General features: G+C 32.9%; 3 protein-coding genes across 11 annotated transcripts; 2 read left to right on the forward strand and 1 right to left on the reverse strand.

Moving 5' to 3' along the window:
- The first annotated feature begins 97,236 nt into the window (after positions 1-97,236).
- Cngl (Cyclic nucleotide-gated ion channel-like) lies at positions 97,237-209,740 on the forward strand. Of its 9 annotated transcripts, none has more exons than XM_085206228.1 (28): positions 97,237-97,487; positions 152,906-153,060; positions 165,228-165,278; positions 167,193-167,334; positions 167,737-167,934; positions 176,749-176,856; positions 180,203-180,343; positions 181,579-181,731; positions 183,221-183,351; positions 185,617-185,691; positions 194,183-194,336; positions 196,807-196,968; positions 197,812-197,911; positions 198,175-198,313; positions 199,617-199,783; positions 200,069-200,145; positions 200,339-200,485; positions 200,837-200,944; positions 201,150-203,028; positions 203,107-203,224; positions 203,311-203,563; positions 203,659-204,059; positions 204,398-204,585; positions 205,122-205,257; positions 205,761-205,888; positions 206,168-206,289; positions 206,823-206,996; positions 207,499-209,740. In XM_085206228.1, exons 1-28 carry the CDS (start codon positions 97,347-97,349, stop codon positions 207,643-207,645), a joined length of 5,895 nt encoding a protein of 1,964 aa, XP_085062354.1. In that variant the 5' UTR covers positions 97,237-97,346; the 3' UTR covers positions 207,646-209,740. The 9 variants fall into 9 exon arrangements, with proteins under 9 accessions (XP_085062354.1, XP_085062400.1, XP_085062363.1 ...); XM_085206274.1 differs by lacking the exon at positions 165,228-165,278 and adding an exon at positions 166,022-166,171 and having other exon boundaries at positions 203,125-203,224; XM_085206237.1 differs by having other exon boundaries at positions 97,238-97,487; positions 203,125-203,224.
- Positions 209,741-210,454: 714 nt separating this feature from the next.
- On the forward strand, positions 210,455-213,090 carry LOC146540356 (uncharacterized). The gene is made up of 2 exons (XM_085206304.1): positions 210,455-210,780; positions 211,757-213,090. The coding sequence occupies exons 1-2, from the start codon at positions 210,605-210,607 to the stop codon at positions 213,027-213,029; spliced, it is 1,449 nt and encodes a 482-aa protein (XP_085062430.1). The 5' UTR covers positions 210,455-210,604; the 3' UTR covers positions 213,030-213,090.
- A 350-nt stretch (positions 213,091-213,440) lies between these two features.
- On the reverse strand, positions 213,441-217,582 carry HDAC3 (histone deacetylase 3). Its single transcript, XM_085199921.1, has 7 exons — positions 217,073-217,582; positions 216,703-216,891; positions 216,040-216,314; positions 215,735-215,922; positions 215,465-215,605; positions 214,911-215,020; positions 213,441-214,634 (listed from the first exon to the last, which is right to left on the reverse strand). The coding sequence occupies exons 1-7, from the start codon at positions 217,311-217,313 to the stop codon at positions 214,471-214,473; spliced, it is 1,308 nt and encodes a 435-aa protein (XP_085056047.1). The 5' UTR covers positions 217,314-217,582; the 3' UTR covers positions 213,441-214,470.
- Positions 217,583-218,081: the final 499 nt, after the last annotated feature.

Here is a 218,081-nt window from a genome sequence, read left to right on the forward strand (position 1 = left end):
AAAAATGTTATTTACATAACTTTTACATTGAATATATTTTATATTAGTGGACATAGTCGTAGGAATAGAGGGGGTGGATGGTACGTGCCCATCCCAGAATAGACTCGTGTGAAAATATTCGAAACGCCTCCAGAATTCGGCGGAAAGTGGGGAACGGACTGTCTTACAATCCCCCTGCAGGAAAGAGGAAACCTGGACTTAGTGTTAAGATATTCTGTTCCTATTAAGACACTTCCATTCCCCTTTCTTTTCGATGAATTCACGAGGCATTACGTGTTGAGGCAGAATTCAACGCCGCTATTACGCGCTAAACTTCTTTCAGGGGAATATTGCTTTTTTGTTGGTTTGGTTAACTGTCTTAATATCAGGAACTATTAGTCTAAGCTAAAAAAATCTACTTATATGTAATATTTTGTGTAGTCGACTGTCCTTACGGTACTTAGAATGTGTCCAACACTCGATAGTTATTTCCAATACGGGCGAAGTCACAGAAGAAATTTAAATACGAATTTAATTGTTAATCAAGCTACAGACATAAAAAGGAAAGAAATTTAAAAATATCATAAATTACTTGTTCACAAATTTTACGGATAAATAAGAAAAGGATATTAAGAATTGTAAAAACGTAATGGACTGGAAAAGTGCTAAAATATCTACAAAATCATGAATACAAAAATATAGATAAAAAAGGTTATTTAGAAATGAAATTTGATTTATGAATCTTAGTTAAATACGTGACATAAAATATTAAACCTCACAACATTTTATGAAGCACGTTCTTTTAAGCCTTATCTTTCGTTCTGTTAAGGTGAAAGGATATCGTACGACTGTAAGCGTAATGGTTGTGAGTTCGATCCTCGTTCGGGGAAATGATTTTTCTCTTTAGTATTTGAAAATCCTTTACTTTTTGTTGTTTGAAGTGTTCTTTCACCACTCAAGACGCAATATTTGTTATTGTTTCGTAATGCGAAAAATCAAATATTAATCCTGTTATATAATAGTTAAACAGATGAAAAAAAGAAAACCGTAAAATTTTCCTTGTATTGTAGCCATTTAGTTTTATTGAACACACAGCTTAAGAATTATATTTTATATTAATAATAATTGCCTCGCTACGAGAGCTGGGAGATGGAAATATTCGTTTCCTCGAATGGGAATCGAACGCATAACCTATCGTGTATAATATTAATATTAAAGTAGCCGAATATTTTGTATAGCCGACTGTACCTGTGGTCAGATTTATTCTGACAATTTAGTGTGTCTTGTGTCATAAATATCTAAAAGTCACTATGCGGGCGAAATCGCTGGAAAGAGTTAATTTTATTATAAACTACGATACAAATATAAAATAAAATGAAAAAAAAATGCATATATTTAATGCATTATTAATTTTAATATCGTAAACTTCGCGGACAAAGTGCAAATACTTTACAAATGAGTCTCCTAATCGTCATAATAAAACATTTATCAACACAATGACATGTGAAACATTCTATGCAAGTTTTCTTATTGTTTTCCTTAACAAAACGTAAATAACTGTAGTAACATTTATTGGGCCTCAAAGCTCAACGGTTACTATAGGCGATTCAAGTTTTTGAGAAAACCATTCGTTTGCGCATGTGCGGGACCCACCAATGCTGTATGCATCAATAGTGTTGGGCAAACCGGTAATTGTCGATTGGTGAATGAATGATTTATGTTTTTTTATAATAAAAAAAAAATCAATTTTGAAATTAATTTTGTTTGAAGAATATTTTAATAATTGTTATAGCAACCTATAATATTTATAATCTGTATTGAATATTTAAAATAACTACATTGCTAATTATATAAATGGAATATTAACTTAAAAAAGAAAATAACTTTAGAAAAAAGGAAATGTAAACAGTTTTGATTTTTAAAATTACGGACGATAAATTGATATTTTAATTACGAAAAAATATATATTTAAAATATCACCCTTGTCGATAGTTTCACAGCGCTAGGATAGATAGCGAAACGCTCAGTGCGATAAAATGTTTGGAAGGAGCGGAGGGAAGCTTCCCATCAGAGCTCTTCTCGCGCCAACGGAAAATTTTAACTTTAAATTTGAAAGATAATTTTAAAATTTCTTATAGTGTAATTTAAATTTAAATTTTAAATAAACTTTGTTTATATTATTTAAAAGTGTTAATAAATTAAAGTTTTTAGTGATTGTGTTTGTGTATGACTTTTAAAATGAAATGGTGATTTTTGTGACTTTTTCTGGAGACAAGATAATTCTATGTAAGTATATTTGTAAGTTTATACAGTGTCTATATACATAAGTATGTAATTATTAATTTTAATAAACATTTAAAAAATAGATTCAAAAATATTTGTATTACAAATTAACAACATTATTGTAAAAATATTTTTGACATACAAGAATGCTGTTAATTGTTGTTTTATTAAGTCAAATTGACAATCAGAATCTTTAATTAAAATAAACAATCAAGATATTTTATTTATTACCATTTCATAAAAATATGCTTTTAATTAATATTTTTACATCAACAAATATTTAGTAGATACATTTTGTATCAGTAAGTAGGGATTATCGTAATAGGCTTAGTTGAAAAGATTTGCTAAACAACGACTTTCTAAAATATTTTCTGGTAAAATGCTAATATTAATTAAGTACGGCCAGTAAGGGTGTGACTGTAAGCGTGACGGGTTGTGAGTTCGATTCTCACTTGAGGAAATGAAATATTTAATATTTTCATATCGCAGCTACCCTGATGAGTGCGGGATACAGCGTGAAATTATAAAAACATATTATGTAAGTATATTATGTAAATACTAAAATTATTTGTACTAAAACAGGAGAAAAATTATCTATGCAATAAATTGGATTATAATCCAAAAGTTATTGTCTTTTTTTTAAGAAAAAGTATACTAATTAATTATGCTGCGAAAACTTATAACATAAATTTGACTTTCTTATAAACTGATTTATAATTGTACTTAGTATTTATTATATGAAAACTAAATTTTATTTTTGTTTTTTACACACTATGTTTATACTGGAATTATATGAAAATGCATACAATACAGCAGGGAAAATATAGGGAACCTAGAGTTAAGACACTCCGTACCCCATTTTCCACGGAATTCTGGAGGCCTCGCGTGTTGAATCGCGGAACTTAACACCGCGCGTTGCCTCGACACCAAAGCGAGAAAATGAAAATATTTAATATCTCATTTTCTCGAATGGGGATCGCACCCACAACCAGTCGCATTTAACTAATAATATTAAATTTAAAAAAAAATTGAACTAATTTTTATTTATTTAATTGATAAATATATTGGTTATTCGAAACAAACTGTATATACTTATTTATATCGAATGATTAAATATCCTGAAGGAGAAATAAAGAGCATTAAGAGCTAAGCGTGGGATTTCTTATTGACAGTAATAGAATTTACTTTGTGTGCAGCTTCGTAAACGAAATGAAATTCATTTGAATCTAAATTGAAAAAAGGGAACCTATTGTTCCCAACTTTCCGCCTAATTTTCGAGACATTGCGTGTTGGTTAGCGAAACTCAACGCCGCGGTTTGTCTTTGTATACCAGAGCGAGGAAAATTAAAATATTAAATGAATTATTTCCTGAGCGGGAATGTAACTTACTACCGTCACGTTTACTTGCTGTGCCATTACGCCATGACAAAAATAACTTCTTTTTATATGGAAAAGAAGAGAGAATTAGATAAAAAGAGCGAAAAAACTAGAAATACTTTATTATTACAAAATTAGGTCATACCTTTATATTTATATTTTTTATAAACTGTTTAGTTCACAATAAAAAGATATCAATTTAATTGAATTATAACACTCGAGAGATATTTCTGAAAGATGCTAGTAGAAATCAAAATTATTTTAGATTACTGGCTCTTGCCTTGGTACCAGAAAGAAATAAAAATATTAAGCAAATAGTAACTCGTACCCCCGATTGGGGATCGAACCCATTACCGTCGCGTTATAGTCCCTTGTGGGCACAAGATGAAGGAAAATGCACTAATTACAGGAAAACTATTTATTCCTTTCATATATAATGTATTTATTATCAATCACTCCTATTCTTTTCTACAGGAAGCGATAATTCTTCTTCTTCCCTATATCTATCTATATACGTGTATACTAATACTATAAAGCTGAGGAATTTGTTTGATTTGAAGAAATGTTTTTGTGTTTTTTTTTTGTTAGGGAAGCTAGTGTTATGTCACTCCGTTCCTCAGTTTCCGCCGAATTTTCGATTCTTTCCGCGTTGAGTGGTGGCAGTCAACGCCGTTCTATAATAAAGGGTTTTACTTAACAATACCTTATATAAATTACTTTATGTGAATTTATTCCTTTATAAATTGTTATAATAGTTTTTTTAATTAATTATAATACATCTTTTGGATCTCCAGAAAACTATAGACATGCTCAAAGATATTTACACTATATGACTTTCATACGCCCTTCAAATTCATGATCATGTTTTTACACGTAACATGTACGAGTACATTAGATTTTTTTATAGTGACGCATCCCTCTAACATTTTATAAAAAAGAGGATTAAGGCCTTTCTTTTTACTCATTTCAGAGACTTTATTAAACCTGAGAAATAAAAATAACTTTTTTTTAGCTTAGTATTGGCGAAATTCAACGACGCGCTTGTCTTGTTACCAGAGCTACGAAATTAAAATGTTATTTATTTAAGTTCACCGAGTGGGAATCGAACCTACAACCTTCGCGTCCTCTGTCACTGTGCCATGACGACTTTTTATTCTATAGTTATATATTTAACTAGCGGCCCGCCCGTGGCTTCGTCTGCGTGATCATTATTATTAATTTCTGTGTCTATTACAGTCCTACTCCAGAGTACCAACGTCCTATAAGTGACGTCCATGCAAAATTTGAGACTCTTAGCATTTGTAGTAACGAAGTTTCATACAATCTTTCTACCCCAAAAACAACCCCTTAGAAGTCGAATATTGCAAATTCCCGTCTTAACGAGCACCTACGTCCTATAAGTAACTCCTATGCAAAATTTCAGATTCCTAACACATGTAGTTTCTTAGATTTCGTGATGAGTGAGTGACCTTTTGATTTTATATATATATATAGAAGATGTAAAAAAACATATTTACTCAATGAAAAATTTAATAAAAATATCCAATCAGAAGTTAAAGAATTAATTTAGATATTACGACGTATTTAACGAAAATGTTTTCAAGAAAGTGTACTTTTCCTTCAACAATTCTAAAACTTTTACTGCAAAAACTTCTGAGAGAGCTTAAACAAGACAGTATTGTATTGGTTTATCGACTACGAACTTGATATTATGGGAAATGGTTTTATCACATTAAATTCTAATAAGTTCGTTATAGTGCAGCGGAGGAGCGTGACGATTGCGGGTTCGATTCCCTTTTTAGGGGAACAAAGTAACACGCAATGTCTTGAAAATTTCTCGGAAAATGAGTAACGGGGTGTCTTATCGGTGTTCCTAGGTTCCCTCTGCCTACCCTGCTAAATGTAACTAAGAAAAAATATCATAGTTGTAGGTTTAATTATGTTTTATTTTATTGTATTTCTTTTTAACATTCATTTGTCACTTTTGTTCTAATGTTTGAAAATTAAAAAGTCATCAAGAACGTGGGAGAGGCATTCTAACGCTTTTAGCATTTCTAGGAATTAATAATTGATATTAGATTAAGGTAATGAAAACTTCTCTCTCGTCTCTCTTCTCTGCTTGTACTTAATGCTATGCGGAAGAAAAATAATTTTATTTTCTTTCTTTTTTTATACAATAACCTACAATCATCCTGTTTATGGCAATGTGTGAGGTTAAATAATCAAATTTGTAACTTTTGTTAACTTCACGCTGTATCTCGCACATGGCAGGGTAGGCAGAGTGAACCTGGGAACCTAGTGTTAAAACACACCGTTCCCATTAAGACACTTCGGTTCCCCATTACCCGATATGCGTTTGAATTTTGTTTTTAAAAACGTTAACCACATCTGTTTTCTAACAATAATACCTACGAATACATAAAATTTCATATCAATTATTTAAAGTAATTATTTTGTACGTACATATTTGAATATACTGGATTTGGGAAGGGATGAAGAGATCGTTTTCAAATAAAAAAAAACGCCTACAAATTACTTCATTAAAAGATTTATCCTTGTATCAGACATAAGCTTACCTGTTACTCCGGTAATTAAAACATAAAATGGAAATATGTTTATTTTATATTAATTTCATGTTTTCATGTTTTTCCTTCATCTTCACGTTATATCCCACATGAAGCAGGGTAGGCAGAAGGAGCCTAGTGTTAAGGCACTCTGCTCTTCTTCTACAAATCTATAGGCATTGCGTGTTGAGTTGTGGAATTCAACGCCGCGTTTGGCCTCGTTACGTGTGTTTATACTGAGGTCTCTCTGTAAGCTTTGCTCGAGTAATTTATTCAAATTTATTCAATATTTTATTAAATATTTATTGTATTAACGGAATGAGATAAAAATATAACGTGAAATTCCATATACCAGAAAAGTAAATTATTAAACAAAAGAAAAACAATGCAAGCAACGAGAAAGCTTTTATTCATTTTAGTAGTTCCATTCATTTTACTAGTTTTATTCCATTTAGCGGCTTCATAAAAACATTTAATTAAGACTACCAAAAATTACTTCAACCATGAATTGCAACAGTTTGTATCGAAAAAAAAAATATGGATCTAATTTAGAATAGCTGTATTCCCAATCTATTAACATTTTAACAAACTCCAAAAAAATAATATTTTAAACTAAAAATTTTCATTTATGTTATAGACTTTTTAATTACTGTTAACTGAAGAAGTAGTTTTACTTGTATATTGTATGTTTATCCACATTGTTCGCGTTAATAGATACGATATCGCGACGGTTGTGAGTTCTTTTCCCACTCGGAGGTATAAAATACTTCGATGGGGGGGTTAGAGAGGGGGGTGGTTATCGAGATTTTGAGAGAGCCATTCAAAAATTATATTATGTAATACCTCGAAAATTTGGCGGAAAGTGGGAAATGGATGTGTCTGAATGGGAATAGAGTGCCTTAACACTAGATTCTCTCTGCCCTGCTGATGAAATAATGTAAAAATATTTTAGAGTTACATTTTGACTCTCGGTCCATTGTTAAATTAGCAGTAATTTATACTGTAAGTTACGATCGATTTCCCTTCGGATTCGATTCCCACTGGGGAAAATTCCTCATTTCCTGGCTCTAATAACGAGGCAAGGTGCGGCGTTAAGTTCCACCACTCCCTCCTGTTCCCACTGCCTACCATGCTATACCTAACCAGAATACAGCAACAAAACAACAATATCAACAAACTTACAAAGCTGACTGACTAACATGACTGACACTATCAGAGCAGAAATAAAGGCATCCTAAAAGGTTTCAACTGTAAAAACGTAACAACATTTCGTTACTAAAGGCAAGTTAATATAAACAATTCAGTTAACGGGAATCAGGTTAGCCTGTGACTCTCCCGATCTCTGTCAGGATGGAAATTGTAATCAGATTATTTGGCCATATAGGACGTGTGCTTCAAAATGTTGGACTTCAAAATGTTTTTTCAGCCGTTTTGGAATTTAAAGCTTATTTTCTGTAGGTTTTCTATTCTAATTAATATTAATTAAGATTTTTTTAGGCTTTAGGCGGAAGATACCAGCGTAGAGTAAGAGTATTTAAATCCTTTGAATGGAATATCTTGCCACTAGGTTCCCTTTGCTTAAACTTATGCGAGAAAAAGCATGTTGCTGTTTTTTTTATTATTATTTTTAATATAGATACTACGGTTTGCAAAGTAAAAGTTTTGTATATAATTAAATTTACTGATTAACTTAATAAGAGGTACTTTATATATGTATTATGTTATTCGTTTATGTTTGGGGAAATCTTTTACTTCCCCTTTGTTGGAGTTATAATTAATGTTGTTAAAAAAATATGTTTTAATATTATATTTCGATGTTACCATAGAACTTAAATGTACTAGAAAAAACAAATACAATAATAAAATAGTGAAAAAAATATTTTAAAAAAATAACTTAATAAGACAATACTATAAAAATAGAGTTAATGAAGGTGATAGATGATCTAGGTATACGGGCACTAAAAACGACAAATTATAATATTTTTATTTTAATTATGGGCTCACGGTGTATTAGTATCTACAAACTATGTAAGTTCCGGCGGCTCCTAGCGGGAAGTGGGGAGCGAAAGGTACAAAGTGTTTTAACACTACGTACCCATTAAGACACTTTTGCTCCCCACTTTCCGCCAAATTCTGGTGGTGGGTGCTGAGTGGTGGAACTCCTCAACGTTTTGCTTTCCTTCATTACCAGGACGAGGAAGTAAAAATATTAAATATTTCATTCCGTGAGTGGGAATCGAACCCATAGATAATACCATGTGAAACCACGAGCGCTACACTAGTTATTCTAAAAAACAAATACCTTCACCAGCAATGGGAACCAGAGTTAAGTGATTCAAATTAAAATGCTTCTAAATCCTCTACTCCCACTTTAATGAGTTTGTGGTTTATCTTTCACCTTAATTACGCGATCTTGTATCATTATTTGTAATGTAAAAAGTTTTTGTGAGTAGCTTATGAAAATGTTTAATCATATAATAATATTATTGTTATTATTTATATGTGAGGTCTTCGTGGCCGTGGGCAAACGTGAAGGTGCAAGGGTTCGATTCGCATTTGGAGGAATTAAATATTTAATATTTCCTTGCCCTGGTTTCCGGGGGAGGAGAAGGAGGAACACACCTAGTGTTAAGACAACCCGTTCCTATTAAGTACTTCCGTTCTCCACTTTCCACCGAATTCTCTACACTCACTCTCGCTCGCTCCCTTTTTACTTTTTCTCTATGTTTGATTATATGAATATATTTATATGCAAAAATAAAAAAAAACATGGAATATTATTAAAAAAATCTTATATTAATACAAATATCTTAAACTCAAAATTAAAAATATATATATTTTGACTTAATGCCTATCGCAAGTATTATTAGCATTTGTTGAATTGTATTAAAGAGGCAATCTACTTATGCGGGGTGGAATTTTCCTCTAAATAAGCTATTTTGTGGTTTATCTTTGTTTGATTAAAAAAAAATTGAGATTTTACTAATATTGTGGTTTAATGGGAACGGAGTGTCGTAGCACAAGGTTCCCAGGTTCCCTCTGCTCACCCTGCTACGTGCGAGATACAGCGTGAAGCATATTATTTTTTCTAAAACATCTAAATGTACCCACATAAATATGATTATGTAAAAGTAGTAGCAGATAAACCTTGCACGAGAATCAAACCAACTACCAATAGATTTTTTATATTTCAGTATTTTATATGAAGAACAGCAAAAGGATTTTAATTTTTCGTTTTCCTATAATATAAAACAACCGCTTCCACCTACTATTTCTATTTTCTATATAAATGTAAACATTTGCCATTATTTCAACGTTTCAAATTTCTCGTTTGCATTCAGTAAGAAAATATTTATTTTAAATATTAGAAGTTGTAGTTGATATTGCTCGCTGGTTTCATCTGGCAGGGTTCAGTAGAATTCATGAAGTAAATTTCTATTTCTAAATAAAAAAGTGAGTTAGGCAGTGACTTAATTAGCAACCAACCTGGAGAAAATGGGAGAATTATAGAAACCAGGAGAAATTTATACAAGTAAATAATTTGCGGCGTTGAATTCCGCCACTTAACACGCCGTGAAAAATCTATGAAGAGTGGAGAGTGAAGTGCCTCCCTCTGTATACGCTGCTACTTACGGGATACAGCGTGAAAGCTAAAAAAAATCTAAATGAATAAAGAATGCCGAATTTATTTTTGGTCACCAGATTCTCTAAGTACCTGGTAAAACAGAAGTCATCAGGATGTGAATATTTTCATGACCTTTTATTATTATACATTACCCCAAATGTCTTCAGCTAACTTTAAGAGGTTGTCATCAGGGAAACGAAATTGGAGACGTCTAAAATCGTCTTCTTCATGAGACAAAGAAAACTTGGCTATTTTGGACATACTCGTACTAAGAATACATTTTGGTCTGTGATCGATAGATCTCGTTTATCGTTAGAGCTTATAGCCAAGAACTCTTCAGTTACGAATAAAATTATCATAATATAAATAAGCAAATAGTTTTGTATTCTTTATATTTTTGTATTGTTGGAATTTTTTTCTTGTAATTACGTCAGAATTTGTTGGTCTGGCAGTATGTAAGGCGAATTGGCTTTGTAAGAATGGATTTAAAGTTATTGTGTAATTACATACATTACCCTAGAAATTAGTCTGGAAAACTAGCCCAAAAATATAAAAAAAATTACAATTGGGTACCTATAATTACATCCATATTTTCGTTTCTCCTCCCTCATAAAGCTGGATGGGTAAAATAGAACTAAATGTTAAAACATTCCGTTCGATACTCTCCGCCAATTTTTAAGAATATTGCGAGATTATCTTATCTCTCTGAGCTAAAAAAATGAAAATAATTAAAACCAGTACCTTTCCTATTTTAATCGAATGTAGAACCATTGTACTATACCTGCACCATCGTCGTAAGACATTCAATTTAAAAAAAAAAAAAATAATTCCTCTGATTGGGGATCGAACCTAAAATCGTCTCGATACAGTCACATCCATGAGCCCCTGCACCACGACTGACTTCAATACAATCATATCCATATTAATATTGTTTATACATTGTTTAACGAAAATTCAATAAATCTAACGAGCTCGAGGATGTGAAATATTTATTTACGTTTATATTTCCATTTCTTCGCTCTGGTGTCGGGGCAAAGCGCGGCGTTGAGTTATGCCACTCAACACGCAATGCCTTCAAAATTAGGCAGAAAGTTGGGAACGGAGTGTCTTAACACTAGGTTCCCTCTGCCTACCTTGCTATGTGCGGGATACAGCGTGAAGCTGATTTGATTTTGATTTTAACGACAGTGCATCGACCCCTACTTAATTGGTTGGAGTACAATAAATCGCACGGTTTACGGCACAGCAATAAAGACGAACAACTCAATGCTCACGAGATTGTCTCCAGGATTAAGGTGGAGATGGAATCGGTGTTTCATTAGAAATGTATTATATCGGCGTTATCTCAGCAGTGTTCGTACTCGTATGTTCTTATAGGAATTATGTTCTTAGGATGACTGTATTGGTATTTCTTAATTTTATTTAGGATTTGTTTTTTTTTCGATCATTTTCATTAATGCTGTTAGTCCTATTGGCTTTTACAGCGATACCGGTTGGGTAGGGAAGAGGGTATTCTGTCCCTGAAGAAATGCAAGCACTAAGTGGCTGCCTGTGAGGAAGTCGAGGACTGTAAGGGCGCCCCCTGCGGAACTCGAACCTCGGTTTCAGGCCGTTGAGCGGACTGGAAGGATTTATGTTAGACATTTGTAATTTTTTTTTCACTTTTAAAGTGACTTATGTAAAAGGAGGATGTTCTCAATTCTGTTTCAATTTTGTTTTTATATTTGTTACCTCGGATTTTTGAACTGGGGGCACCGATTTTGATGATACTTTTTTTTGAAAGCTGGTGAAAAGTTAGTATAGTTCTAACAATGAAATTCATATTAGTCTTAAATTTACATAGTTTACTGTTTGACATCTATCTGTTTTTGGCTTAAAGAGTTGATAATTATAATATTTTTTTTATAGAAGTGTTTTTTAAAGGGTTGTATAACCAAAGAAGTACTAAACCCCCAGGTCTTAAATATGTCTATATATAGATATAATATAAGACAGTCAACTGGACTAAAATAGTATTATAATTTGTTTATTAAATTATTTGAAATATCGGAACTCAGCTAAATTATTTCCAAGTCAAGTGGTTACACTTGTTAGGAAGTTTAATTATTATAATTGTTCGAATCAATCCTTCCACGAATAATATTAGTTTATATTAACTTACGTAACCGTGAAACAAGCTGTTCCTTTAATTTTATTTTGTTTTTTTTTGTGAAAATATAAAGAAAAAATATAAATGATTATGATTTTATATATACTATTATTTATTAAACAGATAGAACCTAGAGCACTTTTATAACATTTTAAAAGTATTATTTCACACTTACAAAAGAAAAGTATTTTCCAAGACAAATTCCAAGGAGCATATTTTCTAAACCTAGAACACGTTCATTCGCTTTCCGCTTTCAAATTAAATATTAAGTGGTGGAGTTCAACACCGAACTTTGTCTTCCTAGAGTGGTCTAAGACTAGAAGACGAGAAGACTCTCATGACTCAGAAGCTCACAAGCGTGAGACTGAAACGACAGTTGTAACTTCGATTCCTACTCGGGGGAATAAAATATTTAATATTTACGGCGGTTGTGGGTTCGATCCCCATTTCGAGCAAATAAAATAATTATTTATAAATAAAATAATTAAATAAAATAATTAATAATTATTATTTGCTCTGGGAACCACTCAATACACAATATCTCAAGAATTCGGCGGAAAGTGTCTAACGAAAGTGTCTTAAGGAGATAGATTGTCTTAGACTGGGTTCCCAGGTTCCCTCTGCCTACTCTATACACAGCGTAAAGCTACATAAAATTAAAATAATATTTGCTCAAATGTTATTTACAACCGTGCCATGTAAAATTTTATTTTATTATAAAACGTCAAGTAGATTTTCAAGTGAAAAATTCTTTATTCACTTCGTACAAGTACACTCCAGAATCAGAAGGACGTTTAATTTGAAAATGTTGGCAAGAATTCCTTCCGGCTCTTCCAAGCAATTAGTGTGATCGATAAGGAGTTGTAAGGCCGTCGTGCTGCAGTGGGACTTCGTCAGTTAGCGACAGTTTTAGCTTCGATTCCCATTCGGGGGAATTATGAAATTATTTTTACTTTCTTACTCTGCTAAAGAAGACAAAAGTAGTTTCGCTTCCAAAATTGGGCGTAGAGTGAAAAACGGAGACTTATCACAAGTTTATATTATAAATGTATGCAACATGCAATGCTCCAGAATTCGGTGGAAAGAAGGGGTGGGGAACGGAGTATCTTAACACTAGCTTAGACACTCGGAAGGAGATACGATTGACGTCATTCATCAAAATCGGTCAACCCATTTGGACTCTACAACGCCACCAGACTTATTATTACATAACCCTCCTTTGTATTACGCAGTCGGGTAAAAAAGGATATGTTCTTTAATTTGTTTTGTGTCTAAAAGTATAGTCTGTTAGGAAAACTGATGTCACGTCAGATTAATATAATTAAATTCACTAAGTTTATTACAGTATTTACTTACAATTCCTAATTACGTTGTATTAACAATATTATATGTTAATTAACATATAATTGAGACATGATAAGCAACTAAGATATCACATATAGATAAGTATTTAGAGAAATTAATAATATACAGTAGTATAATAATTTAATTAAATTATTGTTTACTCTTAATCTCCATTATTTGTTATATCGAAGCAAAATTTATATACATACCTTTAAAATAATTATATAACCCCTATATTGGGGGTCAGTCGTGGCGGGTGGTACAAGCGTGTGACTGTAGACGCGACAGGTTGTGAGTTCGATTCTCACTCGAGGAATATTTAATATTTCTTATTTCTACGCTCTGATGTCGGCGGATAATGCGAAACGGAGTATCTTAACACCAAGTTCTCTCTGCCTAACTCGCTTCGTGCGGGATACAGCGTGAAGAAAAAAAATTCAAAATTTCTATAAATATGGATATTCTATAAATCTTAGAGATTTTTCCAGATTTTTTTTTTCAAATACGTTATCTCCGCCGCCCTCTATAGTAACCTAAGCATTCATTGTATAGTTGAACTCAAGACCCTGAGCTGAGAACAGCTCGTTTGTCATCTGTCACTTCCTTTCAACAAGAAATGGCAGCTCTAAGTGAGTGAGAGATATCAGTTTCAAACAAAAGCCTTAGAAACAACAACTTGGTTAAATATTTTACTATAAAATTAAATAAAATGAAATTAAAATTAAATCAGCTTCACGGCTGTATCCCGCTTACTAAAATTATTAAATTTAATTCCTACTCGAGAATATTAAATATTTTCATTTTCTTGCTCTCGTAACAATACAACAGACACGTACTACCTGCAGAATGCGACAGATAGTGGGGAAAGAAAGTGCCTTAATGGGAAGGTTTAGGTTCCCCGCTTCCCTCTGCACACCCTGCTATGTGCGTGACACAGCGTGATCGTTATTTTTTATTGAAAATTTAATATATTTCCAGCTTCTCTGCAGTGTTTAAATCAATTTCCTCTTGTAAAAACGTACTCCTCAGTCGCAAACCGTAGTTCCGGGAGATTATTGAATTAAAGGTCCTCAATTCATGCCTTTAGAATGAGCTGTAGAGACTCGCTGAAGTGCGACTACTTATTTCTGGTTATTTGACTGCTGAATGTTAATAGAGAAGTAATGTAGAATTGCATATTAAGTATTATAAGAAGATATTATATCCATACCTATATTATAAATTCGAAAGTAACTCTGTCTGTCTGTCTGTCTGTCTGTCTTTTACGCAATCAGGGCCAAACCGCTAATTTAATTGTGATAAAATACTCATATAGAAATACTTGAGGGTCCCGGGATGAACATAGGATCCTTTTTTTTTTCATATTTTTAATATTTTTGATATATACCAATATATTAAAATAATTAATTTGATTTGAATTTATTCCGCCATGTTAATAACAATCGTCGATACGCGTTGCTAAGCAACGGCTTGCAAAGTTTGTTGTTTTAAGAAAACGTCACCCAAAGTGAGTTTGCTTAATGCATACATGGCGCACGCCGATATAGATTTGTATACATTAACCAAAATTAGATGATTTCTATAATTTGATATTCATCCTTATGAAAATAAATATAATAGTCACTTTTAGCATTTCATCTAGATTGAAATTATGGTTTACTGTATAACATTCTAATAAATAATTAAGATGTCACTGATTCCAAATGACCTAGCCTACGAGTGGTATAGTATGACCGACGCGAACTGCACCGGGCAGATGACTTTGATGGATTAGTAAATTTTTATATATTTTCGAATTACTGTTAATTTTTGTTTAATTATTTGCTGCTTATAATTAATTCATCTCAGTTCTGTTGTCTTTACCGATGTTATGCACTTAAAATATCGTAATTTTAATCATTTGGGATTTTATTTAATATTGTTCGTAAAAATTAATAATTATTTAATATAGAAAAATGTTTAGGACGCGCGCACGGCAAACTTTAGGTACTTTTACTTCTTTTGTTTGTTCATTTCGGTTACTCAGATATTTTTTCTAATAATAAATCGCCACTTATTATTATTTTTTAACTTATTTTAGTTATTTAGGCTTATATTTTCGCGGGCGTAGCCGCATCCGGGCCGACTAGTATATATATATATATATATATATATATATATATAACGCCTGCTTGAACTATAAGAATATTTATTAAATATTATATAATATATTTATTTTTATAAGGATGAATATCAAAATATAATTTGGCAGAATTAATCAAATATAATTTAACATGGCAGAATAAATTGCATGTCAAATTAGAAAGTATTTTAATTCATTAATACATATGTGTAATGTAATGTTATATAGCCTATAGCACTTCTCAAGAATACAAGTTTTCATACAATACAAAAACAAAGTAAATCGGACCAGTCGATCCAGACATCTTAGCGTTCAAACAAACAAACAAACAAACTCTTCCGCTTTATTATATTAGTATAGATGTTCGAATTTTTTCGTGAATGTTCGAATTTTGATTATGTTAGTATTAAAGTAAAGAGTCCGTCATGGCGCAGTGGCACACGAGTGTGACTAACGCGACGGTTGTGGGTTCGATCCTCATTCGAGGGAACACTTTTTAGCACTAGGTTCCCTCTACTCCTCCTATACGGGATACTCTTTGATGCTGATTAAATAAACACTATAATAACACGAACGAAAAAACACACGAACCTCTTTATAATTGGATTACTGCAATTTATCTCACAGTCAAATAACTTGAATGCCACTCAACACTCAATGCTAAAAAATTAGCTAGTGTAAACTGATAAATTTTATAGGATGGGCACGAAACTATTCTGGGGTAGGCACACACCACCGGACCCCACCTCTTCCTACGCCCATGCGTAAATGCTAGCACTACAGTCATGTTAAAACGAAAAACATTGTCGCATTGGTTAAAGCTTTAAGTGTATTTGGACACTTTTTGAATCGAGGATCTAAAGGATTAAGAGAATCCGGACGAGTAAAATCCTTTCACTCTCATTGAATCTTGATTTAAGTCAAAACAAATGTGATCTTTTGTTAACAATAACTTTCTAATAATACATTGCTTCTATATATATGTTTTAGCTAATATAATCAGCTTCATGCTGTATCCCGCACACAGCAGAGAAGGCAGGGGGAACCTAGTGTTAAGACACTCCCCACTTTCTGCCGAATTCTGGAGGCATTGCGTGTTGAGTGGCGGAACTGAACGCCGCGCTTTGCCTTCACACCGGAGCGAAGAAATGGAAATATAAATAAATAATAATTTAAATAAATATTTCATCTACTCGAGTGGGGATCGAACCCACCCCAAACAAACCCGAAATATCTTTAAATTTTTGCTTCTCATACTTTTCCTTTATTTATTTGGTGAGCTTTCACTCTGTGGCAAATTTAATAACTATAGGTTCACGGGAAGTACTCTATAGGGAAAAAATCGTTGCATAAATACTCGTATCTTTAGATTCCGTTGACTTAGAAGCTTGATTTTTTCTATTCTTTAAGAGATCATAGATCTAAATATTTCATATCAATTTCAGCTCCTATGCTATTTTGCGACAAAATGGTCTTGACAGACGGGCAACACAGCGATCCTATACGGGTTCCGTTTCTACCTTTTGAGATACGGAACCCTAAAAATAATATAAAAAATTAACGCATGCAAAGAAGAAGGAAATGTTGTTATTAAAGATTAAATAATTGAAAACTCATTACTAGAAAACATTAGCATGTAACAACAACTTTCGAAGTTTATAATTAATCATTTATGAGATAAGCGTACAAGAGCATCAGCTTAAACTGTAATTAATCTCAGCAAGTTAGCTTTTACAAGTTTTCGTATTTACGAATATAGTAGTATAAAGAAATATATATATCGGGAAGGCTTTTATCTTTTTTATTTTTTTAGCTGTATTCCGCATATAGCACTAGGCAGAGGGAACTATGGAACCTAGTGTTAAGATATTCCGTTCGAATTAAGACACATCCGTTTACCATTTTCCGCCGTGCTTTACCTCTATACCAGAGAAAAGAAATGAAAATATTAACTACTTTATTTCTTTCCTTATTTACTTACTACTACCCTACTACTGCTTTCCTTCAAATAGATTTTTGACAGCGAGCTAACGGCGAAATCCTCTTGTAATTTCATATTGTTTTTAGGGATTTTGTCCTTTCCTGTGTTTAGAACAATTAAGATATTGTGCAAATATATCAAATATTCAGTTGTGACGTAGGGGCACAAAGTGTGAGTGTAAAACCGACTGGTGGTGGGTTCGATCCCACACTCGAGGAGGTGAAATATTTATTTAAATTTATATTTCCATTTCTTCGCTCTGGTCAGGCATAGTTGACTTCCGCCACTCAACACGCAATGCCTCTTGTATTAGGTGGAAAGTGGGGAACGGAGTGTCTTAACATTAGGTTCCCTCTACCCATCTGTTACATGTCTGTTACATCTGCGGGATACAACGTAAAGCTAAAAAAAATATCACCCGTTCACGAAGTTACTTCCCCAAATTTGAGAAGAATCGGCGCAAGAATCTCACCGGAATTATATCTTCATCTTTAAAAACATGGGAAAATAAAAAAAACTAAAAACAGTATAGAAATTAAATTTAATATAAAACTCTCCTTTTAATTCTCCATTGGTTTCCATTTACAGATGCTATAGACAAAACGCATCGCTCTTGCTGTGAACGACGCGACGGTTCATTAACTCCGTCTATCCTGAAACAGTGTGAAGATAAATGTGTTTTTTATACATTCCAATTACTTTAGAGATATTTTGTTCTATCGTGAATTATTATTTTCATATAAGCTTTTGAGTTTTGGGAATTCTGACAAATATTTAGGGACTTTTTTAAAATTATTATATAAGTTTTATAATTTTTTATATGTTATTTATTCCATATTAGTTAATGAAAAATATTATATATATAAATTTGATTTGATTTAAATTCGAGGCAATAGAATTATTCAATATTTTCGTTTCCCCGGAAATGTCTTAATGGAATTGAAGTGTCTCAACACCAGGTTTCTAGGTTCCCTCTGCCTACCTGCTGCCTGCTGTGCGGCATCAAGCATATATCTAAATAAACATACATATATGCTAACAACAAAAATTATATACAAGTTTCCCCATCGGGATGTAAGTAAAAGTTTGTAGACATTAACATCTGGACGTGATTTAAAAAAAACCTAAAAGTGCGAGTCAGTCTCTCCCACCAAAGCTTCCGTACCAATTTTAAGATTGTAGATCAACTGAATATACAGCTTATAAAGGTTGACAAACTTTACTCCACTTTTGTGGGCATAAGCATACATTTTGTACACGCGCAGCTGTGCTGACGTTTCGCCGTCTCATCAATGCAGCTGAGGCTCCGTTAACCCTGTTACCGGCAGCACCACGCCTTTCCACATCCATCTCATATCTTCCACCTCTACTAAACATAATTCCCAAGTATACCACCTCACCTCGTTCACACTGACATTGCATTCCGTCCTCTCTTCATTTCTTTCAAATACCAGAACCTTTGTAGGTGTGTAATATTTTTTTTCTATTTAATATCTATAATTTTTCACTTTTCGTTTTTTTCTTTATTTATATTGTAAGTTCTCATTTCTTGACAAATTTCACAAGTGCAGCAAAATCGATGCAAATGCTCTCGAAATCTATTCATGGGGTTGAGTTTGCTTTTCTCTGTGCTTCAGAGTACCATGATACTAAGTTCAGCTTCATACAGCCCCGTGACCTCTACAGAAATAGCCTTGACAGATGACAACAAGGCTATTTTATATGGCTTCCATTTTTACCTTTTGAGATATGGAACCCTAAAAAGAATGATTTAAAAATATATAGGTAAATTTAATAAAGAAACACTTTTGTTTAGAACACACTGAAATATGAATAGAATCGACTTACAAAATAGTAGTACGATAATGGAGGACATACGCCATTTTGTAGACAAGTTATTATCACATTTCGTCTCTGTCAAACATAACTTGTATGATAACTTTCAGTAAGAATGATAGCATTAGTGGACCGACGACCTTAAGAAGACAGCGGGAACCCGCTGGATTCAAGGGCGCAGGACCGGGCGGAGTGGCGAGCATTGGGGGAGGCCTATGTCCAGCAGTGGACCTTAAAAGGCTGATGGATGATAACATTAAACAAAATATTTGCGATTTTTCTTATATTTTCTTCATAGGACTCGTGGCGCAGTGGTGTAAACGTAACTGGTTGTGGGTTCAATTACCACTCGAGGATATGAAATATTTTTAAAAAAAGGCGGCGGTAACTAGGAAACGGTGTCTCTTAACATTAGTTCCCTCTGGCTACTTTACTATCCTGCTATATGTGTGATACAGCATGAAGCTTAAAAATAAAACATCAGCTTTCCATTATTCTTGTCACAAAGGCCAGAAGGAGATACGTCATTTGCCAGTCCCTTCCTTTATTTTATACAAGAGGAGAAGGAGTACGTGTAAATAGAAAGAAAATATATCAGTTCACCATTTCCTAACACAAATTGGTAAAAATTGATCAAATTTATCGAATATATTTTGAAACCGACGCGTCCACCGCTTCAAAGATAGCCGTAAAATCTAGTTTTATCCCGTGAGAGCCAATGCATCGGAAATTGAATATTTGCTAGCGACTCCTAGATAAGGTTGTCTCTTGACTTACTATCACTGTTGGTTCCGTTGGGACTTCCTTTGAGCTGGATTCTTTCATTAATTAATAGACAAAAACTTTTTTTTCTTTTGTTATTTATTTTTTTAAAGCCAGCTTAGTATTGATGCCAGTCATACCAGTTATTGAGCCAGGACAGGATTTCTGCAGCAATGCCTCCAGAATTCGGAGGAAAATGGAGAACGGAGTTTTAACATTAGATTTCCTTTGCTTACTCTGCTTCCTTGGAATACACGTGAAGCTGGTTTATTTAATTTTAAATTTTAAAATTGTATAATTTTAAATTTTAAATGTTTAATAAAGTTAAACTTTCACATGCTTGTAAAAGCTCCTTGTTATTATATATACTGCGTAGTGGAATTTAGAACAATATACCTGTTGTTTACATTCTAGCGATGGAGCTGCAGTCTAACAAGTTTTCAGTAAGTTCTGATCGTCTATTAAAGAGACTAACCTACTTGTAAACTGATTCTTGATCCAGAGGACTAAGAATATGAAATATTATTAAAAATATTTCATATAATATTTCATCAATGCCTCCAGAATTCGGCAGAAAGTGGGGATATTTTTTCATATATATGACATCTTGAAATATTTTTCTATTCCGCAAGTAGCAGGCAGAGGGAATATGGGAACGTAGCGCTAAGATAATACGTTCCCATTAAGACACTCACTTTCTCCGCTTTCCATTGAATCCAGGTATTGCGTATCGAGTGCCGGTTCTTAACGCCGCGCTATGCTAAGCCGAGTATAATGTAACATTTTTTTAAAAATATTTCATTGTATTCTTAAAATTTCCTTTTCGTTTCAAAATACAAATTTAACCAACTTACAAATGGGGCAAGAAAAAGTTAAATATTAGAAAATTAAAGTAACAAGTTAATCCTTTGGTTGTTATCAACAAAATTCGCAAAACACCCTTAATTTACGAGCGAGTTGCTTATTTCATTAAACTGGAGGGATTTCAAAGAATGTGGCCAGCTTGGAAGATAAAATTAGTGCTTTGGATAGCATTTTATTACTAGAGAAATCTCTAAAGTGTTATTTAGTACTAAAGTAGCTGTAAAAAACAGTAAAATAGTAGAAAGTATAGTAGTAGAGTCCGTTGTGGCACTAGGACACAAGGGTGTGACTGTAGGTTCTTTTCCGACTCGAGGGAATAAATTAATATTTATTAATATATTAATTTGTTCGCTCTAGCACCAAGGCAAGGGCCCGGCGTTAAGTTCCGCTACTCAACAGGCAATGCTTTGAATTCGTCGGAAAGTGTGGAGCGGAGCGTCTTAACATTAGGTTCCCTCTGCCTACCCATATGTGGGCGAGAATTTAATTTCTACACTAATAGTATAAAATTGAGCAGTTTGTTCTGTTGATATAATCTCAGAAACTACTGGTTCTATTTGTAAAATTATTTTTATGGTGGGTCTTATTATCGACGGCAACTAGTCGTGTGCCATACATAAATCTTAATTATTTCCTTTTAACCTTTTTTTTATTCAAGAATTCAGCGGAAAGTGTGAAAGTGCCTTAGGTTCCCTATGGTTCCTGCCCAGCCCCCCCCCTCTACCCTGCTATGTGTGAAATGCAGCTGAAGCTAACAAAATGGAGATATTATTATTATTATTTAATGTAATTTGTCTGCATGGTGTAAATGCAGACTATATTTTTAAATATTGAAATATCTATGAGTTGTTGAAATTGTTCTTAAATTTTATTAAAACCAGAATCGATGAGCGTTCGCTGAATGAAACTCAATATCTCTTATGAAAGTTTATAACTTTATATTTTAGTGAATATTTGAAGTACCCATTCAACTATTAATAAACCTTTATTTTTAAGCATTATTTACATATTATATGTATTTAATATTTTCGGTTCTTCATTGGTGTTCAGATAAAGTGCGGCTACTACTACTTAATTATGAATTATAAATATGAATTAACTAACAATGAATGGTAACATCACAAACCAAACAATTAGACCAATCGTGCCCTCTCTATCGGTCGGTCTCGCTCTCTCGCCCTCGACCGGGGGAACGTGACAGGCGTTCATTGATATATAAAAGCACGATATTTTCATATTAAAATCTTAGTTGTGGAAATATATCCATATTGTAATTATTTTTAAGCTTTTTTATAAAAAAAAACATATTAATCAACCTGCCTCTGCATAAGATCTGGTATTTTTTGACAGTGTGAGTCTTTATTTGACATTTAAATGTTTTTGATGGGATTGATAAATCTTTATACTTAGATATATGAAACGAATACAGCATATACTGTTATTGAGAGTGATCAGGCACAATAGGCCGATAAGGCACGGAACTATTTCATTAAGACGCCGCCTTTATCTGGACAATGGCCACCCCTTTGATAAAGGCATACTTCACTTCTTTTACTTGATTTTTTACATTTATTAATACCCATCCATTTGCATCAGTTTTGCACGTGAAAATATGTAAATGATTTTATTGAAATTATAATTGTATATTGTCATATTTTATTTTAACAGTTTTTAAAATTCTTAATTTAATGTTCATGCTTAAAATAATTTACGGAGTAAATCACTAAAATTACTGCCTCAAAAGTACCTGAGAAGAACCGGCGTAAGAAACTCACTGGATCATTTTTTAAATCATGTTTTTACAGAATCACACTTGTTTCTTAGTGAAAATGATACCTTGGAAATAGACTGGAACGAGTATTTTATTTCCAAGACGTCTTTTTCCAACTTTTCCCATACAAGAATTACGTTACAGGCGAACTAAGTGTAAGCCTTTCTAGTATGGATATTATGTATGTCAATGATTTTAGTAAAATCGTTAATTATTTTCTTTTCTTTAAATTACGCCACCTTTTTCTTATAGTTCTAGCATTCGGCGGAAAATCTAAAACGGACTGAAGTTATCAAGTCACTGCGTGTTGAGTAGTGGAATTCAACGTCGGACGTTTGCCTCAAAGTGCCAGAGCGAAGAAATGACAACATTAATAAATAATAATTACCTCGACTGGGGATCGAACCCACAACGGTGGGCCGACGGCTACGACGGCCTTTACAGTTTTATTAAAAAAATGAATATTATCAACAGACATAGCTGTGATATAAGTGTTATATGAAACACTAGTTGCCTAACTAATTTCACAAAGCTACATGAGTTTGTACACTTGAACACGCTGGTGTAGAGGCAGGACGTGACAATACTGACGTAAGTGTACAGTGCTTGACGTACAACATTTCAAACTTTTTGGATATTTAAAAAAAACACATTTGGAATTTAAATTCTGCAAAATATATATTTTAACTTCCTGCTGGATCCCCATATGAGAGGATATTCAGAAAGAACCTGGCTATTTAGTATTAAGTTACTTCTCTTCATTACTGAACTCTTGAGGCATTACGTGTTAGGACGGAGCTAAACACCGCGCTTCGCCGCGTTACCAGAGCGAGGAAATATCTGTATGGTTGGTTAAAAAGAATATATGGTAGTCGTTTCGTAAAAACAGATAGATATGTAAATGCTCTGTTAGAAAAGATAAAAAATAAGATAACTTAAGATAAGTGACAGGTTTTTTTACAAGACTAATGTATGTCGTTATCCAGGCGTTCTGTTCCAGCAGTTCCACACACACTCGACGACACAAATGTAAACTAATTTCCATAAGATAATAACATCAGTTGCTAGAAACATTGCTATTGTATTACGATTTTAATATAACTTCCATTGTATTACTATGAAATTTAAAGTATTCTTGTTTATATTTATATGGAACTGAAATGTTATTTTAGTTATTAGCTTTCCGTTGTTTGTTACTTTCCCAAACATAACTGAGGCAAAGGAAACTTGATGTTAAGACACTCCGTTGAACTCTTCTGGAAGATATGAAAATATAAATTTAAATAAATTATTTCCTCGAGTGGGAATCGAACCGGCGAGTGGCCTCAAATTAATTAAAACATTTTAAATATTGTACGGTTGTACCTACATTAGATTGTCGTTCTCAATACACCATTTTAACCCAGATTTCGGTAGAAAGTGGGGAACAGAGTGTTTTAACACTAGGCTTCCTGCCATATGCGGGATGCAGTATGAAGTTAAGAGAAAAGAAAAGAGAGAAAAGAAGAAAGATATACATCACTGTGGTAAAAATAGCTGTTCCTATCTATATATATAAAATCGAAAGGTCACTCACTCATCACGAAATCTCAGAAACTACAAGTGCTAGGAATCTCAAATTTTGCATAGGAGTTACTTATAGGACGTAGGTGCTCGCTAAGACGGGAATTTGCAATATTCGACTTCTAAGGGGTTGTTTTTGGGGTCGAAAGTTTGTATGAAACTTCGTTACTACAAATGCTAGTAGTCTCAAATTTTGCATGGACGTCACTTATAGGACGTAGGTACTCATGGAGACAGAAATTAATGATAAAGTAGTTCACGCAGGCGAAGCCGCGGGCGGGCAGCTAGTTATTATATAATTGCGCCATGATAGCGTTTTTACTCGTTTTCATTATAATTCAGCATCATACTCGTAAGGTATTGGCATGCCTCTAGAGAAACCAATTAATTTTCTTTTATATGCACATAAGACCTTGCTAGTGGTTCCAGGCGTGAGGCAATTTTAATTTAGTTTTTTTTTACATCTTCATGCTATATTTCCCATATAGTGTAAAGGCAGACGGAACCTAGTGTTAAGACACTCTGCGTTTTTGTCCTGATTGTTACACAGATAGACAGAGTTACTTTCGAATTTATAATATAGGTATGGATATATTTCATTTCCTCGAGTGGGAATCGAACCCATTATCTTTCGCGTTCACACCACCATTGGCCTCATCAAAATTAATATGAATATAACTTAAAGATTTTCTCAATAAATGGATAATCCAATACAAAAAGAATTATTCAATTCGTGTAACATTCATGTAACAAAACCGATTGTACTGAACTATTTTAGATCCAATTTAGAACGATATTCCAATACGTTACACTTAAATTCTCGAAATGAATGAATGGATGAATGAATGAATGAGTGAGTCTGGAAAGAAATTTTACGGGAGATTCACAAAATACGTTCGTTCAGTATGAAAAGATTCCATTGAGCACATAATTCGGCTTATATGTTTAACTAATGAAGGAAAATAGCCATGTCCTTTAATTCTTATAGCTTACAATAAAATATATTATATTTAATTGAATTTATAGGTTTTATTTATTCGTAGTTATGGTTTCGATTTTCGATAATAGCAATTTTTTTTATAGTGTTATTTGTACATAGTGGTAACAGGGTCGAGGGTAGTGTGAAGACACTCTGTTTTACACTTTTTGCCCTGATGAAGTCCGTGAGGTATTGAATACTGAATAGCCATGCTTATGATGTTATAAATTACATTTTTTAGCTTCACACTGAATTGAGAAGAAAATATTACATATTTTGTGCCACAATTGCGAGACTGTTAGTGCGAGTGGTTGTGGGTTCGATCCCCACTCGTGGAAATGGATTTTTTCATATTTTTATTTCTTCGCTCTGATATTATGGCAGAGCGTTGAGTCCTTAGCTTTGCGGCAAATGGGGAACGGATTCTAGTGTTAGTTTTAACTAGGTGCCCTCCGCCTACCCTGCAGTCTGCGGGTTAAAGCGGGATTTAGCTGATATATTTTTTGTGATTCTTTGATTTAAATCCTTTTTAAAATTCTAAGATTTGTTTGATTAAATCATGAAATTTCATGTCTAATGTATATATACGTGTTCAAGTGCTACGTGGTTTCCATGTCAATCTTACGTGAGTGGAATCGATATCGAAGGTGGCCAACTTGTATTGTAGATGTAGATATTACTAGAAATAATATAAAATGTGATATCAAAAGTCGCCCTGTTATCGAGGCAAAAGCGCGGCGTTGAGTTCTGCTACTCAACACACAATGTCTCGAGGATTCCGCGGAAATTGGGGAACGGAATGTCTTAATGTCTTAATGTTCCCTCTGCCCTGCTGTGTGCGGGATACAGTGAAGTAAGCGAAGGTTAAAAAAAGAAGTATCGATAGGTTAAATATATTATGTTATATATAGTATATACTAGCGGCCCGCTCGCGGTTTCACCCGCGTGAACTATGTTATTATTAATTTCTGTCTCCATGACTACGTCCTAGTGACGTCTATGCAAAATTTGAGACTCCTAGCATTTGTAGTAACGAAGTTTCATACAAACTTTCGACGCCAAAAACAACCCCTTAGAAGTCGAATATTGCAAATTCCCGTCTTAACGAGCACCTACATCCTATAAGTAACTCCTATGCAAAATTTGAGATTCCTAGCACATGTAGTTTCTGAGATTTCGTGATGAGTGAGTGACCTTTCGATTTTATATATATAGATATAGATTATGATAGTTATTTCAAGTTTTTCGTCATGAATCTTGTCGTGGCCTAATACCCCTATTACCCCCTACAAACGTGATTGTACATACTGTAAACAAGTCCCGGCTGCCCCAAAGTTAGCTGTAGATGGCTGCGCAAACTAACAATATACTGAAAATGAAGTAAGTAAAATGTAGTAGAAGGATTTTATTCACGCCATTTCTATATGATTTTTATTCTAGTGAAAAACATCTATTTCTGTGACAATATATACTAAGAATTCCTGCAGGAGCGTGTTCTTTGAAGTTATTGTACTTGTACCTGCTACGAGACTAGAAGGTATTAGGAAAAGATATATTTTCAAGTCTTTCTAAGTCTTTCCTTTTATTGGAGTTGAAAATTAATGGAATATTTAGTATGATTTTTTTATCAAACCTTTGCTTTTAATCAAGCTGAAAAAAGTATTTAAATAAATATTTTATGTTTAATATTTGGTAATGTTAAGGAGCCGTCGTGACGCAATAGCACTAACATATGTTTGGAGAAATTAATTAAAAAAATTAAAAAAATTGTGTTGCCTCACTCTGGTAATAAAACAAAGAAAATCGAAAATTCGGCATAAAGTGGGTGACGGAGTGTCTTAACACTAAGTTCCTCTGATAAAAAAGAAAATTAAAATTTCTTTTCGAAAAAACAAAATAAAGGTTCTTAGAAAAATAAAAACTCACCAAGCCGCTTGTTTAACCAACAAAATTATAATGATGTTAATTAAGGTCCTTGTTTGTATAACAAGGTTCGTAGCCATGTGATGGGAGACCTCTTTACATCTATATATAGGGTACTAGTGGACCCGGACGCGGCTACGCCTGCTTGAACTATAAGAATATTTATTAAATATTATATAATGTATTTATTTTTATAAGCTTGAATATCAAAATATAAGTTCATTTTGGGTGACGTTTTCTTATAACAACAAAGAAACTTTGCAAACCGGTGCTTAGCAACGACGGTTGTTATTAACATGGCAGAATAAATTGCATGTCAAATTAGAAAGTATTTTAATTTATTAGTATATATGTGTAATATAATATTATATAGCCTATAGCACTTCTGAAGAATGCAGCTTTCATACAAAACAAAAACAAAGTAAATCGATCCAGTAGATCCAAAGATCTTATCGTTCAAACAAACAAACAAACAAACTCTTCCGCTTTATTATATTAGTATAGATAAAGAGGTCTCCTATAGAAAATTAATGTATCATAATTAAAATTAGGTTTTCGTAATATTTATTACTAGTCTAGCAATCTAGTAAGTAGACTTTTATTTAATTTCATTTCTCCACTCTGTGTCCTTCTAATAGCAGGGTAGACGGAGAAAATCTATATTCCGTTAGACATTTCGTTACCCACGCGCCGGTCGAATATTTGAGACATTGTGACTTCAGTGACGGAGTACATGTTGGGATTTGTCTTGTTTGGAGAGAGAAGGAAATGAAAATAATTTCCTTAGAAAATATATCTATGTCGAAAATCGATCTCACGACCATCGCGCTTAAAGTCAAACGTTTTGGGCTACGGCGGCTTCAAAATTCAAGAGAAATCACTCATATAAACATTTTTTAATAATATTTTAGGCCTTCTATTAAAAAAAAAATTATATTTAAAAATATATTATAGTTTGATTATAAAGCTTATAAAAGCTATGTGTGTGCTTTGTGCTTTTGTAAAAAAATCTCCTATTAACAATTACTATATTAAACGTTCTTGGCAAACAGAACTAATTGATCATATATGGCTTGCGTTTTTTTTCCTTTTAAGGTATGAAACCCGAAAACTAGGATCATTTTAAGGATTATTACTAAAGACGAAAAGGAAGAGGTCTCGAGGGACAAGAGATCGAACTTACCTGACATTTTCTTTCTTTGAACTGTTCGAAAATTGACGTGCGATGTGACATTCGACATTAATATGGCCCAGCATTGAATTTTATTTTTTAACCGACTTCTGTTAGAGGAGAGTTTATCAATTTTACTCTATTTTTTTTCGCCTTCTTCGCGTGTTCTCCATAAAACGTGATATTGGTGAAGTTAACAGTGCTCAACGGGCATGTCCAGCATAATCAAGGAAAACCTAAAGAAAAACTTCTATGTCAAACTATAGATAATTCATAGAAAAAAAATCATTACGAATGAACACGAAGTGGAAAACGACAGATCGGCAAAAAAGTGTGAAGATGAAAAATAATATATTTTCTGCACGATTCGTATGTATTTGGGGTTATATTGGGGTTGTTTTCAATTTACTTAAAGTATTGCAACAAAATACTAGGGAAGTTTTCGCCAACTTCTAAAATAAATAATGGACCGCTACCGCTATGAACACTGCCAAAACTTGCGATTTAAGTGATTTTTATACAAGAGTTTTTTACAATTTCTATTTATTATAAACTATAAAAAAATATAAAAAAGAAAGAGAATATCGTGACTATATGTGAAATAGCTTATACTATTTGTGAGTCCGGTTACGAACGGAACGGTTGTAGGATCGATTTCCACTAGAGAATGCCTAATTGGTGCCTTCCACCTAATTTTTGAGACATTGCGTGTAGAGACACGTAATGTCTTAAGAATTAGACGTAAAGTGTTTTCGCCACGTACACCCTGTTATACGATACGATAGGAAAAAATACTTTATAATAATAAAAAATACTTTATAATAATAAGAGCTTCACATTGTATGCCACAGCAGATTGAACTTGGAAACATAGTGTTAAGACACTCCGTTCCTCATATACTGTCAAATTCCAGTTTATTATCAGAGCATTGCAAAGAAAATATTAAATATTTTATGTCCTCAAATGGAAATCGAACTCATAACTAGTCCCACACTTATGCCCCTGCGTCACGACTGGCCTCATAATAACAATTATGCAGTTATTACCTTAGTTTACAATATAACCATATTTTCTAATGATTTCTAAGTTTAATAAATATAATAAAAAAAAAAATAATATTATATTTGTGTATTTTGTTCACAGGTTGGTGATTGTGAGAGCAGTTTTAACGGTATGTTGTTCTTTTTATTATACATATACTTATTAACGTGCTAATCTCAGGAACTAATGGTTTGAATTGAAATTTTATTTCTATGTTAGCTATGTAGACTTTAGCTATAGGCTATATTGCATCACGTGAGCCTTTTCCATTCTACGTTCTCGGGCTCTTAGAATATGGTGAGAGTGGCCAACAAACATGAAACACCCTGTATACACACTACCTTCGTACAAAGAGGCTCTGTAGATATATACATATACGCCTGACATATATTTTTAGAGGGAAAATTTATAATGAAAGTAAATGTTCTAAAATCTATATATATAAAATCGAAAGGTCACTCACTCATCACGAAATCTCAGAAACTACATGTGCTAGGAATCTCAAATTTTGCATAGGAGTTACTTATAGGACGTAGGTGCTCGCTAAGACGGGAATTTGCAATATTCGACTTCTAAGGGGTTGTTTTTGGGGTCGAAAGTTTGTATGAAACTTCGTTACTACAAATGCTAGGAGTCTCAAATTTTGCATAGACATTACTAGGACGTAGCCATGGAGACAGAAATTAATAATAACATAGTTCACGCGGGTGAAACCGCGAGCGGGCCGCTTGTATTGCATATTTTTGAGGCATGTCGTGCCACAGGAAAATAAGCGTGGAACTATAAACGCGACAGGTTGTGGGTTCGATGCCCACTCGAGGAAACAAGTATTTATTTAAATAAAAAAAAAAAGTTTTTAGATGGAAAATGAGGATAAATTTTCCGAAAAAAGTTGCAATTTTCATTATAAATTGTGTGTTTTCTGCAAAAAGTTTCATCAACTTTTATTATTCTGAACTCGAACGTCGTTAGCGTTCATTGGGTATACAATATATACAAGCGTGATATGATCATCGTAAACAGTTCATGTATTATTAATATGTGCGCTCAGAAACAACGATTGCAGGAAAATGGTTGGAATTATTTAAATATATATATATAGAGATATTTTTAATAATTTGGTACTTTTAAGATTTAGAGGTGATCAAGTAGAGAGAAATTAATCGACAAGAAAGAAAATAGTAAAGAAATAGAAGAAAAACTTATTAATTTATTTTCTTCTATTGTTATAATGAAATCAATTTATACACGACTACGGCGAAGCAAAAAAAAGTATTATGATTTTAACCTGTATGTATGTATGTGGATTGGATTCTCATTCGGAAAAATGAAATATTTAATCTATTCTATATATATATATATATATAAAAGGACTTGTCCTCACTGACTGAGGTAAGACGCACGCACAGCCGTAACCGCTACGCGTAGAAACGTGGAATTTGGACAGATGTTTACTTTTGTGATCTGGACATCCACTAAGAAGGGATTTTGAAAAATGTTAATCCCAAAGGGGTGAAATAGGGGTTGAAAGTTTGTATATATTTTTTTTTAAATCGGCACCAATTTTTATAAAATTTGAAATTCAGACTCTTAAAAGTATTTAATTGAACACATGTTTCATGGTTTTCCAGAATTCTTCCCCTAAGGGTGCAAATAAGGGGTTGAAAGTTTGTATATATTTTTTTTTAAATCGGCACCAATTTTTATAAAATTTGAAATTCCGACTCTTAAACGTATATAATTAAACACATGTTTCATGGTTTTCTAGAATTCACCCCCTAAAGGTGCAAATAAGGGGTTGAAAGTTTGTATGGAAAATCTTTAAATCGCCACCGATTTTTATAAAATTTGAAATTCAGACTCTTAAAAATATTTCATTGAACACATGTTTCATGGGTTATTAGAATTCACCCTTAAATACGCAAGCAAAGCTGCGCGCGGCCGCTAGTATTTTTATATCCTTTTTGTGGTAATAACGTAAAACCGCAAAAATTGGAAGCATCTCTTATGTGCACACTGAAGATAGCGAATTCCTATAAGCAATACCTTTAACCTATATTCAAATACTCTTCAGGAAATCAAGATGCGTGAAGATGTGGTATCTTACTTAAAAGTATATACATATATAATATAGACATTTATATCGAATTCTCTCTATTAAACGATCTCATTGAATGCCATCATCACAATCTGGTGCAAGCATAATGAAAATACCTCGTGTAAATTTGACACACAGCAGGGTAGGCAGAGGGAACATAGTGTTAAAACACTCCGTTCCCCACTTTCTGCTGAATCTATCGGAAGTATAATATAAAAATGCTATTAAAGATGTAATTAGATTCAAGGCTTCCCTGGAATCCTGAACTTAATAATAGTACTATTCCATTACCCCCCACAGGCGTTCAGAGTGGCCTCAAATTACTTTGCGTGAAAGAATTTTATCACCCTCGAATTAAGCAATAAACTCATCTTGTTATTACATGTTATTGTTAGAGTTGTTCCTAATTATATTAATTTAGTTGTAAGAATTGGATTTGTTTGGTTCTTCTTATTTGGGTTGAAGGATTTTTTATTTATTTTTCGGAAAATAGAGTGAGTTTTCTTAGAAGTGTTTTGAGATTTTTTTGGATTTCTGTTTGCCCCTAATTTTTATGATAATTTTTATGATAAGTTCAAAGACCGAAAAACCAAAAATTTTGCGTTTTGTTATTTATTTCTTTTTACGTCATGGGCCATACCCATGATGATAATATTTCATTATATTATGTTTATCGATCCTGAAATAAGCCAGGTTTTAGAATTTTAAGTGGGCCTTATTCTATTTTAGGGTTTGTTACTACGATTACCAAAACTTTTGAATGGTTTCTATCAATTTTTGATTAAATTATATTTAATTAAATTATATTTAATCAAAAATTGATAGAAACCGTAAAATTACTTAATTACTCAAATGCGAACTTAAAATATGGACGACTTATCCAGAATATTTTTTAGGGTACTACAAAAAGTAATTTTTTTATGTCTGTGACAGATGTCCTGTAAATTTGAATTTATCGTGGACAAAGTCACCAAAAGAAGTAGATTAAAAAAGTTTGATTATATTCAGATGACTTTTTATTGGCTGTCCTCAAATATAAGTTTTACTTCAACAGCTTTAGGCGGAGTGCCTTTAATGTTAATTTTTCACTTTTTACTTTAGCCTTATTCTAGGCTATTTTATACATTCTATTTATTATTTTTTGTTAATTATATGATAATTATAGGTTTTGCTTCTTTCCCCAATGCTCAAACCATTGTAAATTGAGTTACAGAACTTAACTCAGCACTCTGTCTAACAGCTAAGAAAAGAAAAAAAATATATCATTCTGCCGTATAGGAATCAAACCCATAACTATCGCGTTAATAATTTATGAATATGGACAGTAGTAGTTAGTTAAGTTCTTTGGACATGTCTCCCGAAGGGGAAGTGGCTCCATCGACCGCCTGGTCGTGCAGGGCAGAGTGGAAGGCACTAGAGGGCGAGGAAGATCTCATGCGTTGGACCGACCAAATTAAAGCTGCAACATTTGCCGCTAATCTCACTTTGTGATGACCACGACCACTCTGACAAGAGTGTTACGACAGAGAAAAAAAGCAAGTTATATTGTTTGAAATAGTTATGAAAACTAAGGCCATTATTGGGATTACTGCTCATATATCAGTTTGACGATTGAATCACATTGGATATAAAATCTGAACCAAGCAAGTAGACGTGGTGGCCCATTTGTTTAAGCTGGTATAAAAAAAAATACAGTCGAATTGATAACCTCCTTTTCTTACAGAAGTCGGTTAAAAAATTAGTTTCGATGTCTCTCGTATATAACAGAGTAGGTAGAGGGAACCTTGGGTTCTAGTATTGACATTCTATTTAGCATAGAGACTCTCCGTTCTCCACCTTTTTCGTAACTTTTAAAAGTATTACGTGTTGAGTGGCCGAATTTGGCGTTGCGCTTTGCTTCGCTATCAGAACAAGCATTGCATTTCATTACCCCGAACAGGAATCGAACTCACAACTGTCATGTTTATTGGCTTACCCTGATGCGCTTGGCCCCTCTTAAGTATATAGTTATCATAGTGCAGTGTAACTGCATTTCAATGTAGTCACGATAGTTGTGGGTTCAATTTCTACTTAATATAAAGATATTTAATTTTTCTATTCTTTTCCGCCATTTAACGTAATGTTCGGGTGAAGATCCTTTCTGCTATCTTAATTATAGGATAAAGCAATCTTAATATATTTATTATTTTCTAAAGAAACATGTTTAAATTAAGTTACAACTGTCTCTATAGGTATTTGTTAAAATATATCTGAAAACAAAATTTTATTTAGTTATCCCACTTTATCTCATTCTTTTTGCCACTTACTGAAATAGTGCCTTCAACGCGGTTTGATCGATAGTCTAGAGACTTTAGAGACAACTTTTAAATGTAGTTACTAAGAATTTGGGAAATTTTATAAATGAGTGTACTTTTGTTGGAATTTCTATGTTTTTGTTTTTTCTATTATGTTAGCATGGTTTGTGCGTTATAAGAAACCAATTAATTGATAGTATATAAAAAAATACATATAAAATCTATTATCTATATATATAAAAGGACTTGTCCTCACTGACTGAGGTAAGACGCACGCACAGCCGTAACCGCTGCGCGTAGAAACATGAAATTTGGACAGATGTTTACTTTCGTAATCTGGACATCCACTAAGAAGGGATTTTGAAAAATTTTAACCCTAAAGGGGTGAAATAGGGGTTCAAAGTTTGTATGGAAAAAAAATTAAATCGGCACCGATTCTTATAAAATTTGAAATTCAGACTCTTAAAAGTATTTAATTGAACACATGTTTCATGGTTTTCTAGAATTCTTCCCCTAGGGGTGCAAATAAGGGGTTGAAAGTTTGTATGGAAAAATCTTAACGCCACCGATTATTATAAAATTTTAAATTTAGACTCCTAAAAATATTTAATTGAACATGTGTTTCATGATTTTCTAGAATTCACCCCCTAAGGGTGCAAATAAGGGGTTGAAAGTTTGTATGGAAAAATCTTTAAATCGCCACCGATTTTTATAAAATTTGAAATTAAGACTCTTCAAAATATTTCATTGAACACATGTTTCGTGGTTTATTACAATTCACCCCTAATTACGCAAGCGAAGCTGCGCGCGTCCGCTAGTCTTCTATATATATAAAAGGACTTGTCCTCACTGACTGAGGTAAGACGCACGCACAGCCGTAACCGCTGTGCGTAGAAACGTGAAATTTGGACAAATGTTTACTTCCGTTATCTGGACATCCACTAAGAAGGGATTTTGACAAATTTTAACCCTAAAGGGGTAAAATAGGGGTTCAAAGTTTGTATGAAAAAAAAATTAAATCGGCACCGATTTTTATAAAATTTGAAATTCAGACTTTTAAAAGTATTTAATTGAACACGTGTTTCATGGTTTTCTTTAATTCTTCCTCTAAGGGTGCAAATAAGGGGTTGAAAGTTTGTATGGAAACATCTTTAAAACGCCACCGATTATTATAAAATTTGAAATTTAGACTCTTAAAAATATTTAGTTGAACATGTGTTTCATGGTTTTCTAGAATTCACCCCCTAAGGGTGCAAATAAGGGGTTGAAAGTTTGTATGGAAAAACCTTTAAATCGCCACCGACTCTTAAACCACCGACTCTTTTAGACTTAAAAAAAATTTTTAATTTAGTTTCTTGGTTTATTACCCCTAAATACGCAAGCGAAGCTGCGCGCGTCCGCTAGTAATTATAATAAAACTTAACCTATTCTCCAAGTGGGAGTATTGGACATTTAATTTTAAAAAAATCACCTAGAAATTACTTTTAGTTCCAAGAAATCGTTGGACAACAACAGAAATCGTTCGTACCAAAATAATACACAAACATACCAAAAACAGAAGAAATTTAGCAACCCTCACTTGGAAACCTATGTTTAACACAGCTACTCAAATATTAAGCAATTCTCACATTTCTTCAAAAGAAGATAATTCTTTTTAGGTTCTACTAAAATAGATAAAGAAAATTGTATTATCTGTTATAATAATATATTAATTTTACTTTTCCTGTATTGACTTATTTCATAGCTGGTATTTTATAACGAAGTGCTAGCTGCAGTAGTGCTGCAGTAAAACGTAGATAAGCAACACAATAAGAAACTAATTGCGTCAGTGGGGTATTGTAGTACAAATAGAAAGGACCGGGTGTTTATTTACAAATGTTAGTTTATTTTGCTTCTTAAAATTAATTAAGTTTACAATATTTTCTAGTTTCACGCTATATACCGTTAAAACGATTGCATGTGGAGCCCACCTGTAAATAATTGAGCAATTAGAAATAATTTACTTTGTTTTCTTTAATGGCATGTAATAATTGTATCAATTGTTGGTGGGCCTTATATATATATAAATAAATAAATAAATAAATAAATAAATAAATAAATAAAACACTTTGTTCCTGTTAAGACATTTCCATTTCCACATATTGAGGCATTGGATGTTGGGTGACGGAACTAAACAACGCACCTCGATACGAAATAGTAATTAATTGATCACATTATTTAGCATAATAATGTGAATGTTTTTATATTTTTAAATGTATCTTTTTTATAATAATTTATATTTAAAAATGTAAAATTGATTCACTAATTTAATAAAAGTATATTCTGAACAATTACTTAGTAGTATATTTTAGTCTGTTTAATACACATTCATAGCAACAATCAGAGAAAAGCTATGGCCGTATGTTTTGTGCATTAGAAATCTTAGGTTTGCCTAGGTTAGGTAGAAACTATTATTAGAATAATATTTATTATTATTTAACTATTATTAAATTAATTATAACTATTTTGTTATGAAAGGTGGCATACGACGACGGCTTTTCTCAAAAAAATAAAAAATCTCTAAAATCGATAAACAAAGTAAAAATTGTTTGTATTTCCATTTCTTCCACTCAACACGCAAGGCCTCCAGAATTCGGTAGAAAGTGAAAGAACGGAGAACGGAGTATCTTAACACTAGGTTCCCTTTGCCTAGCTGCTTATTATTTAAAGTAAAAATAAGACATTGCTCAATTTTTTGGGTACACTGAACGAATACGCCTGTGAAAGTTCAAGTTTTTTTAAGAATTCGAACTTTTCGCCAAACCGTGTTTAAGTTTATTCCGTACTTTTATCATTCATTGAGAGAGACGTCGAGGCGAAGTGAGCCATCGTTTGATGTGGGATTTCGAGATTAGAGCTTTAGATTGTCTTAAAAGCTAACTTTTATTTCCAAATGCTAGCTCGTTTTGCTTCGAAAATTTAATTAATCGTATAATACTTGTTTTAGCTTTAAGCTGAAAGATGGTTCTCACATAGCAGAGTGGGAGCCAGGGGTTACGCCAATGTTGTTTTTTCCTCGAATGTATTTCATAAGCAAACCTTACAAAACATATTTTATTGGTTATTCTTATTTATTATTAAATAAATAACATATTTATTTTTTTACAAAAGAATTAAAAACAGAATATAGCTAATGTAGAAACATATAAATATGTATGAATTACTGTTTTCATTATAAAAAGAAGCCCTTAAAATATCTATTTCATTCTCTAAGGACCACATATACCTATGTATAATATTTATTATATATTGAAGGTACAAGGGTGTGACTGTAACGCGACGGTTGCGGGTTCGATCCCCACTCGAGGGAATGGGGCCGCCCCTCAATATGTAATACGTTCAGAATTCGGCGGAAAATGAGTAACGGAAGTGTCTTAATGGGAACGGAGTGTTTAACATTAGGTTCCTTTGCCTTCCATGCTGTATGTAAAATACTGTAATAAAAAAAATATATATATACCTATATATAAAAAAACGTTGATACTTTCCTATAATAACATTCCGTGGCCCAAATTCCTCCAGATAAAGAATAGAATCAATCCATATTTGTCACATAAGCGAGTACGTCAGCACTGGGACGAAAGAAACCGTTTTTCAACGGAAACATCACGGAATGTGAATAGTTCAACAAAAAACATTTCGAACAAAGTCACCGGCATATATTAGTATATTCGTTATTTCCCCTGATATTTGTTTTTCAAAGTTTGATTCGATGTCGTTATTGTGAAGCGAATTTTATATGAGGCTGTTTGATGGAAGTGGCTTTACCTATTTTTTTAGCTTCATAATGTATTCCGCACATGGCAGGGTAGGCAGAGGGAACCTGGGAACCTGGGAACCTAGTGTTAAGTGTGCGGGATATAGCATGAAGCTAAAAAAATCTAATAATAAATGGAATTAGTATGGCAAGGTCGATAAAGTCCAAGCATCATCGCAACTAGTATATAAATTAATGTAAATTAGGTATTTCTGTATAAGCGTTGTTCACGAATTAGCCTTAATCAAGTTTGATTCTTGTTTCATTATAAAATAACTTTTGAACTTTCAACATTTCTCCAAAGCTTTTAATTTGAAACTTAATTACGAAAAAAATTATATTTCAAAATAAGATAAAGTTTTACTTAAAAATATTGTATTTTAGTGTTTTTTGGCAGTTTATTTTCTACAAAAATTTTGTGTATATTATTGTAAATAATTAAGTTCCCGCGGATCGGCAAGAGTAGCGTAGGGCGCCCTCCAGATCGCTGGACCGGCGACCTAAAGAAGGTTGCTGGTTGAGGCTTTGATTGGATGCAGAAGGCGGAGGATCAGGAGGTTTGGCGCTCCCTAGGGGAGGCCTATGTCCAGCAGTGGACTCGAACAGGCTGGTTTGATTACCATTTAACAGAGATATATATTGTATAGAAAAACTTCGTGTGAGAAATCTATACTTGTCACGCCAATCTCAGAAACGGCTTAACTAATTGAAATGCAGGTGTTATTATTCATTTAGAAGTATTCATTCACAATACCATAAAATATAAATTTACGAAATATATACGAGTACATATAAAAAATCCTGTGGACTACAAGCTTTATTATGTCAATCGGTAAGGGAATGATAGATGAGGCCGAAGTGAACGTTTGAGGCGGCATACATCAATGTGCGAGATGTTCTTATACTGGTAATATTGGTCTTTTACTTTTATATGTTTGCTTTTAGTTTTCTTTTCTTATTTTTATATGAATTTGTTGATTTTTTTATTATTCATTGAATCAAATTGCTATGGTTTTTTTTGAAAGAAAATGATTTTTGTATATGTAAATGTCAAACTTTTTAGAAGATATCAGCCTTATTCCGCACACAGCAAGGTAGGCAGAGGGAACCTATTACTAGCACCCCGTCTCATAGTTTCTCAACGCCGGGCTATTGCCTTAGTGCCAGAGCGAAGAAATAAAAATATATACTCCAATTCGTATTATTTGTGAAATTGATTCTGTTTTTTAAATTATTTTGCTTATAAATCAAAATTTTATATCTAACGAAGCTACAAAACTTTAATGTTGTATCTTCTTTTTATATTTAAGCTGTACAATAATCTAGAAAACCTTTACTAGGACCGCCATTTAACAGTATAACTGCAGAAATATGGTCATCGCCTCTGACCCAGAATTATATTAGGGAGATCACGCAAATATGATTTATGCGTTAAGATTAGCAAGAAAATAATGTTATGAGGAAAGATTAAAAATATTTTACGCTATTATAACTAATCTAACTGAATGAGGTTTTTTTCCAGCTTCATGCTTTATCGTATTTTAATCGTCGCCTGCTACTTTGTATGTGGGGACTTGAATATGTAAAATGATAGTTATTATTTTCTCGTTTCTGAAGGAATTTCGATAAATCCTCTCTGCTCCCCTATACTCCTTAATAAAAATTGGCGATTGCTAAAGCTTCACACTGTATCCCATAGCAGGACACGCAGAGGGATTATGGAAAACTAGTGCTAGGACACTCCTTTACGATTAAGAAACTCCGTCCATGTCTCCACTTTCCGCCGAATTCTGGAAGCATTACGTTTTGTATGGTGGAACTCAACCGCGTTTTTCTCTCATTACCAAAGCGGGAATCGATCTCACAACCTGTCATAATTACCATCGTACGCTTGGGTCCCTGAACCACCACTGGCTTCACTTTATATTTATATTTAGATATTTTATAAACCAATCAAGTAATAGCGTTGGCTAAAATGTTACACCTTGTTAGACACCATCCTCAACTTTGTTTACCGACAAACCAAGCTGGCAAATAGACTTGAAATATATTATTATGTATAGAATTATCTAAATTGCGTAATTCGATGAACGATTCCTGAACGTAGCAGGGTAGGTAGAGGAACCTGTGAACCTAGTAGTAAGGCACTTCGTTTCCATTAAGAAACTCCGTTCTCCACTTTCCGCCAAGCTCTGGAGGCACTGTGTCTTGAGTGGCCTGTGTCACTCAATGTCCAACATTACCTCGTTACCAATGCCCATATGCCCATGCGTTATGCCCATAAAACAAGGTCAGCAAATAGACTTCAAATATAATATGTGGGATGTATATAGGTGATCTAAATTGCGTAATGGGATGAAAGGAGCTAAGAAGGCAAAGATTTATCGATTTCCTTTTGTGTCCCACCTACATGCCCACTATGCGCTTGGATAGATTAGGTTTCAATGTAAACATACTCGGTTTAAATAAAACTTTTAATGAGTTTTATAATTTATAATTTGTTTTAAACGTTCCTGCATCCTGTTGTTTCCCCATATCGATATGAATATTTTAATATTAGCCATTTATTTTATAGTGGCCTAGTTAGGTTAGCTGGCTGTATAGATTATGGTTTTGGGTTCAATTTTTAATTTTACCTTTTTTTTTTTAGTTTTCACGCTTATATTCCATACATAGCAGGGTAGGCAGAGGAATTCCATATTCCACTAAATCCTGGAGGCATTGCGTGTTGAATGGCGGCACTCAACGCCGCGCTTTGCTCCGACACCAGAGCAAGGAAATTAAAATATTAAATATTTATTTTTTTCGAAATCATTCGGTGATTCTCCGGATAAACCACGAGTCTGGGAATACACTGACTTAGTAGAGAGAGAGAATAGAGTACTGACACGAAGTCTGAAGTCTTAACACTAGGTTCCCTCCCCCCACCATATACGATATACAGCGTGATTAAAAATGTATATATAACAATAAAGTATTATAGGTTTGTCAACTGTATTTCCCATTTCATTATTTGCACACTATTAAGAGATAGTTTCTCTTTATTTGTTTATTTATACAAAGGATTTCCTTTGCTACAATTGAGACGTTCTACGTTTTGCAATTTCATTAACAATGTATCCTTAGAGCGACCATCGCACTGTATATTGGGTATTCTGGAGCAAGTCTCCGGTTCAATTCCAGAATAGGGATATTTAATTTATCTAAACAATTTCCTTTACATACACACATTTTTAATAATGTATTTTAAACAATGCTTAGTTACTAATTACAACGATATTTTTTTTATATAAATCATAATGTTTATGGCAGTGATGTCTCTAATAAACTATTATTAAGATATTTTTGTGTTGGGTTCCGCACGCTATATTTCTAATACAAATGAAAATTGAAAAACAAAGATATTTAATTTCTATATAGCACCTCTAATACTCTGCCAATAAAAAACCACGGTCTCAATCAGATAAAATCATAAAAATAAATTATCTTCACGCTGTATCCTGCCCTCAGCAGGGTAGGCAGAGGAATTCCAGTGACACTCTGTTCCTCATTTTCCGCCGAATTCTGGAACCTGCTTTCTGCCCCACCATGGCCCCGGTCAACTAAAATCGATATTATGATTATACGTTAAGGACTTTTGAGTTACATGATATTGTTGATTAACATAAGGGCCATCCTTTAACGCCGCCATTTTCTAAGTAAACTATCATTATAATCTATAATCTATCTAATCTGTATTAATTTTTGACATCATAATTTTGTTTACTCTATTCCTGTTTATTAGTCGGTCGTACATCGCCTAACTTATGGTACAAATAACGGAAAAAATGTGTTAAAATAATACGAAAAAAAATCTATTAAATACTTATATTTGTATTTGTAGTTCATTTCATACAATATTAGTCTACTTATACATCCGAAAATTTAAGTTTCTCAATTTTATAAGTTGTAATTCCCATTGACCTACAATTGAACTGGTGCGGAACCCTCGGTGGGCGATTCTGCCTCGCACTTGACCGTATTTTTGAATTAAGCATAAAAATTATATGATATATTTTATCTTTTATCCTTTGATTTAGATACTTTAAGCAAGTAAGACGAATATAGCTTTTTTATTTAATTTCTATTTTTACCGCTTCATGCGTATCCCGCACAGCAAGGTAAGCAGAGAATATCTTGTATTAAGGCACTACGTTCTCCATTTTTAAGAATTCAAAGCCTTCTTGCTCGACACCAGAGCGAAGAAATCAAGAATCATTTACTCGAGTGGGAATCGAACCCAGAACATTTCCTTATTATTATTTATATCAAAACATGACGATTAACACGGTAAATACATATGCATTATGCATTTTAATAAAAAAAAATCTTTATATCTTATTTATATTCGTAATTTACCGATAAAATGTGATTCCTGTAACCCTAAAAGGTTCCGAATGCTCACGTGTCTGTCAACTGATATCTTCCCGAGCGATATATCACTAGATAAATGAAACTGGCGGAAAAAAGGGTACATTATTGGTAGAGCGTGGCCCGATACGTGCTATGTTTTCTTTGTTTATTCTTCATATATATGGTTATTTGTACTAGATATTTTCTTACATCACTAGTTTTTGATAGCGTTTTTGTGTAAAGTAAATATTTTTAGTAGTTTTAAATTTTGCACTCAATAGAGAGTTTTTAAATTTTAATTTAGTTCAGCTCTTTAATTATAGCTTCTAGCAGCAGCTTTTAGCTGGCAGCTGAGCACAACTCTGGTAATGTCACGTTGTTCTTGTTGAGGCAAGTCGTGAGGCAGGAGTACGACAGGTTGTGAGTTTGATTCTACTAAAAAAATAAAATGTTTAATATTTTAATTTTTTTTGCTCTAGTAACGAATTAAACTCGGCGTTGAGTTACGCAACTTAACACGCCATGTCTCCAGAATTCTCCACACACTGTATCCCACACACAGCAAGGTAGGCAGTGTGAATCTGGGAACATAATGTTAAGAAAGTGTTTACTTACTTAATGTTAATGTTTCAGCCAAATGCCTGAGATAATGAATGGCGGAACTTAGCCGCCGCGCACCCCACCTTATTTAGGAAATATTAAATATTACATTACCACGAGTGAGAATCGAACCCATAGCCAGTAGAAACTAAAATAGAAGTTCGTTGTGGCGTTTACCAAGCCCAAATCTCAGCTGCATGCGCCGGCTCTAATCCATAACTCCAAAATGTCGTCAATTATAATATGAATCCCTCATATTACCCAACCAAGGATAAAATATGGGAATGAGGCCCACAATCTTATTAGAGACGGCAATATGAAACTGTAATTACAGTAAGATTACCCAAATTTTAAGTAATCTGTAATTCCTATGAGTTTTGGTCTTATATATATAATATACTAGTGGACCCGGACGCGGCTACGCCTGCTTCAACTATAAGAATATTTTTTAAATATATTCATGAAATTATTTTCAATTCTCAATAGAATTAGTAAGAAAATATAAGCTCAAATAATCAAAAAGAATAATGAGTAGATACACATTATTAGAAAACATTATCTGAGTTATTGAAATGAACTAACAAAAGGATTAAAAGTAACTAAAGGATAGGTATTCTTAATATTAGAAAAAGTACCTAAAGTTTTCTGTACGTGCGTACATAGATATCGACTCTACGAAATAACTAAACATTTCTCTCTATTAAGCAGGATAATTTTAGCGGGCAATATCAAATAAAATAAGAAGAGAATCAAAGTGTATTTTAAATTAATTATAAACAACAAATAAAGTTCGAAAATGTATGAAAATTTATAAAACCGTCAACGTCATCTGCCCGTTCGCGTCGGATATACTGAGCCGCCCGCTAGGTGGCTAGGTCATTTGGAATCAGTGACATCTCCTTAATTATTTATTAGTATGTTATACAGTAAACTATAATTTCAATCTAGATAAAATGTTAATAGTGACTATTATATTTATTTTCATAGGGATGAATATCCAAAAGGTCGCGGTAACGGTTGCGTAGCGACGCGACGGTTGTTATTAACATGGCAGAATAAATTGCATGTCAAATTAGAAAGTACTTTAAAATATATTAGTATATATGTGTAATGTAATGTTATATAGCCTATAGCACTTCTGAAGAATGCAGCTTTCATACAAAACAAAAACAATGAAAATCAGACCAGTAGATCCAGAGATCTTAGCGTTCAAACAAACAAACAAACAAACAAACAAACAAACTCTTCCGCTTTATTATATTAGTATAGATATGAAGAAAGATTTTGTCGATGTTTATTTTTAGATTTTACTTATTACTTATTTTACCCTTAATACTAGGTTCCCTTTTCATACCCTGCTAAATGCGGGATAGTGCGTGAAGCTGTTTCAATAAGAAACGTAACATTCTCAACGTGATACTAATGCAGTTATATTGTACTTCTGCAATGCAATCTCACTAATTGTCTTGAATGAAATTCCAGGTCGACGCCTTCAGAGAAACAAGGAATGTCTGACTTAAGCTTCCTATTATAACGACGTTTGCTTGTTGGAAATTCTCATGAGTGATAATTTTCAATTAATTACAATGGAATAATCTGTTTAGAATTATATTTAAATCAGCTTCCCGCATACAACAGGGTGGGCAGAGGAAACCTAGTGTTAAGACACTCTGTTCTCCACTCTCCGCCGGATTTTGGAGGCATTGCGTGTTGAGTGGCAGGACTCAACGCCGCGTTTTACCTCGTTCCAGAGCGAGGAAATGAAATTATTAAATATTTTTTTACGTTTATACTAAAGTGAAGAGAGTGTGATGTCATTCCTATTGTCGAAGGTGCCTGTATGTTAAAAGAAAACAATTTTTAAATTAAACATTAACCGTAAGTATCTCGTTTATTCCACCTTTATTTCCCTGAATAAATACTATATATTGCAAATAAGTTACTGAAATTTATTTTCCTAAGCCTAATCCAATTAGCAATAAATATAAAACAGAAAATCTAGGACTGCGTTAGACTGTAGAGGAGACGTTACATAGCGAAATTGTTTTCTTAGTTATTAAAAACTTTTTTTAGCTTCACGCCGTATTTAGCAGTGTAGGTCGAGGGAACCTGGGAACCTAGTGTTAAGATACCGTTTCCCATTAACATTTTCATTCCCCATTTTCGCCATAATTTCTGAGGAATTGGGTATTAGCTATTAAGCATTATTATTATTTTATTTTCTCTTTTTGGATTTCTTCTTATTTTCTTTCAATTGAACCCAGCAAAAGCAAAAAATATGACCAAAGTAATAAATCGAATTTCTAATATATTTGCCATGTTACAATAAAATGGTTTAGCAAGGCGTGATCTGACGTATCCTAAATCACGTCCACCTTTTTTCGCATCTCATCGGGGATAAGATGAATCATGCTTATATCACAAAAGATTCCGTTGAACTATTCTCACGTTTTCACGAAAGGACACATTTCTCACCTTATTTGTACTAAATTGAGAGATTGGAGGAGAATCTATCGCTTTAATGTTCTTTTTCTTAATTTTAACTTTCATCTTATATAGGCAGAGAGATTCTAGTGTTAAGACACTCCTCTCTTCACTTTTTGCTTGTATTTCTTACCACATCCGGGAAATGGAAGTTATTTTTTACATAGCGGTGGAACGCATGGGCGGTGTGTGGCATCGATTTTTTAAGGAATTTCCTTTTTTGAGTACATTTCATTATGGTCTTTACATCTAAACTTCTAAAAAGTTAATAGTGCGTGAAGAAAAAACAGTATTCTACTTTTCTTTATTTATCGTTTATTTACGGGTATATAAAATGTATTATTTTTCTATTTTCGATTTGAAGCAAAGTTAAGAAGAGTTTTTTTTTGTATTTCTTTTAAAAGTATTCATATTTATTTGATATGATATTTTTAATAATAGGTAAGCATTTCAAATTGACTTTTTTCAAATAAACAGGAAGTCCAAGCAACTAAAGTGGGTAGCCAAGTTAGGAAGTAACTGTGTCTAGACCATAGAGTCCCACAGAATTATGTTTCCAACCTCGTTGACGGCGTCTAACGAGTTTGTAAATTCAAATTAGGCTTTTTACCTTAATAAAGGCAACCTGCGGATTATATTAAAGTCAACCTCTTTGTGGTTGATTTCTGTATCAACTGTTACTCTGTGAATCTGAAATTGAAAATCAAGTAAAACCCTTTTATGGACCAAAAGTTATGAAAATATAAGATATAAATATTTGTATTCTTTATCAGGTACAATTATATAATATTATAGCTTCATATTTTCTCTCGCAATGTAAGGAAGGTAAAGTGAAAATAGTATTAGGTAGTGTTTTAACACTGTAACACCAAGGGGAACACTAGGTTTCTAGGTTCCCTCTGCCTACTCCGCTATTTGCGGGATACAGCGTGAAGTTAAAAAAATAACATGATAAATAATTTGTAATAGTTAGAGTGCAAGTCTACATAATAAAGATATGAACAAAATTGTAAAATTATTCATTTCCTTTCTTCGCTCTGGTGTCGAGGCAAAGCCCGGCGGTGACTTCCACCACTCAACACGCAATGCCCGCAGAATACGGTGGAATATGTGGAACGTAGTGTCTAAACACTAGGTTCCCTTCCCTACCCTGATGTGTGCGGGATACAGTGTGAAGCTGAGTTATTTGATGTTTGTTTAACTGTAAAACTACATCAAAAACTTAAAAAGTAACCTGCCCCTACAATAACACGATTTACGTATATCAAAAGCATTTTAGAATAAATTTCATATAAAACTCCTAGCCACGTCAAATGCAGGGACGGCTGCACTCAGTGCATTTTGTTTTATTTTATGAACTTTCTCTGTGAAAATTTATCTCTGGAATATCAAAAGATCTTTACAATTCTTCTTTCTTTTTAAAATAACATTTTCTGTGTATTACTCGTTAAACTAAGCCATGCAGTCTCTCCAAGTGATGTCCCATATTATAATAAACTAGCGAACTACTCACGGCTTCGTCCGCTACAACTGAACTATAAACAAACGATTTTATACTAATTTTCCAATTTTCATAAGCTAAAAACCACCGCGACAAACAAGGCTTACGATAAAAAAAACTGCAATAAATCGATTCATTAATTACGGAGCTACAATACCACAAACAGACATACAGACACGTAAAATACACCAGTGCTTTAGCGTCGGGGCGAGGGGGGAAATGGGGGGGAGGAAAAAGGGGCGAGGGGGGAAGTCACTTGGGTATAGCTCAGTTACGAAAAAAGACCTCTTAGAAATCTAACATTTGATTTGTCAAAGTAAATAAGGCAAATCTAATTTCGTGTAATGGATAACTTAATATTTAAGTAAGAAGAATTTGTAACTTAACTTGTATCTAGTAGCTTTTTACAGATAAGGTTGTTTAAATTTACATAAGTTTGCCTGTCCGAAAGACTCGTGATTCTATCCAATAAAGTTTTAGAATATAAAAAGAGCTTTTGCTTTTTTTTGACAACATATTAAATAAAGAACCGGTCAAGTGCGAGTCGGTCTCGTAAAGTGAGGGTTCCGTACCAATTGAAATTGTTTTGTAGAGTAGAGGGCATAAAAGTTGGACATATTTATGTATGCAGTCATTTTGTACCAAATGACTGTAAGCGCGACTAGTTGTGGTTTCGATCTCCACTCGAGAAAATGAAAATATTTATTTAAGTTTATATTTTTTTATTTCTTCGCTCTGGTATCAAGGTAAAGCACAGCGTTGAGTTTCGCCTCTCAACACCACAATTTGACGGGAAAAGTGGGGAACGGAGTGTCTTAACACTACCCTTCCCTCTGTCTACCCTGCTGTATGCGGGAAACAGCGTGAAGCAGAGAATATAAACTTAACTAAATAATTGTTACAATGACAACATACGTACAGCTAGCGTGTACGTGTTTTAATACAGTGCCAATATATCGTAGGGCGCTCAATAAAATGGACGCAAAAGTTTATTGTCCCGCGTACCGTCGATATTAGATTATGTTGTTGGATGGGTGTGTAGGTATGACGCCATCAAGGCTTGGTGCTCAAGAGTTAGGGATTCAAATCCTGATATTTCAATTATTTTGTACTTTTCTACATATTTGTTTATCTCATCATATGTGTGTGAAGTTGAGGTCTATGTTTTTTTTATGGAAAAAAGACAAGGCAAATGAACGTTCGGGTCACCTGATGGTGATCACCGCCGCCCGACCCCATGCAACACCAAAGGAGGTACAGGTGCGTTGCCGGCCTTTGAGGTGGAGATAGACGTGCATTTTGGAGGTACCTATATCGTACCGACCTGGAAACACTGTGTAGCGCAGTTCAGGTCGATATGGCACAGCAAGTATCATACATTGATAATGATTGATCAAAAGTGTTGCGTTTTTACCTTTTTGAGGTACGGGACCCTAAAAATAAAGAAATTTTAATGGAAGTTGAGTTACGTACACATATCTATCTATACTTAATTTTAAATAATCTTACGTATTCACCTCGTTAAGTAAGACGATATACCATGAGCAGCAGTTAGGATAAAAGCAGTATAACTAAGCCTTTTATCCATCCTCTTCAGTAGAGCGCTGACTGCGACGTTACTGCAGGTTTCGGGAATGGGTAAGAGTATATTTTTGGCCTGAATTGTTAGTTTGACCTCATAAAATTATATTTTAATATAAGAATTGTTTTAAATATTAAACTATTAAAAGTATTCAATTTTTTTTCTAAATAAATTAAAATATAACAGAAAAATATATATTTCTTTTTATTTATATTAGTTTTTTTTATAACTTCACACTGTATCCCGCTTATAGCAGGATAAGCCAAGGGGACCTAGTGTTAAGATATTTTCTTCACGCATCATAATTGTGGTTCCTAACATAGTTTCGCCTGCGAGGATTAAACGATTAGGTAAAATTATTTCGTTATTTAAAATTTCGACGGGGATCCATCAACATATTTGCACATTTTGCCGAATACTTTACAGTACCTACCGAGGGAACCTAGTGTTAAGACACTCCGTTCCCCACTTTCAGCTTAATTCTGGAGGCATTGCGTGTTGAGTTGCAGAACTCAACGCCGCGCTTTGCCTCGACACCAGAGCGAAGAAATGGAAATATAAACGTAAATAAATATTTCACTCTCTCGAATGGGGATCGAACCCACAAACGTCGCGTTACAGTCACCTCATCTTATACCTATAAATATAATATACTACTGTGCGGTTCCGTAGGAACTGCCTACCAGGCGCCACACAATTGTGGAATGGCATACCTGCGGCAGTGTCTCCGGGTCGATACGACATGGGCACCTTAAGAGCTTCTGTCCACATTTTCAAGGCCGTCAACGCATCTGTAAATACTCTGGTGTTACACGGGGTCCTGGACCTGTGGGCTCGTTTCCCTTGTCCTTTCCATAAAATAAAATTTATATCTGGAGAATTTAGAATGCAGGAGTCATTTACATGTTAACTATTGTTTAAGGTAATCTACAATTAAAAATAAATATCAAAAAATAAACGTAATGGGCCTTGGGATCTATATGTCTTTTATATATAAAAAAGCAGTATGTTGTAATCAATCAAGTGATGCCTGTGAAAGATGTAATTGGCATTTAATAGTTAATGCTCCGGGTGCTTCGTACTATAGAATATATGAAATAATTTGAGATACGCCAACGAATTTCTGCTTAGTTAGTCCATAATAAAGATATGTTTTTTCAACTTCAAGGTCCTTCAAGGGTGGGTCCTTTACGTATCGGCAAAAGGAGTACAGGCCGCCCTCCAACCAGGTGGACCGACGACCTAAAGAAGGCGAGCATTAAGGGCATCCAGCAGTGGACTTTGAAAGGCTGATAGATGGATGGGTGGAATTGGGTAGAGAATTCTCTGTCTGTCTAATGAAGTGTCTTGACATTAGGTTTTCAAACCTAATGTACACTCCTAAAATATATATATTTAAGATTATTTTTAAATATCTTTTTGTCTACTTTTAAATCACAGAAGTTATTCAAATTATTTTTAAATATGACCTTAAAATATTTTTCTACCTTCAAACATCATCCGGGAGAAGGAACCTATTGTTAAAATATTCAGTTTTCCAATATCCGTCTACTTAAAATACATTGCGTGTCAATTTGGGCTTGGGTTTCGTTACCTAACCCTGAACGATGGAGGCTTTTCATTTGAGCCAAGATGGTGCCCGCGTCATTTTTAATGAATATTTAAAACAGCAACCGTTGTAGCATACAGGCATAGCCTATGACTGTAGATGCACAGGTTGTGAGTTCGATTCCCACTTTGACGATTATTTATTTAATATTTTCGTTTCCTCGTACTCACAGGAAAAAGCGCAGGGTTGAGTACCTCTGTTCAACACGTAATATCTCAAAAATTTAGCAGAGAGTGGAGAACACAGCATGAAGCTAAAATATACATATTAAAACAGAATATTAACGACTATATGAAAACTAACTCGAATTTCACAAATGCCGCATTCTTCAATTAAACTTGTTCGAGTTTGTTAACTTAGTGTTTATTCAGGCTTTTTAAGTAATAACTTAATAACAAACAAACTATAATTGCATTTAAGCATTCGCGAGATACATCCGTTTAATTTGAAACCCATTTTGTTGTGGCGGCCATTTTGGATTGACAAGGACAAGGAATTGAGCTTGCAAGATTTCACATACACTAACCCGACAAGTTTAATTAAAAAAAGGCTGTCGACGGAGTGACGGAACACTTGCATAATAAAAACAAAACACAGCTTAAGCTATTCATAAAATAAAAGCAAAAGTTAATTATTTCCTCTGAAAAACCTTTAAAGTTTATCTCGTAATCAGGTTTTGGGTCATTTGAAGAGCCAGCGCACGGAACTAGCGGTTACGTGGTCTCCATACGAGTACCTATACAGCCATGTAATATACTTAGCTTATCTGACTTCGTATATACTTAATGTAACAGCGACGTAAAAAAGCGTAATTATCTTAAAAAAAATCATATACTCAAAAATAATAATGAAATTAAATTAATAAATGTTAATACTGAATTACTCGCATTAAGAAAATCACCCAATTAGGTCCATATGTCTTGGAGTGACCCCAAAAAAACATCTAGAAAAGTTAATAAATCAAAAATCAATAAAATTAAAAGCACTTCATAATAATTATTGAATTTCTTTATTATAATTAACTTTAAGGGACAAAAACATAACTTTAACTTTGAACTTAATTAAAAAAAATGTTAACTTCTGTTTAAAGTACATTTTTGGCATATCATAGAAATCAAAGTATAATAAAAAATGAATTAGTTTCATCAGCGGATTTGTCTGTTCCGCATCCGATGTAATAAGCCCTCAAGTATTGCTGACACTTTTTGTCATCCTTTCTGGGACGTGAAGAACAGCGCCCGCTCTTACGTTTGGATTGATGAACGCTCTCGTCCACATCATGAACTTCACGGAGCCGTTGCTGCTACCAATTTCTTCAGAAAAATCCGTCTTGTATGTGTGATATCCTCATTAGTGTTCGCTCTGTGTATGACAAATACGTTTATGCCAGATATATGTATAAATTAAAAATAAATTATAAGCAAAAAATCATTTTTAGAAAAAGCTTTTATTTAAACGCTTTAAAAAGGAGAAAATAAAATGTATCTTTTAAATTTTAACTATCAACTCATAACCTCATTGTACACAATTTATATGATCATAAAAGCTTGTCGCGCATCGCATTTACTTGTGTAACTAAACTAGTGCTAATTTAATTATGTCAAATCTGTTAAGTTTTAATTTTAAAAGTTTCAATTTAATTAAATATTGATTAACGCGACAAGCTTTTATGATCATATAAATTGTGTACAATGAGGTTATGAGTTGATAGTTAAAATTTAAAAGATACATTTTATTTTCTCCTTTTTAAAGCGTTTAAATAAAAGCTTTTTCTAAAAATGATTTTTTGCTTATAATTTATTTTTTACTTTTTAGTTACCACTGGCTAGGTTTCTCACACTAGACCACGATTCCTCTTCTATGGTTAGGAATGCTGTTGGCGACACCAGACCCTTCCCGATTACAGTGGGGGTTCACCAGGGCTCGACTCTTAGTCCGTTCTTATTCAATGTAGTGCAGCCTCCATGGCTGATGATGTATGCCGATGACATAGCACTCATTGACGAGAACCGACTGACGCTGGAGCGTAAAGTGAACCTCTGGAAGGGTACGCTTGAGAACGGTGGTCTTAAACTAAATGTGTCGAAGACCGAGTACATGGCCTGCGGGAGCCCGGACTCGAGCACGATCCTTATAGGTCCTGAGCCAGCCGTTAAGTCAGAAAAGTTCTGGTACCTTGGATCCGTTATGCACGAGTCTGGAGGCATCGATCACGATGTCCATGGCCGGATAAGCGCTGCCTGGGCCAAATGGCGGGAGGTCACTGGTGTGGTCCGTGACCGAAGAAAACCGCCAAGCTCAAGGGACTGATATACAAGAGCATCATACGACCGGTTCTTTTATACGGCAGCGAATGTGGACCAGCACTATCTCGGCACACTCAGGAGCTTCACGTCACGGAAATGAAGATACTGAGGTGGATGTGCGGCGTAACGCGGTCTGATCGCATACGCAACACATTCGTTCGAGGTAGTCTTGGGGTCCGTGACGTAGCGGATAAGCTCCAAGAGCGCCGCCTGAGATGGTTTGGCCACGTTACGCGCCGGTCTAAGAACTAAGTCGGATGCAAGTGCCTTGCTATATCAGTTCCTGGAGTGAGACCTCCTGGACGCCCAAGGAAGCTGGTTGGATGTCGTGATGCCGGATATGAGAGCCAATGGTCTAACCACTGAGGATGCTAAAGACCGCGCAAAGTGGAGTAGGTTGAGTAGGAAGGCAGATCCTGGCAATAGCCGGGATTAATGCCAGAAGGAAGAAGGTTTCTCACACTAGATGTCATATTATTTTTCTAATTATTCTCGGCAAGCCCTTTCATTTGATACCCGTATTGCAGATGTGCATAAATAATAACTATTCCGCCATTTTAGATGTTACGCCATATTGGATTTAGAAAAATGTCACATTTTTCGAGTTACTCTCAACGAGCCCTTTCAATAGATATTCATATTGTTCTACAATAGACTAAAATTACCTATTCGGCTATCTTGGATGGTCCGCCATATTGGATTTGGAATGACGTTAGATTATTTTTCGAGTTGCTCTTAATGAGCCCTTTTATTTGTTATCCATATTGCAGAATTGCAAAAATAATAACTATTCGTTCATCTTGGATGGTCCCCCATATTGGATTTAGAATGAGGTCAAATTATTTCCCAAGTTGCTCTCAAGAAGCCCTTTCATTTGATACCCATATTATAGAAGTTCATGAAATATAACTATTCCGCTACCCTGGATGGTCCGCCATATTGTATTTAGAATGAAGTCACAAACCTTATCGTGCATTGTCATCCAAACCAATCGTGTATACAAAATTTCAGCCCAATCGTACGAACATACCTTTCATTATATGAAAGCACAAAAAACTTGAATCGTGTCGATTCTATTGGATTTCAAGTGATGTCACATTATTTTTCTAATAGTTCTCGGTAAGATCTTTCATTTGATACCCATATTGCAGAAGTGCATAAATAATAACTATTCCGCCATCTTAGATGTTCCGCCATATTGGATTTAGTATAACGTCACATTATTTTTAGAGTTACGGTCAACGACCCATTTCATTTAATATCTATATTGTAGAAGTAGACCAAATAGATACTCGGCTATCTTCAATATCCTCCTTATGGGATTAAGAGTGACATCACATTATTTTTCGAGTTGCTCTCAACGAGCTCTTTTATTTGATACTTATATTGTAGAAGTACATTAAAAATAACTATTCCGCCATCTTGCATGGTCCGCCATATTAGATTTAGAATGACATCACATATTTTATCGTGCATTGTCATCCAAAGTAAACGTGCATACAAAATTTCAGCTCAATCGGTTGACGATATCTACTTCAAAATTGAGCTCTAAGATTTCACCCGAACCCACATACATACATTGCAAGTTAAATAAAAGCTTTTAATAATATCTTGTGCTCGGGTTCTGATTGCATTTGAATAATCATTATTCATATTTAAAGTTCACTTTATTTTCTAAACCAATATTTGGATAATTTCAATAATATTTAATATAAGCAACAAAACATTGCTGCTATATTGACTTGCATTGCCTTAGGTCGTGTGCAGCCACAGCCAAAGTTTGCGGTTGCCAGTAAATATGGACCAGCAATTTACATTACTTCGGCAACCATACGTTAATGAGGTTTCCCCTTTTCTTAGCACTCTGAATGACTTCCAAGTATTTAATTATTTTTAAATGAACGTGAAAATTTGCATATTTTCTTTTTAAATATTAAACTAGCGGCTCGCTCGCGGCTTTGCCTGTTTATCTTCTATATAAAACAACAGATTACAACGACGCCAAAGAGCACATAAGGAGACCTAACTTTCGTTTGCAAGTAGGGTAAAATACCACCAGGGAGTTATTCCCTCCTAATTTATTTTAATGTGAAACAGTACTAAAATGTATGTATTATACTTACTACTAATATAAGATACAGCCTAATTTGACGCGAAGCCAGATTATCTTCGTTATACCAGGGTCGTTACAGAAGGCTGCCAAATTCGTTTTTTTTTTCCTTAGAATCGTTTAAATGCAAATGAATTCCTTTATTCAAATGTTTCTCGGTACGTCATCTAACATAATGTTTTATTATGTATATAATAATGTCTGATATATATCAGACTGTCAGATTTTTAAATAAAAATAAGATAAGATGATAATATGTTTTACTAATTTCTATGTTAATATTGTGCATATATTTTTTTATTTTGTTATAGGTGAATGTATTTTAGTTGGTTCTCTTTTAAAAATGCATTTTTCTTTCGTATATCTCTTTTTTAGGGTTCCGTCGTCCTTTCTCTTTTTTAGGCATTGAATTCCGTCACTCAACATGCAATACCTTCAAAATTTGGCGGATAATTAGGAACGTAGTGTCTTAAACCTACTAGGTTCCCCTTGCCTCCTTTTCTGTGTGCGGGATACAGCGTGAAGCTGTTTTAATATATTTATTAAGTAAGCTAAGTAAATATATAAATTGGCATTTTTTACTTAACAATAGAATCACTTCTATGGACATTGAAGTCTCTCGTCGTCCCCACTTGTCTGGTAATTGATGTACACGTGTAGGCTAATATAAAAGGTAAATTCCATAAAACATTTTTATTTGCAAAATATATAGATATGAACCACGATATTAAAGATTATCATATATATTTCTTTTGTACAACAATGGAAAATATTATGTTTAAATGATTTGAGTTCTTTGTGTTACCAGAGCAGGTAAATGAAAAAAATATTACCCCAAATAAGAATCGAACTCTCAACCCTGACAATGGTCAGTCCCATTTCTTTTTAAATAAATAGATGCATATATATTTTATCAGTTTTCATTTATAAATCCATAATTCCCTTGCAATCGTAAAATCGAATATAATCGGATTGAGAGTTGCAAATTAATCTCTTCGTATACAAGATGTGCTTTTGGCAACCATTTAGTAAATTCAGTTTACGTTACTTGTATATAGTGAGCTCGTTTGCCTTTTACAGGATTATTAATGTATTTTCGTAATCTGGTAGGAAACTATTGAAATCTTTATTGTGGATTGGCACCGGAGATATGTGCAGGTTCAATTTTTGTAATGGTTCATTTTAATATTCCCTTCAACCCACATAATATAGGTTGCTACTTCAGGCTTGTCCCCATCAACGCGATGAGCAACCGTACGTTGAATAAATGCAGAACTAAGATATTGCTTCTCAATATATTAATATTGTAGATTCTTCTTTGGGTGAAAATGGTGCCTTCTATTTCGTTGTTAGCTATGAAGCAGCCCTTTTTAGGAGGTTTTTTTTTATTTTTTCTTATTTGGGAGAATTAATTACTTTCATTTTCTCGCTTCAGTTCCAATTCGAAGCGGATGAATGCAGTGTTAGGCGTAGTAACGCATAAGGCGCCTCTTATAACTCTTCTATATGAGGAACATACAGTGTGAAAATGTATAAAAATACTAGTGGACCCGGACGCGGCTACGCCTGCTTCAACTATAAGAATATTTATTAAATATATTCATAAAATTATTTTCAATTCTCAATAGAATTAGTAAGCAAATATAAGCTCAAATAATCAAAAAGAATAATAAGTAGATACACATTATTAGAAAAAAATATCTGAGTTATTGAAATGAACTAACAAAAGGATTAAAAGTAACTAAAGGATAGGTATTCTTAATATTAGAAAAAGTACCTAAAGTTTTCCGTACGTGCGTACATAGATATCGACTCTACGAAATAACTAAACATTTCTCTCTATTAAGTAGGATAATTTAAGCGGGCAATATCAAATAAAATAAGAAGAGAATCAAAGTGTATTTTAAATTAATTATAAACAACAAATAAAGTTCGAAAATGTATGAAAATTTATAAAACCGTCAACGTCATCTGCCCGTTCGCGTCGGTCATGCTGTGCCGCCCGCTAGGTGGCTAGGTCATTTGGAATCAGTGACATCTCCTTAATTATTTATTAGTATGTTATATAGTAAACTATAATTTCAATCTAGATAAAATGCTAAAAGTGACTATTATATTTATTTTCATAAGGATGAATATCAAAACGTCGCGGTAGCGGTCGCGTAGCAACGACGGTTGTTATTAACATAGCAGAATAAATTGCATGTCAAATTAGAATGTACTTTAAAATATATTAGTATATATGTGTAATGTAATGTTATATAGCCTATAGCACTTCTGAAGAATGCAGCTTTCATACAAAACAAAAACAATGTAAATCGGACCAGTAGATCCAGAGATCTTAGCGTTCAAACAAACAAACAAACAAACAAACAAACAAACTCTTCCGCTTTATTATATTTACTAGCGGACCCGGACGCGGCTACGCCTGCTTGAAATATAAGAATATAATTTCAATCTAGATAAAATGCTAAAAGTGACTATTATATTTATTTTCATAAGGATGAATATCAAAGTGACGCGGTAACGAACGCGGTCGCCTAGCGACGACGGTTGTTATTAACATGGCAGAATAAATTGCATGTCAAATTAGAAAGTATTTTATTTTATTAGTTTATATGTGTAACGTAATATTATATAGCCTATAGCACTTCTGAAGAATGCAGCTTTCATACAAAACAAAAACAAAGTAAATCGGACCAGTAGATCCAGAGATCTTAGCGTTCAAACAAACAAACAAACAAACAAACAAACAAACAAACTCTTCCGCTTTATTATATTAGTACTAGTGGACCCGGACGCGGCTACGCCTGCTTCAACTATAAGAATATTTATTAAATATATTCATTAAATTATTTTCAATAGAATTAGTAAGAAAATATAAGCTTAAATACTCAAAAAGAATAATAAGTAGATACACATTATTAGAAAAAATTATCTGAGTTATTGAAATTAACCAACAAAAGGATTAAAAGTAACTAAAGGATAGATATTCTTAATATTAGAAAAAGTACCTAAAGTTTTCCGTGCGTGCGTACATAGATATCGACTCTACGAAATAACTAAACATTTCTCTCTATTAAGCAGGATAATTTTAGCGGGCAATATCAAATAAAATAAGAAGAGAACCAAAGTGTAGCTTAAATTAATTATAAACAGCAAATAATTACATAAACATTTACAATAGTTCGAAAATGTATGAAAATTTATAAAACCGTCAACGTCATCTGCCCGTTCGCGTCGGATATACTGAGCCGCCCGTAGGCTAGGTCATGTTGAATCAGTAACACCTCCTTAATTATTTATTAGAATATTATACAGTAAACTATAATTTCAATCTAGATAAAATGTTAATAGTGACTATTACATTTATTTTCATAAGGATGAATATCAAAATGTCGCGGTAACGGTTGCGTAGCGACGCGACGGTTGTTATTAACATGGCAGAATAAATTGCATGTCAAATTAGAAAGTACTTTAAAATATATTAGTATATATGTGTAATGTAATGTCATATAGCCTATAGCACTTCTGAAGAATGCAGCTTTCATACAAAACAAAAACAATGAAAATCGGACCAATAGATCCAGAGATCTTAGCGTTCAAACAAACAAACAAACAAACAAACAAACAAACAAACAAACTCTTCCGCTTTATTATATTAGTATAGATTATAAAAATATACATAAAAAATCTGAACCAAGAACAAGTTACAATACTTTGAAAATTCCTTCAAATTTAAATTTTACTAGCCAATAAGTAATCTGGAATATCATATTCCTTCTGAAATAGAATCCTATAAATCTAATTTGTTACGTTAAAGGGACTCGGCCTGCATTAATATTCCGTCGGTCTTTCGTGACATCCGTTCCAGCTCTGGCCTAATTTTCAAGTCGTAGCTAGCAGTCCTCTAGATATTATTTATTTATTTTATTTTATTTTATTTTATTTTAATACTTTTTTACACCATAATTAATATGAATTAACTAAAACATAAAAGGAAAAAACAAACATAAATTAACTTAAACGAAAAAAAAAAATACAGTCGAATTGATAACCTCCTTTTCTTACAGAAATAGGTTAAAAAACAGAAAAAATAACAAATGAAAAAAAGTGTAAAGGCACTTTGTGAGTGTGAGTGTGAGTCATTCAACCCGTTATACCTCCACTAGGTTCCCTCTGCCTACCCTGCTGTGTGCGCTATACAGGTGACGTTAAAACAAAATATTTTCATATCCTCGATAGCAGCTGAGGCAAAGCTTGTAAGTTAACCTAGAGTAAACCTAGGCTCGTATTTATATATCGCTGTCAAGTCTCGAGATCGATTTTAAGATGCCATTTTCATTTTTCTCGCGATCGATCTCAGATATGAGAGCGGTTTATAAATACGGACGGAAAATAGAAAATAAAGTGTGTCAACACTTTATCGAATTACGTATTACCTAGTTGATTTTAACACCGTTAACTAGTTAACACCTTTAGCGCTTTACCTTGTTACCAGATCTAAGAAATGACAATATTAGATAATAAATAATAGTTAATTTTGCCTGTTGACTTTGAGTGATCATCGAATCCACAACCATCGCGTTTAGAGTCATAAACTTGTGCCACTACGCCATGACGTCCTCCAATTATTAATGTATTCGCCATATTGTTTATATTTTAATACATATAAACAATATGGCGACTTAAAGAAATGCCTGGATTATTTTAAGAATATAATATCTAAAGAAAAATTTAAATGTACTAAAAGTAAAAAGTAATGTGTTATGTAACAAAAGGTACGGATCACCAGTTTTTAATGTAAGAAAGAATAAATAAAAAGATAGATATGGCCCTCTCGCCCGTCGTCTTTTGCAGCTAAAAGTATTAAAATAAAAATACATAAATATACGCCTATATAATCTGGTTAAATAAACTAAAATGTTAAGTTTGGCTTTTCAACAGTAAATATGACTTAATGGTAATCCCACCAGAATTCGACGGAGAATGGGGAATGGAGAGTTTTAACACTATTCCCTTCGCCTACACTGCTATGTGCGGGATAGAGCGTGAAGCTGATCATCTTACATATAAATTTAAACAAAATTAGTTATATTTGTGTGTCTACATAAATATAGATCAAAAAATTTCTTTTCATTTTTATATTTAAAACTCCTTTGTCTTCTATAGTGCACTTCGATTTCTCCATAATTAATGAACGTAGAGAGGTTGCAGTCAGACCGTGCCATATTAGGCTTTGGCCTTTGGAGGTGAGGTCGTAGTGGTGCAGACAAGCATTTGAATATAACACGACCGTTCTGGGTTCGATTCCCACCCCCTCGGAAATATATTATATATTATTTTTTTCCTTTTTTGCTGTAGTACCAAGGCAAAAGAGCTGGGTTCCGCCATATCTTGCAACTTTAGCGGAAAGTGATCCCGTTGATCTTGATAGAGTCTTGATTGAACGGAGGTTCCCTCTGTCTACCCTACTATATTCATAAAATGTTTAATTTACGTTACGTTAGTTAACGCGCGTCCAATAATTTATATTATACACTATATATAATAAATATAATTTTATATTAATTTTTTTATATATATTAAAATAAATAAAACAAATTTAGGGAAATTAAACAATAATTAATTAAACCAACTAAAAATAAAAGGGGTGTTGATATGATTCCTAATATACCTCTTAATCTAGCGTAAGACATTCGACCTAGTTGAAGGCGATTGATTGGGTGGAATATTGGCTGCCTCCGCCGACTCCTAACGAGGTCACATCCTGCGAACTGGTTGAGTAACACTAATATATATTGAAATATAAGTTAAATTAATTAATTTTGTATAAATTATCTATTTTGGGCCAGTCGTGGCTTAGTGGCACGAGGGTGTGACGATGTTCGATTCCCACTCGAGGAAATCAAATATTTATTTAAATTATATTTTCTTTTCTTCTATATTTTCATTTTTTAAATTATATTTTCATCTCGTTAAGTTCTGCAACTCAACTGGCAATATCTCCAGAATTCGGCAATAATTGGGGAAAGAAGCATCTTAACACTGGGTTCCCTCTGCCTACTATTATGGGTTCAATTATTACTTGGGGAATTGAATATTTGTATTTCTTCGCTATATTCGTCTTTCCATATACACAGTGTCTTGAAAATTGGGTGAAAAGGGGAGTTGGGGGGAGGAGGGAAGAAAATTGGGGGGGAGGTCAATATTTTCACACTTTGCCTCCCCTGCAATGTACGTAAAAGTCTCCGAGCTGTACATATTACAAAACTGCATACGTTAAGAGAAGCGTAGGTGTGATGACGTCACTTCGATCAAATGTAAATGCAAATTTAGATAAGCTCGAATATAACCTTTGGGAAATTTAAAATCAAAAATTCAAAGATTTTATATTAATAAAGCGATTAGCATTTTTTCAGTTTCCCGCTATAACCCGCATGCAAAAGGGGAGGGAGAGGGAGCCTAGCGTAATTCTATAGGCATTGCATGTTGAGTGGCGTAACTCTACACCGCACTTTGCCTCTTTACGAAAGCAAAGAAATGAAAATATTAAATATTTAATTTTGACAAGTAGGAATCGAACCTGCAACGCATCTCATTTACAATCATACGTTTGTGATAAACTTAATGATAGTATACGAACAATAAAATTCTGCAGTAAAATCGCGATAGAATATTTTATTTCAATTTCTTTTCCTCCCCATACGTAAGGAAAGATCTCAGAAAGCTTTCCCCGGGGATGTGCCGTGATGTAACAACGAATGTTTTATTACTTCGAATGTTCTACAATATCTGTGCTACTGATTTATATATATATATATATATTTAGGTTCCCGCAAATAGCAGGGTAAGCGGAACCGGGGAACCTAGTGCTAAGATACTCTGTTTCCATTAAGACACTTCCGTTACCTATTCTCCACCGAATTCTCAAGGCGTTTAATTTTGAGTAGGAGACCTCAACGCTGCGTTCTGCCTCCAGAGCGAAGAAATAAGAATATGAATTATTTCATTTCATTTACTCCGAGTGGGAATCGAACCCACAATCCATGGCGTTTATAGTGCGCATATGCCACGACCGGCTTCCATTTTTACTGTATGTTATAATAATTCAAGAAAAGTTATTTTTGTATATTTTTTTTATATCTTCGTGCAATCATCTTAATTTTGTAGGATACTAGCGACCTGCTCGCGGCTTCGCCCGCCTTAACTACTGAATTATTCATATAATGTATGTTTGCAAAGCACTTAAGATAATGTGAAAATTAATTAAACCCTAATGCAACCCGCATTTTCGTAATTCCAATAAGGATTTTCCAATTGTTTTAAAATAAACACAAATAAATAACACAATCTAAATCTTCTTCGCTATAGAGGCAGGCGGGTTTTTTTTTGAGCTTGTGGTTAATGCTGTTAAAACAGCGACACCGGTTGGGTAGGCACTACGTGGCTTCCTGTGAGGAAAATTAAATAGAATGCATCGGCCGGGAATCGAACCCGGGCCGCCCGCGTGGCAGGCGAGCATTCTACCACTGAACTGCCGATGACGGCTCATGACGCGCTTGTATAAGCAAAACGTCGCGGGGCGCGTTTCGCAGCAAGGATGTTTTGATATTGTAACAACTTCTAAAGTACTTATTAAAATGAAAAACAATAAAAGACAGTTTTGATCTACATTAAATGGTCAAGGTAACTAATATACTTATTTATATGCTGAGAGTAAGGGATAAGTAAAACTTGACTCGATACAGCTGATGTGTGAACGGCGTAATGTGTTAACAATTAAATGCGTTTTTCTCTATAACTATTCGCAATTTCGAAATTGTGTAAAAAGCAAATTTTATCTTCGTTTAACGTAGAAATTTAATAAAGTATTTTAAAGGATAAGGATTAATATCATTTTGGAAAAATATCCCTCACAATAAAAAATATATTGAAATTATTATTTTTAGACAGAAATATGATCACTACACGTTATTCTTAAAAGATACGAATATGCCCTCGCGGACTTTTTTGTAGATCTTATTAAGAGGAACAATACTCCAGTACATTTTTTTCATGTAGTACTTACCATTAGAGCAGCGCATGTGCGATAGTGTCTCAGCGGGTAGGACTTTATACACATTTATCGTATTTATGTTAATTTACATAAGAATGTACAAATAATAAACTATATATAAACCTTCTACGAAAAACATCCGACTCAATGGTGAAGACCGCATCAAAATCCGTTGGGTGGTTTAGAAGAAGAAGAGTTAGAAACAACAGACAGACACGAAAAGCGACTTTGTTTTATAAGATATAGGATATGAAGACAATTTAGTGTAAACACGCTTTGGGATTGTCTTTCTGCTAATATAAGCTATATGAAAATTGATATTTTCATTTCCTTCGTCTGGTGAACTCAACGCCATGTCTTCAGAATTCTGTGGAACGTTGAAAACGTAGTGTATTAACACTAGGTTCCCTCTGTCTACCTTACTGTGTGCGGGATACAGCGTGAAGCGGTTTTATTTAGAAAAAAAAATAGCTTACGAAGGTATCTCTTATAATACAAAACAATAACAGATATCGACAGAGCAAAGTTTAAATGCGACGACATCTTTCACGTAATATTAATATGACACTCGTGCCGAAGTCTTATTAACTTCCGAACCAGCTTATGAAGGGTTTAATGAAAGAGTTCCCCCCACATTCCCACTTACGTTAGACTTATCTTTGAAATATTTATAGATTTCTTATTAGAGGCCTTATTAGTGGTAGAACGGCACAGTGTTTGAATGTAAACGCGACTATTGTTGGTTCAGTTCCTATTAGGGGGGAAAGAATTATTTTTGTTTATCGCTTAGGAAACTTTTGGGTAAATCGTGTGAATATCGATCGATCTCCGCTTCCCGCTCAAATTCAAGACGAAATATTTGTAAATTGAGTGACGTAACTCAGCTCCGCGAATCGTAATTATGCTTAATTATAGATAAATATAGATTGAACCGACAAATATTGTATATTACAAATACAATAAGTAGGATTATGATTAACATATTTATAAAATCAATTGAAAAAATACAGCTTCACGCTGTATCCCGCACGCAGCAGGGTAGGCAGAGGGAACCGAGTGTTAAGACATTCCGTTCACCACTTTCTGCCGAATTTTGGAGGCATTGCGTGTTGAGGGGCAGATTATAACGCCGCAATTGAAGTCATCGCGTTTTATTAGAATAGATTTAGTTTAATGTTAGTAATATCGTAGATATATGACAAGACACTAGAAAAAGAAATCTAATATCTTTCCTAAGATTTATTAAAAATATATAAAAGTGCTATCTTTGGACATCTTATCCTATCCTATATCTTATAAAACAAAGTCGCTTTTTGTGTCTGTCTGAACATTCTAACTCTTCTTCTTCTAAACCACCCAACGGATTTTGTTGCGGTTTTCCACCATTAGGTCGATTATTTCTCAGGGAAGGTTTATATATAGTTTATTATTTGTACATTCTTATGTAAATTAACATAAATACGATAAATGTGTATAAAGTCCTACCCGTTGAGACACTTTCGCGCATGCGCTGCTTTAATGGTAAGTACTACATGAGATTAATGTACTGGAGTATTATTCCTCTTAATAAAATCTACAAAAAAGTTCGCGACGGCATATTCGTATCTTTTAAGAATACCGTGTAGTGATCATTTTTCTGTATAAAAATTGTAATTTCAATACATTTTTTATTGAGAGGGATATTTTTCCATAATGGTATTAATCCTTATCCTTTAAAATACTTTATTAAATTTCTACGTTAAACGAAGATAAAATTTGCTTTTTACACTATTTCGAAATTGCGAATAGTTTTAGAGAAAACCGCATTTAATTGTTAACACATCACGCCGTTCACACATCAACTGTATCGAGTCAAGTTTCACTTATCCCTTACTCTCAGCATATAAATAAGTATATTAGTTACGTTGGACATTTAATGTAGGTCAAAACTGTCTTTTACTGTTTTTCATTTTAATAAGTACTTTAGAAGTTGTTACAATATCAAAAAACCCTTGCTGTGAAACGGCTCGCCACTCGCCATGCGTCCGCCTGCCTTACACGCATCGGTGGATCAGTAGTAGAATGCTCGCCTGCCATGCGGGCCCGGGTTGGATTCCCGGCCGATGCATTCTATTTAATTTTCCTCACAGACAGCCACGTAGTGCTTGCTTTTCATCAGGGACAGAATACCCTCTTCAGCATTAACAAGCTCGAAAACCGCCTGCCACTATAGCAACGAAGATTTAGATGCGTTTGCACGTATTGGATAATTGGAGTTGAATATATTATTTCAGCGCGATATATTTGGTTTCATATTTGTTGTAGTAGTTATTAGTAGGTAGGCTTTTGTTTATAATTTCTTCCGTTTAAAAATAGTCATTTAACTATTTCAAAATAGTCATTTAAATATATTTTAATAAGTACTTGAAAAGATTAGTAGCACAGATTTAAAATTACGGTACCTACTAAAAAATCCTTGCTGTGTAAAACAATTGGAAAATTCTTATTGAAACTACGAAAATGCGGGTTCCATAAGGGTTTAATTAATTTTCACATTATCTTAAGTGCTTAACATACATTGTATGAATTATTTAGTAATTAAAGCGGGCGAAGCCGCGAGGGGGTCGCTAGTCTATATATATAAAAGGACTTGTCCTCACTGACTGAGGTAAGACGCACGCACAGCCGTAACCGCTGTGCGTGGAAACGTGAAATTTGGACAGATGTTTACTTTCATCACTTTCCACTAAGAAGGGATTTTGAAAAATTTTAACCCTAAAGGGGTGAAATAGGGGTTCAAAGTTTGTATGGAAAAAAAATTAATTCGGCACTGATTTTTATAAAATTTGAAATTTATATTTTTAAAAGTATTTAATTGAACACGTGTTTCATCGTTTTCTAGAATTCTCCCCCTAAGGGTGCAAATAAGGGATTGAAAGTTTGTATGGAAAAATCTTTAAATCGCCACCGATTTTTATAAAATTTGAAATTTAGACTCTTAAAAATATTTCATTGTACACATGTTTCATGGATTATTAGAATTCACCCCTAATTACGTAAGCGAAGCTGCGCGCGTCCGCTAGTGTATTCATAAACGTATTATGTGTATATAAAAAATGATATAACAGACAAAAATACATGTTTCATACAAAATATCACGAAAAGCAATAAATACAGTAAAACAGAGAGCAGGAAACTAATAATAAATCACTTTACTCTCTCTAAAATTAAAAATATTAAGGATTTTAAATAGAAGTTGTGAGAGAAAATTTTACAGCCGAGTTTTCGCTTGAATTGGTTCGAAACAAAATCGTTTCATAATAAACTAGCGGCTAATATACATCGATAGAATAAAACTATAGGAATGTAGGTTATTGCTTTACTTTTACATTTATTATTAACTTTTATTTGCGGCTTCGTCCCTTGTTCGAATGGAAATAACTAAAAGTTATATAAATGAGATCCCCTAAAGTATGTCTAAGGTAACTTTGACCGCAGGTATAGTGGGTTACATCGATAATCGAGAAATTATTAAAAAAAAAACAATTTTTCGATAAAATAAACTCTTAATATATTATGTAAGTATATATTTCAGCTTCACGTTGTATCTTGCACACAGTAAGGTAGGCAGAGGGGATGTAGTGTTAGGACACTCCGTTCCCCTCCTTCCTCTGAATTTGGAGGCATTGAATTGTGTATTGATATCACAGAGAAGAAATGAAAATATAAAATTAAATAAATATTTCATTTCTTCGAGTGTGAATCGAACCCACAACCCTTGTGCCGCAGCGCCATGACCCCCAAATAAACCACTAAGCTTTCATTTATATGTAAATATAGATTTACTATTTTTATTTGAAATTATTGAGTGAAAATGTAGTGGAATTTTCCTTCTCTCAGATTGTCTTCTTTTAGTAATAATTAAAACAGCAAATTTGGATAGTTGGGTACGTGTCATTCTCGAAGTGGAAAGCTAGTTCTCGACGTGAGGAAGTATTAAAATAAATATAGAGTAAATGCAAAAAAAAACATACATTATTTATATCACTTATTAACATATATATAATTCAAAAGCTATTATTAAACTACATCAGGCGTTTTGCATGAACAGAATGTTTATTTCCATTCTTGTTATCAGAACCCAAATTTAGAATTTCCAATAGATATCCTTGGTCTTTTAGTCCAATTAATTTATTTTATGATATTCCATTTCAAAATCAATTCTTGGTTTCAATTCTCCTACTTCAAGAATGCGTAGGCTTTGTAACAGACGTTCTTAGAAATTAAATACTAAATATTTATATATATATAAAAGTATATATAGTCTCTGGTGTATTCTTAACCGAACAAAATTAATTATTTTTAGTAATTTTCGTTAATACAGATAGTTTTAAGTTTTTGATATTATTTTTATTTATTTTTTATTATGGTGTATGGTATGGTTCTTTAAATCTGGCGTTCCGAGCGTGCCAGTTGAAATATTTTCTATTATATTGGCAATTCTTGGTAAACCGTATAAATAATGAATAAATAATGGCATATTTATGTCTATAGCTAAGGGGTTTCGGTCTTTGCTTGTTTCGCTCGCTGTAATAATAAATAACTCTTTCTTCGCCCGCCGACTCCTCTCGCTTCGTTTACTGCAATAACCAAAATAGAATTAAATTAACTTTTGTGTACTGACAACAGTATTTTCTCACCAAAAAATAGTTACATTTTTAACTTCTTGCTGTATTGTATTTACTGTAAAGAAATTTATCTTACCAGAGCGGGAAATAAACTTCATTCCCACGATAGTGAATCGAACCCACTAACTAACATTGTAATTATAGCTAGATGCTGTACAATATGTCGTAGTAAATGATGATTAGGCTTATCATTAAAGGGTTTTTTTAACTTGAACTTAAAATATTTGGTGGACGTCCTCGTTAGCCCCACGACATCCATTAAGCTCCAAGCATTAATTATCAACCATCAAAAAAATTCGACTTCCCTTCATTCTTTTCCGCTGCCAAGAATTTTTCTTTCAAAAATTTATGTAATCAACCTTTCATTCCAAGCCAAGTAATTAAGACAAAACTTTGTTTAATTTACGAATACACAGATAAAATAGAGATTTAAATCGTTCTTGGATTTTAACCGATTTTAAAAAAAAGGAGATTATCACATTGAAATGTATGTATTTTTATGTTTGTGTGTCCACAAATTTCTCGGTCACTAAATCAAATGGCATATCTAGACGATTCTTTTGATTTCAATGATGTTATTATCTGACTTAGGATACAGTAGAAGAAGATGAAAACATACAAGATATCTTCAGAAATATGAGCAACATGTCATCGGGCGTTAAGTTCCACCACTCAACACTTACTAGTACGAGTAATGAGAGCCTGAATCCGGCGGAAAGTGAGAATTATAGTGTCTTAATGGGAACAGAGTGTCTCAACAGTAGGTTACCTATTACCCTGTATATGTGCGTGATAATCGCGAAGCTGAAAAATAATGGGTTTATAAAAATAATGTCTTTATAAGTAATTATATATCTCAGTGGAACATTTCTATTGAAACGTGAAACGTTCTTATTGAAATTGATTTTTTATTAACTTTTCTATTAACTTTGTACTTCTCTCAATTCAATTTTTCTATACAGCTGAGCATTAGTAGGTAATAAAAGTTTCTTTTATCTTTTTTTCTTTTTCTACTGTATAAGGGAGATGGGTAAGTACTAAATGCGGATGAATGTTGTTTTTATTTTCATCTTCATTCATCATATAGCAGGGTAGTGTTAAGACACTCAGTTCCCCAATTTCCACTAAATTTTGGAGGCATTGCGTGTAGCGTAACTCAACGCCGTCCTTTGCCTCAACACCAGAGCGAAGAAATGAATCCTTATCCTTATACAGATAATGAAAACAATTAATTTACTCAAATGTTAATCGAACAAACAATCATCACATTTTTGCAGTCAAGCACTATACCACTAGGCTGATGATCTCAAACTAAAAAACTTTTTCACTATTTTTAGTATTTTTATAACTTTATTAAAGAAACTGATGTAATTTTAACTATTTTGCATACGTACGACCAATTTTTATGTAAACAAGTTACTGTCGGGCCGTCAAATGACCTGTGAAACTTCCAAGTTGGATATGAGGGTAGATTTCAGAAATTGAAACGTTATTTCAATGTCTAGCCACGCATACTAATATATACCTACAGATACCGTATTTTTTATACTTCATTATTATTTTCTATTGCAAATATTTGATGTTTAATTCCCCCGAATGGGAATCGAACCCATAAACGTTGGCGTTTACAGTACCACGCTTGTGCCATTGCTCTTCGACATCCACAAATTTAATGTTAAATTTCTTATATGTACCTAATACTCGAAAAAAGGCACTTTCCATTTCATCCAAAGAAGTTGAAAGATGGCACACATTTAATCATACGTCGTATCGAATTTCACATTAACTTATCTCGAGTAAAATTATTTTGAAAAATCTATTCAGTTTATCTTACAAAAATATTTCAACATTTCTCTCTTCAAAGTAATAGCTATACATTAATAATATAAAATGTATGTACATTTGAAATACCGCTTCAATAACCGCCTCGATAGTACTTTTGAGATAGTAATAGAAAATAAATCAATTTCAAATTTCGGCGTAAAGTTTCGCCACTCATTACGCAGTGCCTCCAGAATGCAGTGGAAAGTAAGGAGCGGAGTGTTTTAATACTAGATTCCCTTTGACTATCCTGCTACATGCGGGATCCAGCGTGAAGCTGCAAAGAAATATCAATTAAGAAAACATTTTTAATAATAAGCTTTTTAGCATTGATTATATATATAATTTTATTGTCCTTAGAACTAAAGTAATTCAACTTTCAGCTCAATTGGGGACTGGGTTGAGGTGAGCTTGCAAGATTTCATATAAACTAAGACTATACTAACATGGCAAGTCAAATAAAAGCTTGTAGCAATAAAAAAAGCGTTCTTAGTACAGTTTACCTTATAGTGGGCACCAATCTCGATAAGATATTTTTTTTTAAATTTACATGAATTCTGACAATAAATACAGAAAAAGAAACTTGTCATCATTTTTCTTTTAGTTTAACAAACGGACAAGATATAAAATATAAAAACGATCTATGCCAAACAAAAATATAGAAAAATCAAATAAAACCTCTTCCTTTTTGCTAGGATTTGATACAAAGTAAACATGTAAGTTAAGAAATCTCTAAAATAAACAGTGTTATATAAATATCAACAAAACTTCACTATTTATTAGTACACTCGTGACGTATTCGTGGGGCTCGAGCTTAAATTTTCTCAGCATTGCCTACAATGTACTATTTTATTTATTTATAGAAATATCTTGCTTTTATAGAAAAATATTGATATTTAACCGACTTCTGTAAGAAAAGGAGGTTATTAATTCGACTGTGTTTTTTTTTGTTTAGTAATGCCGTAAAAAGTTCTATAATATATATCAAAAATTAAAGAAACGATAGGAGTGGGAGAGCGAACTCACTAAGGGCTGGCCAGCTAATGTGCCGCACCCGCGTCTCCTCCTCCAGGCCGGTTTCCAGGAGACGCGGTTTCCAGTCCCGCTACGTTCAAATTTTTAATACGTTTTCTAAATAAGTATTAAAGGATAATATTTTTGTTTTCAAATATATATTTCTTAAGATGTCTATATAAAAAAATATATATTATCTTTTGTAAGAATATTTGTAGAAAATTTCATGATAATCGGTTGAGTAGTTTTGCCGTGAAAGCGTATCAAACAGACTTACATTTACATTTGTAATATTTATATAATAAATATAAGTATATAAATATATTAAATTAATGTTTATATAAAACAGAAATTTTATATATGAACTATAATATTAAAATTTCTCATATACAACCTATTTTCAAGTAGAGCAGATGCTCTAACAAACAACTACGTGACAGCGTGACAAAGCGAAGCTACAAATCAAAACTTTTTGGACCCATGCCTTCTTGACTTGGCCTATTCAAGCTCCTTAATTATTATTTATTTATATATGTAGCTTCACGCTGTATCCCGCATATAGCAGGTTAGGCAGAGGGAACCTGGGGGTAATAATACACTCTATTAATTAAAAAACTTCCGTTCCCTACTTTCCGCCGGATTCTGGAGGTATAGCGTGTTGAGTGACGAACTCAATTTTGCGCTTTTGTCGTGTTACTAGAGCGATAAAGTGAATGAATATGAAATATTTCATTCCTTCGAGTGGGAATCGAATCCATAACCGTCGCTTTACAATCACACCCTAGTGGCAAAAGGCCACGACGACTTTTTCCATAATAAAAAAAAACTTCATTCTCCATTTTCCGCCGAATTATCATGTTACCAAAGTAACAGAGAGAAAGAAAATTAAAATATTAAATATTTCAGGTTCCTCCAAAACTAATTACTTCCCAATATATAAAAACAAGTCAAGGCAAAGAATATTAAAATGTGAACTGCACGCCAGGTCACTTAAAAAGTTTTAAGCTTCAGTCTATTCCCCTTGAAAGTATAGTTTGAAACTTTCATATAAACTTTGAAGATTTAGCTCGTATCTTCTATATATGGTTTTTTAAAAATGGCAACAAAATAACTTATATATATTTTTATTATAAGCATAGACAGAAGGAACTTAGTGTGTGTGTAGGAACTTAACGAAGTGTCTTAACTTCGTTTCCCATTTTCTGCCGAATTCTGGAGGCATTGCGTGTTGAGTGGCGAAACTCAACGCCGCTCTTTGCTTCGACACCAGAGTGAAGGTTCCCTCTGCTTACCCTGCTGTGTGCGGGATACAGCGTGAAGCTATAAAAAAAAATTCTGTCCATAAAGCTGTACATTGCGTGAAATCCAACTCAGGAAACCCTTTATTGGAGCACACGATTATAAGATTATAGAGATCCCTGCATGACGTGCCTCAGCATTTTAATCATGAACAACTCTACTCTTAACCAACTTTTCTGAATCGTAGAAATGTACAACATATTTAATTTATATGTGCGTTGTGGTACAGTCCCGACTGTGGCAGGGTAGGGAGATGGAATCTAGTGTTAAGACACTCCATCCTCCATTTTCTGGCCAGTTCTCGAGGGATTTGGTGTTGAATGGTGAAACTAAACGCTGCAGTTTGTCCTGTTGAAGTGATGAGGAAACACATGTTAGTTAATTCCCCATAATGTGTAAGTCTGCCTACCTTGCTATGTGCGGGATACAGCGTGAAAGCAAAAATTAAAACAAATCTTTCATATTACCAATGCACCAGATATTCCAAATTTTGCAAGCTGGTGGTATGTTGTAGTAATCAATCACTGTCAACTAAACTGAGATAAACATTCTGTTCTGAGCCAAACGGGATTCAGACGTCTGAATGAAGAGTTATACTTGGCACGTCGCGTCGGGTGCATTATGTAAACCTAAATACACCATCAGCTTCATTTCCTTCGATGGTGATTCACGACACTATTGAATTGTGCTTAATTCTTGGATTTTGTTCCTTGAATACTCCGTTTTTTTTGGACATTTCTGTTCCCCAATTACGGGGTAGGTGTTGAGTGGTTTGCTCCTAGGCCAGGCTTCAACATATCATTTTTTAAATTGATTATTATCTTTTCTATAACTAAAAGGTGGTGACGGTAAAAAGACTGCTATAGTTTTCATAAAAAATTTAATGGCCACTGTTTTTATACTTTATGTACTTGTAGAACTTATCATTTCGTAATATAGACTTCTCGGGTGTCGAAGCAAATTGCAGTATTAAATCCATCACTAAAAACGCAATACCTCCAGAATTTAGCGAAAGGTGGGGGGCAGAGTGTCTCAACACTAGTGGGATATAGCGTGAATCTAAAAAAATATTTCCGTGGACATCTTAAGGATGTCTGCTCCATGCGGGTAACAGCGCGCTGTGGGACGCTTTCTATAAAAGCGTGCCAAAAATGGTCGAAACAAAAGTCGTAATTTCAAAGTTCTGTTGATTGTTCTATATACTAGAATAGACTATCTTATCAATACAACAAGATTTTTATTTTTGATAGCAGTTTAAAGTATCCAAAATGACCTTCAAACAATACACTTCGATATTTCCCTATTTTCCATACTGCATATAGCGATATTTAAGCGTTAGTTTCTTAATAAATTTCTATAGTAACTATATTTATGTTATACATTTTTATAAAGCTCATTGTTTCTTCTTTAACAAAATATAATTAGTGTATAATAAAAACCTATATTTAAAAAGATATCTTAAAATTTTTAGAAGTATTATATTTTAACATTTTCATATTTTCAATTGGAGTTTTCATTGTTGCCGCTGGCTGCCGCTGCCGAGAAAACTATATGTATGTATACAAGAACTATTCAAGAATTAGGGGAAAGAATAAAATTTTGCGCATATTCGCGCCATTTTGATTTAGAGAAAAAAAACCAAAATGTAGTAAAATGTCAATTTTTGATATTTCATGAATACTGCTTTTATTTTAAATTATTGGCGTCCTATTTAGTTCTTTTTTGTTCTATAAGTAGAAAAAAACTATTAGAATGTTTATTTTAACATGAAAAATAATAATATGTCTATTTTTGAAAGAGCATATTTGTTTTGAAATTGACATTTTTTGTGGTCATTCCAACCATGAACATGATAAAATTATCATTTTTTTATGTGAATAAACAATATTATGTGAATATAAAATAAAATATTTAATTAATTTGATGTAGTTTTGCACAAAACACTTTTCTGGACAAGTATAAAAAGACCAATTATAACTAGTTGCTTTCATTAGAGTAACCGGACTTTTCCGCATTGTTTCTAATACTGTTAACTTATTAAAAGATACATATATTTTGTGCAACATGAGTGAATTCGCTTGCAGTAGACGTAACTTATGCTTTTTTATAATTGAAGGGAGAAATACTTCTGAAATAGAAAACTTTTAAAAGGAGAACTTCAATTTATCGTCATCCGACGTACAAACTATAATGAACAACATTCAAAAAATTTTTTTATATAATTCTTCACACTATGTCATCAGGACTTGCCGTAAATGTCGAAAAATTAATACATAAGTGTATATTGATCGAATTGCGCAATTGTATGTTAACAAAGGTAACAAGTATTACATGCCTCCTTCGGTGCATAAAATTCTTATACATGGAGCTCAAATTATACAGTACTATGCGATTCTTCCTATTGGGCAACTTTCTGAAGACGCTCAGGAAGCAAGAAATAAGGTTTACAAAAGTATCTAACGAACTTTTTGACGAAGCTAAAGAACTTCTGCAAATCACAGAATAAATTCCTTGTTTACGTCACTATTTTTATTAAAATTATTTTTATATTACATATGATACATCACTTTTTTGTTTAACAGCCTAGATTCAGTATACTTAAGTTACTTTTAATGATTTAAAAATAATAATAATTTTTAAACATCTTAATATGCTCTTATTTATGACAATTTCTAACTTTGAAATTTTTTTATTAAATAACCCTTGACTTTTATTAGTATCTATTTTATGTCATTGATAGCAAATATATTGAAGTATATATATGCAAAATTTCAACACTTTGCGATGAAAACTGAATGAGTTACGGATTTTTGACACGAAGCGGGTCATTCCGTCCCACTGTGCAGCGTGAGGCTTACATATTCTCGATATCTTTAAAATGATTCGTTTTTATTAAAGGAAATGCTTAATTGAGATAGGACCTGGACTTGATTTTGTCTCCAATAATGGAGGTTTGACAAGAATCGATGCCCAAATTTAGTGGACTTGGCAATTAACTGGTGGAATTTCATTAAAAGAAGGTTATTTGTTTTACTATTTATATATATCAGGGTGCTAGAGGAAGGGTCAATTAGTTATCGGACGGTGATTACGGTTGTCCGGAAAATCAATTTCTGGTTGGATGGCCACGGTATCACCGGACCTACAAATTACAAATAAAATTGACAAAGCATTATTATTTTCTATTTTGGGGCCTTTATTGATTATTTTCTATATTTTACTAAAAACAAACTGTAACCTTTATGTAGGCTATCTGTACTGTCTGAAGAATTGCCGCCTCCAGAATTCACCGGAACATGGGGAATGTAGTGTTTTAACACTAAATTCCCTCTACCTATCCCGCTGTATCCCGCACGGATACAGCGTGAAGCTGAAAAAAAGCTTATTATCGTGAATTAGTACATGAAATTCATATTAAGCTTGCGTACACATCACTCATGATATTAAAGAAGGCTTTCCTCAAAATGATTAATGATACCTTTTTTTATGGTCCTACCCTTATATGCTTAGGGCTGTTAAACGACATGTGTCAATTATAAAAAGCTTATTCGGAATTTTACTTTTAGAATAAGCTGCTGGGTATTAAAGATGAAGCCCTCTTGGCCCAGTGTGGAATAGCATCTGAGTGTAAAGTCCATGATCCAGGGGTTCGATTTCCACTCGATCACGTGTCTCTGCGCCACGGCTGGCCTCATTATGATAATAACTTCGGGATTTTTTCGTTTTGTTTGTAGGTTTTTTTTGTTCAATAAATTTCATTATTCTCTGCTTGTTTATATGCAAGCCTATATATTGTTCTATAATAATATATAGGGGCTATTATTGGCATATAATCTGGAATTGAAAACATTTTTATTGGATATTATGATATTTGTCAAAAAATATCTCGATAAATTAATTATTTCTTACTTCACGCTGCACGCTTCACGCTGTATCCTGCACACATCAGGATAGGCAGAGGGAACCTAGTGTTAAGACACTCCGTTTCCCATTTTTTATTTAATATTTAAAAATATAATATATTTCAATTTTCATAATGCAATTGAATAACAATATTTCAGTTTTAAACGAGTTTTTTAAATAGCATCTCATATTTTCTTATCAATAGTTAGGTATTTCAATATAAATGATGTTGTATATCCGTTTATATCCTTCCATTTATCCGCCCTTCCTTTTTTACCCTCCCCTCTATCACAATATTCTACCAATTCTCAGTTACAGTCAATATAAGTATACCCTTTCACAATATTAGTATTTATAGATTTTCATATCGTGGAGAAACTCGGACTACGCGAGAGCTGTCTATTGGAAAAGTTTCAAATAAATATTTCAATTAAGTATTTTCATATTACTGGTATAAAAAAATGTAAATCTCCTTTTGTATTAAAATTAAACAGAATATTTTTTATTATCGTTATTTTTTCACATTATATTAGGGCACTTCCGTTTTGCATATACATTACTAGATTTTATATTATAAGGCTGAAGAAATCAATATTTAAAAAATAAACATTAACCATTTTTATTTTATTTTATTCTTTACTAGTGGACCCGGACGCGGCTACGCCTGCTTCAACTATAAGAATATTTATTAAATATATTCATGAAATTATTTTCAATTTTCAATAGAATTAGTAAGAAAATATAAGCTTTAATAATCAAAAAGAATAATAAATAGAGACATATTATTAGAAAAAAATATCTGAGTTATTGAAATGAACCAACAAAAGGATTAAAAGTGACTAAAGGTATTCTTAGTATTAGAAAAAGTACCTAAAGTTTTCCGTGCGTGCGTACATAGATATCGACTCTACGAAATAACTAAACATTTCTCTATTAAGTAGGATAATTTTAGCGGGCAATATCAAATAAAATAAGAAGAGAACCAAAGTGTAGCTTAAATTAATTATAAACAGCAAATGATTAGATAAACATTTACAATAGTTCGAAAATGTATGAAAATTTATAAAACCGTCAATGTCATCTGCCTGTTCGCGTCGGTCATACTATGGCGCCCGTAAGCTAGATCATCTGGAATCAGTGACATCTCCTTAATTATTTATTACAATGCTATACAGTAAACTATAATTTCAATCTAGATAAAATGTTAAGAGTGAATAGAATGAAAAATGTTAAGAGTTAAAATAAAAGTTCATAATTATGAATATCAAAATGTCGCGGTAACGGTTGCGTAGCGACGCGACGGTAGCGGTTGCGTAGCGTAATGTTATATAGCCTATGGCACTTCTGAAGAATGCAGCTTTCATACAAAACACAAACAAAGTAAATCGGACCAGTAGATCCAGAGATCTTAGCGTTCAAACAAACAAACAAACAAACAAACAAACAAACTCTTCCGCTTTATTATATTACTAGTGGACCCGGACGCGGCTACGCCTGCTTAAACTATAAGAATTTTTATTAAATATATTTTCAGTTTTCAATAGAATTAGTAAGAAAATATAAGCTTAAATAATCAAAATAATAATTAGAGACATATTATTAGAAAAATTATCTGAGAAATTGAAAACCAACATAAGAAGTAAAAGTAACTAAAGGATATTCTTAATATTAGAAAAAGTACCTAGAACCTGTGCCTTAAAACTACCTAAAAATATTTTTTGCCAGCAATATCAAATAAAATAAGAAGAGAACCAAAGTGTAATTTAAATTAATTATAAACAGCAAATAAAGTTCGAAAATGTATTAAAATTTATAAAACCATCAACGTCATCTGCCCGTTCGCGTCGGTCATACTCATACTATGCCGCCCGAAGGCTAGATCATTGCGAATCACTGACATCTCCCTTAATTATTTAATAGAATGTTACACAGTTAACTATAATGTCAATCTAGATAAAATGCTAAAAGTGACTATTATGTTTATTTTCATAAGGATGAATATCAAAATGTCGCGGTAACGGTTGCGTAGCGACGCGACGGTTGTTATTAACATGGCAGAATAAATTGCATGTCAAATTAGAAAGTACTTTAAAATATATTAGTATATATGTGTAATGTAATGTCATATAGCCTATAGCACTTCTGAAGAAAGCAGCTTTCATACAAAACAAAAACAATGAAAATCGGACCAGTAGATCCAGAGATCTTAGCGTTCAAACAAACAAACAAACAAACAAACAAACAAACTCTTCCGCTTTATTATATTAGTATAGATTATATTAGTATAGATAATTTATGCTTAAGTATATTCATTTATTTATATCCCGCGTGTAGCAGGAATGGGGGGGGCTAATAGTAATACAGTTCGCCCCCCACTTTCCGCCGAATTCTGTAGGCATTGCGCATTAAGTGGCGTAACTCAACCCCGTGCTTTTCTTTGCTCAACACCAGAGCGAGGAAATGAAAATATTAAATATTTCATTTCCTTGAGTGGAAATCGAACCCGCAACCTATCGCATTTACAACCACACCCTTGTGCCCCTGCACCACGACTGACCACCATAAAATAAAATATATTGCGGTTACAATTGAGTTCAGTGTTTTGTTCAATATTTGTATAATTAATTAATTAATTAATCGACAGTTGCGTTGTCTCTTTAAACGGCATGTGTCAAAACCATCGAGTGGTTTGTGAAAATGGAGGAAGGCACTTAAAATTTTTATAATTAATTATTTTTTCATTATAAATATAGCGTTAATTATTCGATACGATGCAAAGTTATGACAAAACACTCTTTTGTATTTCTCTTAAATGTATCCGTAGAAAAAGCAAAGGATAATTAGTGTTAAGGCACTCCGTTCCTTATTTATCGCTCGAATTTCAAGATATTACGCTGCGAATTCTCTTGTTACCAGAAGGAGAAAAAAATTAATAATTAATTCCCATTTTAATTAACTATGTTTTAATTGGCCTAATGCTGTATCCCGCACAAAGCTGGGTAGGCAAAGGGAACCTGGGAACCTAATGTTGAGATACTCCACTTCCGTTATATATTCCATATATATATTCCCCACTATAATAAAACTAACATCTCTGAGGTAAAATCATAATATTCTAGCTAAGTTATAAGAAATAATAAAATGCTGCCTTAACAAAAGTTGTTGAGTGTAATGAATATTTTCCATTTACTTATAAAAAATAAAATAAGTAAACAGCATCCTACTCGACGGAATACAGTATTTTCATTTTCTCTTTATGGTAAAATAGAAACGCGGCGTTTAAATCCGTCGAATATATTTCGGATGGAAAGAATGGAACGGAAAGTGTCTATTTTCTCCTGTCCGATCGATGGCCGAAAGCCTAGGTCCGTCAGGGTTCCCCTTGCCGCCGTCAACATTCTCCCAAGAAGCTATATAGTGATTGCATTTTCTCATGGTCGGAGTAGCCTCTTCTCGCTGTAAAGGTTTCACAGAATTAACTTGAATATCGAAAAATAAAGATTTTCGGATGGTGAAGTTTGAGAGCAACTGTCTAGCTTACTACATTGAAACCTCCATTTTAATATTTACTTTTTAAAAAAGTCGTAACGAAAATAATTGCCATTTTTAATTTCGATTATAAAAACGACGAAACGTGAAGATATCATAACAAGTTTAATTAATCTTAAGCAAGTTGAAGTTGTGATTAATGGCGGAGTTCTATAGGATTTAGCTGTTAAGAGAAATAAGAATCCTTTGTGACTGGGTAAATATTTATTAAGAAAATTTTATCTCAGCTCTCATTTAGCGAAGTTAGCAGAGAAAACATAGTGATTGGACACTCTTTTTTATGTCTAATGCGGTTAAAGCCCCACTTGTAATTATATTTTTGTATACATCTAACATTATATTTAAGTAATGAAGACGTTGTGAGTTCGTTTTCTATTCAGAGGAATGAAATATTTAATATTTTCTTTAAATATTTTCCTCGGTAACGAGGTAGAGCGCGTCGTTTAGTTCCGCGACTCTACACGCAATACCTCAATAATTTAAGGTGATGAAAAATAAATATTAAATATTTAATTCCCCCGAATGGAAATGAACCTACGACCGTCGTCTTCATACATTTGTGGCCCTCCACCACGAAGGCCTAAAAAAAAACAAACAAAAAAATCTCATACAATTTGAGATAAACTTGAGTGGAGATGAAAAATTAGCAAAGTAAATTTCAAAGTAGAAAAAAATCTTTTTACAACAACGAGTGTAAGCCGCTTAAGTTCGTTTCACATTTGCCTTCAAAATAAATCTTAGTAGAATTATGGGATACTTATTATAATACTATAATTTTTATTATGATATATATTATACTTATTTATGCCTGGTAGGAGTAAAGGCCCATGTAAAGGGTCTGGTAATAATAAATATATATTTTTTATATTATTCTTAAAACCATATTTAAATGCTAGAGCTTCTACTTTAACATAGCTAAGCATGTACCTTAAATCTTTGAATCTTGAAATTTGAAAGAAAAATTGTTAAAAATAAAAATTTATAGAAATTATATAGAAAAAATCATTACAAACTTATATTTGTAGTTCATTGCATAAAAAATGAGTGCATATTTAAGTTTGTCGATTTAAGTTACATGTACTTCCTTTTCTCAGTTGACCTGAAATCCTTAAATTAGTGGAAACCTTGGTGCTCGAGTCTGACTCGAACTTAACCGATTTTTTTCATCTATATATATAAAATCGAAAGGTCACTCACTCATCACGAAATCTCACTACATGCGCTGGGAATCTCAAATTTTGCATAGGAGTTACTTATAGGACACGTAGGTGCTCGCTAAGACGGGAATTTGCAATATTCGACTTCTAAGGGGTTGTTTTTGGAGTCGAAAGTTTGTATGAAACTTCATTACTACAAATGCTAGGAGTCTCAAATTTTGCATAGACGTCACTAGGACGTAGTCATGGAGACAGAAATTAATAATAACATAGTTCACGCGGGTGCAACCGCGAGCGGGCCGCTAGTATTTAATATTACGCTACCTCACCCACGATGTTTTAATTTAATTTCATACTGCTATGAAACAGTCTACCACATATATATTTTTAATAAAAGAAATAAAAATGGGACAAATGTCATAGTAAAAAATGAGACCCTCGTACACAACGCACAACGGCACGTCGTCAGACTCGTTGTCGTCGATCGATTCCCACTCGGAGAATTGAAATATTTAATATATTACAGACTAAAAAAGGCGGTGTTGAGTTACGCCACTCAACACATAATGCCTTTAAAATTCATCGGAAAATTGAGAACGATTATAATGGAAACGCAGTGCCTAAACAGTAAGTTGCCATATTATCTCTGCCTAACTTGACCTTAAAAATATCTCCTCTTTTCTACTTCATACAGTATAGTAGAGAGAAACTAGTGTTAAGACACTCTGTTCTCCATATTTTTTCATATACGTCTAACTGACAAGTCATTGTTTTACATTGTAACAACAGGATTGTAGCTCTTTTTATATATATATATATATATATTTAGGACTAAAATTTGTCCCCCTTAATACTTGGGGTGGAATGACATGTTTATGTGCTCGTAAATCACACATTCTTAGCGATTCTCATTTTGTTTGATGCATTCTTTCTAGGACACCGTTTATGTTTTCATTTCTCTCCGTCTCTTTTTTTTTCTTATTAAGAAAAATAAGGCCAGTCGTTATACAGAGGCACGGGGATGTAACAGTAAAGCGACGGTTTTAGGTTCGATCACCATTTGAAAAAAAAGAAATATTTATTTAAATTTATTTGTTTATTTATTTATTTATTTTCATTTCTTAGCACTGATATCAAGAACTCCAGAACTCCGCTGTACAAGTCAAACGGATCGTCTAAACACTAGGTTCCCAGGTTCCTACTGCTAAAAGAAAGTACTCCCCCATAATCCACTGATGTTGCATGTCCATCCTGCACATTTAAGAACTCATATAAATATTATATATCTATATTATATATCTATATTATATATCTATATTATATATCTATATTATATATCTATATAAATACTATAAACTTTGTATCGTACAAGGAAAGTGCTTTACGGCCCAGCCAGGTTATGTAAATACAATCGATGCGGGCTTCCGATTTTCATCTTTAGAGTTCTATGCTTATTTGTATACGTATATAAAACGACCCTTGTTATATAAAATAACCTAAATTTTTACGTAATTTTCTGTTTAAAAATAAGCTATGCTAAGCTTGTAAACGCGACGTTTAAAGGTTCGATTCCTACCTCAGGGAAATTAAATATTTATTATTTTCATGAACTTATTTAACAAATTATTATAATTTATTATTGTTAGCATACTTAACCTAAATTACTATTATATTTTTTTCTTGCAGACATTTTATTTGCTAAACAGTCAAGTCTCAGGAAATCTAGAAACTAGAAAGAACGAAAGAGTCTATTAAGAATCTTTCGTTCCTCACTTTCTGGAGGCACTGTCAAGTGTTAAGTGACGGAACTCAACGATGAGCTTTGCCTCGTTCCCAGAACAATGATTATATTAAATATTCCATTTCTTCCAGTGGTAATCGAACCCAAAACTGTCACGTTCAGTCAGATGCTGTGCTGATGGGCCACCTCTTCTATTCTGAAATCTCGAGGCGTAGAAGTAAATGTATGCAGTGGCAACACAATTTTCATATTATGTAAAACCTTGGCTTTCCAAATTGCTTTTGAACGGAGATGAAGCATAGCTTTGTTGTAAAGAAAATGTATACAGTTTAAATAATGTTAACTAATCTAGTATTTATAACTTACTAATTTTATTATTAACTAATTAACTTATTTATTAACGTTATTTGAGGCCGTCGTAACGTAGAGGTATAGCATCGGTAGGCGTGACGTTCGCGGGTTCGATTTCCGCTGGGGGAATGAGGTATGAATTATGCCATGTAACGAGGCAAGGCGCGGAGGAGAGTTTCTCCACTCCACACGTAGTGCCAGCAGAATGATGATGGGTAACTGAAGTGTTTTTGTGAGAACAGAGTATCTTGACTAAGCCTCCAGGTTCCCTCAGACTACTCCGCTATGAGCATATTAAATATACTTATGTGATAAACTATTACTAAATTTTATTACCGTTGTTGGACCTCTTAGTCAGTGCCAATATTTAATTGAAGCGTTTAAGCCAAATCTCCAGACAAAAAAAGAAATGAGACCACAGTTTGAACTGATGCCAGAAAATCAAGCATCCAAATTCTGCAGTACATTAGATGAATGCGATAATTTCTTTTTTGCTCGACGGTTTATTTCTTTTTAAGCAACCGTTGCCGTACTCTTTTATTTTTCATTAATTTTTAGTATTAATAAGCTTAGTGCTACTTTATAGAGGTATCTAAGAAGTATATCGATGGAATGAATTAATGTTAAAGGTGGAAATATATTAATTTGGAGTTTAAAACCTATTAAGTTAGGTTAAATAATTTGCTTACATTTGTATATTATTCAATAAATAAGAGTAAAAATGTCTGTCAGTATTTCAGTTGAAATATTTATTTGAAGCCAGGCGTAACAGGTTAATATTTCTATTATCTTCGCTCTGGTGTAGAGACAATACACCATGCCTCCAAACTTCGACGGAAATGAGGAACGGAGGGAGTGTTTTAGCCCCAGCTTCCCTCTGTCTTCCCTGCTGTGTGCGCGGGTACAGCGTGATATGGCAAACTCTGGTAACGTGGCATTGAGATCCGCTACTCAACACGTAATGCCTCGAGAATTCGGCGGAAAGTCTCGGTAGTGTCATAGGAGTCACGTAAGCAAAGGAGACACGGAGTGTCCTAACTTTGGGTTCCCGTTCTCACCCTGCTACATTGTGCGGGATACAGCGTGAAGATAAAAAAAGAACATTTAAGTAGCAAGGTCCCATTTTCATAGTAATCTATAACAAATAAAATACTCGTCAGAGTATAAGTAAATAAATGTAGAAACACAAGGGAGAGAATTTCCCACAAAACAAATTGTATGGTTTAAAAAGTTTCGTATGAAATTGTTTTGTTTTATCAGTTGGGAAAAACTTGGGATCCATCAAAGCTCAAACTTTTGCCTAAAGTTGAATAAAATTTTGACTTTTTATCTAATTTTATCTTATTTTTTTTATATCCTGTGAAAATGGTATGTAGCTATATCGCGGCGGAAACTTCGAAGTTTAATATTTAATTTAAGACGTGAAAATGAACACACACTGGAGAATTACACCTTACGCTTAATTATTTCTCCAAATTGGTTTAAACGTCTCAGGGTAGGCAGACGCAACTTGGGAACCTAATATGAGGATACTCCGTTCCCCAACAAGACAATCGCGTTCCCCATTCCACCGAATTATTGAGGCATTGGGCGTTGAACGGCGGATTTCGACGCCGTGCTTTACCTCCCTATCAGAGCGAGGAAAATATTGAATATTTCTTTCGTCCAAGTGGGAATCGAACTCACAACCATTACATTTACAGTCGCACGCCACGATGATGATGAGAAATTCAATAATCATAGAGACCTTGTATTGTCAAATCAACTTTTCTTGTATTTCGATAAAATATTATATCAGAAGAAACTTTTTTCGGTGTCAACAGTTCCCGACCCACTTCCGATTATTTCGAAGTGAAATGTCTTTGTGAAGGTTGTTTTCTAAAGCTTTTAAGAGTATTTACAACAAAAACAATCGTCACCTGACACTTTTATACCATAATATTATTTATATATTTTTTTTAGAATCTCGTTGTATCTTCCATTTAGTAGGGTAGGCAGAGGGAACCTAGTGAGAACCTGATGTTACGATGCTCCGTTCTTACCGCTCGTACTCACCACCGAATTATCACTAAGCAGCATTTTATTTTGTTACGTGAGCGAGAAATTAAAAATATTGAATAATTCATTCTCCGTTGCGGCACTCACCACGCCATACCTCGTAAAATTTGGCGGAAACTGAGGAACGGAGTGTCTCAACACTAGGTTTTCTTTGCCTATGGCGCTATATGCGCGATACAGCGTGAATTATTTAGCTATCATCATATGCTAACAGTTTCAAAAAAATCAAAATTGGTGAAATAAATACCTGAAAATAACAAAAACTGACATCGACTATGGCCCATGGACAGGCCATGACATTCACAGAATGCTAATCCTATTTCTTTTTTAACATGGCATTGCTTTTTAATTCTTCTCGATCCAATTTTTCCATACAGAATCCATTTCATAGAATTTTCTAAATGTATGGGAAAATTTCATAGAAGCATACTATAGAAGTTAAGCTCAAAATTCCAAGGATTTTTCTGCAAATAGTTAAAAGCTCTCTGTGTGCATATTTTCTTGGAACGAACTTTATATGATACTTTATATTTACAATAATTGCTAAGTTTCTTACTAATTGATATTAAAAACTACTAGTTGAATATTAAATTCCACTAGTTATTAGTTCTCGTTATTATTATATTGTTTTTCCTTTATATTTCCATTAAGATAACTGGAGGAAGGTTGACTGTTTGGAGCCGTCATGGCACAATGTTTGATTGTAAGCGTGATAGTTGGGGGTTCGTTTCTCACTAGAGAAAATTAATTATTAATATTTTTAATTCATCGGTGTGGTAACAAGGTAAAAGTTCCGTCACTCAACAGGCAGTGATCCAAAAAACCGGCGGAAACTTGAGAATGAAGTGTCTTGGCAGTATATTCTCTCAACCTATCCTGCTATATGCGGAATACTGCTTGAATCTGAGAAAATAAAAAAATTAAAGAACTTTTAAAATTTGCTCTAGTATAAAAATAAAATCGAATCTATAAATATCACTATCACACACTTGTGCCACTGTACCTAGACGGCCTCCTATATTATTTATTTCTGATATTTTTATTTTTTAATTTACTCGATTTACTAATGAATGAATTCCGTTACCTGAAAATGCGTGAAAATTAAAAAATATATTAGTATTAGATAGATTATTAGTATTAAAATTTTAAATAAACTTTTAATCTTAATTTTTCTCATTAAGAAGAATTGTAACCTAAAATAAAGCGTCATTGTGATTTCTTTTGACATTTCAATAGAGAACAAAAAGGCTTTTCGTAATTTATACTCAGTTCCGTTAAAGTTGAAGTTATTTTTTCATTACAAAACTTTTAATTTATTTCTATTATAAATTAAATTGGGGCTCGTCTTTTCACGACTGTAAACGCGACAGGATGTGGGTTCGATTCCCGCTCGAGGAAGTGATATAATTAATATTTTGATTTCTCTGACCTTCTAACGTATCATAACTCACTCCAGAATATGGCGAACGCAATAATGTCTTAGGACAAGGTTCCCTCTGCCTACCCTGCTATGTACGCTAAAAGAAATCTATATATATAAAATCGAAAGGTCACTCACTCATCACGAAATCTCAGAAATACATGTGCTAGGAATCTGAAATTTTGCATAGGAGTTACTTATAGGTCGTAAGTGCTCGCTAAGACGGGAATTTGCAATATTCGACTTCTAAGGGGTTGTTTTTGGGGTCGAAAGTTTGTATGAAACTTCGTTACTACAATTCTAGGAGTCTCAAATTTTGCATGGACGTCACTTATAGAACGTAGGTACTCATGGAGATAGAAATTAATAACAACGTAGTTCACGCAGGCGAAGCCGCGGGCGGGCCGCTAGTATATTATAAATATAGCTACGTTAAGCTTAAGACGTCGAATGTACAAGAAATGGTTACATATGCCTATATAGGAAAACATATTATTTTTCTTTTCTATTTGAAAAATATTTTCCTTTCTGTCTGGAAATGATATTTTTTTAGATTCACGCTGTACGCTGCCACATCAGGATAGGCAGAGGGAACCTGAGAACATAGTGTTAATATACTCCGTGTCCATTAAGACACTTCCATTCCTCACCATCCTCCAAATTCTGAAGGCATTGCGAAACTGGAAACTGAGAGGAACCCACAACCTGTTGTATTTACAGACGAGCACTTGCAAACCCCCCCCCCCACGACTCTCCTCAAAATGATATTTATATTTGACCTAATTAGGTATAGTATGTTATTTTAGTATAGCGATTACCTAGAAGTTGTTAAACTGTCATTAAGGAAGTGCCGCTATTAGTAGGGCGCAGTGGAACTAGCACTGACGGATGAGTCCGATGATAATTATTAGAAAGACTTTTGTAAAACTTTCTTAAAACAAATATATTTTCATCTTTTCTTTCATCTTTGTGTAGGGATTCGTATATTATATATTTTTTAATTTCTATAGCGATATATATTTACCTACTTAATTGTGGGTTCGATTCCCACTCGAATATACGTATACGTCTACACTCACTATTTTTTTCGTATAATATAATTATTGTATATTATATAATATAATTATACGAAAAAAATAGTGTTTTCTAGCAAAATTCCTTCGAATTTATTATCTTCGATGTCAGTTATAAGGAAAAGTCGGTAATATTTTTTGATGCCGACATGAAAACTGTAATATTGGTGATCGAGGCACCGACAGTCGCTTCACAGTTCATTGGTTCACGCAAAAATATACTTATTCCTATTAGTAGTAGACGCTTAAAGAAGCTTTTATTATAATACCTGTTTGTGGGTATTGCCAATTTTCTTTTTGAATTATTTTATTTCAACTTCACGATGTACCCACACATAGCAGTAAAACCTGTTCTGTCCTGTCAGAGGCCTGTCAGAGGCAAGCTAGGAACCTCGTGTTAAAACACTTCGTTTCTCATTAAGACACTTCCAATCTCCACTTTCCGCCAAAATCTGGAGATGTTACGTGCTGAGTGGCGGAACTTAACACCGTGGCTCGCTGTGTTACTAGAGCGAGAAAATGAAAATATTAAATATTTCATTCATTTTTCTCTCAACACAGGTAGCCGCATCTTTTCACTTCTATTAGTTAGAAAACACGCGACAAACAATAGATTGCACGAGCCATTACAATTTGTGTACATTTACAAACTAAATGTTGGGTTTCGTTTGCGGAATAGAAGAATAAAATTTGCAACTATTTAAATAGGTTTTAGTGAAATAAAATAAATAAGCAGGGTAGGCAGAGGGAACCCCTGTGTAAAGACACCCCTTTCCCCAGTTTTCTTTGAATGTAGGAGGTATAGTGTGTTGAGTGGTGTAACTCAACGCCGCCAGGGCGAAGAAATGGAAATATAAATTTAAACACACCCCCTACAACCCTACAACCAGTCGGGTTTAAAGTTACACCTCGTGCCCCTGCGCCACGAATGGCCTCATTAATAATTTATAATGCCGTCAGATGAAAATCGCGAACCTACAACTACCGGAATTTCCTTCCAAGCGTCACCGAACAGTGGAATAGCCTAGCCTAGATAATAGTTTCCAGGTCGATACAATATGGGTACCTTCAAAAAGCGCGTCTATCTCCACCTTGGTGGCTGGCAACGCACCTGTAGCTCCTCTGGTGCTGCACGGGGTCGTGGGCGGCGGTGATCATCATCAGGTGACCCGAACGCTCGTTTGCCTTGTACTTTTTCCATAAAAAAAAATTACCGTCATTTTTCATCGTCAATTTCGTAATTTAAATATAAATTCATATGTTTATATGAACATCACCCTAAAAAAGTAATAAAATTAACATTTTATAATTAAATTTCATATTACATACGTCTTTCCTAGTAAACACAAGTACAATTGTCACGAACAAAATGCAAATTTGTCTCCACTCGACTGGGATGCCAGAACTCTACCAGGGGTCTACTAAAATGTATTACAAGTTACTTTTAAAAGCCTATACACAGTCCAACATAGACTTTCGACGGATAATATTACTTTTTACCCAATTTTGAAGAAATTGACTTGAATGGCGGAACTTAACACCGCACTTTGTCTTGCTAATAGAGCGAAAAAATTTATAATAATTTTATAATTATTTTTTTTTTAATCTTGTATTAATGACACCATTTTACCGTTTTTTTTTAATAATATATTATTCCATAATAAATAAAGAAAAATATTTTTGAAAACGTATAGAAAGTTTCATTATTATCATCATCAGCCTGTCCTCGTCCACTGCTGGACATAGGCCTCTCCAATGGTACGCCACTGATCTGCTGAACTGCTCGATTTTCAGCTCTTCGCATCCAGCCTTTGATAGAAATTTTAACGTATTTAAGCAATTATTTAGGCAATTTTTAAGGAATCCATCAATTTTTAATAAAGCCTTATTAAAGCATACTATATACAGAGTATATGTTATAGGAAAAATGTCGTAGTCTAATGTCTACGATTGAACAAGAGCTTACTATAATAGCTGGTCGTCGCGCGAAATGACTGGAATTAAAATTTGGCCACCAGCCAGTACTGTCTGCGTAATAATAGTTTATCTCTCCATTGTTTCAGGAGACTTTTTGCATGTGCTTGATAATTTTGAAATTAAAACTTTTTGATGTCATCATGGCATATATAGTAGGAAATAACGTGGTTGCTGGTTCTATTTTACACTCGTTTTTCATGCTTATTTTGTTAAAATATGAGATCCGGCTTCGTCGATTAAAGTTTATATTCTATAGTAAGACTAGTGGACCCGGACGCGGCTACGCCTGCTTGAGCTATAGTGACATCTTCTTAATTTTAGAATGTTATACAGTAAACTATTATTTCCATCTAGATAAAATGCTAAAAGTGACTATTATATTTATTTTCATAACGTCCTTATGTTCAATGTTACGTCCATAATATCAAAATGTCGCGGTAAGGATCGCGTAGCGACGACGGTTGTTATTAACATGGCAGAATAAATTGCATGTCAAATAAGAAATAAGTATTTTAATATATTAGTAGATATATATGTATAATGTAATGTTATATAGCCTATAGCACTTCTGGAGAATGCAGCTTTCATACAAAACATAAACATAGTAAATCGGACCCGTAGATCCAGAGATCTTAGCGTTCAAACAAACAAACTCTTCCGCTTTATTATATTAGTATAGATACTATATAGTTGAAGGATAATAGGTTTAAATAAATTATAATTCATTATTCCGAGTGGGCATCGAACTCACAACCAGTCGCGTTTAGTCATACACTTTAGCCCCTACGCCACGACTGGCCTCAACAGTACACTACCTCATTAGAAATACGAGAACATCCTCCATCTCAAATGTCGGAACCATTCAACAGTTCGAATATTTAAATCATATCGATATTTATTTTAGTTTACGAGAAATTTGTAGACAAACATACATATATTCGTACTTACGACGTTTAAGACATGTGCTTAAAAGCTTAAATTAATTAAATCAATTTGACGTTAATTACGTTTTTAACCAACTTCAAAATAAGAGAATTATCAAACCCTCTTATCTTAAAGTTGGTTAAAAGCGTAGAGGGCTGACTACGAGAGATTAATCGGCCGTTTTATTACTTTAAAAGGTTTATTTAGTAATTCCTAAAGGAGCAACGTCGTCCGCCAATGTTATTATACTCGTAGTAAACATTAGATATTAATCCATTATAGGCTGGGATTGAGTGAGTTAATTAATTTAGCCTAATGGGTTGTGTAAAGCAAAGCTTAGAAAGACCCTTCGATACAGTTATTTATCCTAGAAGTTAGAAAGAAGAGATAGAGACAGAGAGAGAGAAGAGTTATCTAATATAGAAAACTTAGAAGCCAATCTTGGCGCAGGGACACAAGGTGTGCTATAAAAGCGATAGGTAATGGATTCGATTCTCAGTCGAGGATCTTTTTTGTCAGCTTCACGCTGTATCCCGCATACAGTAGCGTAGGCAGAGGGAATCTAGTGTTAAACACCGGGCTTTTGCCTTGGTGCCAGAACGAAATAAAATTAAAATATTAATAAATAATAAATCATTCCCCCAAGTGGGAATCGAACTCACAGCCATCACATTGCAGTTACACGCTTGCACCCCTGCGACATGGCGACCTAAAATCATTTTTTTATCAAATGAAAGGATCAAATGTTAAGGACACAAATATTATCCCGGTCTGGTTAAAGAAAAGACCGTTTAAGACCATTGCAGACTTTAAAATTGGAAAACGGAGTGATAGGTCACTAAGTATATTCTGCCCACAATGTATACTTACATAAAGTCCGTATGTTGCCAGGAAATAAAGCTGGCGAGAGGTGATTCTATAAAACCAAACAATCTCAATCTCAAACCTTTTCAGCTAAAGTATTTTTAAGGCAGAACCCTTTCTTGTTATTGTTTATCAGCTAAAAAGGATAGAGCATAAAACTTTCATCTCACTTAAACAAATAGGGGCTGGGGAAGTTCGCGTCGTCTGCGGTTACCCTTAGCTGATTGAAGAACAGCGAGAATAGTTGGAAGCACTTATGTTGGAATAGGAAAATTTCCGATGACTTCTGCCTTTCTCATTTAAATTGAGTTGTCGATATGAGGTCGAGATGGATGGGTCTTAGAAAAATTGTGGTTTTTACAATTTAATATACGGGAACAGAAATAAAACAAATTTAATTGTGATTTTTATATTTAGTTTTACATAGCTATCTAAAGTTTATTTCAAATTATATATAAATTCGGTTTAAAATTAATTCTAAATAAAAATCAATTCCTTTGACATTTGTTTGGCTGATAAATGCGGTACTTAATATTCGAGAATAATTCCACCGAGCAGCACCTGAACCCTTCGTTTTCAATTTCGATGAGAATTCTGATCGACAGATTCTAAATATAGGTCGAGCATTGATATATCCTGTATTTGAAGGCAATATTAAAATGGCGTAACTTAACACTGAACAGTTATGAATACTTTCCTTAGTTAAGTTAATTTTAACTTAACTTTAAAAAAGTATTAGTAAGTATTAAAGTATATTTTGAAGTGTTCCATTGTTATATAATTGGAGCCAATATAAATCTAGATCTGACTTGGAAATGTTTATTAAAGCAATATAACTTTTATTCTAATGTTCCGTAAATCTACTTTATTGACATGTCCGTTAATGCGTAGGGGTTTAGAAATAGCAATAGCCACTCCAGCAACGCTGTTAGTTTCATCCAGAAGAATAATAGGAAAATATAAGAAGGAATGTTTTTCTGTACGAAAGTGGTCTCTTCGGTTTATTTTTACTGGCTCTCAAGTTTGTCCCGTTTGAAGAGATCACTTACTTATTAATTTGCATAGTAACTTTCAGATCTTTTAGAACTTTTAGACATCAAAGTAACCAAAGCCTCATCAGCTGTGTTGGTGAGTGGCTATAACGTCAATGAGTCGGTTGTCAGAATCTCTTCTGTTGTTCAGCGGGCTGTAGGGAGCGCTATGGAAGCTGGTTGCTTTCTGGCGTCATCCTACACGTGCTTATGATGATGATATTAAGGATAATGAAGATGTTGATTACCTTCCTCCTTCATCGCCCTCCTCTAATATCCTATATTATGTAAACTTAAGCCAAACTTATTACCTCCTTTTTTGAAGTCGGAATAAATATTCAACGTAAATACCACGTAGGTATATTCTTACTTTACTCTTCTTTCAGTCACAATGTACTAGAAATATTAGATAAGTGTTTGCACGTACGTATTTATGTCGTCTTTTTAATTCGATTTCATATAATTATTATACAAAATATACTCATATAAATATAAGGAAAAAAACTTTCATGGAATTATGAATAGAAAAAGCCATAAATTATAAATTAGAATTCTTCTTTTTTTCTACAATATTTAATTAACTCAGTTACAAGGGCTATTTAAGTAAAAAAGCTTTTAAAATCTGTAAGTAGTGGAAAAGCGAGACCCAATTGCATAATAGGAATTTTACATTCTTTTGAATTGTTTCATACTCATTGAAAATGTAACAACATGAATAATACATTAAATTAAAATGCACAAAAATTCAACATTCTTAAAATGAATGCTAAATTAGTTATAAAAATTACATATGCGTAGTGTTTCGTGAAGCAAATATTTCTGTAAAATTTTAATTTTTAGTTTTAATGAACTTTTATTTATGTTTTGTTATTTTTTTTTTCAGTTTCACGCCTTAACCCGCATAAAAGAGCAGGTAAAGAGTAAATGCTATCTATATTCGTGATAAAATTTGATGCTGAATTATTTTTTATAAACAATTTAAACTATAACAGCAAATATTTACTGGTGATTTCTGTGAAAACTTAGTGTTTTTTTTTTTATATTATGAAACTAAATATATTTTACGAAAATATTTTTTTTGTTGAAGTTGATTCATCTATAAACAAATTTATACAGATCTTTATATTTATAACTTTACTTACGGCAGCGGGAACCTGGGAACCCAGTATTAAGCTGTTGCTACTAAAATATTAAATATTCATTCCCTATACAGTGAACGGCCCTAATATTCTCAAAAAAAAGTTTAAAATATGACTTACAAATGTACAATATCCTAATTAATAATATGCAATATTTGAAGTTAACTCCATGGATGAAATGTATTATTACGAAGCAATTAATTACTGACACAATCAACATCGAAAACGTAAATAAAGTATTATTTAAAATAAAATAAAATAAAATAAATATAGTAAAATAATTAAAAAAAATCTCTAACCTTTAAAATGTTAAATTAAAAACAAAAATTAACTATGTCATTTTATTTTCGTATACATAAAAAGAACCTTTTAAAAAGAATATTAAAAAGAGACATTTTACAGTGATAGCATGAAAAATATACATTTTGCAGTACATTTTAATTATTCACGTTTCTTCTCACAGGGCTATAGCCTTTTTACATTTAACTCACGTGCGTACCAGTTTATTCTCATTTAATTTTATGTTTTGATGTAACCGTTTTGATATAACTTTTGTAATATGTTAAGTTTTGGTTAGGGTAAGCAATTACTACTGTGTATATCAAATAGTTAAAATTTTGGCGCAATGATTGTGCATTCGATTCCTATTCGGGGAAATCAACTATTTTCTTTTCTCTGCTTCATTGAGACTTTCCGAGGTATTCATGTCTGCTATTCAGCAAGTAATATCTCAATTTTAGGTAGAAAATGGTCTATACTCCTGTCTTGCCAATTTTTCCTTTTTTCGCCACCCTAGATGCAGGATAAAGCGCCAACTAAAGCTACCAACTATTAATTTATGGTATTTTTATTTAGATCATAGTTTATTGATATTAGAGTGAAATGAAGTCGAGAAAAAAATATATATGATTATATTGACATTATATTGTATTCCACAAAACTGGAAAGTAGAGTATTTCTCTATTCTCCAGAATTCGGTAGAACGTGGGCAAGTGGGAAGGGAAGTGTCTTAACACTAGGTTCTCTCTGCCTACCATATTTTTCTGTATAGAAAATATCTTGCCTTTTAATACAAATCCACAAAACTTTTAAATTTTGTTTTAATTGTTTTCAAAATATTATTTCTATACATACTTAAAACGTTGCAAATATTTGAAGAAAAAATAATAAAAAAACAAACAAACACTTTAAATATATAATTAACTGTTATCAAAAAGATATTATTTACGTACTGAAATCTCAGTTGGTTCATTTAGTATTAAAAACATGATTTCAGTGATTCCTTAGTTTGTAAAAACATTTTTATCCTCAACATTTTATTCAAAGAAATACGTATATCTTCCAACTCCAATTGTCTCGGGAAGAATTTGTTGAAACGCCGATGTATAATAGAGACGACTTAAGATTCTTAAGAGCGAGATCTCTGAGATTTCGCATCTGGAATATTAAAGTGCTACCTTAGATGTAATATTTTTCTTGCTTTCACGCTTTTTCCCGAACAGGGTAGACATATGGTGGGCATAGAGTTAAGATACTGTTTTATTAATTTTCTGTGTAATTTTCGAAATGTGAATCTAAATGGTGGAACTTAACGCCGCAGATTAAGACTTATAACAAACAGATTTAAATTTTACTCTGTTTGTCATAATCTAAGTGTATTTTCATAATCTTTATGGCCTATATGAAAATATTGTCTTATGTAAATTATAGAAATATACATAGCCTCATTTTTTTTATTTTCCAAGTGGAAACAGAGACAGATCCTAATGAGAAAACACTCCGTTCATCACTTACCGCTCGAATTCAAGTTATTGTGCATTGAAAGGCGGAACCTACCTTTGTATTTTTTTTAACTTAACGCTGTATCCCGCAAATAGTAGGGTAGGCAGGAACCTGATAACCTATTGTTATGACACATTCGTTCCCCTTCCGCCAAATTCTTGAGGCAACACACAAGTGAGTTGAGTGGTGGAACTCCATTATCTTAATTTATTCGCAAATTGAACCTACGACCTTCTCGTACCACTGGTTCACTGAGGTCTCGGTGGAAATATATATATAATATACGTATAATATCTTCTAAAGACATTAAGAAGATCAATAAAAATGTGCCGCTATGTTGACTCGTCTCTTGAATCGTCAGGCGTTTACACTCGACACCAAGGCGCCACTTGATATTAGTGATGGGCGTTTATTTAAATGAGTTATATCGATATTTAAAAAAAAATTTGGAATGACCATTTACAAATATTTAAAAAATATTTATATCGATATATTTATTAATTTTTTTATTATATCGATATTTATTATATTATATAAATATATTTATTATATTATATAATTAACACCGTTTTATTTCTAATAAAGACTTCAGATGATTCAATTTTTTTCTATAATATCATGAAGAATGAAATAAAGAAGAAATGAAATAAAGAAAGCTTAATGAATGTTGATTTTTGACTTACCGCTTAAATAGATAAATTACTAGTTACATACAAGTTACATGACTCAACATGTCGTATGAGCTATAGTTAGCTCAATTCAACTCAACAATCGAATTTCATGTCAAATGCAAATATTTTGGTATGAGCATTATAATTGTAATTACAATATTTCATTTTCTTTACGCAGTATCCCGCAAACCTGCTGTATTCTTCTCTCTCTCTCACCCTCTGTCTCTACTGGAATCTAGTATTAATACACACCATTCCTCACTTTCCGCCTAATTTTCGGGACATTACATATAGAGTGGCGAAACTCAATGCCGCCCTTCGTATTGTTTACATTTGACATTATTGTAATACGCTGTGCTGTTACGAAACGATAGTACCCATCCCCATCACTATTATGGAAAATATAGGAAAAAAATCTTAAAATAATTTTAATATAACACAATCATCGCGTATTTCCATAGAGAAAACCTAATGCTACAATTTCTATCTTCACTTTGGTTTGAATAATATTTGTGTATATATTCAGAGAATTGTGCTATAATGGCGTCACTAATGTGCTATTTTTTTGTCCAGACGGGACTTTGCCAAAATACCATTTAGTTAGTCTTCTTCTTCGTGTCAATGAATGGAGAATTCATATCACATTTTGCCAGTATTTAGCCACGTCGACTGCGGCATCTGTTGCTTCCATCAGATCGTCATGTGAGCAGGTGAATGGACATTTCGGGCAGGAGAGTAAGTGTGCCATCGTTTGTGGATCGGCGCCACAGTCACAGGGTGACCCATCCCTCAGTTCGTACCCCCATCTCACGAGAAGCTCTTTGCATCGGCCAACCTGGCTCCGTAAACGATTAAGTGACTTCCATGTTGGCCACTGCAAGTTGTAACCTGCGGGTAGGCACTCTTTGGGGGGAACAAAGCCTGAAGGTGGCGAGTAGATTGTCTGCCATAACCGTATCCTAGCGCGACTCGGAATGCAATCTAGAGCTTTGGTAGCTTGAATAAAACTGTGGCGACTTTTCAAGCGGGCACGAGGTGCGGTGTAGCCAAAGAGTGGGTGCCGAGGGTCTTTTTCCTGACGCATTTTTTCGACAGAACATGCCACCTCACGTCGAACCTTAGGAGGCGCTATTCCGGCCAGAGGGTAGACCTTGTTTAATGGTGTGGGCTTAAGGCAACCAGTAATTATTCGACAAGTCTCATTTAATGCTATGTCCACCTCCTTTGCATGAGCGGAACGGTGCCAAACTGGACACGCATATTCACCCGCAGAGAAAGATAGAGCAAGGCCTGTTGTACGAAGTACGTGCGGAGATGCCCCCCAATGTGTTCTCGTTAGCCGACGGAGCAGATTATTTCTTGCACATACTTTTTGTTTGGTATACAGGCAGTGAGCTTTAAATGTTAAAGACCTGTCCAGTATAACTCCCAGGTATCGTGGTTGTGGACAGTGTTGAATATGAGCACCTCGCCAAGATATTTGAAGAGGCCTGTTTGCTTCACGATTCCTCAGGTGGAACGCACACGACTGAGTTTTAGACGGGTTGGGTTTAAGGGCGTTATCGTCATAGTAAGAGTCGAGTGCGCTTAGGGCTGTCTTCAGCAAACTATCCACCTCCTCAAAACATGGCGCCTGAGCAGCCAAAGCAAGGTCATCGGCATAGAGGAATTGACGGGTGTTTGGAGTTTAGTTTAGTTAGTAAAAACAATATTAACGACAATATTTTGAATTTGATTTGTAATTAACGAAAGTGATTTCATGAAAAATCACTTTTATTCTTTATAATTAATATTAACTTTTACAGAAATACGTTATTATATTTTGGTAGGTTTGTAGGTTATAACGACGTTATTTGTTTTAATAGTGTTTAACTCATCTTTTCTAAGAAAATTAAAATAATTTCATAATTTCCATATAAACATTGCCTCAAGTAAGAATGGAACCCACACTGTACGTATGTCATCGTTAGATATCAGCTATGCCAAACAGGCTCTATCGTATGAATATCGCCCTCTTGTGCTATTACATTGTCCATTTTTAATTTATTAAACTAACGATCGTTTTAATTTGCATATAAAATTTAATTATAATTAGCTTTTACGTCTATAAAATAAAACAGCGGCGATTTTAGCAATGTCCTACTGAATGATGGTTAATGGTCCAAAGTTCTGTAGGAGAAATGAGTAAGCAATAATTGTATAGTAATTTGCTTTTTTTTTCATGGTAAGCAAAGGGACCCTGAGAACCTAATGTCAAGTTACAGACGGACAACAAAGTGATCTTATAAGGGTTCCGTATTTTATTTTAACCCTAAAAATATGGAAATAAATAACTATAAATACTTGTGAATGAATAATTGTATAGTATCTGACTATAAGCACGACGGTTCTGGGTTCGATTTTTACTTGGGGGAATTAATTATTTTCATTCTGTTGCTCTGATAAGATAAATTTAATCTGGGAAAGTACATTACGGAGTGCTCTGACACTAGATTTTCTCTGTGAAGTTGATTTTGTTCTATACTCAATACTGTTGTCATTAAAAACAAAACTAATCTTAATTAAGACCTCATTAGTGCTTGTGTCTCATAGAAAATGCTTCTTTTGTTTCAGAGAGGCACCATTAAGTTGGACCAAGAAAACGTGAACTGAGTGCTTGTTGTTAATAGACGTTTTAATACATACAAAAATAAAAAAAAACATAGATTAAATATGATTTAGTGTAACTAGTGATGTGACAATGAAGCTAAGTGTTAGTGCGTATAGAGCTCACGCAGCTGCCCATAAGAAGATTTTAACTTCTTCCTACCAACAACACTATGGGAGTACTGCGGCTCCCCCTTCTTGCAATCCGTTACAGCCGCCCAATTTCACGCCACAGGTAAGTTAATTGCATGAAAAATTATAATTGATCACAAAATAAACACTAGATATGTATATACAATTTATAAAACTATATTTTTTCTGTATGTATACTTGTCAAAGTAGTCGTAATAAGCGGCTGGACCAATTTGAGTAGAGTTTTGTGTATATATTTCAAAAGTTTGCTCGGTAGTTTAAAAATACATTTATCAGAACAGGCCAGACACCTGACAGGGTTTCGATCCCCACTCGAAGAAATGAAATATTTATTTAAATTTATATTTTCATTTCTTCGCTCTAGTGTCGAGGCAAAGCGTGGCGTTGACTTCCGCCACTCAACACCTAATGTCTCCAGAATTCGGCGGAAAGTGGGGGAACGGAGTGCCTTAACACTACGTTACCTCTGCCTACGCTGCTATGTGCAGGATACAGCGTAAAGCTGATAATTTAGAGTAGGTATACTTAACATATAACTGAACGTATTTTCCGTTCTAGTTCGCAATGACGTATAATATTAGTACTTTGAAACTTTTACCTTTCGAGAGCTTATGATACACAAGAGTTTCTTCTTCGATTGTTTTCGAGACGTGTCCGCTCACTTTATTGAATTTTCCGGTAATTCAATACTGAAACTAAATCGGGCTTTCGATCAGAACTCGAAGTTGGTTGGAGAAAGATAAAAAGATCGTGGTATACTCGTGTTTGAAGATAATATTAGCTTATTCTCAATTTTATCCAAAATATTCTCCAATTATTACTTTATAATTTTGTAATATTTCTTGTATATATACATATTTTAGATTTTTGCATTTAAATCTAAAGTTTAATTCTTTAATAATGACTAATTCTCAATTTAACATTAATCCCATTCAATCTCGTGCACACCACATCACTATTCCAAAGGCTACCGGTGAGAGTGGGCGTGTTGATAGCGAGTTCTGTAAAATACATATACTTATAGAAAAGGATCAATTTTACACATACAGTGGGTAAAAAAAGTATTTGCACACCTAATTTTTTTGAAGTTACACCTAGAAAAACACAGAATGATTTCAGTTAATTATTGTATTTAATAGCTTAATCTATATGGGTCATAATCAGAAAAAGTGTACATTTTGTGTCTTTTCTTGTCCCGCTACTTTGAATGCGTTTTAAAAATACAATTTTAAAGATAATTTAAATATTTTGCCATTTACGATAAATTTACTTATTAACTTAAAGATTTTTGTAATATTTTAAATGTATTATGGCTATTAATAGTATTTTTTGTTAGTTGCAAAAAACGGTTCAAAATGCTTCCATACAATTTTTCGTGTCCCATTCACTACTTTACTTTTTAAAAATTGATTTGTTACGAATGTTTATGGTTTTATTTGATTTCAGATATGTTTATATTACTTTACTTTATGCAAAATATTAAACAAAAGTACTTTTATTGATATATTATTTAATAAATAATATATATGAATTAAGTAAATTTGTCCCAAAATATTGTCTTTTTTGTTACTCAGGGCTAGTAACGTACAATTAAGTTATGAATGCAATTATTTTGGATGGTGTTTAATATTAGTTTTTATTGTGACACCATAATTCTAAAAGTCAATGCTGTCGTAGCTACAACAAGTAGTGTTCTCGCAGCAGTTGAGGGGTTCAAATGTTTTAGAGGGAATATGTAAAATTACATCTCAGGGTTATAAACGGCTTTTATTTTGGTAAGTATTCTATAATTTCGTTTTCTTGTTTATGTTATTTGCTTCTTTTTACAAAATCTCAAAAAAGAACTTCAGTGCTTACACATGCAACACGTGGCTTATGAGCAAATATTTAAAAAGGTTAGAATTTCTCAGACTTTATTCTCAATTGCGTTATATTTCGTTACGTAACGAAACTGAGAAAATATGAAGCCTAGTTCATAATTACGTTACCATCGGAAGATATGTATATAAAAAAAAATTGCTGGCATATGAAAAAAATAATTGATGACTTTTGATAACGTAAAGTAACCAAAAATAATGATTTTTAAGTTTTTTGCCTGTTTGCTTGTTTGTCTAATGTGTTTGTGCACGCTTATCTCAGAAACGGCTTAACCGATTTAGTTAAAAACATTTTTTTATTCTTCCTGAAATTAGTTGTGATTTTGTAATTACTATTTTTTTCTCTGGAGATAGTGAATTAATAAATATGTAGTTCAAGTGGGTGAAGCTTTTATTTAAAAACAAATACGTTCTGTACTAGCGTTGTTAAAGATCTAAACAATAAACATAAAATATTATTAAATATCTATTGATAAATATTTTTTTATTTTCAGTAAGCGTCATGGCTCCTATGTGAAATGCTGAAACACATAAAAGATATAGAGAACGTCTTAAATAGACCAATCCTATTAAATATGAAGATATGCGCAATAAACACTTACAAAGAATTAAACTTAATTTCCGTGATAACGACTCAAATTTTGATATATTTTAAAGTGGATTTAATTTTATCATTAACTTTGTGATCGCTAACTAGAAATAGAAGTTTATTACGTTACGAACTAGCATAATTATATTGTTAATATTGTCACTTTGTTATGTTTTCTTACATTTATAATCTGTTAATTCAACGATTGAATCTTTAAAATTTTAATTTGTGTCTCATTAAATAAAAACAACAGTAGTTTTATTCGTATAATATCCTTACTTTGTTGTGTATAATGCCTTATATCATCAGTTTCGTAACAAATATTATCAGTGTTGTTACTTATCAGTTACGTTACGAATTCGAAAATGTCCACTTTTCTGATTATGACCCATATATATTTAGAATTGATTATTAAAAATTCTTAGTAAACAGAAATAAAAAAAATAGATGGTAAAAACACCTTTTTTAAAGTCAAATAAGTGCACTAGGGCTCTAGGGAATGGTTGCACACCAACCATTCCCTAGATACAATGTTATTCCCGCGACATTTTGTCACTTTAGGTAAAATGTGAACATTGTATGTATACATGTGAACATCGGAAAATGTATTCTAATAACAAGACATTTGTTTAGTGTTCAGAAAAAATCTTGAAGCCAACATGCCGAAAGAATTTGAACTGTCGTTATCGACGCGTGAAGAAATTATTTTACTCCGTAATGAAGGTTGAAGTTATCGCCAAATCGGGTCAAATTTAAAGTTAAATTACTCGACTGTGTAGTAAATTATAAAAAACCGAGAAGAAATGGGTAGTGTTGAAAATAAGGAAAGGTCCGTTCTTCCGAAGAAGCTCAGTACGAGAGAAAGGCGACAAATTTTAAAATCGGTACAAAATAAACCATTTACAAGCGCTCAAAGCTTAGCAAATGATATCGCGTCAAGTTCAGGTAAGGTTGTCTGTGCCCAAACTGTAAGAAACGTACTGGGTAATGGTGGTCTTCGTAGCAGAACAACGAGGAAAAATTCTTTCATAAGTGAGGCCAATATAGCAAAAAGACTAACTTTCGCGAAAGAATACTTAAATACCCCTTTAGAATTTTGGTACAATTTTATTTTTTTCTGACGAAAGCAAATTTTATCTTTTTGGAACGGACAGAGAAACATTTGTGTGGCGCAAGCCAAATACTGAACTTCAGGCGAAACATGTGCATAGTACAGTCAAACACGGCGGTGGTCTTGTGATGGTTTGAGGCTGCATGACAGAAAATGGTGTAGGAAACTTGGCTTTTATCGAAGGAATAATGAAAGCAGTAGATTACGGTAAAGTGTTGCGCGATATTTTGTCTTGCAGCGCATCGAAATTAGGCGTAAGTGAGACATATTACTTTCAGTAGGACAATGATCCTAATCATACAGCTATGAAAACCTAAGGAATGGGTGATGTACAATGTCCGTAGAATGCTGAAAACTCCGCCATAAACGCCAGACATCCACCCAATTGAAAATTCATGGCATCTGCTGAATTAAAATTTGAGGAAAATGAAATTTTTAAATAAAAATGATTTGAAGGGTGCTTTGGTGTAGAAATGGGCTCAAATCTCGATTTAAACAACGTCCAAATTATTGGAATCGATGCCAAGGAGATTGCAAGTCATCATTGATGCTAATGGAATGCACACAAAATATTAAGTGTCTTTTCTTTCATTTATTATTGATTTTTTTTACAAAATACGTACAAGCTGGTTGGTGTGCAAATACTTATTTGACTTTAAAATATGTGTTTATACCGTCTCATTCTCTAATTTCTATTTTCTGAGAAATTTTATTAACCAATTCGAAATATATATAGATTAAGCTATTAAATACAATAATTGGACCGTTTATTTTGAAAGTGGTGTAAGTCCATTTTCTTTTGTTTCGAGAAAATTAAAGGTTAGTATGTCGATGATTATGCAATTTCATTTACCGACCGATTTTAAGTTGTTCAAAATATGGGTTTTTTTTTGAGAAATTAAACTCGGACTAGTTATATATAAAAAAAATACATTAAATTAAGCATGAATTACGTGATAGCTCATTTTTCTCAAAAATGGACTTACACCACTTTCAAAATAAACGGTCCAATTAACTAAAAGCATTCTGTTTTTTTGTAGATGTAACATCAAAAAATTAGGGTGTGCAAATACTTTTTTTACCCACTGTATATGTTTATATTTATATAAAAAAATTACCTGAATACCAAAATTTTACTTAAGGCATAATAGATATGGCCTTCGTGGCGTAGTGACTGGTCCGGAACAGTCGTGGTCGTGGGTGCGATTCCCACTCGAGGAAATAAAATGATTATTTCAATTTATATTTTCATTTCTTCGCTCTGGTGTCGAGGCAAAGCGCGGCGTTGAGTTCCGCCACTCAACACGCAATGCCTCCAGAATTTGGCGGAAAGTGGAGAACGGACTGTCTTAACACTAGCTTCCCTCTGCCTACCCTGTATGCGGGACAGCGGAAGCTAATTTGATTTTTTTTATTTATATAATGGATAGATAAATATTATTTAATTATCATTAACCTGCCTTTTAAACTAACGATGCATAATCGTACATATATATATAACTAATGTACTTAAGTTAAACGTAATCAAATGGAAAACTGGAAAGCTCTGAGCTCGTTATAAATTTCCTGAAACTTATCTTACTTCAATATCATACAATTTCAAATGTAATTTGTAGCATGAAATGGTTATGAATGTAAATTTTCTAGTTAACACTTATAAATTAGAGTGACGTCGTAGTGGCGTAGGGGCACAGGCGCGAGTAATCGCGACAGGTGCAATTCCCACTTGAGGAAATTCATTATTTTCATATCTTCGCTCTAATGTCGAGGCAAAATACCTCTAGAATTTGGCGGAAAGTGGGGATGAGAAGTCTTAATGGGAACGGAGTGTCTTAAATCTAGGTTCCTAGGTTCTCTCTGCCAACCTTACTATGGGCGAGATGCAACATAAAGTTAAAAAAAATTAGAGGTTAATTATGGCGTAGTAGAACAGAATCTAATACATGTCTTCTTAACATTAGGTTCCCAGGTTCCCTCTGCCTACCCTCCTATGTGAGGAATATAGTGTGAAGCTAAAAAAAATGGAAAAACCTAGACAAGTTACGTAGTAGTTAGTAGGTCACAAGAAGCGAGCAAGAAACATTATGTCTTCATTAATCAATGTTTTGACGTGTACTTCTATATCTAGCGAGGCATAGAATCTTGTTATAGATTATTATAGTAGTTAGGTATTCAGAATGTGCATTTTTTAAGGATTTTATGAAAAATATGAAAAAAAATACATTTGAACCGTTTAGAGATAATAGTGTAAAAAAATGAAAGAAAATTATATATTTTTCATTGTATGTTTAAATCTACAGCCATAGCATATAAATTTCGGCATTTTTTACTGTCAATATAAAAAGTTGTTTAACGCAATATTTTCAGAGACGAGCTTTCCTGGACTTTTCACCATTTTTTGACATAAAATCATATTTTCCATTTTGTATTTGAGCTTCTGTTTGAAATTTGAACGACAGCTGTTAGAACAGAGAAAGAAAAACAAGTTCAGGTCAAAAATGTGCACCAATAGTTCCAAGTATCCCACTAGCTTTTTTTTCAAATATTGAGTATTTTTTTTAATCCAGACATCTTAAAAACAATTCGGAGATTGTATAATAAACTAATTTTTCCTGTGTCTCCTCCTGCTTGATGAAATAGGAGATTCATGACTCATTTTTAATTCCCGAGATATTTAAAGAGCATTCGTAGTATTTGATGTAACCGACTGTTATGCATTTTTAAAAAGACCCGGAAACATCGCTGCAAGTAGTAGATTCTACAAAAATGCATAGTCATTATCTATACTAATATAATAAAGGGGAAGAGTTTGTTTGTTTGTTTGTTTGTTTGTTTGTTTGTTTGTTTGAACGCTAAGATCTCTGGATCTACTGGTCTGATTTACATTGTTTTTGTTTTGTATAAAAGCTGCATTCTTCAGAAATGCTATAGGCTATATAATATTACATTATACATATAAACTAATATATTTTAAAGTACTTTCTAATTTGACATGCAATTTATTCTGCCATGTTAATAACAACCGTCGCGTCGCTACGCAACCGGTACCGCGACATTTTGATATTCATCCTTATGAAGTTTGATAAATAATTAAGGAGATGGCACTGATTCGAAATGACCTAGCCTTCGGGCGGCATAGTATGAGTATGTCCGACGCGAAAATATTCTTATAGTTCAAGCAGGCTTAGCCGCGTCCGGGTCCACTAGTAGTATATAAAGTGGGGAACGGAGTATCTTTACACTAGGTGCCCTCTGCCTATCCTGCGGGATACAGCGTGAAGCTGATTGCATAGTTATTGAATCACTTACTGAGATGATAAGGTGATATTTAAGTTTGTGACGTTCCCCAGAACAGTCTTCATGATATAGTCTAACATCAGACGTTTGTTGTCATATTTTTTGTAAAGGAACCCTAAAAGTTACATAAAATAGTTAAGTAAAGAAAACGGTACAATTTTAAGATGTCACATGAAGAGAACAATAATTCGATAGAGAAGCAATTATAATGTCGTCTTTGGTATATATTTTCATGTTTAAAATGAAAGGACGTATTCTGCTTTAAAAGTATGCAATTTTCTTCCACCTGTGTCCCTTATATTATTAAACAAACATTACTTTCGGTAATATTTGTATTTAAAGTTTTTCTCTTTATTTATCGCATAAAGCGAGACGTTGAAGTACCCTAACTATTGCTTATTTCTCCTGGAAACGGCCAGAAACTAAAACTTTATCTTTTTAAGTTCATCTTTTTAAAATGATGAAGCTTTCTTCTTCTTTATTTTACTTAAAATACATACAAATTTCAATATAAATCGGAGAAGCTATCAATATTGGATATATAAGGGATGTAAACGTACTCGTATATACAACACGAGTGTAGTCTTAGTGTGGTTGGCGACTTGCCAAGTGAGGATTGCGGTTCTCGTTACGACGCTTTGGTTGTTTTATATAAAGATATAAATATTTCTTAGTAAATCATGGTTGTAAGAAGAAATTGCTTGTTGGGTTATGTTCAGATTTTTTATTTTCTTATATTAATATTAGCGTCTAACCAAGTCTTATGCAGACTGCATCACTGTATTACGATATCACCTGATGAGAATTTCCGTTTGGCTTAGGTTTCAGATTTTTATTTTTTGCTTAATTATTCGGACTGTATCAAGTGAATAATTACTATTTTGTTGAATAAGAGAATTATATTACTAAAAAAAAATATCATCAATTTATTACTGATTGTTGAGTGGCGTAACTTAACGCCGCGCCTTGCCTCATTGTCAGAGCGAATCGCATTTTTTTGAAGTAGGTGGGTATGGGTACGATAACCCACAACCTGTCGAGCTTACAGTCACACTGACTGGCCTCAAATAATTAAATTCTGAAGATTTTTTTTAAAAACTACGATTAAAATAAAATCTTTCTGCTTAAATAAACAAATTTGTCACAAGCTTCGATAATAAGAAACAAGGAAAACAACGTTACTATGTACCTCATAATCAACCGGAAGCAATCACTGTAGGCGACGAAACTGTACTCCTGGGACCCGCACCCTACAATGTGCTAAGAAGGGTTCCTCATGAATTACCCAATAGGGCTTACTAGAATTTTGTCTAGGACTTTTGTAATGAGCATTTCCGTAACTTATTCCATAATTGTTTTTTAGGGTTCCGTACCTCAAAAGGTAACAACGACACCCTTGTAGGACCGGTTTTTTGTTTAAATGAATAATTAAAATAAAAATTAAAGTAACGAATTATTTTCTTTGTTTTTTAGCTTCACGCTACATCACGTACGATGCACATAGCAGGAGAGGCAGAGGCCACCCAGAAACTAGTATCCCTGCACCCCAATGCTATCAATTTTTATTTTCATCTTCTGTTAAAAAGATAAAGTGCTGCGTTAAGTTCCGCCACTCAATACGAAATATCTCCAAAAAAAACCTAAGCTCACAAACACAAATACAAATTCAACGGTTTGCAGTAAAAATGTTTCCATTATTTAAAATAATGAAATTTTTGATGGCAGTAGACAGATTTGGAGAATAAATCCTACATTGGCTTGCAGAATCAATTTGAATAATGAAGAGTAGCCTATTCAATAGTAGCAAATTTACTTTTAACTGATAATTAAAACTTGTCTAGAATAACAATCAGTTTTACTTATTATATTAGTTTTTTACAGAATTGAGCATGAAATTTGTGTAATATTTAAAAATATTTATTTTTTAAAAAAAAATCAGCTTTACGCTGTATTGCAAGAAAAATTATGCTATATTTTCCTGAAATATATTTTCCATTTCTTATTTCGAAGACTTGCGTTAAAAGCAATACTCTTCTAATTTTGTCAGTACTACTTCAATATTGTTCAATATTGATTTATAAAAGAGCACTTTACCAATAAACTTGCTATATATATAAGCGAAAGCAAGTGTTTTCACAATTTTCCTTGTAGTGTTATTTTGTTATGAAATATTTTGCAGCGTAAATATATATAGGTTAAATAAAACAAATAAATCAGCTTCACGCTGTATCCCGCACACAGCAGGGTATATGGAACTTAGTGTTAAGACACTCCGTTCTCCACTTTTTGCCGAATTCTAGAGGTATTGCGTGTTCAGTGGCAGAACTCAACGCCGCGCTTTGCCTCGACACCAGAGCGAAGAAATGGAAATATAAACATAAATAGAGGTTATTTGTTTTTTTTTGGATACTGTACCTCAAAATCAAAAACGGAATCCTTATAGGATCACTTTGTTGTACGTCTGTATGTCCGTTACAAACTTATAGTTTTAGTACCTTTCATGGGAAATGAATGCAAACTTAACTTTGTCAACTTTTATAAGTTATACTCCTCGTTGACCGACGAAAATTGTTACGGAACACATTGGGCGCGCCCGAATCACCCTTGACCGATTTTTTTATATCTATTTTTAAAAACATATTCATATATTCGATACATTCACAAATTATGATTTTGTTATATAATATTACTATAATACTAGGTTCCCCCTTCCTAACCTGCTGTGAGCGGGATACAGCGTGAAGCTGATTTATTTATTTATTTTTATTTATATAATATTACATAGTAAAGATAGAATACGGTCATTTTACATATTAACATAAGCCTTACTGACCAAAATATATGTAATATGTGCCTCATATATTTTGTATTCTACGATAGTAAAAAATTACCCTTAATTCTGGCTGGACATTGACGAATAGAGCTATTTTCATTAACTCACCAGGAATTTATGTATGCCGGAATCGTATCTCGGGAATGTTACATTCTTACTTTAATTATATTAAAAAAAAATAGAACTTTTAGATACCTATTTTTGTTAGAGCCAGTTCATATGAAAAATATTTTTATTTCCTTAAAAGTATATTAATAAAAAATAATATTCATCATCCGAACCTAATATTAATTTGAGGATCAAGCAGGGTACTGATTTCTCTTCTCTTGCTCTATGAGGATGTCGTGGAGAAGCAGTATTACTTCAGGCTGTAAACACATCGGTTGTGAATTCGATTCTCACTCGGAGAAGTGAATTTTCATTTCATGTCTCGAAAATTGGACAAAGCGTGGAAAATGGAGTATCCACCCTGGCATGCCCTGGGATAAGGCGTGAAGCTGCAAATAAATATATAATATATATATAATACTATTGGTTCTCTCTCAAGGACAGAACGAGGCGACGAGGTCACTAGATACATAACAATAAGCTCGCCCAATTAATTTTCCTATGAATATTCATTGTTTGAAATACAATATAATGTAATGTCTATTAAATAACAAATATATTTGAGGTCATCGTAGCGCAAGGGCAAAAGTGTGTGACTGTAACGCGAGGGTTGGGGGTTCAATTCCCACTTGGGGAAATTTCTTATTATTTGCACCAAGGCAAAACGCCCGGCGTTATGTTCCGCCACCCAACACGCAATGCCTCGAAAAATTCAGCAAAAACTGGGGAAGTCGTAACATTAGGTTCCCTCTGTTTACCATGTACCTGTGTGCGGGATACAGCGGGAAACTGATTTATGTAGTAAAAGTTTTGGTAATTTGCTTATTAAATCTATCTATTTATTTAAAAAACAGATAGGAATAGATATAGTGATAAAGAGGAATACGAACGCATAAATAAATACATATATGAGTAATATTTTCAATGTCAAAATAGAGTATATTAATTATTATTACTAAATAAGCTAATACGTTTTGAGAAATAAATCGATTTTTTTATTATTGGTGTCAACTTAAATAAAAGTTGACAAATACAACGGTTCTGGTTTCGATTTCAATTCGGGCAAATTAATTATTTCCATTTTCTCGCTCTGGTAATGGAGTAAACATTATTATTATATATATAGTAATTACTTTACATAGAAGCCATAATTTTAAAATAAACATGCAACGGAGTTAAAAGGACGTCAGCTATAAAAATTAAATTATATCTAGACTATAAAGGCCATTAGCGTCGTTTGTTAGTACTTTAAATAAATATATTTTGTAATAGCTTCACTAGGCGGAGGGAAAAAGTGTTGTCTTTAACTGACATTTAATGTATATCCACGAAAATACAAAGAGAAGAAGGTGGTTCAAGAATATTTAAGAAGATTACACTGGATTGTGCTTAGCTCTTCAGGTCATGTAGGCGAAGGAATATGTGCAGCATATCTTGTACTCTCTCGCCTCCATGACCTGAAGAATTAAGCAGAAACTACAGAAGATAGAAAAGAACATTGAAAAGAAGAGAAAGAAGAAGAGAAAATAACTTGGAATATTAGAATAGAAATAAATTAAATGAATGTTATAATAATAATTATTGTAATATAGGTATTTTAAATTATAGTTCAGTAATTAAATATACGGAACATTTGATGCGGGCTTTCATTTATAATAGAATTAAGCTTGAGGCTGTCATGGTGCAGGGGGACAAGTGACTGGAAACGTGGCGGTAGTGTGTTCGATTCTCAAACCCATTCGGGGGAATGAAATATTTAAAAATCAGCTTCGTTCACGCACACAGCAGGAAGCTAAGGGAACCTAGTGTTCACACTTCATTCCTCATTTTCCGACGAATTCGAGAGACTTCACAACAGAGCAAAGAAATGAACATATTATCTCATTTAAATAAATATTTCTTTTTATCGAGTTGGGATCGAACCCACATTCAGTCGCATTTACAATAGCATATATATATCTATATATATAAAATCGAAAGGTCACTCACTCATCACGAAATCTCAGAAACTACAAGTACTAGGAATCTGAAATTTTGCATAGGAGTTATTTATAGGACGTAGGTGCTCGCTAAGACGGGAATTTGCAATATTCGATTTCTAAGGTGTAGTTTTTGGGGTCGACAGTTTGTATGAAACTTCGTTACTACAAATGCTAGGAGTCTCAAATTTTGCATAGACGTCACTAGGACGTAGTCATGGAGACAGAAATTAATAATAACATAGTTCACGCGGGTGAAACCGCGAGCGGGCCGCTAGTATATATATATATATATATATATATATATATGTATATATAGATTAAATAAAATAGTAATTACTTCTACTCGGTATGTCCAGATAAAATAATAAAATTCATAAAAGTTTCCCACTCTTCAAGTAATGATTCATAAAGTAGTTCCTGCGTGCTGGAGTCGTAAATCCTTCGCCATAAACCGAACTCTGGAGGATGGTCAACGGTTCTTTTAAATTAATATCGTAATAAATTTCCTCTATTCTGGTCTTGTAATGTAATCTTTATTATTTACTTAACATAGAGACGATTGAATGACTAAAAATATTTTTTTTAGTCATTCAACCGGTGGTTCCTGAATATGTTACGATTGAGGGAACCTCGTGTTAAGACACATCGTTCTCGATTTACTGTTATTTTGGAGGTACTGTGTGTTGAGTGAATCCGACTCGCACTTAACCGTTTTTACTTGAACTAAATAATATTAAAAAAAATAGAAGATATACTGTTCCCAAGAAAAATAATATTACTTCAAAGAGAATATCTTACATAGATATGTCAAATGTCACTCGATAACTTTCTTCTTTCAGCTTTTTTAGGATTTATTTTGTCAGTGGCTCATTTCGGAAGCGATATCAGAAATGTGTTTAAAAGCTACGATGTAAATCCTCTTATAGTATTTTATATTATTGTCGATATTTAAAACGAAATCAAAATAGACCTTTATTTTCTTTTAGGTCTATTAACCTATTTTGAAAAAAGGAAGTTATCGCTTTGATATAAATTATGTGTGTGTGTTTTTGTAATTTCTCGGAATCTAAAATTCAAATTACGATTATATTTTTTGAGTTCAAAGTAGTGTTTAATATAATATACGTAGGAAATAAACAAATATAAAATTTTTCTTATGTTTTTGTAAAGAACTGTAACAGAGAAATTTAGTGATAATAAAGAATTTAATAGAAAATATCTTATTAGTTCTGCGGCTAAACTTTTACTTGTTTTTTCATACAAATATCTCCACTTTGTTAACTTTGTTACTTTTAAATAAATATTTCATTTTGTGATGTTAGCATGTAACAACATAAAGCCATATCTCGATATTAATGAAATTTATTCTATATTTTCCGAATTAATGCAAACTAATTAGAAACAATCTTAACATATGATAAATGTAATGTTCGATTCGTTTGAAAATCGAATCCCCATAACCTATAAGGCCACCACGAGCAATTGACAATCTCCAAATGAAAGCGTCATGGTTCTGGGTTTGATTCCTGGGTTCGTTCGGTTACTCAGGGAAAATACTTATGTAATATTCTATTTTTACTTCGCCGACTTTTTCTAGCGACACAGCGTGGGTTCACTTTTTAACAAAAAAATCAAAAGTAAATTAATAATCCCCCAAGTAAGAATCGAACCACAACCGTTTACAGTTGTCGTCTAATCTTACTTGGTATATGCAAAGTAAATCGTCATAAACAAATTAAATAAATAAACCTTTACACTGTATCCCGATATAGTAAGGGTAAGCAGAGGGAACCTTGTTTCAACAATCCATTATCCACTTCCCGACGTATTATCCTGATAGGTGTTGAAAGACAGAAATCAACACCGCGCAAGTAAACAAAGTACTACAAATAAGGCCAAACTTTATTATTTGTTTATATTATTAAAAAATATAAGCTCGTCAAGCGGTTATTATGCACGTACTAGACTTAAATGCAGTTGAGTCTTCTCGTTATTTTACAATATCTATTTACTTAGTAATTAGTCCTCTCGCTTTGTATAAAAGTAATTATTTATAACTATGAAAGAAGAGCTTGTTTTCTGGGATCATAATTAATTATTTTTTCTTCCAGAAACTTTTCATTTATTAATAAATGCTTATTAAGGTGATATTTTTATTTCTGCTAGAATTTAAAATAAATATAATCTGTTGCGTGGTGGATCTTAACGCCGCTGTTTGTCTTCCATAGAGGGAACTTAAAAATAATTTAACCCATCACCGTCGTTGATACACTCAGTCACAATGCCACTGCGCCACGAAGACCTCAATTAATAAATTTTGATGATATTTTTAAAGATATATCACAAGCTTAAAAACATTGGGTTTTGCGTAGGGATTCCTCGCTGTTTTCTCTATCTCATTTATCATGATGAGTATTATGAGGAACTATTTGCCCCAAACCTTTGATCTAGCTTTAGCTATTTTCTAACCGCACAGTACTTCACAAACTCAAATATCATCTTCGTCATAAGGATATATGGTACTCCAAAACTGTGTGGTTCCGTGAGAACTTCTTTCCACGCAACGCCAAACTGAGGAATGGCCTGAGTGCGACAGAGGTTCCATATGATATGACATGGATACCTAGAAGACATCTACCTCCACTTTAACGGAAACGCAACGAAACGGCTGGCAAAGCACCTGTAGGTCATCTGGTGGTTTACAGGGTGATTGGTGGCAGTGATCACTTACCATCTTTTCCATATATTATAAAAGTATAACGTAGATTACTAGATCCTTACAATAAAAATATTCGATTAAATTCAATTATACAAAGAATATAAAGAGAGATATCTTAAATTTAATCAGCTAGCATCTGTACCAAAACGGCTTTCACAGGCCACAACCACAACTAATTATATGAATTCTCCAATATTTTCACTCTAAACCACCTTTTATCCCGCAATTTGCATTTATAAAGCAGTACTATGAGCCCAGGCATTTCGAGGACCAATTTTAATAAATTAAATTTAGTAGTCCTTTCGACACCTTCTCCTTTATTGTAATGAAATTGAATATCAAATGTAAATCAAGAGAATGCCTTGTTTAAATCATTTTTTTTGAGTAGTCTATTTAAATAAAATTCTAGCAAAATATACCATTTAAATCAGTTCTAATTTTAGAATTGAATACAAACGAAGCTTCACAGAGGGAACTTGGGAATTTAGCGTTAAAACATTCTGTTGCGATTATAACATTCTTCTTTTCTCCACCTTCTTCTTTCATTCTTTTCTCCACCTTACACCGACTTCTGCTTGCGTGCTGAAAGAAGAATGAAACAATTTTTATTTTTATTTAGTATATGTATAATTTTGTATGAATTCTTTTAAGATTTAAATAAATGGGAAATTGGGATAAAAGAAATTTTGTTCACAGAGAAATCATTATATTGAACTTTTTAATAGCGTCAGTGTGATAGCGCCATCGGACTCTAGTAGTTAATAACGGGGATTGCTATAGCTAATTATAAAATTTTGCAATTTCGTTAAAAACTTTCCACAATAAAGTTAAAATGCTGTGAAAATATTAAAACTGGTTGGATCATTAAATAAGATTAATGTCGATTACTGACTGTGTTATTTAATGAGAAAACTAAGCGAAAACAATTTGGATAACCTTGAATTAAATTTAAGTGAGATTAACTCAGTAACTGCAATTACTTATATTACTGGTCTTTTTTATACAATGAACTTCATTATCTTTTAGTTCTTGCTATATTTTGATCGATTAATTTAAAATATTGTTTTTATGTTGTGCGGCGTTGAGTTACGCTCCACAATACGCAATGCTTGGAAAATTTGACGTAAAATTGAGAAAGAAAGTGGCTTAATGGGGTTGAAGTAGTAGGGAAAATAATGTATCAGCAATGGCTTCCTTCTACCTACATAGCATAGCAGGATGCGGGAAAAAGCGTGAACTTGTTTTTTCTAAAAATCTATATAATATTTATAAGCAAATAATACAAGTTCCAGTTTCAATAATACAAATATCTTTAATTGAGTTCTCACATCGGCATTTCCAAGAGACCTAACTAATTCAATTAGACAACTAAAATTTATTACCAACTATTACATCTAGCTGTACAATTGGTTTATACAGCTTGATGTTTATCTGTATAGATATATAGAGTGTTCCAGATAAAGATAATTTATATAATAAGTAAATACTTTATATTATACATCCTTTTCTTTTGTTAAGTATGCTGAAAAAGTAACGTTGACGACAATTGACATATCCGTAACTGAAGCGATGATTGTGATTCCCTATTTTTATTAGAAAAATAATGTTCTATCGAAAGTACCACAGGGAGAAAAAAAGAACGTGCTCTGGTGGTTTAGACACGACAAGAGAATAAGAGACGAAAGAATGAAAAAAACACTTAAGAATGATAAAAAGGCAGGATATATTTTTGCTGGACTTTCCTGTTTATAACCAAGAAGTATCTGACGCAGTCGGTTAAAGAGCAACAACCTAGGTAAATGTATAGAACATATGTATTGTTAGAAATAATGACCATAGAGGTTATATAAGGACGACTCTAATTACTGGCTGGCACTTTTTAAGGCTGTCAACGGCGACCGAAAGAGGAAGATCGCTAACGTCATTTTTCCCGATGAATTCTTTAGTATCGGTGTTATTAGACTGCTAAATAATTCCCATTAGTTGTTTAATAATTATTTGAAGGTTTGTTTTAATTCATTACCTTTCCCACTTTATTTAATATTTCCAATAGTTTCTTAGAATATATATAACAATATATTTTAACTAAAAAACCATATAGAAAGCCTGATCCTATAAAGTGCGTTTGACATTACAGTGGCTGAACACGCGAACGTCTACGCCGCCATTACTCTTATTGACGGAGAGATACGAATAACATTGAAATATCATTATTTGATTGCCTTTCTGTGTTTGTACTGATATTGTGTGTGTATTTACTTTATATAATACTAGTGGACCCGTACGCGGCTACGCCCGCTTGAACTATACGAATATTTATTAAATATATTTATGAAAAGTTTTTTCAGTTTTCAATAGAGAGATGCGTTAAGCAAGCTCATTTTTAGGTGACGTTTTCTAACAACAAACTTTGCAAATCGTTGCTTAGCAACGACGGTTGTTATTAACATGGCGGAATAAATTGCATGTCAAATTAATAAGTATTTTAATATATTGATATATGTCGAAAATATTACAAATATGAGAAAAAAAAGTATCCTATGTTCATCCCGAGACCCTCAAGTATCTCTATATGTATATTTTATCACAATTAAATTAGCGGTTTGGCCCTGATTGCGTAAAAGACAGACAGACAGACAGAGTTACTTTCGAATTTATAATATAAGTATGGATATATTTTATTTGTGATTGATTATTTTATATATACCGAAGCGTTTGAAGTGGTTTTTTTGTAGGGATTGGCGAATGGCAAGAAGCAACTTAAAAATAACTAAATTCTGACAAATACATTGAAAAACATAGAATTTTTTTTTAATCTTAACGTATCGCTTTTTTGGATTCTGTCGCTGTTTTGAATTTTCTTTTTCAGGTACAAATTTAAGATATGATTTTATTTAACGTTTTTTTCCTCCCTTAAGCTGTAACACTCCAAAGATCTAATAAATCGTTTAATTTATGAACTCCTGCATATGGCGGAACCCGACGCCGTGCTTTTCCCAGTATTCCTAAGATATATTTTATATATTATATATAATATATATTTTATATAAACCCTCTTTTTCATGTACTTTAGTATCAATACGTAAAATGTAAATACCATTTATTAGGTATATTACACATATTTACGTGAACTACTATTAAAAAGTAAAACCACGTCGCTTATTTCGTGAATCCAAGGAACCTATATGCAAAATTACAGCGTTCTACGCCGCATAATATCGGCTGTGTCATTTATTGGGAGATACGTCATACAAATCCAAACAAACAAGCGGTAATGTAGAAAAGAATTGTAATGAAATTGTGAACTGTATTCGCAAATATAAATTGCTTTGATATCGAATTGCCATTTTGATACAATTTCATGTGTAACGCATCTGTTTCCATTGTTATTTGACGCGTAAACTATGAACGTAAGAATTCTATTTAAATTATCATTAATAAACGAATTCCATATAAAATAATCTAAAATGATGTAGAAACGAAAGGCTTCCGTTTTAATCTCTTGGGGCACGGAACCCTAAATATTAAGAATAAGGACGAATCTAAGAAACACCCCGTGTGTCATATACAGCGTGTTTTATCTTCACTACGTTAAATGATAGCACAGTTTTATTTACTATATAAAAGCTTGATGGTGTAATATAGTAGTTGTTTAAGTTTATTATAGAAAATAGGTCATTATGTAAAATAGAACGAGAGATATCCCTTTCTTGTTCGGGTATGGTTTTTGAGAATGAAAAATGGCATCTTGTTTACGTTATTGGTATCTATGCATAACTGCCTCATTCGTAATAAAGTTCAGATAAAAATCATGAAATAAAAATAATAAACCTACGTCAAAGTTATTAACAAATTTGACAAATTTGAAGAGAGAGAAGAGAGAAGTTACAGAGAAAAGTATTTTACCTTATATACTAGTCCTTCTATCCACCTAATATATCCACAACCTGCAACCATAGATTGTAAGAGAGCTCATTATATATGCTATAATATAATATATTATAAAAGTATACATATTACTGAAACTGAAATATCTCACAAAGTTGTATACTTTTAATATTTAAAAATAGTAAAAGTATACGAATTTGTAAGAGAAACACTTTTCAAATATTTAAAATACTTTTTCTATAAAATTTCAGATTAATGTATTGAAATTTATACCAAACTAGTTTCTCAGCTGTTTCGTTTACATAGAATACTAATATATTTTATACAAATTTCGAAATAAATTTAAATTTACAAAATATTAACTTGAGAAAATAGTTTATTTTAAGGAAATGCAATATTTATTATTTTTTATGTTGAGGCAAAGCGCGGAGTTGAGTTCCGCCACTCAACACACAATTGCTCCAGAATTCAGCGTGAAATGGGAAATGCTGCCTGCCCTGCTCCTGGATAAAGCGTGAAGCTGATTTATTTATTGTTTTTTAGAGTTCCGTGCCTTTTAAGGAAAAATAGAACCCTTATGAGATTACTTTGTTGTGCATCCGTCCGTCTGTCTGTCTGTTTGTCAAGAGCTTTTATCTTAGGAACGCTTGGAGATATCGAGTAAAAATTCAAATATCTATGATCAGATCTACCGTCCCTTGATTTCTTGAAAAAAAAAGTATTTCTACATTTAATTTTAAAAACCGCGTATTTCGACACTATAAAGGAAATCAAGCGACTAGCATCTATAGGTAGTATTACTTTAGGAAAACTATACATTTGTGATTAAAACCTAAAAAGTAATAGCCCTAAAGGGGGGCTCTTCAATATTTGAAAGGGCTCTGGTTAAGCTAACCTTGAATTTCAGAAAAAACTTGGGACCTCCAAGTTTTACACGGAACCCTCGGTGCGTGAGCACGACTTGCGCTTGTCTAGTTATTTTTACAGTAACAAATAAAGAATTTGTATATTTTGGCGATAATATAAACAGCAAATTTAGCCGAATTTTCGGTCTCATAATATATAAATCAAAATTAAAGACAAATCGTAGAAAGCGAACTATCCCCCATCCCTTATACAAATCCGCTTAAAGGATCTTAATTAATCATTTGGCGCCAGTCACTTCCAGCCAATAGATCCTTAATTAATGAGCCCGGAAACTGAAACAGCACGAATTTAACTTTGTCACGTTTGTCTTGCCATAACAAGATTTTGTGATAATTCAGAAGATTTACGTATTATAAATAATTTAATTTATTTAATTTATAGTGTTAGTTGATAGTTTTTCAGCTTCACGCTGTATTCTCCTTATAGAATGATAGACAAAAGGAACCTAGTATCTAGACACTCCGTCCCCCAGTTTCCATTTTATTTTATTATTTTCTTAATAAATTGGGAAAATTAAAATAAATCAAATATATATAGGAAGGTAGGCAGAGAGATCCTGGGTACGTAATGTTAAGGCACTACATTCCCATTAAGAAGAAGCTTCCGTTCCCTGAATTTCTTTTTCTTTTTGCTTCTTTTGGCTTTCTGGAGGTATTGAAGTTGAATGACGGAACTCAACGCCGCGTTTTGCCTCGACACCAGAGCGAAGAAATAATTTATTATTTTAAAATCATTTGAATCCTTTTACTTAGTAAAGTAATATTTATTTCTGCCTGTTTCCTGGTTCGTTTCAACTTAATCTTTACGTTTGTATTGGAAATGTAAATATGTAATTTGTCTTTGATCTAACGTTTCACGCATGAAGCTTTGTATGTAAAGCTCGATATGCTCGAGTTCGTAGGCGAGTTAACAATTATATTATAATGTATAGTCAATACTGATTGCTGAGTACGTAGGTTCGAATCCGGTGCATGTCAAATATGGTTTATATAGTCATTTATACTGAAGGAGTTTTAGTTCTCAACTTTGTTTGTTCGTTCTCAATCCAAGACCAGAAAAAAAATGTTTTTTTTAGCTTCACGCTGTATCCCGCACATAGCGGGTTAGACAGAGGGAACACGGCGCAGCGGCAAAGGTGTGACTGAACGCGACGGTTGTGGATTCGATCCCCAGTCGAGGAAGTGAGATATTTATTTACGTTTATATTTCCATAATCTTCGCTCGTCGAGGTAAAGCCTAAATGCCCCCAGAGTTCAGCAGAAAGTGGGGGGGGGGGGTGTTTTAACACTAGGTTCCTTTTGCCTACTCTGCTGTGTTCAGGATACAACGGGAAGCTGAAAAAAAAAAGAAAAAAACATGTAATGAACAATTCAGGAAATATATTAGTACAAATTTTTAACTACTTCTATAAAATTAAAAGCATTTATTAGCTAATCCATCGAAGTCTCACCAAGTAAAAGTTAACACACTTCTGTTGAAGTTTAAAATTAAATTACAGAGGTTTTGGTGATTCATTAACTCGGCTAAGGTGAGCTTTAGTTTGTTCCCAAAAGTTTCTTTAAAGTAATTAAAGCAACAAAAATTAAATTAATTATTTATATCCAGTCCAGTTGAGGCCACTCGTAGCGCGGAGGCACAAGCGCACTGCAAACGCGACAGGTCGTTGGTTCGATTCCCATTCGAGGAAATAAAATATTTAATGTTTTTATTTCTTCGCTGTGGTAACGAGGGGAAGCGCAGCATTCAGTTCCACTACTCAACACGCCACCCCTCCGGAATACGGCGGAGAGTGGAGAATGGGAACGGAGGGTCGTAACACTAGGTTCCCAGGTTCCCTCTATCTAAGCTGCTATCAATAAAGTTAACAGAAAACATCCCCAAAACAGTCTCCAAACATGCACTAATATACCTAAGTAAGTGCTTCTACAAGACCAAAGTTATTTCCCAAAGATGTACGCTTAGATCTTTCAAATGGAAACGATTTCAATGAGGTGTTTACTATGTAACAAATTTATTTATTTAAACGTAATTTATTTAAAAAATCGTTCAAGTGCGAGTTGGATTCGCTCATCGAGGGTTCCGTATAAATTTCAGGATGGTAAGTCTAGGATAAGTAAATGTATACAAACTTAGGTTTGCGGACGTATGCACTCGTTTTGTATGAAATGAACAATTCTTATAAATTTTCACTTTTAAGGTTCTTTTTTCGAAATTTGTATTATGTATATTTTTATTTTTTGTTTGTGTATTTTTCCTCTCTTTCAAGAAATGGGCGGCGTTGAGTTCTGCCACTCATCACAGAATATCTATGTATATAATATCTACTATTAGTCTCTACTTTCTCCATTATATGCGGGATAAAGCCTGAAACTGAGGCAAATTATTAATAATTCCAAGAACCCCATACGTCAAGTAAATATTTAATAGTTTGGGGTTCAAAGTGACGGACGTGTTGTTTAATTAACGACTTTGCGATCAAAATTTCTCAAGCTAAAGTTAACCAACAAACAAATAACTTCAAAATTTAACCATTATCTATGTATATGGACGCTAAAATTAAAATACTTGCTATGCCTTTATATGACTTTTTGATGGATGAGACATGGTGATATCTGACAGGGAAACACTAAAGTACAAGAAAAACAGCGTGAAAGTTTTTCTTTATTTATTTTTAGTTTTAAGCTGTTTTCCGTGTATAAAAAGGTAGATTCACGCACTGCACAATATTCAAGACATTGTTGGGTCTCGAAACTCAACGCCGCGCTTTGCCTCGACACCAGAGTGAAGAAATGTAAATATTAAATATTTAATTACCTCGAGTGGGAATCGAACCAATAACCAGTCACGTTTACAACACAGTTTAGATATGTCCTACAAAAGCACAAGTTAAGTGGCGTGAGAATTTAACACCGTAATTTATCCTATGAAAGAAAGAAAAATAATGAATTATCCTAAGTGGATATCGAACCCTCAATCATTGTTTTGCAGTCACGGTCTTTAACATTAGGTAAACGTTTACCTAAAATAATATTTAACCCCCATACATAAACTATTTACAAAATTAATAATTGGATAACTGACATAGTTTAAGGTTATAAAATGGACAAAAGGGATGAATGTTATTAAAATTTGTCAACATAAATCAACGATAAGACGAGAAGGGTCGTCTTACTTAATTTAGATGATACGGTCAATTTACTCAGGCTTTATAAATAAACTATAGCAATTAAGTTGAAATAAATGTTATGGTTCTTTAGCAATGTAGACAGAAAGAACTGGGGAACCTAGTGTTAAAACACTCCGTTCCCATTAAGACACTTCCGTTCCCCATTTTATGGAATTCTGGAGGCATTGCGTTTTGAATGATTACCAGAGCGAGGAATAAATATGTTAAGCTTTTCATTTGCGAGCGGGAATCGAACCCATAAACCCTGTGCCACCACTGGACTCTCTGGACTTTATAAATTACTAAAATTAATTTTATTCTCGGAAAAGCGATATGTACCCAATAATTTAATGTATATTAAAGTTTGTTTACAAAACGTCGTTCATGTATTATTTATGACTTCAATAATTTCATATAACCTCGCATTATGTAGGTATATGATATACTTAACGAGTTTTATATACAGCTTTATAAAATGTTCAAACTTAAATAAATCAAATTAGCTTCCCGCTGTATCCCGCAGTAGGGTAGGCCTAGTGTTAAGACACTCCGTTCTTCATTTTCCGCCGAATTCTGGATTGCGTGTTGAATGGCGTAACTAAACGTCGGGCTTTTGCCTTGGTGCTAGAGTGAAGATATGAAAATATTAAAATTAATAATTTATTTCCTCGGGTGGGGCACAAACCCACAATCGTCGCGTTTTACTTTTTTAAAAGATCTCTTTTTCAGCTTCTCACTTTATCCTACGTTCAGCTAGGTAAGCAGAAAAAAACCCAATGGTCGTACTCCTTTGTTGTTTTCCGCCGAAATCCGACAACTTTCCAATTAAGTGGCGTAACTCAACACCACATGTTCTTTATCATAAGATAATCAACCAATAAAATACACGTGAAAAATATATAATACATGACAAAAGTCACGGAAGGTAGCATCAGAAGCTGAAACGTCAGATAGCAAATTAAGCATTCGAGGGTCGTCTCCTTTGTCATTCGGAGCAGGCACCGAGAGCGATAGCAATAACGTGCCGGCTGCGAACACAAATACATGATATTAGTTTTACATTGTACTTGTTGTGACCCATTAAATGGGTGCTAGGTCAGCTTCATATAGGGGGGGGAACCTAGCGTTGAGACACTCTGTTCTCCATTTTCCGCTGAATTTGTCGAGGCATTGTGTGTTGTGGTTGGGTTTTTGCTATGATGCCGGAGCGAAGAAATGTAAATCTATATATATAAAATCGAAAGGTCACTCACTCATCACGAAATCTCAGAAACTACAAGTGCTAGGAATCTCAAATTTTGCATAGGAGTTACTTATAGGTGCTCGCTAAGACGGGAATTTGCAATATTCGATTTCTAAGGGGTTGTTTTTGGGGTTGGAAGTTTGTATGAAACTTCATTACTACAAATGCTAGGAGTCTCAAATTTTGCATGGACGTCACTTATAGGACGTAGGTACTCATGGAGACAGAAATTAATAATAAAGTAGTTCACGCAGGCGAAGCCGCGGGCGGGTCGCTAGTATTAATATATAATAATTTATTCCCCCTAGTGGGGATGGAACACATGAGCACATTCACACAAGGGTGGGTAAACGCAGTCGTTGCGGCTTCGAGAACTATTAATTATTTCTCTACCATTCAATACGAAATCTTTTAGTGCCTTGTCACTCCGCAAAACTTTTACTCGACATATGCTTGACACTAGGTCCTCTCTATCCTGCTATATGCGGCATACGGAAATAATTATGTTAATTTTATTCCCTGAACAAAATTTACATAATTATTTTCACGCACATCATTACTACTCACGCATCGCTTATTAATTATTTCATAGCGGGATAACAATTGAAAAATAATTCAGATTTTACTATTTGAGGTCTTTGTAATTGCCAACCTGAACTTGTATATTATGTAAAAATTAAGAACTGAATTAAAAAAATCGGCCAAGTGCGAGTCAAAACGGCTTACTGAGGGTTCCGTACCAATTTCAATAGTGTGTGTAAAATTAAAGAAACTCAATTTTTTCATTTTGTTATAATTGTATTACCATGAATTCTGGCGTATAGGTGACAATACAATGATATGGTTTTATCGAGCTGGTCTGATGATGGAGCCAGGACCTCAATAGTGGAACTCGTCAGAACAATTAAATTTCACATCAAAAACCACGCTGGCAAAGCTGCGAGCGAAATGTTAGTAGGTAATAATAAGAATTTTCATACATTCTAGACATGAACGTTATATATTATATAAAAGCTAGGTATTTTACATTTTAATCGAATACTAAACTATATATAAGCTATTGGAATAAAGCTTACGACATATTTATTCATATGATATTATGTGGACTTACGTGAGTTGTTTTTTTATTTTTATAAAATCCAATAATCTATAGTTATTTACCACAGATTTACATTCGTAAAAGATTATTTTTGAGCTCAGTACTGGCTCTGATTCCCACTTAAAGGAAAAAAAAAACTATTTTAATTTATTCACTTTGTTAAAAGCATGCTAAAGCACGGCGTTGTGTTCCGCCACTTCACACGCTATGCCTCGAGAATTCGGCGGAATGGGGAACATAAGTGTCTGTCGAAAGCGCCATGGTTATAGTTTTAATATTAAATTATATAATTTTCTTTTATTATATTTTCTATTATATAAACATTAAGTTTCATCTAGCTATACTTCTACGTAAATAAATTCGAGAAGTTTCGTTTTTATGTGACGAATTTTTACGCCTATTTGAGTACCAGGCCAGACAGAGAAAACTCATACTCGCTAATTTGGGATTTGAACCAACAACTATCATATTTGTTCAGACTCGATTTCTTCTTATGCTATTTTCCTTTTTTTTATCAATAAATAAATTCAAAACCATTACATAAATCTACCTAAAAAAAAAGAAAAATCCTTCAATTTAATTTACTTAAAAATAAGCAATAAATTAACTACTAAAATGACAATTGAATCCACAGAGCTATACACTTAAATAACTCGTTTACAATTTATTTATTGGATCGTGTACGAGGAAATGGAAAATTTCTTTCCCATTAAAACCGAGGAATGAGCTTAGGTACTAGCTAACAACCAGCGCCATCTGTCGGCGATAGGCTGAACTTCTTAGGAAAATTTTACAACTTGGTTCATATCTTGGTAGAAACGCTTTTGATGAGAACTTGTAGTGTTTGAAAAGATAATTTCTCGAACTGTTATATAAAATTTTGGTATGTAAGTAGGTTAAGAAGGGTAATGGAGACTAAGGCCCGTATTTATGATCTCAAGTCTGAAATAGATCTTGAGATGCCGTTTTCATTTAAAAATTACTTAAATATCTCTCTTATTTCATTCATGGATATACATTGAACTATTAAATAGTCGGTTAAGTTAGGCTTAGACTACTAAGGCTTTACTGTTATTCTAACATTGAAGTCAGTTGTTTTAGATATATTTTTAGTTGTAAATTAAAATTCTATTTTCTTTAAAATTTAATTTAAATATATTTTTTTATATAATTTCATACTTTTATTAACCTTTCACGTTACTTATTAATTTTATATTAGGCTAAGTAAGTCAATGACGAAAACACGTTTAAATAAAAATAAAATAGGCTCTAATAAAAGTAGTTACATTTCTTATCAACTATTTAGAAATTATTCAATTTTTATATAACGTAATAATTCCTATAACATAAGGTAAATCTCTTAAGCCGGCCATCGAGATTAATCCGTATCGACAAGTTAATTACACTAAACCTCATCGGTACTGAAATACGACGGTATAATCAATAGTCAATATAGTGTATTTACCTTTTGTGACATATGTATATTTGTATGTCATGATACACTCGAATTAGATAAATAATATTGAACTGTTTTAGCTTCGCGCTGTATCCTGTGGGAACCTGGTAACCTAGTGTTAAGAAGCGTTCCCATTAAGACAGTTCAGTTTCTTAACATTTCAACGAACTTCCGAGGCATTGCTATTTAATAATATTAATTAGGTATAAAAATTATGAAATAGCAAAAAATAGATTTTTAAGTTTCAAAGTTTATAATCTTTATATATTATGGAAATTTTTGAAATTTAGAGTTTTCATAACATAACCCTCCCTTGTAAGTCCTCTGGGTGGATCTCATTTTTATTACTAATTTTAAAAGGGTCAACGTGATTTAGCGCTTCGCTTCCCATGTTACATTAATAATCATCATCATCATCTCTTTCGTATGTGACATTAATTGAAAATATTCCTCTTTTTTTTAACTTGAGGTTAATGCTGTTAGCCCTAATGGCTTTTACAGTGATACCAGGTGGGTAGGGGAGAGGGTACTCGGACCCTGAAAAATTTGCTAGCATTATGGGGCTGCTTGTGAGGATACCGATGGCGGTAAGGGAATCCCCTGCGGGACTCGAACCTCGACTTGCGGCCGTCAGGCGGACTGGGAAATATTACTCAGTGTATTGTTGCGCTTTTATACGTTTTTGATGATTGATTTTAATTTCCTCCCTTTAGTACGAAGGCAATGCTTCCAGAATTTGGTCCAAAATGGAAAATGAAGTCTTAAAATTAGGCTTCTTCTGCCTATTTGCGGGATAAAGCGTGAAGCTGAAAAATATCCTTAGTTTCGCCACTCTTTCTTTCTCTCTGACTTTGTCGCGAAATAGGTCGTAGGTTAAACAAATGACATAAATATACAAAGCGAATATTCATTATGTTCATTTGATATATGTTATCAGATGTCATATTATTATATACCTATATCGGCGTTAAGTTCCGCCATTTTCTCCGCTTTCCTAATATTGAATGTAACTTTAAAAGGTTCACACATACTCATGGTTCATGCATACAAGGTGCATACATACATAAATATGTATAGATGAAGCGACAATGGAAACATTTACGACCTACTTTCAGCTTAATATGTAGAAAAAGCCCTTTCTTTCAACGACTTCCAGTTCTATGGAGCTAAGGTGGATAAAAAGTCAAGGTCAAGTCAAAGTCAATATACCTAGAATATACTAAATGGCATAGGTGTGTTGCCAAGAGTTGTCTTCTTTTTTTTGTCACCATAACAGAGGTTACTCTGTTAAATTAGTTGTACTTGTAGCCAGTGTTAAAACACTCTGCTCTCTCCACTCTTAGCAGAATTTGAGACTTCCGAGCAATTAAAGTTAGCCGTTTAATTTTTATACAATCCTTAATTATTAACTAGAAGTTTATAAAAACCTTATCCTACTATATACCGGATACAATGTGAAGCTAAAAAGAATTCTATCACCATTCAGGTTACATTTTTGGGCTTATTTCCCCACTTCTGGTCAACAAATACCCATAATACCAACATCCCACAGGACACTAGGTTCTACTAGGTTCCCTCTATTAGAGGGAACCTAGAGTAAGGGGAATTGAACTCACTTGTACTATGCTTCCAAAAGCGCGAAGCTCCAATATTACCCAATTCGGAGGCTAATAACGTATTATTCAAATTGTATGTCGCCCTAAATAAAAATACGAGAACATAAAGAAATGTCATTTGTTCTTTTTCATTCCAAAATGTATTTTTTTAATACTTGTATATTATATACAGTTGAGTTCAGCTACTTTACTTTATAATATAAGATAAGTATTAAGATTGGGATAATTTTGTTTACATACATAATTTAAAGTTCTATGACAGGTCTAATAAGTCTGCTTTCTCTCTCTCTCTCTCTTTTGTCGATCTAATTTCTGTACATTGCCTATACGTAGTACCTCGATTTTAATTGAAAAACAAACAACGGAATGTTTTGACACTAATTTCCTTCCCACACAGCTATGTTTAAAGAAAAGACATGAAGCTCTTTAAAAAATATTTTTTTTTAGCTTCTTGCTATATGCCACTTATAGAGGGGTAGGCAGAGCAAAAGCGTGCGATTGTAAACGCGACAGGTTATGGGTTCGATCCCACTTGAGGTAATGAAATATTTAATATTTCTTCGGCGAGGTAACTAGGCAAAGCGCAGCGTAGAGTTCCGCCACTAAACACGCACCGTTCCAGAAATCTTAATAATGTAGTAAATATAATATCCAGACAAATCGTTAAAATAATTATATGAGTAAGCTACTAAGTAAAATGAACGAAATCTATTTGTCGAAACGTTTATGTTATAAGACATTATCGAAAACAGTCGGCGAATTCTCACACATTTCATTATATTTATGAGGGCGTCTCTGGAAAAGCGACCTAACAAACAAAATGTTTATTTTTTTGTGAAAATGTATGAACGTCGACGTATTCAGTAATAGTTGAGACTATATACATTGATAGCGGGTTCGATTTTCATTTATTTAATATACATTTTTTTATTTTATAGATGATTTGAGTTGTCGTAGCCTGTAGCTCTCGCTTTTTGATATATGGTCTGTTGAACGCGACGAAAAATATTTTTTCTATGCGAATTAGTAGTTCCTGAGATTAGTGCGTTCAACCAAACAAATTCTTTAGCTTGGTAATATTAGTATAGAATTATTTTTTTATTCTATTCTGAAAGTTCCTGTAGTAACGTAACAGTGAATTGTGTGGTTTGGTGTAGACTAAGTTTTGTCTAAGGTGTAGAGTTTATAAAGTTGGTGCTTGGACATCGAGTTGGTGGCGAGTAGAGTTAGAACTTGGGTCCATAGTTAGGAACCATAGTTTTGGCAATATTTTACATGAAAATGTTTTTGATGGGATTATCAGTTACGCAGAGGTAGAAAATGTGCTTCTAAACGCAACTGGTTAAGGGTTCGATACTTACTCGAGGAAATCAAATATTAAAAAAAATGTTTTTCCCTAAGTGTGGAATAATATTTAAAATTATTAAAATGGTGTAGTTAAAAGAAACAGCGGATGTTATACTTATTTTAATATCGTAATACACTAAATTGTCATACTATTTTTATTTATGGAATTCCTTTCATCTTACAATATAACAAGGCACGTATAAGATATCTACGATCTTCCTCCTAAAATAGGCAACTAAAATAGGAAAATGTGTCAACAAAATATCAATAACTGTATCCAATTCGCCACTTTAAACGAAAGTTTTCTATAGAAGTAGGCCTTAACCTTAACCAATTTAAAAAAGAAAACCAGCCATACTTTTTCCTACAAAGTAGGGTACGCAAACAGAATCTAGTGTCAAGATACTCCACTTTCCGCCCGGATTCGAGAATTATTTTATGTTAATAAAAATTAACGAATCGAAATCAGAACCATCGTGTTTGTTTCACTACGCCTAGGCCTTAACCTAAATTTGCTTATAAAATTAAAAATATACTTTATTTTATTATTGCGTATAATATAAACCTTCGAAGAAGAATATGAATCCACGACTATCGTTTATTTATATATGTAAGTCTCAGCTACACTATGTTGGCTTGTATATGCTATTATAATCAATTATATAAAAATGCCAATAAAATATCTTTATTAATAAATAATATTAACAAAGTTACTGCCCAAAAAGAAGAGAAATTTCCCTCAAAGAAGATTAGGCAGAAGAAACCTAGTGTTAAGAGACTCGTCTTCGTCTTCGTCTGTCCGAGAGTGGGGAAACAAAAGGAAATTAAATATAATAATTTCCCCCGATAGTAATCGAACCCGCAAAAGTCGTATTTACTGTCAGACGGTGTCTCCACGTCGTCTATCGTCTACATTAAAATATAACTTATTCAATTCTTATATAAATCTAAACCTCCATTATACTTCATAGAGTATTTATTGAATCTAAAATAGAATTGGTAAGTAACGTTTATAGCTTTTATTTCTGCGCATAACGAGAGTCGATGTATAAGTATAGAAAAACAATATATTACTTTTGTACCCACATATATATGGAATTAATTTAATCTTTCAAAAAAATCGAATCTAAGTCTAGTAGATTTGAATATTTATATAAATGTATGTATATTTCAATTTTAATGAACAACGAGATGTTTAAATATATATAAATATAAATCATATTACAGAGAATTTAGTTAAATAATATTATATAACCAAAAAAAAAACATTACTTACTCAGTCAATCTTAATTTTTTAACATACTATACAAAACTTTTAAACACTATTTTCTCACAATATTTTACAATAACTAAAACTATATTTATATATAGTTAAAACTAAAAAAATCATTTAAAAATAATTAAAAAAAAGCCAAGTTAAATGTGAACTCAGGGTTTAAATACAATTAAGAGGCAAACGTTTGAGTTAGACGTCGTCCCTTCAGTTCACCGCCAGCGTCGACGCGAGGTAGTATTTTCCCGCGCAATTTTGCCACAGATAAAATACGCGCCGTTCCTTTTTTAAATTCCGAGTGAGTGTTGTGCTAGTGCAAAGGAATGAATGTATAGAGCCTAATTAATGGCAAGCAAAAAAAAAGTTATTCGATTGCCTTCCGTGGTAAGAAATAAGTGTTTTGCACAATTGGAATATGAGCATGTTTACAGGTTTTTACATTATAGCACAGCGCATGCCATTTTTTTTATTTCATTTTGTTTTTTTTTTCTTATATTTAAAAAATAATAAATTAAAAACAATGCACCGGAACGTTGTAAATACACCAACCAGTTCTTGTAGCACAATACCGAAATTTATTTTTTATTTATCACGGCAAAAACTTTTCTTAAAAAAATGTCACGTATTTTATTACAATAAAAATATATAATGCACATTTTTTATTATTTTTCTATAACTATAAATATTTTATTACATTTACTGATCTTATATAAGTAAATAATAGTCGTAACATTTATGAACAAAAGGGACAAATATGGTATTTGATATTTTTAATCATAATCCTTTAGTACTTACCGTCAGTAGGTAAAAGCTAAAAGCTACAGTAAAAGTATTTATAAAAATAAAAATAAGATAATCTTTACTTTTTTTATTACTTTAATTTTAATTAAATATTTTTTATATGATTTAGCGATCTATTATCTGTTTTCAAATAAATATATTCGCTGATCTGAATTTAAAAATAAAAAAAAGGTTACTCGACACGCAATGCCTCCAGAATTTGGTGGAAAGTGGGGCACGAAACACTAGGTTCCCTCTGCCTACCCTGCTGCTTGCGGGATAGAGCGTGAAGCTGTTTTTTCATTTTTCTTTTTTTTAAAAGGTATTTTATCAGTGAACCAACAATTGGAAATACAATAAATAGTTTTCAATTTAATTTCTATCATCTAATGTAACGTTGTCGTACTTTTCTTCAACTCACTACAATTTTCTTCTATTCTTAGTTCAATGATGAATAATTCAATTATGTAAGATCTGTAGCATCCATTGAATGCCAATTAAGAAAAAAAATAAAGCCGTCGTAACTCAGTGACAGTGTCTAAATGTAAACGCAACGGTCGTGGATTCAAACCCAATTGGAGGATTGAATTGTGTTAATTTCATCGTTTTGACAAGAGCAAGAAGACATAACGGGGCGTTAGGTTCCACCACTTAATACAAATATCTCGAAAAATTAGAGATTTCTTTTCTTTAATTCTTTTTTGTAGATAACATATTCATCATAATAATGAAATGGATTTTTTTTCGCTCTTATCTACTTTGCCTCCTAACTTAAAGATAATTTATTATTTGTATAGAAAATAATATAATAACTAAAATAAATAAAATCTCAGTTCCCTGCCTCGTAACGTATGTAGGTATTAGATATATTTATTCGATCATTTTGTTTTTATGGAATTTTCCTCCCCCATTTACGATGTGACCTTCGGAGTTGTCAATCACTTATTACTGTGTTTTCGCTTATTTTGTTTTACGTAATACTTACAATGCTTATATGTCAATAAAAAACTAAAACGAAATAAAGAAATAAAATAAGGAAGAATTATTTGATATGTATAATCTGAATAATATAAGTGAATAATCTAATTGTTCTTGTTCTTTTTTATTTTTTTACTATAGTGTGAACCCTCCCTATAATATACACTTTTATAATATAAGAAAAATAAATTTTACATTTTTAAATTAATCTATATATATAAAAGGACTTGTCCTCACTGACTGAGGTAAGACGCACGCACAGCCGTAACCGCTGTGCGTAGAAACGTTAAATTTGGACAAAAGTTTGCTTTCGTAATCTGGACATCCACTAAGAAGGGATTTTGAAAAATTTTAACCCTAAAGGGGTGAAATAGGGATTCAAAGTTTGTATGGAAAAAAATTTCAATCAGCACCGATTTTTATAAAATTTTAAATTTAGATTTTTAAAAGTATTTAATTAAACATGTGTTTCATCGTTTTCTAGAATTCTCTCCCTAAAGGTGCAAATAAGGGGTTGAAAGTTTGTATGGAAAAATCTTCAAATCGCCACCGATTTTTATAAAATTTGAAATTTAGACTCTTAAAAATATTTCATTGAACACATATTTCATGGGTTATTAGAATTCACCCTTAAATACGCAAGCGAAGCTGCGCGCATCCGCTAGTATAATATAAATTAATATAAAAGATACATTTAAAAATATAAAAAAAAAACACTCTTCCGACGTTAGGACAAGGTGAATTAATTTAACTGAAACCTTCGTGATTCAGATCGGAGGGACGTTAAAATAATTTGTAACAACGGACAGGAATCGAACTCAAGACCATCTCAGGTTTAGTCGGATGCCCCGCCACTACGCCGCGACGGCTTCTCCTTATAATTTATTAATTACACATATTTATTTCATTATCGCCGTAGAAGATAACTATTATCTATATATATAAAATCGAAAGGTCACTCACTCATCACGATATCTCAGAAACTACATGTGCTAGGAATCTCAAATTTTGCATAGGAGTTACTTATAGGACGTAGGTGCTCGCTAAGACGCGAATTTGTAATATTCCACTTCTAAGGGGTCGTTTTGGAGTTGAAATTTTGTATGAAACTTCGTTACTACAAGTGCTAGGAGTCTCAAATTTTGCATGGACGTCACTTAAAGGATGTAGGTACTCATGGAGACAGAAATTAACAATAACGTAGTTCACGCAGGCGAAGTCGCGGGCGGGCCGCTAGTAGTGTATAAAGTAGATTTTCAAATATCTACCGATCACAAGTTAACAGACAGCTTTGAAAGTGACAGCACGTGCGGATGGACAGGATAGGCTTGTATCTCACTGGGGCATCAGCAGTAATGCAACCAGGTCATTTATGGCCTAAGGGTGACTGTATGCTGTGACTGTATGCACGACGGGTTGTGAGTTCGATTCCCACTCGAGGAAATAAAATATTTAATATTTTCATTTCTTCGCTCTGGTGTCAAGGCAAAGCGCAGTTGATTTCGGCTACTCAACACACAATACTATAAGAACAGAAGTGTCTTAATTGAAACGGAGTGTCTTAACACTAGGTTCCCAGGTTCCCTCTACCTTTCCTGTTATGTACGGGATACAGCGTGAAGCTAAAAACAAAATTAAATCTAATAATCGCCATTACGCATATTGTGCTATGATATTTATTTGCTTAAATGCATTTGTGTGGACGAACCCTAATAAGTGAAGAGATATGAAATGAATTTTCATCTGCTCTCCATTGTTGTGCTGACATAGAAGAGTTTACCAATCTCTCTGTTATTTATATTAGTGTTTGAAAAAACATTTTGTAGTATGACTTACTCGTATATGTGTATTTAGAGGCTCCATTTTCTTTATTTATATTGTGTAATATATATGTATAAATATATATTATACATACATACATGCAAAGAATTAATCATTTTATATTCATAACAAATAATTGTATATTTAACATATAAATAAACATTTACAATTATTTATTATCTATATACAAAAATTATAAGGCTTGAATTTCTTTTATTAACTACTTGTTGGAATCGAAAGATTTTTTTGGTTTTAATAGTCCATGTTTCGCGGAATTTAGTCATTTTCATGAAGATATTGGCCGCGGGGAAAAGCAAATTTTCTTTTAAAATAAACTCCTTTAAGTCACAAATGAATCTTACAATAGGTTTCTTAATTGTATAAACATACAAAGAATTAGTGATAATAAGTTGAATCTTTTAGCTTTTAAATATTAAATTTTACAAATTATAAAATCCATTTAAATTGTCGAAATATATGTAGACTTTACTTTCATTATTTTTTATTCAATTTAAATTTTTCATTTAAAAAAAATGGCCGTCGTGGCATATTGGCACAAGCGTGTGGCTGTTAACGCGACAGTCGTCAGTTCAATATCCGAATCCAAAATTAATTATTTAATATTTCCATTTCCTTACTCTGGTAACGAGGCTAAAGGCGGCGTTGAATTCCACCAATCGACAAGCATGCCTCGAAAATTTGGCGGAAATTGAAAAACAGAGTGTTCCAACACTAGACACTACCTACGCTATTATATGCAGGATACAGCGTGAAAATAAAAAAAAATATTTCATATAATACATACAAAACTAGAACCGTTTTTCAATACATTTTATAAAACTGGGATAAAATGATCACAAAAGCCTATTACGTTCAACTCAGCGATAATTAAAATGTTTCCTGGATTAAAATATATAAAATAGTACTAGTGAAAGGATAGCGGGATGGGGGTTGGGGGTTGGGGGTTGTAGTTACTTTAGTGTTCCGTGATCGAGCGCTACGAATGCACGTTTTGCGTCATGGCGGACGCTATAAACGCTGCGCTTATGAAAAATCGATTTTACGAACAACTAGAACAGTACCGCCGCTCGCGACCGCCTAAGAAAATAGTGAGCATAAGCGACAAGCGATATCAAGTGATATTGGAGGACATTCCCAAAGCGAGATCCAGAGAGCGTAAATCCGACCACGAGATATGGCTTCTAAGACAATACGATATATTAAATATTAATGGAATAGAAAGATTAATCGATCCCTCTAATAAAATGATTTACTTGGCGGACGGGCAGCTATTCGACGCGCTGCACGAAGCCCACGTTGGTATAGGTCACGGCGGGCGGACCCGCATGACAAAACTAGTTCGAGCTCAGTACAAAAATGTTTCACGTAACGCCATCGATCTTTATTGTGATATTTGTGAAAAATGTCAACAAAAATCTCTTAAGCCCACGATGACAAAAAATATGTCGCGAGGACAAACGGCCTTAATAGATTTCCAGGCTAATCCAGATGGCGAATACAACTTTCTTCTGGTTTATCAGGATTTTGCAACAAAATTTATTGTATTGAAACCGCTCAAAACTAATTCCTCTAGCGAAGTGGCGTACAATTTATTAGATATATTTTCAGTTTACGGCGCCCCCGCTGTCTTATGCTATTACAACAGTATCGATTTTATTAAACGAATTCTTGAATATTTTCAAAAAATTAAAATATTTAAAATCGTATATGGGGATTATAAAAATAGCAAAGATAAGGAATATATGGAAAATATTATTACGGATATAAATTTAAAAATAAATGACTGGATGCAACAAAGTAAGGTCCCGCGTTGGAGTATTGGCTCATCTTTTATTCAATTAAGGAAAAATCAGGATTATAATTATGATATTTTACAAAATCCGTATAAAGTGCTATTTGGGAAATCAATTAAATTGGGACTTGCGATTGAAAATCCGAATTCTGTACAAACTGATGAAGACTTCAGAAAATCTTTATGTGGACAAGACGTTATTGAAATTAAATACGAAAATAATAGAAAAAAACGATCTACCACAGTTTCCAAGGACACTATTCCAAGCTCTAAGAAATCTAAGAGCAGGAAAAAGACAAATCGTAAGAAACCTGCTACTATAACACAGTTTTTTCAGGAATTTACATGTTCAGATTCAATGTCCGAAACTCTTGTAGCTATAAAGACCATCAATAATATCTATGAGAGGTCTGATTTATGTCAAAATGCAACTTCTTCATCAGATGCAATAATGAGTATTTTACCATTATATGAAGAAGTCAGTGATGTTGCTTCTAGTCCTTTAGTAAATACGGATTCTAATTTACAAAAAATAATATCTGAGATAGTTGAATCAGAGCCAATATTTGATGATGGTTACCCACTAACTAGAAATACGGTTTCTGTTCAAGAAATAAGAAGCAACGATTCAGCAGAGTCTATAACAGATTTATATTCAAGTACAGAGGCACCAGTGGTTTCAACACCAATTTTACAGGAACTTAACCCTTCTGTCAATACTTTTACTATTCTGACACCAGATTTAAATAACTTTACTACAACAAAAGAATCTGGTATAGCTTTTCCGACCTGTCCTTCTGTGGAACAAACAATCAGTAACTGTCCTAGTATAGAGCCAGTTTTCAATGACTATTCAGAATTAGATTCAAAGATGAATTGTTATCAAAACTCAGAGGCTACTTTAGACCCTAACATTTTACATCAGTCCAGTATTAACATTCTTCCTTGCTCCAAGTCATTTCAAGATACTAATTTAAAAATACAAAACTCAATATGTGTCACAACTATTCCTACTTTGCAAACAAACGTCACTACGCATTCATTTTCACAATCATTAGGACATACAAATTATTCATCATCACAGCCAATGCCAGCTTTAAATACAAATTTTAATTTGCCACAGACAATAATTTCCACTACAGAATCTACAGGAAATACATTTTTTTCAGTATCTCCATCAGTTACTAATAATAAATTTCCATCGTCGCAATCACTGTCATTTAAGGATAGTACTTTTGCATTGCCACATGCAAATATATCTATTGTTCCCATAACACAATCAATTATAACGACTACTGCTTCAAATCATCAAACTAACACACACTTTACTATACCACAGTCAACCATTACATATCTAGTTCCTTCTACTCAGTTACCCATCAATTCATATTCTAACTTTACTCAACCTCATTCAATTATTAGTTCTCTTCCTATGCATTCATTTCCAAATATTGATTTCAAGCGTGCTCAATTGAGAATGAACGCACTGTCTTCTTCAAATTCACTTGAAAGTACTAATTTTACATTACCACAGTCAAATATTTCTATTATTCCTTCACAATCATTGGATTATACAAATTTTATTTCTTCACAGTCCATTATTAATGCACCATCCTTTTTACAGTCATTCGTTGATGGTAATTACAACATACCAACACCAGTGATAGCTACAGTCTCTGCCCAACAATCGCAAAGAGATTTTGATTTGCCACAATCTATCAATATGATTTCTACTTTACAATCATTTGAAAATTGTAATTATATTTCGTCTCAAAATATCATTTCCACTCTACCTTCTAGTCTATCTTTAAAAGATGAAAATTTAACTTTATCAAAATCATTTGAAGATAACAATTTTGATACACCACAATCCTTTAATGATATATTTAATTCCTTGGACTCAACGCAAAAAACTGTTTTACCTCCTGATGACAATTCAATTTCATCATCAATAATCGATCATATCACTACTAATACTCCTACTGGTTTATGTGACAACACTATACAAAATAACTTTAATCATTGTCCTAGCTCAGAACCATTCATTGTCACCATTCCTAGTGCAGAAGCTTATGATCAAACTCTACCATTTACAGAATCGAAGAGTGACACTTTAGCTCCTGATCCTCCTTCAGAACCAATAATCATTCCTCTTCCTAACTTTAAGTCAAACTTCTTCCAAGCTCTACCTACCCTAGAGTCAAATTGTTGCCAATAATGTATTTGCAAATTGATGTCATTATTATATTTAAGTAAATGCATATAAAGTTGTTGTGGTGTACCTACGTAATAATCTAGTGCCAATTTTTCTTACACTTGTATTTGTTTACATATTTGTAACTATCGGCACCTAGCGGCTCCCCCATGGAGCTATACGAATATTTATGTCATGTTATCATATTTAATAGAAAAATGTGGTTTTTTCCCACATATTTTCGTGATAAAATGTAGCCTATATACTGCTACATAGCTTATGTCGTTCAGTGAAAGCCCCAAAAATCGATTTTAAAATTTTACCCTGATTAGAGAGATTGCTATGTTTTAGTTCTGCTTGTCGCTTGTTCATGTTTTAGTATCGTTTAAATAACTATATGCACTTAAATAAACTTATTTATATGTATGTGTTTAATTGTTTTAAATAAATATGGCGTAAAATAAATACTTTGTTTAATTTTTACCTTTTTTAAATATAATATACAGCTACAAATATTTTACTACTATCCTTATTTCTGAATAAATAGAAATTAAATATTTTTTATAACATTTTTTTTAATATTATATTATACTCTATATAAAATACTAATTTCATATAACATTTATACAAATTATATAATTAACTGTACACTTTCAAAGAATAATTCGTGGATAAAACGGCTGTGGTTTATTAAAAAGATTTAATTTAATATTAAAGCTTTGTACATTTTCATTAACCACTGCCATGTATAAAAAAATAATATTATAAAATAATATTATAGCTTAGAGAGGCTCTTATGTAAAGTTGTCGATTTTCACTTCCGACAATGTCAATAGGCGAACAGGCGAATTACAGTACAAGATTTAAAAAACTGAATTTATTTTCGGTAGAAATGTCACAAATTCTTAATTTGGGAAATCTAACAAATTCCTCACAAGCACTAAAAGGGCAGAGGTAAATTATACATAATTGAAAGGATACATGTAATTGAGGCCAGTCGTGCGATAGGTTGCGGGTTCAATTTCTACTCGAAGAAATTAAATATTTAATATTTTCATTTCTTCGATCTGGTGTCGAGGCAAAGCGCGGCATTGAGTTCCACCGCTCAACACCCAATGAGTCCAGAATTCGGCGGAATCTGTAGAGTGTCCTAACACTAAGCTCCCTCTGCCTACCCTGCTACATGCGGGATAAAGCGTGAAACTAAAAAAAAATCTATATCTAAGAATTTATTATAAACATAAATCTACGATGAATCATCACAGAAAATGAACTAAACTACGAACCACACGACTGATAAAAACTACTATTAAAAATGCAACTAAAAAGCGGTCATTCGTTGTCACTGTCGACCTTGTCAAGTATTTACTATCCAGTAAACTTGTCAAGCTATGCAAAGCGTATCTTTTTTAACCGACTTCTGTAAGAAAAGGAGGTTATCAATTCGGCTGTATTTTTTTCTCCTTTTTTTTATGTTTGTTACCTACTTTTACTTATTATTTCTTTTTTTGTCGTAATTTTTTATTTATTTATTATATTCGTAATTTCTAACGTTTTACGAATATTACGCAATCCTGCGCTTGGTGAGGCAATTTCTAACCTTTATATTGTTTATTATGACTCATTTTAATGATATTTTGTGTAATGTATAGGAACTTAACGCCACACTTTTCCTTACTAAGTCTAAAATTTGGAAATTTGGAAAGAAAATTACAAATTGTTTTAGTCTATCAAAAAAAACCGTATAATAGCGCTATAAATGTAATGGAAAGGAAGTTTAAATGTTGACTAACATTACCAAATAAGCTAAAAACTTAAGTACAATCAATTAAAACCTAACTTGGGCACAGATAAAATTATAAAATTTATAATTAATAATAAATGACCGCAAATTGTTTTAATTATTATACGATAACGGAGCAATATGTCGATCTGTTTAGTTTTAATCATAACTTATAGTATAAAGGCTCTGACTGTACGTTTATTAACTCGATAGCTTTTAAGAAAATTATTTATTGAAATTCTCAAGCTCTGATAAAACGAAGCGCAGCGTTGAGTTCCGCCACTCAACAAGCAACATCTCGATTTTAGGCTAAAAGAGAAGAACAGAGAGTTTTAACAGAGTTCTCTTTACCTACTGGGCTATGAAGCATTGTACTAAAATATAATTGGTAAATTTCAAAGCTTCTTTTATCTGTAGTCAGAAAGAGTTTAGTGATATAACACTCCCTGAAGGATTGCGAAAATTAACCTTACGATTTTTCTTAGCTGACATGAAAATTATTTAAATATAAAAATTCTACGAAAACACGTGGAAAGTAAACAACGATAGTCTATACAGTAATACATATTCGAACTGCTTTAAGAAATTGTTTGTGTGTTTGTTTATAAGGAATTTAGTATTTATTAATACTGTATTCAATTTATTTATAATTTTTTTACTGCAGTCCATTTTGTTTTGCTCTTATACCCTACTTGTATAGAAATTTAAAAAGTTTTTTTGCTAAACTAAGGATAAGTAATAGCTGTATTGTTTAAAAGGAGATGACGGCTTTGGATAAATTTAAGCAATCCATTAATTGTTACAATTACTTTCGAAGCCTTAAAGTCGAAAAATAAATACAGAATTTAATTACAATAGAAGCTTTCTTTTTGTTTTAATTTTTTATACCTCCTACAAATTTAGCTTAGTTAAAAAAATTATAATGAATTACTTGATTATCGAATTTTCTTTATATATTTTTCCAAATGCGACTAGTTTCATAGTCATCTAGTAACAATATACATTTATGCTATGTGGTTTTTGTTCGTAATAAAAATCATGTTTTTCCAATTTCTATAGGAATTTCGAAAAATACTCTATTTATCCCCTACTCTTATTTCTCCCCACTCGAGGAAGTGAAATATTTATTTCGGTTTATATTTCCATTTCTTCGCTGTGGTGTTGAGACAAAACCCCGGTGTTGAGTTCTACCGGCAGAAAATGGGGAACAAAGTGTCTTAACACTAGGTTCCCTCTGCCTACCCCGCTGTGTGCGGGATACAGCGTGAAGTTGATTTATATTTTTTTTATTTTTCCCTTACACTCTCTATGTAGGTTAGTAACACAGGTTAGTTAAGAAGCTTCCACAGTCTCGTAGTTTCGCCTGTACGTGAGTAACGGAAGAATTTCCCATACATATACATATTTAAATATATAGTATTTACTATAATATATAGTGAAAATAAAACTATAATTTATATCACCATATATAAAAAAAAACAATAAACAAAATGCTTATTTGCTTTTTTGACCCATATTTCATGTCTATGACTATAAAATGTTCTTAGTTCGTGTTCCCGGATGGTACCTGACGCTTGTCGGGCTGCAATTTCTTGATTGCCAAGTGACACTTAGTGAATTGGTTCCACACATAACCTAGATAGCCTAGATAGCCTAGATAGCCTAGATAGCCTAGATAGCCTAGATAGCCTAGATAGCCTAGACACGCGAATATTTTTTACTTTATAAGATTGTGTACTTATGTTAGCGTAGTGTTGTTATTATATTAATAAAATAAATTGAATTAAAAAGAACTATTTATTTATTTTGAAATATCTTTATTTATTTAAATAATGGGCCAAAGGACCAAATTAGTTATGGTTTTAATTTTCTTTTAAGTAATATTTTTTCCCAAGAGACATTTTTAATAAATTTATAAATATGGCTTAAGTTTGTAAGTTTGAAATGTAATAAAATAAACGAAAAATTAGTTGGAGAATTGCAAATCAAATTTTAAAATCTCATAGAACTTAACTTTTAGTCTTTTCTCTTTATTGAATAATCCACATCTAGGCATGTCTCATCAATCCTTTCTTAACCCATGATTAAAAAAGTTAAACCGGCGGAGTGACCGTAGTGTCCAGCTACTTCACTCTATTTCCCAATTTCTTAAGACAATACAACCATTATGGAATGGATTAGGATAAATTTCATTGGTAAAACCTCATTCCCCAACATCTAATTTATCTTAAATTTAGATCCCTATTGGCATAGACATACGCATAAAGTAAGTCAGAACTCTTGAATTATTATCCAGAAGTTCCACCATAATTCACCATCGGCACGTGACCTCTGAAGAGGTTGGAAACAAACGGAATCCACGTCGCCTCCAGCGATACTATAATTGGTGCTTGTCTCTAAATAAACATTATATGGAACAGCTTTGTTTCAATATCGAGATGCTGTCATGTAGAACGAAAATACGATTAAATTAAAGGAAAATTGTTATGTTATTTTCTTCAGGCATTATATTTGAATTATTTTTAATTTATTTTTTTAGAAAATACTTTTCTTACTAACGAATGGGTCATATCTTTGCAATTCGTAGAGTAAGAAAAGCGAAATACCTTCTCAAAGTCACTCTCTTTACAGCGTAATCCAGAAAGTGTAATAAATATAGTACAAATAATTTAATTAGAAGAGAAGAGAATAAAGAATGTTATTTCATTCTTTTAACTATAATAATATGACTCTTTTCATCTCTCTCTCTTATCAATATAGATATTTATGTTTTAATATTACATTTTTATTGGTTTATCCTTTTAAATAGAATATAACCAGTTAAGATGTTTGTAACAAGAAAGTTTATATGCTTCCTAAACCCATCGTATTTTTTTATTTAACAAAAAAGGATAAACACATTAAAAAAATCTCCAAAATATATAATTACCATATTTATGCTGGATACACTACAAATAAAAAATATTGCTTTAGTGAAGATAGTAAGAAAAAATCCACAATTTTACTTGTAGAGTTCTAAAATTACGATAAGAGCCTATTACGAGGCTATAAAAGACATTCACGCCGCCCTATTAAGGTTCCAGTGCACAATTCATATCAGTAATGGGACTTCCTTTAGACCTGGATTCAGTGTTGTATAATGATAGGTTAACTGTATAGTTTTCTTTTATTTGATGCTATTTTTACCTTGACGTATATTTCATATATTTTTCTTTTTTAGTCTTTTTCTTTTCTCTGTAAAAATGTTTTATATATCTATATGTAAATTTGTTTTTCAGCTTCATCCATGGTATATCTTTATTTTATCCACCTAAATATTTACTTACCATAAATGCTCGTATCTCAAGGGACCATAGACTCTTTTAATTGATATTAATATCAACTTGAAACCTCCACGCAAATAGTCTTGATAGACAGACAGACGGATAACAAAGTGAGGGTAAGGGTTCCGTTTTTACCTTTTGACGTACAGAACCCTAAAAAAACACTTAAACTTAAAATCAGCTTCACGCTGTATCCCGCACACAGCAGAGTAGGCAGAGGGAACCGTTTCCCACTTTCTGCCTAATTCTGGAGGCATTGCGTGTTGAGTGGCAGAACTCAACTCCGCGCTTTGCCTCGACACCAGAGCGAAGAAATGGAAATATAAACGTAAATGAATATTTCACCTCCTCGAGTGGGGATCGAACCCATAACCGTCACGTTACAGTCACACCCTTGTGCCGCTGCGCCATGACGACCTCAAAAAAACACTTAACTCAATTTATATAAAGCTACAAAGATAAAAAAAGATAATAGAACATTCTTGTTAGTGAAATTTTGATAAGTATCCACTTCTGGGAGTTTCCTTGTCACGCCGCAAATTTCTATCGACATATTATTGACATACTTTTTCCTTCCAATACTTATATTATTTTTTTCTCATCTCAAGCGGAATTGAAATGATGGGTATTATATATTGGTATGAGCTCGAGTTTTTGAACTGGAATTATAAAGATGGACAATATCGATGTGTAATTATTCTCCATGGAATGTTTCATAATCGACTACTTGAGTATAAAATTATAAGCATTTTGTTCTAATACTAGCGGACGCGCGCAGCTTCGCTTGCTTATTTAGGGGTGAATTCTAATAAACCATGAAACATGTGTTCAATGAAATATTTTTAAGAGTCTAAATTTCTAATTTTATAAAAATCGGTGGCGATTTTCAAGATTTTTCCATACAAACTTTCAACCCCTTATTTTCACCCTTAGGGGAAGAATTCTAGAAAACTATGAAACATGTGTTCAATTAAATACTTCTAAGAGTCTGAATTTTTAACCCCTATTTCTCCCCTTTATGGTTAAAAGTTTTCAAAATCCCTTCTTAGTGGATGTCCACATTACGAAAGTAAACATCTGTCCAAATTCCACGTTTCTACGCACAGCGGTTACGGCTGTGCCTGCGTCTTACCTCAGTCAGTGAGGACAAGTCCTTTTATATATATAGATTAAATTTATTATTTATTTATTTATAATACAGCAATATATGACAGCAATATATTACTGTAACGCGATGGTTCTGGTTTCTCTCTTCCCCACTCCAAATTCCCGGCGTTAAGTTCCGCCACTCAAGACACAATACTTCGAAAAATTGTTTAAAAAGCTCAATAGGTCTTAGTAATAGTGTACATTGTCTGTCCCAAAAATGGCTTGCAAAGATAATCTAGAACTTAAAACATATAGAATATTTCTCTAGGATTAAAATGATATAAGCAAACAATATTGATGAATAAATACACCTTGGAATATTTTATAATCAACAGTACTTTTGTCCCATATGTGACAGAGTAGACGGAGAGAATCATAGTGTCATGACACTCCAATTTCCACCAAAATCCAAAACTGCGAATGGTGAAACTGAAAATGAAAAACAATTATATACAAAACGATTATAAAATGTAAGTGGATCGAATTATAATATGTAATGTTATTTTAATGATTATAAGCACTTTGAAACAGAGATTATGAAATGTTCAAGCGAAATTTACAGATTTTAATTTATGGATCCAAATGCAAAATTCAAGAACCAAGTTGCAAATTTAATGGAATCACGGCTGATGGATATAGAACTTTGTAATTTGTATTCTCTTACCCTATGCTATATTATACGTTTAAATTTTAATTTCAACTCTAAGAAGCCTGGCCTAGCCTAAGCCTTAACTTTGTGTACTATTTAAAAAAGTAGGTTCCCATTGTATCTCGTACATAGTAAAGTAGGTAGACATCAAGCTGGAATCAGCTTGACGCTGTATCCCGCACACAACAATAGGATAGGTAGAGGTAACCCAGTGTTAAAACACTCCGTTCCCCATTTTCCGCCGAATTCTGAAGGTATTGCGTGTTGAGAGATACAGAACGAAGAAATGGAAATATAAACGTAAATAAATACTTTACTGCCTCGAGTGGGGATCGAACCCACAACCGTCGCGTTACAGTCACAACCTTGTGCCGCTGCGCCATGACGGCCCCTATATGATGATTTATATAAATGGTGTTTTAGTATCCACTTTAAAATATTAAAACAAGTAGTTTACTTATATTTCGAAATCCCGCTTCCAATATACATTTAGCATGGTCAACCACAAAGTTGTTCAAATATTGTAAGCATATTTTAGTTTTACTGCATTCTGCACGGAGGGTAGGTCGGGGGAACCTGGGAACCGAGTGAAGGCACTCTTTTCCCATAACTACATTTCTGTTACCCGACATTACCAGATCAAGTAAATGTAGGCCTCGGCCTATAATTTTTTTAATAATGTAAATTTGACGCTAACCGATTATGTAGAGACATTCTAATGTCAAAACTCACCGATTTCCCCTACACACAATACAGTAAAATTTGAGATATTGGATATTAGTAGCAGAGATAGCCTGATTATATATCAAATTCAAATACTCAATATAATTTATATAATACCCGAACGCGGCTACGCCCGCTTGAACTATAGAATATTTATTAAATATATTTAAAAAAATATTTTCAGTTTTCAATAGAGAGATGCGTTAAGCAAGGTCATTTTGGGTGACGTTTTCTAACAACAAACTTTGCAAATCGTTGCTTAGCAACGACGGTTGTTATTAATATGGCGGAATAAATTGCATGTCAAATTAATAAGTATTTTAATATATTGGTATATATCGAAAATATTATAATTATGAGAAAAAAAAGTATCCTATGTTCATCCCGAGACCCTCAAGTATCTCTATATGAATATTTTATCACAATTAAATTAGCGGTTTGGCCCTGATTGCGTAAAAGACAGACAGACAGACAGAGTTACTTTCGAATTTATAATATAGATATGGATTAAATGAGTAAAAAAATATATTATACCATTAACAATTACAATTTATAGCATACACTTTTAAACATTTTATACAATGTGGCCAAAACTTTTTACTAAAAACTAAAACTAGTTTCAAAACTACCGTCTCGTATTTGAATTGTTACATGAAATTATTTTCAACCGAAGTTAGTCGACAAACTGAGGCTCAAATAATTAAATAAGCCACAAGGGTACACCAATCAGTTGAAGAGTTTGATAAAGTTTTAGTTCAAATGATGCTTGAATATTCCTTCTTCTAATTTACTTCTGATGGTGAATTTGATTTAGAAATGAATTTTTAATGCTATAAGGCAGAGAGAACCTGGGAACCTACTGTTACGGCAGTCCGTCTTAACAAACTTCTGCTCCTCGCTTTTTGCCGAATTTTGGGGATATTGAATTTTGTGACAGGTTTCCTCTGTCAACCCTGATATGTGCAGGTATAACAGACATATATATAAATATTCGTCAACATTATACAATATATGAGAGTCATGACAGAATACGTTTTAGTAGTATGTCAATTGAGTGCGACTACGAGCCTGTGTAATACATTTTGCAGTAAATGATGGATTACTTTTTAACACAGCAATCATGGAACTGAAACTTTGATTCATGAAAATGGGGGACGGAGTGTTATGCCACTAGGTTCCATCTGCCTTAACTGTTATGTACCGAATATAAATAAAAAAATTGCTCTTAATGAATGGAAATACAATTAATTTCGTGCCGTCCACCTCTGTAAGATACAATTGAAGATTGAAGATTGAAGATAATGACTGTGGACTTACTCCAAATATTTAATAAGTACACAATAATTTAGATTTCACTTTCTGGAAAATTAATTTTCGATAAATTTTATATAACTTTATCCAAGATCATCGTAATGGCCTCTCCATTCCATTCTCCACAATGTTTGAATAAAAACGTGACGGTTGTTTTTCATATAATTTAATTTAATATTTTCTTTGTTCTCGATAGATAGGCGACGGATACCTGTTCTGCGATACACGGGATACATTGGGAACCTTAAAAAAATATCCATAAGAAAACTTTATTTTACTAGTCACTTTATTTTAAATTGAAATAAAAAAATCCATATAACATCTTAAGGAAAACTCCTCGGTCATTTAGCATGTTTTACATTGAAACCTTAGAGTTAAAGTAACAATTGGATTAGCCGTGTCGATATTGATATGACTCAAAAATAGATGTAGACTTTTATAATAGCATTATATATTTAAATAGTATGTTTTTTTTCTTAGCAATGGATAAACCATTTGAAAATATTTTGTATTAAAAATCTCATAATACTAAGACTTATTAGAAGCGATAATTATTTCAAAATGAACATAACAAATTCCTGTATACCCCATCTTTTCTTTATCTTTTCTCTTTAATAAAATCTTTTATTTTTACAATTTTATACATTTTAAATTAAATTCGGTCAATTATTTTTGTATTTTTAAGGGTTGTTTTTATAAAATACCCCTACTATTTTTGCCGTGGCAACCTTGCAGTCTTCAGTTCTTCATTTATCGATTGATTCAAAACCTTGAACAAAAACCCTGGTGAAAAACGAGAGTCAAGGTAATTGGATTGCCTTTATTTGTTTTCTTCAGCTCTACGTTGTATCCTATATGCGATAGCAGGGTAAATACAGATAACCTAGTTTAGAGACACTCTGGACCTAATTCCTTAAGGAAGTTAAAAAAGAAAAATAACTTATTTCTCCAAATAGACTTCAAATAATTAAATTAATATACACCGTCGTGGAGACCTGCCCGTCGCCTGTAGTCAATCCCTCGACATTTTTCTTTGTTGCTTAAAAAAATCTATTTAAAACTGCCATGATATATTTTTTCGAATTATTTATGAACGTTCAATAGAAACCAGTCCCTTTGGTACTGAATAATGAAAAAGTCATATGAAATCGGCGTATTGCCACAAAATGACTCGTGAATTATAGATAAGGGGATGTTCTGATGAGATTTCTCATCGGTAAAAGGATTTATTAAGGTAATTTTACTTTTACTTATGCATTAAAGAGTTTGTGAATAGGGATTTGTTTTAAGATTTTTGGGTTCCGTATCTCAAAAGGTAAAAATAGAAACATTTTGGGAACAATTTTATAGGATATACTTCCCGATAACCTACAATCCTAAAATTAGTACAGAAGCCTCGGTGGGCGGGTCCGATTTGCTTAGCCTGTTTTTTTTATTATATTCCGCTGAATTCTGGAGATTCTGGAGATTCCTCTGGTGGGAATCGAACCCCAAATCTATCATATTTACAGTGACACTCTGTGCTCTGATAATTCTTACTAATTCAAATTATTTATTCTTTTTGACCCAATAGAGAAATATCTACAATTTTTATTATAAAACGATATTATAATACATACTTCAAATGTAATCATATTATCGGCATAGTTGACCAAATTTCAATTTTCTATGAATAGAAAGTGTTTTTGTGATTCAATGACCAAATTGATTCTCCAGATGTTAGAAATAGGCTGACATGGTTTAGGCGTGGCTGTTTACGTTCCGTCCTCGGTTCAAGTATGCTTTTATGTTAGATTTAACCTTCCTGGGTTTTCAACTAAATCGCTTCTAAATATAGAAATAAGTATGTTCTCAAAATTTAAATTTAGTTATTTCTATTTATCCCGCACATAGCAGGGTATGCAGAGGGAACCTGTGTGTCGAGTGGCGGATTTCAATGCCTCTAAAACGCCTTGCCTTCTTACCAGAGTGAAGAAATGAAAATACAAATTTAAATAAATATTTCATTTGCTCGAGTGGGAATCGAACCAAGAACCAGTAGCACACTTGTACCTGACATGCCTCAATAGATAATTATAACGAAATTCCGTGGACACGCGGTCAACCAGCAATCGTTTGCAGGGCGGTGTATGTATTATCGAATTTGTCGAATTTTAGAATACTGTCTACCTAAGACTTCAATTTACTATTCTAATCATGCATTAAATTTGTGAAGATTTGCCGAAATTTTAATTTAAAATCAACAGTGACCGCCGATTACGACTACGCCCTTTGGGGGGGATGGGGGTTATGAAGACATGGAAATCATTCCCCCACATTTAAATTGAACTCGCAACCACTACGCTTACAGCCAGACACTCTCCCACTCGCACTTCACTGTGGATCTGTTTTATTTTTATTTTATTGTTTTAGCTTTACGCTATATCCCGCTACTAGCAGAGTATGTGGACAGAACCTAGGAACCTAGTGTTAAGAGACTCCGTTCCCTTTAAGACACTTTCGTTCCCCAATTCCCAATTCTGGAGTTATTACACGTTGAGTGGCACGTTACCTCATTACCAGAAGGAGGAAATGAAAATATTAAATAATTCATTCCTCCGAGTGGGAATCGAACAGCCACGTGAGCCCCGAGGATCTCTTTTAGACTTGAACTTAAAGAGTTAGGCATTATATAAATACTAAGCTGAATAGAAATATATAAACTGAGATACTTATATTGTGCTCGTATGCTAGTAAGATTACATAGAAGATAAATAACAAAGGCTGTCTGTACCACACTCTATGATGCGGGATTTACAATTAACTTTGTAAAGGACTATTTATCTACTAATATTTTAGTTACGTCCTTTTTCTGAATAAACCGAGATATAGGAGGAGGATTTAAAATCTTTCTTTTTAATTTTTTTTTACATACATATATGGAATAAAAAAGTGAGATAGAATTACGAATCTCATAGTCCCATAGGAGATGCCCTTGCCACCGTTGACATCCTATCAATTTTTTTTAGGGACAGAGAACCCTCTTCCCTATCCAATCCACCTGACAAGTCAACACAAAAGTTCTTATATTGTTTTTTGAGGGACGGAACCCTAAAAATGAGCTCCCTGACACAATGTAACTTCTTATTTTGAATAAAATTATTTGACACTAGTGGACCCGGACGCGGCTACGCCTGCTTAAACTATAAGAATATTTATTAACTATATTTTCAGTTTTCAATAGAATTACTAAGAAAATATAAGCTTAAATAATCAAAAATAATAATAAGTAGAGACATATTATTACAAAAAATATCTGAGAAATTGAAAACCAACATAAGAAGTAAAAATAACTACAAATTAAGTAAAAATACCATAAGAAGTAAAAATAACCCGTACCTAAAAACTACCTAAAAAGATATTTTTTGCCAGCAATGTCAAATAAAATAAGAAGAGAACCAAAGTGTAGCTTAAATTAATTATAAACAGCAAATAAAGTTCGAAAATGTAATAAAACCATCAAAGTCATCTGCCCGTTCGCGTAGGTCATAATATGCCGCCCGTAGGCTAGGTCATTTCGAATCAGTGACATCTCCTTAATTATTTATTAGAATGTTATACAGTAAACTATAATTTCAATAGATAAAATGCTATAATGTTTATTTTCATAAGGATGAATATCTAAATGTCGCGGTAACGGTTGCGTAGCGACGCGACGGTTGTTATTAACATGGCAGAATAAATTGCATGTCAAATTAAAAAGTACTTTAAAATATATTAATTTATATGTGTAATGTAATGTTATATAGCCTATAGCACTTCTGAAGAATGCAGCTTTCATACAAAACAAAATCAATGTAAATCGGACCAGTAGATCCAGAGATCTTAGCGTTCAAACAAACAAACAAACAAACAAACAAACAAACAAACAAACTCTTCCGCTTTATTATATTAGTATAGATTTGATGAAACATTTGCGTATACAAAAGTACTTGATTGAAATGTACCTATTAAATGTATCAAAATTTTTATTTATGTGTTAATTTATTGATTTTCTTACGTTTCACTAGATTAAATCATTCTACGATTATATACATTTTCCATGTTTTATGAAAACTATGAAAATAGTTTTTTTTTTCAGCAAATCTGGATCAAAAGTTGTGAACCCTAAGAAGTTTTAAACATAAATCATTCTATAGCAAACTTAGGTCAAACTGGTGACCTAAATATAAACTGATAACTTGAATGTGTCGACACACTATAGCGACGGCTTAACGTGCTCTTCTCTACATAGAGAGGATCATAAATATGCATATAATGCTATCATTATAATTCGACAAAGCTTAAAAATACACTTTTTTATCAGTTTCACGCTGTATCCCGCATACAGGATAGGCAGAAGGCATTTTATCGCAATGGTGTCTTATCACTATTATATTTATAGTGTGATAAGTTTTTTTTTATTTTCACAATCTTTCCAAACGCGAAAGTTGGGCAGAAATGGGGGGAACGGAGTGTATCAATTCTTCACTAAGCTCTCTCTTCCTACCAATCGCGATTCAGCTTGAAGCTTAAACATAATATTTATCTTTAGACGTTATTCAGGTAACTAAAACTTTCCGAGTATATAGGTGTCAGTTCCTTCTCAAAGAATTTTCAATTGAAAACCTATAAATATACCTGATCAGATATTTCCAACTTGTTAGAACAGCTTTAGTATTTATAACGAGAGGGCACAAAGAGGATCATTTGACAGAAATAGAATACGATCATCTTTACTTGGATGCTATACGTCTGTTTTATTAGAACTTCTTCCAATAGAACTAAACTTTTTATTCTAAAACTGATTGAATTTCACATAGAAATTTAAGTTTTTTTGCTTTTAGGTATAGGGAACCTGGTAACCTAATGTTTAGTTAGACTTTCCGTTCCCATCAAAATCCCACATGCGGTATAAAATCTTGAAATTAAACAAACAAACAAACGCTTTTAAGAGACATTTCGAAACTGTAGATATATTTATAAAACGAGATAATCCTAAAAAAATCGTTTTCAATAACTTTTTTAAAACAGGTTTTCTACATTTTCAGGTAGGTTGTGCAAAAATTTGTAATCTGCCATTTTATTACGGCGGCCATTTTAGATTAACACCAATATTGATTTGAAATTGAGCTTGCAATATTTCACACGTCAAGTCAAATAAAAGTATGTAATAATAAAAGGGAATAAACAAAAAAAACATAGATTATTAGGTACCTTTACCTTCCCACCATCAAAAAGCAATATCGCACTGTACAAAGTAATATTGAAGAATGAAAACGGAAAAGCTCAAAGGCGAATCCGACTCTACTTGGAAGCATTTTGCCAACGCTACCTGATGCTACTTAGTGGTTCTGTGATAGTAGGGTTTATGGAGATTTGTAGTGCGTGAAATAAATCGAGATAAAAGATATTGCAATTTTTTCTCTATTTTAACGTTTTCATGTTATTTGATATAAAACATAGTGTAGAGACACTCCGTTTTTCACTTTTTTTATTATTTGAGATACATTGAGGATTGAAACATTTTTTTTGTTATTGGCTAAGAAAATAGAGCTAGCCGTTCGTTATCCAACCAGACTGATCGTCTCTCTCTCTGGTAAAATTTATTATGTTTCATCAATTATAAAAATAAAAATTGTATTCAATTGAAATAGTTGTTATTCATTTATTGTTAGAATGAAAAGTAATAATTTTTTGACAAAGAGAACTTAGTGTTTTCCCCAATTTCGAGACACTTGCTTATATGGTGACACACTAATTACTTGAGTGCTAAAGTAATTGCACCTTAATTACTGAATATTTTAAAATTAATGACGCCCTCGTGGCACAAAGGTGTAACTCTACGTGACGGTTGTGTATTCGATCTCCACTCGAGGGAATGAATTATTATTTATTAATATTTTAATTTCTTCGCTATAGCAGCAAGGCAAAAACCGGCGTTAAGTTCCTCCTCTCAACATGCAATGTCTCTATAAATTCAGCGGATAGTGGGGAACGGAGTATCTTAACACTAGGTTCGCTCTGCCTCTCTCTGCCAGCAGGGTTGCTGTATGTGACATACAGCGTGTAAATGATTTATTTTTTATTTTAAAATTTATATATTATTAAAGCGAAGTCGAAGGGTACACCACCTTCGGTTTTACAAATTATCTGACGTTACCATTATTTAGCATAAGCATTTTTATGATCTTTCACAAAAAACCAAAAAATATATTAAAAAATATTACAAACTTCTTATATATGTATGTAAAACTTTCGTTACGTAACGTACGCGGTGGGTTAGGCAGAAAAATGAAGATAAATAAGATGGATATATTTTTTTTGCAAACGGTACTCTCGTTATATTGCCATACGCGTTCAATATTTTAAATAAACATAGACATATCCAATAGACACCTGTCAGAAGCATTCACTTGTTACATTTTACGTGGTTTTCTATTCGTTATATTTTAACTTCTTTAAATTTAAAATCATATTTAATTCTGGTATTATTTTTTTTTATATAGGTTTGATTTTTGCCTTGTTGCCAGAGCCAAGAAATGAAAATATTAAATATTTTATTACTCTGAGTGAGAATCGAACTCACAACCGTCGCTCTTACAGTCACACGCTTGTCTTGTTCATTATATCAAGCGAAATTATTTTAAACTTTTAGATTAAAAAAATTACGTAACATGGCATATCCTCAATTTTTAATAGATACTGGCCCAATAAAATTATACAAATAAATAAAGTCCTCAAACATCAAAGCCCGAATCAAATAGAAATTACAACACTTCCTTCGCAATAATATTATTGACAAACAGAACAGTTTTATTCTATAAATGTACAGTACTACATACATTTGAGGCCAGTCGTGGCCCAGGATCAAAAGGTTCGATTCCCACGCCAGGAGATGAAATATTTAATATTTCAATTCCTTCAGAACGAAGCAAAGCGCGGCGTTAAGTTCCGCCACTCAACACGCAATTCAGAATTCGACAGAAAACGGGGATACCTTTGCGGGATACAGCGTGAAGCAGTATGTTATACTGCACTTTGACCTTTGTAACAAACTAGGGATTAAACAAAGATATTTCACATTTCAGTTTTCAGCGATGTTTTGACAGATGGTTAAAACTCTCATAATCCAATTCGAAATCTGGGATGAAGTGGAATCCTTCCCGTCATAACGAACAGCTAACAGACAGTTGTTTTAAGGTCGACCTGGTGATGTGGTCTTTCAATTTCCAATGTGAAAATTGGATTTGAAACTCAAAAAAATTTACACACGTAAAAACAAAACTTGAGGCCTTATTGTGGTGTAGGAGTTCCCAGGTTCTTCTACTCTCATTATTTGTTATCGGTTATGATTTTTATATGGTGCTTTATTTAGCGTTTCCAAAATATATTATTTTTATTTTATTGCTTTTACGTTCTTTTTTTTTAGACCAATCTTAATCAGTTATTTTATATTCATTTTATATATGTTCTATAATTATATACTTAAGTCTAGTAAACAAAAAACTCTACGTTATTTTTAAATAAACAAGTACCCTTCTACATTTCGTCATTATTAGTATAGAAGTAGCTTCTTCATATAATATTTAAAATTCAAATTCAATCATTCTCACAGAAGATACTGTAAAGACTTGTAAATTAAGCTAAATTATTCTCTTCTATCAGTGACCTTAAATTTTAAAATATAAAAGTGCTCATATAGAGACAAAATTAAATAAGAAATTTGAAGTATATTATACTTTAGCAATGTTTTCTTGTACTATGGAAGAGCGAATACCTCTAATAAGAATACAGGTATGTTTTTATATTATTAAACACACTACACTAATATTTTATATAAAAATATACGTAAATTTTATAAATATATTTAGTTTTAATTAAACTAAATTAGTGCTTGAAGTAAATTAAGGAAATATTGAGAAATTAACTATTATATAGATAAATATTAATAAAAAAAATTAAATAAAAACAATTTTATAGTGGACTAGATATTAGAAACTAAGATAAGAAATTGTTTGACCAGATAGAAGATAAACGCTTGTTAATAACAATTTCTCCAAATAGAAATTGGATGATGTCAATTTTAACCAAATTTAACCAAAATGTCGTCAAAATTATAAATAATATAAATAATCATTTAGATTTCAAAACGTTAATTAAAATCTACGAATATATGCCAGTCGTGTGTACGCACAAGTGTGTGACTGTAAACACGACGGGTTTTGGGTTCGATTCCCATTTGAAGAAATAAAATATTCGATGTTTTCGTTTCATGGTTCTGTTAATGAGGCAAAGCACGGTGTTAAGTTCTGCAGCTGTCAATATGTGGAACAGAAGTGTCTTAATGGGAACGGAGTGTCTTAACAATTAGTTCCCAGGTTCCCTATGATTACTAAAAATGACTTACTTAACCTATTGTTACAGGCTGAAGAAGGTACAACACGTACACCAGATGACGACAATGAAGGTAGCGAGGTCAACGCTAGCTCTTCCCGAGCTCTCTCTGCAGCTACCTCCAGAGAAGATGACGACGACTCCAGCAACTATGCGAGTAACGAAAGCAAGAGTCCAGGCCAAAGGTAAATTGTAATCAATATTGAATTCATCTTCTTCATCGTTTTTTTAAAACATTTAAACGTTACAACAAATGATATGAATAGACTAAGATTGACATTCCGACATAAATGTCAGACATTAATGTCTGAGTTGACGTTGAGTTGAGAAACACTCATTGTGTCTGTGTGGTGTCAATTTGTACATGTACAGAAATTTCGTCCGATTACTCTAGACACTCGTACATAAGTGTCTAGAGTAGTGTACATGAAGCGGCTGATGAAGCACTAATTAATGTTCCTCAAACAATTTTGCAATTAAAGACACTCGTGTTCATATAGATGTATACACCCGATGTATACACTACCATAGACTATTGGTATCTTACGGATTAAGAGAGATTTATACAAAAGAAGGAACTTAAAATCAATTAGAAAAGAAAAGCAATTCTTCTTTTAAACCAGAAACGAAAAGAATGATTAGGATTTAGTTTGTAAGTCGATAATTGTAAATAATAGGGTGCACACAAATAAATAGACACATTTTGGCTAATGAAATAAAATTATAACAACCCATCGTTTTACTTCAAAATGTTTAATATTACTAGGTAATTGAACAGCCTAAGACATATTAATGTCTTAGATATTAATCTCATTTAATGTAAATATGTAATTATGTTAAAAGTCAACCAGCCAGGTTATTATATATATATATAACCCAATTAAATTACTATTCGATTTTTTCCTAATCTTATCTTTGTATCTCTTTGAAAATTGATAATATATATATTCTTTATTGCATAAAAAAACACACATACAGTAATATAAAATGAAAAAATAGTTGACAAGGGTGGACTTATTTCTAAAAGAAATCTCTTCCAGCCAACCAGTGGAAGTGGATATATATCAAAACAGCGGGGAGAGTACAATGCAATTAATAGTAAAAGAATATAATAAACAAAATATACTAACAGATGAAACATGTTATTGACAAATATAGATACATATATTTGTATACAATTATACATTTATAAACTACATAAAAATATATTCTTTGCATATATAAATACACTACACATATATTATAAAAAAAAAAAAAATACTTAAACTAAATAATACTAATACATTATATAAATAAATATATACATATGTTTAAATGCGTCAAAAGAAAAGAAAAATGAAATACAGTTGCAATATTTGAAACATTGTCGGAATGTAAATTAATTGTTCTCAGTAGCAAGTAAATGCGTTTTTAATTGGAATTTAAAGGATTTTAAGGAAGGACTTCTCTGGATAGGGTTAGGGAGTTGGTTCCAAAGGGATGCAGCATAAACGGAGAAGGAATTTTTCAAGAATTTGGTGTTGCTCATAGGTACGTCAAGCGCTGGAACGACACACGACCGCCTAGAGCGTGAAGGAGGAGGAAGAACATTGAAGCGGGAGCGAAGGTATGAGGGAAAATTTTTGTAGTTAAGGAGTTTAAAAAGAAAGGTAAGGATGTGCATATCACGGCGAAGACGGATTGGGAGCCACTTGAGCTTAGCACGAAATTCAGAAACATGATCATACTTGCGTAAGCCATAAATAAAGCGTATGGCGAGATTTTGAAGACGTTCTAATTTGTTAAGTAGCTCCTCAGTCGCGTCCAAATAGCAGACGTCAGCGTAGTCGAGTATTGGAAGGAGAAGACATTGCGCAAGCATAACTTTGGTTTTGTGAGGAAGGAAGTATTGGAGACGCCTAAGGGAATGGAAAGAGAAATGCATGCGCCTGCTGATTGCATTGATATGCGGTGCCCAAGACATGTTGCAATCAATAATAAGTCCTAAATTCCTAACCTCGCTACAATAGGGAACCGGCACTCCTGAGTAACGTATTGCTGGCACAGAATCCCAGTTAATTTTATGTCTCAGTCTATTACTGCCTATGATAATACTCTGAGATTTCTTTGGATTAATAAGTAGGCCAAAAGATTCGGCCCAAGTTCGAATCGCATCAAGGTCACTATTTAAACTGGCGATAGCTTCAGGCAATCCATCTAAGTTACTATGACGGTAAAGTTGCAAGTCATCTGCATACAGATGGAAAGGAGAAGTAATGACTCTAGAAATATTGTTAATGAAGACAGAGAAGAGAAGAGGAGAAAGAACGCCGCCTTGGGGTACGCCAGCAGTGAGATTAAGCCATGTTGATGTGATATCGTTAGCTTTAACACATTGCCGGCGGCCGAAGAGGTAAGAACGAAACCAGCTTTCAGCTGCAGATGAAATATTGACTGCTCGAAGTGTGCCAAGAAGTATGTCGAAGTCCACAGAGTTGAAAGCACTGCTGAAATCTAACAACACTAAAACAGTGAGCTTGGTGTTGTCCATAGCACACCGAATGTCCTCTGTTATATTCAACAGTGCACCAACTGTGCTGTGAAGAGGACGGAAACCGGACTGGAAAGGACACAGTAGATTATTGGCGGATAGAAAGGAGTAAAATTATACTTTGTTTAGGCCACAGTTCTGCAATTTTAATAAATTGCAAAAAAAATACGATTATATATAACAGATATCCAAGTAAAACCTCATCTCTGACGTTCCATTCACCTCAGACGCCACGACAAATGGATATCACTTAGAAACTCGTGAGTTTTCAAGCTCTTGGATTTGTCTTGTAGGTTAATGTATCAAGACAAAATGCGGTCTTTATTATCTAAGATATACCTACTGCAGAACTATGAAAATAAATATGGTATTATTTTGCTGCCTTCATATCATACCAACATTTTGATTTCAAAAATTTTGGTGAGTTTTTACAATAGTTCCAAACTCCTGACATGGTCTCCCATTAGTAAGAGAAAGAAAAACCTCTCAGTAAATAATAAGAATGAAATTGTTAATTTTTCACTCAAAAATAACAATGAGAAAAGTACTACAACTTTTGTGAAGTTTTCATTAGGGGCTACAATTTTAGAGTTCTCTAGCAACGGTTGCTGCTTCAGGTACCTCAATTATCAAGACTTGTCAGCTTTTCATTGCCATGCATTCTCAACATCATGAAATTGGAGATTATATTAAATCTCTCTAGATTATATAAAAAAAGCAAAGGTCCACCTTTGCCGTTGTGGTGCAGGAGTACAAGGATGTGGCTTTAAATGCCATTTACCATTCCCCCTCGTGGGAATAAAGATTTAATATTTTAATTTCCACGCTATGGTAACGAGGCATAGCTCAGCAATGAGTTCTACCACTCAACACACCTCCTGCACTCGAAAAGTGGAGAATGAAAATGTGTTGAACGGAGTGTCTTAACACTAGATTCCCATGTTCCATCTGCCTATCAGCCTACCTGCCTATATATAATATAATATTGTAATAATATTTAAGGTACCTCTGAGAACTTATGGGACTTCCAGAGCTAATCAAACTCCTGAAGGGTTTATTCAATTAATAAATGATCTAGTTATAGCTGCCATTTATCTTAGTGACCTTTACCGAATTGCTTTGATTTAATATTATGGCTCTAATGAACTGCAAGTGAAGTCGATCAAATTTGTTACTATTACCTATACATATATTTCATCAAAATTAAATCAGCTTCACGCTGTATCCCGCATACAGCAGGATAGGCGGAGGGAACCTAGTATTAAGACAGTCCATTCGAACTTTTCGAGACATAACGTGTTGAGTAGCGAATGCCGGGTTTTTACCTTGGTGCCAAAGCGGAGAAATGACAATATTAAGTAATAATATTTCACTTCCTCGAGCGGGGATCGAACCCACAACCGTCGCGTTACAGTCACACCCTTGTGGCCCTTCGCCACAACGGCCTCATGTACATATATTTCATCAATTTATTTATAACGATTAATTAATATATTAATTAATGTCGAATAATACATTTGTTGTTAGTTATTTTGTTCCGTTCCGTTCGTTGAAAAAAGAAACGCGAACCGTTTAAAATTAAATTAAAATAAATATCATTCTTTATTGGAATTACAAAAAAATGCACATAATTTTTGCGTTCAAATACTGAAATCCAAGGCATTCTAAAGTAAGTCTTGCAAACACCTAGGTTACTAAGCTAATTACTTCTTAATTAACGGATTTCTTTTAAATTTATAAATATTTAGAGTCATAAAAAAATATCGTCAACCATATTAAAATCCTTAATGTCTGTCATGTTCGAGACATGACAGACAGGCTTTCGAACTTTCATAATATTTGACTACAACTTTTACTCAGGTCCAATTACTTCCAATCAATTCCAAATACTTTTTATTATCAATCATTTCTGTCGCCACGATGGCTCAGTTAGAACCTTTCGATTGAAAGTAATTTTTATAGGAGAGAGAAAAAACTCGACGCCCTGAAGAGCTTGGCGGGAAGCGGATGGCTCCGAAGGGCTGAAGATCGAGTGTGGTAACGAGAACTGGGAAAGGTCTATGTCCAACAGTGGACAGTCGATGATGTCGATGATGATGATGATGATGATGAAAAAAAACCTAGTATTAAAAAGACACTATAAACGTCATAGGTTCGATTCCCACTCCAGGAAATTAAATATTTAATATTTTTATTTCTTCGGTCTGGCGACGAGTCAAAGCGCGGATGACTTAATGAGAACGTTATGTTTTAACACTAGGTTCCTAGGTTCCCATGTTGCTAGAAAAATACAATACTGAAACTGGGTCATGTTTTTATACGTGAACGACCTGGACAAAAGAGCTTTTTAATTCAATTAGAAACTATAATAGAGATACTGTAATGCAGTAAGTGCTCGGTCGTGAAGAAAACTGGCGAAATTGCCGTAAATATTAAGAATAATAAGAAAACTACCGTAGCTTTTTTTAAACTACTAATGCTATAATAATAAACATCAATTTAGTAAATGAAAAATGAAGTAGAAAAAGAAATACCTAAAATTAAGTAAGAAGTAAAAACAAAAGACTCTTGATATAAAAAAATTAAATCTCATGTGAATATGACCAATAGTTGGTTTTATATTTGTTTGTGTTATTTAATCAAGCACAGGTTTAAATTCCGCCATTATAAGAAAATAAAAAATTTAAATGTAATCCTTTGCAAGAAAAAAATACGTTAAACATTATTATCAAACTTTTTTTCACTTGAGACTCTCTGTTCTCCGCTTTTCAACAGGTGGTTTTTCGAGGCATTGCGAAGCCCAGGATGCCTCTAAGTATTATAAAATTATAGCACCTAAATTTTATGGATAATTTATTTGATATAGGCTACATTTTGCAGTTTCGAAAGAGAAAAAATGCTTGTCTCCATGAGTTTACTGACCAAATCATATGTGAATATATAAATTTTCCAGTCAACGAAGCATTGGCTCAGCGATTCGCTTCATGTGAAAATATCAAAGGCCATTACTAAAGGAGATAGATACAAAATGTTGTTTAAGACATTTTTTTTAGCGTCCGTCACGCTGTATTCCGTACACAGTAGGGTAAGCAACGGGAACGTACTGCTAAGACATTCATCCCCGAATTTTGTGAATTTCTGCCCCAGCGGCCTTCGGCTCTACGACAGACGATAAACTAAATTAATTCATTCAAATTTAAAATATTCTTTATTCAAATGGGCAATTATTATAAGCACTTTTGAATCGTCGAATGAACATATGAACAAAAAGCTACCACCGGTTCGGAAGGCAGTTCTGCTGAGAAGAGCCGGCAAGAAACTCAACAATTGCTCTTATCAAAATCAATGGTACAATCTATTACAATATACAATACATTAGCTGGCAGCTATCCTGCATTACATCCAATAGACATTAATTCCATACATGCTTATCCTCTAAATATTCTTGAACAGTGTAATAAGCTTTACTTGTTAGAATTTTTTTTACAGATATTTTAAATTTTAATTAATTCAGTAACACTAGCGTCATCTAGACAAATCCCATGAAATATAAAGTTTCGTTGAAATATATTATTCTTTAAATATAAATAGCTTCGCGTAACGTTTTCAGATTCAACGTTTAACGAACCGGTTGTTAGGATACGGTATATCAATTGTATATATTAGCACAGTTTCAAATTTAAATTACTATATTTTTATCAATATTTCTTTGAGCCGAGTTAAAGTTTTACTCGTAAAATATTGTCGTTTTAAATGGCTCCTATATTTGAAATATTTAAAGTGTAATTCTCCACTTAGGAAAGAAAAATACTTTCTAGAAAACTTAGCCACTAAGCCGAAAAAAAAATTAATGAAAAAATAAGCAGAACCTATGGCTTAGTGGTCAAAGCACTTAGACGGTTTAGTTCAAATCCCGCTACGTTCAATTTTTTATACATTTTATTAAAAAAAGCTAAAATGTAAAATGAGTTCTATATGTTATTCTTGTAAAGACATACGTTTAATAGTTTTTACGTAAATGTGTAACAAACAACCATACTTACATACTTTTCTAATATTACAACCATATATGACCAAGCAATAAGAAATAAGCAACGAAGCAACGATATTCTCACATAAATATCATAATTAACTATATTGGAAATAAGACAAACTTGTTTCATATGACTCCTGGCATATTATATAATATTTATATAACAAATAAAAGTAAGCAATGATTAACGCCGCGTATTGTCTCGTTCCACGACCTAGATACTTTAGTGGGACAGAAAAAAGAACATTTATTGGGTTTCTCGACTTATTGACTGGTCACACGTGTTGGTGCTCTTACAACGTAACTAAACTTAGTAATGCTTTTAATATATATTATATTTGTTTGTACGTATTTTCTTAGAAATTTAGTATATTTTTTATTAGGATGAACTATTATTATTGAGGTCAAGGCGCAGAGGTGTAAGTGTGTGACTGTTCGATTCGATTGCAGGTTCGATTCCCACTTGAGGAAATAAATTTTTAAAAATATTTCTTCGATCTGGTGTCGAGGCAAAGCGCGGCCGTTAGGTTCTCCACTGAACACGTAGTACCTCCAGAACACGACGGAAATTGAGGAGCGGAGTGTTTTATCACTAAACTCCCTCTGCCTATCCTGCTACATGCGGAATACAACATGAAACTGAAAGCGAGGGAGGATTCATCAGCGAGCGAGTCCGAGCGAGACCCGTTTCAACCACTTTTTACTCTTTCAACTCGTATCGCTGACCTCTCTGTGTGAAAACCATACTATGTAAATAGTCATTGTTAGTTCTTTAAGAACTCCGTAATTACTTCGCTCCGCTCTCTAGAACTGAACGAGTTAATTTCATCTCTTTCTCCCTCGTTGCTCGCTTCGATAGGTCAGTCCTTTCTGTTTGAAAATTAGTTGGTCGGAGAATAAGTATGCATTCTACTCTTACGAGTTCAAAATAGTCCTTAATAGGTCCGTTCCGCTTGTGGTGGAAACCGAGTTGATTAGTTGCTGATTGGTTGACTCTCTACTCTTTCTCTTTTTTACCATAACTGATATAAAATGTTTAAATTCATTAATGTAGCAAGCTTAATGTAATATTTGTCCTTATCATATTATATATGTAAATTTGTTCAAATAAAATTTACATAAATGCATACATTTGAATAAAACGATTGAATTTTAATATAATTATAAATTTCAAACTTCATACATTAATAACATACAATCGCCCGTTAAAATATAGCAATAGACATAATTAAAACTGGTAATAATTCTAAAAACTATTCTCCTAAATAACTTTTAATTAAAAAAAGAGAATAAAAAAACTAAAATTATCGCTATTCCCAAAACTGTAACTATAAACCATTAAAAATTAAATTAAAAGAGAATTTAGCCTTTAGTCACTCCATTATCGACATTCCTCCCATTTTTGAGACATAACGTCCACATTAGCGTAATCCAACGCCGCGTATATCTAACAAGTATCTCATGAAATCAAAGAAAAGTAAATAAAATTATCAAGCACATATATTCAGAAAGTTTAAACTTGTGAAAATAAATATAACCTAAGGATATCTATATATATAAAATCGAAAGGTCACTCACTCATCACGAAATCTCAGAAACTACAAGTGCTAGCAATCTCAAATTTTTTATTATTGCAATTGCATAGGAGTTATTTATAGGACGTAGGTGCTTGCTAAGACGGGAATTTGCAATATTCGACTTCTAAGGGGTTGTTTTTGGGGTCGAAAGTTTGTATGAAACTTCGTTTCTACAAATGCTAGGAGTCTCAAATTTTGCATAGACGTCACTAGGACGTAGCCATGGAGACAGAAATTAATAATAATATAGTTCACGCGGGTGAAACCGCGAGCGGGCCGCTAGTATAACATATATCTGAAGAAGAATATAGTTTATACAGCCAATATGGCGACACTATGAGCCGTTGCAAAGTTCCAGATGAGCGCCTCGCCGCTGAACGGCTTAACTCCATAATGCACGACGACGGAATAAATGTGCACCAACTTTGAAAGGTGCCTTTTACTTTATCGGGGGTTTTTTAGGTAAATATAGTTTGTAACTAGCTAACTAACGAAGCCAGTCGTGACGCAGGGGCTGTGTGACTGTAAACTCGACTGGTTGTCAGTTCGATTCTCACTCGAGGAGATGAAATATTTATTAATTTCAATTCCTCGCTCTGGTGTCGAGGTCGATATCTCCAGAATTCGGCGGAAACTAGGAAAAGGAGTTTTAACACTAGATTCCGTGTGCCTACTAAGGTGAAGCTGATTTTTTTTTAAATAACTTTATGTTTAATTGATTTTCGATCTTACCCTTTGAGATCGTTAATTGTATTAACTGAACTGCGTTCGCATTCATGTATAAAAACTACTACAGTATAAAAGTATTGTAATTGATAAAAAAAATGATAATTTGGGAAATGCAAAGGATCAAACCTACCCTGCTATTTGCGGGATACAGCGTGAAAGCAAAAAAAACACCACGTCGTAATTAAACTCTGAGCGAAGGCAGGCACTCGATTGTGCGCCACTGCAATTACCCTCAATCAAGGATTACAGAAATTTCGCAACGCTATTTGAAATGCTAATAGAACTAGAGCTCTGTAGGCTATACTATGAAACTGTTTACTTATCTTCTTTATTTGGTATCTGTATTTCTTTTTGTTCTTACGGAGAGTGGAGAAATAGACACTACACAATACTACAGAATAAATAAAATTATAATTTTACATTATTTACTACAGATCAGACCTTTCTAAAATTCTTTAAAAGTCCGGAAGATATCTCTCATAGATATCTTCAGCTCAACTTTTTCACACTATTTTTTTAGCATCACGTTATATCGCAGTGCTGCACACAGCAATGTAGGCAGAGAGTATCTAGTGTCAAGTCACTCCTCTCCTTCCTTCCTTCGAATTGTGGAAGGCATTGCGTGTTGAGTGGCGAAACTCGACACCAGAGCAAAGATATCAAAATATCAAACATTTTTTTTCCTCGAGTAGGAATCAAACTGTCGTGTTTCCAGTCACACGATGGTGCCCACTGGCTCCTGGCTCTTCCTATATTTTTTTCCTCCTCCGTAACTGCTTCGCGGGCAAGGGGGTATTGTAATATCTAAACTATAGCATAGAGGCATAAACCATACGGCCAATAAGTTTATTAAATTAAAAGACGTCTAGCCATTCATTCGTTAAAGGTTATCGATTCAGTTTATTCTAGGAATAAGGCCGCCTCCGTATATAATGTATTTATAGTTGATATATTTCGAATGATATAATATTTTATTTATAAAATAGTAGCAGCCGACACGCGGCTTCGCCCGCTCGCTTAATTTGTAATTTATTGTTATATTATACGAAATCTTTATATAAATTTTATAGCCTATGTGTTATTCTAATGTATGATCTATATTGCTGTAAAGCTTAATTAAAAACCGTTCAGTCATCCGTTGCTCTAAGGCAATATGGACCTTGATGTTTAATATTAATATCAGCTTGAGATCTCCACGTGGTCTTGAGAATAATTAACTTGACAGACAGACAGACCGACAGAGATGGCGTAGTCTACACAATCCGCTTCTTCATTGAAAGTTGAAATATTGCATATTGATTTTAAAATTGAACCCTCAACCACCGCTTTTATATTTCTTTCTATATTTTCTACATTTAATCTTTTCGCATTTTTTCAACAAACTAAGCAATAGAACTTAATAGAATACACTAATTGGGAAACCTATGACCTAAATAATGTATAGCCTTAGCCCGTACGTCGATAACGAGATGAAATCGATGCATTATTTGAATGAACTGCAAATAATGGACTGAATTATAATAATAAATGATCACATATAAATTGTCATTGTAAATGAAATGTATCGCTGAATACACAACAGCGGGGTTAAGTTACGCGAGAGGCTGATAAATTTAATAGCGTTGTCATATTTTTTTTATTATTACAACGGCGAAGCGAACGCTAAAAACCGACAATCATAATAAAATTAAATTTTCCCCATTTTTACAATTGGATATCTATCTATAAGAAAGCATAATATAAACTAAATGCATTTTATAACCTAATAACCCATTTGGAGGCTGAACCAAAAAAATCTTTACGGCACTTGAAAGTTGCAGAAACTAACCACTGTAGATTTTAATGAATTAAGAAGTGTTATTTTAGTGTTTTGTGTTAGTTATTGTGTGCTGTAAAAGTTTTCGCTGAAGGAACCAATTTCTCAGCGGGGTAGGCTGAGGGAACCTAATGTTAAGACCCTCCGTTCCCCATTTTCCGGAGAATTCTGGAAGCATTGAGCGCGGTGTTGAATCCAGCCACTCAACACGTACTGTCATAAAAATAGGGTGGTGCGTGAGTTTTCATGTTTTATCATGCTATTTACTAGGTTTTTTCTGAAATACAACTAAAAGTAAAATGTTTCTGTTTACCACTTTAAGATTTGAATTTTAATTTAAGTAATTATTTTTTCAACGTAAAATCTTTAACGGACATACCCTCTAAACTATTCAAACGATTTCATTAAACGTAATGACACGAAAGTAATGTCTTCAAAGGTCTAATGATCATTGGAACTGCCAGTGTTGTAATTAAAAAACCACAATTTCCGGTGACTTAACTACTTTAGGGGAACAAGGTTCAAAGGTCGATTTGAAAGTAATACTATATAAAATCTAAAAAAAAACAGCAACTTCCTTTATATATTTGTCCATCGAGATATTTATTACGAAAGCGCCATCATGACGCAGTGGAACAATATCTGACGGTAAACGCAACAGTTGTGGGTTCGGTCCCCGGTTCTGGAGAGAATTATTTTTTCCGCACTGGAAGGTAAAGCGCGGCGTTTAGTTCCATAATCCACTTAGCCACTTAAATTCGGGAAAAAACCGAAAACTATGAATTTTGGCACCAGGTTTTCTCAGCCAACCCTGCCAGAGGCCAGACTTCTATTCTTTCCTTGTATTGCATTGTACAGACATTAGAAACTATAAAATGAAATGATTTAGGTTCCCTCTGTGGCTTCCCTGCCACATGCGAGAAACAGTGTGAAGCGTGTAAAAAAAATGATAAATGAATACGTTCTCCCCACATACTTCCCAAAAATATATAACCCAAGGTTACAAGCGCTTTGTGCCAGAGTTTTAAGAAAATACCTTACATTAATAAAAGGGTGTCTTTGAAGCTCTTATACTGTCATTAACGTTCTCCAATATTTCACTGGAATACCCCCGCTGTACCCTGGCGTCAGCATTACTAATCTTTTTTTCAGACAGCCGAAATATATAGGCTTGGAAACCACCCTTGTTAATATAAAATATGGGATTTTTAACTCCTACTTAAATTCTATTTTATATAAGGCGTATGAAATTTCAAGAGAAAGTGACAAACGATCTTAATGACCATGTATTAAAATAAAACTATTTTCTATTTTTAAGCTTAATTATTTACTTGATAATTTTGCCTTTTTGTATACAAAAAGAATAAGGTTTTATATACGAGTATATCGTCGTCGTTTTATTCAAATTTATATAGGAAACGTGTAATATGTTATAATTTTAAAATATGTTTAATTCAATAAAATAATTGCGTCATCTTGTCTAAGAATTAACAAAGAGCTAGCTTAAGTTTCAATTTTTTTTTTTATTTATTCTTAAACACAAATAACTACAAAATATATTATATTATATATTACTGACATAAATAAAAATCTTCTATACTTACAGGCTATTAAATTTAGTTTGAATTAGAAAAAAAAAGTAAAACACATCGTTTTTCTTAATATAGGTTGTTGAACAAGTTGTCGCCATTCACAAGTAATGGGGCCCCTGAGGAGATGTAAGTGCCGATACGAAGAAATGGCATTAATTGCTTTGGAAACGCTTACATAGACAGCACGTTAACGTCGATTACTTACGCGACTGACATCGTTGATGTGACTTTCAAAATAAAAGGGATTTTTAAAGGAATTTATAATCATAATCTAAATATTTTTTTAGTTTCGCTTAAAATATAAAAGAAAATGCCTTTTGCCCTTGAAAATCATGTCAATGTCAAATGACGGATGATGATCACGAGAGTCAATGTGCATATGCATAGAGATTGTTAGACCACAATTGCACAGCTGGATAGACGACACCTGCTATGACTTTTACCGTCCCCAGCGAGCGAGGCTAAAACCCATGCATGTTTCCATAAAATCTGACATAAGAACAAGCTACATTCGTTTTTTCGAGTAAATTTCCAAGTCACGTTCTCTTCTATTGAGTTAGAGCCTACTAAATCGATATCATATTGTCAGCCCATTCCGTCACTTGACCTTTTCGATATGTGGAATTGGATTCCTGAGTAACGATAAAAATGAGTGAAGTAAAATATTAATTCTCATTTTTTTACTGAAAATATTAAGAATGTTTATTTTTCATAATCAGAACTAATAATTTTAATAATTTTTAAAGACTAAATGCCGTTTTTTAATAATACCTCGTATATTACTCTAAGAAACGAAATGCGTTAAATAGATAACTTAAACCAAAAAAAGCAAACATACACCACACTTATAGCACTACATCCCTTTATAGGCGACCGATCATTACATCGAGCTCGTCAAGCTCTCACAGGTCCGTGCAGGACACAGAAATCCCAGGATCTGATACTGACAAACGAGGCCATAAATGGAGACACGTCCAAGCTGTCATGGCCTACTACCAGGCACTAAGGAAAATTAAAAGGTGTGCAGGCCAGGACGAGGGTAACACCGCATCGTTGTCAATTTTAACGTTATTTAAATTAACTGTTTGTTTATTTCCATCTAATATGCTGTACGTCTGTCTGTCGTGAATAGGATTTCGTGAATGGTACTTTCTGGTCGATGTCTTTCTTATCGTGACTATGTGCCTTTTCTAGTTTCACTTTGGAGTTGTCTACTTTTCCTTATACTGTTTCTTGGAATATTGATTCTATTGTATTAATTATTTGTAATATTTTATTATTGTTTCATGCATCCTGACCGTTTGACATTTTAATAGATTTATAAGTCTTAGCGATATCAACTAGATTCAGTTAGCTATTTAGTTTTAGAGCCAATAGGACTATATACTCTGTACAGACTTAAATTTTATTCTAAATTTTAACTTCTAATTTATTCTAAATGGGACTTTTATTTTTATTAATTGCAAGGCCGCATGTCACTTGAGGTAGTGTTTGTTTATTGTTTGCACGTGAGGTGAGTTATCTGTCCACAAACAAAAACAAAAACACTTTTATATATTCGTACTTATGCAGACAGCTTCACTCACTGTGTTAAAGAACCTTTCTTCCAATGCTCTAAATAAATTCTGTATTTTAATGTACGCCATTCACCAAATGCTTAAATAATACATTCTAGTTTTAAATGTTTTCAGCATAATATTTACTGTAGAATATAAATTAAATATAATCTTCTTAGTTTAACATACAGCTAAGGAATATAAATAATATTAATAATGTATATTATAATTTGGAAAATGCTTAGTGAGTGCTGTGACATTATCTTACGGAGCCTTTTTTTGCTGATGCCTAAATCATAACGTCTAAGTCTACCTTTAAATATATCACTTGCAATGAACTAAGTCGTCCCTAAAGTTTCCTTCCAAAATTTAATATAATGAGATCTTAACCTTCTTAAAAATGGCTATTAGGCTGATTTTGAACGAACTTTGTTAGATTAAAATTTAAAACTTTTTATTAAATATTCTATCCTAAATAACGCAGAACAAAGTCAAATCAAAGATGGATGAAGCTGAGGACAACCGTGCAGCTAAGTTCTGCGATCCAGAAGAAACCACCTTTGAAGAGAGAAGATTCGTTTTTGAAAAGGTTCTCCACCCGACAAATTCCGGAAACGCAGGAAACTGTGAGAATCTATCAGAATTTTGAACCATCGACATTCTTCTTATTAATGAACTGTGATTGAGTTTGCTTTTCATTATTGGTAGCGAATCATTTTAATTATTGGCACATAAGTAGATTGTAAATATTTGTTTTATCTGATTATATTTTAAAGGACTGTATTCAGGGTGTTGCGAGTTCGATGCTCGTTTCGTTTTTCAAATAATATACGATAATATAAATTTACATAGTAGATATTTTAATTAGTAAATTTACAAAACCAACTATTAAGTCTTGTTTTTATTAATTAAATAGCTAGAATAAGCTTCTTTTCAATGATGATACAAAAATTATAATTTTAATGGATTCGCTGAAATTAAAGAGAAACATTTTTTTGGAATTAAAAGAAAACTTTTGTTTTATACAGGTCGAAGATACGGGGTCGGAGGGCGCGACCGGGGACCACAGAATGACCAACAGACAGAGGCGTCGGAAAGTTCGAGTTCCACGTACTGTTGTGAATCCAGACGAGAATTTTTATTTTTACTGGCTCTGGGTGATCACCGTCTGCGTTTTGTATAACCTGTGGACCCTCATCGTGCGACAGAGCTTTCCCGAATTACAGGTAATTATTGAATTAATTAATAATTGTATTGTTTCTTATTTTTATGATTTGTTCTCAGTTTAAAAATGTTGATAATTAAAAAATCTGAATATATTTATAAACGATAATTATGAAAACCTTTAAGAGATCTGAAAAAGCTAATATATTATGTTAATATATTTCTTTCGCAGTCAGGGTAACCAAAGCGCGACATTAAAAGGCAATGAAAATAAATTATTGTAAAATCTAGCAAATCAAATTTTGACCTACTAAGACGAGTGCTACTAGAAACATTTAAATAAAGATACAATTTTCGAATTTAGCTGGTAGAAACTGGCTATGTAATTTTCCTATGTGGGTTTCGACCTGGACGATGCGGTGCTCGGCAAATGCAATCACGAAGCGTTCGACCATATATACGATAGTCCTGAAAACAACGCTCGTTTAACCAATTTTAGGAACATCTGAAATATTAATTGTAAAGTGATATATTAAAATTAAATTAAATCAGCTTCACGCTGTATCCCGCACACAGCTGGGTAGACAGAGGGATCCTAGTATTAAAACACTCTGCCGAATTTTGGAGGCATTGCGTGTTGTATGGCAGAACTCAACGCCGTGCTTTGCCTCGACACTAGAGCGAAGAAATGGAAATGTAAACGTAAATAAATATAAAGTGACATATTGACGTCATTTAACGGTTTCTTACGTTTTGTAGTGTGGGTAGAGAGAGTCGTTTCATGATCCTCCGCTTTCCATTTTCAGTCTGTTTAAAGACATGATGATCAACGGCCAGCTTCTAAACAAGAAAGTATGTTTGTTCGAGAAGTTTAAATTTAATTATTACTTTACTTATATTTTTTTAATCGAATAAATAACCTCTTTAAGATATATTTTTATTTATTTACGATATTAATATCAAGGTTTTCTTAAGATTAGTAAGTACGTCAGGATCGAATTTATAAAACCCAGTTAAGTAATAATTACTGTACATGTATATAAATTTAGGAAAAAAGGTAAATAATAAGTTTTTTAGAGACTAATGTAATATAAAAAATATTTAATATTAATCTTGACTCTTCTTTTATCTAAATTCTAGAGCATTTATTTTCAAAATAACGTCGTATTTATTTTAAAAAGAACCTATTTCTAGAGGTCTAAGCAGTTAATTGTGAAGGGTTTGACCTTGAATTTCAATTAAAAGGTACATCAGTACTGTTCAACGCCCGTTCACATTCCAGGTCTCAATACTGTTACCGATCTGCCCGAAGAGTCCTGCATTGCGGGAAATTCTTCTTCAATCTTTATATTGTCTATTATCTATATATTATCTATTATCTTTATCTAATATCTTGAGCTCCAAAAAAGGCCAGAAATTGCTATACCAGCAGAATAATACAAATAAATTTCCCCCATTCTGTCCCGACCAGACATCGCATTGTGGTTCCATAAAACGTATAAGACATACATATTGGACTATCTAGATTCTAGCTAAATCCATAATGCAATGAAGCCTTTGAAAATAGTACTGTCAGTAAGGCCATTATCATAGCATATATTCTAACAGTTCCATTCTTTGATAACAATTGCAGACGATCGATGTCAAAATAAATGGAATTTAGATTAATTTTAGTCGTGTTGTTTTAGTGTGTTTTCCTTATGGAAGATGATACTTTTTTTTTTAGCGTCACGCTGTATCCCGCTGTATAGCAGGTTAGGCAGAGGGAACCTAGTGTTAAGACACTCCGCTCCCCACTTTCTGCCTAATTTTGGGGGCATTGCGTGTTGAGGGGCAGAACTCAACGTCCCGCTTTATCTCGCCACCAGAGCGAAGAAAATGGAAATATAAACGTAAATAAATATTTCACTTTCTCGAGTGGGAATCGAACTCACAACCGTCGCGTTACAGTCACACCATATTTAAAATTTTCATTTCTTCGCTCTAGTGTCAAGGGAAAACGCGGCGTTGAGTTCCGCCACTCAACCTCGAAAAATTTCTGTGTGTGACTGTAAGAATCAATTGGTTGTGAGTTCTTGAGGAAATGTAATATTTATTTAAATCTATGTTTTCTTTTTTTATTTAACTTTATTTAACTTTATTATTTAACTTTATTTATTTAAACATATAATGTCTCGAGAAATCGCGGGGGATTGGAGGGAAGGGAAGTGGGGAATGGAATGTCTTAATACTAGATTTCCTCTGCCTACCCTGCTGAAGCAGAAGAAAAAAATTTAATTTAAAAACCTGTCATGGCGTCCGGTATATTTTACTTACGGTATACTGTCCAATTAAGCTTGGTTTGTGTCACAATCAAATGCAAGTCTTCAACACAAATAGCTGTTATCTCCACGACTCCTGCAGATAATGGAGGATGTTTCCTGACAGAAACAACTAACGACCAAGAAAATTGCTTACCATAGTAAATAACAAAGCAAGTTCCCTAGTAAAATTCGATAATTTTCCACTGAAACAAGATAATATATACATTTATATGTATATTTAAATACATATATATGTTATCACTTTCATGTTCTTCCTCGTATTGCTTGGTAAGCAGAGAGTGTAGTAACAGGCTCTATAACCTGCTTTCATTACCAAAGACAAAATCATATAATTTTATTTAAAATAATAGGTTACATGCTCAATTCTGTCAAACTCAAACGTCAAACAATTTACCATCGGTTCATAAAAGTTACTAACTTGGATCTGAGAAGAACCGGTACGAGAAACTGTACGGTCTTTGGTTGTTTCGGAGTTTAACGCCGCCCTTTGTATTTATATGAGAGGAACATAATTGTCATTACAATAATTTAAATTTAACCTTTATATTGTTACCGACAAAGTAACCGATAATATTTATTTTAACAAATTAAATTAGGCAAGCAAGAAAAAACCTTTTTAACCCTTTTCTTGATAATGTATCTGTGGAGATACATCAGAATTATAAAAAAATTGTGCCATCAATTTTGAACGCAAGCTAATTATTTATATGTGAATGTTTCAATAATTTCTTAACTTCCGAACGCTTGTTCAGTTTTTTTCTGTTGGCCACACTGATGAGCTGTCAAACTTCATTTTGTTTCAAGTTCCGACTTGTCGACACGCAGCAAGGTAAGAAACTTTACTAAAATATTTCGGTTTTTACATATTTTATAAATGGGAGCGTGAAATTATAAATTTAAGTATATTTTGCTTTAAAGTAATTACTTTTAACTTTCTGTTATTGTTTGGTTGATGCTTCATTTGACGTTTTAAATGGATGTATCTTGTCATGCACACTGCCCAGTGCGTGGCAATTTTATGTCTATTTGACATGTATCTCATGGTGCACACTGTCAGCTTCACTAACAACTTATACAGAATATTGTTGTATATGTATGTGCACACTGCCGAGCTGATTAACTGTTCATATGCTTATGCATGTTTAGCTTATTTTCTATTGGTTATAGGTAAATTATGTTTTCAAGATTTTCAAGAGCTAGCAAAATACTTGCGATGGTGCCAAAGCACCATCAATCATCAAATGATGAAGAAAGTTCAGATTCTAGTAATGAGGTCGAGAATTTTAACTTTCAAAAACATGACAGCACTGAATCCTCACCTGCTCCGTCGCTTCCTTCCTCTCTTGAAAATCTTCACATTCTTTCTGACGACGATAACAATCTTAGTATGCTCCAAATTACTGCTAACTGCCCTCCGATATCAATGAAACCAAAACTTTCATTAAATTATTCCACTCAAGATTTTCTTCACTCAATTATACCTCCTTCACCAGTCACCACAAGCTTTGATAAAAGTCCGAAATTGAACCAAATAGTACCCGAAACACCTGAGTCATCGCCAGCAACAGTAGCATCACCATCGAATATAAAGAATACTCGATCAAAACAGCCAAAGCCAGCTATTAGACGGCCTGCGCCCATACAAAAAAAGCAATTGAATTTCAACTGGGATAATAAAAAATTTCAACATAATGCCGAAATACAGGATAAACAGTTACCAGTAGACAACATCAAAACACCTCTAGAATATTTTTGTTATTTCTTTGATGATGACATCATTGATATGATTACACAGCAAAGTAATTTATATTCAACTCAAACAATTGGTCGCTCTCTTAATTTTTCCAAACAATCTATCAAGGATTTTATCGCAATTAATTTGATCATGGGAATCGTAAATATGCCGGCCTATACTGACTATTGGTCCCAAGAATTTAGATTTGCACAAATAGCTAATGTAATGCCACTCAAAAAATTTCAGCAGTTACGACGGTACATTCACTTTAACGATAACTTACTTGATGACGGTGACCGATATTTTAAAGTTAGGCCCCTCATTGAAAAAGTTCGTGCCAATTTTTTGAAGGTACCTCACGAAACAAGGTTTAGTATCGACGAGATGATGGTGCCATATAAAGGCAAAAAAGCCGGTAACCGAAAGCAGTATGTAAAAAACAAACCTCGCAAATGGGGGTACAAAATATTTGTTAGAGCGGGAGTTTCGGGCTTTATTTACGATTTTCTGGTCTATGGCGGCGAAGACACTTTCAGATATCATGTATTTTCTCCAGAAGAGTTGAGTTTGGGCTTTGGGGCAAAAGTCGTCCTATCACTATGTAGAACTATTCCTGATCCAGCATGTTCAGTTATTTATTTTGACAACTTTTTCACCAGCTTAGAGCTTATTCACATGCTGCGATATGATATGGGAATATTTTCTTTAGGAACAATCAGATCGAATCGACTACGTGGTGCAGAACAGAAACTGCTATCTGATAAAGCCCTCAAGAAGAAAGGTCGAGGATCTTATTCACGAGTGGTTTGCAACAAAAACAAAGTGTGTGTTGTAAAATGGTATGACAACAAAGTAGTCACTGTTGCAAGTAGTTATGTTTCGGAAACACCTGTTGGAGTTATACAGCGGTACAACAAAGATTTGAAACAGAGAGCTGCTGTGCCCTGTCCCAATATAATAAAGCACTACAACGCCCATATGGGTGGTGTCGACCTTGCAGATATGTTAGTGGCTTTGTACAGAACGGAGATGAAAAGTCACCGATGGTACTTACCCATATTTTCCCAAATTTTAGACATGTGCGTGAACAATAGCTGGATTTTATATCGCAGGCATACTGCCATAAATAACGTAAAATATATGAGTTTAAAAAAAATCCGGAATCATATTATACAAGGGCTTTTACATTCTGGGCGACAGCAACCATTTGAAAATTTTGATTCTTTACCACCAGCACCAAAAAAAATCATAAAAACACCCAGTAGCCTAAGGCCAACTCCAGACGTAAAATATGATGGATACAATCATTTCCCTACTTTTGGGCCGAAAGGACGTTGCAAGCTGTGCATCAAAGGCCAAACAACTGTCATATGTATTAAATGTGGTATGAGGCTTTGTATGTTACCGGATCGAAATTGTTTTTTCAATTTTCATAATAAAAATTTCCAAAATTAATGTGATTTTGTTTTATTTCTATTGCAATAGAAGGTTCAATCCTCATAGTATAAACGACTGATAATAAACGCTATTTAATTATAATGATTTTCATATATAAATAAGTTTATAATTTAAGTCATCGCTGTGTATGGCAATGTATCTGTAGAGATACATTGTTAGCGTAGTGTAATTGTTAATGCTCTTGGCAATGTATCCCACAAGATACATATGATTTTTTTTAAACTATGCTCGTTAGATTTTTTTTGTTATTTTTCTAGACATCCTTGGTTCTTAAACGTCAAGTGGTATGAATATTATTTTAATACTAAAAAAAAAAAATTTTGCCAAGTTAAGGGTTAAGCACTTATTTATTTAAAAAATCGAACTATTTATTTATATGTAATAAAGTTTAAAAACAATAATAATTTCCTTAGGCAATATTTCAAAATATTGAAATAATTTGAAATTAGCAAATATTTATAATCTCAAGTTTCATATATACACTTTAATTGAAGTAGTCGCTAATATCACTATTTTCTATACTTTTTGCTGGTTTAGAGATATATTATTTCTTTATGTTTTTATTTCTATATGTGTTACATGCCGACAAATATGTTTTTCCCATATGTCATATAGTTTTATATAGTGTTAATAAACAATTAAATTTTAATGGATCTAGTTTTCCAATTACACTCAATATTTGGATAAGCACCTGACCTCGTCGATCTCGATATGAGTGGATGCAAAATTGATTGAGATGTAGGTAGATGTGTTTTCATAATATACGTCTACCGTACAATACGTTAATTATTATTTATTATAAAATTTCCAATAATTGTTGATAAAAGAAAAATTTTGATGTTTTTCCATTAAATATTACTGTTTCTTCGATATTATAAAAAAGTGGGGATTCGCTATCCAAAATAGCAAAAAGTAAAAAGTAAAGCTTTTCAAAAGAAATTACAGCGATCCCAAGAAATCATTTGATACCTTTCATTCTCACTTTTTTGGGTCAATTGGGACGTTTCACGTTTGGAATAACATTTCAGTTTATTAAGTTTCGTCGAAATCAAAGTACGTACTACAATATATTGTATAAGAGCTTCGTGAGTGAGTGTTGTGAGAGTAAAAATGACTTTTGAGACTTCTAAAGTAAAAAAAAAAAATCAAATCAGCTTCACGCTGTATCCCGCACACCAGGGTAGGCAGAGGAAACCTGGGAGGAGTGTTAAGACATTCCGTTCCCCACTTTCTGCCGAATTCTGCAGGCATCGTGTGTTAAGTGGCAGAACTGAACGCCGCGCTTTGCCTCGATACCTGAGCGAAGAAATGGAAATATAAACGTAAATAAATATTTCACTTCCTCTAGTGGGAATCGAACCCACAACCGTCGCGTTACAGTCACACCTTTCTTCTTCTTCTTTTATTTGAGATTCTTTCTCTTTTGGGACTTATAGCTAAAAACTATAAATGAACTATTAGAAACAGCTTAGTTGCTTAACGTTCAATCCTCAGGGCATTTGTTAAAGTAAAGAATGGTCTTGAGGTCGTCGTAATGCCCTCAGGGACTGTAACGTGGAACCAAAAGCCTCCTCAGCTTGCATTAGCCCATTTTATTAAGAGCTGGTCCTTGGTTGGTCGCATAGTTTTGTACGTGCCTGCTCATCTAGTAACAAAATTAATTTAATAAAAAAATATAATATTTTTTTCAAATTTCAGTTTATAAAATTATGTATTTTCTATTTAAATGTAATTGATTATATACTAAAATTCCATTAAAATATATAAAAGTATTATTGTATATTGTAGGCATATCTAAAAAAAATATCATCGTTTTAGACTTTCCGAACCCTTACAGTATTACACGTTAAACAACAGGTCAACCGCCATATATATATTAATATATAATACATACATATATCTTTGACATATATTATATATATGTAAATAATAAAATCCCTTAATAAAACAATAAAATCCTATCTATATTATGTTTTACAGCCCATAGGAGCTTACATCGTTAAGACTTAATAGGGTATGTTTGCTATAAACGACGATCCCTAACTAATTAATGAAGTAATAAATTCTCGTACCTACGAGTAGCAATCATATTTATTAATAGTACTTAATAATGAATAATTGTATTAATATTTTGAGGGCATCGTCGCATACTGTCTACGTACACGCGACGGTCTAGGGTTCGATTACTCTTTAGGGGATCGATTTCCTGCTCTTATATGAAAAAACGCATTGTCGACTTCTGGCACGTCTTGATTGATCTAGTCATATTGAAAATCAAAGAAAATTACATAAAATAATTATTTCGATTTGTAAAAAGTCTCTCAAAATAAATGCTTTTTCTAGCTTTTTCCTTTTTTTACCTTCACGCTGTATCCCGCAAAAAGCAGGGCAGACGTTACCTAGTATTAGTACACTATGTTACCCATTATTCACCAAATTCTGATAGCATTGCTTGTAGACGCTTTGCCTCATTATGAGCGCGAGGAAAAGAAAATGTTAAATATTTAATTTCCTCGAGTGAGCATCGAACCCACAACCTATCGCGTTTATATCTGCATGCTTGTACCTCTGCCACGATTGAAATAATTTTAAGTCTTCAAATAATAAAATTGTTTATGCTTACATAAATAAAGCTTTATATACAGTAAAGTCTTTCGTAATACAATTGTAGCGCTACGAAATATAAAGTAATTGAATTTACAGAGCCATTGGGCTATGGAAACGGCGACTGACTGTTAACGTGATGGTTGCGGATTCAATTCTCACTCGAAGTAATGAAAAAAACGTGAAACTGATTGAAATATGTTTTTACATATTTTTACAGATTAATATTTACTAAAAAAATAAATATGAGTTGTCCAAATTAAAAATTTGTAATGAAAAACGTTTTAAGCTATTTATATTAACTATTGAGCCTCAACGAGTGCAATCTTGATGATGAAGTAAAGCATTTAGTGATAAAGAATACAGAATTAAGAAAACTATTGTTATCAAAATTTACTTAATGTAATTATCAAAGGTGAATCTGTATAAATAAATAAAAAAATATTTCCGTTTCCTCGCTCTGGTACCAAGACAAAGGCAGGCGTAGTGTTTTAACACTGAGTTGCCTCTACTATATACGTGAAATTAAAAAAACAAGTTGCCAGTGTTTCGAAGTTTCTTAGTAAATTAAAAAACGCAATGGCTTTCTTGATGGAATGCGCAATGTTCTTAAAATAGGTGGAAAGTGAAGAAAGGAGAGTCTAAACATTACTTTTATTCAACACTAACTCCCTCCATAAAGCGTGAAACTGTACTATTTTCAAAAAATTGCAACATTTTTATATGAAATCTAATAAAAATGCATTTGTCAACAGATTATGTGCCATTACTTCTGGGTGGTCTGCGACGGTATTGGAGACTTCGTGTTTGCTCTTGACGTCGTCGTCCAATTTAGAACTGGTTACCTGGAACAAGGGCTTATGGTATGTATCTTATATATATTGACATTTCTTTGAAAAATAAAGAAACCGGCGTTTAATTCCGCTATTGTAAATGCAATATCTGTAATTCATTCCACATTAATTCCAAATATTGAGTGGAATACATGATGCCTTAACATGAAGTTCTCTCTGTAAACTCTGCTGCTTGAGAAGAATATGGTTCAGTTTCATTATAGTCTACAAAGTATTCGTTGAATTTTATACACCACATTTCTCCAATACTTGGCACTCCACTGATATCGGGTTTTGAAGGAACTTCCTTTAACGCCAAACAACTGAATATGGTTAAGGCTTACGTCCTGGTTTACCTGGTGTTGCAGACTAGTGGATCACGTAACCCTTGCACTCGTTTGATTTTTCTATAAAAAAGTTATATTTCTCATACCTATAAAGCATAGAATTACAATTATTATATATTACAAACCTCAATTATTACATTTTCGAAAACTGCTCTTTTAATGCAATCCCTAAGGATAGGCCTGTATGTCAAATTTCAGTTATTTAAGCCCAAATAGTTTTGGCTGTACGTTGTCTGTCCGTCGCTCAGTTAATAAGGAATTTATATTGATAAAATATAAATTTAACCAACAATTATTTATGCAAAAAAAGCGTAATTTTAAAATAATTTTTAATTAATTACTTTCTAAGCAAAAATGCGCTATATTATGCCATTAACTTTGTTATTAAGAACACATAGCACGCTCCACGAGGGGTCATTATTGAGACGTATGAGCTTACCTGATCTTAATTACTTGGGAGGTTGGTGTGTTTTACTCAGTAGTTGTCATCTATTTTTATACTAGTTCTAAGATAAAATATCTACTGAATTTACCTGATTGTGGATTCGATTCTCATTTGGTTTCTTGTTCACGATGGTCGGTCAAACAAGAGTAGATAAGTTAACTGGGAGTATAACTTTTGAAAGTTGACAAACTTAAATTTGTGGGCGTATGAACTTATTTTATATCAAACTAGCGGACGCGCGCAGCTTCGCTTGCGTATTTAAGGGTGAATTCTAATTACCCATGAAACATGTGTTCAATGAAATATTTTTAAGAGTCTAAATTTAAAATTTTATAAAAATCGGTGGCGATTTAAAGATTTTTCGATACAAACTTTCAACCCCTTAATTGCACCCTTAGGGGGTGAATTCTAGAAAACCATGAAACATATGTTCAATGAAATATTTTTAAGAGTCTAAATATCAAATTTTATAAAAATCGGTGGCGATTTAAGAATTTTCCCATACAAACTTTCAACCTTTTATTTGCACCCTTAGGGGATGAATTCTAGAAAACCATGAAACATGTGTTTAATTATATACGTTTAAGAGTCTGAATTTCGAATTTTATAAAAATTGGTGACGATTTAAAAAAAAAACCTATACAAACTTTCAACCCCTTATTTGCACCCTTAGGGGGAGAATTCTAGAAAACGATGAAACACGTGTTCAATTAAATACTTTTAAAAATCTAAGTTTAAAATTTTATAAAAATCGGTGTCGATTTAATTTTTTTTCCATACAAACTTTGAACCCCTATTTCACCCCTTTAGGGTTAAATTTTTTAAAAATCCCTTCTTAGTGGATATCCAGATTACGAAAGTAAACTTTTGTCCAACTTTCACGTTTCTACGCACAGCGTTTACGGCTGTGCGCGCGTCTTACCTCAGTCAGTGAGGACAAGTCCTTTTATATATATAGATAAACTAAAATAACTAAACTAAAACTATAAGCTTGTGATATTTTTTTCTGTGATTTATCTATGAATTGACAATATTCGGATTTATCCCAGTTTTTTTGTACTGTCAGTGCTCAGTTCTTGCCAAATTGCAACATTCTAGATAGATATTACTTTACCATATCCATATCATTTATCTAACTTTTGCTTTAAGAATCGTTTTAAGGGATTTTCGTAAAACTAATATGTAGCTTTAAACAATCCTTATCCCCCCAGAATCTACAAATACGAGTACCTCTTGTTAAAGCTTCTAGACACGTGAATAGAATATTTGAATAAAAAGCATTTGAGTTACAAGTGTTTGCACTTACGTTCTTTTACGTGAACGTTTATTGCCGTCTTAGATAAGAAGACGTTTTAATTTATATTTTTTTGTATACAAGCTTAGTTTTCATTTGAAATTACCAACGAATTAAATTTGTATAGGGTTCCGTATCTCAAAAGGTAAAAGTAAAATCCTAATAGAATCCCTTTATTGTCCGTCTGTCGGTTAAGACCTTTTATCGACTCGAGATAGCGTGGAGCATCGATTTTGCTGTATTTTTTATAAAATTTGCCTCGTATTAAAATACCTTAAAGAAGAGTAGGATAGGGAATGCGAGCCTTTTGACTGTATTATATCAAACCATACTGGGAAATCGAATATATAAGCAGTTTCCCAAGCGGAGAGAACGTAGAGTACGAGGCAATGCGTGTAAGTGGCGTAAGTAAAAAGAATCGAGAAATAGGAATCAATAAGTAATATAATGAGTACCGCCACTCAACACGCAATGCCTTCGTTTCTCTTATCGTGACATTTCGTATCATTTTCTAATTCTCGAGGCACGAATGTAAAATACTTGTCTTAATAGGAACAGTAATATCTTAGAATTTGATAGAAAATGGAGATTAGATTCTGTCCCCCATTTTCTGCCGAAATCTCGAGAAATGAGTTTCTTAAACTCTTGTCGTAATAGGAATAGAGTGCCTAAACACTAAGTTGAGATTATCTTACATAATTCTCTAAGTGAAATCACAATAAACGCTTTTTCAAGAAGACACTGGCCCTCACCACCAGATTATTTATCATTGTTGCATAAACGTTAACGGAAAAATAAAAAACTGAGATTCAGTACCGATTAATCAGCCCTGTCAGCCTATCCAGCCCCAGATATCATAAATCACGAATTAATTATATTCTACAAATTTATTTATTTTGAGGCCGTCACGGAGCAGTGTCTCTTTGTAAACGTGGTTCTGGGTTCGATACCTACTGGGGGCAACATAAATAGTTTTTATTTTTCCCTATCCAGTAGCAAGAGAAAGCGCAGCATTGTCTTCCACTGCTCATGACGATGTCACGAAAATTAGGCAAAAAGTGGAGAGTGGACGGAGGGTAATACTAAGTTCTCTCTGCCTACCTGCCTTGCTATGCGGGATAAACATGACGCTGTTTTTTTAAAGGACCTACCTAACTGAATAATAGAATATCTCGTTAAAGCACACCGTTCTCCACTTTCTGCAGAAATTTTGAATCATTGCATGTTGAATGGTGGAACTCAACTGGAAGAAATAAAAATATTAATAAATAAACGTTTATTTGTCCACAGGTTTACGATTCGAAGAAATTAGCGAAACATTACATTACATCGAGACCATTTCTACTGGACATAACGGCGCTAACACCCCTGGACCTTCTGCAGCTCAAAATCGGCATCAATCCTATCATTAGATTTCCAAGATTTTTTAAGGTAAAAATAGAAAATAATCTTTTTCATTATATTTTTGGAAAACTTTTTAATTAATAATTTCTAGAGATTTAACATTTTGTGATAATCTTGTTCTAAATCTAGTAGAGGCCATGCTTCATTTTTTTTAACTTCACGCTGTATCCCGCACATAGCAGAGTAGACAGAACGAACCTGCGAACCTAGTGTTAAGAGACTCCGTTCCTATTAAGATAATTCCATTCCCCACTTTCCTCCGAATTCTGGAAACATTGCATGTTGAGTAGCGGACCTCAACGCCGCCCTTCGCAGATTTTGTTTTTTTATAATTACGCCTCCAAAATCGGGCGGAATATGGAGAACTGAGTGTCTTAACACTAGGTTTCCTCTGCCTAACTTGCTGTGTGCGGGAAACAGCGTAAAATGGTTTTTTGCATAATATTGATATAAAATATTATAGAATTACAGTATCATTTGATATTTTAAAAGTAGCCCACGCTCGGGTAACTATTAATATCTATATATTGAAATTCCACACAAAATACTCAAATAAAATAGCAATATTACGCTGTAATATGGAATATTTTGTGATATAGGAGACCTCATCCGAAAATTATTTTATGTGATAAAAATCCAATAAGCCTTATTCCGTATTTAAAGAACTTAGTAATCACCGTTCTCCGTTTTTTTGTCAATATTCCAAACAATGCAAGTTTAATAGTAAAAATGTATTACCTATTAATAAATGATAAAATTATGAACTGGAAATATTTTCTTAAGCGTGATGGTTATGGGTTTGATTCTACTTGAGGGACTGTTTTTTAATTTAAGTATTTAATTGAATTTAATTGATGATGCCTATAAATTATTTTCTCGACGCCAGGTTTTCTACCCATAGACGCTACTCAACCCATCCTACGCTACCTACCCTAAATGCGATAAATATATAAAAATATAAAATATTTTTATGGGAAACCATTAAAAAACTTAATAATAATACTTGCATTATATAATTTTTAACTATTTCGAGGCCATCATAGCGCAGTGGAACTCTCATCTCACCATCTGCCTGTAAACGCGACGTCTATGGATTCGATTTCCACTCGATAAACGAATTATTTTCATTTCTGCGCTACAAAAATACAAATTTCGGCGTTGTGTTACGACATATCACGAATTCGAAATATGGAGAACGGAATAACATGACACTAGATTCTAAAGAAAAAACAACAAAACAATAATAAAATATTGAATTCCAGGTATACAGGGCCGTCAGCTGCTACTACATGGTTGAATCCAGAACCGTGTATCCCAACTTCTGGCGAGTGATTAATCTTATACATATCCTCCTCATACTGGCCCATTGGTTCGGCTGTTTCTACTTCTTATTATCGGAAGCTGAAGGGTTTCAGGTGCGTAATAAAATCTATAACTCTTAGTACTTAGACAAGCCGCGGCGTTAAGTTACGCCACTAAAATGAGACACTTTTCATCCAAGTAACCAAGGCATATAAACGGATCATTAAGTCTTTTTTTATCAGCTTCACGCCCCATGAAGCATAGTAGGCAGAGGTAGCCTAGTGTTAAGACACCTCGTTACCCTTTTACGCCGTATTTTGCCATGCCTGAAGCCATGCTATGTCAGACCGAAGAACTAGAGCGAAGAAATGAAAATGTATAATCTCATTTCCTCGAGTGAGAATCGAAACCACAACAAGTGGCGTTTGGGCCACAACTGGCCTACTTCAAGAAAAATAATTCCTCCAACTTTAATAAACTTTATTTATATAGCATTTTGCCATTAAATGAAGACTTTCAACGAGACATTTATATTAGTCCCGTCGTAAAGCAATCAGTTAGCCGAGGTTCCGAGGTTCCTAGGTATAATGAAATTTCCTTTTTGGAATGCAAATTACTGAAATAAAGAATTAACTATGCATATTGTATATTGTTGGTACTGTTTTTAGTTTAAATAATTAGGTATTAGTAACTGAGTTAACTAATATATAATACTAGTGGACCCAAACGCGGCTACGCCCGCTTCAACTATACGAATATTTAATAAATATATTTATGAATTTATTTTCAGTTTTCAATAGAGAGATGCGTTAAGCAAGCTTATTTTAAGTGACGTTTTCTAACAACAAACTTTGCAAATCGTTGCTTAGCAACGGTCGCACAGCGACGGTTGTTATTAACATGGCGGAATAAATTACATGTCAAATTAATAAATATTTTAATATATTGGGATATATCAAAAATATTACAAATATGAGAAAAAAAGTATCCTATGTTCACCCCGAGACCCTATGAGTATTTTATCACAATTAACTAATTTAATTTTTTCGGTTCGGTTTGGCCCTGATTGCGTAAAGGACAGACAGACAGACAGAGTTACTTTCGAATTAATAATATAGGTATGGATTGTACATATAAAGTATTTTTCATACAGATTAAATAACTAAACGTAAATAACTGGAAAATTGGATGAAAATGTGTGGAAATGGAAATTAGGTTGTAGTATAACATAAAGTTGAAATGTCTGAAAAGAGAAGACTTCAGCGTTGAGATCTGTTACTCAACTATTATTATTTTATTCAGACAGCGGAGAGCGGGCAAAAATGAATAAACAAATAACTTTTTCTAGCGTCAAGCTGGATTCCGCATATAGCACGGTAGGCAGAGGGGACTTGGGAACCTAGTGTTAAAACACTTTGTTTCCTATTTTCCACCGAATTTTCGAGAGTTTGCTTGTTGAGTGGCGTAACTCAACGCCGCGCTTTGTCTTATTACCACAAGAAAATCAATTTATTGAATTATTCAATTACAGTGGAAATCGAACTCACAATCATCGGCCATCCACATGATGTCCTCAAAAATATTAAAACCATATATTTACAGGGTGACTGGGCGTACCCACATCGACCGGGGGACTACGCGACTCTGACCCGCAAGTACTTAGGTTCCTTGTACTGGTCCACATTGACCTTGACGACTATAGGAGACCTCCCCACACCCGAAACTAATGCTGAGTGAGTATTCGCATGTTAATGTTTTTTTTTTCATAGATAAATATTTAATTAATTTATATTATATTTTTTGTAAGGTTTTAATAATAAAATATAGGTATTTTAACATATAGAAGTGTGACAGAAAGCCCATTAATTGTGTAACTAATAGAAGTTGAAATCCCACAGAATTAATTAAAATAGTTCGTCGTCGTTAAACTAATAGTTATTTTAAAATTTACTTTATAAAAGTTAATTTAAATTTAACAAAGATTGACGACAAAGTGTCACATCATCAAGATCAAGAAATCGATTGATTTTTTATATTTTCATAAAAAAAAAAATCTAAATTTCTATATTTTTATAGAATAAAGGACAAAAATTCGCAAATAATAAATAGAATTATCTATTCCTCGTCTTTTAATAAAGGTGATACTATGTTTATATTTTATTTTAGAAAAAAAAAGCTAATAAATAATTCGAAATAAGCCTAAAACTTAAAATTATTTGTTTAATACTAAAATATTTGGATTTTTTTTACATTATAAACAGGTATATTGTTTAAGGTTAAACCTTATTAAGATTCGAATTTGGGACTTTTAGAAAAACCAACGAAATGGGACAAGTAATTTATTTAACTTTAATATCAAAAGTTTTATCGTTCTATAGATTACACCACATTTTTCGTTTAGAACTATTATTATACGAATAGTCAACTAATTCTTAATTGAAAAATGTGGTTTCGCCCAACTAAAGTAATTTATGAACTTTCAAATAGAGAATTTGTTAAAAATGTTTATAGATTTGAAATTAGATACTATATTTATTAATTTATTATTTGAAGTTTTCTACATAGAATATATTATAGAAAAAAATATATAAACGTAATAAAATTTTTGATTGAAAAATTAATCTAAAAACAAAGTTATAATTAAAATTTTAAAAAATATGAGCGAGATATTTTATTTTAGAACATTTTTATAATGGAATCTATGCAAGCGCGTGTTTTTCAATAAATATTATATTATAATGTTATATTGTTATTAAAATAACATTTTAAAATTTTTTGTGGTAAAGTTGAAAGAAACTAAATAAACTTGACGGTTTTGGGTTCGATTCCTACTCAAAGTAATTAATTATTTATCATTTGCCCGCTCTGGTAAGAGATACAGCTTGAACCTAAGGAAAGAAAAATATATATAAAATTTAACAGCAACGAAACTTTATAACAATCATTCTATGGAAATATTAAAATTTAATATTTGAAAGCTTACTCTTATTTAGGCAAAGGATTTCGACATACCTATTTTATTTTCACGCTGTATCCCGCAGGGTAGGCAGAGAGAATCTAGAGTATAGACTCTACGTTCTCCACTTTCCGCCGAATTCGAGCCTCAACGCTCAACGGCCTTTGCCTTGTTGCCAAAGCGAAGAAATGAAAATAAAGAATAATTGAATTGAAATAAATAATAATTCATTTCCCCATGAGAACCGACAACCTTCGCGTTTATAGTCACACGCATGTGGCACTGCGCTACGACGACCTGTACTATGCAAGAGGCAAACATATATGAAATTAACTACTTATTAATATAGTCTATAATTTAACAACTAAATTCATACAGCCTAATAAATTTCAATAATAAATGTACTAAATCCAATATCGAATGCCGATAAGTTCATTTAAAATGTATAACGTTACTTCGGTACTCAATTATGTGAAATATATACTGTTATATTGCAATAGTTCCCATTACATATAAATTTAATATATCTTGTAGAGATTTCAGGCTTTTATAGCAACTTAGGTTCCCTCTGCTTAAGCTGCTGAGTGCGGGATACAGCGTGAAGCTTAAAAATAATGACAAAATTAATATTTTCCTTTATGTTAAGATGGGTAGAAATATTTGATGATGCGTAGAAATTTCCGAAATTAATATATACCTAACTAATATTATAACCAAGTAAAAAGATTTGAAATATTGAAATATGCTCTAACAATAAGTTCTAAATAAGTTGAACCAAAATGATGTAAATAACTGTTATTTTTCATATATTATAAATATTTTTAGTTAATAAATACAAATAATCTTTCTATATATAATTTATATATGAAAGAAACACTACCCCACCTTTATCACATTGGTTCTACTTCTATTATTACTATTTTTTTAATATATAGATATAACAAAAAAATATAAAATACAATGCTTAAATATATACAAATATATATATATATATATATATAATATATGTATATTATTTATGAATTTAACATTATATGCATAGCACGCATGGAGGCCCCAAATTTTTGCCGCGACGGGGACTCAAATCCCGACTACTACAGTTCAGGTCGAACCGGGGGTACGTTACTAAATATGCAATTGGTCAGATCATGGATTTTTTTTATTTTTAATTTAATTAATAAAAAAAAATAATTATACATCTTACTAAAACATCTTAATTATGTGTACGAGAATCAGCAAATCAAAGAAATAATTAGTAATTATTTTTTTAAATCTATTATTACATTTACTATTATATTTATAATACATAGTTAATTAATTTACGTCGTGGGGGTGGCGGAACTTAACGCCGCACTTTGCCTACCAGAGCGGCTTCTTACTTCGACTTTTCTTTATAATATTTTTTTATATGTAAATAATAACTGTATGTATAACGTATATTTTCGTAGGCAAATACCCCAACCCCTTAACCAATCCTCCCGAGGCTTCCAAGTAAATACTTGTTTATTTAACATTTTCCTATGTTACCGCTTTACTAATTTTGTTTGTCCAAACAAACTATATGTTATATGAATTTAGTTGAAAAATATTTTGTCCAAACAATTACCTTACCTATTAAATATTAAAATAAATATATCAAAATAATGATTATACCAAATATCTATCAATTTCGTTTCTACTTTAAGGGGTTATTTGCCTAATGATTCAGGCTTCGAACTGACAACTGACTGTTGAGTTGCAGAACTCAATCAAAATTCTAAAAATTCTGAAAATTTCCTTGAAAATTCGGCGGAAAATGGAGAACGGAGTGTCTTAATGGGCAACGCAGTGTCTTACCTCTACGTTCCTAGATTCCCTCTGCCTCCGCTGTTGTGTGCGGGATAAAGCGTGAAGCTGATTTGATTTGATTTTTTCAAAACTAGATTTAAAAGAATTTAAAAAAGTACAGTTTTCTCATTATCCATGCAAAAACAACTACAAAAAAGTTTATAACGAAAAACATTTACAGTAAATTGTGCTAGCAAAGATTAAAGATAATATAAAGAACAACTTGGCTTCATGGAATGGTTAATCCTACATCTTATGGAAATTAGGGATCAAAAACTTTAAACATAATTTAAGCAGAGAACGGAAATAGATTTTTACTTTGTTAAGCATGTTTTTACAGGAAAATAACAAAGTCGAATAAGTTTGTCTTATAACTAAGATGGAGATATCTTTTCTCTCATTTTCACGCTGTATCCCGCATTAAGCAGGGCAGGTAGAGGGAGCCTAGTGTTTAAACACTTCAGTCATGGCGCAAGCGTTCAACAGCAACAGGTTGCGGGTTCGGCGGAATTTAGGCAGAAGAAACCTGGGAACCTAGCGTTAAGGCACTCCGTTCCCATTAAGATAGATTGAATGGCGGAACTGAACGCCGCATTTGGCCTCGTTACCAAAGCGAGGAAATGGAAATATTAAAGGTTCATCACCTCGAGTGGGAATCGAACCCACAACTCCACACGCTTGTGCCTCTAATTAACATTCACGAAATAAATAATAACTTTACAAAGCCATTAAGTTTGTTAATTAAGTAAAAGCAAACTTTGACTCCACAGAAAATACATAAGAAAGACGTAGCTTGTAAACTGTACAATTTAAATGGTTTCACAGACTATATACAAATAATATTTAATTTTTTCCTCATTTAAATAACTAGTTGTAATAATCTTTATTTCTAAGCAATATCAAATATTTTCAATATACAAAAAAATTAAATTCCTACAAAATACTAAGAAAACATCAAGTAAAACACAACTTATATATAACTTGTCGAAAATCTCCCAAGAAGTCGTAAATCAGTTAGACTGTTAGGATACCCTCATATTTTATTTGCGAATCATAAACCATTATCTATGAAAATTTATTTCAGCACTAAATCTAGATACCTTTGATAAGTTGTTAAAATAAATAATATCTATGAATAATGAATGCAGTAGAGTTTATAATTTAATTTTATGTCATCACCATCATCAGCCTGTCCTGTACTGGACAAATATTAATTTAATTTAATAGTTTTAAGGCCGACATAGATTAGGGACACAAGGTTGTGAGTTCGATTCCCGCTCAGGGGAATGAAATATGTATTTAATATTTTCTCACTTTTGTACCCATGTAATGCCAAGAGAGTTTGGCGGAAAGCCGGGAACGGAAATGTCTAAGTTAGGCAGATCTAGATATTTCCGTTGGGAGACACATCGGAGTCTCTTAACACTAGGTTCCCAGGTTTTGACAGATTAAAACGACGATGGCGAGACGAGCTGGATCATTACAAGCCTGACTGGTGTTCAGGAGCATAAATTAGACCAGAGTGGAAGAAATGAAGAGGGCCTTTTGCCCAGCAATGGGACAGTACATGCTAGTAAAAAAAAATCCCGAAGGATATGCAGAGGGAACCTAGTGTTAAAACTCTCCGTTCCCCATTTCCAGTTCTCAATTTTTTTAATATATTAATTTAAATGTAATCTTCCTAAGATAAGGAATAAGACTAATACAATCAAGATGCTAAAGCCTAGCTTTGACTTAGACCGCTCGTGTCTAGAACAAATCTCTAGAGGAATACGTTGGAAGGTCTAGCAATGTCAAATTATGAGATATTCCAAATGTCAAATTATCTTGTCAAAATGGGAATTGGACTAACCTAATAATCTAATAGAATCAAATAAAATAATAAAATAAAGCTACCGTTTTCATAAAAAAGAAAACATATATTTAAAAAACAAATATTTTAACAAATACCTAAATATAGTCGACATATTTACTCTACAAAAACAAATTTTGCCTTTAATATATCTAGATATTTCCTATAGAACAAAAAAGCAATAACGAATCTAAAAATAGAAACATCTTGATTTTTCCATAAAAAAAAACGTTTAAATTACCTCGTGAAGGCTTAGAAAGGTTCTTCCCCATATAACATGTCTCTCTCGAAATTGTCGAGCTTATATATAGGAGTTATGGGATGTCCCCTGACACCCATAAAATATACGAGGAAGGCCGTAAGTCCACTCCAGTTTATGTGTTAGTCAATAAATTTCATAATGATTAAGCCACTGCCCATAAAATTTCATTTTTATTCTTTCATAATTGCTAAATGTTGTATGGAATATTTTTATTTGAAATATATTCTTTTGTTTATTTCATTTTTTTCAAAGGTCGCATCGCTCTTAAGTCTGAGATCAAGCTTGAGAAGCCGTTTTCTGTTATAGATATAAAATTTATAACGGAAAACGGGATCTCAAAATCGATCTCAAATTTGAGAGAGCTTTATAAAGTCGAACTCTTAACATTAGGTTCTGTAATATGGTTCTGTAATGATAATAATTATTCCCCCAAGTCGGGATTGAACCAATTATCATCGCTTTTACGGTCTCATGCCTTTCTACTGCACAGTTTTCACAATTAGTTGCTTTTTGCTGTTCTTCTCGTGTTTCTATTCATTAATATTTATTTAAGGACTAGCAACCCAACGTGTGCCTACCCAATTTTGCGGGTTAAAGCGTAAAGCTTGAAAAACAAAATTATTATATGAAAACATAATATATATTATGCTTTAATGTTACGGAACCTATTTATATTCTCTGATAGTACGAAGATTCGATCTGAATAAGCTAATGTCTCGAATTCAGACGGAAAGCGGAGAACGGAATATCTTGTCACTAGGTTGCCTCTGATAACTATTTAATGAGACAAAATGAAGTTTTTAATGACAGCTTGTAATTTAAATGTAAATAAAGACATATTTCCACAAGCAAATTGCATTATTATGCTACGAAACAATTAAGTAGTACCAGGTGCGGAGACTCAACAGAACAATTCAATTAATGTCACTGTAAAACGACTATGAAGAACATTAGAAAGGAATCTATCGTAGCGTCGAAATAGCAATCTTAGGCCCGTATTTATACACCGCTCTCAAGTCTGAGATCGATCTTGAGATGCCGTGTAAACAGGTAGATATTATAATATTTTATATATATAATAAGTGCAATAATTAAGCTCGACTATATTTTTTTATATTTTTTAAATCAGGAAACACCGAGAATATTTATATAAAGGGCACAACGGTTTGTATTCACAAGCGGTGAATACAACGGAAAGTGGGGGGCGAAGTACCTTAATAAAGAACGGAGTGTCCTAACACTAGATTCCCATATTTCCTCTTCCTCCCCTGCTATTTACAATTCAGCTTTTCAGTTGACTGAAACTTCCATTGGATAGAAAATATAGCCTCCATTTCCAATGTTGTCATCGGTTTCCTCCTGGGATGGTGGAACAACCGATATAACGTAATTAACCCTCCAGTGGCTTCAGTGAAGTCAAACGAAAACGAATCTCTAAGGTTCACCATGTTTATCCGAAATATATAGGATACGAGTATATTAACAAACATACAAATTTGTCTTTGATTTTATATTTATTTTATACATTTATATACTTTTCTTATGAAAGAGAGTAAAATTTATAATTTTTCAATATAAATTAATATGAAAAATACATTTAGAAATATAAGAATATACCCTTCCGTCTGTGGGACAAGGGTCCAGGCAATCGGTCGGCCTAGGTGGCTAGGGCTCCAGAATGAGGCACCTACTTACAACGCGCCGTCTCAAATAATACTCTTCAGCTTCCGCTTCTTCATCCAACAGCTAAGCGATAACCTCTTAAAATATTGGTTGAGGCTTTTCGCTGCTAAACGGCTACCTGAAACCACTATCAGCACAATGATAGTTACATTGACGTCTTATATGGCAGTAAGTAAGTCCAAATACATAATAAAAATACAGCCTGACCTGGTAGCTGACACTAGCAGAAATAATAATAATGAATAATAAATTTAAACTTAAAAAAAAAAAAAAGAATAACATTTGGAAAAAAAAAAAAAAAAAGGACAATTTCAGTTAATATTCTATTCTATGTTAGTAAATATTTTCATATATTGTGTAAAATCTTAGATATAAGTAAAACAAATTATGTAAACAGGTCAGAGAAAATAAAGGCTCTTTTTATTTTTATTTTTAAGTCCAAATAGTTAGATAATTTTCCTTTTTCGACCTTCACGAGATATCATCATTTGGGATAGCTTCTTCTTCTTCCTCCTGGCATTAATCCCGGCATATGTTCCCAGGGTCTGTCATCATGTGGGATAGCAATGTCAATAATCACTGTGCGTACACCACTCGGTCGTTAGGACTATATTGGTAACAAAATATAAAAAAAAAACAAAAATTTCCCTTTCCAATATGACATTTCATCATCCTAACCATTCCTTTTTAAAAAAATACGAAAAAGCCTTAAAATCTATAAAAGAAAAGCTTTTGTTTATATACAAGACTTAAAGAGATTGCCTTAAAGGATTGTTACTGTATATGGAATAAATACAGGGTGTTTCTAAGAAGAGTGATGATACCAGCTTACGATTTAAGTGAAGTATCACTCAGCTTAAATTGGATGAAATCTTGAAATATAACAAGTTAATCTTGCAATTATACCTTTGTATAGTCTCTTTAGACTTGAGACAAAATTGATTTTTTTGCAGGAGCGAGTGATTGTAACTCGATGGTTCTGGGTTTGATCCTCATTCGGGGGAATTAATTATTTATTAATAATTTCGCTTTGGTACCAAGGCAGAGGCGCGGCGTTGAGTTCCGCATCTCAATACGACTTGAATTCAGACGAAAACGTAGTGCCAAGTGTTGTTCTGTCCTTCTATCTACAATTATCGTGTTTACTGTTAAACTTTCAAAGTTTAGTATTGAACCCAAAACCACATCCTTTAAGACGAGACCACGGCACCACAACGTCCTCATCATATAACAATACCTTAAAACGTAATGAAATGAACCTTGAGTGCTTTCGAAAATATTTACTTCGGAAAATTATATTCTCTCATCAATAAGTGATTGATTCAATAAACAAGAACCAATCTAAGGTTTCAAGGAATAGTAGGCTATTTTTATAGAGAAATCAATATATTTGTTGTTGATTTTTTTTTTCAGCTTCTGGTTTAGAGTAGGGGTAGTGGAAACGAGTGACAACACACTCCGTTCTCTCTCTGTTTCTCTCCGTTTATTGTCTGAACACATTATATTGAAAAGAGTAATTATTTTTATTATTCCTTATATGATTTCTTTTTTCTTTAAAGATAATAGTAATTTATATTACTTAATTAAGTGCATAATAATCATTGCCATGCGTGAAAATTGAATCCACGACCATCGCAGTCAGATGTTCTGATATTATTTGATATATTTGTTTAGATTGGCCTCAAATCTAATCTATCTAATGGCGCAGCGGCACAAGGGTGTAACTGTCATTGTCGACGGTTGTGGGCTCGATACCCACTCGAGGAAGTGAAATATTTATTTACGTTTATATTTACATTTCTTCGTTCTGTAGTCGAGGCAAGTTATGTAAGCGCATCGTTCAGTTCTGCCACTCAACGTCCAATGCCTCCAGAATTCGGCAGAAAGTGGGGAATGGAATGTCATAATACTAGGTTCCATCTGCTGAAGTTTTTTCTTTTGGCTGTGCGCGGGATATAGCGTGAAGTTGATTTTAATTTAATTTTGTTTAGATTTATTACTTACTAAGTTTGCCGACATTCAAGTTGAAGATTTGCAATATCTCGACATCTTCGAAAGTTCGACAACATTGGTTAGTACTAAGTAAACTTCTATCTTCAATTCAAAAATTTTGTTTTGAGAAAATGGCAGTTTGAAAGACATTTTAGAAACTGAATTTTGGGAACCTTACTTAACTAATACCTTTGGGGATATTGAAGATATTTTACACATTAGAGGAAAAGTAGTTTTGCTTACTTATTTTATAAAAAATAATGAGAATATTGAAGCCAGCCATGGCACAGGTGTCAAACGTGCGATCTTAACCCTTGTCGGGTTTATAGTCGGGATTGTGGGTTCGATCCCCGACTCGAGGTAAAAAAATATATATGTATGTATATATTATATGGTATTTATCATAGTTTTCATTTAGTTAGGTATCAACATATACCATTTTACACAATATATAACATTAATATATTTAAAACAAACCAAATAAATAAATACCCTCGCCCCACTTTTCTTACTTAACTAAAATCTTTACTATTTATCCTTTTTCTTTTAATTAATATAGATTTTTTTTAAATCAATATAAAGAATTACTTTTATTGAACCATGATCTGACCAATAAGACTCTTCATCTTAATAAGGCTAAAGTTAAAATGTATATAATGACTGTTTTGTCCCAAACGTCTATTTATTAAATAGCTATCAGTGCTTATGTTGTTTTTACCTTTACAAGAATAATGAAGAAAAATTAAACTAATATAACTGATACAGGTAAGTTCCATATAAAATATTATTATTTAAAGTACTTTTCCGTTACCCGGGCACATGCTAAAAAAATGCATAAAATATTATAAAAACCATTTTAAGTCAATTTTCACACGGTATGAATCAAATTTTTCTAGTTTTATTTAGGTTAGTTTTTAATTTATTAGCGACATAAACGCGGCTTCGCCAGCTTATGCTTGCTGTAATATTATAGGCAAATTATATAAAAATTTTATATAAATTGTAGCCTTTGTATATGTTATTCGGATATATATAAGCTGTATGATCGTAAAATTTTATTAAATCCGTTCAGTAATTTTTACAATTTACAATCCATCATGGATTGTTCCACTTTCAAGTAAAACATTAATAATATTAGAAATTTATCTATATATCTAAAAATTTAAAAGCACTGTCATTTTGTGATGAGTTCGTAAAATATTCACGATTTTTTATTATATATTTTAAGAGCATCTTGTTTTAAGACGTTCTCAAATGTCCGAATTCCTCTTATGCTTATGAGAAATTTTGCGCTTACGCCCGGCTCGCGGAAAGGTATCTTATTTCGCACTATATTTAAATTTGGCAAACTATAACGATTGACAACGTCAATTTCTGCTCTGACAGAAGAATTAAATATGTATACCTAATTACAAACAACACAGGCACTGCTAATCTGTTTGTGAATACGTGTCGAGGGAAACGGCCATTTTGTTTTATGGCAAACTTAAAATGGCGGCGGCAGAAATTTGGAGGCTGTTCGCTTCTCGGCGAAACTGGTAACATTTGATGTGGAATAGTTTCTTTTGTCATGGAATTATTGTTTATATTTACTTTCTTTTTCTTTTGACCATCGATCGATGGTCTCGCGGAGTTATGAAAGTTTTCGAACAGCCTTCATTGTTTGAAACCGCCATTTTTGGTAATATTTATTACTTCGGCTTACCTTTTTTTCCTTTACTTTTACTGTTGACGTGTTTTACTGCAACTGTTCGAAAACTTTGCACAGTTATTTTATGTTTATATTTTATGTTTTTATTAAGGCGTGTAGTTTGTTTTTTTTTTTCTTAATTAGTTTTTTGGCTTAAACGAGTAGTCATATAAATGTTTTGTTGCCAGTTATTTATATTATTATCTATGTTATTTTTTTAAGAGTTGTATAAATAAGAAAAAAACTATAATTTCTCCGCTTCTCCGCCTTATATTAATCAAACAAATATCTTATCTATACAGATACGTGTTTACCATCGTCAGCTATCTCATTGGAGTCTTCATTTTCGCGACAATAGTTGGTCAAGTCGGCAATGTGATTACAAATAGAAACGCTAACAGACTGGAATTTGAAAGGCTGCTGGACGGCGCGAAGACTTATATGAGGCACCATAAAGTAAGTAATTATTAAAATGAGCTTATATAGAGAGATGATTTTGTTTATTTATTTTTATTTATTTTTTATTTATTTTTTGTTTTTAATACTTTATTTCACCATAATTGACATTAATTAACTAAAACACAAAACGAAAAACAAACATAAATTAACTTAAACAAAAAACAGAAAAAAAGAAACAAATGAATAATGAAGTGGGGAACGGAGTGTCTTAACAATAAGATCTGCTGTGTGCGGGTTACAGCGTGAAGCTGATTTATTTTATTTTTATGATTATAATTTATTTTATATAGAAAGGCGTATTAATATTTTCATTACCGATATCTGGTAACAAGGCAAAGTTTCAACTCTTAAAAATACGTTGGATAGTGAGGAATGGAATGTCTTTACACTAGGTTCCCTCTGCCTAACCTGCTATGTGCGTGATACTACGTGAAGCTGAAAAAAAAAACACTATTGTAGTGACTTAGTATTGATGTCGTGCATAGCACTCACTTAGTATAACTGTAGAAAAAAAATCTACTTCTAAGACATTCTAAAAATTGTAAGACTTTGTTCTACCTTGAAGTAGGCATGTTTTGTGTTTCTTCGTTCTCACAGACGAAACGTTTTCACTTGACCTAATTTACCTCTAACCGGAGGTGTTCTACAGTCGTTTAAGGACTTCTGAACCACAAAAAATAATTGTCTTTTTGTAACTCTCTGCTCTCTACCTCTGTAATTAAAATATGTATACAAACCAATAAAAATAATTTGAGTTAACGTGAAATATTCTTTATTGCTTTTATCTGTAGCTTTTTTTTAGTTGACGTGCGCCACTTTGATCATCTATGCCTTTCTTGTTAATGCATTTTTCTTAATGAACTTTTAGTTTAAATAGGAGGATCTTCTTATCAATTTCAATTAGATGTTATGGTGTTTAAGAGCCAGAAGAGCTCTTTGGAAGGGCCAAAGGTTTCGTTTCCTGATCGTTTCCTTTCCATAAAAATATTTTTTCATGAGATTAGCGCGCTCAACCAAACAAACTTTTAACTTTTTTCATATTGGTATACTCGTATATGTACGTATAACAGTATATAAGTATACGATAGTAGGGAAACATAATCATGTTTCATAAAAACACACTTTAGCGGTAAAAGATATTTTGAAACATTATGGATCCCATGGACCGTGTATAGTAAAATTTTCTAGTATGCCATAAAAATGTAGCGTAAAAGCTTTTACATCGCATTCACAAGATTGATTGGATTTTATAAACGTTTTACCATGGAACCCTATAAATATTTCCATAATTTTAAAATGAAAATTTCTTATTATCTCGTAGAGCAGGGTTCCCTGTTTTCACACTTGGTTCCCCACCTTCCCACCCAATTTTCTAAGAAGTTTATAATACTCTACCTCTGTAATTAAAATATGTATACAAACCAATAAAAATAATTTGAGTTAACGTGAAATATTCTTTATTGCTTTTATCTGTAGCTTTTTTTTAGTTGACGTGCGCCACTTTGATCATCTATGCCTTTCTTGTTAATGCATTTTTCTTAATGAACTTTTAGTTTAAATAGGAGGATCTTCTTATCAATTTCAATTAGATGTTATGGTGTTTAAGAGCCAGAAGAGCTCTTTGGAAGGGCCAAAGGTTTCGTTTCCTGATCGTTTCCTTTCCATAAAAATATTTTTTCATGAGATTAGCGCGCTCAACCAAACAAACTTTTAACTTTTTTCATATTGGTATACTCGTATATGTACGTATAACAGTATATAAGTATACGATAGTAGGGAAACATAATCATGTTTCATAAAAACACACTTTAGCGGTAAAAGATATTTTTAAACATTATGGATCCCATGGATCGTGTATAGTAAAATGTTCTAGTATGCCATAAAAATGTAGCGTGAAAGCTTTTACATCGCATACACTAGATTGATTGGATTTTATAAACGTTTTACCATGGAACCCTATAAATATTTCCATAATTTTAAAATGAAAATTTCTTATTATCTCGTAGAGCAGGGTTCCCTGTTTTCACACTTGGTTCCCCACCTTCCCACCCAATTTTCTAAGAAGTTTATAATATAAAGCTTTCAAAGTGTCAATTTGGCCTGCAAAGTTTTATCTAATGTCAATTCTGTCCATGTTCTACAATAACGATAATAAAATATCATCGATCAAGTTGCTTACAAGTAATCTAACACTAATTAGCAGCTTCACTCTTTTTTTTTCATATAGCCGAGTAGGCAGAAGGAACCTAGTATTTAGATATCGTGTTAATCTTGACAGACGGACGGACTAAAAAAAAATTATTATTAAATAAAATTTTTAAAATGTAGTCTTAGTGTCGGTTTAAACAGAAAGCGGAGAAAGGTCCCTCTTTTCTCCACCTTCCTGCTTTGTCTCTAAATTATTTCTCTCTAGGAGGATGTGTAACATGAAGAAGTAAGAAAAATACAAAAATATTTATTCCTTTAGGTCCCAGGAGGTATGAAGCGACGAGTGCTACGGTGGTATGACTATTCCTGGTCTAGAGGGAGAATACAAGGAGGGGGTGACATCAACACAGCATTGGGACTGCTGCCTGATAAACTTAAGACTGAATTGGCTCTACATGTTAATTTAAGTGTTTTGAAAAAGGTACGTATTAACTTGAGTGCTCACAAGACAGTTCCTCATCATGTCTTTACTCCAGCCAAGTTTTAATTTTTCTTTATATTTAGATATATATATATATCATAGATAGATATAAAAAAAACCTTTAGTTATTCAGTAACGGAAACTGGAAAAAACGGGTTTTTCCGTTTCGTATTTACAAACAACAAGACGTCCGCTAGTACTAAAAATATAAAAAACAATATAATAAAAATCACAAAAAAAATAAAAGTACATGTAATACTTAATGAATGAATGTTAATAATAAACACTGAAACAAAATTAACTTTCTAAGGCAGCACCTAGCTTCATTTCTATGTTATTAATATTTATGTAATACCTACTAATATGTAATTCGTCCCGAATATAATATCTTTGCCTTATATTTTCGACGAATCTTTCAAGTCTTTGATTAATCTTTTAATTAGTTATTTCTTTGACTTTTCACGGAAAAGTAAAAGAAAATATAATATAAAGACAAAACTTACTTCTTACTTGACTTTGGCTTAGTAGTGGAAATTTACATCAAATTTATAAAGGTATTTTTTTAGGCTAGCTTAGAAACATTGATAAAGATTTTCTTAGTAAATCAATCCCACGCTTGGTGCCAAAATTATCCATTATTTCAATAAAATATAGGCCGTGTGGCTGTAACGCGATGGTTGCGGGTTTGACTCCCATTCGATGAATTATTATTAATTAATATTTTAATTTCTTCCGTCTAGCACCAACGCAAATAGCCCGGCGTTAAGTTCCGCCATTCAACACGCAATGCCTCGAGAAATTCGGCGGAGTGTCTTAACACTAAATATAATATAAACGTTTCAGGTAACCATCTTCCAAGAATGCCAGCCTGAGTTTCTACACGACTTAGTATTGAAGATGAAAGCGTATATTTTTACTCCTGGCGACTCTATTTGTCGAAAAGGTAGTTTTCATTTATTAATTTTACAAAAGTTATTTATTTTTTTTTACCAAATACGGTTGATGGTTGATTTTAGGAAAATATTTTTGATAAATCGATAAAAAAAATTAAATAATCACTAAAATTAAAGATTAAAAAAGTAAATTTATTCTTATAACAAATTTGATATTAACATATTGTAAGCTGCACTATGAAGTCTAATAAAAAAATATAATATACTAAATTAAATAATAATCCATTTTTTATATAAATTAAATATATTCTAGGTGAAGTGGCTCGGGAAATGTTTATAATAGCAGATGGGATTTTAGAAGTAATATCAGAAACTGGGCGTGTCCTCACTACTATGAAGGCTGGTGATTTTTTTGGTGAAATTGGAATATTAAATCTTGACGGCCTCAATAAGTAAGTATTCTAAGTCTAAATAAATAAATAAATAAATCTAATTCAATTAGTATAAAAATAAAAAAAGAACTAGTAAATTTTAATAGTATTTTCGATTTAATACTTGTAAGTCTTTTGCTCGAGAAGTGATTTAAGTCCGTATAGGTTAATCTTATACAATTTTTTTTTTGTTAGTTTCGCGATGTAAGCGGAATGCTTATAGCAGAGTTTGTAAAGGGAACCTAGTGTTAAGACACTCCGTTAACACTTTCCACTGAATTCGAGATATTGCGTGTTGAAAGGCTAACTTAACGTCGCACTTTTGCCTTGGCACTAGAGCGAAAATATGAAAATATTAATAAATAATAATTAATTCCCCCGAGTGGGAATCGTACCTCTAAAATATGTCAACATCAACATAAACACCAAAGTAATTCAACATAAAACAGATAATGATTATAGCGATACTTCAATATGTTTTATGTTCGTATGAGATTCAGTTCGTTGTAAAATATCGAATACCCTCATATTATATACTCCGGGATATAGCGGCGATAAAATTTTTCATGAAAACTCCTAATGTTATTTTTAGTTTGCGTAAGCATTTTTCTTTCTATAACTTCTAAAATTAAGAAACTCAATACCTCCATATCTGTATCTCGTCAATTGTTTTAGTTCTAGTTGTTTGAAATGACTTCTCTTAGAGCAGTTTTCTTAACTGGAAGTATCTAGTTCCACAGACAGCGTGATAGCTTTCTAAATTTCAGAAGAAAATATTTTTATAAATAAACCGCTTGGAAGCAGACGGTATGTAATGTTACACTCGAAAACAAATATCTTCCTAAATGGATTTTATTATTTTCTTTTTAAAGTAACGGTTATTGGATATTCGAATTTTATAAAAGTTTTTTAAATCAATTAGTCTTCTTAAAACTTTTCATATACAGCTTTTTTCTTAATTTTCTTTCCTTTTCATTATAAAATGTATATCAATTGATAATAAAAACTTATAATAATTTAAAAAAATCTTTTCATAAACTAGTATACTCGATTTCGATTTGATCGATCTGTTCTTCCTATCGGTTAATAATTATTTATTATAAAGTAGATAAATAAAGTTACATTTTACATAAATATAAATAAATTAAGTTATAATCAAGTACGCAAATATAAATATACGTAACATACACAAATATTATTGTGCCCATTTGGTGCAACAATGCCGTAATTGCACTTTTTAGGAATAAAAATAAAATTTTAATATAAATATGGCGTACCATGCAATTTTAATTCAAATACTATATACATTCACTATTATTTTCAGACGAACAGCCGATGTAAGATCAGTTGGTTATTCCGAGCTGTTCTCCCTTTCTCGGGAAGATGTCTTGGCGGCTATGAAGGATTATCCTGAAGCACAAGAAATATTACAAACCCTTGGAAGAAAACGGTTGCAGGAGGCGAAGAATATGTCTAGGAAATGTGCTAAAAGTATGTTGGCAGTTAAATAGACGTAGTACTGGTATTATATATTTTTTTGAGCTTCACGCTGTATCCCGCTCACAGCAGGGTAGGCAAAATGAACGTAGTGGTAAGATACTCCATTCCCGCTGTATCCCGCATACAGCAAGGTAGGCAGAGGGAACATAGTGTTAAGACACTCCGTTCCCCGCTGGCCATCTTATGCTTCCTATTACATTTATCGACTATCATATTATATTTTTAATCTACAATTTTCAAAATCACATAGTGAAAAATCTAAATTACAATTTTCAGATGACATAAGCCCGGACAAAGCCGGTGATGACAGTGCCCCAAAGAGAATTGTACACAAACTACGAACAGACGTTAAGGTAAATCTTTCAAAGCAAAAAATAAACCTACCTACGTAAAATTTATTTTATAATAATTAAGATATGTATATAATCTTTATATTGCTTAATAGTTAATACAACTAATAGTATGTTCCTACTATCAAAATAATAACTTTAATCAATTTTAAATGTGAACGTGTCCTTTTATATAAGACTAACTTGATATGCGCAGGGTATAAGAAACGCAATCAGAAGCAGGTCCCGCACCGGTCGTCGTTCCGGGGAATCCCTGGAATTACAGGCTTTATCAAGCAGTGAACCTAAACTACGACGAATGCCGCGAGTAGAGAGTGATGATTCCCAAGCCCATAACCCAGAAGTTAGTAACGATTTAATACCTAAATAATAATATTTTGTTTAGCTTTACCCTGTATCCTGCACATAGCAGGGTAGGCAAAAGGTGTATGGGAACGTAGTGTTAAGACACTCCACTCCAATAAAAGCACTTCCGTTCATTGCTTACCGCCAAATTCTCGAGGTATTGTATGGTAGAACTCGACGCCGCCCTTTGTCTCGTAGTTCCCCCGAGTGAGAATTGAACCTACAATATTATATAAACAGATTTTTATAGTAAATTATAACTATGATGAAATAAAAATTTTAATTGATATAAAAAAAATCTGTTGAAATTAAAAAGTACTTATAAAATTTATGTTAACTATATTATAAGGATAACGGAGAGACGACGTCAGGTAGCAAGGACGGCGAAAAGAGCGTTTCACCAATTGGAGCTGGTCTACCATTACTGTCACGATTAAAATTACTAAAGGAAAAACAGGTAGAATCATTAATACTTGATTTTTTTGTTCAGTGTTGATAGTATAAATATATTTTTTTTAACTCTAACTGCCATATTCCCTAAGAGTTGATTAAATTTAAAAGAGTGAAAACAACAAGTTATTTTTATTTCATATAATTGAATGATAACAATGAGTTGTTTAAACACATATTCACACAAAGAGTTGATTGTTATAATTTTCCAGGACCGTGAAGAAAAAGTAGCAAAACAAAGGTTGTCAGTATCTTCAGTAGTATCACCTCCAATTCCACAACCGACACCTTCAACCAGTACCGGGGTGGAAACAGAACCTGAAGTTATTGGCGCCGGACTTCCTTTACTACAAAGGCTTTTGTTACTAAAAGCAAAAGAAGAAAGAGAGAAAAATCAACTAACACCAACTGCAAGTTATCAGCCATCTAGCTCCGAAACTATTAGCCCCAGCTCTATAAAGAGCCCGTTAAGTCCCACAGTAAAAAATCTCAGTCCATTAAGAAAAGGTTCAGAGTCCAGCTCACCTGGAAAATTACAGAGTCCTACAACGAAAACATCAAGAAAAAATTCCTCTGGCTCTAGTGATGGAACTTCAAAACCGAAAGTAAGTTTTAGAGATAAAATATTACAAGTGCAAAGTGATGGAACCGCCGTATGTCAGCCACTCAACAAAGATGTGAGTGAGAAACCTGCAGCAGTAGTAGAGCCAACTCAAAAAACCGATGGTAACTTAATATCGATTCCACATACTGTAGTTAGTAAAATAAAATCACCAGTTAAATCTGTAGGTTCGACTTTTCGAGATAAACTCAAAATATTACAAAGCGCAAATTCATCGAAAGAAAATGATAGCTCATGCATGGAGAAATGCAAAATTCCAGTACTTGAAAAAAGCGCCATCGATATAAGTCCTGTACAAACAACAGAAAGCCAAGAGGAACTGAAAAGTAAAAAGCCTTGGTCGAAACTTAAAAAGGCCGCTATTTTAGGTGATTCTAAAAGTTATAGTAAAACTAGCATCGATGAAAAAAATGAATCTGACCAAACAAAGAACGCTGCAAGTGCAAACGCATCAGACAATATAAATATAAATGTGCCTATAATCAACACAGGAGAACTTGTAAAAATAGATAACAATAGTGAAGTAAAAAATCAACAAGTCAGGCAAAATACGCCAGCAGTCAGTTCATTAGGACCTGTTAAAGATAAATCATTAGATCTACTAACAATGTCACCAAAAAAGAATATAATAACTAGGTCACAAGACAGAATACCAATAACTAAAGGTACTGGGTTATTATCCAGAGATAAAAAATATAGGTCTATCGATGATTTATCCCCAGAATATGGCGGCTTACCATTTGTAAAAAAACTTAAAATTTTAAATGAAAGACAAAAATTAGCAGAACTGGAAAAAGTTATTAAAATTAGAAGTTCAAGCTTAGATTGTGCAAGTTCATCGGAAGATTTATTGTGCGATACACTGACAAGAAGCCACTCCGAAAGTAGTACAATGGATAAAAGGAAATTTAAAAGAAAATCAACAGATTCCGTGGAAAGCCATGGATCGAATGAAACTCTAGAAAGGCGCACACTTAAATCGATATTAAAAAAACTATCTGAAGACGTGACCCCTGCTGAAAGCCCTGAAAAAAATAACGAAATGCGAAAACTTATTAGAGCCCCTACGATAGAAGGATATGCAGCAAGACATTCAAAATTTGCTAAAAGTGTAACATTTCACCGACATACTTTACCATCACCCCCTGGAAGTATTCCAATGGATATGGTTGATGAAGTTTTTGAATTACCAATTCCTATAGAAACTGTCCAACCAACAGTACAAACATCTGAAATAAAACTACCTGATGCACCAGAAACGATACATAGAAGTCAAGTCAGTATGCCGGATCCTTCATCAGTTAGAAATAATAATATTGACACAAATATAAAAACTCAATATAAAATTCAATCACATGTAGATCCTGTTTACGATTATAAATCTTTAAGGCCAGAAGACATAAGAGTGCCAGAAAAACCAAAGTTAACGATAATATCTGCAGTAGCAAACCAACGAAAGCTTTTAAGAGGTATTTTTTATATTAAAATCAAATTTTACTATTTTGTTTTTAGATATGTTATATTATAAATATAACATTTCGTAAAAGATCGCTTCGTTTTTCCAGGCTCAATAGAAGAGCAAGAATATTTTGGTGAAGTCTTATTTGGCATTAAACAAGTAATACAGGGTCACTTACATGAGTTGCAAGGAAAGTTTCAGGAAAGGTTTGTATATAAAATAATGACTAATTTCAAATTATATATATTGCGTAAAATATTTGAACATACAGTTAGTAAAATTTTATTTTCAGATTTAATAGCTTGGAAAATGAAGTTCGGAAACGAGATGAAATTATTAGTCAACTACAAAAACGTATACAGGAATTGGAAAGACTGGGTTTGGGATCACTTCCGGCTCCTGCTGCCATCGAACAGGAAGAAGATTCACAAGATGAAAACGAAATGATACCAATCACCTATGACAGCCATCATCATGGTAGACATCAGCAATCAAAAAATAGCTCCGGTAGTGAAGAAATGTCTGGAGTTGAAGAAGGTTTTATGGTAAACATACTTGTAAAGATTTTTATATTCACCCATATGTATATATTTACGATCATTTACTAAAATTAATATTTAAATTTTAATTATAATTACAGAGGGGAGATTCATTAGATACAGTATTTACTTCATCACCACCAGAACGTAGTGCTGAAGAAATAAAGGCTTCAGATAAAGATTTCCAAACAAAGGCATCAACTGAAGCTAATGCTTCATCAGATGAATTATCAGAAGAAAAATTGACAGAACTGACCGAAGGAATAGATCTTACCAAACTGTCTTACTCAGAACTACAGAACTTGGCAGAGTCTTTATCGAATAGAACTAAAACATCTGCAAATAAAGAAGATTGGTCTGTAAACAAGTCTAAGAGGCTAGATTTAAATTTAGATGGTAAAGCTGGTACCTACTTAAGGAAACGAGCTGAAAAATTGAAACAAAGAAAATCTTGGGAGGATCAAAACTATCAAGAATCTGTAGAGTTGCAGGATTTGACACGGTATGAAATTATACATTAGTACTTGATAAAGCACCCAAAAGATTTCTGACACCTTCAACCATTTTTTTTATTAATAAGACAAATTATTATTTACCTAATTTCTACATCTTGGCCAATGCAATTTAACACTCCCAATTGTACTCGTTTGTTATATAAAGACTGATTCATTCCGCATTCTATTAACTAAGTTCATCATTGAGTTCCTTCACTCAACTCGTCTTGAGTTCTTAACACTAAATTATCTCTCCATGCTATATTCGAGACAAAAAGGGAAGCTAAAAAATAAATATAACTCATATATCTTTATAATCCAATATTATTTCTTCTTTCAATTCTAGGCCAATTTCTCCACACATGACTTCAGAAGATCGTTCTCTGCTTAGTCCTGAATCCAGTCTCCGCACAAGTAAACGGGCAATGTATCCGTTTCATTTATTTGGTACACATTTGGACAATAGTAAAACAAAGATAAAGAAAACTTTATCCGTTGACACTGGAATGCATCACACCGGAAGGAAGGAAAGAAGTAGGTTTATTATATTTTAGTTAATACTGATATCGGCCGTTGTGGCAAAGAGACAACGGCGGGAAAATGGAGAATCTCTGGGGAATTAATAATTTAATTTTTGACTTCTTCGCTTCTCTTTTTTTCCGTCTTATCGCTATATTCCTTCTCCTGCCATGCTATACGGAATACATTATGACACAAAAAAAATACTATTGTATATTAACATGTCAAGGGTATGTTTATGTACGTAATTGATAAACTCATATATGGCACTATTTTTTTGTTAATAGATATATTGTTTTTTTTTTGGTTGCAATAATTGGACAGTGTTTGACTGTAAACTCTCCGTTTTCACTTATTCAAGCACACTACTACATTTTAAGGATTCTTTAAAGTGAACAATGTCTTTAAGATAAGATTACATTTATTTTTATTTTTTAATTTATTTAAACATATAAGTTAAATACAAATCTAACGTTCAACAATTTAATTAATTCAAATTTTAGTCAAATTTTATTAAATTTATGGTTTAGTCAAATTCATGTATTTTACAGAACGCAGTTCTCAACAGCATCAGCATAGAAAATTCAGCCTCGGTTCGTTCTTCGGGTACAGTCGCGGTGCAACCCCTAAAACTAACTGCAATGACATCGTACTCGATATAGGCAGTGATTGCAGTTGGAGTGAAAGGTATATTAATAATTTAAATTATTAACATTGGTATGTGAAACCAGCTGTTGGCCAGGCGGACAAAGATTCCAGCCGCTCCATACGCAAATGCCTCCAGAATTTTGCGGAAAGTGGGTAACGGAGTGACCTTAACACGAGGTTCCATATGCCTATCTAGCTGTGTAAAACTAAAAAAAATAATTAACAGTCAGGGCCCCTTTAAATTTTACGTGATAAATATTTAATTGTTTGTAGAAAATAGGGTCCCGACTGTTAACCCTAATTAACTATTATGTTTCTCGTCGTACAGTCACCTATTTAAAAACACTTGGACTGCTAAGACAAATCAAACGACACCTCAATTATGTAAATTCGTTCAGCAGTTCTGGAGACATACTTCGGTAATAAAGAATATTACATAATATATAAAATACAATAAATACAGTCGGATGAAAACGTCCGTAAAAACATAAACTTGTAGAATGAGTAAAATATAAATTAAACATTTTTTCTTATTATTTCAGTACATCAACATCATCAAATAGTGATTCTGAATCTGTTCCCCGGACACCGGTTTTCGAAGAGTTTGTTGACACAAGCATGAGGAGGAGCCGAGGTTTTTCCGCGCAAGGCAATATTTCACCAATCACAGGTACCAGTACTTCTTTGTAATCGTTAACTAACTTGGTACAAATATTTTAGTCTGTATCCTTTTCTGCTAAATGCGATATATAGCGTGGCAGTCATAAACCGCAATGTGCTTTGATACCACAACGGGGATAAAAATATGAATTACTTCAGTCCTCCGAGTGGGAATCGAACCTGTAATCGTCATGTTTGTAGACACACCTCCCTGCCACGGCACCACGACAGCTATATATAATTATCTTAATTCATATTCATCTTAATTTAGTGATTATAACTTTTACAGGAAGCGGAAGCGATTGGGAAGTAATGATGCTAGCTGATGAACTCGAGAAGAGGGAACGAGAGATGGAACGGGATGAAAACAGACGCCACCATTATCCATGTAGGCTCAGAGATTTAGAAGAAGTCAGTTGAGATTCTTTTCTTTTCTATTTAATTCTAATTTAATGAAAGGAAATTCTATATTATATATATATCAAAAGGTCACTCACTTTGCATTTTTTGCAATTTTGCATAGAAGTTACTTATAGGACGTAGGTGCTCGCTAAGACGGGAATTTGCAATATTCGACTTCTAAGGGGTTGTTTTTGTGGTCGAAAGTTTGTATGAAACTTCGTTACTACAAATGCTAGGAGCCTCAAATTTTACATAGACGTCACTAGGACGTAGTGATGGAGACAGAAGTTAATAATAACATAGTTCACGCGGGTGAAACCGCGAGCGGGCCGCTAGTTTTTTAATAAAAAGGCATATTTATTTTATGGGCCCAAAGATTGTGAACATTTCATGCATTTATTATTTACTACTTAGTTTTAATAAAATAGTTCTCAAGTCATTTGTCATTCTAAATATAAGTAGAAGCTTTTATATCTATCTACGTACATAGAGAAACATTAAACAACTTACAACATGTTATGAATGAAAGAATTTGGTTTTAGGAATCAGATACTCCACAACGGGAGGATAGTCCAGATGATCTGTCCAATTTGGAAGATTCCAACTCGACTACGCAATTATTGTCGCAGTCCATTAGCGAGACCTCCCATCGATCACTGGAAACATCGTTTTCTGACAGCACTGGGAGACATCGAGTTGGATCTGCAGGAGAACAGGCAATTGCTTTATTTATGTATATGTTTTTTAACCTCACGCTGTGTCCAGGATGTAGGATGGGCAGAGGAAAACTACATTTAAGAAACTCGTAACCCTACTACCCTACTGTCTGTAGGTACCCGTAATATATATGGGCAGAGGGAACCTGGGTATGTTAAGAGACTCCGTTCTCATTTAGAGGTATTGCATCTTATGTGGCGAAACTCAACGCCGCGTTGCCAGCGCGAAGAAATGAATATATTAAATATTTAATTTTCTCGAGTGGGAATCGAATCCACAACCTGTCACGTTTACAGTCGCACACTTCTGCCCCTGCACCCTGATAGGCCTCGCTTGTCAAGCTCACTGGGTATATTAGGGCACATTATTATTTAGATTTATATATATTATTATTTAGATATATTTTATGAAATTTGAAAATAATACTATAACAGACACTTATATAATTTATATTTTATTTATAATAGTTAAAACTATAATAAAAATATATTTGCACTACAGACGAGACCAGATTCATCTATACACCAATCGAGGGGTCTCATACTGCGAGCGGCGAGCCTCGACCGGGAGACGACAACCAGCTCGTGCCATTCTAGAAGGTTCGGTTCTCTCAAAAGCTCCAGTACGGACTCACACAAGCGACTCTGATCCGCTTCCCAAAACGGCCGTAACAAAGCCGAAAAATCATATAAAAATAATAATAAAATAACCAAAAATAATAATGATATATTAAAAAAAACATCAAATAATAATACTGATAATCAAAATGGAGAAAGAATTGAAGAATTGAATGATTTAAATAGATGGTTAAGAAACGAACGAGAGAATGGTTACGACGACCAACTTATTGTTGGCGGTCAATTATTAATAAGCATTTTAATTATAAATAATATACACTTTTTGATTATTCATTATTTTATTCGTTGAATATTTATTTAATTAATATTTAAATAGTATAGATATATAGTTTAGTAATAGATAGTGTATGCCAAATCGTTGATATTATAGACACATTTTTATTTTCTATAAATATAATATTATACGTAAAACTAAAAAAATCAAATAAGTCCTCAAATGTCCTACAACCTTTACTACAGAATTTAAGTATGGAAAAGTTTTTTAAGGTTATAGAGCCAACTCGCACTTGATCAGTTTTTAAAATATATGTAGGTAGAAATATCCCGGATCATTTTGTACATACCTAGGAACGTAGTGTTAAGACACTCCATCCCCATAAAGGCACTTCCGTTGCACTTTCCGCCGAATTCTGGAAGCATTGCGTGTTGAGTGGCGGAACTTATCGCCGCCCTTTGCCTTGTACGAGAATCGTAACAGAACGAAGAAATAAAAATATAAATATTAATTTCGTTGAGTCAGAATCGAACCCACAACCTGTCGCGCACAGTCGCACGCTTGTGCCTCTCCACCATGACTGGCCGCAAACTTTTGAGCAATTGTACCACAAATATTCCTGCACAATGCCAACCTTATGATTTGGATTGTTATCTTGAAATTTAAAACTTAAATGAAGGTTCTTGAAATTTATTTTTTCATCGCACTTTTCATAAATATTTAGAATAAAATAGAAATCAGTTAGTTTCCGAATATTACTATTTTTTTTTTATATAACTGAATGTTGTTTTTAATCTATTTTCCGCCTCTTACCAAGTTTTAAAGGATATTGGCACAATTTAATTGCAAGAAGTTTATGAAAGAATAGTCACCGAACTTCTCAGTAGGTATATTTACATAAATTTTGTAATTTAGAAAAAAAAACTTATGAAAAGCCTAGTGCCAAAACATTTTATTATATCTACAGAATATATATAGATTATAAATTAATGAAAATAAGAGTAAAAATATAGATTCATAATATTGATTATTCGAATCTTATGACATTTTTTTTTAAATCTACTGAATACTAATACTGACCTAACAATATTCAGGATGAAAACATTTAAAAATTAAAATTATATAGTATAGTAGGGACTACACACTTTATATTTATCAAAAAAAAGATAAGATAAATTTCTTACTTAATTGAAATGACAATTATTTTTATGTAAATAAATTAAGAATAAAATTCTTCAGAATTTAATGTTGTTAATTTTTGTTATGCTTTAAAATATGTATATCTGTTGATTTTATTAATAAATATTTAAGCTTTTTTGCTTAATATTATGTAACTCATTTTTCAACTTGTTCCTACAAAACCGAATTTTCACAAAAAACTTGCAAATATATATCGACTATAATATGTTATAGCATATAATACAAATGTAAATATTTATTCGCGCAAATTATTATTGAATCAAACATATAATATATAAATAAATGGTTATATTAAATATTAGTTATAGGTATTATAAATTTAGGCGGCAGTCCCAACCTTTTATTGTGGATTTAATTAACATAAATATTAAGTTTTGTGATGTTTAGCAGTAATTTTTTGTCAAATGTATAATCAAATTATATATTTGTTTATATGATTTTGACTCCCAAGTATATTTCAACACCTCTGTAAAAATCCTATGTGACCAAAACAGCACAAGATATGTGTAAGAATCATTTTTTATATTTAAGAAATTGTAAAACATATTTATTAAAGTATAAGTATTTATTTACGTAGAATTAGAGCTTTGTGAAGGGCATAGATAGTGTTGTAGTGTATAATAAAATATATTCGTGTAGATGTATTTGTCAATATAATAAATAAATTAATAAATAAAAGGACTACAAAAATGTTTTATTTTATTCAATACTGTTTTTGTTGTTAAAGCGGCAACAAAAATACATCATCTGTAAAAATTTTAACTGTCTAACTATCACGGTTCATGAAATACAGCCTGGTCACAAAAGGATAGACAGACAAAGATGGAAGTTTCAGCAATAGGTTCCCGTTTTATCCTTTAGGTTATGGAACCCTAACAAGTGTTTACTTTAATTAACGTAATCGACGACATTGACATAGTTCTTCCATAATATTATTATGTAATTTCGACATATAAGCCACAGAAAGTTATTTTTCAATAAATATCATGTTTGGACAATAACAATGTTAAAGAAAATTTATCACTACTATTTTATGGCTTTTGTATCATATTGCCTAGTAGCTCTCTCGCTCGCAAATTTTATTATGCTTTGTGAAAAAACATAACTTTTCCTAGTTTTGTGTCTATTCACCCCGAGAATTTTATTCATCAAGTTTCAGCGATTTAAAAAAAAACTATTATAAATAATAATTATATTTTTTTCTATATCTCTAATCCCAAAAGCTATAATATCATTCGTTCGTCCTATAATTTCATTTTACTTAATAAAATACACAGTTAAATACAGCTCATCAATCAATGTTTCGTTAATAAACGCAAAGCAAGAACCAGATCCAGAACTGTCAATTATAATGACAACTAAAATAACAGATTCGTATCATTAAATTTATCAATTAACAAAAAGTGTTAGTACGTAGGCGTATAATACGAGTTTTACTGAAATATCAAATAAATATCATATAATTGTTTAATTGTCACTATGTATTACTTCCAAGTGACAAACTAATAGTATTTATTGTTCGCTGGTGGTTTGTCGATTCATTTTTCAGATTATAATGTCGCCTCATCTTCAACCGAGTAGCTTATTTAAATTATCTATCAAAAGTACTCTTAGCTTAATAAATAAAAGTTTGTATGTTATAGAATGCAGTTTTGCAGAAGTAGAATACGAGGAATGTAAAAAAAAGATTAACGCAATAAAAAAGTTTCTGATGGCCACACTCCCATCCAGGTACTCATATCAAACTTTGTTTTTGTTATGTTACTTCTAATCTTAATTATTTAATTAATTTACTTTGTTTGATTGCTTCACATTAGGTTAGATCTTGAAAACTATGTTCATTTCATCTATTCCATTAGGCATATTTTAAATAAATATGTAATCACGAAAAGTATAAAATAAATACTTTTTTATGTTATCATGTATTACTTAATTTTCGTATAGTTATAATTAATTTAGTTTAAAAATGCAAAATACATAATAATAATTTACAAATATCTATCTGACAGTATGAAAAATTGAATCCTTTTCAATTGGATTATACATTTTAAGATTTTGAAACATTAAAAAGGTATATTTTTTTCTCAATAATAATTATCCTCGGCAGATACCAAATAACCCATTTTTACTGTAAAGGTAATTTCATATATCAACTAATTTCATTCTCTTTTTTACTTAAGACTTGCTTTATTCTATTATTTGGCATTCTCTATAATAAGAGAAAACTTAAAACTAAGTAATTAAATTATTCTTTTTCCATTTATAAACTCTATATAAAGGAAAAAATACATTACTGCCAGATCAGATGAATATTGAGCCCTTGACTAAGGTTGTGAGGTCCAAATGCCTCATAAATTAGAATGGAAAGCAGGGAATAGTGTGTTAAGACTAGTTTCTATCAGTTTTGAGGAACAAATTTACGGTGTACAAGCCGGAGAGACCAATCTCTAATTTCTTATAAAAATAAAGATTCCATATAATTCTTTTATATTTTATGGTTTATTCCCAATACTACTAAAAGGTAAAAAAAATTTAAAAGAAGACAAAACTGACATGCATACAAGAGACGTAAATATCAAAGCACTACTTTAGAGATATAAGAAATATAACATAAACCCTATGCCTACCCTTGCATGCAGGATAGCGTGAAGCAAAGAAAAAAACAAAAATTTACTAATTAATATCTAACTATATTTTACTGTTTCAGGTTATTTGATGTCCTCTGTTTAGAAAGACGATGTTGCGTGTATCCTGGCGACCCTCGCATACTGCTCAATGTCCTGCTTCACCCAAAATTGTCTGTATTCCGCAAATGTAACCTTGACCATGGCATATCTCAGCGTTTCTGGATCAAAGTGGTCCCTTGCCTCACACGCTTAATTGTTCTTGATTTAAAATTTCTATGCACAGACGAAATTCTTCAAATAATCTCTTCAAAATGCCCTCTTATTGAGGAATTGAACATAGTTTCCAGAGTAGATGTCTGCAAATCCCGAATAAATGCTTCAGTAATGATTAGAAACGTTTCTGATGTAGGTTTGTCCTATATAACCAAACTTAAGCATCTGCGCATTCTCTCGATGGATCCACCGAGGAACCAAAAGTCTAGTAGGGTAGGTCGGTGTGTCACACAATCAGGCATAATTATGTTATTACGAGATATCCCCTACTTAGAGGAGCTAAACATAGAATCTTGTGATATCGGCTCTACAATAATCCGTTCGAACGTCAGCATTGGTCCTTTGAGTCTTCGGAAAGTTAATTGCCATTTGGTATCGGCGAAAGGTATTCGAAAGCTCATCAAAACATGCCCCCATATAAAAGAACTAACTGTAACTCATTTAACTTCAAAGGAGGATAGGAATAAATTGCTTGAAGAGATTACAAAAAGCGATCTCAGGTTAAATAAATTGAACATATCCTTCTTCTCATACACTGAGACTCTGCTTCACCTGCTCCAAGTACAAGGCAGGTACTTAACACACTTCACACTGTGGGATGTGGACCAGTCTGTGAATATAGATTCTATTGTGTCTATAGGTACTTGTTGCCCAAACCTCAATTCTCTGGTTCTCATGACGCAGTCGAACCACTTGTTCGTACCTCGTTTCTTCAAGCGACCCGAAAAAATCTTTACAGAGCTCCACAGTTTGACATTAGGTAATGAAAATTTCAATTTAGGAGACATTCTGCTGTTCTTCTTGCAATATGCGGATAAGTTGCAGAGATTAACGCTGAAGTATCAATCTAAGGTGAACTTCGATGAAATTCTGCTGAGTATTATACAAAAAGGTTATTTAAAAGATATATGTTATATGTGGTTAGATTGTACTTTAGAAGTCAACAGACGTGTTGTTATGAAAGTCATACAGTCGTTTGATAAGCTCTCGGACATTACTGTAGATTTTACAGAGGATGCTGTTGAAATTATATATTATATACATGATAATAATTTGGATTTAAAGATAGGAGGTTACTAGTTAACATTATGTTATTATTACTCTAATTGTGACAAAATATAAGTAAACATTTTTTCTTGGACCACTTTTTCTTATTTGTTTCACCTTTCCTTATTAATTAGACTAATATTATATCTGAAAGTTTGTGAGGTTGGATATTTGTTCCACTTTCACGCACAAAAACTACTGAACGGATTTAGATGAAATTTTATTGTAGAAAAAATGGCTATAATATAAAACATCATTTTAAACAAGCAAAATCTCATTTGAGTCGCTAGAGTAATATATTATTATTAATTTTTATTTATTTACTTTCCCAGTATTGCTTAGATTCGCTAGGTTAGTTGCTCGAAAAGATGGAAAAAAGTTAACATAATTGTGTAATACAGAAACTGGGAGCAAGTAATACAACAGATAGCACAATAAAACAGATTTTTTAATATAAATATATTTATTTTTTAGCTATAAAAATGGAAGGATTACTTAAGACTAGTATTTAATAATAACTTAAATATTCATCTAAAATTTAATTATTAGTAGCAATTCCTCGCGACTATCGCACTGACACATTTAGTGCTACTCTTAATTACAGGATTGTTCTATTTTGTCGGCTCCTATAATACAGAAATTTATTATTTTCAGTTTAAATGCTCATTAGAGGCCAATCGTGGTGCAGAGTAAAAGTGTGCGACTGTTAAAGCGACACGTTACAGGTTCGATTCCCACTCGAGTTTTTTTTTCGTTTAATATACATACTATTTTAAAAATTATTATTCAATTAATATATATTCAAGAAATAAAATAAAATTACAATACTTACAATTACTTCTTATTTATTTATAGCTTGCATAAATAAATTTTAAAATAAGCACTATTTATTTTACATTAATGATAACAATATAATTCAAGACGTATTTTATATATTTAAGGTCAACAACCATTTCCTAGCTTCATTACGATACTGCATTCACAAAAAAAAAACATCTGCAGCTTACACACACAACCATCAAACTATGTAATGCTGTTACTATCATTATAATTAAAACCCTCTCAATCTATCTTTCTAAGTTCAGCTCTTATTGTCTGTTCTGTTTCTTATTTTATGACTTTTAGGGGTGCCAGTTGAGTTCTTTAAATACAGCATTTCTATTTCAACATATCACTCTAAAACAAACGTTACTGTCTCTACATATTTTTATTTTCTGTGCTTGTCACAAAACAAAACCTACAACTTACACTACAACTATTAAACTATTATCATCACTAATAATTTTAATTTATCACACTATTACATATGTCACTATCATCAAGCGAAATATTTTTAACCTGTGACTGTCTTTTACACTCATAGTCACTCTCATTAAACGTCACTGTCATTTACATGTCACATAAACTTCTTTTTGTATTTTTTGAACGGTTTCTCATGTCAAGTGACCACCGCGGGGGTGGTTTCCTCCGTATGCTATGCCTCCTTCACTTCCTGTTTCACTGACTCCTTGTCGTTGTCCTTTTCGTCGTCGAAGAACTCATTTTTGGGTTCTATCATTTTGTCGGACTCCTCTTGGCTGATCCGTATATCCGGATCCGGGTCTTCTTTCATTCGGAATTCTTCAGGGAGGAAATCGCCTGTAAAGAATCATTAGTACTAATATTTAGTCAATTTTATTTCGAAACATGATTTTTTTTTTCTTAAATTAAATGTAATGGAACGTTTTGGATATGTGTCTGTCACTTGAAAAAAAAATTGGAAGCTATAACATTTTTAACTCAAGACTCAAGTTTGTAAATATGAAAATATGTTGACGGCTGAATATTCGGTATTTTATAGAATCCTAAACATGAACTATCCTATTTACAGAAATGAAGGCAGAGTATAAATGACAAGTTATTTTTTATACATACCTGGTATATGAGTCATTTGTACAGCAGGTGAATGTTGGCACATTTTCAAATTATCATATACATGTTTTGTTATGGCTTCCAAATATTGCTTGGTGTTTGCATTTGAAGTGCTGGAAAGAAAATGAAAAAAAAAGTTCTATGTATAAAAACACAAAGAAGTAGAGGCTGGTTGTGCCCATGGTGGAGTATTGCTCAATACGCAATGAAAGTGGGGAACGGAAGTGTTGCAATTGGAACTTAGTAATCTTAACAATAGTTTCCAGATTCACTCTGCCTACCCTGCTATGTGCGAGATACAGTGTGAAATAAAAAAAAACATATTTTTAAATTTAATTTACTAGATGTTATATCTTACCAAAACCCAAAACCAGTTGAGGTCTGTCATGGTGCAGATATATGCACAAATGCATGAATGTAAACACAACAGATTTTAGGTTTGATTTCCACTACATTTAAATTTAATAGACATATGAACTAACAGATTAGCATTTTTACCCAAACATTTTTTAATAATTTAATATTATATAGTTTTATTTAAATATGCATGCATATACCTGCTTATTTCTGGATGCAATTGAAAATCTGGTGCAAAAAACTCCAAATACTCTGTATAGGGCAGTTCATTTGATATATTCTCATCTACTAATAATGAAGTCTCATACGTCCAACAGCGTGCCACATTCCTTAGTGTGTATCTGAAAACAACAATGTAAATAATAACAATAATAATGTATATAGTATTAACTTAAACTTTCAGCTTTCTTTAACATAAAAGAAATGTATATACAAATTTTATAATAAAGTACAAAAGGAATAATACTTACCCACCACCGCCTACAACTAAAGTGGGTACATTAAGATTTTTAACAAATTTTACACATTCACCATGACCTCTAGTTGACAGTGAGAAACATCCTAAGCGGTCTCCTGCCAATGAGTCAGCCCCACATTGCAAAACTATAGCTGTAGGACGGTAAAACTCCATCACATTGGATATTACTGGCTTGAATACCTGGAATTAAAGAAAATAGTGTGGCACTAAATATATGATAAAAAAAATAATAGTTATTCCCTTTTTAGGTGTAAAAAAAATGTATGAATCATTCTTCAAAATTAAAAAAATCCATACCTGAACATAACTTTGATCATCAATTCCTTCTTTCAAAGGCACATTAACAGAAAAGTATCTTCCGCTTTCCGCACCAATCTCATACATATCTCCTGTTCCGGGGAAGAAATAATTTCCATATTTATGAAAACTAACAGTCATTACTCTGTCTGTTAAATAGAAGGCTTCTTGGACACCATCTCCATGATGCACATCAATATCTATATATAATACTCTAGGATGATATTTCAGAAGTTCTAATATAGCTATAACTATATCATTTACGTAACAGAAACCTATAAAAAAATATAAAGATGTAATTACAATATGATTACATTGGGGAAATAAGAAATTGCAATAACTAAAATAAAATGCAAAAGATAAAATTTAAAAAAATAATGCAAAGATGTACAGAAAAAAGAAAAGACTATCAGCCAAAGCTGCGACAATGATGTGATTGTAAATCCACCAGTAACATCATGTTGAATACTTTCATTCTTTTATCATAAAACACTAAATTTAAAACACCATTTATAGGCATATTTGTCTAATACTTTCTCAATTTTTAAATATTTTTTGAATTTATGTAACACTCTGTCATACATTTAGGCAGTCATACTTAGGAAACTTAGTGTTTATTCATTGTGGTCCTGCACTACCCTTACATAATCACTTGAAACAAACCTGAAGGTTCAAACTTCTTAGCATGATGCAATCCACCCGACCAATTAATAGCTATATCACAGGCATTATTATTCAATTTCATAGCACCCTCTAAAGAGGCTCCAGTATACATTGAACAAAAATCAAATAGCCCTTCAAATACTGGGCAATCATCACCAACATTGTAGTGTAGTAAATCTTTTGAATAAGCTGTGAAAATATTAGAACATTACCATTAATTAATGCAAGATTTTATAAATATGGAATTATACAATAAATTAATAAGAAGATTTATCATGGCTTAAAAGACATTTAAAATACATTTGAAATGTTACTACTACACAGTGCTTACTTATTTTATTTATTTGATAAAAATAAAACATATAATTACTTTGTATATTTTGTGGTGTCACATTTTGTAGAAATTCTATATAATCTTCACTATGAAACCGGCACATATCGTGGGCGTTCGCTCTATACGGCCGATATATTTGCATTTTTTTATGCAAACCATAGTTAAGTACTAGACTATGGGTCACTGATAGCCTATGAGGTTTCATAGGATGCCCTGGACCGTAATGAAAATTTCCCACATCAGGGTTGTAAAAATATGCTACTCTATGTTGACTCATAGTGGCAAAATAAATACGTATTCTTTTAACACATAAATAACACCAAGCACTAAAGCTATTACAAGTAAACGCTTCGTCAATTGAATATCACCTAACATACTCTGATTATTTGGTGTAGAATTTTAATGATTATCTTATGATTATAAAGCCGTATAATTTTAAATATATAAATATAATTTATTTATTTATTCACAAAAAAAGAATCAACTTTTAAGACAACAACGCTTGATGCAAGGAGATAAAAAATATAATGTCATTGTCAAATGCCACTGTCAGCTTAGTTGTCAATGTCATATATATATATATATTTTAATGACATATAATTATAATTGAATACTTTAGTTTTTTTTTATATTATAGAGTTGATCGAAGGGGGGGAAATATATTTATAATTAGGTTTCAGAAGTGAAATATCAAAAGAAAACTACACAACACTAATGTTACAAATACAATCTTATTTATTAAAAATCAAAATAACTATAAACTGAAGTTTATATAACTAGAAACTTATATAAAACACCAACAACATTCGAAAACACATATAGGTATTTACTCAGTGTTAATTATAGCAGCTCTGTTGACCAATTCACAATATTTATTAATTAAAACATTTAAATTACTTTATAACTTGCTAATAATTATCTATTAACAACCTAGTAACAAATTACATCGACTACAACACGTGTAACCTCAAGTATATGAGGGCCAAATATGTCTTCCCGCTTAAATTAGTAACTTAATAATAATATGAAAAGAGCGGGAGCGGAA

This window comes from Heliconius melpomene, chromosome 2 (assembly GCF_056956725.1).
Source record: "Heliconius melpomene rosina isolate 202511_hmr_F chromosome 2, ASM5695672v1, whole genome shotgun sequence".
NCBI classification, from domain to species: Eukaryota; Metazoa; Arthropoda; class Insecta; order Lepidoptera; family Nymphalidae; genus Heliconius; species Heliconius melpomene.

Coding starts and splice junctions, on each gene's coding strand:
- LOC146540356 (XM_085206304.1), top strand. CDS start 210,605: ATGTCGCCTCATCTTCAACCGAGTAGCTTATTTAAATTATCTATCAAA. Junction 210,781..211,756: donor ATGGCCACACTCCCATCCAG/GTACTCATATCA, acceptor TTACTGTTTCAG/GTTATTTGATGTCCTCTGTT.
- Cngl (XM_085206274.1), top strand. CDS start 97,347: ATGAAGCTAAGTGTTAGTGCGTATAGAGCTCACGCAGCTGCCCATAAG. Junction 200,945..201,149: donor AATTACTAAAGGAAAAACAG/GTAGAATCATTA, acceptor ATAATTTTCCAG/GACCGTGAAGAAAAAGTAGC. Junction 203,029..203,124: donor CCAACGAAAGCTTTTAAGAG/GTATTTTTTATA, acceptor TCGTTTTTCCAG/GCTCAATAGAAGAGCAAGAA.
- HDAC3 (XM_085199921.1), bottom strand. CDS start 217,313: ATGAGTCAACATAGAGTAGCATATTTTTACAACCCTGATGTGGGAAAT. Junction 216,892..217,072: donor GACACCACAAAATATACAAA/GTAATTATATGT, acceptor ATATTTTCACAG/CTTATTCAAAAGATTTACTA. Junction 214,635..214,910: donor ACAAATGACTCATATACCAG/GTATGTATAAAA, acceptor GATTCTTTACAG/GCGATTTCCTCCCTGAAGAA.